Source organism: Glandiceps talaboti, chromosome 3 (genome assembly GCF_964340395.1).
Source record: "Glandiceps talaboti chromosome 3, keGlaTala1.1, whole genome shotgun sequence".
Lineage (NCBI taxonomy): Eukaryota > Metazoa > Hemichordata > Enteropneusta > Spengelidae > Glandiceps > Glandiceps talaboti.
In genome coordinates, this window is record NC_135551.1 from 9,822,293 (window position 1) to 10,084,378 (window position 262,086).

At 35.6% G+C, this 262,086-nt stretch overlaps 5 protein-coding genes across 5 annotated transcripts; 3 read left to right on the forward strand and 2 right to left on the reverse strand.

The window, feature by feature from the left end:
* Positions 1–110,019: 110,019 nt before the first annotated feature.
* On the reverse strand, positions 110,020–114,240 carry LOC144433012 (coagulation factor X-like). The gene is made up of 5 exons (XM_078121326.1): positions 114,232–114,240; positions 113,734–113,924; positions 112,334–112,506; positions 110,561–110,829; positions 110,020–110,418 (listed from the first exon to the last, which is right to left on the reverse strand). Exons 1-5 carry the CDS (start codon positions 114,238–114,240, stop codon positions 110,020–110,022), a joined length of 1,041 nt encoding a protein of 346 aa, XP_077977452.1.
* Positions 114,241–118,638: 4,398 nt separating this feature from the next.
* LOC144433013 (uncharacterized) lies at positions 118,639–133,649 on the forward strand. Its single transcript, XM_078121327.1, has 18 exons — positions 118,639–118,774; positions 119,434–119,659; positions 121,240–121,346; positions 122,465–122,608; positions 123,109–123,219; positions 123,998–124,118; positions 124,906–125,008; positions 125,666–125,784; positions 126,115–126,898; positions 126,935–127,005; positions 127,825–127,975; positions 128,273–128,371; positions 128,540–128,697; positions 129,664–129,824; positions 131,146–131,366; positions 132,071–132,247; positions 132,670–132,915; positions 133,362–133,649. Exons 1-18 carry the CDS (start codon positions 118,639–118,641, stop codon positions 133,647–133,649), a joined length of 3,423 nt encoding a protein of 1,140 aa, XP_077977453.1.
* An 8,631-nt stretch (positions 133,650–142,280) lies between these two features.
* On the forward strand, positions 142,281–158,046 carry LOC144433014 (uncharacterized). The gene is made up of 7 exons (XM_078121328.1): positions 142,281–142,547; positions 148,802–149,124; positions 152,279–152,334; positions 154,296–154,470; positions 155,076–155,203; positions 155,887–156,305; positions 156,970–158,046. Exons 1-7 carry the CDS (start codon positions 142,281–142,283, stop codon positions 158,044–158,046), a joined length of 2,445 nt encoding a protein of 814 aa, XP_077977454.1.
* A 1,618-nt stretch (positions 158,047–159,664) lies between these two features.
* LOC144432803 (threonylcarbamoyl-AMP synthase-like) lies at positions 159,665–165,869 on the reverse strand. Its single transcript, XM_078121083.1, has 5 exons — positions 165,669–165,869; positions 164,104–164,299; positions 163,363–163,597; positions 161,880–162,016; positions 159,665–160,752 (listed from the first exon to the last, which is right to left on the reverse strand). The coding sequence occupies exons 1-5, from the start codon at positions 165,772–165,774 to the stop codon at positions 160,692–160,694; spliced, it is 735 nt and encodes a 244-aa protein (XP_077977209.1). The 5' UTR covers positions 165,775–165,869; the 3' UTR covers positions 159,665–160,691.
* Positions 165,870–168,158: 2,289 nt separating this feature from the next.
* Positions 168,159–240,534, forward strand: LOC144433015 (proto-oncogene tyrosine-protein kinase ROS-like). Its single transcript, XM_078121329.1, has 42 exons — positions 168,159–168,289; positions 186,914–186,973; positions 189,814–189,879; positions 199,801–199,833; positions 200,346–200,406; positions 206,364–206,527; positions 207,286–207,424; positions 207,642–207,941; positions 208,601–208,729; positions 209,530–209,717; positions 210,429–210,523; positions 210,925–211,454; positions 211,773–211,985; positions 213,163–213,270; positions 214,050–214,228; positions 214,849–215,147; positions 216,373–216,426; positions 217,029–217,189; positions 217,676–217,845; positions 218,526–218,655; positions 219,356–219,609; positions 220,218–220,281; positions 220,693–220,898; positions 221,273–221,457; positions 221,938–222,233; positions 223,217–223,387; positions 224,149–224,363; positions 224,661–224,799; positions 225,606–225,856; positions 227,057–227,233; positions 227,659–227,842; positions 229,257–229,383; positions 229,873–230,060; positions 230,173–230,271; positions 231,062–231,200; positions 231,456–231,612; positions 231,922–231,986; positions 234,711–234,938; positions 235,956–236,153; positions 237,407–237,541; positions 238,104–238,237; positions 238,883–240,534. The coding sequence occupies exons 1-42, from the start codon at positions 168,164–168,166 to the stop codon at positions 239,845–239,847; spliced, it is 7,782 nt and encodes a 2,593-aa protein (XP_077977455.1). The 5' UTR covers positions 168,159–168,163; the 3' UTR covers positions 239,848–240,534.
* Positions 240,535–262,086: the final 21,552 nt, after the last annotated feature.

A 262,086-nucleotide genomic window follows, 5' to 3' on the forward strand; every position in this document is an offset into this window, starting at 1 on the left:
AACTTGAAATAACTATTAACAGCATCAATCATTCATACCAGCTAACAAATAAACTTGGTAACTATTGACTCCATAAACATATCTAATACCATTCCTTAACAGTGGACATTTGGACTCGTCCTAACTTTTTACCATGTCAACCTAGCTTACATTAATATAAACCCAACAGTTGACAATTGAACTTGAATTAACTATTAACAGCATCAATGTAGCTAACATCATTCATACCAGCTAACAAATGAACTAGGTAACTATTGACTCCATAAACATATATAATACCATTCCTTAACAGTTGACATTTGGACTCGTCATAACCTTTGACCATGTCAACCTAGCTAACATTGATATAAACCTAACACTTGAAATGTAAACTCGAAACAACTATATAAAAAACTATATGTTCTTTTAATCCAAGATGTCAAGTTGTAATTTACCCTTAACTTGACATAAGTAACGGCATTTAATATCACATTCAACAGTTATCATTGGACTTGAGATAATTAATAAATGAACTATTAGTCTTGCTAATGCCACAGTTCTCATGTGAATTAATAGTCAATAGTCAATTTCTGAACTTGGTATAACTATTGACAAAGTCAATCTTAGAAACAGCACATTGAACAGCTGACCTTGAACTTAATGTAACTATTGACAAAACCAACCTGTCCAATGAACATCATAACCAAGACTTGATCTTTGAACTTGGCATATAAATTGACATCATTAATTTAATTCATATCACGACTAGAATATTTGACATTTGAATTTCAACATTCCATAATTTATCAACAATATACACACAAAAGTACAACATATCGAAACATATATTGGTGAATTAATACATAAATAATTATGAATCGCTAAGCTTAGTATATATGTGAAGAGAATGTGTGGCACTAAAGTTTTGCCCGAATTTGAATTTATTTTCAGGGACCATTTTCAGTTCATGCAGAAGTGCTTTCATATCACGATTTTAAGTAATTGCAGCGTAACAAAACTTTCAATCAAAACTTTTATAGGTACATAGCATGGTCATTTATGGTGTTCAGAGTCTATATTTAAGTTTATAGCAGTAATGTTAATAATTTAAATAACAATTCTTTCGATTAATCGATTGCACAGAACAACATGAACTGGATGTTACACATGGTCACATGTTTTGGCCTATTTGTCTCTTCTTTCAGCATTTCTTTCTCTTCGACTGGTCTTTTTCGGCTTCCTTGATTCTGCTTTTAGGTTTTTGGATTGCATGCCTGCCATTCTACTTGCTCTTGTGGTTTCATCTGTCTTTTTATTTAACATGGCCGGTTCTTCTAACTTCTTCTCTAACTTCTTTGCAACTTGTGTCAGCTTTTCGGTCTCCTCTCGATATTCCTACATCCTCTTCTTTACCTCTGGCTATGCTTCCTCGCCTAAAGACTTTTTTGTCACTTCCTTTGGGTTGATCAAATTTCTTCCCTGACTTCTCAGGTATATTCGCTTTTTCTGTGGTCTGTTCCATTAACATGCATGCTTCCTCTTTACTTAACTTAATCTTCGTATGCCTTTGTGCCAATTTTTCTCCTGTTTTATTCATAGACTCTCCAGTGGGTTTTCTTTCCCCTTTCATCGCAACCTTGGTCTTATCTCTTGTTTTATTTGATTCCTGTCTGGGTTTACTCTCCTCTTCCTTTGGCAAAACCATCTCGTCCATTGCCCTATCAGTTTCTTCCTTTCGTTTCTTTGCCTTTTCGTATTGATGTAGTTTTTTCAATTTAATTTTAAGTACTGGTAACTTTCCAACCAGCTGGGGAAAGGGTATCATATACCCCCTACACAAAAAAGGTCCTATTACTGATGTTAATAACTTTCGTGGTATTTCTTTACTTTCATCTCTGAGTAAGATTTTTACAAAAATTATCAATGATCGGCTGGTTGAATGGGCAACAGAATCTGATCTAATTATTGAAGCACAAGCTGGTTTCAGGAAAGGCTACAGTACCATGGACAATATTTTTACGTTACAGGCTGCCGTGCAGAAATACCTTTCACAGAAAGGAGGTAGATTACATTGTATTTTCATAGATTTTTCTAAAGCGTTTGATCGTGTAACACACAGTTATTTATGGTATAGACTGATTTCGTATGGTTTACATGGTTCTGTTTTGAGAGTACTTAGATCTATGTATGCAAATATCGAGTCCTGTGTGTTATGTAATGGTGGGCTAACTGATTATTTTACATGTAAAGTGGGTACACGACAAGGCTGTATGCTCAGTCCTATGCTCTTTTCTTTGTTTATAAACGAATTGGCTACATATATGAATAGGGACAACAATGGGGGACTATTTGTAAATACCGACATTGACAATTTCGGCATACTGTTGTATGCTGACGATGTTGCTGATGTAGCTGATCTCCCGATAAAGTTACAGAGAAAACTGAACCAACTTGAGCTCTTTTGTAAAGATTGGGGTATGTCAGTAAATCTGGATAAATCAAAAATAATAGTTTTTAGAAATGGGGGCATTCTAAGGCGGACAGAAAAATGGTTTTACAGAAAGAAACCTGTAAATGTTGTCAAACATTATAATTACCTTGGCATAGTCATGTCATCAAGGCTTTCGTGGTCACCAGCAAAGGAATATTTAGTTGCCAAAGGAAGCAAAGCATTACATCAGCTATTTATTGTAATTAGAAAATTAGGTGGTTTACCCCCAATACAGGCTTTCAAGCTCTTTGACAGTGTGATTGTTCCAATTATATGTTACGGCTCAGAAATATGGGGTTACGAGTATTCTCCAGTTATCGAAAGTCTTCAATTTAAGTTTTGTCGTTTTATTTTAGGCGTAAATTCTAGTGTAAACTCTGAGGTTCTACTAGGAGAATGTGGAAGATTTCCACTTTACTGTATGTATATGAAGCGTTGTGTTTCTTATTGGTTGAAACTATTGGGAATGGAGAATACTCGTTACCCCAAAGCTTGTTATGAAATGTTAAGAAACTTAGACGTAGCGGGTAGAACAACATGGGCAACAAAAATTCGTGAAATATTATTTCGGTACGGTTTTGGAATTGTGTGGATTGAACAGCAGGTAGGAGATAATAGAGCATTTTTGGAATTGTTTTCTGAAAGATTAAAAGATTGTTACAGGCAGGAATGGTCGGCATCGCTACATGAATGCCCACGTTTACGTTCATATGTTAATTTTAAAACTTTACTTCAACCGGAATTGTACCTTTCATGTATTACTATTCCAAAATTTAAGTTTGATTTGGCCAAATTTCGTTGTTCTAGTCACCAGCTTGCAATTGAAGCTGGTCGACATTCTAAACCCCCAATTCCCGCTCATCTTAGATTTTGCCCATACTGTGAAGGGCGTGGTGTGTATATTGTTGAAGATGAGTGTCATTTTCTCTTATTTTGCCCTTTATATGACATATTTAGACATGCACTCATTCCCTATAAATATTGTAACTTTCCAACTAGAGAGAAATGTTTTTTCTTACTGTCTTGTAAGAATGATACTGTTCAATTTAAACTAGCACTATTTATACATAAGTCTTTTAAATGCCGTCAAGAATTCGTAGCCACTCTGTAACTCTTTCACTCTCTGCATCTTGTTTTGTATATTTTGTTGTGCGATGGGCTAAGGCCTTAGCATATTTGCAATAAAACTACATCAATACGATGTATTCTTTGCCTTTTCCAATGACATGTATGTCTCTCGCATTTGATTCTTTGTCTCACCTCGTACTTTCCTTGTAACTTTTTTCCCATACTTTGGATTACCAATCTCTTCAATTGGATGCCCTTTGTCTTCCCTGTGATGGTCTGTGTCTTTCTCATCCTTCTTTGTTGCATTCATTGTATCTGGTGACTTTTCAAATGACTCTACTTTCTTCTCCAGTGTCTTTTTCTTATTTTCTCTTGACCTTAACTGTGCTTTTCCCTTTCCTTGATTTTCTATCTTTTCTTCAGACTGCTTCGCAGTTTCTGTAGATGGGGTGTTTTGCTCATCAGGTCTCTCTGTTTCACCACTTTCATCCTTTATGTCGTCCCTTTCATAGTGTTTATCTTTCTCTGATTTGTTTTTTTCCTCCTCTGGCGTCTTCTTTAACTCCTTCAGGGCTGGCATTCTTTCACCCTGTTGATTCTCCGTTTCTTCCACTGTCTTATTTCTGTCTCTTTCAGGCTTCTTAGCTTCTTCCTTCAACGTGTTTGTTACTTCCTTTGACTTAGGTGCTTCTTTCCCTATATCTTTCGTTTGCTTCCCCGTCTCCACTGTGACTTCCTTTAACTTCTTTTGCTTCTGGGGCTGCCTTGTAATTTCCTTCGGCATTGCATTTAGTTGATCATTCATCAGAAATGCTCCATAGCATACAGCCTGTGAATAATATTATTATACAAAATATTCAGTACCTCTGTTTATTGTGATTTAATTTCAATCTTTTTTTTAAATTAAAAGAAGCATTTGATACCAATAAAAATGTAAATGAGAAATTGGAATGTGTTCATTTGAAGAAAAAAAATATTCGAACTTATCTCGTTTCCCGAAGGTTAACTCAATCGTTTGAGTCAAAAATATAATTTCATTTGAAAAGAAAACGTAAAACACAGACTTTGTTAAAAGCAACATAATTTCCGATAATTTATGGTATTGATACTATAACACGTGATAACATGTCACTCCATACGCTTTCCATAATGTTTATATGTTTTAAAACTGTTGTTTGTTCTAAACCGTAGGAAATACTGTTGTTGAAAGACATAAAGCTATTCATATAAGGTCTATGTGAAAACTTACAGCCGAATCGGATTTATCAATAACTACGTTGTCAACGTTCATGTTGTCATAGTAATATTTTGCACCGTGAAGAACTTTCACTGCGGTATGCAGATCTTCAATAACTCTTTCAGTATCAGCTGCTTTAAAGCTTTCCCATTCATTGAAGTCTTCTAGTTTTATCATTGTATCCAAATCAACACTGTGGAAGTTCTGTTCCATACAGAGTCGAGATTTACCTGTCATTAGCAAAAGCTCTCGTTTACAAGTAATCGGTATTCCTATGAAAAACAACAATAACAAGTCTTCATAGGAGAGATAGTCCCAATCCCTCAAATGTGACTAAATGGAGACATGCTTTAAAATAAATTGGTGGCAACAAATAAATACTACAGTGTCTGTGATAATGCAGGGAATTGCTGAATTTCAGTAACTGAACCTGAAGATCCGGGTCTGGGTCAAAGGTCAGTCTTTGAAAAGAAAGTTTAAACCGGGCAATATAGGAGTAGATATTTCAATGAAATTTTCATTAATGAATCAGGATTGTTCACTACAAATATGGCTGCCATTGAGTCAAAATTAATATGCGCACCAAAAGTAATGCATGTATATGTGGTTCAGCATTTTCTATAGACATGATCTGAAAGACATTAACCACACATAATATTTACAGTGTCTGCAATATATAATTAATAGCTTAACGACAAATAACATCTCTGATTGAAGTTTTTTAGTTATGCCGTATTAATATTAAATATAGTGATTGCTTACTAAAATCTGGCTGCCATTCAGTAAAAAATACACGAGCACCATAAATGATTATTGTGTATCATTCTTTTCTTCAATATTATTTGTAAACATGATTTAAAAAGGAAATTGACAACATGTAAACACTACAATGTGTCTGTGATAGGCAGGAATTGGTCTGATTTTGGTAATTGACCCAGAAGGTCAAAGTCAAAGGTCAAGGTCTCCACAGATAGCTTGCATCTGATAATATGGGGGTAGACACTCGAATGGAGTGTCTGTGTATTATTTTTTGGGCTATGCATTAAATATTTATTTGTAACTGAAATATGGACGCCATTCAGTCAAATTTGCAGGCATCAAAAAACAAACTGACATGAGTATGTTTCACATAATATGTCGCCGTTGAGTCAGGTGTGAAGAAATGATGTATTTCGGCAGGATGAACGCAGGCACGGATGGTTGGTCGGACGTACAGACGGAGCCAATTGTAACATCATTGTGGAGGGGGGGGGGGAGAAGTCTACACATAAACACACAATTTGTTTTTAGTATCTTTAACCCAATCTGCATTTGTAATTTGATAACCATTATTAAAATATAAAACAATATATAAACTGCCACTCTGACGGATTTAAATATTATTGACTAAGTCACAATCTCAGCTTGTATATTAACACTATTTTGATTTGGCAAACTATGATTGGCTATTTGGTCTTGAAGATGAAAGTCGGTGTCAAATGTCAAGTTCTTCAATAAATATTTGTATTGGATGTTTTCCTTTTAACATTAAATGTCATAATGCAAATCGTGATTGGTAATTTTGTTACTTTAATTATCTTAAACTGATGCTTGTCCATCATCAAATTTATGAAAGTGTTTGGAATGTTTAGAATGTTGGAAATGCAGAAGAATGAATAGGTTGTTTACCACTCAACTATGGTAATAAATAATTGCTGAATTGAGTTTAATTGTCGAAATACATGAATACATTTTTTATTTATGTAAATATTTATTCCAATTAAATCATTTATTCAGATAGAGAGGTCATAGATCAATTTTGAGTTTCATTGATATAATGAAAACAAGTATCAGATAGCAAGCCAGTATTAAGGGAATTCTATACAGAGTAAGATAAACCAATTATTTTGATACCTTCTTGTGTTTTCTTTCTCAATCTGTATTTGATGAATTTCTTAACTCGCCTGATGTCGATGAATGTGTACTCTTTGGTTGAAAACAAGTAAACAAATGGATGAACCAATGAATTCAAAGGTAAAATAACAACTGCCATCCATGCATATACGGTGCCCGAAAGCTTCACACCAGCAAGACCAATCAACGCCACAGTAATGATCGGCAACCAAACCAATAGATCACTGCCGATTATAGACAGCACCATTAAAATCGTCTTTCTTTCGTTTCGAGATCGCCGGTTTTCACTGGTTTCTTTAGCACTCTTGTCTTTATGATTTACTATGGTGACGTAGCATATAATTATCACGATGACGTACAACACATCAAGCATTGTGAACATTGTCAAGGAATACTCCCACCCAGCGGGTCTGTCGTGTCGTAGGTGAAGTGGCAAACAGACACTATTATCCCCGTAAAATGAGTCTCCAAAGTAGTCAATGGAGCAGATTGGTAATATCGTCACTAACAGATGAATACCGGTAGCGATGGTAATGATTTTACCAGCTACTTTACGACTTACACGAATTAGTTTAAGTGGATTGGAAAGTACAATGCATCGTATCAGTGACATGACAGTCAAGGTGAAAAGTGACATCTGACAGGACATAGTGGCTAAGATTCCAATGAACTTGCAAAAGACACTTCTACGCCACAATATGTCATATAATATGTAATTATCCATGTAGTACAAGTCAACACTTCCAATGCTAATTAAATATACACCCATTAGGGCATCAGTGATTGTTATCAGTAGTATCATGAATGTATCAGTCGACTTCAGACCTGATCTGTGCGCTTTCTGAAGTCTCCAAATTATACAATAGAGGTTCAGGAAAAACGACACAAAACCAATTGACCAAGCAAAAAAACGCACACCAAAATCAGGTAACAAATCTTTGCAGGAACGAAATACGTTAGGTTCAGGTAAACATTCTTGAATTTTATCTTGTTCAATACCAGCCACACAACAAAGACCATATACATCGGAATATCTGAAAGAAATATAATTAATAGATTAATATATTAATATCTATATATAAAAGCACTATATATCTATGATGTCATATTATACCTAAACAACAGCAATTTTAGATTCGAGTAAACAGAATTAGACTGTCTAGCATTCTCATGGTTCATGTCATTTGCGTTTAATTTATTGATATTTTTTTATTTTGGATAGATAGATGGATGGATGGATGGATGGATGGATGGATGGATGGATGGATGGATAGATAGATAGATAGATAGATAGATAGATAGATAGATAGATAGATAGATAGATAGATAGATAGATAGATAGATAGATAGATAGATAGATAGATAGATAGATAGATAGATAGATAGATAGATAGATAGATAGATAGATAGATAGGTGGGTAGGTAGGTAGGTAGATAGATAGGAAGCTGAGTAGGTAGACAGACAGACAGACAGACAGACAGACAGACAGACAGACAGACAGACAGACAGATAGACAGATAGATAGATAGATAGATAGATAGATAGATAGATAGATAGATAGATAGATAGATAGGTAGGTAGATAGACAGACAGACAGACAGACAGACAGACAGACAGACATATAGATAGATAGATAGATAGATAGATAGATAGATAGATAGATAGATAGATAGATAGATAGATAGATAGATAGATAGATAGATAGATAGATAGACATAGACAGTGTACGTATGGAAGCCCCTTAGATACTTTATTTTTGTTTATTATTAAATGTTTGAAATTGGTATTCATTAAATGTTGATATAGGTTGTCACGTTATTATTTATGTAATGGAGTTATTTGTGCAATGGAGTGGACACTGGATTTCCTTATTAGCCTCAGTTACAATATGACATTTTGAGAATTGTCACTTACAGTTTCTGCAGTTTCCCGCAATCAGCGAAAAGATCTTCATCAAAATAAGATATTGGATTATTCCGTAGATCACTGCAAAGTATAATACGTCCTATTAGGGTAGTGTTACAGGAGATCAATACTTGCTTAAGTGTGAAATATTTACTCCTTGTTGTAATCATTGGCAGATGTAAAATAATCACAGCATTTAGATGCAAAGTTGCCACGTGTCATCATAAAAATTGGTCGTCTTAGAATTTATTTCAAAGTGATGGCCGAAGAGTTTCATGTTTAATATTCACTGCATAAAGTCTTGGAGAATTCTGAAAAGGGTTAATTTAAAACATGGGTCAGTTATTAAACGTAAGATGCACATAGAAGGTATGTCGTCATCTGCAATAGTGTTGGCATACTTACAGAAATTGTAACCTTTTCAAACCGTTGAAGATGGTGCTAGTCAGCGCTTTTAATGCGTTTTTTGATAGGTTCCTATGAAAAGAGGACATAGGATTTGTTATTACCAAAAGTGATTAATGAGTTTCAAGTAAGAAATATTTCTGTACATGTCATATATTTTGTTTTACAAATTGCATGAAATAAACATTTAAGACACTGATTGCGCGCACATATACACCAGATTTAAAATGAACGCCTCCCGTGCCCTTTAAGGGCAAAATCATAGATTTTTTGGGCCTACACACAATGTTGGTGTACACAATTCTGAACTATAGCTGTTATGCATGATGTACAACTTAATCATAATAAACTGTATGAAATTTGAATGTCCATCAATGCATGTACTAAATCATGAAATTTAGTGCATGCTAAAGACACTGCCTCATTAACAAAATGATTATTAATGCAAATTGCATATCACAATTAAAAACTACATAAACAACTACATCAAATACGTATAATTTGCAATGGTTGGTGGTCGTACCAAGTTAAGTATATGCATGGGTATATGCATGGGTGGCAGTTGTTATTTTACCTTTGAATTCATTGATTCATCCATTTGTTTAGTTGTTTTCAACCAAAGATATAGCCTAATTACCGAAGATCTTCAATTATGCAAATCATTCTTTAGTTACATCAATAAGCTATATGAGACAAACACTGAATAATATAAAGAACAGAGAAAACAGAAACAAATAATTTGCACTTACAAAAATAACAGATTTCTTAGTCCATCAAAGATATTAACTGCTAAAGTCTCGATACCATTATCTGCCAGGTCACTATGAATTTGAAATAAGACACAGTTGGATATATGAACACAACATTACATCGTTCTTTCATTAATCCATTAATTTTAACATAGTGTATTTCATTTTTTTATGCAAACATGATCTGCAATAGCCAATTTGGCCCACATCGTACCGAGGTGTTCAAATATACAAATACAATACACAGCAGCTCGTTTCGAAGCCAGCCTTTACTTCTAGAAGGATACTCAAATGATTGTAAAAATAATGTTATATGCTTTACATTAATATAAATACATGTAATTTATACATTTTTATACATTGCTTTCATCGAAATATAGCATAAATTACACTTCATACAATTGTACTTACAGATATGCTAAATACGCCATGTCCTTGAAAGTGTCATTGAAGGTGGTTTCACTTAATCGTCCTTTGTTGAAAGAACTGGAAATATAAAAAAGTAAAATAGTTTTCCAGTGCATTCATGCACGTTCAATCTCGTTAAAGGTAAACGTGATAGCTGATACACTATACACTCGTGTTAATGTAAAAAAAAAAAAAAACATGTTTATTTTGAGATTAAGCTGTCATTATTTTGATCATTTCACATATTCACAAACAGAAACGTTAGCATGCAAAATTTAGTTCTAACGCCATTGCTTCTCTTGGTAAGTTAAAAATATCAAATTGATAATTGAAATATTTTTTAATAACATCACAATATTCAAAATCTCCATTTTTTCTCAACTGTATATGATAGGATACAACACGTCAGTTAAACTTTTTTCGTATACAATATTCATCGTGTCATTGTAATACTTAAGGCCGATGGAACCAATATTATTAAGTTCTAAAATTCGGAAAACAATAATTGAAAATAAGAGAACGGCTATATACAGTATATTATTAAACTTATAGTTGCATGCAATACGTTATTACACTTCTTATTGACATCGATTGATTAAGCTCGGTGTTACTGAACACTATATATTATCACTGATAATATTATCTATTTTATCCACATATACTCACATGCTTCGTACTGATGGATTCATTGTGTTTAAATCTTGTGGTGATGAATTCAGGCAGTTGATTTCAAGGTCATTACACAGACATCCAACTGGACACATGAAATCTTAAGTGTGTTACAGTATGTTAAAAGTGACCATATGAATAAACATTAGAAAGGACACACAATTAAAAGTAAAGCAATAGGTTTAAGTTCACCTGAGGAGCTAATGGGACTACTAGGTCGTTTGTTTTTATTTTGTATTGAATATTGGTATGTTCATGTAATATACACATTGAGGATACAAACATGCAATAGCGGAGTATGTTAAATTTGTTTTTCTCATAATTTTGATAATATTCATCATTCTCTGACTGAACAAGGAGCTTGATATGTACGTTTGATTGAATTCATGGTGAAAGTAAGGATATCGAATTTCAACATAGTGCCCAAGTGGTAATATCACTGATGATGGCAAGTTTTAGGGTTCAATATGTATTTCGATGTGAGGAAAAACATTGTATGAAATGCGCGCATTCAGGTTTAAAATTCAAAACTTCAAGTTTGTCTTTAACAAATTATCAATAGAAAGTATAAATGTCAATATCAACAGTAATAACGTCTTAATTTAGACACTAATCATACCAATAATAATTTGATAAACAGATGTACAGAGAATGCCTTCCGTAAGGGATAACAATTTTGCGCTCCCGGACATGGCATTGTATATCCATAATAGTTACTACATAAAACGTAACTTTGGAAGCATACGCCCTGAGAACTCCGGCCGACAAATCGTACATATCCGCTTCTACAAATGTTTAGTTCGACGACATGAACGATGTGATGATGGCACATGTAAAGAGGCTCGATACAAATGTCCTTGAAGAGAACTCTTAGATATGTAATGTTTAGGCTATTCACCCAGTGGCTTAGCTTGTTTATGTTGTATATTCTGTTCAATCTCTTATACCATACGCCAAACTGCTGGCGATAATGCTGTTATGCTGTCCACTGGGCGAACAGTGATAAAAATGCTGCTATTTTCCAAGTCGTTGGGCGAAGTGACAAAAATGTTGTTGTTTGCCAAGCCAGTGGGCGAATAGGCCCTGGGAATTGGCTTTGTCAATCAGTAATGTTGGATTAGTTTTGAACGGTACCACCACGTCATATGGAAGAGAATGTAGATCAAAGCATGCCTCCTTGCGGTCTGAAGATGTAGTAATGTTAGCATGGCTACTAACAAACTCTCCTCACTATAGATTTTCTTCATTTTTTCAATCTTGATTGAGAATGAAATAATGAAGAGGTCATGTGAATTTATTTAGCGAATGCTCCTGCACTCAGATGCAGTCTAGTTATTATAGTATTCAATGGCCAACATGCAATGTGATTGTTGGGTCACCCTCTCTTGTAAAAATCGCTGATATTGTATTTTCCCAGACTCTCGCTTAGGGGTTATATGCCCTGAACGGTGAGAGTCTAGCTAACCAAGACTATTATATATATAGTAACATCCAGGGTGATACGCTTCATGAAATTCAATAGGGAGCTCAAAGGCCACAATTACTGGAACAAGAAACATCAAAAGCGAGACAAATGAACAAATGTGGCCGACTAACAATGAAGTACCGTACATGGGAAAATAAATTAAATTTGATGAATAATGACGTGGATGTTGGGTTTGTACATCAGTGGAATTCATTAGTACGTTGATTAACACATTTTCAGATAGTCCTAATAGGAGCATGAATTTCGCAGTGATTCAATGTATGGTCCAGTGAAGTAATTCATCTCGTCTAGAGAGGTAGCCTGTGGAAATTTAGATGCAGACGATGCCCAATGAATTGCGGGCCAAGGTACCCAACGAGATCAATAAGCACAACAAAAGAAGTGAAGATTACTGAAGCAGAAACTAAGGCAATACAAGATCTCAAGAAAGAGGATTCTATCAACATTTTACCTGTAGACAAAGGCAGTTGAGCTGTCGCACTAGACCACACAGTTTATATCGCGATATGACTCTATCATATCATATCATATCATAATAACAGCTGCGTAAGGCTACAAGCCTATAATCTGGTCCGCAGACCAAATTAAAATAGTGTCAATCCATGTCCTTATGGCAGTAGTAAGAAGTCAATCTTCGTAGAACATTTCCAGTGTTCCCAGTGAGAGTCCAGATTGTTCTTAAAATAGTTAAGTGAATTTGATGTGACACGCGAAGCAGGCAAACAATTCCATGTGTTGATGACTCTGTTTGCGAAGAAGTGAGCACGCACAGATTTTAGAAAATCCAAATTTATTATGTTTCAATGGATGACCTCTCGTGACCCCAGTAGTGTCAAGTTGTAATAAAGGGTGATTTGTGTTATATTTTCCGTGAGTGTATTTCCATAATTCTATCATGTCTCCCCTGGCTCTCCTGTATGCCATACTGTGTAAATCAAGGTATGCAAGGCGGTCTTCATAATCTAAATTCCGTAATTTATCAAGTAACTTGGTAACTCTCCTTTGTACACTTTCAATTAAATTGATGTCTTTGCTGAATCTGGGCGACCATACTGTGGTAGCATATTCAAGATGTGGACGAACTAGCGCTATAAACAGGGGTTTTCAGCGACTCTTCTTCAAGGTAAGTGAACGACCGACGTATCAGACCTAAGATCTGGTTTGCTTTGTTGACCTGTTTCTCAACTCAACGATATGAAGACCTACCAACCGTTGAAAATGGTCCCAACCCAGAATTACAAGAAATGGTTTGCCACACTACTCATGAGAGAATTGTTTTAAAAGGGGGGCGATTGACAAAGATTTTCATCATAAACTCTATCCAACAACATAGACCTCTCCAAACTTGTACGGACTGCCTGAGACTACAGAAGAAGGACATGCTATTACGTCCGACTGTAAGTAGCATTGAAGCTATCTTTTACAATTGTGATAGACACCTTGTAGATATACTCTCTCCGCTGGTTGGCAGTATACTCGTACTCCCACGTTGTCGAAAATACCTTTTTCAGGTGGAGGAAGATGAAGTGCTACAATCCTTTGAAGTCAGTGCACTATTTACAAGTCTACTCGTGGATGGGACACTCACTGTCATTCAGAGACGTTTAGAAGAGGATGCAACACTGTGTAAGAACGAATGAAACTGAAGGACATTGTGAAACCCTTGGAACTGTGCTTGTAATGTACCTATGGATGATGTACACTCTCAGATCAAGGAACTACACATTGTTGAATTCACCAACCATCTCAACAGTATTGACCCTCATATCAAGTTCACAGTAGAAGAGGTATACAACACGTTACTATTGCTTTACAGCCTTACTATTCGAGACCCTAATGAACGTCTATCAGTTAGTGTATATATAAAACCCATCCATACTGACCAGTATTTCTATTTCTGCTCGACCCATCAATTACAACACAAACGAAGAGTAGTTCTACACTACAGAGCGCTAGCAAAGAGTATAGTGTCTACCAAGGACTACTTCAATAGTAACTCGTTAACAGTGCCCTTACAAACTGTGGATACCCAAAGTGGGTCACTAGTGCCGGAGCCTTCGAAACGGAAAGTTTCTGTGGGTGCATCCTATGCGAGGAGACTATCTGAGAGCTTAACCCGCATATTCAACGGGTATGGTGTACCTTTGCATCATAAGCCTACTAATACTTTGAGGCAGTTGTTTGTACTACCTAAGGATCACATTCCAACAAGTCAAGTCTGTGGACTAGGGTATCACACCAAGTTTGGGGGTAGTGGTGGGATGAAAACGATGGAGAGAAGACATCAGTGAAACAGATATGACTCTGAAAGCCAGAATAAGTGAACATCCTAGGCAGAGCTGCACATCACAGGAAAACCCAGGTTATTCATTCGACCAAGACAATGCTACATTTTTGGTTCATGAGTCGGACTGGTTTAGGAGAGGGATTACGGAAATGACTTTATAAGCATCTATGAACTGGTGCAATATGAAATTGAATTCGTAACCAGTTGTTGTTATTAACAAACGGGGGGGGGATGTAGGAGATGTAGCAAGTTTTATTATAATTGATGTAGTGGATTTTTGAGATATCATGTACACATACATACATACATACATACATACATACATACATACATACATACATACATACATACATACATTTACACAGACAGACAGACAGACAGACAGACAGACAGACAGACAGACAGACAGACAGACAGACGCATTACATTGCAGTTCCTTACGGAAGGTAAAACGTCAAAATATAGTTCGTTTTCACAAATTCTTATAGGAAATCTTGTCAAAGGGATGTACATGACCCCGGACCTATAACGGACCATGGTTACATGCTCTATATATAGTTCCTCCCTAGAATTAACATACGACCCAGTTATGATCTGACAACTCAAAAATATTGCTTACCGCAAAAGAGTTCATCATCGCCATTAATACAGTGAGGAATACTGTCACATATGTAATGTTGGCTAACACAAACTGTGCTATTTCGACATTTGTATGACCCAGCTGGGCACATAAATTCATCTGTTATTAAAAATACAATAGTGATATGTAATATACATAACAAATTCTGAAACCATTTAACTGATCTCTCGATAAAATACATAAAATGTACAGATACTTTTCAGAATACCTGCAATTCTAAATTCACCTGTTAGTTCAAATCTTTAGAGTTGAGCAAGACTAACGATATGATATTGAATTCGATTTCTTACCACAACTAGCCAAGTCTTCATCTTCATTTTGCCGACAGTCTACATTACCATCACATAATCGATGTAATGGAATGCAATAACTCTTGGGACATTTATAAGTATGATTTGAGCATTCGAAATTTTCTGTGAACAATGTATAGGCGTAATTATATTACAGTTTAATTTGTCTATATGTAAATATGACAGGAACAGGTATAGTGAAGATGTCTATAATCCTGGTTAGATATACATGGAAACTTCCCTTAGAATTAATTTAGAAATGTGTATTTGTAAAATTAGCTTGCATGATTACCATGAACTTCTAATTTTGAACTTTCTCCGTTATTTCCACTAACGTATACATGTACGTGGGTGAAACTAGTAGTACATGCATTGTTATTACAGCACGCACACTCTGCATATAATATTTCCGGTCAGAATCATTGGTATCACCTTACTTTTAGATATTTTATTGTCAATGAGTTTACGTGTTTTATCATCCCATATGTTTTAGGCTGAATCAGATTAACCATGGATCGAAAAATTCAAATAATCAATGAGTTGCTTGTCCCTCAAACATAGTTACATTAAACATTAATCATGATTATAAAATGTCTCATTAATATCAATATTACCATGGAGACTGCATCTTGTGAGATTACATAAATTTTAGCAATATCTAGCTCTACCCAAATAATCTGTGAATAATGTCAGGCTTGATAAAACAAATGTTACCTATTTGCTCCCTATCTATATTGCATTGATATTCATACATAAATACATACCACAATCCCTAAACTGTGAACCATCACGGCATCCATAGTTATAACCAAACTGGTCAACGTCATAAAGACACCACAGTTTCCTATCAATGCATAGACCATCGGTACATTTCATTTGTGAATCAACACATATGAGATCCGTATCTGTGAGTCAGAATAGTTTTCATTAGGTTCAAGATTATAAAAGGCCTATCTCTAACTTGTGATGTTCTAGGGAATTTTTGAGAGAGAGAAAAAATTATAGTAAAACTCATGACATATAAAATTCAAATTGGAAATTCAAAATTACAAATGGCCAAAATGTAAATATTATAAACATGAAAGCCAATTTTACATTCGTACGAGCATTCATGATTTTAAAAAAAACATCAGAAGTTGAAGTTACTTTTATCACAGCCACCTTCGTCTTCAGATTCCCCATAATCACAATAAACACAGTCTGTTATTCCATCACATCGAAGACTTGGGGACAGACACGTACCATCAAGGCATTCAACAGCATTACAGATGTCTGAGAGAGAGAGAGAGAGAGAGAGAGAGAGAGAGAGAGAGAGAGAGAGAGAGAGAGAGAGAGAGAGACAGACAGACAGACAGACAGACAGACAGACAGACAGACAGACAGACAGACAGACAGACAGACAGACAGACAGCTCAATCAATAACTCTAGAAATACGATGTCATGGTGTATACTCTGGTAAGAGAGAATATGATACATTTTTCTTGTGATATTATATAGCAGCTCATACAAAATTTATTTCAAACATTTGGTAAACATTGACCACTAGTTTCTACCATATCAAAGCTGTGTACATGTTTTACTCCTGTGTTAACAGTTAATAAATTGAACAACAGAAAGAAATATTCAAAATCAGAATTTAGAGGTTGTTAATTCACGTACCAATATCAGTACAATTAAGTTCATCCGATCCATCATAACAGTCAACCTTCAAATCACACTGTTTGTTAGCATCTATACATTGACCATTTGAACAGCCAAATACTTCCGTTATATTACATGTTGGGAAATCTACATGTTTAAAATAAAATAAGTATAGTAACTAACGTTGTCATAAAATATATTGTAGTAATTTTCATAATAACTATTACGACAGTAGTCTACATTTTTGTGATTTCTACGTTTGCATAATGATATACTTATTCAGGTGAAGCATTGATCATACAATTATTTTTAGGAATCTTGAGTTCGACCAACAAATCAAACCAGTGTTGATAGTTTGTGAGGTTTGGATTTTTAGAGCAATTGGCAAGATTACCTATTTTATGTCAATTTCTTTTTCAGCCCATCTACATTATCTATGTAAAAATCCATTAGTGATCACATGTCAACAAAACTAACGTTTACTCTCACGCAAGCTCACATACATCCTAATACACACAAACACAAACACACGCGCGCGCAGAATGTAAAAAGACTAACCACAATATGTTTCATCAGATCTGTCCAGACAATCAGCTTTGAAATCACAGTACTTAGATATTGCTATTCTCAACCCATTATCACAAATAAACCATTTAGACGGGGCATTGCCTAGGATGGGGATTAATAGTTAGTTGCTACAGTCATTAAGACATTTTGTATAAGCTTAAGAGTTCATACTGACACTAACATATGTATGTATGTATATATATATATATATATATATATATATATATATATATATATATATATATATATATATATATATATATATATATATATATATATATATATATATATATAATAATAATAATAATAATAATAATAATAATAATAATAATAATAATAATGTTGGGTTCTTATATATTTCCCACACCGTGCTCAAAGTGCTTTACAATTATTACCCCTGGCTCAGATCAGAACGGAACAACGGCCCTTTAGTCTTTCTCAACTCCCTGGGGAGCATACAATCCATTGCAGCCATTTCAGCGCATAGGATTAAAGCCTTCACATTGCAACCTACATCCTACCAGGTCCCCAATTATACAGCTGGGTTGACTGAAGCACAGTCGTGGTTCACATCTTGCCCAAGGACTTTAGCCACTCACAAACAAACAGCAGGCAGCGACAGGGCTCGAACCTGCAACCTGTAGATTCCAAGCCGGTCACGCCAACCATTCACCCATCATGACTCAATGTATATATACAATTCATGAAATGGGTAGGTCACTTTACCCAGTTCATGAAATAGGTAACCGTGTTGCCCAGGTTATGAAGTTGGTATGGTAAGATATGCCCAAGAAGAAGCAAGGTTTTTGTTAAGTATCTCAAGTGCAAGAAGTGGTTTCCTTGCTGTATTGTACGGAACATCAGGACTTACCGCATATTAAAATGCTACTGCTCCCATCATAGCAGCTGGAAGTACCATCACAAAAGTCGCTGAGGTGAACACATTCTCCACTTGTACACTGGTATAGATGTCCAGGGCATGTCTTGTTAACTTGGATATAAATGCATATGGATCGAGTAATTACATATAATTCTACAGTTTAACCAATCTTTGTTTACAGTTTTATTACAATTAATTAACAAATTAATTAATTAATTAATTAACAATAAATTGTAAAACTTAACAATTGAGGTGACTCTTTCATCTATTGAAACAAAAAAAATGAAACTGCGTATTGAAAATGAGATTGTAATTCTGTAAACGGGTAAATGTGAGATTTTTGTACAGTTTACCTTCCGTAAGAAGGTACTAGTTTATGAAGTACTTTTGTCTGTATATTTCCTTGTCTGTCTGTCTGTCTGCCTGCCTGCCTGCCTGTCTGTTTGTCTGCCTGCCTGTTTGTCTGTCTGTCTGTATGTATGTATGTATGTATTATGTATGTATGTATGTATGTATTATGTTTGCCTTAGAGCGTGTCTATATATCTGGCTCTGTCTGTCAGTCTGTCTGTCTGTCTGTCTGACTGGCATTATATCTATATAAAAAATAGGAAGGGCCAATAGCGTTGTAGCATGCACAACCGTATTTCACTTGCTATGGGCGTGGTCTTTTTAGACATATTGTCATACATGTTTTGAATGCTTAGTCAGGTGCATATCAATCCTTGTTATGATGTTACACGTATTCATCATCAATTAGTTGTTACTATGGTCGTGGTCATGTTAGTAAGCATATAAGCATACAATCTTGGAATCTTTATTCATTTGCTTACCCTTCCCAATTTTCGCCGTTGCAATATAAACCATCATTTGGCTGTTGCTATGGGCTTGGTCTAGTTGCTAGGCATATGTGCATACATTTTTCAATATTTATTCAATTACCTACCCATCCCTGTTTTTCTCTTTGTACTGTGCATCGCCATTTCACTGTTGCTAGGGACTTGGTCATGGTTGCCAGTTGTGTCAAATGTTTTGAACAATAACTGCAAACACCGAGAGAAACATCCCCACGAAGTTTCAACCCCATTCACTAAGCAGTTTCAAGATTTACATTTTTGACCAAAAAGACACATTTTAGTTGTAATTTGCATATCGCTATGCGATTAACATTTTTTGAACAATTCCGAATCTAAACACGCCAACAAATGCTCCTCTCAATTTCAACCCAATCTGCTCAGTCGTTTTGGTGTCATGAAGAAATCTTAATCTGAACACTCCTAAGAATGTTCCCACTAAATTTCAGATTGACATGAATAGTTTGAAAAACACAACAAAAACATAATAACGAGAGTTTGTCCATGGAAGAGTTTGTTCACTTTCGGCCAATCAGCTCTGATACATCTGGTTTCTAAAGCTGTCAATGTTAGTGTCCGTAATCTGTTCTCGTAATAACCTCTATTAGGCTGCAGATTCATAATGGTCGCTCCAATTTTGCTAATATAGTGTACCGACACCTGTGACCGACACATATATGGTACATACATCAATAATGACAAAATAACATTGATGAGCGTGATATACGAATAAGAAATATACTTACATTACTTATTTTTATGGGAGGTAACTCAGGTTATGTTATGCTTTTGTCTGTGTGTCTATCTATCTGTCTGTCTGTCTGTCTGTCTGTCTTTCTGTCTGTCTAGATATGTCTGCCTGTGGACACGATATCTCAAAAAACCACTGTACCAATTCTAATGAAACTTGTTACACATATTCCATATGTTTTAAACACAAGAACCACTTACATTTTGGTAAACGTCCAATGGTTAATTAGTCATTTGCATAATTAATGGTTTTTAGTCATTAGGCTATAGCTTCAGAATGCAAATTTCAAATTCAATATAATTTGGAATATACTTTACGCATAACACATTGCATATCTGCTGTAAAGCTTGTTGATGTAGGGTTTGGTGTTAATGAGTAATTTGAATTAATGAGCTTTTGTAATTAGGCTATATCTTAAGAATGTAAGCTTCAAATTCAATATAACTTGGTACATACATCAACAATAAAAAACACGTCCAATTAATAGGCCTGCTAGCATAGCTTTTAATTTTAATGAGTAATTTGCATAATTAATGATTTTGGTAATTAGGCTTTATCTTAACAATGCAAACTTCAAAATCCGTATAATTTGGCGAATGCGTCAACCATGTACACATGTCCTCTAAAGCCTGTTGGTATACTTCTTAATTTTAATGAATACTTTGCAAAGTTATTTTTTTCGGTTATTTCAATTTAACTTGGTACATCCATCAGCCATGACAAATCGTATGTGTTTGATGTATTTGTTTATTTAGATTTTAATTGTAATGTGAGATTTGCATACATAGTCATTTTTTATAATTATACAATATCTTTACAATGCAAGTTTAACATTTCAGATAATTTGCATGTGTCATTAAAAGATTGGTGATTAATTCATAAGCTAAGTGGTAAATTTGCATAATTAACATGCTAACTATACAAGCTTCAAATTTCATACAGCTTTGCATAACTAATTTTGCAATTACGTGGGACATCACGTATAATAACAATAACTATAACTATTTTCCATTAATGTGTTTAGGCCGAACAATCTATGGCATTGACCTTACGGGTGGTATACAGTTTAAATCTGATAGTTATATTGCGTCACCTTAATAAAACCAACATCCAATACGTTACTAGATTCTAAAAGTAGAGTGTGACGTAAGAATTATTAATAATGAAAGATTTGAGGAATACTTACGAGTCATTGAGCCAAATCCTGAGAAAGTACTATTTTGTATCTCATTCGTTACTGAAATTTGAAAGAAAAAAACAATGAACCTCCTGGTAGTACTGTTGCTTGGTTTCACATACGTCTGTGATGGTTTTGACCAGTTCAGGACATTTGCACGTGATGGGCGAGTGTATTGAGTCAATTCGTCATAAGCCAAGGTCCATACTAATCCAAGGGTTTTGTATATTGATATAGTTAGATACCATACACTTATATTTGCAAGCTGTGGCCGTAGCATTGAGTACACAGTGCAGGTATGATTTTTCCCCAATACTTGAATAGCTGATGAATTTAAGTTAAATTTAAATTAAACGCAACAGTGGGGTTTAATACATAAATGTCAAAATGTGAATAGTTGGTGAATTATTGTGAATTACTGGGTGCTCAATGTCCATAAAATCACAACAACAACACTGTTATGCCCTTTTGAAAGCTTGGAATGAAAATTGCACCCGTACAAATATATCGAGATTGTCTTTTGCCATAAGTTTCGATATATTTTTAATTTTAAAAAATGCAGTTGCACATATATCTACAACTCATTCTTACACATTGGATATATGAACTTGTTGATTGAAGGCAAACTCTATGAAAATATGTTATAAAAATGTCATGAAAATGGCATCCGTACAAATATATCGAGAATGTATTTTCCTCCGTATGTCACTCAGCAAATTGTTAAACCCCTCGACCCGTTTTTTTTCTTATTTGTTCCCTCAGTGGACTTTAAAAGGCCTCATCGCATTTTTCTCATGTCAGTTCCTCAGTGGACTTTCAAAATGCCTCTTCGCATTTTTCTCATATCAGTCCCTCAGCGGACTGTTAAACGCCTTCATGATGTGGTGTTGATTAATCGTCATTTTCTCTAGAGCCTGTGGATCACCCCAACATATATAGTTTCCCTAGGCTTCGCCCTCACCATCAATCAACATCGTGTATCACGTTGCACAAGTTTTTTCTGGGTATATTGTATGATAATTGATGATTTTCATTAAATAGGCAATATGTCAAGAATGTAAATCTTAATTCTTACAATTTGGGAATATAAATACATATATATTTCGGTGATATTAAAGCCAGAAAAGCCAATATACCTTGAAGATGTAGATTTTCATGTTTAAGTGATAATTTGCTTTATCAGTGATTTTCGGTTATGATGCAATATTTTAGGAATGGAAGTCTCAAACGTCATATGATTTAGTATACTTAATTTAAGTGGGATATGTCATTTATGATTGCTTGTAACAAGAACAAGAACAGCAATCGAAAGAATTGCATTTGGTCCAAACAGAGGGCATACGGTTTGCATATGTATGAAGACTGATTTACAATCATCGAATGCAGTGCTCCGTTCTGAACACTATTTTTTTCGAACAATATAGTTCTTGTTTTTTCCACATTCATCTGTCATGTCTTCAATAAACAGCATGATATTAATATTGATATAATAGTTGGTGTATAAATGGATTGCACAACTATTTGCCTGTTTTCTATCTTTTCGGCATATGCTTAGCTTTGATTACCCGGAAAATGAACAAAATTGTGTGTATTCTCTTTACCTTGGTTTTTATCTATTATTAGAAACAAGTATGCTTACTAGGTGTAAAGTTCTTTCTTGCTTCTTGTTTGCATAGAAACAAATCGGTCAGCTTAGCATCACACAGTATGTCGTACCAGTGATTATGAGAATGTAGATTATCTAAATAGAGAGCTACACAATCTTGATATACACTGCCATCAGGCTGTGACCTGTAGACAGATTATACATATCAATATTTTCCTCTTTGATCTTGGAAGGTATGTTTTTATCATATCTCATGCTATATCTTATATATGGCGTCGCATTTTCAAAACAAATATGTACAGATTATAAAATGTCACTTGATAAAAAGCAGCGATGTTGCACCAAGCATACAATGCACAAGCAATAATAGAAAGCAAAGACAACTGATGAATTATTACTTACTCTCTTGAACTCCAATCGAAATACAACACTTGTGAACCATCCGACCAATAGTATTTACCTTCATTATCTTCATCTGATAACCCTACATGACCCATAAATATGAAAATACTTAACTCATAGACTAATTTTATAAGAAATACTTTCTGTAATACGTATGGCACAATGCTTACCGACATATATCCAATGTCTCGGATGGTCAGAGATAAGCTTGTGTAGGAAATATGCCTCAGTCTCGGATAATATACTTGTTAGTGACGCATTGTTTTGTTTGCATTGATTTTCACTTTCCAACCATGTAACGTTGGTAGGTTCGTGGAATAAACGATAACAATGGTCCTGATAGAAAACCCAATCTTGCGGACATGTCATATCTATGTTTGAAAGATAATTGTTTGTAATCAAATTCATTGACAATTATTATTGTATACAATAGGTCTGGTAGTCTTTATGAGAATGAAATATTACGTCATTTTCAATTTTTATGACTAGACATACAACCACATTTCTAAAACATCATAATATATCTTACTTGTAGACATACTGTAAGTCTTCACATCATGCTTCACACTATGGAATGCATATGTTGCAACAAAACCGTGACTGTTATCACTAATATCATCTGATGTAAAGGTGACAAACATTTCATTAAAATCTGATACTATTTTCTCGTCAGGGAGGTTGTGATTACAATATCGCCTTCTTTTTTCATCATTAGTAGTCCGTCCACTATAAACCTCAACCCTGTCCGAGAAGCAGCTTAATGACCTTCTACCAATGTCGAATTGTTGAAATCTGAAACTTATGAAGGAGTTATTGTCAGCTTGTAGCTGCCATGAACATCGCATCATTTCAGGATATGGTGCTGGATAGTCCCTTGTTGTGAGGATACCAGATGTATACTTTGTACACAACATCTTGCTTATACATATTCTAGATATATCTTGACAATTAGTAACATCTGTAAAAGGAGTAAACATGGTACCATCACCATCACCATCATCATCATCATCATCATCATCATCATCATCATCATCGACAACACAAACACCACCAAAGGAAATATAAAAAGCACGGATGGACGGACGGGCAATCAATCAATCAATCAACCAATCAGCATAACTGCGTCTGACCTTTTGACTTTGTGGGGTGATGGATTTGAGAAAGATCAAATTCAATGCAACATATACTGCATTAATGTTCCACCAATCAAAACATAAAATATTCACATTTGCAGCACACTGTATTGCTTATGCACTTGCAGTCACTTCCCATCAACACATGCTTTCTGACCTTGTACATACATTACCATTATATTGGACTGAACATACCATTGGTATGACGTATGTAATATTGCCAAGATATGGAATCAAAAATGGGCAATGGAATATCATACTGCCAAAAACATTTTTCTTGAATGTAGCATACAGTCAAACCAGTGTGAAACAAAACACAGATACAGTTGACTTCCGCCCAACGAAGGCATAGTCGTATGCAATCAATAGCATTTGGAATGTTTCCGACAGAGTGCCTTTTATCTACTGAACTCACAGGATGTTTACGATAGGTCAAGGTAAAATCTTCCAGTTGGGCGTCTGTTAAAACAAAAAGATATCAATAATGGTTTCAACATGTGACATCGTTTGGTTTACATATGATTTGGTTCAACAATTCATTATGAACATACCATGCATATGAACTGTTTGCTTGTCAAACATGCAGGACTAATTTATAGTTTGTTGTAAATATTTAAACAATAATGTACGCCCTCCCAGCCCATAATGGACGAAAGCAAACTTTGAACGACATAATGGGCGAGGCGACAACCGAGCCCATTATGGAGTGCAAAGTTTGCTTGAGTCCATTATGGACTGGGAGGACGTACATTATTGTTATTATTTTATAGTTTTGCCAATTCCAGTGAATTTGTAGACCGAGAAACGCAAAACAACGTATAATATACACAGCGCTGAACATCGTCTGCCATGTTCGGCCCGGAAGCTGAATACTAATCATAGCGACACGCGTACGTACACGTACACACACATATACACTCCAATGAACTGCTGTGAACACAAATTTGTTTCATGAATGCGTTGTATTTTTAAACAGTGGAAATGACAATCATAAGTAACAACATGCATTTCGAAAAAATACCTAGTCGTATGAAGAAACAGAACAAATAAGCTTGTATTGTTATGCTCGTTCCGGGGCCGCGATGCCCAATAACGGAGTACATTATCAGTAATAATGTACAGCGATGACGTCACAAAATTCACTGGAATTGGTAATGCTATAATATAATAGTTAATAATGGCTTGGTATTTTCTTCACAAATCGATTTTATTCACCAACTTCAACAACTTTACTTTCATTTGTGTGGCTAATGAATGAACTAATGAACGTGTATTTGCCTTGTTCTATATTTAACGTACAAGGTTTTAAACAAATGGTGACAGTTAAAAACCGCAATGTCTGCAAAATGTACAAAATAGCTTGATATATGACTATGAAGGCTAAGGTCAAGCTCAACTTAAAAGGTCTTAAAGGTACATACGTAGTAGACATCCAGTGGCGTCTCTAATTAAGCAATAAACCACCCCTGAGGATGGTATACCAAGAGGTTTTGACCAGTGAACGAAATATATGCACGAGCGATAGCGAGTGCATATATTGAGTTCACTGGTCAAAACCGAGTGGTATACCATCACCAGGGGTGGTTTATCGCTATTATATTATACCAGTATATTGAAAATATCGGAAACAAGATAAGACGCAACATTTTCTGGTTTCATTTGCGCCCCCATCCCTGCACGGACTACAACGTTCTTGACGAACAGTGAACATCAAAATTTGGACGCGTGCCAACTGTGCATTATCGCTCATTTTAGACGCGCTAGTTCGATGTCTAGACAATCAGATCTCACGATTTGCGCCATCAATATACTGGTATAATATAATATGCATTATAGTATATGATCATGATTTGTGCCGTAAATATTGATTTCCACCACAAGTATGGTAGCAATTTAAATTGTTATCTGACCACCAAAGGAATTTTACACATGGCCATTAAGCTTCTTCTGCTACAGATTTACCTGGGGACATGATTTATAAGCAAATCTATACAAGAGAGTACCTTTGATATGGATGCTGTGACGGAAAGGCATAGCTCATCTTTATTATAATATCATAACTAGGCAAAGCCCATAAGCTCGCGCAGGGTAGATTTATTTGTGACCGACTACCTGGGCCAGGGTTGATACACTTGATTTGGGTCATTTTCCAGGGGTATTGACCATCAAAATTTATTTTATTGAATGACATCTAATTCTCTGACATGAACGAGAAGTAAAGAAAGTCAACACTCAAAAACCATCACAGCCATTAGATTAATATTGTTCCTTTTCAATCAGCCAACTTATCATAGACCCTCCATCAACGTACGTTGGTCTTTGGACAAATGTTTTGTTGACATGTTACCGAACATCACGATTTCTCAATTGAACTCGATGATTTAGGAATGTTACTGTACCAACAAACATAGGAAAGTATTTATTCTTTTTAAAACATGTAAAAAAAATCAATTATCGACAATATAAATGTCAAAACCACACTTCCACAACCCGGAAATTAAACTGCACTATGCCATCAGGGGTCCGTATCGCATACCGTCGTGCATCAAACTTCCAAATAGTGTAACAATTTCTCCTTGAGGTACAGTGATGCCTCGATACTCATTACAATGTTACGATAATCGTGCCAACAGGCCTACTGTTACAATATTGCAATGCATGGTGATGTTATGTCGCCTATAAGATGATACGGTAGCATGTGGAGAATGCACGTAGTGTATGGAAGGCGCATGCGTAGTCACTGCGCGCCGCAATGCATCCCTGGGAGAACCATCAATTTTTTTCACATAGTATATACGACGCGCATGCGAATAGTCATTGACAGCTTTATAGTCAGAATAGTCGTTGACATATGCGGCAGCTTCGCTGCCGCTGCGCGAGCTATTACCAGCTCCATTATTAAACAATACCTGAGTTGTTCAACGTACCTTGACCAAAGCAAAATTATATTTGTGAACTAATGCAGACCTAGTTCTGTAACGGATTTAGTTATGATTGAGTCAGTTTGGCCAGAAAAATATCCCAAAATATTCGATTTAGCAATGAAATAGAAAACTACATAAAAAAATCAAATCTTCATAAACACATCTGAATATTATCCCACCAAGGACATGAACTCCTATTATCAATGCAAGCCAACAGACGGTTTCAGAAAAGCTGACACTGATAAGAGTTGGTGAGCAGACGATGGTAGGATATAGACAGTGAAGTAGAATCAACGTAAGCTCCGCTCGGGTTAGGACCAACTCGGCCCATTGCCAACTCGTCCCATCGCCAACTCGGCCCACGTGATTGCCAACTCGGCCCATTTACATGCCAACTGGGCCCACGCGCGTCATGACGAAAATGTTTGTGTCATTTAAAGCCAAGGTCTTGAGTCGATGACGTGATAATATCAAATACTAGTAATATTCATATAATCAGAGAAAATCCTTTGCTTCAAGCACCGACATCGGTATACTACTACTACTTGTAAAGACACTATGGATTGACATACTAGTACATATACAATGTAGATCGCATGAATTTACTGAAGGACTAAATAGCTATAGTCAAGTTGGCAGAGAGTGGGCCGAGTTGGCAGAGAGTGGGCCGAGTTGGCAGACGGTGGGCCGAGTTGGTGGGTCGAGTTGGAAATGGGCCGAGTTGGACGTGCTCCGCTCCGCTCAGCTATTACTGACAAGTGCTGACAATAGCTGATTTCCGGGTTCTCTTCGTTGCTATGCGACGCAGCGCCCTCTATCATCAAATAGATCTCGATTTCGTCTGCAGTGTGGGGTTGATTTTTGGAGTTTTTGGAGTTTTCCATACAAGACTAATAATAAGTATGGATGCCACAGATATTGAAAAGATGAAAGTAGGTGAGCTAAGGAAGGTGTTGCGGGATCGCAGTATAACGTGTGGCGAGGCTAAAAAGGCAAAGTTGGTATCACTAATGAGGTTAGCCATCGAGCTGGATTTGATGACGGTAGCAGCAGATGATACGGAGGATATGCTCAAAGAGAGACGAACAATTTCAGTTTCTGACGATAATCGACAGGTTACTCTCCCACCTCCATCATCTGTAACATCTTGGGATGAAAATCTCAATAATTTACCGGATGTTGAATTAGCGGACATTTTCATTTATTTACTGTCAGTCACTGTGTGATGGCCTCGCCTCCTGATAAACTGAGGAACTACAAGAAAGATGCCGGCTACCGTTTGTTCTTTAGTGGAAATATCTACAACACCAGGATGCACCAATTCCAACAGGCTGACAACCATGTATATGTTTCGTCTGACTGTGTCAAACAAATCAGTGTCCGAGATGTCCTATATAAGACTTGGGTTTTACTCACCAGTATAGCGGCTCGAGTGGCATCAGCCGGTTGCAACTGTGTCGCGTAAGTACTAAAGTAGCTTACGTTAAACGTTTATCACTAAGCTTTCGTGAAATAAAAACACAAACGTGAGCATAAACACTGTTGTTGTTCACCTTTCTTACATGACATTTCCACTGTAAATGCACACGATCAGCTGGTCATTTGTTTACAGCTCCGTAGCAACAGTAACCGGTTGCGTACGTAAAGAAATCATATTGTATTGTAGTCAAAGTGTAACAATCTAGACGTGTGTTGGGGATTCCCTTTGAACATTACATCACTTGCCACATTGTACTCAATTTGTAGGTCTATCGTCTTTCTAGTCTAGTCTAAAAATAGATGTTTTGTTTTTGTATTGCAGAGGGTACGGATACTGTAAACACGGCACGGCCTTACTGTTTAGTCTGCAAGTTTTTTGTAGTCGGCACTCCGATAGACACACCGAGACAAGAACAGACGTAGCCTGTTATTGGGACAAACCAAGGCAGGAGTCCAAACCAGTGGAGGTCGATGATTTGACTATTCACCACAGTTGTCTACATCCAGTTCAGCCAACTACATCATCCTACAACCCATGCTCTAAATCGTCACCATCTCAAGACAGGGAGTTGCAAACCAAGATGTACAACATTTTTAAAGGTTCTGACAGTTTAAAGTGGCCATATGGATGAGAATTTGGTATTTATTTTGGATTTTTACTTGATAAAACAGCTTCACTATGTTTTTCTACTTGAAAAAATAATGTGAAATAACATATACCAAGTTCATGTTCGCAACTCAATAAACTGCAAAACATTAAACAATGTGTAAAATGTTTGTTATTGTACGTACAATAACAAACTTTTCACACTTTTTGCATCTTTTTGCAATGTATTGAGTTATGAACACAGACTGGGTCAATGTTCTTTCACATTATTTTTTCAAGTAGAAAAACATAGTGAAACTATTTTATCAAATAAAAATCCAATATAAATACCAAATTCTCATCCATATGGCCACTTTAATGGAACAGTTGTTAGACCCATTGAGTGATGATAATGATGACAATTGTAATCTTACAGTGAAATGTATATCTGATTTAATGCATATGTTTAGGTCTAAGGGAGGAACAGATTTCATTCAGTTTATGACAATAAATGATATAGAGAGGATCCAATCATTAACCACAAAGCAACGGCTTTCTAGTGAATGGTTTTACTACAGGAAAGGTAGAATTACTGCAAGTATTGTAAGTGACATTGTAAGATGTAAGGGAAAAAAAGAAATATTAGCAGAATTGTGGGAGAAAGTTGTGACTTGTCTGGTGTTCCAGCTGTGCATTTTGGTATTGAAAGTGTCATTCGACTGCTTTACTCTGATAAATATGCTAAGACACATAGAAAAGCAAAAATAAAGCAAACAGGATTGTGTGTATTTAAGGTTTTTCCCTACATTGGTGGAAGTCCTGATGATCTTGTCATGTGTGTATGTTGTCCTCCTGGTCAGTCATAGTATAAAGCATGCTATAAACATAGGAATGGCTTTCCAAAGGATGCAGCAGAAGACCCTCAGTATCAAAATGTATATCTTGATGAAAATAATGAAGTGAGACTTAGTACAGAGTCTGCTTGGTATATACAAATTCAAGTTTAGCTTGCATGCACTGAACGTCAGTGGTGTGATTTTGTGTTATACACACGCAAGGGAATTGCTGTTGACAGGATATATTTTGATGACATATTTTGGAAGTCAACTGAAAAGTTGCTTTCTGCATTTTACAGACCAAATGTCATAAACAGGTTAATGTAATTATCAAAATTGTAAAGATATGTGATAATCCAATCTTGCTCTTTTTATGTGCTATTTATCCAGGTATATTTCTGTAACCAATAGTAAGTCAAATAGTAAGTCACAGTATATACATGTACACATTTTCAAAGGGCCTAGAGACAGGTTTAGATTACTAATTGTTATGGTATTTTCATTCTAAGTGTAGAGTATTAATTTTGATGACACAATAAAAATGCAACATTTCTATATTTGAATAATCTATTTTATTGTAAGAGTCAACATGACTGCTTTGTAAACATCAGTACATAAATTTACAGAATACATATAGCATATGAACATTTTCTTATTAAAATGTACGTCCAAAATCAAGTATCTATAATTAACGAAATGAGTTGTATAAATATTTAAGTGATTCCTGATATAAATGTATTGTCAGTGTATTTATTCAGCTAGTTCAGTCTGTTCAATATTTTAATAACTAATATATAATGTATCAAATATATTAATTTTAATTTAAAAGTTAGCTATACCTGCTATTTGTACAATAACTACCTATTCAATATAATTTTTCGGTATTTTTTGTTTCAATTGCAAGAAAGTACATATTGTAACAAACATAAAGAATTAAAATATCACAATCTCAAAAGCTATGTGTATGTATATTGTATATAAAATTATAAATAGATGATGGATATATATATATATGTACATATCATACTACACATACATTTTCTAGTAGTATTACTGGTGACATTATTAAATATGGAAATTTGACATGAAGAATCATCCCCAAACCATCTGTGTTTATCAGGTTATTAGATGTTTCACTTTTTTACCAGTGGAGGTCGCATATTAGACAAGCCTGCTGCTATTGTAATCATCTGACCAGTTATAGGTTTCAGAGTTAGCGGTATAACCTGATTTAATAATCTGAATCGTTTCAACCGTCCAATTGCCCTTTCAACATGAATTCTAAATCTAGCTATATCTTGAGTAGCAGGTACCTCTGCAGAATTCAAGAATCTTCTCTTACCAGTTTTACGACGTGTGAAAGGGGGCATTATTAATTTAACTTTTTTTGGCAAAAATAGATCTTGTATATTGAAACCTCTATCTGCTAGTATTGCATCACCTGCTTCCAACAAATCAATGAATCCAGATTTGCTAGTTATGTATCGATCAGAAACATTTCCCGCCCACAGTCTAGATAAAAAGGTGCATGCTCCTCAAGGACTCACAGCAACTAAAAGTTTGAATGTGTTGTGGGACTTATATGAACTATATGTTACAACCTGGGCTTTTACATTTCTTGGTGTCTCAATGAAACATTCTGTATAATCTATAATTGCTCTGAAATTGGGAAACTTTAATCTGAATGATAGGGGCATGTATTTATTAACTAGTTGTCTGGATGGCCATACCATTCACTTAGATAATACTGTACTCATGTAAGTAATCCAAGTGGTAAATATCTGTGAAACACTTGATGGCGACACCCCAAACAGATCACTCATAAAAACAGTAAGAAGACCTAAACGAAAACGAAGAAGTATCAATATATATTCTTCATATCTACTTAATTTTATTTTCCACTCTTCTTTCCTTTATTTCTCTGATAATTTTTTGCATGTGCACTTTCCTTTCCACTCCAATACTTCAGCTTCATCTCATTTTCATCTAGAATACTGAAGAAATTATCTAATTCCTCCTTACTGGGCACACCAGTATACTGGCTGACAGAGGAATCTGATTCAACTACCTTTTCAATAAAAAGGTCACGGAGTAACTTACTTTTATTAGAAAGTGTACTGGTCATAGACACATTTTCCTTAATATATTTATCTATCTCAGCACATGTTATATCAGTTTGAGTTCCTGTACTTGTAACTGTACTGTTCCTGTTGTTGTTATTATTGTTAGTATTGTCACTTGTTTCACATTTTCCAGCATTCCTATCATCATTACCACTTATTGATATAATTCTCACTTTGGCAGGTCTGTTATCCAATTCATCATTTTTACAGGGAGTACATGTACTAGTATGTGTACAAATATAATCATGATGGTTGACAGGCCCTGTAACTTGGTGTTCAGCTACACATTCCAATCCTGTAAGGGGAAAATAAGGAAAGCAATGAGTTTGGAAGTAACCCTTTACTCTACTTTTTATTATCTTGTACACCTTATGACTTATTCATGATCAGTTTAACAATTCATACCTTGGGGTCCTTGTCATTATTATGTTTTGTTTTGACCGTTTTTTTTCAGGGGGAGGGAAAATGAAAGCATCATAATATAACAATAAATTTCATATTAAAATCCTTGACAATTTCTGAATTCACATTGCGAGGGAAATGTCTGGTGCAGTAATCATTATCAGAGTAAAATATGATAACAACAAGACTGTTTTACCAAAAATGTTCAGCCACAGAATAGTATGACCTGGGTACAATGCATGTCTGGATATATTGTTACAAAGTAATCAAGTTTAAAAACAGGCCACAATTTCATATAAATGTCGGACAGAAATACCACCACGAGAACTTTAGATTATTTAGCATATCATTCTCCTCATAAAATGGTGTTATTTACCTAGGTTTGTCTGTAGATGTTGACCCCTTGTCACTCGTGGCTGGACTGTGTGGAGAGTTTCTACTTCAACTTCTACTCCAACATCAATATCATCAGCTGGGATCATGACTGGATGTTGATAATCGTTGTATGAAAACATCGTTGGCAGATATTGGTTCGCGATTTTCGGCTTCCCTCCAAGAAAATGTCTTGAGCACACCCTTGAATACCTGTTTGGTTCCCAATTTGGTTTCCTTCGCATCGCAAGCACCCGTTGTTTTCGTAGTTTCGGGTATCTTTCCGTTGGAAATGGATGAAAGGAAATATCCTTCATGAACGGATATTTATCACATCGTTGCCGTTTTAAAGAGGCTGCATTACATCCAGGGGCATTGCAGTAAAAGTGTGGCATATTCAGACCAAAATCAAGTCAGATATCGCGAAAATGTTTGAACAGAGACGAAATATGTCATCTGATCGAGCGACTGTACGTACATCAAGTTCAAGGCTGTATCAGTTGTCAAATCAACCCCGCACAACAGATGAAATTGATTCCCTTTTGATGATAGAGGGCGCTGCGTCGCATAGCAACGAAGAGAACCCGGAAATCAGCTATTGGAACCCCTGTTTTTAAATATCTCGTTTTTTCCAGATATTGTGTTCACACACACACACATACATACATACATACATACATACATACATACGTAAGTAAATTTGTCCGTGCATTTGGCGCCAAGTGATTATGAGTGATTTAAAAGTTAAATCAGTTTTAGCTGTTTCTCACCTGTTATGTTTTCAACAATTTCAAAAACTCTTATATAAATATGTCCCAGTGAGGGTTTTCCACCACCTCCTTCAATTATAATATTCCATGTAGGAACAGGAGGATCAGCTGTATATATTAACCTGGTATCGTATATGAGCTGAAAATGAGGTAAACACTTCCATAATGTAATGTTGTGGTGGTGGTAAGAGTAATGCGGATATTGACGTTATTGGGATAATATATGAAATTTGTGGTGCGAATTTGGCACAAGCTTGGATGGGATTGGTTGTAATAAAGATATGAAGTTAATTGCATAGTCGATTACAATCATAGGTGCAATGTGTAACATAACCTGATGAAAGATTTCGAAATGAACATTCGGTGTTATTTTGCAGCACCTTTCACTGAATTCGCTAATTTCAGGTTGATCATTTTTTATGCCATGGAACCACGATCGTAAACAGTTAACATATTCATCTCTGAAAAAATTGTAAATGTCGTATTTTTGTGTTTTTTGGCACTATATGTAACTTGCATTAACAAGTTTTTGTCAAGCGTGCAGAAGCTCGTTATAAATATGAATCCATTTGGTCAGAATCGCAAGAGTAGCAAAATCACAGGCATATTTGGACTTCAGTATCTGACAGCTTTGATTTGCTTGAAAACAGTCCAAGCATGTCACTTACGTGTATGAACGGTTTTAAAACGGTCAACTCTAAAACAGAGTCAAAGGTCAGCGTGATATTAGAATGTTTATTATGGATAACAAGTTACAAAGGCAGACTCTGACTGACAGACAGACAGACAGACAGACAGACAGATAGACAGACAGACAGACCGATAACACAGGATTCGCTATCCTGGCAGGTAAAATGGCTGTAGTGACTCGTTCACCAGATTTTGTAAATAAGTACATGAAATGGACTCACCTTGTGACCTTGAACCCAATTGAGTTCATCATACCTAAAGAAGATTCTGTACCACAAAAACACTTGATAAAAAGAAATAATCATAATCTGTGAAACAGTCAGTAGATTTGGCAGCTGAATTAATAGGGTATGAAACAGACCCCGAGGCCATGTTATCGTATAATACAGCTCAGATATCTCGAAATCGTAGTGGTGTGAACCAAGATATTCAATAATATTGTAGGCATTCATCGAGTTGGTACCCTCGTCATTAAGGGGAAACACATACCAGTTTAATGGTACAACTTGTTCGCTCCTTGCCAAACGCTTGCTCTGCATCGTCTTTGCTAAAAGTTAAAAAGAAATATGTTCACACTTAAATACTACAGTTGCTACAAATATTATAATGTGTAAGAAGCATTTTGGTGAATATATTGATCATGGATCCAAGACTCGATAGGAATGTAAAATATATTTACTTTGGAAGCAATGCGACTGTTTGATCTCTCTACTCCGTACCTTCATCACATAATAATCCAATCATTCAGCGTTAATGTCGCTCCTAACTAAAGGAATAATATGTTCATAAATTGATATTAGTTGGTATCCTTGGTTCCTGTTCCTGGCCATACAGAAAATCTCTGTGGCACTATTAACCATATCACATGTAATCACTGCAATAGTATATTGGTGAATCCAAACATCCCCTAAGAGTCCGGTTAAAAGAACATATAACATGGGATAAAACCACTGGAGTTGGGGACCACTGCAACAATATCGTCCACGATGTGTCCTATAATAACACCAAGGTTATATCCAGAAAATAAAACTATTAAAACACGAAGTAAAAGAAGCCATGTACATAAGAGAAGGGGATACATAATGAACAGAGAGCAAGGATACCAAACTACAATCAATTTACGGACATATTAATTATTCCACCAGTTCGGAGGGAGATATTAAGCAATGGGCAATGAAAGAGAAAAGGCCTATAATGCAGATATTGCACCAACCTCTTTATAAGTCCGACTCGATAATGAGTCCATTAAGCTGCTTACACAAATATGAGGCAATAAACTAATTACCAGTTGGACTGTTCTCATTTTAAGTGCAACTGAATATCACCATCAAAAAGATGAAACCTCACAGTCGTGAAAGTGTTAGGAAGATCATAATCTTGCATGGACAGCAAACATACATATGCGTGGTCACAAATTGGCCAATCGGATTTGAGGACGTGTACACAAATTAGGAAGTCATTACGAGCAATTGGTCATTTCATTTTAACCACCTAGCACTTGCTGTGCACGCTTTTCCATTCCGGGTGTGATTTTGAGGATGCTGAGGGAAGTTTGTGAATAGTAATCTAGTTTTGTCGTCGTCCGAAACATGAAATTGACTCTGATTGCCTCCAAATATTACTTTATTGTATTGACCACTGGATTGTCACTATTGCCCCTCTGTAAGTATGACTGTTAGCTACAGTTTTACTAATTTGAAATTCTACATCATTTCATGAACAATCAGTACAGTTCTAGTACATCTGCCATGCGTTTTGCATTTTTTCAAAATCTGTATCGTACTCACGTTTTGTCTGAAAAAAATGTTCTATCCGTTTGTCCCCTTCTCAAATTGTCAAAATCTGCGAAGATTATCAGCAAGATACGGACATCATTTACCGTTATCATGATGATGTTGTTGTTGTTGTTGTTGTTGTTGTTGTTGTTGTTGTTGTTGTTGTTGTTGTTTGGGAGTACGACCATGCGTATGATTGACAAGTCGATTCACATTAGAACCTAATAACTTTGGTGTAAATGCTCGACAATCGACAATCAAAAAAGCCTCGAATTTGATCAGTATATATTTTGTGGCTCTGATGAAACCAAAATGTAGGCATTGAAATCTATTTTTGAAGTGACAGTTTGAGACTAGTTTGAGACTAATTACACCAATTGTTGCATTGGGTTTTGTTTCGAGTTTTTTATTTTTCATGGGTTCGCACCAATGTTAGTTTTGATTAGAAATTCCAGAAGAATGAAAAACACAAATCGAAAGTAGCACTGAATACTAACTGAGTACTGATAATTATATGAAAAGCTGTTCATAATACTTATACCGGACAGTTTTACATCTATGTTCTATCTCTTCTGGACTATTTTGCGGCAAAATGGAAATATGAGGTGGAAACTTAATATCAAAATGTAAAAGACTGATTTACAGGAATTAGCATATAATAGAGGAATGCTGTTGAACACGTATGCACTGACCGCAGTATTAATGCTACAGCAGGTCTGGCATCTGACGTCAATCGCAACCGGGAAATAACCAGCATAACATATATATCAAACTATTATTATTGAATTTTTCTAAACATATATATTATTAGTATCCACAAAATATGTTACCATAACTGCTGCCAATAATTTAGTAAATGTTCACGTCATTGCTCCTGGCATGTCACATGCCACAATAGAAACCAGATGATGCATGGACGGGCGGTCGGGCGGACAGAGCCCATTGTATTAGCATCCCCTTCTGGGACTGAAAACATATCTCTGGGTGTCTGAAAACGTAGCAATGTTAAATGTATGAAATTGAATACCCGTATCTCACCGATATGCCCACTTTTGATATACCAGACAGACAGACAGACAGACAGACAGACAGACAGACAGACAGACAGACAGCGACAAAACGACAAAGACCAAGAAATAATATTTAGCATTAAGTACATACCGTTTATGGGTGTACAGAATACACCAATGGGGTGTTTGGTATATACTGTAAAATCCAATTTCATTGCAACAAATCTATACATAGATGACGAGGAGTCTAAGATCTCATCATAGTAGAAGTGTGTTCCAATCAGAATAACCCTATCCTTTGTCCAAAACCAATATTCGCCGTTGATATAAGAAGAATACAGTATTTCCATACGATTTACTTCAGCGTAAGTTGTTATCACACCATTGTGTTGCATACATTTTGAATTAGCTTCTTCAATTGTGTCGAAGCGTCCTTTTATGAAATAGGGATTGGCTAAAATTGAAATTCAGTACATGTGACTGGTAAAAATGCGTTTTCAGAAGCAAGAGAAAGGTCGTTGATGAAAAGTGAAAAGTAAAGAGGATACATATACATACATACATACATACATACATACATACATACATACATACATATAGCCTATATATATATATATATATATATATATATATATATATATATATATATATATATATATATATATATATATATATATATATATATATATATATACTCAGCATATACAATATGTCTATACTGGAGCAAACAGTGCTCAATACATATACATGTAAAGCGGTATAACTACTAATAATAGTACAGTATCAAGTAAGATACACAGTGGTCATTTTACCAAATGACCACCCAGCATACGTTCATTCTAGACCAAACCATCTGCCATCAATCATCAAACATCTTCCAGCGGCAATAAGTAAAAGGCTTTCTGACATTTCCTGACATTTGATGAAAGTGTGTTTAACTCCGCAGCCCCAGTCTACGCAGAAGTACTCAAAAACAGCGGATATGAAGATGGCATGGCATATGTCAATAAAAGTGTCGATAACGTAAAGAGGAAAAATAGACGAAGAAATACCATCTGGTTTAACCCACCTTATAGTAAAATAGTAAAATCAAACATCCGTAACCAATTCCTCCACTTAATTGACAAGCACTTCCCTAGAGGTTCTAAACTGCACAGAATATTTCACAGAGGCAACGTCAAAGTGAGCTATAGCAGCATGGGGAACATGGCATCCATTGTTAAAGCACACAATGAAAAGATAATGGAACCCGAGAAGAAAGCAGTGAGCGTAGCCTGTAACTGTCGAGTTAAGGACATGTGCCCCTTGGAGGAAATTGTCAATCCAGTAATATCCGTGTACAGTGCCAATGTTAAGACCAACGATAGCAACAAGCAATATATAAATAACGGATAACAGTTTCAAACTCCGACATGCAAACCACAAACAATCCATCACCAATGAGAGATATCACAGCTGTACTGAGCTATCAAGACATATCTGGAACTTGAAAAGGAAAGTTCAAGAGTATACCATCGACTGGTCTGTCATCATACGCGCACCATCCTATTCTAGTGTTTCAAAGCGATGTGACCTCTGTCTGGCAGAAAAGCTATGTATCGTCTATGCTTACAAATCCAATTTATTAAACAAACGATCTGAATTAATATCAAATATGCCGACATCAAAATAGATATGTACTGACCAACTTCCACTGTGGCGCCCATATCACGTGAAATGGAATCTTAGAATTTTTGAACTTTAATAGTAGAACATCACTGACTGTATCGTTAGTCGTCTGATGATTGCGAAAGCATGAAACACTGTGTAACGGCTCCTGTGTATCTTACTTGATACTGTACTATTAGTAGTTATAAATATATATATATATATATATATATATATATATATATATATATATATATATATATATATATATATATATATATATATATATATATATTGTGCGTGAAACACTGTGTAGCAGCTCCTTGAGTATCTTGCTTTGTACTGTGTTATTGATACGGCTCTGCATACATATGTATTGAGCTCTGTTTACTCCAGCATAGGCATTTTACATATAGATATATCCTATTTTCTTTTTTACTTTTCATCAACGTATGTATGCAGATGATACAGCAACACAGGTAATAATCGCTTTGGTATCACAGATGTATATATAAAATTGTATAGAATTCAATTGAATTGAATAGAGTCTAATTTCTGAAATCCTTAATTAGCCTAATTATTCATCATTATTCTTATGATGTTTACCAATTCTAATCATCTCTTGTTACCATAAGGAAGATGTGTACACAATTTCATTAGAATTGATGCAGTAGGTTTTGAGATATCGTGTTCACAGACGGCTGTCACAGACACATACACATACACACAGACAGACAAACAGCCATAACAATATAATACTCTACGGAAGGTAAAAACTAAGGACAAACTACTCCTAGGAGAATAAGGTCTGTTACGTTCCTCTTTTGGAACGCTAGAGGACTAAGACAACAGTTATCAAATGCTATTCTCGCAAACCAGAGCTGTTATTTCTTCCGCGTTACTATGAAATAACAAACTCTTCGCATCTCACTATACGGCTGTGAAAGCTATACAACACGTATACTTAATACACATTCATGGACAATTTCGTCATGACAATCTGACCAATCAAAGTCCATCTCTCAAAGACTGCGTTTAAAGAATCATAACAACAATAGCCCCTCATTGTATGGCGAGATATGGCAACTAAACTTGCAACGCAATTCTGAAAAAAAGACTACAGGGTACTCACACCTACGACAATCCCAAAAGAGCTCCCAAAAACCATAATTGGGGAGTATATGAAATTATGATGGACTTTCACAGGGCACGTTTTGGACGGTGCAATAAAGGAGGCCGTGGTTTGCGATGATTATCAAGTGAGTCCAACACAGGCTAGTCTAGTTCCTATAGAGTATCATTACGGTTTATACCTTCACTCACAGTATAGTCAAAGCTGTTGCTCTAGAAGTTCTGAGATGCAATTTAGAATTCATCCATAGTAGACACCCAAACAGTCATTAACATCATGTCTTTGTTAATCAATCACAAAATTATAACCAATAACACAGTCCCTCATAAAGATAGTGTTTATTGGGGCAGTTATGTAATGTCCAAGTATGGTATATTTGTCAGCTCAGGATGCTAATATACACGGTTAACATCACGTGGTTCACTGCTTAGGTGAACATCATTCAGAACGGGGAAAGATTCGTTGAAAGTTTACATTAAGGGCTGATAAATTGGCACTGTCCAGAGTATTACTACTAGTAGCAGTAGTAGTAGTAGTACGGTGCCATGAATGCATTCCCAGCGTACTGATGTGCTCGAAGAGCACTGTGCTAAAAGGTCGTACTTATACAGCATCCAGCCAACAACACTTCGATAACTAAAGGTTGTGAATGGAATTAAGTTTATCTCGAATGAACTCGCATGAATCAGCAAATCTTGGCCTGTTGTAAATATGCAAGTAAACCCACTTCCAAGTTGTAACCTACTTCCTACAAAGTCACTATCGATTCAGCCAATCTATGCTCTCACAAACCCTGTTTGACACTTCGAAGCAACAGTTATAGATCATTATTTTATGTTTATACATGTATCATAGGGTTGTCGGTGGCCGAGTGACTTGCCCCTTACCACTGCGGTCGGTGTTTGAACCCCATTCAGGGTTCGATTAAATGTACCACGCTTTAAGTAAGAAGAGTGTCGTTCAGTTTGACTCTACCGAACAACACAGGTTTTCCCTGGGTACTCCGGTTTCCTCCTGCATTAACACTGAACCCATGAGGGATGGCTCTCACTGGACTTCTTGGGAGAGACAAGTGTTTATATGCTTAAAGAACTATCCAGTATAATAAAAAAGATTATTATTATTATTATTATTATTATTATTATTATTATTATTATTATTATTATTACAAGTGAAGGGGTTTAAATATTATATAATAATAAAGCATTGTGTGAGAGACAATTTAGAGGAATGGTGCCTTTTGGTCCTATTGTCAATAAAATGTATCCATTTGAGCATATATTTGCTATGCCTGCTCATATTTGCTATTTGCTATGCTGGCTGACGTTTGAGGGCGCCCTTTCACAACTTTATCTGTACATACTTAATTCAGCATTCAATTTGTGAGAGTCTAAGGGTGACTTTTTTTTTGTTTCTCATCTCCAGTGGAATAATCAGGTGGGGCGGGCGAGCGAGCGAAATAAAAAAAAAAGGAGGCAAGGAAAAAAAGCTGTATTTTTTCAGTTCTATTCTCTGTCCTTTCTGTCCTGTCAGTCTCTCTACAACTTCTTTTCTCTTCTCTTTATTGAACTCCTTCTTTCCTTCATTTTAGCAAGGTTGACAAGTCCGTAGAACAACTCTGTAAGAAGATGAATACTTATCATCCTGATGGGTGTATATCTGTAGCCATGAAATATTGTATGATTTTATCAGGAGTACCAATACATTCGTCCTATTAATCAAAGTGGCATTGATATTCGCTTATAATTTTTTCCAAGTTATCCAATTTAAACTTTAGTATGTAACTTTTTGAAACACTTGCATGGTTGTCATCAGTGTGCTATAGGAATGTTCATTTATATATATCATTACTTCTATGAAACATTTTTCTTCAATGTGAACTTGTCAAAATAATCCACCAAATAACATGTAACCATTTATAGAACTCAGAACTCCTTTGGGATTTACTGTTTAAAAGTAATCAAAAGTAATAATGTAAACATCAGTAACATGCCATGCAAGTCTTGGTTGACCTTGCAGTACAGTATACATTATGCGTCTTCTGTAACGTGTAAGTGTTGTGACTAATGTTAATAATAGGCAATAGCAAGACGTTGTTGCATCGACAAATTTACATTCAAACATTCCAATGCTTAAACTATTTTGAGTCATTTTGTACAATTTTTGTAACATCCATGCCTAAAAATTGTGTTTATGACACAATTGAAGCTTGAGTAATTTGTCCCCTATGATACAACTGATTAAAAGCTAAAAACTGGTCAAGAAATAGCGCTTTTTTTGATGAATGCAGTATGACTTTTACCAATTTTAAGCATAATTTTGAAAATGATAGAAATATTCTGAGCTATTATTACATTGCAGCAAAATGTACGCGTGACGGCATTAATTTCGAGCCCTGTCCCTCATCAAACCTCAACGACTTCAGCCATGAAAGACACATGCTGCTCCGACGTAACAAAGAGGGGGGGGGGATAAACGACAGTGTTCTGTCAATGTTTCCAACAAGTGGGGACAAAGGCCCCTTGGTTGCAAAAAGTGGGGTCATTAGACAGGGAGTTGGGTCAATTATTATTGTGTATGAAATATTCATATATATTACCTCAGACCACTATAGAGATACTGTGGTCTGAGATATTCCATTACACATAGACTAAATTACCTAACTACATAAAAATATTCCATTCACAATAACAGTTCCCAGTAAGCTATTTTTTGACAACTTTGTACTACACATTACACCTTAGAAAAAGAAGGCAATTAAGATTATGTAATTTTAAGAGAGTATATTATATATTGTTTCGAAAGATTGGACAACCAGGTAGTCACAATTTTTAATCTGAATATCAATGAATAGCAGTGCTCAAATTTATAATTCATTTTTCCGACAAGAACAAAGAACAACTTCAAAATAAGTCACAGTGAACATATGATTGAATAAAAACTTTGAGAAATCCTATTCTTGTAACCACTTGATTCATTTTTAGAACTGTTAGTACACTGCTGTGTTTATCATTCCCTCTTATTCCCTCTTCAAATTCATGACGAAGTTAAGAAAACCACCATTTTGAAGAAAAAAAAATCTCTGACTTTAAAAAGTACCAATATATAATATACTCTCTTAAAATTACATAATCTTAATTGCCAAATGTGAACGAAAAACATACAAATAATACTGTCAAACAAACTTTGAAATAATTTATTTTTCATTAATTACCGTTACTGGCTGTGTATAATGATTTGGTCCTGCTATATCAAATGACAGCATTATTTACATACTGTAAACTTCATACGGAAAGCTGACATTAGGTGTCCTTGAAACTCAGAAATCTTAAACTAAAACTATCAACAACGTCAAAGTTATTATTTCAAATAAATATGAATAATTTGCATAATTAATGATTTTCGGTAATTAGGCTATATCTTAAGACTGCATACTTCAATTTCAATACAATATAGTACATATGTTAACCATAACAAAGCGGATATGTCCTACAAAATCTTTTATATAGCTTAGTTTTAATGAAAATTTTTGCATAATTAATGATTTTAGGTAACTAGGTTGTATCTTAAAAATGCAAGCTTCAAATTTCGTATAATGTGATACTTACATCATAATAATACGCACCTGTCTATGAAGTTTGTTGCTACAACTTTTTCCTTTAATGAGTATTTTGAATAATGAATGATATTTAGTAATTAAGCAGTATCATAGACTCTTACATATATTAACCTAAGAAAGCACGCTTGTCCAAAAAACAAAGCCTGTTACCATAGTTTTTTAGTTTAATTTATTTACATAATTAGTGATTCCCTTACGGGAGGCATTCAGTTTAAATCTGGTAAATGTAGCCTGCGGTAAGCGATTGGCGATTCTGAAAACTGTCCAATGTGTAGCGGTCCATCTAAACCATGAATGGTTATGAAATTCGCAAATGTCAGACACGACCATAAGGTGAGCATAAATGTGACAACAGATTGGTCTGACAGTGCCTCAATTCCGAAAAAATTGGTACACAAAAACGAAAACTTTCATTTAGTAGTATAGATGATATTAGGGAGAGCTCTGATTTCATTATTCTTTTGATATGGAACTTGGATGACTTGACAAAGCAAGTTTGACATCTTTCCATGGTTGAGCAATGTGGTCAGTAAATATAATTGCACATGTTTATATTTACCAGATGAACAGTGTCTCTTTGTTTTGGGACATATAGTCTGCAGCTTAAAAAAAAGTGTACACAGCAATACTACAATAGTGTGCATTTTACACGGGTAACAAGAAGGCTGGCTTGACATGTGGATAAACTTTTTGTTCTAATTTTCACAAACTTCACATTAGTGTTTAAATGCCATTGATGCTATTGGCATTTATGTTGTAATCTAGCATCAGGTACATTGACTGGCATTAAATATATTCTATCTTAAAGAAAAATGACCATAACTTCGAACAATTTTCAGTACTTATATAAAATGAACGTCAAAAGCTAATTATGAATGGGATATATACTTGCAAATAGGAAGCATAAGGTCAACTCACACTTAAAGAAATGGGGAAGTTATCCAAAGCACATTGTCCAAAACCCAGCATTAAGTAGGAATAGAAAAATAAGTTTGAATTCTGTAAAGAAATCATTTTGTGTTTTATCCAGATACTGTAAAAACCTGCTATGTATAACTTCTTTTTTACTCCAATAAAAAACTTTTAAATACAGAAAAAATGGGATATATACTTTGTTTGGATGTTGTTTTGACCAGGTTTATAGTTGATATTAACCGAGAGTGAGAACTACTAAGGTTGTTCTTAATTGGAAAGTAGTTTTAAAGCTTTTCTAGAAAATGGTCGACTTATAAACAACATTTGAGATTCGCTTTTGTTCATTTTCTGTACAATACCATTTATGTAAGAAAAATACAAGACAGCGAAGCTATTTCGACTTCTAGGTTGCTTGTTTAAACAATTGTACATAAACACTTTACACATAATCAAGCAAATAGTATATAGAGGATTGACACAGCCAATAGTATTCAAGTAAAACTTTTGCTCCCAAAATGTTACATGACAGGCACCGGAATCATGGCCTGATGATTACCACAGCCTGATGCTATATGTTTAGAAGCAAGACATTTCATGACCTCATTGCATTGAAATACGGACATGCAAACGTTTGATCACAAGACAGATTCAATGTTGATACCTGCGAAGTGTATAAACCCAATCACATCCCAATCCTCGTGCAACCAAATGCATATCAAGCAAGCAAGCAAGCAAGCAAACACAACATGGTTGAATTACACTAAGTACTCAAACTAGTACTCATGTCACACGTAATAACATGCGTACATAGCTGAGTACACCTCGTTAGAGTCTAAGTGCTGACGCTTCGATTTTTCTTCAGTTATAAACTTAAGGAAGACATAATGAATTAGAATTGACTACGAAAGGAAAGTTAAGCAATTAGGATGCAAGTGCAATAGTTGTGATTTCTGTGAAATAATGATAGATATAAATAGATTTTGAGTACGGAAAATTATGACTACTCATAATGGCGGTTCACCTTACATACTGGACTTGGCAAACAAATGGCAATGTTCCAATTAACGCGATCTCGTATGTGTAGTTAGATTCACTGAATGTATAGGATCAAGGATGAACATCACAGTTTAAAAGATCGCTATGTACATCCCAGGATGAATATATCAGTGTTATAAACAAACCCCACTAATCCATTCTCGCAAATCAGAGTTGTTATTTCTCGCGTTAAGAACGGTGCCGTAAAACAGGCCGTGGTTTGCGACGATGCACCAATCCGGCATTGATAAAGTCCCAAAATAATAATCTTTATTTATGCTGGATATTTCTTTAAGCATATAAACACTTGTCTCCCAAGAAGTCCAGTGAGGGCCATCCCTCATGGGTTCAGTGTTAATGCAGGAGGACACCGGAGTACCCGGGGAAAATCTGCGTTGTTCGGTAGAGTCAAACTGACGACACTCTTCTTACTTACAGCGTGGTAAATTTAATCGAACCCTCAACGGGGTTCGAACCCCGACCGCAGTGGTAAGAGACCACCGGGCATACCCATCAACCAATACACTGTATCCCTATGTATGGTGAGATGTCACATATTTCGGTTTTTTGTTTATGATTCAAGCTGAATGCTGAAACTGGACAATTTTCGGGCAATAGTCTTTTAAAAGAAGGAACCAATAAGGTCTTAGGTGGAAGGATGCAAACATTTAAGGACATGACAGTGTGATGGGGTTTTTTTTCAGTTCAATGCCATGGAACATGTATATGTATGTTACCACTGCGGTTTGTGACATCTCACCATACAGGTATATATCGTGCCCACAGAGTTTCATTTTTGAAGTAAGCAGTAACAGTAACACACATTTGTTGTTAGAACATTCTCTTAATCGCATTTGATTAGATAATTCTTCATATTCAAACGAGGACATATAGGTGACTCTTCCTGTTCACATTAGAATATTGTTGCATAATTCGTTATATCATTGTATTAGAATATCATAAGATCACTTGATTTATGTAATTTTATTAGAATCGGATTCAACAAGTAATTAAATTTGTATTAGAATCTGAGTACATAATTCTTTTAATTTATTATGCTCCCCAAAATGAAATAAAACCTTACCAATTTCACACTGGGTTCCAACATATCCAAGTGGACATAGACAACGAATTGCGTCAGATACAGCCATGCATTTTCCATCGTTATAACATATATATTTTGCACAGATATCTGTTTTCAGGTAATCTGGAATGGAAACCAATAAATTGAAGATGAGTGAGGGTCTTAGTAAGCCAAATAGACAAAGACGTAATCACTTACATGTTAAAAGGGGAAAAACATAGCATGTATGTATACATGTAACATACATATACATATTCCATGGCATTGAACTGAAAAAAAAAACATCACACTGTCATGTCCTTAAATGTTTGCATCCTTCCACCTAAGACCTTATTGGTTCCTTCTTTTAAAAGACTATTGCCCGAAAATTGTCCAGTTGCAGCATATCCTTGAATCATAAACAAACAAAAAACAAATATGTGACATGTCACCATACAGGTATATATCGTGCGATGAAATTATTGTAAACCAAATCGTAACATACTGCTTTATGAATACTCATTAATCGTTTGCCAAATTTGACCCCTGTTTTGTGATTTTTTGTGAGTTGGCGCTTCGCGGAATAGGAAACAAATAGGTACCGTTTCGTCCGGCAGTGGTTGAAGTTTGTCAGAGTTTTGCTGTATATATTGAAATCATCAATAGCTTTATTAATAGACATACTTTGACAGAGAGAGCGAGAAAGTGAAATGGAGAGACATGTGCACACACACACACACATACATACATACACACATACATACATACATACATACATACATACATATAAAATAGTGTGGGTAGAAATTGGTTGATAAACATACGTATTAATGATTTCTGATAGCAGTTCTTCTGACTGGGTTCCCAAGAACAGTTCATTCAGTCTCTGTCTGTCAGACAAACACAGACAGACAGACAGACAGACAGACAGACAGACAGACAGACAGAGATATTACCTTAGATTATTGGAGTGACATGTACATACCTGACGTGTACACCTCTATCTCCTTCATAACAACATCGAGAAATGTGTATTGAGCCACCATCCATAATTCGTCAGCCTCAGATCCATCACAGAACCATTGGATCCACATAGAATCGTCAGTATTATGAGTCACGTCAACATCATCAAAACCTTGTAGAACTCCACATCTTGGCATGTACGTTTCAGGGTAGACTACAAATTTCGACTTGTATAGATACTCTTCAGGTCAAATGTTAAACATAAGATATTGAAATCTATGTAACACTCGTGCAAAGTGTCTGTTTTACATAATGATGTTGGTAAATTTATATTATTAAATACTTTCATATTTCATTATATTATCATACACATGCATTAATAATAGTCATTATTATATACATAGACCATCATATTCCCAGGGTGTGACGTCAAAGTATAGTAATATGAAATCGATACATTTCATATTACTATACTTTGACGTCACACTATAGTAATATGGTCGGAACTACTTTGAATTATTTTTTGTAAACATCGTCAACCTGTACAGTTACGATGTTGTTGTTTGGAAATATGGTTTCCTTGCTATTCATGGATTGCCGAACATCGACCATCATCATTATCAGTTTAAACAGTGAACAAATACACCTCTTCTTGAAAAATATATCGCCTTTCATACAGCCACTACCGTCGTACGTAGACACATGTTAACATCAACATCGTACAAACGTCCAGTTCTGATAGTTGCCCAACGCAGTGAAATCGTTGTCCGTGAAATTCAACTATTGATAGAATTTTTGAACGACTTTTGAAAAATTGAGATAGAAACATTGGTCATTAATTGTAAGCCGTACTATCTACCAAGAGAGTTAGGGTTCACATGTGCTACATGGAGTTTACATTCCAGCACAAGCAAGTGCGAGTGCAGTGGAGGATCTGTGTTCTTGGTGACTGCAATCACACTGGCTTGCGAAAAGTGCTGCCTAATTACAAACAGTATAATATGGTCTACAAAAATCAATCCAAAATCTTTAGCTTAAAAATTTAGGTTAATCCTAAAAATGTGGACTTATCTGCCTGAAAAATGAGAATGGTATACTTACGATAATTTTCATTGGTCAGCATTCTTACACTGTGTAAGGAGACTGCTGTTTGGAAATATACCGCGAGAAGAAGAGAGTTGCTATCTTCAGAAATGCAATGATTAATATGAACAAGAGCAAGCATAGTTTTATGATGTGGAACAATATCCCGAGTTTTAAAGTCTATCTCGTCAGGCATGACGCCAATCCTTATAACAGCTTCCTTCCCAAGATAATCATCCTCAAGTTGACCTATTCCATCATTCAGTAGAAATTCGCCTTCGATTAGTTCCGCGCCTTCTATTAGGGACGTCGGAGCTATGTTAGTTAGACCTAAAGGTTTTGAATTAAAATATATATATATATATATATATATATATATATATATATATATATATATATATACATATATATATATATATATATATATATATATATATATATATATATATATATATATATATATATATATATATATATATATATATATATATATATATAACAAAATATGACGAGTGTATCGTGTGGTCCATATTACCTCAGGCGCCATATAAGCTTTGCAATAATTGATTTCAATTGAATGTTTATTCACATATAGAGAAAAATTCTGAGGGTGAGAGGGTGGAAATAGTTATAAATTAACTAGCTTAGTGTAGTCACTCACAATTTACCATACTAATTAAGATGATTAAAATAGTTTATTGCTATTATTGCTACTACAAGGTATCACACGTACAAACCGAAAGGCAGAAAAAGACAAGATTGTATAATACGTGAAAAAGGAAATCATTACGAAATCAAATATTCATCAAGAGTCATAACTTTATACACTTTATTGAAACTTTCTGTTTCTCTGTATATACAAGCTGAAAGCAGAAAATCTACATTTTCCTCAGCTGATTGTAATAGTAAATGTGCTCGCTCCTCAAAAGAGTTCTAGAATATTACTTAGTGTTTGTGTGACAAGCATGTCTTCAATAAGCGTAGCGTTTTACACCTGCAAACAGGCTACATGATGACAATTATACTTTTAAAGGAATCCGTACCAATTCATCTTCCTTAACAAAAAAAATTAATTTGTTTAGGTCTGAATAAGTGGCATTTTAATATCGAGATCAAGATCAATCTTATGATACTTTCACATCTGCATATTTTTGCAAGAATCTAAAGTCGTTCTAGAAATCCCCCTTGAAATTGATAATTTCAAAGAAAGATAAAAGTAGCCACAAGAAATAAACAATCATTATAATACAAATAACTGAAAATATGGGACTCAATATGTTGTGAAGATAAAAGCGAAGATGTCATTTGGCTGCAATGACAGCATTAATACGATGAAATTGTCAATAGATTGCTATTCTTTTGCATTTTTGATAGAAGGGGCAGGGGTAGTAACTGCTGAAAAAATGTTTCCTTTTATTCAGACATTTTGAGTATTGAGGTTTCTATTTCCATTTCGTGTAAAACCAGTATTAAGAAAAACTTGCCCTTGCTTTTTTATGATTAGAAAGTAATATATTGTGAATAGGAAATTCACATTTTAATGACACCACCAATTATAGCAATGCAATGAGTGTAAAACGACTTATTGAAGATAACGGGTGTACTTGGTCACCTATTCCATGGTTGTACTTACATTTAGATGCAACAAACTACTCACGTTAAGTTGAAGTGATGTATCTTAAGTTCTAGAATTCCTGAGTTTTATGACATATTTTGAATGCATGATATAAATGTACCGGTAATGTTATAGGACGGACAGCAAACTGAAAATGTTCTGAGAAGTATGGTGTCACTTTTTATCCGTGGCAATCGCGATTATGGTGTATACAATTCTGAGTTTGTGTCAGTGGACAAGCTTTCATCAGCAGTAATATATTCAGTGTTATTTGTAAATAACTCTGTCTTTTCAAATAAGTTATGTAAATTGTTTACCTCTTTGCAGATGATTCATTTGTATAACAAAGACAATTGTGCTTTACTTTGGAAAGATGACTGTGTAAAACGTAACAAACAAACAAACAAACAAACAAACAAACAAGCTAGAGTACTTTTAATGGAAACTTCTCCATAGAATTTTGCCATGTGACAAATATCTTTATTACTGGAAGGAAATAGACTATCAACTGTAAACATTATAGAATGATAGATTGACTGGAACGCAGATATTTAGAATGATGTCAAGTGAAGACGTTCTGGCGTATGATGTCCAATATCATAAGTTTACATTTACGAAGACAATGTTAATTTATCATCTGCAGATAATTATTTAATTAACTGTAACTTGCAAGTTAACTCGAACAAATGGTCAGAAGACGACGAATCTGTTGTTAACCTCTTAAAATTAATTGGCAAATGGTCCATATATAAATATTGGGTACTGGAAAGTAAAATACCTTACATACTATGCCAAGAAGTTAATATGATATTTAATATAGAACAAGATATTAAACATGTTGAAGCCAGGATGTCAGCATTTCATAACATGTTGAACTTCCTGTGTTTTGTTGTTTGCATCTTTAAGCGATCAATTTGATGTATATGTTTCTATATAAAAATGGGTTTTTTAAAACATGGTTGATGTTTTGGCATTTTGATAAAAAGGGGGTTCTAACTGCAGTAATAATTCTTTATTTTATTCAGAAATTTTGAGCATTCTTTCTTGTAAAACGAAGAATTTAAAAAAAATCCCTTGCTTCTTCATAGAAAGTAATATTTTGTAGATGGAAACTTGACATTTTAATGAAACCACATCATGAAGTACATATTATTGTACACCCATCATCCATCCATCTATCCATCCATCTTCCATCCATCCGTTCATACATACATACATACATACATACATACATACATACATACATACATACATACATACATATATACACGCACGCACGCACGCACGCGCACACACACACACACACATATACATATACATACATACATACATACATACATACATACATACATACATACATACATACATACATACATACATATAAAATACTGTAGGCAGAAATTGGTTGATAAACATACGTATTGATGATTTCTGATAGCAGTTCTTCTGACTGGGTCCCCAACAACAGTTCTTTGATACACACAACTGTTCAAAGGGTATGACCATGACATCCAAACCACTACATGGCTTCCTATGTGGACGCGGTTGCATACACAGAGTTTCTATTGAAACAAAATTAAACATGACAAAGTCATTAGGTTAGATAATAATCTTTACGGCCCGGATGTGAGCTTTGCGGACCTAGTTTGTATACGGTGGAAGGGTCTGACATTAGGAGGGCCCGCAAGTCAACTTACCAATGTCCGACAAATCCATATCTGGATCTTAAAAGGTTTATCATAGTACCTCCTGTAATGGTGCAATACGTTTGCAATCAATAATTGGGACTGTATTAAGTTTCTATCGCAAATGTGAAAACAAGGATGAAAACGATATTTTGAATAGAGGTCGCTATAATAAGCTTCAGTCGTAGCAAATAACACATTGCAAATCTCTTTTTTCGTTGTTGAATATATATGACAAGCTTACTATTATTTTTTTTAGATTCCAAACATCATGAAATATGACTTAATCCTGTGTACCTGTTAATATAGCTGCGGTAATGTCTAATCACATCTATTTTGTGTGTATAATGTAAATTGGATGATACCAAGATGTTCTTGAATTATATATCTTACAAGAAAATAACCCCAGCCTCACACGTGCTATGAATCTTTTGTTAGGTAAAATCTGGCATAACAACTCGAATAAAGCAAATTTCTTCATATGAGTAGGGCGCAGCGGGTATCGTGGATCGTTACGAAGCCCACAAATTTGATGAAGAACTGTCACGTCACGTCACGTCACGTCACGCGAGCATAGCATGACTCCGCTAATATTTTCCTAATACCCATGGACAATACTCTGTTGTATGACCAGAACAGGAATATTGCTTCGTCAAATTCCTTCGTATGAGTAGCGCTCAACAGGGATCACTGACCGTGATGAATCCCACATATTTCATGTACAACTGCTGTGTGAACACAACTTGTGCTAATACCTGTTCTAATCCATTCTGTCTAATTGGTAAAACCGGACAAAACTCTCGCTTAGTACTATAGATATGGCATAACCACAAGTCGAATAAAGTTCACGTCAAATCGATTCATATGGGTAGCGCTCTCGACAGGCATCATCGACATCGACGAAACCCACAAATTCCATGTAGGACAGTTTTGTGAACATAACTCTGCTAATATTTTTCTAATTCATCCTGCAAAATTGGAAACTATCCCGAACAAAACTGCCGCTTAGTAGGATATGGCATATCCCCAACTAGGAATAAACTCCCGCCTAGTATTGTAGATATTTACGGAACAACCACACCTCGAGTAGAGACCAAATCAAGTCGCTTCACATGAGTAGCGCTTTCGACAGGCAACGATGAATCCCACGAATTTCACGTATAACTGTTTGTGAACGTAACTAATGCTAATATTTGTTCCAATCCCATCCTGCCGATTGGACGTACCCCCAGACAAAATTACCGCTTAGTATTATAGATACATAGTATTTTTAAAGCAGTTCATATAATTCAACTGTGTAAGCGAATCACTTACCATCATCGTCATCAACTGTACTTGTTCCTAGGCAGGCATAATATCCAAACGTTAAAAACAGTTCAAAACAAATCAACCACATCTGCTTCTTCATTGTGTTTTTCGCCGCTGTACGTTAAAAAACGCTAAGAAAGTGGCATTTTCTTTCGCAAACTCTCCATTTGACGCAGGATATCAGGAGAACGAGCTGTAACCTATGTCTCAAGACGAAACAACTACAAACAGATGGTTGATACGTGAAAGTGGCCATATGGATGAAAATTGGCTGTTTATCTTGGAACTTTAGTTAATTTATAATACAACCCATACGTTTTTCTACTTGGAAATACAATGTGAGCGAACATATATGAAGTCCTTGTTTGTAACTCAAAGAATTGTACAATATCTAACAAAGTGTAAAATAATTATTATTGTACGTACAATGACAATTTTTATAATACTTTCAGTTTTTGGGGGGTTTATTTGTTCGGTTGTTTTAGTTTTGTTGTTGTTGTTGTTGTTGTTTTGTTGTTGTTGTTTTGTTGTTGTTGTTGTTGTTGTTGTTGTTGCTGTTGCTGTTGATGTTTGCAATGTACAAAGTTTAAAACACGGACTTAAAAAATGTTCATTTACATAGTTTTTCCAATTGGACAACATATACAAAACATATACAAATTCAAAATAAATACTCATTCATCATCCATATGGTAACTTGAATGTTAACTTTATAATCTACATTATTTAACACAAGGGTAGTGTACTCTACTCTCTACACACATGGATTCAAAACGTCCTAATGTAGAAAAGCCCATAATTGTGGAAGCATATTGCATATTTACTAAAAGAATATAAGATTAACCAAACACTGCAGGCTGAACCGGTGTCTATTTGTTTCCTGTTCCACAAAGTACATGTTGTACACAAGAGGTAATTACTTGGGATATATATAGCATATTTAGCAGACGACTAATGGATATTCATATGATGATGAAAAGCAATCTGGTCTACGAATTTGCTCGTACACGCACAAGCAGAAATACGCGTATGATGGCGACAAAATATGTATTATGATGCAAATCCACTAATTCATATGGATCAAGGATAGACTTTAACTGGATAATTCCTTCAAATTATGTTTTTGCTTCGTTGAAATTTTGGACGTTATTATTTAGGGACGACCAGCCAGCAAGCCAGCTACGACAGTGAGTTTATTGACACATCCTGACTCTTCCATAATCATGACTAGCAACACAAGGAAGTTCTTGCATTTTTCAGATTGTGTGCCTTTATCAGTCCAATCCGACACGATAGAAATAAATGTTAAAATCAGAACCTCAAAGTTACCAATTTCACAACACTAACGATGTTGTGAGTGTATTACTGAATAAATCGTGAAGTTGAATACGTTTTTGTACGTTGTGGGTGTATATTTGTTGAATACGTATTAATTTAACATCAAATACTTTCCTTTAATACTTACTTAGTTTGTATCAAGACATGTAACGATTTGGTAGTATGACGCGACCGACGTTCGTCTTGGTATGTGCTTTTGGGTGGTCATATGATGTGTTTTGTTGTTGTTAACGAATGGCGGAAACTGAGTTGCATCTAACTGTGCATACTCATTATAAATGTCATGAATCCGGACGTTTATCGTTAATGAACAGACTGAATATTATCCCTGCTACTGAATTTAGGACGAAGGAAGCTGATGTTCGAAAGTTAAAGGAGCTGATTGGCATTTAATGCTGTTGGGGCGAAGATAATTCACGTAGTCAGTGAGGCAGTGAACTTGATGTTGGGTCAAGTACCAAAGCCTATGGTCTTATACTTGATGTAGTATCGCATGGTCAGTGTAACGACAAACGCTTAAATTACTTTATCGTAGTATGTTTCAGTCATCAGTTCTACCAGAAGTTTGACTCGCTAATACTTTCGATTTCTTGGTGAACTATTCTGTATATCCTCGAAGAGACCATGTGATTAATGGAAATGAGACACTCTTTTGACATCGTCGCATATAGCTATAGTGAGCCATGATCTGTACATGTGTTATGTTAACCATTTTCCGTTGAACATTTCCTGTAATTATCAACGACTGTGAACGCTATCCTGTGTGATTACCTTCATTGATTGATATTTCTTAACACCGAACACTTTCCTAATTACCTAATTCTGCAATTGCTATTTATGGGCAGAGATTTACTTGCATCTTAAGGAATATGGTGTACATTAAATGCAGGCACGGCGACGTGATCGGAAACTTTACTGTAGATACGATGACATGATTGCAGACATATTCACATAGTTCGAATTGAGTAGCACTCAAACATCATTGACAGCAATGAAATTCACAAATTTCAGCCAATGAACATGGTTCTGTTATTTTCGTTAAGTACTGTTTCAGTGCTGAGAGAAGACGTAACACCAGGTACACAGTCTTTTTTGGAAACAATGCCACTGCATGCGTGACCACCTCGTCTTAGGTGGCGCACATCATACATGCGCGCAACTGAGGACGTTGCAGCTGGTGATTTGGTATTGACACCAATTGGATAGGTTGCCATACTTTTGACAATTGTTTTAATTCAGAAATAGTTTGATGTTTTGTTTTGGGGAATCATAAAAAGAAATTGGCGTCTATTTATTCCGATATTGTATATAATTATGGTTTAAGCATTTACAGTATATCAACAATGGAAGCCAAAGATCATTTATTAACTGATAAGTGAAAATTCATTAAGCTTAAGAGAGGCATTCAGTTTGCATCTGGATTTATAAATGTGGTAATGTGGCTATGGTAATGACCTTTGTAGTGGCACAATGAAGTCAATTATTGAGAAAAAGGCACAAGATAAATTTACATATTTAATAAATGTTTTGTCACTAGTCTTTACCTGCTTATACCTCGGAGAGCAATAACATCTGGACATGTCCCAAGAGCAATTTCAAGAACTTAGTAAACATACCCAATACGTGTATGAATTCAAAGGTCAACATTTCCCAGTCAGATACCAGCTACTCTATAAAGCATGTCCATTTGCCACATTGTCACTCTTGAACAATAGAGTATGAGTAGGCAGGTCAGGCACTTTTTTCAATGCACATATTGCTCATTAAATCTTCCAGACTTAGATAGATCTCGGTGAAAGAAAGAAAATGATACTTGAATGACTAAAATCGGACAGGAACTGTTGAAGATACAGATTTTTAAAGTATTAAATTTTCCGATTTTTTTCTGCCACCATTTTGAAATTTTGACAATTTGAGTTTCCTTCATTTTTAAACCATAGTTTCAACAAGAAAATGACATCTTAAGAGCATTTAATTTTTTTTTACATACAGAAAAAGTATTTGTAAACTTAGGCAAAGTGGCATTATTGCAAGTATATATCATATATGTGAATAAACGTACACTAAAATCACAACTTTGTCTAAAAACCAGGTGCGGCAGAAAACTGTTTTCCTGAAAAAGACCAAGTCCCCCTAATTACGTATGCATATTTCTTGTAGAGCTCTTTCTATTCATGCTATCAACATGAAATTTCGAATTTGTATGTTTCAATGGGTGCTGAATCCAATGTCACCATTCAAAAACATTGTAATAGGGCTACAAATATGAGATTCCACAAATATGCAAATGAGGTGGCCAAATTATGCAAATGTACACGGAAAATGTGAAAGAGAATAAAATAAACTGTATTTATTATAATTAGTCAAGTTATCTTTGAATTTAAAAAAAAAAAAAAAAAAAAAACATTTTTGATTTTTCCAAAATTGCATATTTCTGATATGATCCTGTTACAAAAGACAAACTAGACAGTGATGTCTTCACCATGACAACCACTAATGAACGTTTCAGTTCAGTTTTTCTCTGAAAAAAAGCAAGAGGAAATACTGTGTAAGTGTGGCATCTTTGGACCTGGTAATGTAGTATAGTACTATCATCCAGTCATACACACTTGTTTGAAGTAACTTTGAATCAACTTTAAAATGCACAATCATTCTCTACAGCATGTAAAAATTGAACCAATACTTTAAAAACAATTATAAGTTGACAATAATTACAAGAAAATGAAAACAAATGAAGTCTGCATACGGATTTGTAAACTCTCCACAACATTACAACAGTGATATATGCTAGTGTACTGTTCTAATTTCAACTTACTGTAGTCTGTATACGTGTGACAAGTATCCAGGCCTAACGTCACACAAGTAGCGAAAATCATTAAATATCAAAATATTTTTTTTTATTTTGTACTTAAACATTACACAACACTTCTTCCTGACCATTTTATTATGGAAAAAAGTCAATATTGATCACTTTAACCAACTTTAAGGCCACTTAGAACTAGTGGTATGTGACGGTCACTGCGACCTGGTACATGAACAATGGCGTCCTATTCACACTCAAACTCCACTCGCGTGTCGTTGCGAACTGATGGTTCACTAGTAAAACTAAAATCGTTAGTGCAGAGGACTCGCTCATTAAAAATCACTAAAAAATACATGATTTGATAGAAAAAACACAAAATTTTAACATGAAAGTATCGTTTACCTGAAATTCCTCGGGTTTCAGGTAGCAAATTGACTGCGAACTTGAACTTTGATTTCAAACGGCAATGAACGGCGGAGAATCGCCAGAACGAGGCTGTGACACATCGCACAATGTCATGACCTTTAAATAAGGGGTCATGTGTGTAGGTCAGGTGACACAGTCCCCTGCACTTCGAAAATGAAGTAAGGAAGTGAAAACGGCCGATTTTTACCGCCGTGCGCAGTTGAATAAATGTCGTTTTTAAGGTATTTTTTTTGGATTGCTTCCAAAATTTACTAAAAATTATTTTAGCAGAAATATTGACCTTATAAATGTGAACAAAAAGATGTTTTAAAAATCCGACTTTTCAAAGCAGAGATATTGTCTTGTAAATGTCAGGGTTTATGCTGTGAACACACAGTGGCAGAAAATTTTTCAGTGCGTCTGACCTGCCTAGTATGAGTATAGCTATCCATTTGAAATGCAAGTGTTGTAGCAGTATCGAAGTTGAAGTGTTGTTGGGAAACATTGTTCGAGTGATATACAGCCTGTTGACCACATAGATTTTGATTTACAACATATTTATTTCACAGGAAAGAATACACCTCAGACATACAAACGAGTTTACTGTAGATATCACAGTGTCCTAGTACAGGCAAATGCTACAGTTTAGGTATTCGAAAATACGAGTCAAGCCTGCAATATGCCTGGTATTCTCGCATAATAACAATTGAGAAATTCAATGTAGATGCGTGTAACATCATGACTAATAATTAACATTTGAACTTGGCACTTCTTCGTTTGGAGTCATGGCTCCAACAGCACTAAATACATGTATTTTGGTATGTGGAAGCAGGCCCGTTGCCCCCAACCTTTTGCCCCCTGGCCTTTTCCCACCCGGTCATTTTGCCCCCCTTATCTGAATCGAAAGTACTTTCAGAGAAACTTAAATTTTAGTTTTAATCGACATGAACACAGTAAATTACAATAATACTGTTATCGCATAATACAAATAAGAAAAGAAGTATGAATGCTTAGGTGCAAATATCACATTCACATTGAATACACTAACCATTCCTAACGATGTGAGTGCACACTTTTTAATGATAGCACTGGGTATACAATTTCAGAATGTATTCAACAATTTGCTATATGAAGGAGAAAGTCAAAGCCTGTCCTACTTGAAAGCCTACCTCTATGAATATATATGTATAGATACTTGTCTCTAGATAAACGCTTCAGTAGCTATCAGCTATTCTTCTATACACATTCAACATGAGCGTCAAATGTCAAGGTAGAAAAAGAAAGCTTACCCTTGATTACATATGTGTACAGATATTGCTGACAACTGAACTTGAAATAACTATTGCTATTGAATACATCTACCTAGCTAGAAATTGGTCTTGAAATAACTACAAACTACACTAACCAAGGTAACATTGCGCTAAACAGTTGACATTTGAACTTGTAATGACATAAATGTAACCACGTCACCCAGACTTAACCCTACTAACTAACATTGCAACTTACTGTTGACACCTGAGCTTGTAAAAAATACGGACTAAATCAATCTGAGTAAAATCACATATACCAGTTGTTATTTTAATTTTAACTATTAATCCATCAACCCAGGGAACATTATGTCTAACAGTTGACCTTTAAACTTGACATTTCTAATAATAAACCGACGTGGGTAACAACACATGTAACAGTTGATCATCGAACTTGAAATAACTATTAACAGCATCAATCATTCATACCAGCTAACAAATATACTTGGTAACTATTGACTCCATAAACATATCTAATACCATTCCTTAACAGTGGACATTTGGACTCGTCCTAACTTTTTACCATGTCAACCTAGCTTACATTAATATAAACCCAACAGTTGACAATTGAACTTGAATTAACTATTAACAGCATCAATGTAGCTAACATCATTCATACCAGCTAACAAATGAACTAGGTAACTATTGACTCCATAAACATATATAATACCATTCCTTAACAGTTGACATTTGGACTCGTCATAACATTTGACCATGTCAACCGCTAGCTAACATTGATATAAACCTAACACTTGAAATGTAAACTCGAAACAACTATATAAAAAACTATATGTTCTTTTAATCCAAGATGTCAAGTTGTAAATTACCCTTAACTTGACATAAGTAACGGCATTTAATATCACATTCAACAGTTATCATTGGACTTGAGATAATTAATAAATGAACTATCAGTCTTGCTAATGCCACAGTTCTCATGTGAATTAATAGTCAATAGTCAATTTCTGAACTTGGTATAACTATTGACAAAGTCAATCTTAGAAACAGCACATTGAACAGCTGACCTTGAACTTAATGTAACTATTGACAAAACCAACCTGTCCAATGAACATCATAACCAAGACTTGATCTTTGAACTTGGCATATAAATTGACATCATTAATTTAATTCATATCACGACTAGAATATTTGACATTTGAATTTCAACATTCCATAATTTATCAACAATATACACACAAAAGTACAAATTATCGAGACATATATTGGTGAATTAATACATAAATAATTATGAATCGCTAAGCTTAGTATATATGTGAAGAGAATGTATGGCACTAAAGTTTTGCCCGAATTTGAATTTATTTTCAGGGACCATTTTCAGTTCATGCAGAAGTGCTTTCATATCACGATTTTAAGTAATTGCAGCGTAACAAAACTTTCAATCAAAACTTTTATAGGTACATAGCATGGTCATTTATGGTGTTCAGAGTCTATATTTAAGTTTATAGCAGTAATGTTAATAATTTAAATAACAATTCTTTCGATTAATCGATTGCACAGAACAACATTAACTGGATGTTACACATGGTCACATGTTTTGGCATATTTGTCTCTTCTTTCAGCATTTCTTTCTCTTCGACTGGTCTTTTTCGGCTTCCTTGATTCTGCTTTTAGGTTTTTGGATTGCATGCCTGCCATTCTACTTGCTCTTTTGGTTTCATCTGTCTTTTTATTTAACATGGCCGGTTCTTCTAACTTCTTCTCTAACTTCTTTGCAACTTGTGTCGGCTTTTCGGTCTCCTCTCGATATTCCTACATCCTCTTCTTTACCTCTGGCTATGCTTCCTCGCCTAAAGACTTTTTTGTCACTTCCTTTGGGCTGATCAAATTTCTTCCCTGACTTCTCAGGTATATTCGCTTTTTCTGTGGTCTGTTCCATTAACATGCATGCTTCCTCTTTACTTAACTTAATCGTCGTATGCCTTTGTGCCAATTTTTCTCCTGTTTTATTCATAGACTCTCCAGTGGGTTTTCTTTCCCCTTTCATCGCAACCTTGGTCTTATCTCTTGTTTTATTTTATTCCTGTCTGGGTTTACTCTCCTCTTCCTTTGGCAAAACCATCTCGTCCATTGCCCTATCAGTTTCTTCCTTTCGTTTCTTTGCCTTTTCCAATGACATGTATGTCTCTCGCATTTGATTCTTTGTCTCACCTCGTACTTTCCTTGTAACTTTTTTCCCATACCTTGGATTACCAATCTCTTCAATTGGATGCCCTTTGTCTTCCCTGTGATGGTCTGTGTCTTTCTCATCCTTCTTTGTTGCATTCATTGTATCTGGTGACTTTTCAAATGACTCTACTTTCTTCTCCAGTGTCTTTTTCTTAATTTCTCTTGACCTTGACTGTGCTTTTCCCTTTCCATGATTTTCTATCTTTTCTTCCGACTGCTTCGCAGTTTCTGTAGATGGGGTGTTTTGCTCACGGGGTATCTCTGTTTTACCACTTTCATCCTTTATGTCGTCCCTTTCATAGTGTTTTTCTTTCTCTGATTTGTTTTTTTCCTCCTCTGGCGTCTTCTTTAACTCCTTCAGGGCTGGCATTCTTTCACCATGTTGATTCTCCGTTTCTTCCACTGTCTTATTTCTGTCTTTTTCAGGCTTCTTAGCTTCTTCCTTCAACGTGTTTGTTACTTCCTTTGACTTAGGTGCTTCTTTCCCTATATCTTTCGTTTGCTTCCCCGTCTCCACTGTGACTTCCTTTAACTTCTTTTGCTTCTGGGGCTGCCTTGTAATTTCCTTCGGCATTGCCTTTAGTTGATCATTCAACAGAAATGCTCCATAGCATACAGCCTGTGAATAATATTATTAAACAAAATGTTCAGTACCTCTGTTTATTGTGGTTTAATTTCAATCTTTTTTTTTTTTTAAATTAAAAGAAGCATTTAATACCAATAAAAAATGTAAATGAGAAATTGGAATGTGTTCATTTGAAAAAAAAATATTCGAACTTATCTCGTTTCCCGAAGGTTAACTCAATCGTTTGAGTCAAAAATATAATTTCATTTGAAAAGAAAACGTAAAACACAGACTTTGTTAAAAGCAACATAATTTCCGATAATTTATGGTATTGATACTATAACACGTGATAACATGTCACTCCATACGCTTTCCATAATGTTTATATGTTTTAAAACTGTTGTTTGTTTTAAACCGTAGGAAATACTGTTGTTGAAAGACATAAAGCTATTCATATAAGGTCTATGTGAAAACTTACAGCCGAATCGGATTTATCAATAACTACGTTGTCAACGTTCATGTTGTCATAGTAATATTTTGCACCGTGAAGAACTTTCACTGCGGTATGCAGATCTTCAATAACTCTTTCAGTATCAGCTGCTTTAAAGCTTTCCCATCCATTGAAGTCTTCTAGTTTTATCATTGTATCCAAATCAACACTGTGGAAGTTCTGTTCCATACAGAGTCGAGATTTACCTGTCATTAGCAAAAGCTCTCGTTTACAAGTAATCGGTATTCCTATGAAAAACAACAATAACAAGTCTTCATAGGAGAGAGAGTCCCAATCCCTCAAATGTGACTAAATGGAGACATGCTTTAAAGGAAATTGGTGGCAACAAATAAATACACGAGCACCATAAATGATAATTGTGTATCATTCTTTTTTGTAATACTACCTGTAAACAAGATTTAAAAGACATTGGCGACATGTAAACACAATAATGTGTCTGTGATAGGCAGGAACTTTGATTTTGATAATTGACCATGAAGGTCAAAGTCAAAGGTCAAGGTCCCCACAGATAGCTTGCATCTGATAATATGGGGGTAGGACATAAAGCTATTATTTTGGGGGGTATACATTACGAAATATTTATTTTCAACTGAAATATGGACACCATTCAGTCAAATTTGCAGGCATCAAAAAACAAACTGACATGCGTATGACTCACATAATATGTCGCCGTTGTGTCAGTTGTGAAGAAATGATGTGTTATGGTGGGATGAACGCATGCATGCATACACGGACGGTCGATTCGGACGTACAGACGGAGCCAATTGTAACATGGGGGGGGGGAAAGAGAAGTCTACACATAAACACACACTTTGTTTTTAGTGTCAATGAATCATTCTGTATTTATAATTTGATAACCATAATTAAACTATAAAACAATACATAAACTGCCACTCTGACGGATTTCAATATTATTGACTAAGTCACAATTTCAGCTTCTATAATAACACTATTTTGATTGTGCAAACTATGTTGGCTATTTGATCTTGAAGATGAAAGTCGGTGTCAAACGTCTACTTCTTCAATAAATATGTGAGTAGCTTTTTATTTGTATTAGATGTTCTCCTTTTAACTTTAAATGTCATAATGCAAATCGTGATTGGTAATTTTGTTACTTTAATTATCTTAAACTGATGCTTGTCCGTCATCAAATTCATGTAAGTGTTTGAAATGTTGGAAATGCGGAAGAATGAATAGGTTGTTTACCACTCAACTATAGTAATACATAATTGCTGAACCGAGTTTGATGGTCGAAAAACGTTTTTATTTATGTAAATATTTATTTCAATTAAATCATTTATTCATAGAGAGGTCATAGGTCAACTTTGTGCTTCCTTGATATATTGAAAACAAGTATCAGATAGCAAGCCAGTAAAGGGAATTGTATACAGAGTAAGATAAACTGAAATTGTTAATACCTTCTTGTGTTTTCTTCCTCAATCTATATTTGATGAATTTCTTAAATCGCCTGATGTCGATGAATGTGTACTCTTTGGTTGAAAACAAGTAAACAAATGGATGAATCAATGAATTCAAAGGTAAAATAACAACTGCCACCCATGCATATACGGTGCCCGAAAGCTTCACACCAGCAAGACCAATCAACGCCACAGTAATGATCGGCAACCAAACCAATAGATCACTGCCAATTATAGACAGCACCATTAAAATCGTCTTTCTTTCGGTTCGAGATCGCCGGTTTTCACTGGTTTTTTTAGCACTCTTGTCTTTACGATTTACTATGGTGACGTAGCATATAATTATCACGATGACGTACAACACATCAAGCATTGTGAACATTGTCAACGAATATTCCCACCCGGGAGGTTTGTCGTGTCGTAGGTGAAGTGGCAAACAGACACTGTTATCCCCGTAAAATGACTCTCCAAAGTAGTCAATGGAGCAGACTGGCAATATGGTCACTATCAGATTAATAACTGTAGCAATTGCAATGATTTTACCAGCTACTTTACGACTTACACGAATTCTTTTCATTGGATTGGAAAGTACAATGCATCGTATCAGTGACATGACAGTCAAGGTGAAAAGTGACATCTGACAGGACATAGTGGCTAAGATTCCAATGAACTTGCAAAAGACACTTCTACGCCACAATATGTCATATAATATGTAATTATCCATGTAGTACAAGTCAACACTTCCAATGCTAATTAAATATACACCCATTAGGGCATCAGTGATTGTTATCAGTAGTATCATGAATGTATCAGTCGACTTCAGACCTGACCTGTGCTCTTTCTGAAGTCTCCAAATTATACAATAGAGGTTCAGGAAAAACGACACAAAACCAATTGACCAAGCAAAAAAACGCACACCAGAATCAGGTAACAAATCTTTGCAGGAGCGAAATACGTTAGGTTCAGGTAAACATTCTTGAATTTTATCTTGTTCAATACCAGCCACACAACAAAGACCATATACATCGGAATATCTGAAAGAAAAATATAATTAATAGATTAATATATTAATATCTATATATAAAAGCACTATATATCCATGATGTCATATTATACCTAAACAACAGCAATTTTAGATTCGAGTAAACAGAATTAGACATTCTAGAATTCTCATGGTTCATGTCATTCGCGTTTAATTTATTGATATTTTTTATTTTGGATAGATAGATAGATAGATAGATAGATAGATAGATAGATAGATAGATAGATAGATAGATAGATAGATAGATAGATAGATAGATAGGAAGGTAGGTAGGTAGACGGACGGACGGACGGACGGACGGACGGACGGACGGACGGACGGACGGACGGACGGACGGACAGACAGACAGACAGACAGACAGACAGACAGACAGACAGACAGACAGACAGACAGACAGACAGACAGACAGACAGACAGACAGATAAACATAGACAGTGTACGTATGGAAGCCCCTTAGATACTTTATTTTTGTTTATTATTCAATGTTTGAAATTGGTATTCATTAAATGTTGATCTAGGTTGTCACGTTATTATTTATGTAATGGAGTTATTTATGCAATGGAGTGGACCCTGGATTTCTTTATTAACCTCAGTTACAATATGACATTTTGAGAATTGTCACTTACAGTTTATGCAGTTTCCCGCAATCAGCGAAAAGATCTTCATCAAAATAAGATATTGGATTATTCCGTAGATCACTGCAAAGTATAATATGTCCTATTAGGGTAGTGTTACAGGAGATCAATACTTTCTTAAGTGTGAAATATTTACTCCTTGTTGTAATCATTGGCAGATGTAAAATAATCACTGTATTTAGATGCAAAGTTGTCACGTGTCATCATAAAAATTGGTCGTCTTGGAATTTATTTCAAAGTGATGGCCGAAGAGTTTCATGTTTAATATTCACTGCATAAAGTCATGGAGAATTCTGAACAGGGTTAATATAAAACAAGGGTCAGTTATTAAACGTGAGCAAAGATGCACAGAGAAGGTATGTCGTCATCTGCAATAGTGTTGGCATACTTACAGAAATTGTAACCTTTTCAAACTGTTGAAGCTGGTGCTAGTCAACGCTTTTAATGCGTTTTTTGATAGGTTCCTATGAAAAGAGGACATAGGATTTTTTACTACCAAAGCAAAGTGATTAATGAGTTTCAAGTAAGAAATATTTCTGTACATGTCATATATTTTGTTTTACAAATTGCATGAAATAAACATTTAAGACACTGATTGCGCGCACATATACACCAGATTTAAAATGAACGCCTCCCGTGCCCTTTAAGGGCAAAATCATAGATTAGATTTTTTGGGCCTACACACAATGTTTGAGTGCACAATTCTGAACTATAGCTGTTATACATGATATACAACTTAATCATATTAAACTGTATGAAATTTGAATGTCCATCAATGCATGTACTAAATCATGAAATTTAGTGCATGCTAAAGATATTGCCTCATTATCAAAATGATAATTAATGCAAATTGCATATCACAATTAAAAACTACATAAACAACTACATCAAACACGTATAATTTGCAATGGTTGGTGGTCGTACCAAGTTAAGTGAAAATGAAATTTCAAGTTTACATTATTAAGATATAGCCAAATTACCGAAAATCGTCAATTATGCATATCATTCTTTAGTTACATCAATAAGCTAAATGAGACAAACACTGAATAATATAAAGAACAGAGAAAACAGAAACAAATAATTTGCACTTACAAAAATAACAGATTTCTTAGTCCATCAAAGATATTAACTGCTAAAGTCTCGATCCCATTATCTGCCAGGTCACTATGAATTTGAAATAAGACACAGTTGGATATATGAACACAACATTACATCGTTCTTTCATTAATCCATTAATTTTAACATAGTGTATTTCATTTTTTTATGCAAACATGATCTGCAATAGCCAATTTGGCCCACATCGTACCGAGGTGTTCAAATATACAAAAACAATACACAGCAGCTCGTTTCGAAACCAGCCTTTACTTCGATTCTAGAAGGATACTCAAATCATTGTAAAAATAATGTTATATGCTTTACATTAATACAAATACATGTAATTTATACATTTTTATACATTGCTTTCATCGAAATATAGCATAAATTACACTTCATACAATTGTACTTACAGATATGCTAAATACGCCATGTCCTTGAAAGTGTCATTGAAGGTGGTTTCACTTAATCGTCCTTTGTTGAAAGAACTGGAAATATAAAAAAGTAAAATAGTTTTCCAGTGCATTCTTGCAAGTTCAATCTCGTTAAAGGTAAACGTGATAGCTGATACACTATACACTCGTGTTAATGTAAAAAAGAGATTAAGCTGTCATTATTTTGATCATTTCACATATTCACAAACAGAAACGTTAGCATGCAAAATTTAGTTCTAACGCCATTGCTTCTCTTGGTAAGTTAAAAATATCAAATTGATAATTGAAATATTTTTTAATAACATCACAATATTCAAAATCTCCATTTTTTCTCAACTGTATATGATAGGATACAACACGTCAGTTAAACTTTTTTCGTATACAATATTTATCGTGTCATTGTAATAAGGCCGATGAAACCAATATTATTAAGTTCTAGAATTTCGGAAAACGGTAATTGAAATTAAGAGAACGGCTATATACAATAAATTATCAAACTTATACATGCACACAAAAAATTATTACACTTCCTATTGACATCGATTGATTAAGCTCGGTGTTACTGAACACTATATATTATCACTGATAATATTATCTATTTTATCCACATATACTCACATGCTTCGTACTGATGGATTCATTGTGTTTAAATATTGTGGTGATGAATTCAGGCAGTTGATTTCAAGGTCATTACACAGACATCCAACTGGACACATGACATCTTAAGTGTGTTACAGTATGTTAAAAGTGACCATATGAATAAACATGAGAAAGGACACACAATTAAAAGTAAAGCAATAGGTTTAAGTTCACCTGAGGAGCTAATGGGACTACTAGGTCGTTTGTTTTTATTTTGTATTGAATATTGGTATGTTCATGTAATATACACATTGAGGATACAAACATGCAATAGCGGAGTATGTTAAATTTGTTTTTCTCACAATTTTGATAATATTCATCATTCTCTGACTGAACAAGGAGCTTGATATGTACGTTTGATTGAATTCATGGTGAAAGTAAGGATATCGAATTTCAACATAGTGCCCAAGTGGTAATATCACTGATGATGGCAAGTTTTAGGGTTCAATATGTATTTCGATGTGAGGAAAAACATTGTATGAAATGCGCGCATTCAGGTTTAAAATTCAAAACTTCAAGTTTGTCTTTAACAAATTATCAATAGAAAGTATAAATGTCAATGTCAATAGTAATAACGTCTTAATTTAGACATTAATCATACCAATAATAATTTGATAAACAGATGTACAGAGAATGCCTTCCGTAAGGGATAACAATTTTTGGCTCCTGGATATGGCATTGCATATCAATTATAGTTACTACATAAAACGTAACTTTGGAAACATACGCCCTGAGAACTCCGGCCGACAAATCGTACATATCCGCTTCTACAAATGTTTAGTTCGACGACATGAACGATGTGATGATGGCACATGTAAAGAGGCTCGATACAAATGTCCTTGAAGAGAACTCTTAGATATGTAATGTTTAGGCTATTCACCCAGTGGCTTAGCTTGTTTATGTTGTATATTCTGTTCAATCTCTTATACCATACGCCAAACTGCTGGCGATAATGCTGTTATGCTGTCCACTGGGCGAACAGTGATAAAAATGCTGCTATTTTCCCAGTCGTTGGGCGAAGTGACAAAAATGTTGTTGTTTGCCAAGCCAGTGGGCGAATAGGCCCTGGGAATTGGCTTTGTCAATCAGTAATGTTGGATTAGTTTTGAACGGTACCACCACGTCATATGGAAGAGAATGTAGATCAAAGCATGCCTCCTTGCGGTCTGAAGATGTAGTAATGTTAGCATGGCTACTAACAAACTCTCCTCACTATAGATTTTCTTCATTTTTTCAATCTTGATTGAGAATGAAATAATGAAGAGGTCATGTGAATTTATTTAGCGAATGCTCCTGCACTCAGATGCAGTCTAGTTATTATAGTATTCAATGGCCAACATGCAATGTGATTGTTGGGTCACCCTCTCTTGTAAAAATCGCTGATATTGTATTTTCCCAGACTCTCGCTTAGGGGTTATATGCCCTGAACGGTGAGAGTCTAGCTAACCAAGACTATTATATATATAGTAACATCCAGGGTGATACGCTTCATGAAATTCAATAGGGAGCTCAAAGGCCACAATTACTGGAACAAGAAACATCAAAAGCGAGACAAATGAACAAATGTGGCCGACTAACAATGAAGTACCGTACATGGGAAAATAAATTAAATTTGATGAATAATGACGTGGATGTTGGGTTTGTACATCAGTGGAATTCATTAGTACGTTGATTAACACATTTTCAGATAGTCCTAATAGGAGCATGAATTTCGCAGTGATTCAATGTATGGTCCAGTGAAGTAATTCATCTCGTCTAGAGAGGTAGCCTGTGGAAATTTAGATGCAGACGATGCCCAATGAATTGCGGGCCAAGGTACCCAACGAGATCAATAAGCACAACAAAAGAAGTGAAGATTACTGAAGCAGAAACTAAGGCAATACAAGATCTCAAGAAAGAGGATTCTATCAACATTTTACCTGTAGACAAAGGCAGTTGAGCTGTCGCACTAGACCACACAGTTTATATCGCGATATGACTCTATCATATCATATCATATCATAATAACAGCTGCGTAAGGCTACAAGCCTATAATCTGGTCCGCAGACCAAATTAAAATAGTGTCAATCCATGTCCTTATGGCAGTAGTAAGAAGTCAATCTTCGTAGAACATTTCCAGTGTTCCCAGTGAGAGTCCAGATTGTTCTTAAAAATAGTTAAGTGAATTTGATGTGACACGCGAAGCAGGCAAACAATTCCATGTGTTGATGACTCTGTTTGCGAAGAAGTGAGCACGCACAGATTTTAGAAAATCCAAATTTATTATGTTTCAATGGATGACCTCTCGTGACCCCAGTAGTGTCAAGTTGTAATAAAGGGTGATTTGTGTTATATTTTCCGTGAGTGTATTTCCATAATTCTATCATGTCTCCCCTGGCTCTCCTGTATGCCATACTGTGTAAATCAAGGTATGCAAGGCGGTCTTCATAATCTAAATTCCGTAATTTATCAAGTAACTTGGTAACTCTCCTTTGTACACTTTCAATTAAATTGATGTCTTTGCTGAATCTGGGCGACCATACTGTGGTAGCATATTCAAGATGTGGACGAACTAGGGCTATAAACAGGGGTTTTCAGCGACTCTTCTTCAAGGTAAGTGAACGACCGACGTATCAGACCTAAGATCTGGTTTGCTTTGTTGACCTGTTTCTCAACTCAACGATATGAAGACCTACCAACCGTTGAAAATGGTCCCAACCCAGAATTACAAGAAATGGTTTGCCACACTACTCATGAGAGAATTGTTTTAAAAGGGGGGCGATTGACAAAGATTTTCATCATAAACTCTATCCAACAACATAGACCTCTCCAAACTTGTACGGACTGCCTGAGACTACAGAAGAAGGACATGCTATTACGTCCGACTGTAAGTAGCATTGAAGCTATCTTTTACAATTGTGATAGACACCTTGTAGATATACTCTCTCCGCTGGTTGGCAGTATACTCGTACTCCCACGTTGTCGAAAATACCTTTTTCAGGTGGAGGAAGATGAAGTGCTACAATCCTTTGAAGTCAGTGCACTATTTACAAGTCTACTCGTGGATGGGACACTCACTGTCATTCAGAGACGTTTAGAAGAGGATGCAACCCTGTGTAAGAACGAATGAAACTGAAGGACATTGTGAAACCCTTGGAACTGTGCTTGTAATGTACCTATGGATGATGTACACTCTCAGATCAAGAAACTACACATTGTTGAATTCACCAACCATCTCAACAGTATTGACCCTCATATCAAGTTCACAGTAGAAGAGGTATACAACACGTTACTATTGCTTTACAGCCTTACTATTCGAGACCCTAATGAACGTCTATCAGTTAGTGTATATATAAAACCCATCCATACTGACCAGTATTTCTATTTCTGCTCGACCCATCAATTACAACACAAACGAAGAGTAGTTCTACACTACAGAGCGCTAGCAAAGAGTATAGTGTCTACCAAGGACTACTTCAATAGTAACTCGTTAACAGTGCCCTTACAAACTGTGGATACCCAAAGTGGGTCACTAGTGCCGGAGCCTTCGAAACGGAAAGTTTCTGTGGGTGCATCCTATGCGAGGAGACTATCTGAGAGCTTAACCCGCATATTCAACGGGTATGGTGTACCTTTACATCATAAGCCTACTAATACTTTGAGGCAGTTGTTTGTACTACCTAAGGATCACATTCCAACAAGTCAAGTCTGTGGACTAGGGTATCACACCAAGTTTGGGGGTAGTGGTGGGATAAAAACGATGGAGAGAAGACATCAGTGAAACAGATATGACTCTGAAAGCCAGAATAAGTGAACATCCTAGGCAGAGCTGCACATCACAGGAAAACCCAGGTTATTCATTCGACCAAGACAATGCTACATTTTTGGTTCATGAGTCGGACTGGTTTAGGAGAGGGATTACGGAAATGACTTTATAAGCATCTATGAACTGGTGCAATATGAAATTGAATTCGTAACCAGTTGTTGTTATTAACAAACGGGGGGGGGGATGTAGGAGATGTAGCAAGTTTTATTATAATTGATGTAGTGGATTTTTGAGATATCATGTACACATACATACATACATACATACATACATACATACATACATACATACATACATACATACATACATTTACACAGACAGACAGACAGACAGACAGACGCATTACATTGCAGTTCCTTACGGAAGGTAAAACGTCAAAATATAGTTCGTTTTCACAAATTCTTATAGGAAATCTTGTCAAAGGGATGTACACGACCCCGGACCTATAACGGACCATGGTTACATGCTCTATATATAGTTCCTCCCTAGAATTAACATACGACCCAGTTATGATCTGACAACTCAAAAATATTGCTTACCGCAAAAGAGTTCATCATCGCCATTAATACAGTGAGGAATACTGTCACATACATGATGTTGGCTAACACAAACTGTGCTATTTCGACATTTGTATGACCCAGCTGGGCACATAAATTCATCTGTTATTAAAAATACAATAGTGATATGTAATATACATAACAAATTCTGAAACCATTTATTAAACTGATCTCTCGATAAAATATATAAAATATACAGATACTTTTCAGAATACCTGCAATTCTAAATTCACCTGTTAGTTCAAATCTTTAAAGTTGAGCAAGACTAACGATATGATATTGAATTCGATTTCTTACCACAACTAGCCAAGTCTTCATCTTCATTTTGCCGACAGTCTACATTACCATCACATAATCGATGTAATGGAATGCAATAACTCTTGGGACATTTATAAGTATGATTTGAGCATTCAAAATTTTCTGTGAACAATGTATAGGCGTAATTATATTACAGTTTAAATTGTCTATATGTAAATAGACAAGGAACAGGTATAGTGAAGATGTCTATAATCCTGGTTAGATATACATGGAAACTTCCCTTAGAATTAATTTAGAAATGTGTATTTGTAAAATTAGCTTGCATGATTACCATGAACTTCTACTTTTGAACTTTCTCCGTTATTTCCACTAACATATACATGTACGTGGGTGAAACTAGTAGTACATGCATTGTTATTACAGCACGCACACTCTGCATATAATATTTCCGGTCAGAATCATTGGTATCACCTTACTTTTAGATATTTTATTGTCAATGAGTTTACGTGTTTTATCATCCCATATGTTTTAGGCTGAATCAGATTAACCATGGATCGAAAAATTCAAATAATCAATGAGTTGATTGTCCCTCAAACATAGTTACATTAAACATTAATCATGATTATAAAATGTCTCATTAATATCAATATTACCATGGAGACTGCATCTTGTGAGATTACATAAATTTTAGCAATATCTCTACCCAAATAATCTGTGAATAATGTCAGGCTTGATAAAACAAATGTTACCTATTTGCTCCCTATCAATATTGCATTGATATTCATACATAATTTATACATACCACAATCCCTAAACTGTGAGCCATCACGGTATCCATAGTTATAACCAAACTGGTCAACGTCATAAAGACACCACAGTTTCCTATCAATGCATAGACCATCGGTACATTTCATTTGTGAATCAACACATATGAGATCCGTATCTGTGAGTCAGAATAGTTTTCATTAGGTTCAAGATTATAAAAGGCCTATCTCTAACTTGTGATGTTCTAGGGAATTTTTGAGAGAGAGAAAAAATTATAGTAAAACTCATGACATATAAAATTCAAATTGGAAATTCAAAATTACAAATGGCCAAAATGTAAATATTATAAACATGAAAGCCAATTTTACATTCGTACGAGCATTCATGATTTTAAAAAAAACATCAGAAGTTGAAGTTACTTTTATCACAGCCACCTTCGTCTTCAGATTCCCCATAATCACAATAAACACAGTCTGTTATTCCATCACATCGAAGACTTGGGGACAGACACGTACCATCAAGGCATTCAACAGCATTACAGATGTCTGAGAGAGAGAGAGAGAGAGAGAGAGAGAGAGAGAGACAGACAGACAGACAGACAGACAGACAGACAGACAGACAGACAGACAGACAGACAGACAGACAGACAGACAGACAGCTCAATCAATAACTCTAGAAATACGATGTCATGGTGTATACTCTGGTAAGAGAGAATATGATACATTTTTCTTGTGATATTATATAGCAGCTCATACAAAATTTATTTCAAACATTTGGTAAACATTGACCACTAGTTTCTACCATATCAAAGCTGTGTACATGTTTTACTCCTGTGTTAACAGTTAATAAATTGAACAACAGAAAGAAATATTCAAAATCAGAATTTAGAGGTTGTTAATTCACGTACCAATATCAGTACAATTAAGTTCATCCGATCCATCATAACAGTCAACCTTCAAATCACACTGTTTGTTAGCATCTATACATTGACCATTTGAACAGCCAAATACTTCCGTTATATTACATGTTGGGAAATCTACATGTTTAAAATAAAATAAGTATAGTAACTAACGTTGTCATAAAATATATTGTAGTAATTTTCATAATAACTATTACGACAGTAGTCTACATTTTTGTGATTTCTACGTTTGCATAATGATATACTTATTCAGGTGAAGCATTGATCATACAATTATTTTTAGGAATCTTGAGTTCTACCAACAAATCAAACCAGTGTTGATAGTTTGTGAGGTTTGGATTTTTAGAGCAATTGGCAAGATTACCTATTTTATGTCAATTTCTTTTTCAGCCCATCTACATTATCTATGTAAAAATCCATTAGTGATCACATGTCAACAAAACTAACGTTTACTCTCACGCAAGCTCACATACATCCTAATACACACAAACACAAACACACGCGCGCGCAGAATGTAAAAAGACTAACCACAATATGTTTCATCAGATCTGTCCAGACAATCAGCTTTGAAATCACAGTACTTAGATATTGCTATTCTCAACCCATTATCACAAATAAACCATTTAGACGGGGCATTGCCTAGGATGGGGATTAATAGTTAGTTGCTACAGTCATTAAGACATTTTGTATAAGCTTAAGAGTTCATACTGACACTAACATATGTATGTATGTATGTATATATATATATATATATATATATATATATATATATATATATATATATATATATATATATATATATATATATATATATATATAATAATAATAATAATAATAATAATAATAATAATAATAATAATAATGTTGGGTTCTTATATATTTCCCACACCGTGCTCAAAGTGCTTTACAATTATTACCCCTGGCTCAGATCAGAACGGAACAACGGCCCTTTAGTCTTTCTCAACTCCCTGGGGAGCATACAATCCATTGCAGCCATTTCAGCGCATAGGATTAAAGCCTTCACATTGCAACCTACATCCTACCAGGTCCCCAATTATACAGCTGGGTTGACTGAAGCACAGTCGTGGTTCACATCTTGCCCAAGGACTTTAGCCACTCACAAACAAACAGCAGGCAGCGACAGGGCTCGAACCTGCAACCTGTAGATTCCAAGCCGGTCACGCCAACCATTCACCCATCATGACTCAATGTATATATACAATTCATGAAATGGGTAGGTCACTTTACCCAGTTCATGAAATAGGTAACCGTGTTGCCCAGGTTATGAAGTTGGTATGGTAAGATATGCCCAAGAAGAAGCAAGGTTTTTGTTAAGTATCTCAAGTGCAAGAAGTGGTTTCCTTGCTGTATTGTACGGAACATCAGGACTTACCGCATATTAAAATGCTACTGCTCCCATCATAGCAGCTGGAAGTACCATCACAAAAGTCGCTGAGGTGAACACATTCTCCACTTGTACACTGGTATAGATGTCCAGGGCATGTCTTGTTAACTTGGATATAAATGCATATGGATCGAGTAATTACATATAATTCTACAGTTTAACCAATCTTTGTTTACAGTTTTATAACAATTAATTAACAAATTAATTAATTAATTAATTAACAATAAATTGTAAAACTTAACAATTGAGGTGACTCTTTCATCTATTGAAACAAAAAAAATGAAACTGCGTATTGAAAATGAGATTGTAATTCTGTAAACGGGTAAATGTGAGATTTTTGTACAGTTTACCTTCCGTAAGAAGGTACTAGTTTATGAAGTACTTTTGTCTGTATATTTCCTTGTCTGTCTGTCTGTCTGCCTGCCTGCCTGCCTGTCTGTTTGTCTGCCTGCCTGTTTGTCTGTCTGTCTGTATGTATGTATGTATGTATTATGTATGTATGTATGTATGTATGTATGTATTATGTTTGCCTTAGAGTGTGTCTATATATCTGACTCTGTCTGTCAGTCTGTCTGTCTGTCTGTCTGACTGGCATTATATCTATATAAAAAATAGGAAGGGCCAATAGCGTTGTAGCATGCACAACCGTATTTCACTTGCTATGGGCGTGGTCTTTTTAGACATATTGTCATACATGTTTTGAATGCTTAGTCAGGTGCATATCAATCCTTGTTATGATGTTACACGTATTCATCATCAATTAGTTGTTACTATGGTCGTGGTCATGTTAGTAAGCATATAAGCATACAATCTTGGAATCTTTATTCATTTGCTTACCCTTCCCAATTTTCGCCGTTGCAATATAAACCATCATTTGGCTGTTGCTATGGGCTTGGTCTAGTTGCTAGGCATATGTGCATACATTTTTCAATATTTATTCAATTACCTACCCATCCCTGTTTTTCTCTTTGTACTGTGCATCGCCATTTCACTGTTGCTAGGGACTTGGTCATGGTTGCCAGTTGTGTCAAATGTTTTGAACAATAACTGCAAACACCGAGAGAAACATCCCCACGAAGTTTCAACCCCATTCACTAAGCAGTTTCAAGATTTACATTTTTGACCAAAAAGACACATTTTAGTTGTAATTTGCATATCGCTAATGCGATTAACATTTTTTGAACAATTCCGAATCTAAACACGCCAACAAATGCTCCTCTCAATTTCAACCCAATCTGCTCAGTCGTTTTGGTGTCATGAAGAAATCTTAATCTGAACACTCCTAAGAATGTTCCCACTAAATTTCAGATTGACATGAATAGTTTGAAAAACACAACAAAAACATAATAACGAGAGTTTGTCCATGGAAGAGTTTGTTCACTTTCGGCCAATCAGCTCTGATACATCTGGTTTCTAAAGCTGTCAATGTTAGTGTCCGTAATCTGTTCTCGTAATAACCTCTATTAGGCTGCAGATTCATAATGGTCGCTCCAATTTTGCTAATATAGTGTACCGACACCTGTGACCGACACATATATGGTACATACATCAATAATGACAAAATAACATTGATGAGCGTGATATACGAATAAGAAATATACTTACATTACTTATTTTTATGGGAGGTAACTCAGGTTATGTTATGCTTTTGTCTGTCTGTCTGTGTGTCTATCTATCTGTCTGTCTGTCTGTCTGTCTGTCTTTCTGTCTGTCTAGATATGTCTGCCTGTGGACACGATATCTCAAAAAACCACTGTACCAATTCTAATGAAACTTGTTACACATATTCCATATGTTTTAAACACAAGAACCACTTACATTTTGGTAAACGTCCAATGGTTAATTAGTCATTTGCATAATTAATGGTTTTTAGTCATTAGGCTATAGCTTCAGAATGCAAATTTCAAATTCAATATAATTTGGAATATACTTTACGCATAACACATTGCATATCTGCTGTAAAGCTTGTTGATGTAGGGTTTGGTGTTAATGAGTAATTTGAATTAATGAGCTTTTGTAATTAGGCTATATCTTAAGAATGTAAGCTTCAAATTCAATATAACTTGGTACATACATCAACAATAAAAAACACGTCCAATTAATAGGCCTGCTAGCATAGCTTTTAATTTTAATGAGTAATTTGCATAATTAATGATTTTGGTAATTAGGCTTTATCTTAACAATGCAAACTTCAAAATCCGTATAATTTGGCGAATGCGTCAACCATGTACACATGTCCTCTAAAGCCTGTTGGTATAGTTCTTAATTTTAATGAATACTTTGCAAAGTTATTTTTTTCGGTTATTTCAATTTAACTTGGTACATCCATCAGCCATGACAAATCGTATGTGTTTGATGTATTTGTTTATTTAGATTTTAATTGTAATGTGAGATTTGCATACATAGTCATTTTTTATAATTATACAATATCTTTACAATGCAAGTTTAACATTTCAGATAATTTGCATGTGTCATTAAAAGATTGGTGATTAATTCATAAGCTAAGTGGTAAATTTGCATAATTAACATGCTAACTATACAAGCTTCAAATTTCATACAGCTTTGCATAACTAATTTTGCAATTACGTGGGACATCACGTATAATAACAATAACTATAACTATTTTCCATTAATGTGTTTAGGCCGAACAATCTATGGCATTGACCTTACGGGTGGTATACAGTTTAAATCTGATAGTTATATTGCGTCACCTTAATAAAACCAACATCCAATACGTTACTAGATTCTAAAAGTAGAGTGTGACGTAAGAATTATTAATAATGAAAGATTTGAGGAATACTTACGAGTCATTGAGCCAAATCCTGAGAAAGTACTATTTTGTATCTCATTCGTTACTGAAATTTGAAAGAAAAAAACAATGAACCTCCTGGTAGTACTGTTGCTTGGTTTCACATACGTCTGTGATGGTTTTGACCAGTTCAGGACATTTGCACGTGATGGGCGAGTGTATTGAGTCAATTCGTCATAAGCCAAGGTCCATACTAATCCAAGGGTTTTGTATATTGATATAGTTAGATACCATACACTTATATTTGCAAGCTGTGGCCGTAGCATTGAGTACACAGTGCAGGTATGATTTTTCCCCAATACTTGAATAGCTGATGAATTTAAGTTAAATTTAAATTAAACGCAACAGTGGGGTTTAATACATAAATGTCAAAATGTGAATAGTTGGTGAATTATTGTGAATTACTGGGTGCTCAATGTCCATAAAATCACAACAACAACACTGTTATGCCCTTTTGAAAGCTTGGAATGAAAATTGCACCCGTACAAATATATCGAGATTGTCTTTTGCCATAAGTTTCGATATATTTTTAATTTTAAAAAATGCAGTTGCACATATATCTACAACTCATTCTTACACATTGGATATATGAACTTGTTGATTGAAGGCAAACTCTATGAAAATATGTTATAAAAATGTCATGAAAATGGCACCCGTACAAATATATCGAGAATGTATTTTCCTCCGTATGTCACTCAGCAAATTGTTAAACCCCTCGACCCGTTTTTTTTCTTATTTGTTCCCTCAGTGGACTTTAAAAGGCCTCATCGCATTTTTCTCATGTCAGTTCCTCAGTGGACTTTCAAAATGCCTCTTCGCATTTTTCTCATATCAGTCCCTCAGCGGACTGTTAAACGCCTTCATGATGTGGTGTTGATTAATCGTCATTTTCTCTAGAGCCTGTGGATCACCCCAACATATATAGTTTCCCTAGGCTTCGCCCTCACCATCAATCAACATCGTGTATCACGTTGCACAAGTTTTTTCTGGGTATATTGTATGATAATTGATGATTTTCATTAAATAGGCAATATGTCAAGAATGTAAATCTTAATTCTTACAATTTGGGAATATAAATACATATATATTTCGGTGATATTAAAGCCAGAAAAGCCAATATACCTTGAAGATGTAGATTTTCATGTTTAAGTGATAATTTGCTTTATCAGTGATTTTCGGTTATGATGCAATATTTTAGGAATGGAAGTCTCAAACGTCATATGATTTAGTATACTTAATTTAAGTGGGATATGTCATTTATGATTGCTTGTAACAAGAACAAGAACAGCAATCGAAAGAATTGCATTTGGTCCAAACAGAGGGCATACGGTTTGCATATGTATGAAGACTGATTTACAATCATCGAATGCAGTGCTCCGTTCTGAACACTATTTTTTTCGAACAATATAGTTCTTGTTTTTTCCACATTCATCTGTCATGTCTTCAATAAACAGCATGATATTAATATTGATATAATAGTTGGTGTATAAATGGATTGCACAACTATTTGCCTGTTTTCTATCTTTTCGGCATATGCTTAGCTTTGATTACCCGGAAAATGAACAAAATTGTGTGTATTCTCTTTACCTTGGTTTTTATCTATTATTAGAAACAAGTATGCTTACTAGGTGTAAAGTTCTTTCTTGCTTCTTGTTTGCATAGAAACAAATCGGTCAGCTTAGCATCACACAGTATGTCGTACCAGTGATTATGAGAATGTAGATTATCTAAATAGAGAGCTCCACAATCTTGATATACACTGCCATCAGGCTGTGACCTGTAGACAGATTATACATATCAATATTTTCCTCTTTGATCTTGGAAGGTATGTTTTTATCATATCTCATGCTATATCCTATATATGGCGTCGCATTTTCAAAACAAATATGTACAGATTATAAAATGTCACTTGATAAAAAGCAGCGATGTTGCACCAAGCATACAATGCACAAGCAATAATAGAAAGCAAAGACAACTGATGAATTATTACTTACTCTCTTGAACTCCAATCGAAATACAACACTTGTGAACCATCCGACCAATAGTATTTACCTTCATTATCTTCATCTGATAACCCTACATGACCCATAAATATGAAAATACTTAACTCATAGACTAATTTTATAAGAAATACTTTCTGTAATACGTATGGCACAATGCTTACCGACATATATCCAATGTCTCGGATGGTCAGAGATAAGCTTGTGTAGGAAATATGCCTCAGTCTCGGATAATATACTTGTTAGTGACGCATTGTTTTGTTTGCATTGATTTTCACTTTCCAACCATGTAACGTTGGTAGGTTCGTGGAATAAACGATAACAATGGTCCTGATAGAAAACCCAATCTTGCGGACATGTCATATCTATGTTTGAAAGATAATTGTTTGTAATCAAATTTATTGACAATTATTATTGTATACAATAGGTCTGGTAGTCTTTATGAGAATGAAATATTACGTCATTTTCAATTTTTATGACTAGACATACAACCACATTTCTAAAACATCATAATATATCTTACTTGTAGAGATATTGTAAGTCTTCACATCATGCTTCACACTATGGAATGCATATGTTGCAACAAAACCGTGACTGTTATCACTAATATCATCTGATGTAAAGGTGACAAACATTTCATTAAAATCTGATACTATTTTCTCGTCAGGGAGGTTGTGATTACAATATCGCCTTCTTTTTTCATCATTAGTAGTCCGTCCACTATAAACCTCAACCCTGTCCGAGAAGCAGCTTAATGACCTTCTACCAATGTCGAATTGTTGAAATCTGAAACTTATGAAGGAGTTATTGTCAGCTTGTAGCTGCCATGAACATCGCATCATTTCAGGATATGGTGCTGGATAGTCCCTTGTTGTGAGGATACCAGATGTATACTTTGTACACAACATCTTGCTTATACATATTCTAGATATATCTTGACAATTAGTAACATCTGTAAAAGGAGTAAACATGGTTCCATCACCATCACCATCATCATCACCATCATCATCATCATCATCATCATCATCATCGACAACACAAACACCACCAAAGGAAATATAAAAAGCACGGATGGACGGACGGGCAATCAATCAATCAATCAATCAATCAACCAATCAGCATAACTGCGTCTGACCTTTTGACTTTGTGGGGTGATGGATTTGAGAAAGATCAAATTCAATGCAACATATACTGCATTAATGTTCCACCAATCAAAACATAAAATATTCACATTTGCAGCACACTGTATTGCTTATGCACTTGCAGTCACTTCCCATCAACACATGCTTTCTGAACTTGTACATACATTACCATTATATTGGACTGAACATACCATTGGTATGACGTATGTAATATTGCCAAGACATGGAATCAACAATGGGCAATGGAATATCGTACTGCCAAAAACATTTTTCTTGCATGTAGCATAGCGTCAAACCAGTGTGAAACAAAACACAGATACAGTTGACTTCCGCCCAACGACGGCATAGTCGTATACAATCAATAGCATTTGGAATGTTTCCGACAGAGTGCCTTTTATCTACTGAACTCACAGGATGTTTACGATAGGTCAAGGTAAAATCTTCCAGTTGGGCGTCTGTTAAAACAAAAAGATATCAATAATGGTTTCAACATGTGACATCGTTTGGTTTACATATGATTTGGTTCAACAATTCATTATGAACATACCATGCATATGAACTATTTGCTTGTCAAACATGCAGGACTAATTTATAGTTTGTTGTAAATATTAGTTAATAATGGCTTGGCATTTTCTTTACAAATCGATTTTATTCACCAACTTCAACAACTTTACTTTCATTTGTGTGGCTAATGAATGAACTAATGAACGTGTATTTGCCTTGTTCTATATTTACGTACAAGGTTTTAAACAAATGGTGACAGTTTAAAAACCGCAATGTCTGCAAAATGTACAAAATAGCTTGATATATGACTATGAAGGCTAAGGTCAAGCTCAACTTAAAAGGTCTTAAAGGTACATACGTAGTAGACATCCAGTGGCGTCTCTAATATGCATTATAGTATATGATCATGATTTGTGCCGTAAATATTGATTTCCACCACAAGTATGGTAGCAATTTAGTAAATTGTTATCTGACCACCAAAGGAATTTTACACATGGCCATTAAGCTTCTTCTGCTACAGATTTACCTGGGGACATGATTATTAAGCAAATTTATACAAGAGAGTACCTTTGATATGGATGCTGTGACGGAAAGGCATAGCTCATCTTTATTATAATATCATAACTAGGCAAAGCCCATAAGCTCGCGCAGGGTAGATTCATTTGTGACCGACTACCTGGGCCAGGGTTGATACACTTGATTTGGGTCATTTTCCAGGGGTATTGACCATCAAAATTTATTTTATTGAATGACATGGACGAGAAGTAAAGAAAGTCAACACTCAAAAACCATCACAGCCATTAGATTAATATTGTTCCTTTTCAATCAGCCAACTTATCATAGACCCTCCACCAACGTACGTTGGTCTTTGGACAAATGTTTTGTTGACATGTTGCCGAACATTTCTCAATTGAACTCGATGATTTAGGAATGTTACTGTACCAACAAACATAGGAAAGTAGTTATTCTTTTTAAAACATGTAAAAAAATAAATTATCGACAATATAAATATCAAAACCACACTTCCACAACCCAGAAATTAAACTGCACTATGTCATCAGGGGTCCGTATCAAGTACCGTCGTGCATCAAACTTCCAAATAGTGTAACAATTTCTCCTTGAGGTACAGTGATGCCTCGATACTCATTACAATGTTACGATAATCGTGCCAACAGGCCTACTGTTACAATATTGCAATGCATGGTGATGTTATGTCGCCTATAAGATGATACGGTAGCATGTGGAGAATGCACGTAGTGTATGGAAGGCGCATGCGTAGTCACTGCGCGCCGCAATGCATCCCTGGGAGAACCATCAATTTTTTTTCGCATAGTATGTACGACGCGCATGCGAATAGTCATTGACAGCTTTATAGTCAGAATAGTCATTGACATATGCGGCAGCTTCGCTGCCGCTGCGCGAGCTATTACCAACTCCATTGGAAGCTCAAGTCATTAAACAATACTTGAGTTGTTCAACGTACCTTGCGACCAAAGCAAAATTATATTTGTGAACTAATGCAGACCTAGTTCTGTAACGGATTTAGTTATGATTGAGTCAGTTTGGCCAGAAAAATATCCCAAAATATTCGATTTAGCAATGAAATAGAAAACTACATCAAAAAAATCAAATCTTCATAAACACATCTGAATATTATCCCACCAAAGACATGAACTCCTATTATCAATGCAAGACGGTTTCAGAAAAGCTGACACTGATAAGAGTTGGTGAGCAGACGATGGTAGGATATAGACAGTGAAGTAGAATCAACGTCATATGTAAGCTCCGCTCGGGGTAGGACCAACTCGGCCCATTGCCAACTCGTCCCATCGCCAACTCGGCCCACGTGATTGCAAACTCGGCCCATTCACATGCCAACTCGGCCCATTCACATGCCAACTCGGCCCACGCGCGTCATGACGAAAATGTTTGTGTCATTTAAAGCCAAGGTCTTGAGTCGATGACGTGATAATATCAAATACTAGTAATATTCATATAATCAGAGAAAATCCTTTGCTCCAAGCACCGACATCGGTATACTACTACTACTTGTAAAGACACTATGGATTGACATACTAGTACATATACAATGTAGATCGCATGAATTTACTGACTGAAGGACTAAATAGCTATAGTCAAGTTGGCAGAGAGTGGGCCGAGTTGGCAGAGAGTGGGCCGAGTTGGAAATGGGCCGAGTTGGACGTGCTCCGCTCCGCTCAGCTATTACTGACAAGTGCTGACAATAGCTGATTTCCGGGTTCTCTTCGTTGCTATGCCCTCTATCATCAAATAGATCTCGATTTCGTCTGCAGTGTGGGGTTGATTTTTGGAGTTTTTTAGTTTTCCATACAAGACTAATAATAAGTATGGATGCCACAGATATTGAAAAGATGAAAGTAGGTGAGCTAAGGAAGGTGTTGCGGGATCGCAGTATAACGTGTGGCGAGGCTAAAAAGGCAAAGTTGGTATCACTAATGAGGTTAGCCATCGAGCTGGATTTGATGACGGTAGCAGCAGATGATACGGAGGATATGCTCAAAGAGAGACGAACAATTTCAGTTTCTGACGATAATCGACAGGTTACTCTCCCACCTCCATCATCTGTAACATCTTGGGATGAAAATCTCAATAATTTACCGGATGTTGAATTAGCGGACATTTTCATTTATTTACTGTCAGTCACTGTGTGATGGCCTCGCCTCCTGATAAACTGAGGAACTACAAGAAAGATGCCGGCTACCGTTTGTTCTTTAGTGGAAATATCTACAACACCAGGATGCACCAATTCCAACAGGTTGACAACCATGTATATGTTTCGTCTGACTGTGTCAGACAAACCAGTGTCAGAGATGTCCTATATAAGACTTGGGTTTTACTCACCAGTAGCGGCTTGAGTGGCATCAGCCGGTTGCAACTGTGTCGCGTAAGTACTAAAGTAGCTTACGTTAAAAGTTTATCACTAAGCTTTTAAATTGGTGAAATAAAAACACAAACGTGAGCATGAACACTGTTGTTGTTCACCTCTCTTACATGACATTTCCACGGTAAATGCACACGATCAGCTGGTCATTTGTTTACAGCTTCGTAGCAACAGCAACCGGTTGCGTACGTAAAGAAATCATATTGTAGTCAAAGTGTAACAATCTAGACGTGTGTTGGGGATTCCCTTTGAACATTACATCACTTGCCACATTGTACTCAATTTGTAAGTCTATCGTCTTTCTAGTCTAGTCTAAAAATAGATGTTTTGTTTTTGTATTGCAGAGGGTACGGATACTGTAAACACGGCACGGCCTTACTGTTTAGTCTGCACGATTTTTTGTAGTCGGCACTCCGATAGACACACCGAGACAAGAACAGACGTAGCCTGTTATTGGGACAAACCAAGACAGGAGTCCAAACCAGTTGAGGTCGATGATTTGGCTATTCACCACAGTTGTGTACATCCAGTTCAGCCAACTACATCATCCTACAACCCATGCTCTAAATCGTCATCATCTCAAGACAGGGAGTTGCAAACCAAGATGTACAACATTTTTAAAGGTTCTGACAGTTTAATGGAACAGTGATGATAATGATGACAATTGTAATCTTACAGTGAAATGTATATCTGATTTAATGCACATGTTTAGGTCTAAGGGAGGAACAGATTTCATTCAGTTTATGATTTCTAATACAACAATAAATGATATAGAGAGGATCCAATCATTAACCACAAAGCAACGGCTTTCTAGTGAATGGTTTTACTACAGGAAAGGTAGAACTACTACAAGTATTGTAAGTGATATTGTAAAATGTAAGGGAAAAAGAGAAAGGGTTGATACCATTGTTAGCAGAATTATGGGAGAAAGTTGTGACCTGTCTGGTGTTCCAGCTGTGCATTTTGGTATTGAAAGTGAGCCTGTCATTCGACAGCTTTACTCTGATAAATATGCTAAGACACATAGAAAAGCAAAAATAAAGCAAACAGGATTGTGTGTATTTAAGGTTTTTCCCTACATTGGTGGAAGTCCTGATGATCTTGTCATGTGTGTATGTTGTCCTCCTGGTCAGTCATAGTATAAAGCATGCTATAAACATAGGAATGGCTTTCCAAAGGATGCAGCAGAAGACCCTCAGTATCAAAATGTATATATTGATGAAAATAATGAAGTGAGACTTAGTACAGAGTCTGCTTGGTATATACAAATTCAAGTTCAGCTTGCATGCACTGAACGTCAGTGGTGGGATTTTGTGTTATACACACGCAAGGGAATTGCTGTTGACAGGATATATTTTGATGACATATATTTTAGAAGTCAACTGAAAAGTTGCTTTCTGCATTTTACAGAGCAAATGTCATAAACAGGTTAATGTAATTATCAAAATTGTAAAGATATGTGATAATCCAATCTTGCTCTTTTTATGTGCTATTTATCCAGGTATATTTCTGTAACCATAAATAGTAAGTCAAATAGTAAGTCATAGTATATACATGTACATATTTTCAAAGGGCCTAGAGACAGGTTTAGATTACTAATTATTATGGTATTTTCATTCTAAGTGTAGAGTATTAATTTTGATGACACAATAAAAATGCAACATTTCTATATTTGAATAATCTATTTTATTGTAAGAGTCAACATGACTGCTTTGTAAACATCAATATATAAATTTACAGAATACATATAGCATATGGACATTTTCTTATTAAAATGTACGTCCAAAATCAAGTATTTATAATTAACGAAATGAGTTGTATAAATATTTAAGTGATTCCTGATATAAATGTATTGTCAGTGTATTTATTCAGCTAGTTCAGTCTGTTCAATATTCTAATAACTAATATATAATGTATCAAATATATTAATTTTGATTTAAAAGTTAGCTATACCTGCTATTTGTACAATAACTACCTGTTCAATATAATTTTTCGGTATTTTTTGTATCAATTGCAAGAAAGTACATATTGTAACAAACATAAAGAATTAAAATATCACAATCTCACAAGTTATGTATATGTATATTGTATATAAAATTATAATTATATTATATCATGCTACTATGCGCCATTCTGATTGGATAATAACTGTGGTAAAATCCCATTTTACCACGGCTGGCAGTGGTAAAATGGGCCCCTAAACTAGCATATGAATAGTACATACAACTTGAATGTGGAAATCAAAGGGGGGGGGGGTGTGCGTTTGACGATTAGGAAAATATGGGGTTTAAAACAAATAAATTAATTAATTAATAAACAATATGTAATATATAAAACCCAGCTAGCCAGGGAACCGTGTAGAACGGCTCGAGTCCATTGTTGGCACTCTGCCCAACTAGTATTATCACATTTTATCGTCTGCTTCAATCATGGCTGCGTACACACAAGAGCTCACGGAAGAAGATTTTTTAAGTGAAACCAACGATTTGGTACAAAACACCCGGTTTGCTAATTTTGCCGACGGCGAACTAGACAAAATCGAGGTTCTGAAAGATGAAAAATCGACGACAAAACAAACAGTATGGGGAGTGAGAATTCTGAAAGGTGAGTAGTGAAGGTTTTAACTTTGCGTGCTGTATGTCATATTTACTACTCGACTAGTCCTAGCTAAAACATCATTAATTGTTGCACATACATTTGTCCAATATTACAAGGGTTAGACACTATAAATATTAAGAATATCCTTTTTTCTACAGAATGGCTGGCAGAGAAGGGACTGGAGCCAGAGTTTGAAAATAAGACGACCGCAGATTTGGCGTTGATGTTACGTCGTTTCTATGCCGAGGCAAGGACGAAAGACGGCGGAAAATATGGGAAATCTGCCCTATGCGGTATACGTGCTGCCATCAACCGCCATTTAAACTCGCCTGCCTTCCATCGAAATGTAAACATAATTCGCGACCGTGAATTTCAAGCTGCCAACAACATATTTAAGGCACTAGTAAAGCAGCTAAAATCAGAAGGCCTTCATAAGGTTGAACATAAGCAACCTATATCCCGGAGTGATTTGTTAAAGTTAGCCAGTAGCGGCGTCCTTTCCACCCAAAACCCGCTGTCTCTGGTCCGAAAAGTCTGGTTCGACATATCTCTTCATTTTGGTCGGAGGGGTCGTGAAGGATTACGGACCATGAAAAGGGAGAGTTACAGAGTAGTGGAACGTGATGACACCAAATTTGTAGAAATGGCGATGTCAGAGAAGACAAAAAATCACCCCGACGACAGCTACGAAACACAGGCGAAAATGCATGCAACCGGTGACAAAAATTGTCCTGTAGCTGCATTTGAAATGTATCTCTCGAAGCTAAATCCGAGGCAGTCAGCTTTATTCCAACGACCAAAGTCTGACATTAAATACACAGATGAAATATGGTTTTGCAACTCGATTATTTCGAAACTGTACATTTTCAGGTTCGATCAATGTTCAATTTGTTACCCATTAAATTAAAGTAGACTGTGTAACGTCGCGTCTCTGATTTACTGTCTCGCGCTTTCTCTTTTTTTCGTGTGGCATATTCAGACCAAAATCAAGTCAGATATCGCGAAAATGTTTGAACAGAGACGAAATATGTCATCTGATCGAGCGACTGTACGTACATCAAGTTCAAGGCTGTATCAGCTGTCAAATCAACCCCGCACAACAGATGAAATTGATTGCCTTTTGATGATACAGGGCGCTGCGTCGCATAGCAACGAAGAGATTTGGCGCCAGGACATAAGTGATTATGAGTGATTTAAAAGTTAAATCAGTTTTAGCTGTTTCTCACCTGTTATGTTTTCAACAATTTCAAAAACTCTTATATATATATGTCCCAGTGAGGGTTTTCCACCACCTCCTTCAATTATAATATTCCTTGTAGGAACAGGAGGATCAGCTGTATATATTAACCTGGTATCGTATATGAGCTGAAAATGAGGTAAACACTTCCATAATGTAATGTTGTGGTGGTGGTAAGAGTAATGCTGATATTGACGTAATTGGGATAATATATGAAATTTGTGGTGTGAATTTGGCACAAGCTTGGATGGGATTGGTTGTAATAAAGATATGAAGTTAATTGCATAGTCGATTACAATCATAGGTGCAATGTGTAACATAACCTGATGAAAGATTTCGAAATGAACATTCGGTGTTATTTTGCAGCACCTTACACTGAATTCGACCAGATTCTTACACTGAATTCGCTAATTTCAGGTTGATCATTTTTTATGCCATGGCACTACGATCGTAAACAGTTAACATATTTATCTCTGAAGAAATGGTAAATGTCGTATTTTTGTGTTTTTTGGCACTATATGTAACTTGCACTAACAAGTTTTTGTCAAGCATGCAGAAGCTCGTTATAAATATGAATCCATTTGGTCAGCATCGCAAGAGTAGCAAAATCACAGGCATATTTGGACTTCAGTATCTGACAGCTTTGATTTGCTTGAAAACAGTCCAAGCATGTCACTTACGTGTATGAACGGTTTTAAAACGGTCAACTCTAAAACAGAGTCAAAGGTCAGCGTGATATTAGAATGTTTATTATGGATAACATGGATGTAGACATTCAAATGTGTCCTCTATCTATCAAACTTTGACATTGGGAGATCAACGCTTTTTTTCCCTTTACTAAGTTTCAGATCCACGGTGGGCAAACTGTGAATATAAATTTACGCCATAAAAGGAGACCATGTAATCGCAAAGGTAAAAGAATACTTTCATATGTAAAATCTCACATTTGTGCAAAGTTTGATAGGATGTCAGCGGTGGGCATACACACTTTGCTGTTATCTGAACTTGGATGTAAAGGTCGGGGTTAATTATTAAAGTTATCATATTGATAAATTGCGTGAAGCCATCGAAATTTTTTTAAGGTTCCATTGTGTTCAAAATGTAATCTTTTTCGCCAATGATTATTTACTAACCATTCATATGGGGACATAAATTGATTAAGAACTGATTTGACATTTTGAATCGTTTTGGAATAATGCAGTTGAGGACAGAGCTTATAGTATCTGACGTTTGTGTCAGGACTGGGGTAAATCAGGCAAAACATACTAAAAGTCAACATGTACATGTTCAATTTTGCTATGTTTAAGTTATGTGTTTCTTTAGAAAGCTCAACATGGATAAAACAATTAGTCACACAATGAATTCCCTAGCTATTAAGGTTTCAGAGTTGTTGGGCAAAAGGTGAATTTCTACAACACACATGGCTTCAGTTAGACCATTACTGTGAAGGTCCAGAATTAAAGCAATGTGCATATACGGACTATCATATGTGCCAAATTGGACTGAAATTGGTTCATGGATTTTGGAGATACGTGCACAGTTCTAATTTTAGTCTGCATTTATAGCTCATTCAATACAGGATTGACGACACAATTTCATTGATAACCTAATGCTCTACATGGCTTACGTAAATTCCTGATCATCTCCGCCCATGTACAATCAGTCAGACTCTAACATATAAGTTATATGTGTTCCAAAGTTACAAAGGCAGACTCTGACTGACAGACAGACAGAGAGACAGACAGACAGACAGACAGACAGACAGACAGACAGACAGGCAGACATACAGACCCATAACACAGGATTCGCTATCCTGGCAGGTAAAATGGCTGTAGTGACTCGTTCAGCAGATTTTGTAAATAAGTACATGAAATGGACTCACCTTGTGACCTTGAACCCAATTGAGTTCATCATACCTAAAGAAGATTCTGTACCACAAAAACACTTGATAAAAAGAAATAATCATAATCTGTGAAATAGTCAGTAGATTTGGCAGCTGAATTAATAGGGTATGAAACAGACCCCGAGGCCATGTTATCGTATAATACAGCTCAGATATCTCGAAATCGTAGTGGTGTGAACCAAGATATTCAATAATATTGTAGGCATTCATCGAGTTGGTACCCTCGTCATTAAGGGGAAACACATACCAGTTTAATGGTACAACTTGTTCGCTCCTTGCCAAACGCTTGCTCTGCATCGTCTTTGCTAAAGGTTTAAAAGAAATATGTTCACACTTAAATACTACAGTTGATCAGTATATATTTTGTGGCTCTGATGAAACCAAAATGTAGGCATTGAAATCTATTTTTGAAGTGACAGTTTGAGACTAGTTTGAGACAAACTGCACCAATTGTTGCATTGGGTTTTGTTTCGAGTTTTTTATTTTTCGTGGGTTCGCACCAATGTTAGTTTTGATTAGAAATTCCAGAAGAATGAAAAACACAAATCGAAAGTAGCACTGAATACTAACTGAGTACTGATAATTATATGAAAAGCTGTTCATAATACTTATACCGGACAGTTTTACATATATGTTCTATCTCTTCTGGACTATTTTGCGCAAAATGGAAACTGCAAAATGGAAATATGAGGTGGAAACTTAATATCAAAATGTAAAAGACTGATTTACAGGAATTAGCATATAATAGAGGAATGCTGTTGAACACGTATGCACTGACCGCAGTATTAATGCTACAGCAGGTCTGGCATCTGACGTCAATCGCAACCGGGAAATAACCAGCATAACATATATATCAAACTATTATTATTGAATTTTTCTAAACATATATATTATTAGTATCCACAAAATATGTTACCATAACTGCTGCCAGTAAGTTAGTAAATGTTCACGTCATTGCTCCTGGCATGTCACATGCCACAATAGAAACCAGAGGATGCATGGACGGGCGGACAGAGCCCATTGTATTAGCATCCCCTTCTGGGACTGTAAACATATCTCTGGGTGTCTGAAAACGTAGCAATGTTAAATGTATGAAATTGAATACCTGTATCTCACCGATATGCCCACTTTTAATATACCAGACAGACAGACAGACAGACAGACAGACAGACAGCGACAAAACGACAAAGACCAAGAAATAATATTTAGCATTAAGTACATACCGTTTATGGGTGAACAGAATACACCAATGGGGTGTTTGGTATATACTGTAAAATCCAATTTCATTGCAACAAATCTATACATAGATGACGAGGAGTCTAAGATCTCATCATAGTAGAAGTGTGTTCCAATCAGAATAACCCTATCCTTTGTCCAAAACCAATATTCGCCGTTAATATAAGAAGAATACAGTATTTCCATACGATTTACTTCAGCGTAAGTTGTTATCACACCATTGTGTTGCATACATTTTGAATTAGCTTCTTCAATTGTGTCGAAGCGTCCTTTTATGAAATAGGGATTGGCTAAAATTGAAATTCAGTACATGTGACTGGTAAAAATGCGTTTTAAGAAGCAAGAGAAAGGTCGTTGATGAAAAGTGAAAAGTAAAGAGGATACATATACATACATACATACATACATACATACATATAGTATATATATATATATATATATATATATATATATATATATATATATATATATATATATATATATATATATACTCAGCATATACAATATGTCTATACTGGAGCAAACAGTGCTCAATACATATACATGTAAAGCGGTATAACTACTAATAATAGTACAGTATCAAGTAAGATACACAGTGGTCATTTTACCAAATGACCACCCAGCATACGTTCATTCTAGACCAAACCATCTGCCATCAATCATCAAACATCTTCCAGCGGCAATAAGTAAAAGGCCTTCTGACATTTCCTGACATTTGATGAAAGTGTGTTTAACTCCGCAGCCCCAGTCTACGCAGAAGTACTCAAAAACAGCGGATATGAAGATGGCATGGCATATGTCAATAAAAGTGTCGATAACGTAAAGAGGAAAATAGACGAAGAAATACCATCTGGTTTAATCCACCTTATAGTAAAACGATAAAATCAAACATCCGTAACCAATTCCCCCACTTAATTGACAAGCATTTCCCTAGAGGTTCTAAACTGCACAGAATATTTCATAGAGGCAACGTCAAAGTGAGCTATAGCTGCATGGGGAACATGGCATCCATTGTTAAAGCACACAATGAAAAGATAATGGAACCCGAGAAGAAAGCAGTGAGCGTAGCCTGTAACTGTCGAGTTAAGGACATGTGCCCCTTGGAGGAAATTGTCAATCCAGTCGTGTACAGTGCCAATGTTAAGACCAACGAAAGCAACAAGCAATACATAAATAACGGATAACAGTTTCAAACTCCGACATGCAAACCACAAACAATCCATCACCAATGAGAGATATCACAGCTGTACTGAGCTATCAAGACATATCTGGAACTTGAAAAGGAAAAGTCAAGAGTATACCATCGACTGGTCTGTCATCACACGCGCACCATCCTATTCTAGTGTTTCAAAGCGATGTGACCTCTGTCTGGCAGAAAAGCTATGTATCGTCTATGCTTACAAATCCAATTTATTAAACAAACGATCTGAATTAATATCAAATATGCCGACATCAAAATAGATATGTACTGACTAACTTCCATTGTGGCGCCCATATCACGTGAAATGGAATCTTAGAATTTTTGAACTTTAATAGTAGAACATCACTGACTGTATCGTTAGTCGTCTGATGATTGCGAAAGCATGAAACACTGTGTAACGGCTCCTGTGTATCTTACTTGATACTGTACTACTAGTAGTTATATATATATATATATATATATATATATATATATATATATATATATATATATATATATATATATATATATTGTGCGTGAAACACTGTGTAGCAGCTCCTTGAGTATCTTGCTTTGTACTGTGTTATTGATACGGCTCTGCATACATATGTATTGAGCTCTGTTTACTCCAGCATAGGCATTTTACATATAGATATATCCTATTTTCTTTTTTACTTTTCATCAACGTATGTATGCAGATGATACAGCAACACAGGTAATAATCGCTTTGGTATCACAGATGTATATATAAAATTGTATAGAATTCAATTGAATTGAATAGAGTCTAATTTCTGAAATTCTTAATTAGCCTAATTATTCATCATTATTCTTAGGATGTTTACCAATTCTAATCATCTCTTGTTACCATAAGGAAGATGTGTACACAATTTCATTAGAATTGATGCAGTAGGTTTTGAGATATCGTGTTCACAGACGGCTGTCACAGACACATACACATACACACAGACAGACAAACAACCATAACAATATAATACTCTATGGAAGGTAAAAACTAAGGACAAACTACTCCTAGGAGAATAAGGTCTGTTACGTTCCTCTTTTGGAACGCTAGAGGATTAAGACAACAGTTATCAAATACCATTCTCGCAAACCAGAGCTGTTATTTCTTCCGCGTTACTATGAAATAACAAACTCTTCGCATCTCACTATAAGGCTGTGAAAGCTATATACCACACGTATACTTAATACATATTCATGGGCAATTTCGTCATAACAATCTGACCAATCAAAGTCCATCTCTCAAAGACTGCGTTTAAAGAATCATAACAACAATAGCCCCTCATTGTATGGCGAGATATGGCAACTAAACTTGCAACGCAATTCTGAAAAAAAAAGACTACAGGGTACTCACGCCTACAACAATCCCAAAAGAGCTCCCAAAAACCATAATTGGGGAGTATATGAAATTATGATGGACTTTCACAGGGCACGTTTTGGACGGTGCAATAAAGGAGGCCGTGGTTTGCGATGATTATCAAGTGAGTCCAACAGGCTAGTCTAGTTCCTATAGAGTATCATTACGATTTATACCTTCACTCACAGTATAGTCAAAGCTGTTGCTCTAGAAGTTCTGAGATGCAATTTAGAATTCATCCATAGTAGACACCCAAACAATCATTAACATCATGTCTTTGTTAATCAATCACAAAATTATAACCAATAACACAGTCCCTCATAAAGATAGTGTTTATTGGGGCAGTTATGTAATGTCCAAGTATGGTATATTTGTCAGCTCAGGATGCTAATATACACGGTTAACATCACGAGGTTCACTGCTTAGGTGAACATCATTCAGAACGGGGAAAGATTCGTTGAAAGTTTACATTAAGGGCTGATAAATTGGCACTGTCCAGAGTATTACTACTAGTAGCAGTAGTAGTAGTACGTTGCCATGAATGCATTCCCAGCGTTCTGATGTGCTCAAAGAGCACTGTGCTAAAAGGTCGTACTTATACAGCATCCAGCCAACAACACTTCGATAACTACAGGTTGTGAATGGAATTAAGTTTATCTCGAATGAACTCGCATGAATCAGCAAATCTCGGCCTGTTGTAAATATGCAAGTAAACCCACTTTCAAGTTGTAACCTACTTCCTACAAAGTCACTATCGATTCAGCCAATCTATGCTCTCACAAACCCTGTTTGACACTTTGAAGCAACAGTTATAGATCATTATTTTATGTTTATACATGTATCATAGGGTTGTCGGTGGCCGAGTGACTTGCCCCTTACCACTGCGGTCGGTGTTTGAACCCCATTCAGGGTTCGATTAAATGTACCACGCTTTAAGTAAGAAGAGTGTCGTTCAGTTTGACTCTACCGAACAACACAGGTTTTCCCTGGGTACTCCGGTTTCCTCCTACATTAACACTGAACCCATGAGGGATGGCTCTCACTGGACTTCTTGGGAGAGACAAGTGTTTATATGCTTAAAGAACTATCCAGTATAATAAAAAAGATTATTATTATTATTATTATCATTATTATTATTATTATTATTATTATTATTATTATTACAAGTGAAGGGGTTTAAATGTTATATAATAATAAAGCATTGTGTGAGAGACAATTTAGAGGAATGGTGCCTTTTGGTCCTATTGTCAATAAAATGTATCCATTTGAGCATATATTTGCTATGCCTGCTCATATTTGCTATTTGCTATGCTGGCTGACGTTTGAGGGCGCCCTTTCACAACTTTATCTGTACATACTTAATTCAGCATTCAATTTGTGAGAGTCTAAGGGTGACTTTTTTTTTGTTTCTCATCTCCAGTGGAATAATCAGGTGGGGCGGGCGAGCGAGCGAAATAAAGGCAAGGAAAAAAAGCTGTATTTTTTCAGTTCTATTCTCTGTCCTTTCTGTCCTGTCAGTCTCTCTACAACTTCTTTTCTCTTCTCTTTATTGAACTCCTTCTTTCCTTCATTTTAGCAAGGTTGACAAGTCCGTAGAACAACTCTGTAAGAAGATGAATACTTATCATCCTGATGGGTGTATATCTGTAGCCATGAAATATTGTATGATTTTATCAGGAGTACCAATACATTCGTCCTATTAATCAAAGTGGCATTGATATTCGCTTATAATTTTTTCCAAGTTATCCAATTTAAACTTTAGTATGTAACTTTTTGAAACACTTGCATGGTTGTCATCAGTGTGCTATAGGAATGTTCATTTATATATATCATTACTTCTATGAAACATTTTTCTTCAATGTGAACTTGTCAAAATAATCCACCAAATAACATGTAACCATTTATAGAACTCAGAACTCCTTTGGGATTTACTGTTTAAAAGTAATCAAAAGTAATAATGTAAACATCAGTAACATGCCATGCAAGTCTTGGTTGACCTTGCAGTACAGTATACATTATGCGTCTTCTGTAACGTGTAAGTGTTGTGACTAATGTTAATAATAGGCAATAGCAAGACGTTGTTGCATAGTGTCGACATCGACAAATTTACATTCAAACATTCCAATGCTTAATCTATTTTGAGTCATTTTGTACAATTTTTGTAACATCCATGCCTAAAAATTGTGTTTATGACACAATTGAAGCTTGAGTAATTTGTCCCCTATGATACAACTGATTAAAAGCTAAAAACTGGTCAAGAAATAGCGCTTTTTTTGATGAATGCAGTATGACTTTTACCAATTTTAAGCATAATTTTGAAAATGATAGAAATATTCTGAGCTATTATTACATTGCAGCAAAATGTACGCGTGACGGCATTAATTTCGAGCCCTGTCCCTCATCAAACCTCAACGACTTCAGCCATGAAAGACACATGCTGCTCCGACGTAACAAAGAGGGGGGAGGGGGATAAACGACAGTGTTCTGTCAATGTTTCCAACAAGTGGGGACAAAGGCCCCTTGGTTGCAAAAAGTGGGGTCATTAGACAGGGAGTTGGGTCAATTATTATTGTGTATGAAATATTCATATATATTACCTCAGACCACTATAGAGATACTGTGGTCTGAGATATTCCATTACACATAGACTAAATTACCTAACTACATAAAAATATTCCATTCACAATAACAGTTCCCAGTAAGCTATTTTTTGACAACTTTGTACTACACATTACACCTTAGAAAAAGAAGGCAATTAAGATTATGTAATTTTAAGAGAGTATATTATATATTGTTTCGAAAGATTGGACAACCAGGTAGTCACAATTTTTAATCTGAATATCAATGAATAGCAGTGCTCAAATTTATAATTCATTTTTCCGACAAGGACAAAGAACAACTTCAAAATAAGTCACAGGGAACATATGATTGAATAAAAACTTTGAGAAATCCTATTCTTGTAACCACTTGATTCATTTTTAGAACTGTTAGTACACTGCCGTGTTTATCATTCCCTCTTATTCCCTCTTCAAATTCATGACGAAGTTAAGAAAACCACCATTTTGAAGAAAAAAAAATCCCTGACTTTAAAAAGTACCAAATGTGAACGAAAAACATACAAATAATACTGTGAAACAAACTTTGAAATAATTTATTTTTCATTAATTACCGTTACTGGCTGTGTATAATGATTTGGTCCTGCTATATCAAATGACAGCATTATTTACATACTGTAAACTTCATACGGAAAACTGACATTAGGTGTCCTTGAAACTCAGAAATCTTGAACTAAAACTATCAACAACGTCAAAGTTATTATTTCAAATAAATATGAATAATTTGCATAATTAATGATTTTCGGTAATTAGGCTATATCTTAAGACTGCATACTTCAATTTTAATACAATATAGTACATATGTTAACCATAACAAAGCGGATATGTCCTACAAAATCTTTTATATAGCTTAGTTTTAATGAAAAATTTTGCATAATTAATGATTTTAGGTAACTAGGTTGTATCTTAAAAATGCAAGCTTCAAATTTCGTATAATGTGATACTTACATCATAATAATACGCACCTGTCTATGAAGTTTGTTGCTACAACTTTTTCCTTTAATGAGTATTTTGAATAATGAATGATATTTAGTAATTAAGCAGTATCATAGACTCTTACATATATTAACCTAAGAAAGCACGCTTGTCCAAAAAACAAAGCCTGTTACCATAGTTTTTTAGTTTAATTTATTTACATAATTAGTGATTCCCTTACGGGAGGCATTCAGTTTAAATCTGGTAAATGTAGCCTGCGGTAAGCGACTGGCGATTCTGAAAACTGTCCAATGTGTAGCGGTCCATCTAAACCATGAATGGTTATGAAATTCGCAAATGTCAGACACGACCATAAGGTGAGCATAAATGTGACGACAGATTGGTCTGACAGTGCCTCAATTCCGAAAAAATTGGTACACAAAAACGAAAACTCTCATTTAGTAGTATAGATGATATTAGGGAGAGCACTGATTTCATTATTCTTTTGATATGGAACATGGATGACTTGACAAAGCAAGTTTGACATCTTTCCATGGTTGAGCAATGTGGTCAGTAAATATAATTGCACATGTTTATATTTACCAGATGAACAGTGTCTCTTTGTTTTGGGACATATAGTCTGCAGCTTAAAAAAAAGTGTACACAGCAATACTACAATAGTGTGCATTTTACATGGGTAACAACAAGGCTGGCTTGACATGTGGATAAACTTTTTGTTCTAATTTTCACAACTTCACATTAGTGTAACTGTTTAAATGCCATTGATGCTATTGGCATTTATGTTGTAATCTGGCATCAGGTACATTGACTGGCATTAAATATATTCTATCTTAAAGAACAGCGACCATATTGTCGAACAATTTTCAATACTTATATAAAATGAACGTCAAAAGCTAATTATGATGGGATATATACTTGCAAATAGGAGGCATAAGGTCAACTCACACATAAAGAAATGGGGAAGTTATCTAAAGCACATTGTCCAAGACCCAGCATTAAGTAGGGAATAGAAAAATAAGTTTAAATTCTGTAAAGAAATCATTTTGTGTTTTATCCAGATACTGTAAAAACCTGCTATGTATAACTTCTTTTTTACTCCAATAAAAAACTTTTAAATACAAAAAAAATGGGATATATACTTTGTTTGGATGTTGTTTTGACCAGGTTTATAGTTGATATTAACCGAGAGTGAGAACTATTAAGGTTGTTCTTAATTGGAAAGAAGTTTTTAAAGCTTTTCTAGAAAACGATCAACTTATAAACAACATTTGAGATTCGCTTTTGTTCATTTTCTGTACAATACCATTTATGTAAGAAAAATACAAGACAGCGAAGCTATTTCGACTTCTAGGTTGCTTGTTTAAACAATTGTACATAAACACTTTACACATAATCAAGCAAATAGTATATAGAGGATTGACACAGCCAATGGTATTCAAGTAAAACTTTTGCTCCAAAAATGTTACATGACAGGCATCGGAATCATGGCCTGATGATTACCACAGCCTGATGCTATATGTTTAGAAGCAAGACATTTCATGACCTCATTGCATTGAAATACGGACATGCAAACGTTTGATCACAAGACAGATTCAATGTTGATACCTGCGAAGTGTATAAACCCAATCACATCCCGATCCTCGTGCAACCAAATGCATATCAAGCAAGCAAGCAAACAAACACAACATGGTTGAATTACACTAAGTACTCAAACTAGTACTCATGTCACACGTAATAACATGCGTACATAGCTGAGTACACCTCGTTAAAGTCTAAGTGCTGACGCTTCGATTTTTCTTAAGTTATAAACTTAAGGAAGACATAATGAATTAGAATTGACTACGAAAGGAAAGTTAAGCAATTAGGATGCAAGTGCAATAGTTGTGATTTCTGTGAAATAATAATAGATAAATATATTTTGAGTACGGAAAATTATGACTACTCATAATGGCGGTTCACCTTACATACTGGACTTGGCAAACAAATGGCAATGTTCCAATTAACGCGATCTCGTATGTGTAGTTAGATTCACTAAATTTATAGGATCAAGGATGAACATCATAGTTTAAAAGATCGCTATGTACATACCAGGATGAATATATCAGTGTTATAAACAAACACCACTAATCCATTCTCGCAAATCAGAGTAGTTATTTCTCGCGTTAAGAACGGTGCCGTAAAACAGGCCGTGGTTTGCGACGATGCACAAATCCGGCATTGATAAAGTCCCAAAATAATAATCTTTATTTATGCTGGATAGTTCTTTAAGCATATAAACACTTATCTCCCAAGAAGTCCAGTGAGGGCCATCCCTCATGGGTTCAGTGTTAATGCAGGAGGACACCGGAGTACCCGGGGAAAATCTGCGTTGTTCGGTAGAGTCAAACTGACGACACTTACTTACAGCGTGGTAAATTTAATCGAACCCTCAACGGGGTTCGAACCCCGACCGCAGTGGTAAGAGGCCACCGGGCATACCCATCAACCAATACACTGTAACTGTATGGTGAGATGTCACATATTTCGGTTGTTTTGTTTATGATTCAAGCTGAATGCTGAAACTGGACAATTTTCGGGCAATAGTCTTTTAAAAGAAGGAACCAATAAGGTCTTAGGTGGAAGGATGCAAACATTTAAGGACATGACAGTGTGATGGGGGTTTTTTTCAGTTCAATGCCATGGAACATGTATATGTATGTTACCACTGCGGTTTGTGACATCTCACCATACAGGTATATATCGTGCCCACAGAGTTTCATTTTCGAAGTAAGCAGTAACAGTAACACACATTTGTTGTTAGAACATTCTCTTAATCGCATTTGATTAGATAATTCTTCATATCCAAACGAGGACATATAGGTGACTCTTCCTGTTCACATTAGAATATTGTTGCATAATTCGTTATATCATTGTATAAGAATATCATAAGATAACTTGATTTGTGAAATTTTATTAGAATCAGATTCAACAAGTAATTAAATTTGTATTAGAATCTGAGTACATAATTCTTTTAATTTATTATGCTCCCCAAAATGAAATAAAACCTTACCAATTTCACACTGGGTTCCAACATATCCAAGTGGACATAGACAACGAATTGCGTCAGATACAGCCATGCATTTTCCATCGTTATAACATATATATTTTGCACAGATATCTGTTTTCAGGTAATCTGGAATGGAAACCAATAAAGTGACGATGAGTGAGGGTCTTAGTAAGCCAAATAGACAATGACGTAATCACTTACATGTTAAAAGGGGGAAAACATAGCATGTATGTATACATGTAACATACATATACATATTCCATGGCATTGAACTAAAAAAAAACATCACACTGTCATGTCCTTAAATGTTTGCAACCTTCCACCTAAGACCTTATTGGTTCCTTCTTTTAAAAGACTATTGCCCGAAAATTGTCCAGTTGCAGCATATCCTTGAATCATAAACAAACAAAAAACAAATATGTGACATGTCACCATACAGGTATATATCGTGCGATGAAATTATTGTAAACCAAATCGTAACATACTGCTTTATGAATACTCATTAATCGTTTGCCAAATTTGACCCCTGTTTGGTGATTTTTCACGCAGAGTTGGCGCTTCGCGGAATAGGAAACAAATAGGTACCGTTTCGTCCGGCAGTGGTTGAAGTTTATCAGATTTTGCTGTATACTAGTATATTGAAATCATCAATAGCTTTATTAATAGACATACTTTGACAGAGAGAGCGAGAAAGTGCACAAACACACATACATACATACATACATACATACATACATACATACATACATACATACATACATACATATAAAATAGTGTGGGTAGAAATTGGTTGATAAACATACGTATTGATGATGTCTGATAGCAGTTCTTCTGACTGGGTTCCCAAGAACAGTTCTTTTAGTCTCTGTCTGTCAGACAAACGCAGACAGACAGACAGACAGACAGACAGACAGACAGACAGACAGACAGACAGACAGATAGATAGATAGAGATATTACCTTAGATTATTGGAGTGACATGTACATACCTGACGTGTACACCTCTATCTCCTTCATAACAACATTGAGAAATGTGTATTGAGCCACCATCCATAATTCGTCAGCCTCAGATCGATCACAGAACCATTGGATCCACATAGAATCGTCAGTATTATGAGTCACGTCAACATCATCAAAATCTTGTAGAACTCCACATCTTGGCATATACGTTTCAGGGTAGACTACAAATTTCGACTTGTATAGATACTCTTCAGGTCAAATTTTAAACATAAGATATTGAAATCTATGTAACACTCGTGCTAAGTGTCTGTTTTACATAATGATGTTGGTAAATTTATATTATTAAATACTTTCATATTTCATTATATTAGCATACACATGCATTAATAATAGTCATTATTATATACATAGACCATCATATTCCCAGGGTGTGACGTCAAAGTATAGTAATATGAAATCGATACATTTCATATTACTATACTTTGACGTCACACTATAGTAATATGGTCGGAACTACTTTGAATTATTTTTTGTAAATATCGTCAACCTGTACAGTTACGATGTTGTTGTTTGGAAATATGGTTTCCTTGCTATTCATGGATTGCCGAACATCGACCGTCATCATTATCAGTTTAAACAGTGAACAAATACACCTCTTCTTGAAAAATCTATCGCCTTTCATACAGCCACTACCGTCGTACGTAGACACATGTTAACATCAACATCGTACAAACGTCCAGTTCTGATAGTTGCCCAACGCAGTGAAATCGTTGTCCGTGAAATTCAACTATTGATAGAATTTTTGAACGACTTTTGAAATTTTCACAATGTTTTCGACATTTTAACTTGCCAGTGTTGATATTTTTTAGCGTATGACTCTGAGCCGAGTTCTATGCATAACCGGTGTAGTAGGCATCCGTTCGTTAGTCAGTCTCTCGATATGTCTCATTTTTTTCGATGAAAGTGTCTATATTTTATCAAAGAATTAATAACTGCTCTTGACAAACGTCCCGTCGTTGGTAAAATGTTCCCTACCTGAAAGTCTGTGGTGTAATTTTACTGATCTCAACATATACGTTAGTAGTAGAAGCGATGGCAGCTGTCGCAATGGCGTCTACATTTTGAAAACTGACTGAACAGCTGAGCGCTGTAGCCCCATCACTTCATAACATTGATGCGCGTTCAGTGTAAGTTTCGGACAATTTTAGTTTAAAATTATCATCATAATAGAAAAAAATAGTGGGTCTATGTATACAATAAATAACTAATCTCCCGGTATTTCTCCCTCGTACGACGTCATCTCGGACTCATGATTCCCCTAATGTCTGTATCCTCGGAGGGATACGGCCATCATTAGGGGATTCATTCGTCCTCGATGACGTCATACTCGTTCGAAATACCGGGAGATTATATATAATAATTTAATCATATATAATCCACTACCTTTCATATTACTTTCTAATGTTCGCTGTCTAAGGAATAAGACTTATGAACTATTCTATCTCATGCAAACAAAATGGGACTTCAAGGACTATTATGTCTACAGTTTAATCGAAACTTGGCTTGACCCTTCCATTCCAGACTCAACTGGCGAACCATCTGGTCATACAATACAAAGAGCTGATCAGTCATCTGAACTTTCTCATAAGTCAAAAGGTTGTTGTTTCATGATAAATCAGAAATGGTGCAGTGATTCTACTAATATTTCTAATTCATGTTCAACTGAGATAGAAACATTGGTCATTAATTGTAAGCCGTACTATCTACCAAGAGAGTTCAGTTCACATGTGCTACATGGAGTTTACATTCCAGCACAAGCAAGTGCGAGTGCAGTGGAGGATCTGTGTTCTTGGTGACTGCAATCACACTGGCTTGCGAAAAGTGCTGCCTAATTACAAACAACAGTATAATATGGTCTACAAAAATCAATCCAAAATTTTTAGCTTAAAAATTTAGGTTAAGCCTAAAAATGTGGACTTATCTGCCTGAAAAATGAGAATGGTATACTTACGATAATTTTCATTGGTCAGCATTCTTACACTGTGTAAGGAGACTGCTGTTTGGAAATATACCGCGAGTAGAAGAGAGTTGCTATCTTCAGAAATGCAATGATTAATATGAACAAGAGCAAGCATAGTTTTATGATGTGGAACAATATCCCGAGTTTTAAAGTCTATCTCGTCAGGCATGACACCAATGCTTATAACAGCTTCCTTCCCAAGATAATCATCCTCAAGTTGACCTATTCCATCATTCAGTAGAAATTCGCCTTCGATTAGTTCCGCGCCTTCTATTAGGGACGTCGGAGCTATGTTAGTAAGACCTAAAGGTTTTGAATTAATATATATATATATATATATATATATATATATATATATATATATATATATATATATATATATATATATATATATATATATATATATAATATAATATAACAAAATATGACGAGTGTATCGTTTGGTCCATATTACCTCAGGCGCCATATAAGCTTTGCAATAATTGATTTCAATTGAATGTCTATTCACATATAGAGAAAAATTCTGAGGGTGAGAGGGTGGAAATAGTTATAAATTAACTAGCTTAGTGTAGTCACTCACAATTTACCATACTAATTAATATGATGAAAATAGTTTATTGCTACTACAAGGTATCACACGTCCAAACCGAAAGGCAGAAAAAGACAAGATTGTATAATACGTGAAAAAGGAAATCATTACGAAATCAAATATTTATCAAGAGTCATAACTTTATACACTTTATTGAAACTTTCTGTTTCTCTGTATATACAAGCTGAAAGCAGAAAATCTACATTTTCCTCAGCTGATTATAATAGTAAATGTGCTCGCTCCTCAAAAGTGTTCTAGAATATTACTTAGTGTTTGTGTGACAAGCATGTCTTCAATAACCGTAGCGTTTTACACCTGCAAACAGGCTACATGATGACAATTATACTTTTAAAGGAATCCGTACCAATTCATCTTCCTTAACAAAAAATATTAATTTGTTTAGGTCTGAATAAGTGGCATTTTAATATCGAGATCAAGATCAATCTTATGATACTTTCACATTTGCTTATTTTTGCAAGAATCTAAAGTCGTTCTAGAAATCCCCCTTGAAATTGATAATTTCAAAGAAAGATAAAAGTAGCCACAAGAAATAAACAATCATTATAATACAAATAACTGAAAATATGGGACTCAATATGTTGTGAAGATAAAAGCGAAGATGTCATTTGGCTGCAATGACAGCACTAATACGGTGAAATTGTCAATAGATTGTTATTCTTTTGCATTTTTGATAGAAGGGGCAGGGGGAGTAACTGCTGTAAAAATGTTTCCTTTTATTCAGACATTTTGAGTATTGAGGTTTCTATTTCCATTTCGTGTAAAACCAGTATTAAGAAAAACTTGCCCTTGCTTTTTTATGATTAGAAAGTAATATATTGTGAATAGAAAATTCACATTTTAATGACACCACCAATTATAACAATGCAATGAGTGTAAAATGACTTATTGAAGATAACGGGTGTACGTGGTCACCTATTCCATGGTTGTACTTACATTTAGATGCAACAAACTACTCACGTTAAGTTGAAGTGATGTATTTTAAGTTCTAGAATTCCTGAGTTTTATGACATATTTTGAATGCATGGTATAAATGTACCGGTAATGTTATAGGACGGACAGCAAACTGCAAATGTTCTGAGAAGTATGGTGTCACTTTTTATACGTGGCAATCGCGATTATGGTGTATACAATTCTGAGTTTGTGTCAGTGGACAAGCTGTCATCAGCAGTAATATATTCAGTGTTATTTGTAAATAACTCTGTCTTTTCAAATAAGTTATGTAAATTGTTTACCTCTTTGCAGATGATTCCTTTGTATAACAAAGACAATTGTGCTTTACTTTGGAAAGATGACTGTAAAACGTAACAAACAAACAAACAAGCTAGAGTACTTTTAATGGAAACTTTTCCATAGAATTTTGCCATGTGACAAATATCTTTATTACTGGAAGGAAATAGACTATGAATTGTAAACATTATAGAATGATAGATTGACTGGAACGCAGATATTTAGAATGATGTCAAGTGAAGACGTCCAATATGATGTCCAATATCATAAGATTACGAAGAAAATGTTAATTTATCATCTGCAGATAATTATGTAATTAACTGTAACTTGCAAGTTAACTCGAACAAATGGTCAGAAGACGATGAATCTGTTGTTAACCTCTTAAAATTAATTGGCAAATTGTCCATACATAAATATTGGGTACTTGAAAGTAAAATACCTTACATACTATGCCAAGAAGTTAATATGATATTTAATATAGAACAAGATATTAAACATGTTGAAGCCAGGATGTCAGCATTTCATAACATTTTGAACTTCCTGTGACATGGTTGTTTTGTTGTTTGCATCTTTAAGCGATCAATTTGATGTATATGTTTCTATATAAAAATGGGTTTTTTAAAACATGGTTGATGTTTTGGCATTTTGATAAAAGGGGGTTCTAACTGCAGTAATAATTCTTTATTTTATTCAGAAATTTTGAGCATTCTTTCATGTAAAACGAAGAATTTAAAAAAAATCCCTTGCTTCTTCATAGAAAGTAATATTTTGTAGATAGAAACTTGACATTTTAATGAAACCACATCATGAAGTACATATTATTGTCCACCCATCATCCATCCATCTATCCATCCATCTTCCATCCGTCCGTTCATACATACATACATACATACATACATACATACATACATACATACATACATACATACATACACGCACGCACACACACACACACATACCTACATACATACATACATACATACATACATACATACATACATACATACATATAAAATACTGTGGGCAGAAATTGGTTGATAAACATACGTATTGATGATTTCTGATAGCAGTTATTCTGACTGGGTCCCCAACAACAGTTCTTTGATACACACAACTGTTCAAAGGGTATGACCACGATATCCAAACCACTACATGGCTTCCTATGTGGACGCGGTTGCATACACAGAGTTTCTATTGAAACAAAATTAAACATGACACAGTTATTAGGTTAGATAATAATCTTTACGGCCCGGATGTGAGCTTTGCGGACCTAGTTTGTATACGGTGGAAGGGTCTGACATTAGGAGGGCCCGCAAGTCAACTTACCAATGTCCGACAAATCCATATCTGGATGTTAAAAGGTTTATCATAGTACCTCCTGTAATGGTACAATACGTTTGCAATCAATAATTGGGACTGTATATCTAAGTTTCTATCGCAAATGTGAAAACAAGGATGAAAACGATATTTTGAAAAGAGATCGCTATAATTAGCTTCAGTCGTAGCAAATAACACATTGCAAATCTCTTTTTTCGTTGTGACAAGCTTGCTATTATTTTTTTTAGATTCCAAACATCATGAAATATGACTTAATCCTGTGTACCTGTTAATATAGCTATTTTGTGTGTATGATGTAAATTGGATGATACCAAGATGTTCTTGAATTATATATCTTACTGGAAAATAACCCCAGCCTCACACGTGCTATGAATCTTTTGTTAGGTAAAATCTGACAGATGGCATAACAACTCGAATAAAGCAAATTTCTTCATATGAGTAGGGCGCAGCGGGTATCGTGGATCGTTACGAAGCCCACAAATTTGATGAAGAACTGTCACGTCACGTCACGTCACGCGAGCATGACTCCGCTAATATTTCCCTAATACCCATGGACAATACTCTGTTGTATGACCAGAACAGGAATATTGCTTCGTCAAATTTCTTCGTATGAGTAGCGCTCAACAGGGATCACTAACAGCAATGAATCTCACATATTTCATGTACAACTGCTGTGTGAACACAACTTGTGCTAATACTTGTTCTAATCCATTCTGTCTAATTGGCAAATACTCGCGGACAAAACTCTCGCTTAGTACTATAGATATGGCATAACCACAAGTCGAATAAAGTTCACGTCAAATCGATTCATATGGGTAGCGCTCTCGACAGGCATCATCGACATCGACGAAACCCACAAATTCCACGTAGAACAGTTTTGTGAACATAACTCTGCTAATATTTTTCTAACCCAATATGCAAAATTGGAAACCATCCCGGACAAAACTACCGCTTAGTAGCACATGGCATATCCCCAACTCGGAATAAACTCCCGCCTAGCATGATTGTAGATATTTTCGGAACAGCCACACCTCGAGTAGAGACCAAATTAAGTCGCTTCACATGAGTAGCGCTTTCGACAGGCAACGATGAATCCCACGAATTTCACGTATAACTGTTTGTGAACGTAACTAATGCTAATATTTGTTCCAATCCCATCCTGCCGAATTGGACGTACCCCCAGACAAAATTACCGCTTAGTATTATAGATACATACTATTTTTAAAGCAGTTCATATAATTCAACTGTGTAAGCGAATCACTTACCATCGCCGTCACCAACTGTACTTGTTCCTAGGCAGGCATAATATCCAAACGTTAAAAACAGTTCAAAACAAATCAACCACATCTGCTTCTTCATTGTGTTTTTCGCCGCTGTACGTTAAAAAACGCTAAGAAAGTGGCATTTTCTTTCGCAAACTCTCCATTTGACGCAGGATATCAGGAGAACGAACTGTAAGCTATGTCTCTAGACGTATCAACTACAAGACAGATGGTTGGTACGTAAAAGTGGCCATATGGATGAAAATTGGCTGTTTATCTTGGAACTTTAGATAATTTATAATACAACCCATACGTTTTTCTACTTGGAAATACAATGTGAGCGAACATATATGAAGTCCTTGTTTGTAACTCAATGAATTGTACAACATCTAACAAAGTGTAAAATAATTATTATTGTACGTACAATGACATTTTTTATAATACTTTCAGTTTTTGGGGGGATTATTTGTTCGGTTGTTTTAGTTTTGTTGTTGTTGTTGTTGTTGTTGTTGTTGTTGTTGCTGCTGCTGCTGCTGCTGTTGATGTTTGCAATGTACAAAGTTTAAAACACGGACTTAAAAAATGTTCATTTACATAGTTTTTCCAATTGGACAACATATACAAAACATATACAAATTCAAAATAAATACTCATTCATCATCCATATGGTCTCTTGAATGTTAACTTTATAATCTACATTATTTAACACAGGGGTGGTGTACTCTACTCTCTACACACATGGATTCAAAACGTCCTAATATGTAGAAAAGCCCATAATTGTGGAAGCATATTGCATATTTACTAAAAGAATATAAGATTAACCAAACACTGCAGGCTGAACCGGTGTCTATTTGTTTCCTGTTCCACAAAGTACACGTTGTACACAAGAGGTAAGTACTTGGGTTATATATAGCATATTTAGCAGACGACTAATGGATATTTAAAAGATGATGAAAAACAATCTGGTCTATGAATTTACTCGTACACAGGCAAGCAGAAATAGGCGTATGGCGACAAAATAGATATTGTAATGCAAATCTACTAATTCGTATGGATCTAGAATAATTCCTTACATATTTTTACTTCATTGAAGTTTTGGGCGTTATTATTTAGGGACGAAAAACAGCACATCTTAACATTGTATTTATTTTCGGGGAAAAGAAAATAACTCTCTATATCGAAAATAACGTCCACTGTTCATTACAGTGGAAAGTATGTGTCTATGTGCTTACATGTCTCGTGATTCAGTAAGTAAACCTTGAAAATCATATACATTCCCATTAATCTGGCAGACCATTCACAACTGAATAAAGTGATCCCATTTTAAGTGTTCAAATATATATTTTTTTAATAAATGTTATCATTTTCCGTTGAGGCTTAATATCTGTTTTTGGTTATAACCCAAATGTTTATATACCTATAAAAGAAATCATTCCTATGAAAGAATGACATGTAATTGCAGTTTTCTATGAACAGATGGTCGACCATATTTCATCTTGAATTTTCACAGTTCTCCAGAACCATCCATAGTTTCCACGTTGAGGGCAACCTTCATTTCCCCAGGTATCCCAGTCATTAGCGACAACTCCAAACAAATACAAACGCCCTTCCCATACTTTCAGGAACGGGGCCCCATCGTGACCATAGCAACGATGTTCACCATCATCTCCATCCACGTGACCTGTACAGAAATAGTGTTTCTTGTACGGCCAATCATCGTCGACATTGTTCCGACATGTTTGCCAGTTTTGAATCCGTAATGGGATTCTCTGCAGTTTCGTCTGGTAACGGTTATTAGGATTCAATTTAGCCCAGCCTATGGTAAAACCGTAGGTGCCTTCAGATGCACGCACTTCCATCAAGAACTTCATCAGTGGGAAGACACACTGGTCTTACGTATCTACTAAATGTAACATCATGACTAAGTTTGACAAGACAGAGGTTATCTTCCGATGATGCGATACAATATGTACCATTATAGTAAAACATTTGTTCATGTTCCTCTACCTTATCAGACTCTGTTTTCCCAAGTCTGATAGTCACTCCTTCCCAGGAAACTTCAACCGTTGATCTCAGTCTTGCAGCGCTGACGCATGTTGCAGATGTGAGGATAAATCTATTACTTAATATCACTCCGCTGCAGAACGGTTGGTTTGTGTTTGTATCCCATATCATCGCTATCCACGGCGCTTTTAGTGCTGTGACGTCATAATCATCCCAGGATTCATTGAGGAGATCATTGAGGTGAACGTCCCCTCCAGACCAACCACCACAATCTACGGATTTGAAAACAACATCAATTCTTCATTCTTGTGGTTATATAATGGGCACAGCTAGTAAGAGTCTAGGAACTTTACTGAAGAGAATTTTCCAATTTATCTCAACAGAATCGATAGTAGTATAAATTGTATATTTGTTAGTAGCTTTGAATTTCTATATATTCGCTTCCCTTGCTCTTATTACTAGTATGTTTTGTTCCAGTATTTATAATTCTAGTTTTATGGAAATGTAAACTAACAAAGTCTACACCACATTGTAGACACGAACGTGTTTTTATTCTATAAAATTATTAACAGTTCTGTTAGATATGGATTTTACACAATAGGTTTTCCTAATCATCATTGTGCGCTGCAAGTGGGTAACAACATCATCCTGATTTTAGAACTACGTTTTCCCTTCAATAAATCTATTAGTGATGTTTTAGTCAGAAATTTTCCCATAAACCATTGAAGGAAAATCCAATTTTAAAGTTGACTGTAAAGTATCAAATTGAATTGCTATGTTAACAACAAAAATTCCTTTCTAAGTTGATAGCAGTAATCAATACAATGTATTACTAAATGCAGAACTACGACCTGGCTGGATTTTGCTTTTAAATTGGAGTAATCACTACAGGTGTACTAAAGGCAGAAATAAGTCTGACTGGACTTTTCCTTTAACTTGATAGCAGTAATCAATACAAGTGTACTAAAGGTAGAAATAAGTCAGACTGGACTTTTCCTTTAAGTTGATAGCAGAAATCAATACAGGTGTAATAAAGGCAGAAATAAGTCTGACTGTACTTTTCTTTTACTTGATACAAGTCTGACTGGACGTTTCCTTTAAGTTGATAGCAGTAATCAATACAAGTGTACTAAAGGTAGAAATAAGTCTGACTGTACGTTTCCTTTAAGTTGATAGCAGTAATCAATACAGGTGTAATAAAGGCAGAAATAAGTCTGACTGGACTTTTCCTTTAACTTGATAGCAGTAATCAATACAAGTGTACTAAAGGTAGAAATAAGTCTGACTGGACGTTTCCTTTAAGTTGATAGCAGTAATCAATACAAGTGTACTAAAGGCAGAAATAAGTCTGACTGGACGTTTCCTTTAAGTTGATAGCAGTAAGTGTACTAAAGGTAGAAATAAGTCTGACTGGACGTTTCCTTTAAGTTGATAGCAGTAAGTGTACTAAAGGTAGAAATAAGTCTGACTGGACGTTTCCTTTAAGTTGATAGCAGTAAGTGTACTAAAGGTAGAAATAAGTCTGACTGGACGTTTCCTTTAAGTTGATAGCAGTAATCAATACAAGTGTACTAAAGGCAGAAATAAGTCTGACTGGACTTTTCACACAACTGTCAAAGTGTTAAGCAATTTTTTTCTATTTACGTCTTCGGTTTCCCTTCACTTTCAGAAACAATTGAAGTGATGACACACATTTAATAGTTACTTTAACGAGCGTCCAAACGCTTTGTGTTCATTTGAGCGAAAATTTTATCATGCAATGAACACGTGACTTACACGCATCATATTCAAGACCAAAGTAAGTGAGTTTCCTCTGGGCACCAGCTACAAATTCAATTGCCAAAGCATCTGTTGTTGATATGCTGTTCAACCAAGTGTCTCTGTTTCTACATAGCTTTGCGTTAACATCTGCAGTTACAGTCAATCTATCCTTTGTCCGAACACACTCTCTGTGAAAAGAAAGAAAGTAAGATAGAAAGAGAATGACACAGTGCTTATTAAGTACCCAAGAAATCATATCAGACACTGCCTGCGAATTGACTATATCCTTGAGGGCGCTGTAACCGAATAGCTGGGCTAACAGGATGAACAACTGACTGACTATAATAATGAAGTTCATGCACACTGGTGCCTCTTTTTTCTGACGACGATCACTACGCACTAAGACGACGACGAAGACCACGACCACGACAACGATGATGATGATGATGATGATGATGGTGGTGGTGGTGGTGGTGGTGGTGGTGGTGGCGGCGGTAATGTTTGAACATTATTGACAAGAATATAACTTAGAATTATTGAAATCAACATTGGCTATCAACGACGCAATTTGCAGTCACCAACGGTCATCTTCCAAGTAGACTTTTAATCACAAAACCGTAAATGTTTACATATGACAGCTAATTTAGTTATTGATAATACACATACTGATTTACCTCTGTATATCCTTTCATCGTTCATATTTTACAAACTCTATTACCAAAATTCCCATCCCTATCACCATTTCCTGACCAGAACTCTCGGTCAGGAAAATATTATATCGATAGTTTGTAAGTATCAAATTGATGCAATACTTAGCTACGCAATTTGTCACTATCTAAGATTGTAACTGTAGAAGTTATCTATATTTTATGAGGAACATTTTCACTGCGCCATTGAATATTCTATACTTTCACTTGTGTGTTTTCGCCCTTTTACCCTTGTACGTAATTTTGTTGGTAGTTTTGTTTTTGTAACAGGGTTTGAAAACGAATAAATGGGTGGTGGTGGTGGTGGTGCTGGTGCTGGTGCTGTTGATAATGATAATGGAAGTAGTTGTGATGGTAATAATGATGGCAAGAATCGCGACATGAATAACATATTGGAATATGAAAAGTTACGTTTAAAAAAGCTAAATTAGTATCCATTGATGATACATTGTACACTGGCTTGATATCCGTTTGTAAACAATGGTGAAAGAGAAAAACATGACAAACCACTGCAAATCATTTTTTTGAACAAAGGCCACAATTGTTCGTGGAATGGAATGCTGGTAGCATTTGATCAGTCGATTATCAAAATTACATACTGTGTCAAAATATTTCAAGTTAAAACTGCCAAGGTTTACATTACTGTGAATTTCATATTACTAGCATGTCAACAAATATTGGTCATTAAAAGTATGAATTTTCTGATACCTTCGTGCCGAGTCTCGATCAAAAAAACGTTTAAAGAAGTAACCATAATGATTCGATAATCGAACTTTGACCTGGCCTCCACATCGATTCACCAAACCCCACTGACATTGTTCCGGCATGACAACACGTCGTACGACACCCGGATACTTGGCTGTCTCATCTTCCCGCAGTTCAAGGTTACCAATTGTTTTCTGAAGGACAAGAAACAATGAAAAGCTATTATCGAGCGAGTGTGGCTGAATTTGAAAGACGTCTTGAGTGCTGAGACAAGTTGATAACTTTGTACTGCATATACCTCAGATCACTATTTCTAGACAGTGGTCTCTGAGCACATTAAAGTTTATTGTCTGACCCCTACAGGGGTCTGCAGAACGGTACATATAGAAGACGTGTGGAATTATTAATTCATGTAAACCCACACATACATACATACATACATACATACATACATACATACATACATACATACATACATACATACATACATACACAACTTACCTGACCCATGCCAAGACAAATTGCTTATTAAAACAATGATGTACGCCAAAGTGCAAATTTCAGAATGCTCCATGTTTGCTTTGGTTCCACTAATAATGAAGAGATGGTGTTATACAGTGAGACCCTTACAGAAATATCCTATAGGCGGCCTATAGACATGTCTATAGACATGTCTATAGGCCGGCCTATAGGATCCTATAGAGAATTGGGACGTTTTACCTATAGGTTTCTATAGGCCGACCTATAGGTTTCTATAGGTTTCTATAGGCTAGCCTATAGGTTTCTATAGGTCAGTCTATAGGTATCTATAGGTTTCTATAGGCCAGCCTATAGGTTTCTATAGGCCAGTCTATAGGTATCTATAGGTTTCTATAGGCCAGCCTATAGGTTTCTATAGGCCAGTCTATAGGTATCTATAGGTTTCTATAGGCCAGCCTATAGGTTTCTATAGGCCAGTCTATAGGTATCTATAGGTTTCTATAGGCAAGCTTATAGGTTTCTATAGGCCAATCTATAGGTATCTATAGGTTTCTATAGGCCAGCCTATAGGTTTCTATATGCCAGTCTATAGGTTTCTATAGGCCAGCCTATAGGTTTCTATAGGCCAGTCTATAGTATCTATAGGCCAGCCTATGGGTTTCTATAGACTAGCCTATAGGTTTCTATAGGCCAGTCTATAGGTATCTATAGGTTTCTATAGGCCAGTCTATAGGTATCTATAGGTTTCTATAGGCCAGCCTATAGACATCATAGGTCAGCCTAAAAGTTTCTATAGGTCAACCTATAGATGTCAACAGGTCAGCCTATAGACATCTATAGGTCAGCTTATAGACATCTATAGGTCAGCCTATAGGTTTCTCTAGGCCCACCTATAGATGTCTATATGTCAGCGTGTAGGTTTCTATAGGCCAGCATTGAATTTCTACACACTTTCTGGACTTAGAAAATGAATTAATGTCCCAAGAATATTCTGAAAAATGAATTCTTGAGACAAGAAAAAGAATTTTATTAAGACTATATATATATGTATAAACAAAAACCAAACTTTCATCCTTTTAAACTTTTATTTATTGAAAAATGTATGTTTAGAAACAAAAAGTTTTCAAATACCTCTATGAACACAAGTATTAAATTGTCAAATAGCAGATAGATTTGCTTAAAAATAGTCCTTGGCTGAACTCTGGGTTTTTGTTTAAAATTTGATGTCATTGTAAATTCCAGATGACTTAATTGTCTTTGAATTTGTGCAGTTACTTAACAGTACTAGTGTGTCCTGCAGAAAGAGTAAAGGTTCCCAGTCATGTATGGTATCTCTTCCAATATTTTAATGAATTTTCCCTGATGCCTAAAATTATTACTGGAATCTTCTGTTGTTACTATGTACTATGGTCATCATTTGCTTGGTGATAGCCTGCTTGTTGCTCCATTGCTAGCTGTCATGGTGCCTTTTATGTTCTTTGAGTTTCGGTCATAGATCTTCATATTGTCATATTCTTACATACTGGACAAACTCTTCTGCAAAATTGTGATCACTCACTCATTTTGGCATGTAGGCCTAAACTGAATTTTCACTTTGGATGATCTGGAGGGACAGCTGGAAAAAGGTGGATTTATCTCTGGTGGATTTATCCATGGTTTGAGTTGTCCAGACAGTTAGGTATCTCTAAGCTGTTTTCTGAAAAGAAATTTATGTTCAAATATATTAGAATATACCATATTTCAAGTTCCTGTTTTCTCAATTTGGTCTTACGTATTTTTACATCACCATATGCATTTCTTTTTATGACTGAAAATTTTCCATCACATTCTTAATTTTTTTTATTTTCAATCACATTCATTTCAAATAAATTACTCATCTTGATCAGTATGACAAGCATAAGGTACGTGAATCATACATGTATTTGTTAATGTTTATAGGAGAGAAAAAACATACTACATATATTGGAGGGCAGCTCAATATTGCACATATATGCTGGCATAAAATAGCCAAGCTGTTTCCCTCAAATCATGACATAAAAGATATAGAAACAGCTACTGTAACAACTCTTGAGGTTCCGTTTGATTTGACTGACTGTTGTTATTCTATCGAAAACAGAACACGTGTCATGTCCTACTTAACATATACAGGTATATCATTATACAAACAAAACATACTTCCTAAACTTAACACAGTTCAGGTACAATCAACGAGTCAATTTTCTGAATTCTTTCCAAGTTAAAAAAAGTGAAAAGAAATGTCATGAAACTTTAATTGCTGACATAGTTTTTTAAAAGGGAAATACATGAGAAGGGAAAGTGAAAGCTGTTCGTATTTATCTTCCCTCTGCAACATTTCACAAAATGCCATCCGGCTGGATCCACATGTCCATTGCCCACTCCAAAATATGTCTTCGTCTCGCTTTTTCCTCTCCCCATCTTAGAATAGTCCATACTCCTCTTTCTTTCATCATTCAGCAATGAATAGCTCTTCATAATATAAACGGTACTGTTTCCAGTGTTTGATTCCCAATGTTTTGTGAGTTAGAGCTTTGTAATAGCGCCCTCAACGCACGACTTCTGCTATAACCAATCAGAAGATAGTGTATTGGTCACGTGAGCACAAGGCAGGAGATTCAAAATAAAATGGCCGATACGTAATGTTATTGATCTGTTCTGTTCGTTTCCACTCAAGGATAACAGTTTATAGGTAAGCTATGATTCTGTTTGACTACTTGTTACTGTTTTCTAATACGTGTAAACTGCCTAGGTGTAAATGCTGTTCAGTAACTTGTGATTGAGGTGGAAGAATCAACGTTTTTGGGTCGTGAAGTCTTGTCATCTCTGCCGACGTACTCAATTCTGGTTCGTGATAGTGAATACAGTGATAGTGTAACTGTAATACACAATGTGTATCGTTGTATGTAGTAGGTTTTAAAAGGTCGTGATTTGTGTGCACGGCATACATACGTACTCATAATCCATCATGGCAGTGCCATAGTCCTGCTTGTAGACAGTAATGCGATACTGTTACACGTAATGGATTCCAGAATCCATACTGTAATGTAAATAAAACTATACGGCGGAAAATAGGAGCAATTTATAAACTCAGAGATTTTGTACCCCGAAATATACTAATTTTACTCTACAAGACTTTCGTTCAACCACACATATATCATATGGGATAGAAGTTTGGGGGAATCACTTTTCACTCCTATTTTAATTGTATTTTCTTATATCAAAAAATGGCTGTCCGTGAAATCTCACATAGCCAGTTTAGGACTCACTCTAGATCTTCAGTAAGCTCGACGATGTACAGTCTGTACTGAGCTGCAAAGGTTTTTGGTCAGTACCTTTGTTTATGATTTGCTGGACACTAATTTACCACACTCTATTGATGAATACTGCAATGTGTTAAACTATGACTACAATACAGGACAAAAAGAACAGCATAATTTATGTGTACGGTACCTTCTCCATGGTATACAAACATACAAAATGATACATGTACACAGGCCTCAGGTGCACCATGCAATCACATAAGTCTAGTTCCTATACAGTATCATTATGATACCTTTACTCACAGTATAGCCAAACATGTTGCTCTAGAAGTCCTGAGATGTAATTTAAAATTCATCCACAGCCACCCACAGGCATTAACATCTCAGACCACTTGAAGTTTAACATTTCCAAAACAATGACTTAAGTTGCATAATCCCAGGTTAACCGGCAAAATGAAGTGAATCGGATAAAAAAATGTATGAAATACACATATTTTAAAGGTGTGATTTTCATGTTATGAAGGGTCATTTTAATTTTCACAAATTTTAACTACTCCTCATTCATACACTGTATGACCAATACCTCATATTGTAAGTTCTGTAAACTTGAAATTTATTTTAAAGTTTATTTAATTTTAAGTGTGTGCTTGGCACGCTGAAGAAATGCTGATGTTGGAGGGAAATCTCCATGGTTATCGAAATGACTCATTGTTACAGATTTTTGCAAAATTACAGCAACCTTATAAGAAGTGACACAGTACAATATAAACCTGACAATCTTCAGCACTTTAGGTCATGATGAGATTGGAAATTATCTCTATTAATAAATTAAGAATAAAATTCAAACCAACTGAAATGATATACTAATAGCAGGACATGGAAAAGGGTAAATATTGGAATATTTGAATGAAAACGAACACTTTCAGTGAGACGCTGTTCTTTTGATTTACCCTGCTTGTGCATTTTAGATGATCTACATACATGTACATTGTGTTCACCACCCTTGAGAAACTATACAAAAATCTGATAATCAAATCTAATAATCCGATATACATGTATTGCTGTTTCAGTTAATCACTGCTAAACCAGCTAACCATATATTTACTGCCAACTTACACCGGACTGCCATTATCTGGGAACTCTTACAACCATGTCGAAGTTAAATTTGGAATCACTAAGAGCAAGACTCGACAATATCAAACCGTCAAAACAGATGCAGGAGAAAGATAAAGATAAAGATGACACTTCCCATGGGAATACTGGAACAGTTACTTTGGAATTTACAGGTATGTACAGTGGCTTTGCATGCCAAATCCAAACCTTCAAGATCATTAAATTATAGTTTATCACTTTAATATAAACTTTGTGTTTGTTATCACCGTGGGCCTTCTAAAAGTTTGCATTACAGATACTGTGTGTAAAATGTATTTACATACGTAGTAGTAGTGCCAAACCAGATGTCTTTTCCAAGATGCAGTTTATACAACTTATGTTATACCACCTATTTTAAAATTGAATGTAATCGGAACCACACAAATTTTTTTGTTACGCCTGACCGTGAATTCATATGGCCGCCATTTTACTCCCAAATATATCTATCAAAGAGTCACTATCCTGTCTGACTACCTGCAAAGGGCATTTTACTGGTCCTTACAGACAGTTACTGGACTCGGGATAGTAGGCCAGTGTGTATGTCGAACCCTGTTTTAGACTCTTCACCTTAAAATAAACAGACCCCATTTTAGACTAAAAGGCTAGTAAATGTACATATACTCAAATAAGAGAGTAGCTTCCCCCACCCTCCCCTGGGGGAAGGAACTGACAGGGAATTGTAATTGGTTACTTCATTCAGACAATTGCTCATTAATATTCAATTAGTACAACTCAATTATTGTTTGTTTAGATTTGACACTGACAAACATTTTTTTATTTTTTTTCCTTGCAGACCATACATCTTGGTTGAATAAGATAATAGAATGTGGTAACAAGCCAGAGAATTGGTTAGAATTTTTAAATTATGTGGAGTTTAGAAGAAACTACCAGGACAAACAAACACGCTATCAGTACCTGTATAGTGTGTTTAGTAAAGCTATACAACAAATGTCACTGGATGAGAATAAGAAAAATCTAAACTATGCCAAGATTCACATCAGATTTGCTCTCTTACAGGGGTAAGTTATTTAGCATTAATTTTATCTTATTAGTCTGATTTATTTCACCACTTCTGATATTTTGCTCAATTGCAAGGTGACATTTTTGAGGGTCAAAGCCAATGTTTTTTGCTATGGTTTTGCTGGTAACAGAAGGGGGGGACATACATGTATGGTAACACTGTGGTATAGTCTCAGCATCCCATTCTTTATACCATAATAACTTTGGTCAGAAACCCCAGTGAAATGAAAGGGGAACCCAAGGTAGATTTTACATACTTACTGCCCTTAATTTTAGAAAGGTGCAGTATTGAGCATCATATCAGTACCACTTAACTTTTACATCAAACAGATTGCTACCTGATCCTTATATAATCAGTAAATATATTACTGAGTTATGTAAAAAAAAAAAACTCTAATAAGTATTTCACAGATATTCTACATGGTACATGTAGCGCTATCTAATGTACATGTACATGTATGCAGTGATATCTCCAGGCCATGTACATGTAGAGCTAGCAATGTCCACACTTAAATCAATTCGAAACCAAGTCAGACTAAACTGTTCAATGAAGTCAGTTTGAAACTGGTCTCAGTCCTCACAAGAAAACTGATCGGTGAATCTGAATTAATCACCTTTGTTTTTGCATTGGCTTGAAACCTACTTTGAGTAAGTTCAAAACCTTCCCAGTAGTTTCAACTAAATCAATTCAAACCAGTGGGTTTTAGTGGAAGTGGGGATAGGAAAACCGACTTTGATACAAACATTTCAAAAGTCAACATAGGGACAGTGACAGGTTGTGTGTATTCAACGGTGACAGATCAATTCGTCCCAATTTCAACTCGTCCCATTTCAACTCGTCTAATTTTCAACTCGCCCCATTTTCAACTCGCTTCAACTCTTTACAATATAATTTACCTGTGCATATATGAAATCGAACCTAGTAGTACTCAGTTTGGAGGGTCTGTGGTATCTCGTATTCCACTAATGAAGTAACACTTGCGCTGTAAACACATACTACAATACTTAGTTGCGTTAACTAGGGAGAGGAGACACGTCTCCAAAACAGGTACACGTGGAAGTCGTAAGCGTGTCAGTCACTAATATTCTCCCTGGTTATATTATCATTATTATTTCTTATTTGGGTCCTAATGTGAAAAGTGATATTCCATGACTGTGGAAAGTTGTTGTGCTAGTATAAGTTCTAGATCTAGCAAACACTTAGCCGAAACCCACACCACTTTCTGCTATGAAATGTTACCTTTGCTACGCTTCAGCTGGCCACGTAGGTAAAATCATGTGAATTTTTCGGTCCTCGTACTTCAAGTCCATGTATCGTTTAGATTTATAAACGTTTACTAGTGTTGTTGGGGCGAATTGAAAATGGGACGAGTTGAAATTGGGACGAAGTGAATCGCAATCGTATTCAACATATTGGAGTGGAAATTCTACAACCTTTAACATGGTATTTAATCATTATCACTACAGTGACAAATTTTTCTGACAATATAAATGTCATGGGGTTTCAAATGTTTTCACCCACTGTGTAGTTGCTTTGACTCACCAGTATGTTGTTGGTACGTACACATATATATTTCAGAGAGGATGACGTGGAGGATGGTAGAATGCAGTTTCAGTATGCTCGAGCTAATCTAAGAACTATAGCATTGGTACATGTCGCAGCTGCACAGTATGAACTTGAACATGGTAAGTGGGTCAGAGCTAATCTAAGAATCATAGTATTGTTTAAGTGTAGCAGCTGAACAGTTTGAACTTGAACATGGTAAGGGACCATCGCACAATGTCGCACAAGCTCAATAAGTTAACTTCATTCATTTAGGACAAAACCCCCTCCCCTATATGAATGTTCACAAGTGTGACATGACAAGTTTATATAAGATGTGAAGCTTGATAAAATTTGTAGCTGTCACACCACTGCCGTCAATACAATGTAAAAACATGATAGTAAGCACATCAAAATACTACCGGAAACCCAGCACTTTATCTCACATTAGAAGTAAATTTTAATGAACTTATCAACATCTCAGTTGTAAATATCAAATCGTTGAAGGAGTGAAAGTTTTCGAAATTTTGTTAGGAGTGCGAAAATGAAGTTCAGCAATCACATTGATGGCAGACCCCCTACCCCCTTAAACCAAACAAAGTTCATTTATTGAGCTTGTGAGACATTGTGTGATTGTCAGTAAGTAATGCAGAACTCATCATGCAGCACATTGTATACATGTACGTCAACAAAATAGATGTGCTTCATCCCAAACGACCACTGTACTTTATCTAGATGATTGTTATTATAAACTAGTACAATATAGATGATCCCCACTTGTCCTCTGGGCTGAACATACATGTATACTGAAGCAATGTTCATGTGGCTAGGCACATAAATTTAGAAGGCAGGTTGTTGTGAGGCAGAGAGTGAGCAACGGTGGATATATAGAGAGAGGAGTCACTCCAGTTGTGGCTAAAATCAGAATACTTTATTTCACAGGATAAGTAATGTTAAAAGCTCAAAGTATAGGAAGTGGGTTGTAACTAATAAGGATATACATTATATGTATATACAACATCTGTTTATGTAAGCGATGATATTACTGGCATTTATGAGATGTACGAGAACATTCTTGAAATTGAAGTGACCTCTGATGTCTCCGGCAGTTCACTTGAATCATCATTTCATTGTAGATCATTGAAGTTTACCTTGTAACTGTACAAGTACAATGTTTGTTGACTGTCAGACATTACTATAGGGTAGAGCATATGTCTGATAATGACTTTTCAACTAACTCATCCCTACAATCTTTTGACAGATAATGTACCAAAGAGTAAAAGTATCATGAGAAAGGCCAAGGAAGTGGAAGCAGAACCAACAGAATTGTTAAACCAAGCTATGAGAAAATTAATAAATGGTGAAAAACAAATTTATGGTGCTGAAGAACATGGCATCAAACCAAGTAAGACATCTCACGGATATATAGCATAACTTTGAAATAAGATTTTGAAGTAGCAAAAAGTATGGTGGTAGTTAATCATAAAGTGTTACCACTATTGTATGACTATGAACCCATGTACCTCGTGGAGTGGGGGTCATGATGCCTGGGCAAATTGTTAGAGTGACTGACTTGGATTCTGCAGGTTGCAGGTTCAAGCCCCGTCGCTACCATTTGTTTCTGAATGACTAAAGTCCTTGGACAAGATTTGAACCACGATAGTGCCTCAGTCAACCCAGCTGTATAATTGGGGACCTGTAGTGGTAGGATAGAGGTTGCAATGTGAATGTTTTAATCCTATGTGCTTATATGTTATAGAGGCTGCAGTGGATTATATATACTCCCCAGGGAGTTGAGAAAGTCTAACTTACATGTTATAGGCATGCCTTATATTTAAAAAAATACATTGTTTTAGTGTCGAGTATAGCAGTTTTAATTATTTGTTTTGTTAATTCTATTTTCAGGTCATCATACTTCCAGGATAAGTGAGTTAGGACATTACCGTCACCGTTCCTGGGTAAACAGTGGCAGTAACAGTAGTGGTGGAAGTAACAGTAGCAAAAATTCATCAGAAGAAGATATGAATGTACCAGCTAAAAGCACTTTTTCTAATACCAGGTAGGTTCTGAGAAGTGGAAAATTAGTGTTTTGTCTGTTGTATAAAGGTTACCCACAGCAGAGAGATGTTGAACATGTTCAGTTTTGAAGTCTAATATTAAATGTAATGTCTATACTGACTGTAGGCCATTGCATGCATTCATTCCTAGTGTTATTTAGAGATGCCAGCGATCAGAACATTGTTTTATCAATAGTGGACATTTAAAACTAGCTTTGTACATGTAGGTGTCAAATTCTTCTCGTTATCACACTATAAAAATAGAACTGTCACAAAATAACAGCGAATGTCTCTGGTGTAGGTTCATGCGACGCTTTCATCATTTTTTTTATGTCTGTGGAAGTTAGTCATATTATTACATACGAATGACTAACTTTCACGGACATAAAGCAAACTGTCATGAACCAACATCAGAGGTCCTTATTGTTTTTTATGAAGGCTTTGCAATCATATCATGCATTCACAGCAAATTCGTTGTATGTAACAATTTGGCTCCTGTATCTTGGTCAAAATGTTCAACATTGTCATTATTTGACACATGTACATTAACCTTGCATAAGTGTGATTACACAATGTATATATTATCCACCAATATGTTTCTTCATTCAGTCATAATATACTTGTGACCTAAGGAGTTTTTTGTTATTGCTTGTGTTTGACACATAGTGACAAGGCCCCATAAGTCACTCATATTTTCCTTGGCTGAATGAAGACAAATATTGGGGAATAATTAGTAATGGTATGTATTTCATATTTCAGTTTGAACAGCTCTAGTGCCAGTTCAAGTAGTTTGTCAGATCACCATCACAGCACTCACATGACAATTGATGGAACTGTTAGTTTCAAGACAACCGACAGGTAAGACACTCTGTTCCCGCCGTGCTCCTACGTAGACTGACTCTCTACTGTCTTGGGAGTGTCTCTAGCAGAAAGGGCTGTTTTGCATGAACTGATACATGTATCTACCAGATAATTGTACTCGAATATCCTTGTACTGTGCGCGCCATCGACTAGATAGGGCTAACCATTCATTGACGTCTTACTGCTACGGCCCCCACTGAATGCTGCGTCAATTTGAAAGATTAGTCGGAGGTCGACTTTTTTATGATAGCGCCACATAGGAGCTTGTGTGTTACCCCTTGTCCTTGGCAGTTACTGTATTTAGAACTGTTTCATAACTCCTTAGCAATGGACCACATCAACCTTGTAACACTGCGTTTCTCCTAAATGATGGGTTTATTTGAAGCTAGTGTTTAACTTCTTGGAGGGTCAGACTACCAAACAGAGGCCTTTTTCATATTTGTTGTATACTAATCTATTGAAGCTGTGAAATTCAAACCAGTTTCAGATTTTGAACTTCAAAATGAGGGTTACCAATATGTTGAATTTAAAACTAGCTTTACTGCATTCATTCCTCTTCGTTTTAGTGCAATAGTTAGCTTGTATCCTGAAATGTGCAGTCTTGCTGAAGACTTACATGCTTCCATATTCATATTTATTACAGTAACATTATTCTTCAGGGTTCAACATCTTTGTGATCTACCTTTATGTTAGTTTTTTTTTCTGGACGTATATTTATTTTTTTTAAATCTATTTATTTGTTTATAATGTATTTAATGTGTATTTTGTTTTGTTATTTACTCAGGTCTCACTCCACAGTAGAGAAGTCAGCTGGTAGTGATGCAGACACAATACCAATGCAGTTCCCACATACAGCACAAAAGAGTGATAGTCGTAGAAAAGAACATGTAAGGATATATTAGTTTATAATTCTTATCATTACCTGATTACACCTACTGATGCCCAGTGCTCGAAAGAACGTCATTAAGAAGTCCTTTATTCAAACTGCTGTAAAACTTTTAAACTTGGACTTGGCAAAGAGTAAATGCAGTTTTTAATGCTATTGTTCTCAGTTATTTTTCTGTAGCACAAGCATGCTCTTTTTACCTTCAGTTTTACATTGGTGTTTTGTTTTGTTTATGTCTGTACGCATGTCTTGTCATTTATTACATTTGATGTTTGTCTGGTGCCAAGACGAATTTCCATGTTTTCTTGGACAATAAAGTATATCTAATCATAAAAAAAACAAAACTATAAATATAAAAATGTTACCACTTACGATGTCATAAAAAATAACTACATTGTAGTTTGATTTCTTGGTCGACATGAGATCAATGATCAATGCATGTATTGCCCTTGTTGTTGTTATGAAAGTATTGAGAAAACATTTCAAGGTTCTGTGAATTTCATACAACTTTGAATGTACTGTCAAACAATGGCTTTTTGAATCCATGAATGTTGTGTTAACCAACCAAGCTATAATTGTAGAACTTTGTCAATTGGATGTGAGACATGTAGGCTGTATGGATTGGATTATAATCATTTGTTGATCACTATATTTACAGGCATACCAATTTAGTCAAAGTGCCAAAAAAAGTGTGAGAGGACCAGTGTTTACACCAGATACCAAGCTACTACCATCTGTCACCAGTGCCAGTGCAGGACCAGTTAGAGTACCAAGAACGTAAGTCAAACTACAAATTACACTAATCCAGGAATCTACATCTCTTGATTGCAAATTTCTGTTTCTTATCTATCTAAATTGTTCTTAGGGAACATAAAATGTGTAATGATATGCACAGTCATTCGGCAATCCCTTGATGTCTTACCTGTAGCTTCTTTGTCCCAAGGATGATGTGTGTGTGTGTCGATGTTTCAGTTGGAGTCGGATGGTGTTGTTTATATTAAATTTGTAATGAGTGGTCTATGGGAAGCCTGTTTCTTATCTATCTAAATTGTTTGCATTTATTGTACATTACCAACAAAATTGATGAATTTATATATTCGATTTCAGAAACTCGAAGTTCGGGGGACCTGTAAGATTTGCTAGAATTGGTTTACCAAAAGTCTATGAATATAAAGGACCAGATGAAGATGATGACGATGATGACTACGATATACTCCACGGTGTCAAACCACTGGATGAGACTGATGGTCCAGGAAAGGTCACAGGTCACAGTCCTGATGACAAGACAGGGGAAAAGTCAGCTTCCATGGACATGATTTCCAGAACATCAACCGGAATGAGACTGAATGCCAAGGAAAGGAAAGAATCGATGACATCAACTGTGGATCGTCTGAGAACCAAGTCTGTAATCCAGAACTTTGAAAGAGACCAGGTCAAGAGTAGATCGTCTATAGCACAGGGTTCTAATATGGTGACATCTGAGAGTTTGCCAGACAAGATGGAAACCAACAAAGCTGTCCCTGAGGTGTTATCGTCAGTGAACTCTCGGAAGGCTAGAAATATTACAAGTAGTGGTCTGAACACGCCATACTCTTCTAAGCCTCTCCTTCGTCAATCCGCAGTGTCGAGTGTAACTGAGGTGTCACAGGACAACAAGACTGTGACATCACAGGACAGCAAGACTGTGACGTCACAGGACCGGCCAACGGTAGTGACTACAACACCAAAACCACCTAGGCTGCTGTCTATTTTCAATATGGATTCAGAGGAGGAAGAACAACAGCAACACAAACAGCAGCAGGTGCATGAACCAATGGATGTAGAGATGGCTGACGTTGACACAGTCAAAGCCAAGCCACAGCAGATACCTGCAACATTACCACAACAACAAGTGCAGCAGCAGCAGCAACAACAACAACAACAACAGCAGCAGCAGCAACCATTACCCATGAACTTGCCTCAAACCTTGCAAACATCACAAGCTGCAGTACAGTACAGGTATGTATTCTAAACTGTCTTGATGCTGCCGTTGACACTTTGCTTAGTAACAACCCAATGTTGCAACCAGACTGAGTTTTTGTGTCATTGTTTTGTCAATTTTTTTTTGTGCAATATTGTGCGATCATTCTAAAACAGGGAGTGTTTGCCAGAAGACTGTACTTCCCATATACATTTAACATCAATCATTTGGCAAGTTCAGTCTGTTGTTTCAACTGTCAGACAAGAATACTTTTATTGCTGAACACAGCAGGATTGTGTTCATTGAAGAGAGAGTTTTGTTTACATTCATTTCAGCTTTTTACAATCCCCTTGTTAACAATCATGCTGTGTTCAACAGTAAAAGTGTCACTACCTACCAAGTAAAACAATAACTTAAACCTTCCAAAATCATCAACTTTGATCATAACTGTATTTTTTTAAATTTACATAAGTGTTTTGGCAAAAATTGCTTCTTTTAGCTGTATATACTATAGAACACCTAGAAGATAACACTGACATACTAGTACTACAAAACCAGAGAGACTACATGTACAGAGTTTCAATTTGGCGGCACAGTGTTTTGTAGTAAAAAAATCTTGAGTCAGTTTTTGTCCTCAATGCTCCTATTGTTGGCTTTACAGAATTTGTGTAATGAGCGCCACCAACGATGAATCTTTGGGTATACGTGTAGATCTGACTCTGAACACATCAAAGCAGTTTTAGAAATGCACATATTCATTCTGTTTCTGTCACTGCAGCCATACCCCATCTCAATACAAATGTTACTATTCTGTCTACTCTTGTATTGATCTTTGCTTCATTTTTTTTTCTGAATAGTCAAAACCCACCATCCGTGATGGGGTACCAACAAATGATGCAGCAGCCATGTCAATTCCAACAACCGACTTTCCCCCCTCAACAACCTATGATGCCACCACAGGGGTATGCAACACCGCAGCCAGGCTTGCCTGTTACCCAGGAAATGATGGTAAGTAACACCACAGTCAGGCCAAATCTTGCCTGTCACCCAGGAAATGATGGTAAGATTATCACAGACACTTTGTAGTACATGTATTTATTTGTTGACACCAATATCTTTTAAATCATGTCGCCATTTCTGAGGACCTGTGTCTTCTATAAAGACGTGTTTACACACACTCAGACAACTTCAACTGCAAAATAAACAATTATTATAGCTGTGCCACGTACATCATAGACTGTAAATTGAAGATCTTTCATAATATAGCATTGTAACTATTCTTTTCTGTATTTTATTTTTATTCAGGCCATGCAAGCACCCATAGCAGCCAAAAAGGATGTGATCGTAGTCAATGGTAGATCCTATAACATACTGAGAGTCATTGGTAGAGGTGGTTCTAGTAAGGTATGTGATTATAGTCAATGGTAGAGGTGGTTCTAGTAAGGTATGTGATTATAGTCAATGGTAGATTCTGGTGAGATTAGTGGTCCATACTTGAATATGATTTTTTTCGAATATGATATATCATCTTCGTCTCAATAAATTTATCATTGAATTCCATTTGGTTTGTAGGTATACCAAGTGTTTGATGAGAGTAAAAAGAAGTTGTATGCCATTAAACAAGTCAACTTAGAGTGTGCTGATGAAATGACAGTACAGGGTTACATCAATGAGATTAATCTACTCCAGAAATTAATGAAGAGTGAAAGAATAATACATCTGTATGATTGGTGAGTTTGCATATTTCTAACTCTATGTACATGTAACATCTCTGGTGAGTCTTCGTATTTCTATTAACTCTATGTAACATCTCTGGTACATGGTGAGTTTGCGTATTTTTAACTCTATGTAACATCTCTGGTGAGTCAACTCATGTCTACGTCATTGGTTCTGCTGTGTTCAAAATATGAGTCAAAACGTTCAAAATTTCCATTACTTTCCCCGGTTTTTCTTTGATATCACTGGCGCTGGTATAATTATGTTATTCTCCTATATTTTTCTTCATTCAGCCTGAAAATACTTATGACCTAAGGGTGACAAAGCCCCTTAGGTCATTCATATTTTCCTTCCACTTATGTAGAATAGAGCAAAAATACAAGAACAAGGGATTGAATCTTGGGTCTCGTAAAGCGTATTCGAATGACTTGTTTGTTTATAGGGTACTGTCTGGACATCTGTCTTTCATCAGTCTTACACTGTGGGACTATACATCATATTACTATGGGAACTGAGCCTTCACTTTACTAAGATAGACACAAACTAAAACTATTGTCGCAACATCTCAATACAACAGTCAGTGATAAGCTATTGAACGGATGTTGGTTTAGTTTTAATTATAGTCTCGGTTGGGGAGGGCCAAGTGTTGCTGAAGTTGATTTATTTATAGTTCCTATAAACTTGCAGTAGTGTCTTGGGACTTCCAATGTTTACACTAGCTATGTTGATCACAGGGTGATTAGAATTACACAACAGAGGAACCACTATCACCAACTTGTGTAAATCTACCACATTGAAGTACAGTAGATTTAGTTTGTGTCTGTCTTAGTAAAAACCGAAGGCTCGATTACCAGTGTCGTATCTTCTCCCTGAACAAATCATGGACATACATGTACTTTACATTGTAACGCACTTGTAGTTTCAAGGAGTGCTCGCCATGTAAATAAAAAATCTTCTCTTTTTTTTATTACTTTCAACAGTCAGGTGACAGATACACATATTTACATGATACAAGAATGTGGTAGTATAGACTTGGCCAGTTTTCTACGTAAAGCTAAGAAACAGAAAGCTATCAAGAATGAAGACATCAAGCATTACTGGAGACATATGCTGGAAGCTGTAGAGTGTGTACATAAAGAAGGTAAAGTGAAAATGGCTCTAGGACAGATTACTGATTTTAAGTTTGAGAAAACTGTGATATCTTTTGTTTGACGCAAGTCAACAGGATCACCATGCTGTGACAGAACGCCATGACGTGTGAGTGTTGATCTGACATCCATGTACTCAAGGTATTTGCCAATCTGATTCAAATCTGATGTAGTGTACACAGCACAATTTCTTTTTGGCTGTTACATTTACTGTCGTTTGTTCTTTTGTGAGTGCCCGTTTCATACATCTGACACAATACCCGATATATCTGATACAATTTGCTGAACCCAATCTTGTACTTACGCATAGCCAACCAGAATGTCTTACAGAATAACACTCAATGTTTGAAACTGAAAGAAAGAGAACCACCAAACAATAACTATAATGTCCTTGCCTGCACTCTGCTCTTTTCAAACAGAGCGCTCTGAAGTACTGTACCCATATTTTTTTGGCACATTACGTGTTCACATTTGTTGAGTGAATTCACTCAGCACTCATGTAGCTCTGGAAAACCTATGGTATTGTGTCAGATGTATGTAACAGGCGTTCACAAAAGAACAAACGACAGTAAACATAACAGCCAAAAAGAAATCATGCAGTGTACACTACATCTGACTATAATCAGATTGGGTATTAGTATGAGAACTTGCAGTGTTCTCTACGGCCACACTTTCACTTTCACAAACGACGTTTACGTAGTGACTGAAAGTGTACCAGAAAACGCTACAAACACACTAGTACCCACACTTGACCTCTGATGTCATGGGGCTCTGTAATTATGTTTATGTTTATCCAAAAACAGTAAATACATGTAAAACATTACAAATACATGTATGAGTTCACATGATTGTGTGTAGAAAGATCTACCATGTACTCGCATACAGAATGTTTTTAGTGTTGTACAACTTGTACTGCAGTGAAATACCACTAATATGTGGGTGCACCAATGCAATAAATCACTGATATGTAATAATGTTACATACCTCAGACTAATTACTACTTGTATAACAAGACCTTGGGTCTATGCTTGTACGGTTACCTGAAAGGTTATCTAACAAAAACTAAGGATGACAGTCCCACTGGTGCACAGCCCTTGACAGTACCTCTGGCGCTATGCGACCTGTGGTCTCTTTTAAAATCTTACAGGGTAGCAGAATTGCCCAAGAGTCTAGCAGCTAGACTACAGTACATTGTACCCCAGTAATTGAGAAATTTTTAACAGAACATACTATAATATTGATATAATTTTACCCAAAGAATCACCCACAGTGACTTGAAGACATTTTATCCTCCATGTATACTTTTTACCCTAGGAATCATCCACAGTGACTTGAAGCCAGCCAATTTCCTATTTGTGGACGCTACATTAAAGCTGATAGACTTTGGTATAGCTAATGCAATTCAACAAGACAAAACCAGTGTGATACGGGAATCACAAGTTGGTACGTTAAATTATATGTCACCTGAAGCTATCCAAGACACGTCAGCTACACCTAATTTTGATGACAGAGGACACAGAAGACCAAGACTCAAGGTATGTAATCACACTGTCTATATTGTAGGTAATAAAAGAGAACGATTATCATCTCATCAAAAAATTGTTATTTTGCAAGACACTCACAGTCTGTCTGAATGAAAATCATGATTACAAAAATCAAATTAGGTGCCAAAAAAAAAGAAATTGTTTGGTTCCGGTAACCCAACCCAACCTAGCTTTTTACTTCCCACTCTAAACTTTTTTTTAGGTAATTTGAAAAAAATTATCAAAAACTCAAAACAGTTTGAAAAGTCATACAAGAAATAGGGAGATTTGAAGATGTCATCCCCTTGTGTGACCCATAACGCAAAGACCATATGGAAGGGATCTAGATAAACAACAGAAAACATAACCTGAACCAGATAAAAAAAAAAGAGTTATAAAATTTTTTTAAAATCCTACCTACCCACCCTATTTTGAAATTGGACGTTATCAGAACCACACAATTTTGTTTATATGTGGTCTTACATTTCTTGACATATATATATACAATCTCTCTGACTCTGCATGTGATAAAAATATAACAGACAAATATGGAAAGTTATCCACCCCTCTCCATGTCACACACACACACACACACACACACACACACACACACACACACACACATCTTCTGACACCCTTGCACAAACACCCCATCTTAGGACAGTGAAATAAAGTACACGATTTTCACTTGACTCAATCATTTTATTATTTTATAGATTGGATGTAAGAGTGATGTCTGGTCCCTTGGCTGTATTCTGTACTATATTGTATACGGCAAAACACCATTTCAACACATCAGTAACCACTTTGCCAAACTACAAGCTATCTGTGATCCCAACTGTGTGATTGAATTCCCACAACATGAAAACAAACTGGTGATAGATGTATTACAGGTATAGTAGTAGTTAGACATAGTTATTTATATGCAAGTTCTCTTCTTCCACTTATGTTTCAAACAAATCACTTGTCCTTCTTCAGTGTCTAACTGGATCTAACTGGGTCTAACTGGATCTAGCTGAATGATCCAAATATGTTGGAGGTGTAACCAGAGGTGTGAAACGGTTTACTTCAATATGTGTAACTTTGGATCATTCTGTGACTCAGATCTAGCTTACTGAGCTTGTGCGACTTTGTGCGATCATCCCTTACATGTCATAAAGCCAACAAACAGACAGTTTGACAAAGCTGGTGTACATGTACCTGAACAGGTGAAACGTTACTGCTGTGTAAGAAGAACTATTTATAACAACCCTAAGAATTATGTTTATGTCTTGATTTCAAATATGTGTGTTCTTCTTTTTTATTTGTTACACAGAAATGTCTGAGAAGAAACCCAAAGGAGAGACCATCCATACAGGAGTTACTAAACCATCCATATCTACAGGCACCACCATCTGCAATGAATGTGATGAATGTTGAACTACAGTTTAAAAATCTTTTAACTCAGTTGACCCCACACTCTCCAAACTCCATCAATCTTATGACACGTAGTTTGATAGCTCAAATGCAGACAGGTGGCAATGTTGACATGTCAGCTATGCTGAGTAATAAAACTAGTCAGGTGAGATTTGCATACCCTCATAACTAGCTATAACCATCACCAGCTCTAACCCTTATCAGCTGTAAAGGCCAGAGTTTCAATCTCAGGTTCTCACATAATGTTATTTTATCAGTGGAATCATGAAGATTACATGTACATACATTTGATCTATGTGTGCGCCATCCTTACCAATACTCAGCCCTTACCCTAAACATCACTAACCATAACCAGCCGCATTCCAAATAAGCTAACTATGATAATCATCAATTTTTTTGTTCGCCAGCTAATTACTTTCCAGAGGTATTGATTTGTAACATTTCATATACATACTGATACTTGCTTCCAATTGATATGGTTGGGTAGAACTCACAAGTAAAAATAATAAAATGAAGCTTTCTTTGACTGTAAAATTTCAAATTCTTTGTAGTTCACATATATTAATGTACTCATTTGTTGTCTAATTACAGGCTACTACAATGGGCCCTCCAATTCCACCACCTAACTTCTCACTACCACCAAAATCAATACAACACCAACCCATGATGACCCATCCACAACCACACATCTCATCACAAGTACCTAGATCAACGCCGTCACAGAGACAACCACTCGGTATGGTCAGCATGCAAGAATTTGGACAGGTTCAGAATGTGCAACCGAATCCAGAGTCTGTCTGCAACAAGTATACCAGGAATACAGTGGATAGAGAGAATGACGGAATGCATTCTGAACCTGGTGTCTTTCCACAACACTGATAAGGAGATACAATGACATTACGACGCAAATTTTGGTGATCGTTGCAGAATTTCATCTTGTGTTTGTGAGTCAGTCTGAACAATGCTACTGTAGTACAAGGAAGCAAAAATTACAAATAGCTATGAACTATAATATAGAGCCAATTTGTACTTTGTATTCTAAAAATCCAGAACGTCAGACTTTTAGTATTCTCCCCAGCAAATATTAGAGTAAATATCATCACTATTAGGACCAGAATAGATTGGAAAAACAAATGTACCCGAACAATATTTCTCCCCAGCGATTTGATATAGTCATGGGAGATTTGCATAACAAATGAATGCATTGTTATGTTAATCCATGTCTTTAGGTCTCAAGAATTACCCACTACTCTAAAGGTTTTGAGAGAACCCCTCGGTTCTTTTCAACATTAATGAGCACAAAAAGATATAGGAATTCCTTCAAACTCTAGACTGAACATTCAATTGCAGTAACTTTTACTCACAAACAAAATTTTGTAAAAAAAAATAGTTACAAGTGAGCAAACAGCTGTATAGAAGTCTGTATTGTAACAGTGTTCTCCCTCCAGAATTGATAAGAATTGTGGCTAATTTGCATAATAATGTATATATCAATAACAATGAAATTTGCATAATGGTCAGCATATATTAATTACTATGCATGTCACATACTCTCGTATGTTTATATTTAACTCGTACACACATGGGCATTAGGATCAACCATTTTCCTTCATGTGGAAAGTATTATGCAACCAAGATCAGGATTGTGTGGAAAGTGTAGTCTACGCAACATCGTTATAATTCAACCAATCGTCATTTTTTCCTCTTTGAGTATACTGCTTAGTGGAACCGTCATTGCAAAATAGTTTTCACATTTATCAATAATTGTGAGACAAGTAAGTTATAGTGAATCACTTTCATTGCATTCACTAATAAGTCCCAAAGAATGTTGCATAGACTACACTTTCCAAAACAACCCTGATCTTGTTGTAATGTTGTCATGCAAAAAGTACTGAAACGCAAGGATGGTAGAACGGTTTTAAAGCATGACAGAAACCTGCCAAGTTAGCAGCCTGAGTGGCAAGGACAGTGTTAGCACTATGCTCTCTCTCTTTATCTATCGTGGGGGAGAACACTGTTGTAAGGTTGTTGAGAAAAATGTACATAAGAACATTTATTAAATATTGATATTAATTTTGCATATATTAATGTAGCGAGTAAAGTATTTGCTATTAGGTTTGTAAAATCATGCTTCAAAGCTACTTTATGCTTTTCAAATTCAAGATTTATTTTCTGATATGTATGTAGTTAACTGGCCTGAAATCTTTGATACTATCTTACTATTTCTTTATCTGGAGATGTTTACATTTCTGTCCTTTCAGATAACGTGTTATGTATAACAGTAAGGTAGTAGGCACATTGAAATAAAGTAAAACTTCTTAAGTAGGCAATTTGTAAGATTGGCAGATGAACTATCAACAAGTTACAACAAGGACATAAACTAGAACTATTGTTGCAACATGTTGATGGACAGGCCAGATAAATAAAAATGGCTAGAGATGAGAAGAGATTCAGTCCATGTATGGCCTCTAGCACAGGCAATTTGTATGATTTTTTTTTTAAAATGTAGAGTAAATATGTGGTTGTGTGATTATAGTAATTGTTGGTTGGAATCATAGGGTGTTTGAATTGCAAACTGTCGGTGGCTTGTTAGGCTTCATACCTTGTCGTATCTACTCTACATTTTAAGAAAAAATCCTACAAATTGATTTGAGTACCTGTGGCCTCTAGATTAGCCTTACATACGAAGTGTCTAACGAGTCTGTAATACCGCTGTTTAAAAAGAAACAAAAAGTTATCTGTGCACCTTTACATTTGAAATATTGTATAGTTTACCATACAGTACATACTTGACGGGTTGAGGATGAATTTTGGACGTGAAGCCATGGGAAATGACGATTTATTCACTTTTGATCCAAAATCTACTGTTGAAAGGCTCCCCAAGTGGCCAAACCACACAATCTTTTGTCTTTCTCTGAAAACCGAAATATGGTGTATTCATGCAATATGGTTGTTTATAGTCATGCATAGAAGTAATAAGGTTTCTATCTCGAAGTGATCAGAATAAAGTTTGTTTTGAAGTTCGCATCTCATTTACAAATTTCTCTTCTGTGTATATACTTTGTTAGCTGCAATAAAATATTGTATGCCTATATTGTGATATGTGTTTTACTTTGACTTGTTGATAGTAGAAATATGAGCAGTGTGAACTTTATTCAGGAAAAAAGCACCATTGATATTTTGTGTTTTGCTGTAGATAGGGTTATCATCATGGTGATGGTATTAACTTCACCACCATGCACAATGCCAAGAAAACAAAAACAAATTTCTTGATCGCCAATTAGATCCTTCAAACTTTCTGTGGAATACTTTACAAAGTTTACTGTGGCCTGAGAACAGTCCAATTCGTGTGTAAAACCTGAGAAAGCTAGCCGCATGAAACAGCTCCGAAGGTGGCGTGTATAAAAACAAAAGCATGGTATGTATTGACCGTAGAGGGCACACATGCCAATGTACAAGAATAGTTTGACGAATGAAGTAGGTCAAATCATAACGAGTGATTTTACTCCAATTTGAAGCAACAATGTACTAGTCTGATTACAAAATGCATATTACATGTGTATAAGACATCAAAAACAAAAAGTTTAGCAGCACATCTGCGTCGACACTGACAAAGCATATAAAGATACCCTGTTGTCATTCTTTCAAACAAATATTTAAGGTATATCCACCAAATTGAAAGACCATAAAGTTTAGAGACTGTCCATTTAACAATTTAGCATCACTGAGATAGTATCTCCGTATGCAAAGGCTTATGAGAAAAATCATTTCCTTTGCAATATATTATATACTGCTACATCTTGAAACAATCTTCCTTTCAATCCCCGTCATTCCGCGAATCTCTGACATCCTTCCGTCAATCTCTAAAGATTCACAATAGTCATAAAAAAACTTGTCAAATTGTCCAATGTTTGCGTATATCACTCTCCCCTTTCCCATTCTTTGTGCACCGTGCAATCCCTACTTTGTCATGATCCCTTCAGTGCCCAGAGCTTCGTTTGCGGAGACTAGACGCATTATAACTTTATTTGTTACTTTGCAAAATGTATAATTCTTCAGTGACCCATCCAACTCAGAGTCGGAAAAAAAATCGCACAATATCATTGTGTATACATACAATATTTGGTTCGAACCATTTACGAAAAATATTTACATCTAAACATGGTTGGTACGGGAGACATAAAATGAAAGTCTTTAAAGTGCCCCCAATGATTTCAAAGACAAAACCGATGTATATTGGTATACACTTTTCAAGATTCAAGTTGAATTAGTTTTGCTGCAGGTTTCGATAGTGTTGCCATGGTAAACGTTGCCTCTCGTGACACACTCCACAGCTTTCCATAATGAATAACGTGAACCTATAGTTGGTTGAGGGAAGAAACAGGTTTAAAGTCGTAAACATCTTGATAAATCAAGGAAGTATTTGGAAACTACATAACCTAATATTGTTTTATCTGCAGGGTAAAGTAAAGTTAACAATAGAAGATGAATCATACCCTATGGAGAATGGACGATGAGGGCGCTCTAGCTGCCACAAATAACTTCCTTGGACTCAGTGCATCGACCTCGCCGACCTGGCGAGTTGCCTGAGGACAGGCGTCCTCTTTCATCGGAAAACAGCTGGTGGTAGATTTATATTCCATTCGATTTGTAGCAGTGAAGGATAATGTAGCATTCAGTAATTAATGTTGCGTAAAATGTAACCTTCCCCATTCCTTTTTCTAAAATGTTACCCGCCCCCCAATTCCTTTAAATCATGTAACTCCCTCCCTTAGGTCACAGTGAAAATGCTGTAAGGGGACACAACAGCTATAATAATTACCAATTATTCGATCCCACCACTGCACTGCCACCGATTCTATATTTTTTAAAGACATTTGTTGCTCACATGTACAACAGTACATTTGTTTGAAGGCAGTGAATTAATTAATTTCTGCATTCGGGTCTCTTTGGCATAGCTAAGGACCTGAACTCCCAAAGACTATAGTAGATGTGTGCATTACCTACATACCTTGGCGGGACTTGATTGTCGGTAGTGATTTGACTGATGTGTTCTGATATCATAGTACTGAAACAATGGTGGCAGTGGTGAGATCTGGCAGCTGTGGGTTATTTAACACTGGTAGCAATGATAGGATGCCAGTCACAAAATGTCTCCAGAATTACTAGCATAGAGAAAACATGGTACTAGCTAAATACTGTCTGCTCTGTCTGTCTGTCTGTCTGTCTGTCTCTCTCTCTCTGTCTCTCTCTCTCTCTCTCTCTCCCTCCCTCTCTCTCTCTCTCTCTCTCTCTCTCTCTCTCTCTCTCTCTCTCTCTCTCTCTCTCTCTCTCTCTCTCTCTCTCTCTCTCTCTCTCTCTCTCTCTCTCTCTCTCTCTCTCTCTCTCTCTCTCTCTCTCTCTCTCTCTCTCTCTCTCTCTCTCTCTCTCTCTCTCTCTCTCTCTCTCTCTCTCTCTCTCTCTCTCTCTCTCTCTCTCTCTCTCTCATGCAAAAAACCGTCGCCGCGCCCATGGCCATGACGCTGATACAGCGGCACATGACAGACTTTTATCATTCTGTGTAATGTATTTAGACCGAGGCCATAAATCTAATTGACCACTTCATTACACACACTGTCCTTCCACTCGGTATTATGTGACGTATACACGTGACTGTGACGTGTACAACAGGTGGGTTGCTAACAACAGTATATCACTTGAAACTTACAGGTGGCGCACCTCAGTGACAACAATAACTTCACATATAATGTACTCACCCGGGGGCATAGAATACAGGTGCACCATTATTCTCCGTGAATCCACAACTGACAATGGAGTATATATTGAAACATCGCTGTCTTTTCAGGTCATATTAAGGATAGCCTAAGGACAGTGACCTTTTCAATGATCTTTGCTATCCTTACTATCAGTGATAGTCGTGTGAAAGTGTGGCTTAATTGTAAATAGGCTCGTTGGTAATTACTAGAGCGTATAAACCCTTAGACCACTAAAGCATTGTATAGTGGTCTAAGATAAAACTGACTGCAGGGTGATTTTTCTGTAAGTCTTTTATTTGGTTGAAAAACATGGCACAGTTAAAAAAACCGCACTGTCGCCACAGTGTCCACCACTCTGTGGATCTATAGATTAGTAAATGTCAACACACTGTGTACCTTGTACAAACCAGGAACTAGGCATGAAGAGTTCGCATAAACATATTTCCTAGGGTGTTTTTTTTCTTCAGAATCTTCAGAAATTGCAATCTATCATACTTGTAAGGGGTGAGGTCATTAGTTCAATGTAAGATAAAAACAACTGAATGACAACACAATCAATTTGAGATCAGTATGTTTTGTATGGAATGGAGTGCTATGAATACAAAGCCAGTATGTACGTGAGGAAAAGAATAACTCGTTTATTGACACTGCACTGTATTTTTAGTGCAATGCAGCAAAAATTCGTCGACGTCCACTTCTTGGCTTGACGTTTTTCAGAAATAAATTGTATTTAGGGGTACAAAACAGATTCCATTAAAAGTAAAAATTGATTTTGTAGGATGAGAAGTAAAATGGTTCAAACCCCACTTAGTTTTTTTTATCCTACACTGAACTACTGATCCTCAGGGGTGATATGAAGACTATTGTTGGTTATTTGGAAGTTAGTATATTTCAGCAGCAGCAGTGTCCTCCACCATCTCACATCATCATCATCACCACCACCACCACCACCACCATCATCATCATCATCATCGTCATCATTTATTATTTGCTGTATGTTTTACAGTGTCTCTAAAGAAAATGTGTGATTCTTTTCCAATGTGAAAGACGTTTCTGTTAGTCTTTGGTTACAATAAATCCCCCATCTATCAACTAATAAAAAGTCCAGGTAATTGCAAAAGTCCCTATTTCGTCATTATATACGTGATGCGTTCTAAATCATAAGCTATAGACACGCCATATTGTCATATTAAATACACCACGTGAATTATTGCGACGTCATTCTTTCACGTAATATTTGTATGCGAAAGAATGACGTCACAATTCACGTACAAATATTACGTCACTCATTTGCCTAAAATGGAGTTTTGCCTCAATGTCATGACAACTAAGTATATTTCAGTAACATAGCTAAAACACATACATATGTACAACAGAAAAAACAGATACTATAAATGAAGGAAACCAGTGAATGTATGAATCATATTCGTTTATATCAACCTGGTAAACACGTGAAAGGCGTCGTTGTATACGATTAACATGTTTCTACACACTTCCATCTACAAAAGATACAGCTGTGTTTTTTTCCTTTGAATGCAAACGATGACTATGGTAGGTTGACACAAACTAACCCAATACCGTACTCTAATAAAAAAAAATATTGATTATAAAATACACGACTAACTTTAGTTCATTCAAATGAAGTGTGTACCGTATTGTGGTAACAGCGAAACCTTCTTGTAATGGGGAATCGATTTTCACTACAATGCTCGGTATATAGCAGGTTAACATTACGGTATACCGTATAGGCTGTGAAACGAACACGCTTATTTTAGGTAAGCGGTGACTTTGAAACTAACACTTGTGTATATAGTAATGCTCAGAAATGAACATAAATTGAAGTTATTAACACATTTGCATATAGATATCCTACTACCTGTCCACAAATCAATATACTTTATCCTCTTCTTGTGTTTCAGGTTCATATCTCTAGCTTTAATTTTTGCCGACTACACTTTACAATTAGCATGAAATGAACATTTTATATGAATAAACTCAAAGAATATGAAAGTATGTAATATTATACTGGTAATAGAAAATGATGTTTTAGGGAAGTAAAATTTGGCAATTCTATTCTTAAAATGATTATATAGATGACATATTGTTATTAATTGTAAATTCATAAAACTTAACATTACCATAACTAATGTGAACAATCTATGATGTCATCCACTATGTTTGTAACTCAATAAATAACAAAAATCAGGTAGCTAAGAATTGTGTAAAAAATTCGTTATTGTATGAAAAATAACATTTTAAACCGTTTTTCTTCTCCTAAATTTGCAATTTATTGAGATGCAAACAATGATTTTGTGTTGATTTTCAACTTTGTTTTTTTAAGAGGTAGAAAAACACAGTAAAGATTTGTTATGAACTAAAAATTCATCCGCCTGGTCATCACTTCAACGAAAATTTTACTCGTACAATCGATTTGTACGTTTACATCGATTAGCTTACTGCCGAGGTATAATGTTAACTACTATCTCTTAAATTGAGTTTATGTCACGTGTTTCTATTGGAATACACAATTTATTTGTTCACCAATCGTTCCTTCTTGTACTTTCGATTTATAATATTCTTTCTATTAATGTAGTATTGTGAAGGACTGGAAATCAATGGAGCGTATGTTACTTAGCTCAATTAAAATCTAATGAGGTCGAATCTATATACTGCACGGTACGTCACGCTAGCCAGCAGCTGACTCCCCTACTAGTGCTATACAGACCGTGTGAATGATCATACAGTGTATACACACATATTCGTCGACTGTGGCGGTGCGCACACGGTGGCCGAGACATATCTTCACGATATGCGTGGATGGGCATGTCGCTGTGGACTTATGGTCTTTTAATTTATTATATTTGATAGGGAGTGATCAATAATTATCAGGCTATTATTGGTCAAGCGAACATACTCAGTGAACTCTGGTCATTGCTTTGATTTACCTGATAACAACTTGTTGCTACCTGATGATCGAACATAAACAACCTCACCGCAGGCGAACAGAGCTACGCTACGGGATTATAGTTCTTTTTAGACTCTGATCGAGCTGTGTTTGATGTGACGTGCTAGCCGGTGTCGTCGTGCAAGGTCGGGATAATCCGTAATGTACCTATGGGTGTAATGGACCTATGGGTGAAAGGAGATGAAATATTGTTTGTTTGTTTGTTTCTAATGTATTGTTTTCAGGGCGATATATTTGTTCTTCCACTTCACAGCAATCGGCTGACATTGCCAACCCTTGTCTAAACGCGAAATCAACAGAGCGTCACGGTTAAAGGGCTGCTTGAGAACGTCGCACACTTTTGACACCCATTTCTCGATCTATTGTCTTTATCAACGCACGTGTCGATTTGGATGTGGACACTTTCACGATGCACACCTGGATACACAGGTGAGCGGTAATGAACAGCGCAGACTTGCAGGTTACTGATGAGATTTGTCAATGTGTTACTTGACTAGCTTAGTGACATGGGGAATTAGTATGTTATGATTGTGGAGGCATACATATGTACACAGGATCACTGGACACATTTGACATGGAACCACGGATCACATTACATGTTTAAACTGAACTGCATTCGGTAAACCACAGAAGCCTGAAATGAACAAGATATTAACGTCACCATGGAAACTCTATTAATGTGGTCAAGGTGATTTCAATTAATTAGGGATTTTTTAATCTCCCCGCTGGCTTGTAATTCGGGGTGCAGTGCAATCTTAATTTGAAGGAAACCCCAAAGCGAGCACACAAATGCCTAACGCGGGTACGGCGGCATTTGCTGCCGCATTTGAGGCGAAGAAAAACAGTGTTCAGATGCCGGTGCAACAACCGTTGACAGTCATGTCTCACACTCCACGTTCTATTCCATTACCTCAAGCAGTTACATCAGTACCACATGATGAAGTGGCACGGTTTTCACATTCAAAGCGAGTTGGACAGTACTTACTTGGTAGAACGTTAGGGGAAGGCAGCTTTGCGAAAGTCAAGGAGGGTATACACATCGGAACTGGAGAAAAGGTAAGTTTGATCGACCCCCCTCCCCCCCCCCTCAATCTATTTCGCAAAGAAGTAACTCCATGGCTTCGTACATACATTTATTATAACAAGTGCATTGTATAGGATCTACGTTGAGTTCGTTCACGTCACCTAAATGAAGTTATAAGTACATGAACTGACTATCAAAACACACCTTTTCAACTTTGAACCCCAGTATCGATTTTCTGGTATCGAAGCAGTTCCTAACCAGTGGTCTCTTACATTTCTCAAATGCAGTCAAACTCAAGTATATATATCAACTATTTTAATACATAACAACCGAATTATTCGTGAACGAGATCCATCTTAGTCCCTTTGCTCTCATCGAATGTTACCCAGAGAGATTGATAAGAAAAGTACTCGACCGATTTTATCGGTTACTTTATCGCTGAGATAGACTGAATCATATAGTGTTTAAACTCCACTCTTAACTAGATTTATCACCTCGAGGGTCACTGTACAATCCGATCATTTGTCACGAATTTCATGCCCACCGGCTTTTGGACACTGTTAGTTGTTTACAGTGACTGAACTTTAAAAAGAGGAAATCAAAACAAACCTGTTTTTTAACTTCAATAGACCAACAAGGTAACGAGTGGTGGGTAAAGATTAAAAAGAAAACATGTCTTCCCCGTCTCAATAAGTTTTAAAGGCCCAGCTCAGATTAAGTGAGGAATTTTGGCGTGAAAAGCAGTTGTCTGGAACGTTGGTAGAGAACAAAGGGTTAATCCTATATGTAATCCTTATACGGAGTCACTGATAAGATAACACTAATGCGAGAACCTGGGATTGAAACCATGGCTTTTAATTTAACCATAGATCCTCCACCAACAGGAGTGGAGGGTCTATGATTTAAATAACCGAAGGTTGCAAATGATACAAGTAACTTGAAGACTCACAACTGCGCATGAACCAAGTGACGATACTCGATAGTAGCTACAGGCCCTACTAGTTTTGAAAAGGGACACCATTTTTTTGATAAAGAAATCATACGAAATACAGATGACTCCATGGTTTGAAATGTGTATAGTTCTGTTTTTACAAACGAATACAGCCTCGATCACAGTGATAACAGGTACAGCTATCTGGCTTGAGCTGAGGTTATGTCACCCTAGCACTTGTGACTTGAATATATATATTGACTACAACAGTGACGGTAAAACAAAAAGAAAACTGTCCTAATTGTGAACAATTTGTAAAATTAATTATCTCATATCATAGACCCTCCACCCAGTGGAGGTGTCTTAAACAAGCTCCTTGTTCGATGCATGTCAGATTAAATGTATATTTTACGGTTAATTTGAATCAACAGCTGTCACAGTGTGACATAAAAAGTTGTCATAAACATCATGTTATTAATGACTGGGTCGACATATTATAAACTGTGAATGCAAGAACTAGTCAGACGTACGTACGTGTGGTGGCGAGAACTTGATGCAGTTTGCTGGGGCAGTTTTTAACTTCCGTTTTATTTGAATTTCAATTTTTGGTGAAGGGTTTGTGGTTATATCTTTTATGTGACTGTCAAAATACATCAAGTCAAGGGCGTGGACCTCACGATACTCTAAAAGTGACTAAATAATTAGTCTATGAAAAGGGTCAATTAAAAAAAATATCTTCTCTCCAATATAGATCACGACATTGTATACAAATCGCGACCTGTACAGTTTACCAGTAGTGTCTATAAAATGCCTGCACACACCAAAACTGATAATTGAAGTTTCCAAGCCTGTATCTCCATGCGTAATCTGTTCTTAAAATCGTATCTATTGTATGATTTCGGACGAACTTATAACATACAATGTAATGATTCGAATTACAAAGGTTATATCACACAAGCAATCTCCTAAAGAGCTACTGATATTTCGATCTGTCTTAGTCAACGATCCTCATTAGAAGGGCGAATTCCATAGTTACAGATAACCTCTATATAGGGCAGATCATCCGAGTACTACAGTACGTACAGCCCGAAAGCGCACTGAATCAGCAGGTTTTTTTCAGTAAGTTTAGACCGCTTGTGTATTCTAGAGTGACTGTGATCTTAGACTACAAATTAGCACGCTGATCAATATCTTTGCTTTTATTCACAGTAATATTCATTCTCGCAAACCAGAGTTATTATTTCTACCACCGTACACTTCCAGTAGGGTACCGTAAAACGGTCGTGGTTTGCGACGATGCAAAAATTGTTCACTTGATAATACCGGGGTACGTAGGTCCAGCAAAGACACAAAGAGGCTATAGCCTATATAGGTGGTTCTCTATCTACGTGGCGTTGAATATTTAATACATTTAACAATATTAGTTCAACTACACACACCGATGGAATTTAGGGCCAGAATGTCACATGTGTTAACGTTGATTAGTTCAATTACTAATTCTAAATAACTGACAACAAAAGAATGGTTAATTTGACTAATTTCCACTTCTACAATTACACCACTCTGTGCAATCAAAATTCTATCGAATCTATTCCAAATATATCAAATAATTGCAGGTACATAACCATAAATACATCAGTCGTCATCCTTTCTATCCGGGATTTTACATAAACAAGCTCTTTTTCTGATGTGTGCCGACTAAATTGTGTAGTGTACGGTTAATTTGAATCAACAGCTGTGACATAAGAGTTGCCATAAACATCATATCATTAGTGACTGGTTCGGATATACCCTGAATGAAAGAACTATTATTAGTCAGACGTACGTGTGGTACGAGCACTTGATGCAGTTTTATACTGGGTTGGTTTTTAACTTCCGTTTTATTTGAAGTGTCGGTAAACTTCGGTAAATCAACGCTAGTAATAGATTGAAATGAAACATGGCATAGCAACACGTCGCCGTTAAATCAATTTCACAACCAGATATATACACACATGCTACCATATGTGGAGAAGTAGTCGTGTTGCCTTGACAACAAGTTATACTAATTAGATACATTCCTTGTAAAATTAAAAAAGAGGTGTGCAAAACAATTACAAAAAATTTTCTTTTAAGATTTCAAAATTTCTCTGACTGAAACTATAATACATAAAGAAATGTTTCAGGAATATAGCTTTATTGAAATGGACACTTTATCAAGATTGAAACCATGGTTAATAAGTGGTTACCATGGTAACTAGTATGCGGGAAATGAGTATTCACAATCACGTACGTACGTACGTACATACATACATACATACATACATACATACATACATACATACATACATACATACATACATACATACATACATACATGCATACATGCATGCATGCATGCATGCATGCATGCATACACAAACACACATACATACATACATACATACATACATACATACATAGGCACAGACAGACAGACAGACAGACACATATTACAAACAAAAACAAACAAACAAACAAACAAACAAACAAACAAACAAACAAACTGCAAATACTAGAGTTAGTTGCATTTTGGAGTAATTGTACTATCAGTATAATTACTCCAAGGTTGCATCATCGGCCATGTCAAGATTGCATTAGCATGCTTAGTAAAGTCAAGACACGAGCCTGTTAACTCAATATTCTTTGAAAGATTTCCATCCATCAGATATAGTGACGTACTCAACTGATCACTCTCGCAATATTTTCACAGACAGCTAAGTCAGATTCTTTAGACTCTTATATCGGTATGTATGTGATGCAGAGAACAAAATAATATACAGTTCAACTACTTATCTTAACAATGTATATACACGTACTTTCTCATTACACACTGACATAAAAACAATCTCCTCTGAAGAGGTCAATATTTGAAGAAGGTTAAAAAGGAATTATGCAAATGTACCACCCTTAGGTCTAATTACCTTACAATGGCTTCTACACCTGTATTAAAAACTCACCTCCACTACCTACATGACACACAGACCGACACAAAATCACACACCATCATGATTCCTTGGGTCAACATTTTCAAATTCATATTCACGAATACCAAACATTTGTCGGTGATGTTCAAGTTTGTTTTATCAACTATCGCATTTTACCAGTATTGTCTCATAGAACAGATACTTGACAGTGATAAAGACTACAATTTGTGACGTCATCAAACGTATGATTTACGTCACGCTAATCGTTCTGACAGGTTGATCCAAAAAGTAAATTTGTTTGCAGTTCTCTTTCAAATATGTTCACTCAAACCTTTAAAAAAAACGCACACAAAGGAAACAACACTCACGGTATCAAATATTTTTAGGAAAAGATCACCACTATTGAATTGTGTTCTTGTATTCTTTGTTTACTTAATCAAATAGTAAAGTTATATATCATCAATAAAAAAAGTGGTGAAAGGTGGGGAAAATAAGAAGAAGAAAAAACAGAAGGAACTGCTTTCAACTCATCCTTTACTCGATTTTGACGTCATAAATATCGGGAAAAAAAATTACATACTAATATTAAACAGGTCTTTCTTTAACGTACCGTGTGTCAACGTTTGGCTTTTTACTCCATGCCACTATGGAAAATAGTGTTCTGAGGTATTAGCGAAAGCAAGTATCAGTGGATATTTCAACTAAAGTATATCCCTAAAGTGGCACAAGGTGTATGAACATGTATGTTGGGGTGTGGTGGGGGTGAGGTAGAGGTGGTACTTTTTGTTGCATATGAAAAGGTACCAGTGCCTGTAGTATTCTATATATTGACGCATAGTATTTAACAATCTATTGTTATTCAATCTGAATAAAATCTGATGTGATAAAAGTGGCTAGATGTCTTTATTTACCTCTATTACCATCGTCAGATTGTTGTTATTGACATAACTGAAACCAGCTACAACGAGTAACACTGAAGTAAAGCACTTTCTCTAAGTGCTACACGAGTGAATAGCATTCAAATTACAACGAGTAACACTGAAGTAAAGCACTTTCTCTAAGTGCTACACTCGTGAATAGCATTCATATACAAATGTAAGGTGTAAAAGTATACTATTTCAGCTGGTTTATTCATTTACAAGCCTAGCATATGGCCTTTCTAATGTGTCAATGAAACAATATACTTTTACAATTGATATGGATGCTATAAACGATTGTGGTACATACAGAAAACGCTTTACTTTGATGTTATGGGTTGTAAAAGTAAATGAAAAAATATACTTTTACAGTTGGTATGGGTGCTATAAACGATTGTGGTACATACAGAAAACGCTTTACTTTGATGTTATGGGTTGAGGCATAAATACAAGAACGATTTTATAAGTATACTAAAACGTTAATGAAAGTTATATTGTGCCATCCACTATTGTAATAACAAATCGACAGAAGACAATGTTAATGTCATTATAGGCATGCATCGATCGACACTGGTATTATACTGGAATAGCTTAATTGGGGTTGTTATGCAAGTATTTTCATCTGAGTAAAAGAAGCCTGATAAAAAACTCACATATCTCTGATTATCAGTGGTTACAACTTCAAGTAAATCTTCAAAAATGATATCAGACTCCAGTTCTGAATTTTTTAGCACGTTGCAGGCATTGGAAAAATATAAATCCCAAAATAACGATATAAATTTTAAATTAGACATACTACAACGTATGTATTCATGTGTGTCTAGAACAATACATTAGATATCAGACCTTTGCACCGGGTTTGTAGGACGTCCACTCGGATGTAAAATTCCACACAAATCTCAAGATAAAAAACTGTACAGTACAATGCATACCTGTATAGATACGACTAGATGCACAGGGACGCGTAATGCTAGGATTGAGAAATAGGGGATTTATACCAGCGACGAATACGAACTGCCGAATGATGTTGTTATGAACATTACCGTATTCTGAAATTTATTCTCCATACAATATATGCATGCTCGCTTGGTACTAGGAAAAAAAATACTGGCAGCATGATTGGTAACGGTATTTTTGTATCCATTCATACAAGTAAGACGGAGTAGAAGAAGTAACATCATTCGTTTTCATAACGTCGTGTTATATATGTCTCCACCTCTACAAACAAGCTTACGCGTCCCTATGACTGGTTCTATGTCATAACACTTAAGATATATTGTCAGGTGATGACCAACTTATATCTTGCCTTGGTATCCTTTGTTAATGAATATTCATTCGAAACGTCAGGATTGAATTTATTTATTTTTCAGGACTGTTAGATCTACTCATTACTTCTGCACTCCTATGACAGGGTGTGTGCGTTCTCCGCTTAACTCCTCCACGTAGAATGAATTCGATTTCACAAGCAAATCTACTTTTGTCATTAAACACAGGTTGCAGTAAAGATTATAGACAAAGAAAAGGCCAAAGAAGACCACTACGTAAGGAAAAATCTAAGACGAGAAGGTAAAATTCTGCAAATGGTACGACATGCACATATAGTGAAATTATTGGAAACCTTGGAAACAGATAACCATTACTATCTAGTTATGGAATTCTGTAGTGGTGGGAATATACTGGGAAAGGTCTCGTCAAATGGAAATATCATGGCAAAAGTGTCAGGAAGGGCGGTGATGTCTGAAGCTGAAGTAAGGAAATATCTGCGGCAAGTTGTCTCAGCGGTTGACCATTTACATCGAGCAGGTATCGTACACAGGTAAGGGAAAATTACATGTAATTAATACAGAGAATTTACTAACACCATTCTGCTTTTCTGTTTGATACAACCACGGGGGAAAAAACGATAAGAAACTGGACGTGCTACACTTTAAGATAGCAAGATTAATTGAATGAGTACAGTTTCTTCCTACATTTTGTCTTTACGTGACATGAACCAATGTGCCACCATACAGACATCAAATGAACACCATAAATAAATTTTACGAGCTCTTCATCGGATGTTTAATACTAAGAAAAAACATTGGCGCCCGAATGTCTGCATGGAGTTGCAATACATTTAAATGGTGTATTTCATTTAGACAAAATGTAGCAAAAATGCTATTTTTGCTATTGAAGTGTGGCATATGCAGTATCTTGTTCATTTCTGCGTGATTGTATTAAACAGGAAAGCTGAACAGTATTGTGAAATTTACTGTACGTTGATGCTAAGGTAATGGACAGTCAATGTGTTAAAGCATGGAGGTATACCTCCATGGTAAGGGGTATCTAATGTGCTATATTTGTTGCTCTTCATTTTATTTCAAACTGTATAAAGACACTTTTATACTTTCGTTAATTCGTGGACAAATATTTTAGTCGTCAGAATACAGAATGTCGGCTAAATACATCACAGTATCACTTCAGGTGAAGGCTATGCTACAGGTTATTATTTTTTTTTAAATATTTGTAGTCAACGCCGACTGACAAACAAACAATGCACACTGTGTATTTGAGTAAGCATCCGTCTTTTCACGTGTTCGTTGCTCAACCCAGCTAAACACCGGTACCCTCGTCTCCGCGAAAAAAAGGATCCGGATCCGATCGAGTTTACGCAACAGAGGATAAGATCAGTGATGAACAGTTGAACTAGGGTACGTCCACGTTGTCGGATTTGAATATCGATCAGAAACTGTTATCATCGCAATGATTTCTTAACATTTTGTTTCCATGGAAATCTTATCACAACAATTACAGAATGGGAAAGTTTAAAGTAGGCCTATTCTACAGTGTTGTCGCAACACTCGACTTACACTTGTTGATGTCGTGAAATTAGGGTTTTTAAAAAAAATCAACAGTGCTTTTTCGATCACCTAAAATTGACTATCATTGAACGTAAGTCATGATTTGTTTGTCAAAGGCAATCGATTGTATATATAAACACAATTAACTGATATTGGATTGCGGTGACAATCAAAGACAAACCTGTTACAATCAATCAAAAAGTACGCCCACAATGTCAAGGTCATGTGACACCTTTATATTAGTGTCGCTATGATAATACTGATCAGACGAAGAATTCGATAACAAGTTTTTCAGTTTTGTCAGTTATATATTTACTTTACGATGAATAACGACACTTCTACGTTTTAGAACAATACGTGCGTGCAAGTTGGTTCCACTTTAACTGTGTTTGATTGGTGACAACACCTTGACGACGACGCGACGTCAGTGTAATGGATCACACATATGTTGAATCGAATATTTATTAACATGATTAGATCTCTAATTACAGGACCTGTATACTGGTGTTCCTGCTTGCTGGAATGAGTTGTTGTTTGTCTTTGTTTCTTTAAGGAAACGCTAAAATGAAAACTGTTTTCGTAAGAACGCAGTTAAAACGCCGAAGGATTAAGCTTTAGGTCTGAAAACCAGTTGTCTCACAGAGCTATAGAAAAGGTTGATCCTGAAATCAAACAAAAATAACGATCCTATGATACGATAACACTAATGCGAGAGCCTGGGATGGAATTATGGGCCTTTAAAGACATGTTTACTGTCAAAATATTGGTTTAAAGCTGACACTTCATGTCAGATACCATCCTCTTCAACTTTTGGCAAAAATTTTATCGGGTCGTGAACATTTATTTCACTCCGATTCTGGTCCTAGCAGCGCCTGATGTGTTTAGTCATTATAATGACTTTATAATTGATACAATCATATGTAAACATTATCGTTTCGTTTATACACAAGCCCAGTGTTCAATGTAGAGCGCGGCATCGCTGCATTAGCGCGTATTTTCTATAAACATGATAACATGCCCCAATAAATCTGATGAATACGATGTCTGCATTCTTTATTTTACCTTTGAAATCCGTTTTAAATCAAAAATTGAATTAGTGAGTTTAGACATTGAACAAATATATACATGCTACATGTATGATCACCATGAATATGATTAATTTTATTGTTACACTTTTCAAATCATCATAAAGCTACTAATATGTACTTAAAACTATGAATAAACAACGATAATACACTATTTATTTATTTATTTATTTACTGTTTTTGAAATGGCCCCCAAATACAAAGAAATGCCACTTTTTTCATGAAAGGGGGCTCAAGTGCCCCCTAATCGTGACATCATAGAATTATAGTTGAGATAAAATATGTACCGTCTTGCGTTATGGTGTGATACATACGGTTATCTTACTTCCCGCATATTGAAATATCAATAACCTTCGTACTATATCCTATGGACTGTATTACCAATAACTTTTGCATCTATTGTCATACGAGTATGTAGGTAGAATGCTACATATTTGTAATTGTGGCGAAATATATACATGACGTAAACAAACAGACTAAGTCCGCACATAATGATATATAGTTGTAAGTTCTTTGCGGTTCTTGTGGGACCGGTATGGTACAGTGGGATCGCTCAGTAGTCGATCCGTCAGTGACAAACACTACTGGCCAATCAGACATATTCTATTTTTTTGTAGTAGGCTTAATTAAAATATGGTATCTTTGTGTGTGTCTTTTTAGAATGAATACATTTGTCGATAAAATTCTAATTTTAGTGTATGGGTAGCAGGGATCAAACTAAACGTAGAAATGAACCAGAACAACGGTCGAACTTTTGTAGAATGACATGTCGATGTTTGACGTCGACCATACCGCGACCGGAAAATGTGTATTATGATAACCAGGCAAGATACTCAGAGTGCAAATTAATCAAATCATACATGTACGGTTTTTTCCTGTTAGAAATATAAAGTATGTATGACCACATGTGTTATCAAGATGCCTAGATATTGCGATCATCAGTTATTAATCCATTAATTGATCTAATGGTAGCTAATAATTAAATAACTTCCTCAACTATTGTCTATTCAATACATCAACCAAATATTTTTTTTTTTATTTGCAGAGATTTGAAGGTGGAAAATTTGCTTCTAGACGATGATGGCAACATCAAAATAATCGGTAAGTCTAAGTTCTTTCGGAACATTGTTATATTGTCAACCCAAACACAAGCTTAGTAATAGAAAACCCCGATTTTTAACCGAGTGAGTTATCTTCAGAAGCTTGTTATTTTCAGTGTGACTACTTGCCGTAGAGGGCGCTGTCTCATTGCGCGTTGGTTCGAATCACTTCAAGTTGAGTTTACGTGGTAACAAAAACATTCGACATTTTAATTCATATCAGTCGAACGGTTGTATTACTTTTAGTAGATCTAAATTATTTTTTTTTCATTCCATTGTTATCCAAACTTCGATAAGTTAGACCAAACAAATACCTATTCCGCCGTGGCAAATTAACCCATTATAACAACTCTAGATCTAACGAATGGATATAATTATATTAAAAAACTGACCTTGAAAATACGACAGTATAAATTTCTTCTGACTTCGTCATTCAATGCCTAATCTATTTACAAGGTGCTTATACATTCCTGTGTCTGAATTAATAGCTTATTTATTCGTACTACTTAGGTTACCTTTGATAATGTAAATAGTTTATATTGAGTGGTCGAACTTGTTCAACGTCACTTGAGCACGAACAAAGGAGGCCTGGAGGTTGGTATTGACAATAAAGTTTTTGACAAGGTGAAAATAGTAGGGTTGTTAATTTTAAGTTTAGATGATGTTTATATGTGCTGCCAATCAACCATTTCTATCGAATTTCATCATCACAAAATGTTTGGTGTATAAATGTCGCGTCGTTCCTGCCAATATTATATTTCTGATGTGAGAAACGCTTAGTAAGTTTATTTACCAATCAGTCTTGGAATACATACTAATGAGCACGGTGGAGTGTTAGGTCGGAGGGGGACTTATCAAGTTTTCCATGTTTTTCCGAGCACTATACCATAGATGTTTGAGAATTGACTCCCTAAGGGGCAAGATGAAGTTAAATATGGCATGGGATAAAAAAGAAACACTAAATTCTTTTACTTTGGGGTGCACGTAGCGGAGGGGGTGGGGGGGGGGCTATTTTAGTTCTCATCCGACAAAAAAGATTGTACTTTTAATGGTTCTGTTTTGTACACCTAAATACAAACATTTCTTTAAAAAATTAAGTAAATGTTAAATTGAGAAATGGAAGAATTTTCGCCATAGCAAATGCATGGCCCTGAAATACTTTAGTGTCAATAGAAAGCTCTATGTCCTCATTACATACTGGCTTTATATTCATGTCACTACATAATACTACACAGTATAGATTTGAAATTGATTTGCTGTCTGATATTTGTTTCTTTAGCCAATTTAATAATGGGGGGGGGGGGGGGTCTGAGGCCTAACTATAAGATTTTTTTTATCCTACATTGAACTATATTGATCTCGCCCCTAACGTCTATGGTTTTACAAATGAACAGTATAGTATACCCAATGAACTAACAGGATTACAGTGTGGAGACCGTAATTTAATGAAACATGTGAAAGGGAGATGAATTTGAACTAGCTATGAAAACAGTATTGCGAAACTACATATATTATAAACATAGTGGAAATACGCAGGGTTCTAAGATCACATGCACAGTGGCAATCACTCTAAAAATCCAATAAAGTCCACATGTGTGCACTGTCATTCATTACAAACACTACAACCTACAAAAGAGTTGGTGATAATTGTGGTGGTGTGGTGGTGGTGGTGATGGTAGTGGTAGTATCAGAGGTAGTGGTGGTGGTGGTGGTGGTGGTGGTGGTGGTGGTGGTGGTGGTGGTGGTGGTGGTGGTGGTGGTGGTGGTGGTGGTGGTAGTAGTGGTGGTTGTGGTGGTGGCTGACGACGACAACGATGATGACGTCAACGGTGACGACATGGACCTCAATAGACTGACAACAAACAGTATAACCACCCGCCACCTTCTTACCTGTCTGTTCTTACCTACATGTTACTTTTTTCATTATCATCTCAATACCTTTGTAATCTTATATTTCTTCAGATTTTGGATTAAGTAATTCCTTGAGATCATTGAGTATATCTGAGTCTACTGATGACACTATACCTATCAAGTCAAGTCAAGAGATGTTCCAAACACAATGTGGTAGTCCTGCCTATGCTGCTCCAGAACTACTTGCAAAGAGAAAATATAGCACTAATGTAGACGTATGGAGCATGTTAGTATTGAATTTAATTCTCTCTCTCTCTCTTCTCTCTCTCTCTCTCTCTCTCTCTCTCTCTCTCTCTCTCTCTCTCTCTCTCTCTCTCTCTCTCTCTCTCTCTCTCTCTCTCTCTCTCTCTCTCTCTCTCTCTCTCTCTCTCTCTCTCTCTCTCTCTCTCTCTCTCATTTCAATCACAGATGAAACACGTCATTAGTTTTGGATAGAGAAATATTATGGGACATCGGTCGTCGGTCAACATTGAAATGACAACATTCCTATACTTGCAAAATAAATGTGAAACAACATTGTCTATGTCTGTGTTTGTTTGTTTGTTTGTTTGTTAACTGAATACATTGCAAAAAGTCACAAAATGTGTAAAAAAAACAAATGTGTTATTGTACGTACAAAGAGTTAACACATTTCTTATGCTTCTCTCATTTATTGAGTTGCAAACAAGGCTTTAGCATACGTTGCGTCATATTGGTTTTCCAAAGTAGGAAGCCATGATAAAATTATATTATTAATTAAAAATCCAAGATAATTAACCAATCCTCATTGACATAACCACTTTAAAAAGTAACTAGCACCTTTTATTTTGTTTTCTTCATTGTCGTTTACAGCGGGGTAAACATGTTTGTAATGCTGACTGGTGTGTTGCCATTCACCGTGGACCCTTACAATCTGAAAGCCCTCTACAAGAAAATGATCAACAAAGACACAAATCCAGTACCCCCGTATCTATCTGAAGGTGAGTTATAATTGTAAACATAGATCGTTGCTAGGTTACAATGCAAGACACAAACTTAACCAGTGAATCGTGATGTATAAACTTGATTCACTCATTAAAAAAAATAAACGTCCACGTGCATTTGTTTACTTTTTTCCCATGAGTTTAGGGAATTGCAAAACTCAAACTCAGTCCAGTTTTCTCTGGTTGAAAGAATAATATTTATTATGGCAAAAGAGCATATAATCTCAAAGATGGACAAAATACTGATTTTTTTATGCATCTCCCCTTAAAGAAAGATTCAGAAATTCTACAAAATGTGGGCACATAATTTAAGAGTAAGCTACCCCATTTCTGTACACATAGACCAATATATACATATTATATTAAACTTGTCTACTCCGGTAACCATTCGGTGTATCATGTATGGTAGGTAGGCTGTAAGACACTTCGTGTCGCTCTTCCCTCAACGGCCTGCTGTGAAAGGAGTTGACCGCTCGTCACGGCGTACCTTACAGACTAGGGAGTATGTGGATGAGTTGGTTGGTTGGTTGGTTGGTTGGTTGGTTGGTTGGTTGGTTGGTTGGTTGGTTGGTTGGTTGGTTGGTTGGTTGGTTGGTTGGTTGGTTGGTTCGTAAGTCCATGATAATGATGAGACATCTTACTTTCAGCCTTCTTTTCATGTTCGTCTTCTCACTCTCTAGATTGCAGAGATTTGCTCTTTTTACTTCTTGAACCTGACCCCAGAAAACGACCACAGTTAACATCTATCATGGACCATCAATGGTTAAACAAAGGATGTTTGCCATTACAACTAGTACCCTTCCCGAACTATCTGAAACAGGATGACGTCAATCAGGATATAATCCACCATATGTGTCAAATGAGGGGTTACAAGATGGGTGACTTGATTAAAGTATTGGTCAACAACAAAGCTATTGAATCATCCGCTGTGTACCATCTACTAGTCCAGAGACTCAACAGGTTTAACAAAGACAAGCTGAAAAAGAAAAGGTTCAATCGACTGGCAAATGTCAACGTTGGTGGCAGTAGCACCGAAAGTACTCCAAGAGAGAAGACGGTTGGAACGTTCACCACCAGGGGCGGCACACGAGAAGTTAGTGTAAGTATATTTTGTTGGGTTTGAGTCATACATGGCAAAGCTGCCTTCACACTAATATATACAATGATCATCTTTGAACGTTTTTATATGGACGCCTTGAGTTGGACTCTCGCTTGGGAGGTTTCGTAGGCAGAGCCCCCAGCGGCGAAAGTCTGGGTAACCGAGACTACCCACGAAATCGAGTAACATCTGGTAATGCTGTAAGGTCTGGTTCATACACGCATTAATTATGAAATGAATGCAGCAATAAGATAAGTCTGTAGTAAATTTAAATACATGCCATAAATCGAGACATCTAGTAATGATAAAATATTCATTTTTGATGGTCGGGGCAGTAAGGTACATATAGCACAAGATTTCGGAGTATATTAATGGTTCAACTTGGCAAGTTACAAGTAAAAATACTAACATTATATATTAAACATGGTGGAGTATAAAGTTAATGGCAATGCATGTCTTCTATATGTACAATAAATTGTCCACTGTCCTTCCTAGAGGGCACCCTGAACAAAATGAAATGGAAAATAAACAACAACATAGGAAGGAAATAGAAGTAAACAAAGGAATCGAACCATATGCACTACATCAGAGTTGTCTAAACTCAGCCTATATTCCCCTTTAATATCGTGATGTTAATTTCAACTTTGATATTTTCATCATACAGGAATGGGTTCCAATGAAGTTTCACACTTTGCATTCTGACTATACACCGAGACAAGACGGTGCCAAGGTCACTGTAACACGCAAAGTCAAGGTGACACTCGTTGATAAAACAATGCCATTACACCTGACAAAGCCGAGAGACCAGTTAGGTCAAGCGAAAGAGGTGGAAGATAAAAACAAAGAAGAGGTTGCCACGGAAACACAGGTGGTGGAAGTTCATCGTTTTGATTCTGCCAACAGAGATGGATATCTGGCCAGGGAGAATACTCCCGAGGAAGACGTTAGTAGTGCTGAAACTCAGGAAACTCAGGGAAGCAACAAGGAAAACTCGGGAAAAGTTGTCCTCAAATCAGCTCTGAAGAAGAGTGAACAGAAAACTCCAGCATCCAAGAAACAAGTCACTATTGTTGATGACAAACCAAGTGAAACTGAGAATGCGAAGAGTGAGAAAAACAAAAATGCCAGGGTTACAACTATCACCTATCCATTGTCGTTCAGACAAATGTACGAAATGAACAAAGAAAGGGGGTCTGACATCAAGACTTTGAGGAAAGCAGACAACAAAAAGTATGTAACATCCCCCAGGAAAAAGAAAGATGTTACTCCACGGACTTCAAAGTTAGAACCTCAAAATTCAAAAACTAAACCAGTTTTGATAAGTGTGAACAACAGTACTTCTGTGACTGCGAGTACCAAGGGGTCATATTTAGGGTCGATGGCCGGTAGCCTTATATCATCGAAGGCTACTGGAAACTCACTAGAAGTACCAAACACTACTGACGAATCTTCACCAATTTCTCTTTTTTACGACCCATCAACATACAGGGTACAGGCTAAGTGTGAAGGACGACCGGTTACTAAGGAAATCAAGAGATGGCAACCACCGACACCTTTAGAAAGTCAAACACCAGCAATTCCGACAATTGTACCGAAAAAAAAGAAAGTGAAAATACGAACGCCTACGCCAGAAGAAAAGGAACCACTTCACCTACCACAGTTGGCGCTACCACTCCTTGAAAAGAGTGGATTTGAACCGACATATACTATTACGGACACGCTCAATATAAAAACGAAATGAACCATTGGCCCCACCACAGTTGGCAGTACCTCTTATTAAAACGAGGGCTTTGGGACCAACATATCCTATTTAGTGAGGAAACCCATGATATATAACAATATGGTGCCACTGCTTCTGCCATAGTTGGCAGTACCACTCATGAAAAGAATTTATTTGATTTAAATATCATATTATCCCATTTTATACGGGACCATTTCAAATAAAAACAAAAGTAGTTCATACTTCTACCACAGTTGGCAGTACTGGTTATTGAATGCGTTGAGTGTATTTCCATCGAAAGAAATCGTGGAAACATTCACATCTGCTCCTGTCGTAGGATGAAGGACCAACTTATCCTACTTGAAAGACTCCTTACAAAGCAGATCTAGAAACATTGTAACTGACCTCTATACCATAGAAGAACTTATCTTGTCTCAAAAGTTCACACACATAACGATATGCCAATAAATTATTCGCTTTACTCATAAGTGGCACTAAAGTAGAAAGTTATACAAATCAGTGTTAGAAGAGTATTCTGAATATGGAATTCGAAATGTCTAGATTTTATTTTTAAAATGTTAGTTCTTGTTTTATGAACTTTGTAACGAGGGCATAATCGTCCAAATGGGGAGGGGTGGGTTGGGGGGGGGGGGAGAGGAGTGCCTGTTTGTACTTAAATCATGTAGTTGCAATGATGCAAACTTGGATTGTACATTGGGTGTCAAGGCACTGTAGAAACTGTACTATTGACACAGTGGAGTAAACAAACACGAACAACTATGAGTTTGACAATCACAGAATAGTCTTTTTGTTGCATGGATATGATGTAGCATCTACAAGGTCTTATATGATTGGCCAACAGTGAACTAATCCAGTCATTTACCGTGAAAATAAAACTTTCCAGAAAAAATTCTTTTGGAAATAATGCATATTTTGATACTTTGAACAGTACTGTTTTCAATGAAATTAAATGATAGTATATATTGATATGTAATGGTAAAAATCCGTTAGTAGAGATGGTTGGTCAAACACTGACAGTAATAAATTATTTCTATTAAATTATTTCAACATATAAATAAGTGGTTTGCATGAATCTGAGGGGGGGGGGGGAGGACTGCACTGGTTGAAGTTCATTTTTATCCTCATGCAAGATATACTAGTAAATAACTTTCAAGTTCACAGTAGGTAACTAAATCATCACAGCTATAGTCTTTATATCTTACTGGTATTTCATTTTACATTCCTCAGCATGTTCCGTTAATGAAACTTTATTTACGCAACTGATATAATTTCCAAGTCTTTTCAAAAATATCTCAGTGAAGTATGACTTCCGTCCCATTTCTCCTTACTTTAAATTTATACTTTTTTTTTTAAATATTGTCAATTGAAATTTCTAACAAATCATTTCAATTTAAAAGTCATTAAAAGAATAATTTGATTTTTTTTTTGGAATGTAATTATTTTAAACAAATATTGTGCGTAGATAAAAAGAAATGAAATGAAAATTGTGCAATAATACAACAAAAAATGACAATTTCAGTATACACACATATTTTATTTCAGTTTAAAATGAATATTAGAAAAAAAGAAGACTTAAAACATTCTATAAGAACTTGGAGATCACTGTATGTGATCTCGTGTTGTGTTAGTTGAATAAATAAGTTATATCAAAATTCATACTACTTGTATTGTTTGTTTTTTTACTAAAATATCTGACTATGTGCAACATATATTTACACTGTTTTAACTCGCTATGTTCCAAATTTCAGACATTTTTGTCTATGGACTTACTGGAGGATAGCCCAAGTTTTGGGTTCAAATGAATTTGCCTCTATTTTGATTCAACATTAAAGCTCGGGATGGATATTTTTAGGTGATTTTGAACTCGATGTTCTCCTCATCAGATTTTCACAAGAACCTACGAAGCCCCAGAGGTTGAAAAAATCTTAATAATTCCAGGTTTCAAAATAGGAAAAAAGAAAAAAAAGTATCTGGGGTCCGGTGGTTAATTTGTTAGCTCAGAGACTTGTCTTGGTGGTACTTGTATGTAAACCTATGATGTAATTGTGGTCACACATGACATGACACTAAGAGGATGGCAAAAAAAAAAACAAGCACTAAAGTCAATATGAGATACACTTGGATTTGGTGATGGTAATCTCAAATTCCAAACACATTCCTGTGCTTCTAATTGCATCTGCCTCGGCTTGGAGTGCAGAGTTTCTCAAGATAGTAACACCAAGACAAATTTCTGGGCTACTGTTTTGTATTCAGTTTTGCATAAAATGAAGTTGTTTGATTTAATCTTATCAAGATGGTGACGCTAAGAAATTACATGGGGCTTGCGATGTACATTTTAGAAACATGATTCCATCATAATCGTCCCAATCCAATGATCAACTCATAATTGCCTATCACCCTACGATAGGACTTGGCAACAGCGCCCCCATGAGGTCATCTGCAAATATTTGTTTTCCCTGGTAGCATTTATACTGATCATAGTTCCATGTACAATTTTCCATTTCAAAATCCTCATGTTTTTTTACTACAAGTTGCAGTCTATGTATTCCCTGATATATTCAGTCAATAATAAAAATGTTAAAAAACGTCACAATCTCTTGAATGATACACATAATTGAAAGTTCCAGTGTTTGTTTGTTTGTTTGTTATCTCCTCTCCTTCAGTCCATATTTGGTCTCCAATACAGCAACAGTTCCTTTGTATGCACTGTTGAAATAAAAACAAAAGAAAATATGACATGATTTATTGAGGGCACACTGCAGCTCAGGTTGCTACTTATACATTTAAAGGCCGGGGTTTCAATCCCAGGTTCTTACATTAGTGTCATCTTATCAGTGGAGCCATAAGGATTACATAGAATAATTCTTTTGTTCTGCACCAACTTTTTCCATATCTTTGTCAGACAACTGTTCTTCACACATAATGTTTAATCTTTTTTTTTTTAAAGTAAGCCTTTAACATCATTCTAAAATTTGAGGATTTACTAATTTGCATGAACAACTTTTGGTTCATAATTTCTCACTGAGCTAGACAGGGTGAAGAGATGATTGGATACCAAGGGTAGGGGTAGGGGTAGGGGTAGACTACACTAAATATATCTAGTCTACTAATACATTGTGGTAGTGTGTAGACTCTCTCACCAGACTTGGGAGCATCACTATTAGCTGTTTTGTATGTACCAATATCTACCGAATAATTGTACTGGAATATTCTTATACTATGGACCCTCATCAACTACATAGGAGTAATCATTTGTTGACATGTTACTGCGACTCCGTGTTATTGCGATGCTCATCAACAAATGAGTAGCCCTTCATAGTACAATTATGCAGTAGATATCGGTACATACAAAACAACCCTTTTAGAAGTGCAATGCTATGAGGACTGTGAGAGAGTCTAGGTAGTGTGTTACATGTCTGACTTTCACACATTCATCTTTACTTGTATATGTAAATAGGATGTATGCAAATCACTGTTTATCTACCTCTCCTTTGAATAAAAACAGACAACAAATAATGTCTATTTCTCAGGACAGAGAGGGTGAAGTTTTACTAAATCAGTGTTGTAAATGTGCCTAATTCTTCAAATACTATCAAACATGTAGAATCTAACTGTTCTTTCAACAGAAAAATGAATGGAAATTCTTACATAACTCTTGATACATTATTAGTATTGGTTTCTTATGTTTGTCTCCAACTTTACTACATCTGTGACAGACATTGAAAACTTAGAAACTATTGCTAGTACAACATATATGCATACATATTTTTTTCATTTTCTCATAAAGCAACTGTAAAACTAATTAACTGTCTACTATGTCTTATAAATCTCACCTTCCAGGTCGTACAATTTTATAAAAGCCAGTACAAGACAAATCTACCACAGTAGATCCTGATCTAGATTCCTCTGTTTCACCTATTTTACCGCCGTCAAATATCACGTCTAATTTGGACCACAATTCTTGAAACTCCTGAAATACAATAAATTATGAATTAAATGATTTGAAACATAAACACAAGAAATGAACTTGACATGATAATGGCTACAAGTAAACATTGCAGCATCAAAACCCTTCCTTGTACCAAATCACCATGTAAAAGTAAAGAGTTCTTTGTACATGCCAAACACTCCCCCCCCCCTCCCCAGCCCTGCTACCCAACAGGCTAGATGGTTGATATGGCAGGTGCATTTCATGTGTCTTATATACTACCCCAACTCCCCCCCCCCCCACCCCCTAACAAAATGGATGGTGAACCTGGCAAGTAAATGTAAAGTCCCACACAACCTGCTATACATGACTTCATAAGCCATATATATACAATCCCCCCTCCCTCCGCCACCCCATTATATCATTGAAATAAATGGGTTCAGTCAATGCAAATGCAAATCTTCAAGCAACATCTACTGACACAGTATAACCGATCAACTGTATATTTGTAATTTTAATCGTGTGTACGTAAATACATTATATATATTTTGAGTCATATTGAGTACCTTGCTGTTAATTTCTGTATATAAATATGTGAGGGGACAGGCCCAGACTACCTGTAAGTTATTTCCTGACTCCCCATTTACCCACTGGTATATTAATTTGGGGTGATTATATAATATTAGGTTGGTGGCTAACCTGTCCTGCTTCAAAAATAGAGCGAACTCTAAATCTACATATTCATACACTGCCTATTTTAGAGAACACCACTTTCACTGCAATGATCATTCGTACACATAAACTTGACAACTTTGAAACTTAACCAGCTACTTTATATCTACTGTGGTTACAGTAATGACAGCATATACGGCACAACACAATAATCTTTCATTCCCCAGCGGCACCAACATTTAGCCTTGCTTTATACCACAGGTAAACATTGCCAGACTCATGGCAGGCCCTAAGTGTTTTAGTCTGGGTTACCCAGACTCTCCATGTATCCCCAGCAGACAGTCTGGGATATATTACAACGTCAGACAGTGATTGTTACAAGATGGCTGTGTGGAAAGTCTGACCCACAACAATGACCTCTGTAGTAAAATCACACGGTAGGAACTCCTACTAAGAGTATTTTGATTAATTTCAAAAAGTTTGTTGTATGATTTGTGTTAAATATATACAGAGTTAATAAAAATGAAAATTCAGAATCATTTTCATCCAATCAGTGACTGTCACAGATCTTGGCGGCAACCATGTTGGTCTTTACAATAGGTGGCAGCATATTACCCCACACTCTTGCTAGGTGGGTGTTACCCCCAACGACAACAGTCTGGGTAACCGAGACGGTTAAGTGTTTTTGAAATACACGTTAATGCAGGTGTACTAACCTCAACACATAATGTACTCTTTGAAGCACTGATATTAGCACTAGTCAGTGCCAGTGGTTCATCTATCATTGCACACACTCTCCTAATAAAATCATAGTTTGGTATTCGGATTCCAACCAGCTTTGTATTGGGATTCAGCTCCGGATTCAGGGATGGTGTTCTCTCTAGTACCGTGGTCACTGGACCTGGTAGCAGATCTTGTAAAAGGTTTGTGGGTACAGTCATTTGCCCCCATCTGGAGAGAGAGAGAGAATTAACACACAAACCCATCAGTACTTTTTTTTGAATGATTGGTAGATACAAAAAAGAGCATTTCAACAAGGGTGCCACATCGATATTGGAATGTGGAAATTTTACCTGGAACACCTCCCACTGTCCAAAAAACCTTAGCAAAAAAGATTAGCCCATACATCATGTGGTTACTGAGATGGATGGAGTAGTGAAATACCACTAAGAATTGTCAAGTAAAAATACTAGTATTTGGCTTGTAGTCCCTCTAATGCTAATATAGACTTACTTCTGTATATCTTGTAATCCACTAACATATCGTGGTGTTTTTTGTTAAGGGCGGTAAATGGGTAAAAATCTACCTGCGTTCCCCTGTCACTTTAGTGGGTTTCCCTGCCAAAATCATGGTAATATGCATTGGAAACTATGCCGATTTTACCATATTCCCCTTTTTTGTTACTGGTGGTCCCCCCCCCCCCCAACCTTAGCAAACACACTGCAAATGACACTCACTTCTCTATATCCTTTAACTCACTGACACAGATGGCAATAGGTTTAGATCCATTCCTTCCTTTGATGTTGTACAGTTGCTGAACAGCCTCTGTTGACTGGGCCAGTGCAGCAACTCCATATATGGTATCGGTTGGCAAGGCGATGACATTACCCTTCTTTAAACTTTCGGCTGCTATGACAACAGCATCACTGCAATCTGATGAAAAGAAAGTTGGAAATCAAACCAAAACATTTATCACAGTAAAGTGTGTACTAGATATGATGGCATTGACTTCATCAATCTTTATCACAATGCATAGACAACACACAAGTACTGTGGTATGTCACAATTCAGAAAATGTTTTTAATATGATAGACTCCTTCAATAATAAGGATGTACACGTAGTTATATTGGACAAAGAATACAGGTGGTTTGAAAGAGGGGTAAAGGACGCCATTTATGTTAAATGGGAGGAGCCTTCTCTTAATAGGGGAGGGGGACTACGTCATAACTTGGCAGGCGATAACAACAGAGTGATTAGTAAAATTCCTCAACGGTTTTCATCATCACATGACAATCCTACTCTGTCGGGTGTCACAAACCATCTGTCATCAGATCTTCAGTCGGCCTGAGGAAGCGTCCAGGATAGGACGTGAAACTGTTGCCATTCAAAACAATAGCAAGTCCAGTAGGATAGATTATAATTACTCCGTTATGATAGAATTATAAAGTCTCAATAATTGCATTTTCATACACTCTGGGTTTCAGCGTCATTTCTTGCAATTACAAATTATGCATGACTGACCGGACTCCTGTGAGACTATGTGTGTCCATGGCAACGACATCCACTAAACAATGATTGAGGGAAAAGTTTAAACCTGATATTTCTCACAATTGGGTGTACTGGAACTTGTAAGTAAGTGATGTAAAATCATGCAATGACTCTCCAGAACCAAGAGTTCTTCAAAATGTGTTTATTTTCTGCAGTGGCGTTCCCTTCAAGTTACAACCTAACTACTACATGTTTGGAGATGTACTGGAGGGTCACTATTGAAATGTTGTATTCTAATGGTAGGTACTAGGTAGCACTATTTTTTTTTATAAGTTATAATAACTAATCAAAAATTATTCTTTTCATTGGAGATGATTTATTTCAAGTAAAGTGGCTAACATTTTGTTGTGGTAAATTCCCTGTGTGACATGCACATCAGAGATACACTATGCAACTAATCAAATGTACCTAATATCATTTACCCATTTGATCAGGTTTGGAGGATTCACAGATAGCCCTGTTACACTCTCGCAACAACGACTTAGCTTAATCATTACATGTATACACGGTGCAGTGTGTGGCACAGACGTACGTTTTCATGACTCTGATGAGGTGTAAATACATTATACTGACTATTCAGGTAAATCATTAAGCTGTGAGAGTTTAAGGGGAAGTTAAAACTGTAGTCTGGAACCAGTGTTCATTATATAAAGGACATTTTCTTTCCCCAGTGTGGTACGTAGCAATGGATAACATAGACCCAAGGCTAAATGGAACACGTGGAATGCACACGTGTCTACGTCTCGTACTCACCTCCCTGGTTGATTTTGACAATGTTCGCCATGTTCTCCGCTGTTACCTGTCTAAACTTATTGACCGATGTAGAAAGTAGTTTGACTGCAACATGCCTGTATATCATTCACAGACAATCTGTAATCATTATTGTCACTAGCACAACAAATTTCACAACAATTTCTCTTGCACTGCCGTTGCATCAGACAGTCGCCATCTTTACTTCCCTTCTCATTCACAAGAGGGCGTCCTATAACAGAGGATGTTTTGAGATGCAAATATGCTGACCATGACTCATTTTCAGTGCCAGCGTTGGTGTCATAGTGATGAGTACTTTTACTGCTGTTGTGACCACAAAAGTGGGCTAGACGGTACAATAGGTATTCTCATAACATTTTCTGGGCATTAGTGTTAGCACCGCCATGTGTATTATCTATATTTTACACGTAATAATAGCAGGCCCACTATTATTATAAAAATTGCCCAACCCATCACTTGAGACTTTTCCGTCGCGATTCAACAATCCCTTTATTGTACAAGTAGCTTGCAGTGATCCAACCATTTGTTATATATATATTGTGCACACGAACACCTGTTATCGAATTTTCATTGCCGGAATTTGTCGGGCGTCAAAAGCGGGAAAATAATTTGTGCTTGAGTGTTAACATATTCCGCAGCACACCATTGTTTCCGGCATGATTACACTCTGGTGTCTCCGTGCTTTCACTGGTATTTTCCTTCGATTTTGAGCTGACAGTATATAAATATATTTACATAAATGTAATAGTTCACTTATGACAACTTGTTGGCCAAGAGTAACAAAACAGATGGAACACAATTCATCACGTATCACATGATACATGACTTTTTATTTTATTCGTTTGTCATTCTTAAATATTTTATATTTTGTTTCTTAGATAGCATCAAAGAGACGGTTTACGCAATCATCAAATATGAACCATGATTACTACCAGATTACTACAAAGGAAAAAATGTAACATGAATAAATCATTTACAGAGGAAATGTCAGTCTTTCTAAGATCTTATCGACCGTGTCGTGTCGATGTCGTGTCGTGATGCTGTGCTTAATGGTCAAACTCATTTTACGTGTAAATGGATCTACATGTGGTTATATACAATATCACGTTTAGTAGTGGGCGTAGTGGGCGTACTTCTACTATCAATCGATACGTAAGTCAAGTTGTCTTGATCACTTGAACGACGTGGTTTCTTGGTTAAATTTCGTGCAGTGCAGTGGTTGAACTTACCTCCAATTAAAGCAAACTAACCATAGAGTATTAATCAAGCAGCACTGGGGGTTGTTGTTTTTACGTTTTGCACAACGTTTTTGTTACAAATTATATAAAACAATATATAGACACTGTTGATAATTTTATGTCACCGTGAACACAAATCAACATCACTGTTGGATGAAATAAAGAATATTTAAACAAAAAACCAATGTGTCCATTTCATGAATGTAACATTTCATGTGTGTGTGTGTGTGTGTGTGTGTGTGTGTGTGTGTGTGTGTGTGTGTGTGTGTGTGTGTGTGAATAGACAGTGTGTGGGGAGGGGGATCCACTGATTGTCTATGGTGTGCGCTATCGTTAATTAGTAGACATGTATTTTGTTTTGTATAATTCTTGATAAATGTTGTATGACATTAAAACATGATTGTGTCGCCAAATTGTACAAATGTGATGAGAACGATTAGTAGTAGGAGGTCTAAATAACTTTTCAGAGGTGACAGTCAGTCATTACATGGGTTGGTTTATTTATCTGAAAAGTTAACGAAGAATATTCCATTTGACATTGTAAACTAGTGTAAACTGAAAAGTGATGATCTCTCTCTCTCTCTCTCTCTCTCTCTCTCTCTCTCTCTCTCTCTCTCTCTCTCTCTCTCTCTCTCTCTCTCTCTCTCTCTCTCTCTCTCTCTCTCTCTCTCTCTCGCTATTTCCACCCGTATTATGACAGGTTTTGTATGTGATTTATCTGATTAGTCAATATTCAAACTCGATTTACCCTAATTATTCGCCAGATATGCAAATCAGTCCTTCTAAGTCCGACAAGCTTTGAATTTAATACATGTTGACTTGATGTGTCGTAGACAAAAAAAATAAATATGCAATATATTAATAGGTCCCAGTTATTCCAATAAAATTTTAATTGGCTAAAACCATACAAATCACATGAATCATGTGTTTTCTTTTTGATATCACCGGGAAATGTAAGACATATCGATGTTTGGACTAACTTAAGAATTCATTTGAACTCGCTGACTCGGAGTAACTTATCCTTACGATCGATCGATCACAATCAGTCACACACACAAATCCATTAAATGCAAATTAGACGATCCGGGTGGGGCGAATGACCTAAGATATTTTGCATTCCTTTGCTCACTTTGAGCCAATCAGATTAAAGAGATTCCGTGACGTCACTGGTCCTCCATATCGGGATTTCCTATGTAAATTTTCAAGCGGGCATCAACAACTTTTCACGAAGTTCACAAGATGCCGCAAACCGCGGCGTTTTCTTCGAATTTTAGAAGAAGGGTGCTGCTGATTTTTGTTTTTTTAGTTTCCACAACAGTCGGAGATTTAATATCACGGTGTCAGAGCAGGTGTGAGGAAGATTTGGTAAGTAATATTCGTTATTTCGTGTGTCGAGGAGTGGGTCTGAGTTGCACGGTATCGTCTCGTAGTGTAAGTCATTGGTGGTAACAGTCAGTAGCCCATCAGCTGTGCATGGGTATTGTAATCTCCAGCAATCTTGGTGGTCTACGTCGTGTTGCCCACACGGTTTCCTGTGTTAATATTTGATGGCTTTGGTATTGACAAGCCACGGTGCCCATTGGTTTCGTTTTGCACGCACATTTGCTCGAGACGTGCACGAGCTAAAATTGACAACTACTACCCCCAAGGCGCTGTTACTACGTAAACGACTCCTCGCAAGATTTATCTACATGTATTTGACTTGTCTAAGCCCAAATGCACCATGCATGATCTTGCAGTCCCACCGTGAGACATTATTTCTGATGTCGAAAGATGCATTGGTATAAAAATTGAGACCGTAAATATGCAGAACATTCAAAATTACACCGCCCGCTCTTGAAACGGGGTCAGTGTGTGGTGAAATGAACGCGGGACGGTTCGGTTTACGCAAACATGCACGATCTTCTGCAGTGCCGAGGTCAGTGCATATCAGCAGTGTGACATGCCAATAACATATGTTTGATCAAAGCAATCCGACTATGAGAAGATATACATTACCTTTCACCCGAACAACAAGATTAAATGCTTGACGGCTAAAGTTTCAGCGGGTAATTGACAACGAAATCTTCGTAGTAATTTTAAAGCGTGTGTCAATTGCAAACTTCAGGGGTTTCTTTTTGACCCTCACCGGAAGTTTGTCAACGTCTCAGATTCTAGAAAGGGTGTGTTTTTTGAAGTTTGGGTGCGACCTTCTTACTTGTTGACATACTTTTCCGATGTTATAAACCGCGATTGTTTACATCTGTTTATTCGTCACGCATTTACTAATCATTTTTGAAGTGTACATAAATTTCCAGTAGCCCCCATTGGGCACATCGCAGCGGGGAGTGTTTGCGTTTGTAAGTGCAAACTCGGCAGGTAGTGAAATATTCATTACTTCCGGGGTTTTTACAGGTTTTTCGTACTACCGTGTACCGGTAACAGGTAAAATCAAGCAGAATTAATTGATATTTATGTTTTAAAAAAACTAGTTATGAAAATGAAAATTTATAGTACTAATGTGTACTTTGACACTGGCTGGTTGTAAAATTTGATATTGGTAGTTTAATAGCTCCCTTCTAAAGTAAGACATGTGCCCACACACTATGACACGCTATTGTCATCTCAAACAATGTGACAGGATGTAAACCGTGTAATACCTGATAAATTTAGAATGAATACCACGAACAGATTACAAGTTACCCTCAAAAGAAAGAAACCATAAAAACCACTCAAGTAGAATAGCATTGACCCTATAAGGTAACGGCTACAGGTGTCGGTGATCAAAACTGTCAAAACTTGTGGATATGTCACAGGTTGTAATGTAAATATTGGAATGTTAACAACACATTGATAAGTTGAAAAACTTTGCATGTGTCAAATTCTGACCCAGAAATGGATCACAAAGATGTGTTTGGTTTTTCACTAACTAACTTACATAATTCTTCAATGCAAATGACACAGTTTACAACAATACATTGACAGGTTGTAAAATTTGAAAATGTTAAAAATCTAACTTAATCCCAGAAATGGTTCACAAACTTGCATTTTTTTGTTTGTCGCTGAAAAACTTCAAAATAAATCTTACGGTTTACAACAAAACATTGAAAATTTGAAGATAAAAAGTTTGAATACAATACAATAATGTCTGTCAAAAGATGAACCTAGAAATAGTTCACAAACCTGTATTTCATCAATAAAGGAAAAACTTTTCACAGTTAACAATTTTTTCTACCACAAATCACGTCATTCCCATTCACAGTTTCTTATCACAATATCAGAAATGAAAAAAAAATATCAGCATTGACAGATAGTGTCATTTATTTTCAGTTATCAACAGCTGATATTTGATTATAGAGTCAGTGTGTGTATCTGCAATTATTGAAAACATGGTCCTCAGATTTCCTTGGCTTGAAATGTCAAAGTTCCATGACCCATATTTGTGAAAAAGTAGACTGCATGTCAGAAGGCTTTAAATGCTGTCAACACATCATTTAATACCTTGGACTGCATGATTAATGTAACGTTCTTGATTTATTACCATTGCTGTTGGTCAGAGAACATAATTAATTACTGTATAAGCAAAAAGCTGCACTATCTGCAACTGGAACATTTAAAAAAAAAAATGTTTTGTCAGATAAAATAATTTTCTTATAATATCGCGTACCCTGAAGAGTATTGAATCACATGTTGATTGTTGGTGAACATACTTGTACTTTTTTTTGTAGCTGTGTATACATGATATGATACAATAAATCAATTCAAATTGATTTTTAGGTCCACACCCAAAAAACAGCGCCCTCAATGGCAATAACAATTTCAACCAGTTACTGCATTATTTATGGATAAGATCAACCACTGATAATATGTAAACTGTCCAATTATTGGAATTGATAAAAAAAAATGAGTGAAATTCAATCTATTCAATAGATTGTAGTTGTCTGATAAAAAAAATAATAATACTTCAGTTACAAACTAGTACAGTTTTAACATGGCAGCCGTTATCAAAACCAAACTTTTGTTCACGATGTAAAACTTGTTACTGTACACCACCTAAATATAACATTGACCAATAATTAACAGGTACATGTACAATGTCTTTTTTGTAAGTAACTGACCAAATTGTAATCTCAGGCCAAACTAGGACTTACGATACGTTATGTTGTTCAGGGAGCCTATCAGGTGAGTGGTAGCATGTTGCAAATATTGTATCTTACAAACTAATCCAAGCTAGGTCTTTGAAGTCCTCATTTAATTTCCCATCAGACCATTTTTTTTATTATCCCTGTATTTGCCGTTTTATGTAGTCTAGTTACTATACATGTAGTTTGTCTCTACGATCTCTTTCTAATGTCTTGTAAAACGGACAAATTCTATCAATAATCTAGCTAAATCTCCAGCTGGGGAAGGGATGACCAGCGCATGTCAGTAGTAATGCATCATAACGTAAAACGCAATACTACACTAGTACATGCTTAATTAAAAGAAAATCCATTTGACTATGCATGTACAGTGGACGTGATTTTACCACGTATATAGGGCTAGACTACATTTTATGTTGTGACAAAAATCACTTGGGTTTTGAATTACACAGTGTACCAGAAGGGGAAATAATGAGTAGTAATTAGGAAATAATGCTATTGTTAGAAGGATGTACGTAATTAGGTAACTTGTGTTCTACATTTAGAATTGTCAGGTCATGATGACAGAAAATACAACCTTACACGTACCCCTATCTGTGTCTAGCAATGAGATAAATAGCACACCAGCAGGCCCTGTAAATCAAAGCAAGAATCTCACCCTTTGTCTAAACATGACCTTTGTCTGTTACACCATTCTTCACAACTTGCATTTTGTTTTAAAAGCTGACTGTCACGTTAAATGAAGTAACCTTCTTTCTGTACTTGTCGGACATAAAATATAAAACTGTACAACGTATGTACATGTAACCAACTCTTACAATGTTTGTAACCAACTCATAATTTCACCTAAATTCACACACACACACACACACAGACCCAGACACACACACAGAGACAAATGCACACACACACACACACACACACACACACACACACACACGCACGCACACACATACACACACACACACAAAATATTTCTCATGTAAAAAATATGGGAATAATAACTAAAAATTTTTCACAATGTTGTCAGCCATAAAACATTTGCAAAATTGCCTCTTAAAAAATACGTAAAGTAATTGATAAAGTTTGTAGATGTCAAAAATAATATTAGATTGTCAACAATGTTGAAAAAGTACAGATTGCCTCTGTAATCTTAGTTGATGTGAGAAACAGAAAGTCGTTGACAAGTGTTCGGTAAAGTGATTTACCATTCCTCCACTGATGTGAGTTATGGGGTATTTTTTACATCTCTCATCAATTGTTTAGCTTGCCATAGATATAAACCATTCCATTTCATGTGTCCAGGGTAGTATCATATGTCTGTGAGGGATTACACAGAATTACTTTTAGTCACATTTCCACGATTTGTCATTCAGACGCAAGGCTGAATTCCAAGTAAATGTAAATGTAAAAAATATGAAAAAGGCATTTGCACGGCCCGGAGTATAGTCACATAAAATTGGTATTTGATATGAAAAATATGTTACATTTTTTTTATGGTAATCTTTGTAATTTGAAAATTGAAATAAGGCCTATTGAAAAACAATTGTGTGGTTCCTGTTTATAAATATGAACACGGTTGGGGAGAGCAGAGAAATATGTGATCGAACAACTGCCTTGACTAGACTGGTAAAGTAATGAAGTTTTTAATACGCAATACTGTACCAGTTTAGAACTAGACTACTTCAATACATGTCCAGTCTTTCCTTGGTTTACTAGAGAGTTTGGCCACCCAGCTAAATCAATATCTAAATTTCATAGTTCACGGCTTTGTTATTGGGCAATATAAAGATGAAATGAGAAGTATACACAGCTGCAATGATGCAAGTGGATGTATGTTATGAAAATGATAATTTCTACTGAAATATTTAAGAGATGAAATCTCTCGTAAGTTTTGACTCTGTTAGCCTAGATTCTTTGCTTGGTTGATTTCAGACAAAACACAAACCCTGTCCCCCACCTGAATCAATTTGAAATCAATTCAAACAGCCATAACCTTTTAACAGTACATGACCTGAAGAGGCTTCTAAATCAGGATAAATAAGTTTGAAACATGTCTATGTCCACACAAGAAAATGGAGCAATAGATTTGAATCCATTCAATTTTACTTTTGCATCGGAACCGATTTACTGTGAGTCAGTTCAAAACCACTCTCATGAGGAGATTTCAAACCAATTCAATTGAATCAGTTGAAACTTGGTTTTTAGTTCATGTGGTGATCATAGGAGAACAAATTTCAATTTATTTTTGAACCAATTCAAAAATCTGAGGATAGAGCTATGATTGAAATCAAATAAGCGAAAGGTCTTTAAGCTAACTGTGAGTAAGAATTACTATTTTTCATAAAATTGTACGTCCACTTGTTCTCGATATTTATGTGTAATCTGAAACGAATATTGTAATCAAAGTTTGATTAGTCATGATGAGTCTAGTAGTCTACAGATTATAAGTGATTTGAGTTTCCTTTGTTCCGTACTTACATCTGTGTTAGACAATCTCCAAACCACACACCCACCCCACTGTGATGATATCAAATAAGATGGTGGCTACTGGTACAGTATGGTTCAAGTTTACTAAACATTTAGGGAGTGTCAGAAGCTGTGAAATTGATACCTCCAAACATATGTAGAGTTGGCATGCCGATCACCAGAATCATAAGAAATTGTTGAAACTAGGTTACTGTCATAAAAATGAAGATTTAACCACAGATAAAGTCACAGTATTAGATTTCTGGCTTCCAATAATAATATGTTCTGTTTCATTCACTTTTATGTGTTCCATCAAGTTCATTCTCGCAAACCAGAGCTGATGTTTCTTCTGCAACACAGCGAAATAACCATATCGATGGTGCCATAATTGTAAAAGAGGCTGTAGTTCATTACGACAGTGATCAAGTTCAACTTTCACTTTGTCTGGAGTAATTAGTACATACAGTTTAGGTTCACATTGCATGATGATGATAGTTATGAGGTCGCAACATTCATTTGCAGGGATAAAAAATTCTAACATCTAGAAAACTTTTAGCTACTTGTTGTGTATGGGAAGTGACAATTGACAATTTAAAAATAAGAAAGCAGTTTTGTTCCTCTTTTGTTTGACATTCATTGACCAAACTACACAATGTACAGTGTATGCAGGGCTTGAATTCAACTGTGGATGGTAGTATGATTTAGTCAAGTGAAATTTTAGTTATACTTTTTTTCATTGATTTCTATACTAATCTACAATGGTCTACAGATTACATATGTATACAAACTTGGTAGTCTAGAGACAATGTTTAGTAGTACTCTCGGTAGTCTAGACTACTAATTTGGTAGTTTAGACACTATGTTATGTGAACTACAGGGACTACTGCTATTTGTGCTATGTTGGTAGTCTAGATAGTAGATACAATGTTTAGTAGTCTATGGACGCTGGACTACTGCTAAGTTGGTAGTCTAGATAGAATGTTTAGTAGTCTATGGAGACTGGACTACTGCTAAGTTGGTAGTCTAGATAGAATGTTTAGTAGTCTATGGAGACTGGACTATATTGATAAGTTGGTAGTCTAGATATAATGTTTAGTAGTCTATGGACACTGGACTACGCTAAGTTGATAGTCTAGATACAATTTGTTAAGTACATGTAGTCTGGTATGTGTCCTGGACCACTGCTAATGTGGTAGTCTAGATACAATGTTTAGTAGTCTATGGACGCTGGACTACTGCTAATTTGGTAGTCTAGATACAATGTTTAGTAATGTTTGTAGTACATGTACATGTATGTATGTGTTGAGCCCTGTGAGAGTACTTGTGCTAAAACTTAAGTTTCAAATCCTTCATATGATAGACTGTGAGACTATTAATATTAATAATGGGATTTCAATCATTCAAAGACAGTACATGGGAACTGCTTGAGAACTGTGGTTCCATGTTGACTGCACCATCTGTGATGTATTGTCTGATGACTACTGATCCCTATACATGTACACTGACTGTTAATGGCATAGTGATGTATTGATAGCTAGTTCACTCTGTATCTCACTATCACAAAATTAATGTTTATTTGTAAGAAGATTACCCTGTTTGTTGTTAATAATATGGAATTAATGAATGGGTGGAGACATGCTACATTGCCAGACTATCATGACATACAGCATAACTTTACAATGTAAATGTAGTTGTCAACTTTCAACACATACAAATCACAATGTCTGTAACAACAACTACACATGTACATGTATGTAAGATGGGTTTGATATTGTTTGCATGATTAACTTTGTTCTTATCTCATATATCATACTGTTACTGTACGACAGTCTGATGTGTATCATTATTAAAACAGCGCAGTTCATCATCAGTGTGATACTGTGTTTTTGTTAGGAATTTTTAATATTGTATGGGTTCCTCAGAAATGTTACCAGAGTCTCGTACCAAAAATCACGTTATGTACAGTTGTGGGTAGTGATTGCAAAATTTTTACCAGATTCTTGCTCCCCTCCATCCTGACCTACATGTAGCTCCCACCTCCACCCACCCCACCCCATCCCATTAGGTCCCGAGTATAAATTCCAGTTCCCAGCACAAACAATGAAATTAGTATTGCAACTGGCACTGAAATATTTTAATAGTGAAATAGTGTTTTTTTAGCTTAAAGTTTTTTGGAACCCCAGTAACGAAGGAGAGAAAGCTGGTAGAACCTGCACAGATTTTCTTACTCTGACTGGTACCATAATTTTGGTGGAGAACCCTGTTCTGTATTAAACAGGGAGGGAAATCTGGATAAATTAAATTTTCATAGATTTTTGAACCTCAGTACCATAATGTGGATGGGGAATCCTGGGTAAAAAATGCCAATGGAATTCTAATAGAGTTTAGTTTACCTTCTCGTCTGCATTAAAGGTTGACTGATCATCATAACCAGAGTATATGTTAGTTCACATGTTGATGAACGTATAAACACATGTGACCTGTACTCAAAGACATACATTTAGTCAGTCATGTGAGGACAGCTGGACCAAGTCAACTGGTTGCAATCAACAACAACATACAGTTTGTGTTTCAATTTCACATTGGTTCAGCTTTGAAAAACAGAAGAAATGTCATATGTACATAGTCCTTGGTATTTCTTTGTCATGTGTAGTTCCTGCCCTAAATGTAGTTTGGGAAAAGGTCACTTGTTTTTTTTTGGGCTCTAGTGGTAGACAATGGAATATGAGAGAGACAAGTACCAGTAGCACACCAATACTAGATTTAAGGAAAAGGGTAGTACAGGAAAAAGTCAGTATAAGGTTGTGAAACACAAGATTACAGGCTGTAAGACAGTGTTGAACAGTTACATGTTATATTCGTACAATCATTTAATGTGTTCTGGTAGAAGTTAAATGTATTCACTTGATTGGATTTTAACCAAAAAAGGCACAGTAATGAATAAAATTATAGAGATAAAATGTAGAGTACAGGTGTAATTAGATAGTACATAAATTAAACACTTATTTAAAAAAAAAATTATATACATATTTGCAAATGAAAATTTATGAATTGCTGGATTGTAAGAAGTCTACAAACATATTTTAATAGACTTAGAATTATTTCTCTTGTAAAAAAAAAAAAAGAACATTGGACTTGGAGAGAGATAGCCAGCCTCAATATTAGTGAGAACACACAGGGTAGCCATACATTATACGTCATGTAATATATATACTCTCTGAGACAGGGGCATTTCAATGTGAAGGACTGTAACTGCAGGGTATGATGAATCCCTGCTGTCTATGAAACCTTGTATACACAAGTACATGTACCAGTACACACTATACTGGGGTACAAATTCTACACTTAATCTGTGTCTGGCCTAGTCAAGTGTACAGCCTCAATAGTTACCACAAGGCCAAACTATAGAACACGGAATGTTGATATTAAGTTTAACTTGATAAAATGTAAGAAGTTTTAATTCAAATTATTTTTATTTTATATATTTATCTGCTTTTATCTAATTTAAAAGGCCTACATGAATGTTACTTTTTTGGGGTCAGATTAGCATTAAAATTTGGGTAACTTGAGATAACCAGTTGTCTGGCAGAACTATAGAAGATGTCGATCCAGAACAAAATAATGACCCATTATGTACTAATCCTTATACGACTTATGTGTGATGTATGCCACTGATCCGATAGCACTAATGCAAGAACATGGGATTGGAAAATGGGCCTTTAAAAATTAATCAAATGATTTTTGGATTTTAGATTCAGATTTAATTCAGCAATGTGTACTTTTGAAATTTCTTTTTATTTATACTTTCATTTTGTTAATACTATAATAATAGTACTCCCTTTTTTAGCACAGAAATACCTACGTGTAACGTAAGAAAATAAAACTCTGGTAGAAATTGAAACCACTGAAAAGATATCTGTCCCAGGGAAGTCCATCAAGTAATCTAATCTCAAAGCCATCACACCATGTCAATAAATTTCTTAATAATTTCCATTACATTTTTATAATGAAATTTCTTTACGACAACTTTGTACAATCGCTTTAGATTTTGCTATGCAATATAATCTAGTGACAATATTTTGAAATGCTCCTTCCCCGTTCTGTTGGTTAGTTGCAGGTTGTAAAACTCAGCATGTCTATCCACCAATACTTGACATCCAGCCGTGTTGGTTGCAGAATCTGCTTATTAAATATGTAATACAACATGAACTATACAATGATTAAACACTATACTACAGATATATCTATATATATACAAGTCTCAATAATTAAACTTGGTATGTGGAATATTTAGATGTTAGTCCCCAGTATTTTTCTTCTTTCAGCCAAGGAAACTACGAGTGACCTAAGGCGTCTTTGTCACTACGAGTCGCTAGACAAGTAGCGACAACCCTTAGGTCACAAGTATTTTCCGGCTAAATTAAGAAAAATAAATGGAAAATAACATACATGTACATTTGTAATTATACCAGTGCCAGTAATATCAAATAAAAATTGGGGAAAGTAAAGGCAAGTTTGAATATTTGACTCATATTTTGAACACAGCAGAATGAGTGATGTAGACACACCTTGTTGTGACCTAGAATAACCAGAGTATATATTCCATATTTTTTGCAATTGAACTTGGCTCATGCATGGTATACATTGTAATGTTAAGAATTAAAAGTCCTATGGTGAGTCAATTTGATCTCACATCTAAAGCAGTGAAAAAAGTTCACTGACTTTGAAAATATCTGGACTTAGTGTATATTGTATGTAGTGAAACAAGTTGTTATCAAGAATGCATGTTTTGATTTATTATAATGTAAACTATTGAACAGTCTGAGATGATGTCAGTGTTTGGGGCTGCAATAGCCATAATATACAAATGTATTCTAAATTATATATTGGGGTTTACAACCCTGATTTACAGGGGGTAGCAAAACCTGGTCAAGTATGTATTTGACCTACAATTTTTGAGAACATTGTAAGAAAATTAAGATTGAGCCTTTGAGGCATGGTTAAGTAAACAAAACTTACTTCCAACCCCCCAAATTAGTACTTCAGATGATTTTCATGTTTGTCAGTTCCAAAAGGCTCACAACATGACGACTAGTCTTAGTCTAACATAGTGCAAAGTGCTATAATTAACCAAATTTGCATGACTTCATTTTTTAAGTTGTTAAATTTCTCCATTTGTGTCACCACAGCATTTCTACTCCAGAAATATGACAGTTTCTTTGAATTTGTTGATATTTTATAGCAACTCAGGGAAGTGATCAATGTATGGGGTACATTAAGATACTTTAAAGTCCTTGTACTACACTCAACATTTTACAAATTTATGTAATGTATCAAGTTTAGTAAATAACTACATCTGTGGGTATTGCTATTCTAGTTTTGTCACAAACTGAAATTTATGTCCTCAGATTTAGTAAGTAATTTGATTAATTAGCACATAATCACTTCTAGAATAAACAAATAAACATTCATTTTCACCCATTTTGGATTTCAGATTATTTTGGATGTTTGCAATTTTTGTATTCATTTTTTTCCCCAAACTTATACCCCCTCCTTTGTTTGTACACATATGTAATCTGTAGACCATTGTAGATTGGAATAGAAATCAATAAAAAAAATATATAACTGAAATTTCACATTGAGTCCAGGCTATAAATCATGTACTGGTCTACATAGGCCTCCTGGTCGATAGTAAAACTTGTGTAATAGAACACGGCTGACACCCATAATTTGTTTGTTTTGTAGTAGACTTTTATGTTAGAATCTGTTTGCGTACATACTATACAGTTTGTATGTATGTATAGATCTGGGACTTGCCAATTGCTTCATATCATAAATTATACACATTTTTACCAGGGTTCAGCTAAAAAGACAGATTGACCGCTTTGCTAGCTGACATGTTGTGATGTATTCAACTTATGGTATACTTAGAATTCAAGTCATCCACACTACAAGTGGCTGTATCTCGTCCTACATCTATTTGTACTTGTGGAGAATTCAGGACGTAGTGTATAATAATGTCAGATCTGTTCAACATTTGCCCTGCAGTATAAAAACAAAACAAATCTGAAGTGCAATAGCTTGATGACCTTGGCACAAGTATGTATGTTAGTTTAAAATAATAGTGGATAGGTCAGTCGTGTTTATAAAATAAATCTCATTTTCAACACTAGGGGTTTCTTTTTTTTACGGCTGCAGTTGCTGTAAGCGTCACCAACTGACAGATAAAGGCAGAGAGAGCGAGAGAGAGTCCTACAGTTCGGTTGTTAGTGTCATCGGCTGATAAATTTGATGAGGTGAATCCTCATGTTGGGGTTAATCAAGGAGAAATGACCTTTCTAATCTAGAACATGACAGCTGTGCAATTTTTACATAGTACTAATCAGAGCTGAAATTTGTTGATTTCTTTGGTGGCTGTGCGGACGTCATCAATTTTGGCCGATTTTCAAGTTTATTTACATTCTTAGGGGATATTTACCATTATACTAGAGACCTTCTCATACTTTGATATACAGGCTACAGCAGAACAGAAATATGATATATCCCCAGATATCATATGTTATTTTAGTGGTAATTGGTGAATACTTCATTGCATGTTACGTTTTGGTCTAAAGATGGGGCTATAAGTACACAATTCAAGATGTGCAAATATTAAAATTGAAACAACTACTTGAACTAGTAAAATGATTACTTACATTTACACATGTTAAACTTCATAAAATGAAGAATCAACAATGTGCCATATCATACATCTAGAGTAAACTCTACCCTCAGAACCTCAGGCTCATGTATACAAAACTACCAGATGTGTATGGTACCTCAATTTTATCCCATTTGCACAAAACTGCCATATGATATAAATGTATACATGTATGTGTATCATAGTGCCCTCTAAGCCAATTTGACATGCCACTGATGCACACAATTTCTAGTGACACACCAAAATTTGGTGTTCCCATATCTCTTACTATGTACTATGTGGTGGCTCACAAGAAATGCCAGTTTTTATCAATTTGATTCACAACAGTAAAATTCGGCTATCATTAGATGACACACTGATGTGTACATTTTTGGATGCGTACCTCCAGAACTTCATTTGTACAAACTACATTGTACCATGTAATATAAGGGTTCAAAATTAGCAGTAGTCTAGGACAGGTACATGTAGACTTACCATCTATGTTCCAGAAAAGTCCCTGCGACCTTGTGGTTATATTTATATCGTAACTTTATTTCAAAATGAAAACTATACTGTTGAAATTATTTTCATTACTAAATTTGCGCACTGAAGGCCTTATGTATTTCCTTTCAAAAAAAATTTGATCATCCGCGTAGATATTTTTAAAAGCTCATGAAATCACTTCATAATTTCTCGAAGAAAATATGATCCCTATAAAAAAAAAAATAACAAAGGCTGAAAGTCAGAATAAGACCAGAAAAAAAAAATTATTGTCAATATTAAAATTAGATATCCCAATTGTAGTACGTGTGACCTGAAGATGATTAGAAAAGATTCGGATGATGATGATATTGATGATGTGCGTAAATTGGAAAAGTTTAATATGATCGGTAGAAACATGAGAGCTATTATGTTATTTGACCACACACACAGGTCAGTGTAGAGGATTTACTAGGTTGTAGTATCAAACCTCCCAGCATGTTAAAGGAGGGAAAGTACTCCCATCGGTGACCTAGAGCGACCTCAGAGATATGAAAAAGACCCCCTAGTCTGGTTGTAATGTGGACCTATTTATGGAACTTGGCTATTGATCAGTGTTTGTAATTTAGCTAAAGATAACAAGTTCTTGTACTGGTTTTTTGTCTGTCTTGTGATTTTTACTGTGAACTGTTCAACTGTCTACATACATTTACATACATTTGTGTAAAAATATTTGAAACTTTAGGTTATGGTGTGATTTTGTTGGTTTCATGTCAAGAAAAAATGGAACTATCATACATACAGTTTGTATGCAAGATAACAAATTTTAATTGCAAACATTACATTTATATGTACTGAGGAGATCAATGCTAATGATGTACATTGTATAAAGAGCAAATTTAAGAGTCACAGATATTTGTAAAAACAATCTCAAACAGTTAGTCTATACCAGTTGTCCAGACAGTTAGTCTATACCAGTTGTCGAGACAACTCATATGTAGTGGTCATCCTGACAGCTACATGTAGTACATGTAAAAAAATTGCATAGTGGTTGTCCAGACAGCTAGTGTATAGTGGTTGTCCAGACAGTGTATAGTGGTTGTCCAGACAGTGAGTGTATAGTGGTTGTCCAGACAGTGAGTGTATAGTGGTTGTCCAGACAGTGAGTGTATAGTGGTTGTCCAGACAGTGAGTGTATAGTGGTTGTCCAGACAGTGAGTATATAGTGGTTGTCCAGACAGTGTATAGTGGTTGTCAAGTTAGTGTATAGTGGTTGTCCAGATAGTGAGTGTATAGTGGTTGTCCAGACAGTGTACATGTATAGTGGTTGTCCAGACAGAGTGTATAGTGGTTGTCCAGAAAGCTAGTGTATAGTGGTTGTCCAGACAGAGTGTATAGTGGTTGTCCAGAAAGCTAGTGTATAGTGGTTGTCCAGACAGAGTGTATAGTGGTTGTCCAGAAAGCTAGTGTATAGTGGTTGTCCAGACAGAGTGTATAGTGGTTGTCCAGAAAGCTAGTGTATAGTGGTTGTCCAGACAGAGTGTATAGTGGTTGTCCAGAAAGCTAGTGTATAGTGGTTGTCCAGACAGTAAGTAGCTGTCATTCAGACAGTAGTTAACAGTTGTCCAGAGAGTAGTTCAACTTGTACTTGGTGGTTGTCCAGACTACCAGATTATTGTCCAGACAGTAGTCCATGGTGGTCCAGGCAATACTTGGTGGTTGTACAGACTACATCTTATTACGTGATTGTTGTCCAGACAGTAGTTGGTATCACTTTAGTATAAAAGTAAATGATATAGCAGAGCAGAGCAGTAGGAGTACAGGAAATAGGAAATTGTTTTGTGAATTTTTGTAGACAATTGGCAGACATTTACAATTATAGCTTCCATTCATACTACTTTAGGAAGTCTTTTATGCAATACATTGACTTCAGAACAGGAAGACTATATGGTCATATTTCTGTACAATGTAGATTGAATTTCAAAGTATGGGACTATATTAAAACAAATGCTTTCCTCTAAAAATTGCCTCATGTACACGTAAACTGCCTCATGTACACGTACAAATGTAACAGTAATGTATATCATATGTACAATTTACGTGTACACATGTACATAGTCATTTTATAATATGAGTCAAAAGTTCCATGCTTGGTGACGATACTGGGCAACTTCGTATGTCACATACATGTGTACTTAATTGTGTGTGTGTGGGGGGGGGGGGGTGCTGGCAAGATAAAATGAATGCAAAATCATGTTTTCCAAACTTGTAGTTTTAATACCAAAACAAATACCCCTACCCCACCCCACCCCACCCCACCCCACCCCACCCCTTTCCCATTGCTATTTTTACAATTTACAAACTTGACAATACTTGTTCTACTGACTTCTTCGATCATTATCTCTTTCACTGTGAAATGACTTTCTGGATGACTTTTTCAATTAAAATTTAGAAATTTGAAAAAATACATTGTAGAATATATATTTTACTTCACTTTTATAAACATGATATTACACATTTGTACATGAATGTAGAGTCAATAATTTAAAAGCAAAGTAATGTGTTGTGTCCATGTTATAATCGTTGTAAATCGTGCAGAATCACTGATGGCAAAGTGTATAATATGTAGTCCCAACTCTAATTGCCGTCTCTTCTAAACAGGAGCATCACATTGTACGTTACATCAGTGTCAGTCTTTGAATTGTACACACTAGCCACATTCTGGTTGAATTTACAATTAAATGAACATTACACAACACTTCTAACAATATCATTCAAGTAAAAGGTAGGTGGTTGCATGACAATGTGTTTGTTGTTGTATACACACAATGCACTTGGAGATAATTGACCTGTGTAGTAGGTAGTCTCAATTTCATTTCAGAGGTTCATTTCAACTAGCATGACTGTATAATTTCATTCGTGACAATGTTCTGTATCTGTATATGGAAAAATTCAAATACGAAAATTTATATATAAAAATGTGCCCTTTAGAAAAAAAACATAACCAGCAAAGAAATTTTGTAACTTTTCACTGGCTGTCTACTATTGTACTGTCACCGCTTAGTTAAGATAAGCAATTTGCAAAGTGTGATGTATCATTTCAAAAAATACAAAAAAGTTCATGGAGGTCTCATATTTTCTGAAATCAATCCTATGAAATTTTTCTTCTAAAAGTAGACCAAATTGTCTTGACAGCTTGTTTTCTGTGAACACAGGCACCATGGTCAGTGAGACTTGGGCTTCATGTAAAAACAACACAATTGCTGAGATCATAGTTTATTCAGACAGTAGTTAAGTAAATAATGCAGATTTGAGAGAGAAAGTGGTGTGTTTGTGCCCCAGAGGTGTTGGATACACCCTGCATATGCATTGATAGACTTGGGCCAGACAGTGACTCTGTGTATGGCTAATCATACATCTATTTATCATGTACCCACCATGACAACCTTTTTTGGTACACTGAAATAATGGTGTTCGTACTTTGAGAAATGTTGACGAAGACATAATGATTGTATTTGAGACAGACAAATGGACAGAGGAGGAAGTGAAAGGTGGAAAGCAAAGCAGTTCAATTCATAGTTCTAACCACTCTTCCTCCATCCTGTATAATTTCTAACTAAATCGTAAATGTAAAACACTTCTGGAAAATTGAAAGTCATTAACACAGTGATGTAAAACTTCTTGGAAAATTGAAGTGTTTTCAAAAGGACAAATTGTAAAGTGTCAGTGTTTATTTTCCAGTTATATAAATGAGAATGATAGGTATAAAGTATAATGTAATGAATTCCCAGCACAAAATTTTTTTTTTAAAAGACAAAAAAAAAGGGTAATGATTTTTGTGTCAAATGATACTTGAATTTTAATCACCATAATAATAGTGTAAATATGACAGAAATAAAGTAATTCTGAAACCACTAGGAATGTACAATTGTAGCTACATTTTGATTATCTTTCATTAGCCTACCTACATGTACCTTTGGATAAACAGAAACTTCAATTCAAAAAATCAAAATGGCTATTAGGATAGTGAAAATAGCATTAGTCCTAGTCAGGCCTACATCAGGTAGGTAGTCTACTTTTCATTGGCTGCTTGTGCAACTATTTTTGTACAATTTGAAGTGTATCTTATCAAAAAACTTTCATAATTACTGCACAGTTTTGTCAGACTTGAGGCCATCAGTGGAAAAAAGTGTTTCAAATACTTGGAACAGTGCGGTACTTATTTTAGCTATCCCTGAATAAATATGTTATGTTTTTTTTGTGTGTTTTTTTGAAGTAGAAGAAAGAAAACATGTTATGGAGTTTGTTAACCTTTCAATTGATGTCCACCAAGCTTTGTTGTGAACTCTTCATGAAACAATTGACGAGATATCCCAAATATTTCATCTATTTTCTGTTACATATATGATTGATATAATCACCTTACCATTTCACTCATAAAATGTTAAGTTTGTTTCATTTCATTTTATTTAAATTTATGTTCAGTTACGTGTACATTGCATATTTGAAAACACACATTGAGGTATGATAAAAGATGTACCTAGTATACAATTATATATTTGTATAGAACTAGTCACAATAGCAGGGCTTGAAATTAGCAGTAGTCCTGTGTCTACACCACAGACTATCAATTCTTGTCATGGGACTACCATAATTTGCAGCTGGTAGCCCACTCAGGCTACCATTGATTATGTGATGATTTTAAGGATGGAAGATTTACAGACATAAGAGTATTTTATAACACATATATTTCCAATAGAGGAACTTAACTCTGTTTTCAGTTCAGGACTATAGGACTATTACTATTAGTCACCATCCTTGGGCTACCAATTGGTAGCTCACTATGACTACCAAGTTAACTTTAGCCCTGAATAGGAACGTGTAGTATTTCTTAGATTGTTGTCTATACATGCTAGTAAATATAATGATGTTTTCATTTAAATATTTTCCCTACATTTATGAAATACTTGTCTTATAGTATACAGTGTATATTGATACATTTGCAGGATTCGATCATTTGATAATTTCCTAAAGGAAAATAGCAATCTAAATAATAATACATGTCCCTGTGGTCAGTACCAAAGTACCATGCAGGGTATGTAGTCTTGCTGCTAGACATTCAGGCTTCCTTCTGATACGATAAGCAAATGAAGTTCGCTATGTGCAGGGGTTCCACCCTCAAAAGCGACCTTTGGTCACTTGTCACATTGTATCAGAAGAAGATCCAAGGTCTAGCAGCTAGACTAGGTAGGATTTACATGTAGATAGCTTGTATAAAACAGGAAAAGAGATTTGTTATGAAATATTTTTCAAAAAAAGGGGGGTAGGGTTGAGGTGTGAAAATGATAGGAAGACTCAAGTTGAAGTAGAGTTTAAAATAGCAAACACAAACAACAAGATGTTTTAATTAAACAGGTTTCCACTGAAATGTCTGGCATAGTTTATTTATATAAAGTGGTTAAGTAAACTTGGTAATGAAACCATTGTATATATAGTAAGTATGTGTGATTTGGTCAGTTTATGTACAGTACTGTCAATAGTGTATACTACAGTGGCATATTGTACATAATTTTGTATGCTGTTCAGCTCTGCATACCTCGTTTTTTATGCAAAGGACAGTAATTTGTAAATTTGGTGAGATCTACCTGGTTCCCCAGTCACATACCTTACCAGGCTGTTTAACAAAATGGTACTAATACATCCATGGTATAACATAATACATTGTTGATGTTCAGTGTATTGAAAATAAAGCCAGTTTTACCAGGTGTTCTAATTCTTCTCTGTACATGTCGATCCCCCAACATACAAGAAAACTGACACCACACTACATGTATATGCTAAATTGCTATGTACATGTGTATGTATGTATGTGTGTGTGTGTGTGTGTGTGTGTCTGTGTGTGTCTGTGTCTGTGTATATGTGCCTGGGTGTGTCTGTCTGTTTGTCTGTGTCTGTGTGTGTGTGTGTGTGTGTGTGTGTGTGTGTGTGTGTGTTGCAAGTGTTTCTTCATATAATTTGTACTTGACAGAAAGAAGATAAAATTACTTACATGTATGTGAATATATATTATAATTATTAATTGATGTTATTTTCCATGCTTTTGTTTGTGGAAAGTGTTAAAATTGACATATTTTAGTTAGAATGAATCTATAGAACACAGACTCTGAGAACAAATAGAAAATGATCCAATTGATGTTAATTTATTAAAAAGAGTTTGTTCTGTTTTTTCTTTCTTTCCAGAGTGCTTCTAATGAAATAGACAGAGACTTTGCCTGTGGAGCAGTATGTAAAATAGACAAAGTAAGTTTACGTAACACCAATTTGAATTGTTTCTCAAATCATATCTTATCGTACACCCACATACAAAAATGACCTTACAGTTAAACATCTGCACATACCCCAACTGCTCTGTGTAGATCTGTCCGTGAAGTTCTAATCATGTACAGTAAACATTGCCATACTTCCTAATAACCCTTCACCCTGGAATTTAACACACTGTACATTTAAATCATATAAACCAATAAATAAGGGTGGGAGTTGAGTTTGAAAAACATTGAAAATATTGAATTAAAATTGAAGATACTCTGATAAGCTGAAAGTACAAGTATAGAGTGTTATAATTCAGGGTATATACTTTGGACCTCTGGTCAGTATGGAGAGATACTCTTAAAGTGAAATTATTTCAACAGCAGATACGAAAAACAGCTGACTTAGCACTTTCTGGGCAAGTATGCATTTGGGTGATTATGCTCATCTATAACAAAATATGATATAATTGCAACCATTTACTAACTATCGTACTGAGTGATGCCAGTAATACTGTACAGTACTGCATTGTACCGCCCGCCCCACACTGTACCATACCATCACAGCACTGTACTGCATTGTAATTTGTACCACACAGCACTGTACTATACTGTACACAGTACCGTATTGTACTGTACTGTACTGTACAATACCACACAGCACCATATGTATGTACTGTTCCATACTGCACCACTCAGCACAACTGTACTGTAGTGTACTCTACTGTGTTACACTGTCCTGTATCATAGTATTGCACTGCGCTGACCTTCACCTCACAATGTGTACATATATACTGAACAGAACTGTAGCATATGATATAGTACTAACTGTCCTGGTGTCATACAGTATATTTGTATACTGTGCATGTACTGAACTCAAGTGTATTGCATTGTACTATCCTGTGCTGTGATGTAAAAAACTGTTTTCAAATTCGACAAATATTATTTTAGTACATGTATGAAAACAACTAAAATTGACAATTGATAAAGTAATGTCTGATAACACATTTCAGTTTTGTCATTTACAGAGATAAGTTATATCTTTTAATAAGATAATTCAAAGTGTCTGCAAAATCACAAAACATCAATAAAATTTCAAAAATGTAACTGTTTTCCATCGATGATATTGTCCTAATGCCACCCAAGTGACAACAATAAAGTGCCTGTATTTGTTGGGTGTCGTTTGAATTTATTAAATGAATCCGTTGACGTGGTCTGTATGTGTGGCCTTCCTGCATATAGCCGTTTGACAATTAACGTTTGGTAATTGTGGTGGTATTTAGTGTCGATGTTGTCTCAATAACGCCGGACAGACAGTAATCAGAAACTGACTTTGCGTGCTTGACATGCTGGCTACTGCCAAAACTACAAACATGTCAATTTTTGATGTCGTCAATTATCTATTTCTAGTAGAAGCTGGGAGGGACGTACATGTTTGTAGTGGTAGTCCGGATACATAAAGTCAGACATCATGGCAACAATTGATGAACCCTGTGGGGAACATTTGAATGTATCACTTTGTAGTACAATGTACATGTAATACAAATACAGTAAACATATTAGTGAGGATCACACCATATCGCACAAGCTCAATAAACAAACATCGTTGTTCATTTAGGACAAACCCCCTCCCTCGATCCCCCTAAACGAATGTTCACAAGTGTGAATCACATGTTTATATGTGATGTAAACCATGATGAGAACTGTAGTAGTCACACACACCACTACAATCTATGCAATGTAAAAACATGATGGTAAACATGACTTTCCAGCCATATGAATCTGTTTACTGAGATGATGGCAAAACACATCAAAATACTACCATAAAACCCAACACTGTATCTCACATTAGAAGTAAAATTTTTTTTATCAACTTATCAACATCTCAGCAGTAAATACTGAAGCTTTTGTCATAGGAGGTGTGAAAGCTTTTGAAATTTGGTTAGAAGTGTGTGAAAATGAAGTTCGGCAACAGCACTGATGCCAGATCAGTCTGACCCCCTGCCCCCTTAAATGAACAAAGTTCGCTTGTTGAGCTTGTGACATTGTGCGATTGCCCTTAGAGTACTTGTAATATCAACATCCTAACATGTGTTGTTGGGTTATGAACAAGTCAAGTGTAAGGAAATACAAAAAAGATTTGCTTAAAACATTCCAACAATTAGAGATGGAATTTGTAACCTATAACTAAAGGTTTGAAAACAGAATTTCTCTTTGTACTCTTAAAGACGTCACTTGTAGTACAACAGTGAAGAATAAATAATATTTTTGTGTCTATAATTATATCAATTGTTGATTTCCAAAAAAAAAAATGTGTAGTACATTGTAAGACTTTTGAGAAACCAGATTTTGTTTTTATTTTCAAACCTACCAATTTCCTCAAGTTCTGTTTCTGTTTACAACATCTAGCAGTACAGTCTTGTACTGTAGTTGGACTAATAATACTTGAATGTTTATCTAAGTTGTTAATTTGAAAAAAACTATAAACCTGTTCTTCTTTTAGGAATTGTCTTGACCTATTTTATATTTTTCGAAAGGACAAGATAAAGCCTTGATTATTTGCTGTAAACAGTTGTCACATGTATTTATCCCATACCATCCCCATGCTGTACATGCATGACATTATATTGTAGGATTCTTTTACTTACACAAATTACCACTACCATTGTTTCTCCAGGTACATGTACGGTACTGGAGAAGCTCATTCTATTGAACAACTCCCCTGTACTGGCTAATTTCAAGTTGACATTTTCAATAAGTATGTGTTTATATGACGTTATTTTTATACTGTATTTGTTTATTGACAATTTTTTGTTTACATGTTGTTATTTACAGTGTAAATATGGTTGTACATTATATCAGAATGCAACATTGGACAGTTCAAGTTGTAGGACAGCATGTGTAAGTATATCTTTTCATTTTGAAAATTCTTTAATATTTCTAGACCAAGAATAAAAAATCCATACCGTGGTTGTTTGACCGATATTTCTACTGGATCAAAGTTTCATGAGTGGAATTAATACACTTATAGTTATACCATGTACAAGCCAAGTTATCGCCTTTGAACAGAAAATATGGATTATATTAATTGTGGTCATTCTACATCACTACAACCTGTATGTACATGACTGGTTTTGTGGTGGGCGAAATATGAGTCAAAACATTTCAAATCACCATTATTTTTCCTGATTTTTAATACCTTTTTCTTGAGAAGGTATAATTATATTATTCCCCCAATATTTTTCTTCATTCAGCCAGAAACAACTTATAACCTATAGTGTGGACTTAGTCATTATGGCTAAAAGAAGTAAAATATTGGCGAACAATATCAAATTGTCTATTAATTTTTAAATGTCTGTGATTCAGATTCTTCAGTTTCTTGTACCAGTGTTTAATATCTTATCAGTGCAGTCACAAGAATTCGATAGGACTATTGTAATAGTATGTTCTTGTACCACGACCAAGGGATCTTTTTATTTACGAGTAACGTAGTTCGTTTTGCCTGTTTAGGTCAACAGGCGTTTGCTAGCTTTACGGTTACTCGGCAAACGACCTGAACAGGCAAAACGTTACTTGTAAGTAATAAGAACCCTTGATCGTGGACATGGTACAAGAACGTTGTATTATAAGTATGTTTTACTAACCCAATGAACACGTTTATTAAGAATAGATACCATCATTCTTTAGTTTTGGACCCAAATTTTTGTATAATTCTGCCAAACAGCTACTTTCTTCACCTCAGTTTTAATCCTAATCCGACATCAACCTTAAGTTATTGTTCACAAGTTTTCATCACAGAAATACTTAAATTAATCGGACAGTCTTTATACTGTGGTGATATATTTTATGATTGATTTTATCTGTGAACTCATGTGAATTGTCAGTCTGAAAGACCCAAAACGGTTGTGTGGTAGAGTTATACAACCATCGACAGGCAACTGAGCATTTACAAGCAGAACTCAGTTACAAACAGGGAAAGTAAACAAATGAATTGGATTAAGAACACTTTGCACAGCATGTTGTATGTACAAAAAACAACTATTACATTCCATTCTGTTATATAGCACTCTTTTGGTCTCTTTACAAGTTATTAGTAATAGCTCACATTCACAGATGAATTTCAAGTTCTCCTGGCATTTCACATACATGTAAAGAGGCCATAAAACTGTTCTTTATCAAGGATCGATACATGTCTTTGTATTTTCAACATGCTACATGCTAAGTGTTATTAATCCAGTTATGATGTTTAATTTCCGTGTTTGTAACAAATTGTGCTTGTAAATGCTAGCCTGTCGCTGGTTGTAGAGAAAGTGTTGTTGTTCCTGAACAAAAGAATAATCCTATGACTCCGATGATAAATTAGCACTAATGTGAAAATGTGGGATTCAAACAGGGAGCTTTACCAAACATCATATAAATTTGTGACCTCGTTATTTCTGTACTCCACTACAAAACATGGTCCAGCTATGCAGTCAGTACATATGACCTGTATTTTCTCTCCTAAACTGTAACCACCACTTCACATATGGTCTGAATGACGTTACACTTCCTGTCAAAAAAGTTCCAAAGTGAAATATGATAGTTGTGTGTTTTTTATTAAAGTTCATTACCTGTTTTGATCAAGTCAGCATTTTTAGCATTCTTGGTGTAGGCGGTTTGGTAAAGACTGTAGAGTCTGCTTTCAGATATTGGATATCAACTTTAGCCTTGGTTTTCAAGATGACAGTGTTGGAAAATATCTAACAGGAGTTTGTACGCCTTGAAGTAGATTAAATTGATGTATGTACATTGTAACTCCAATTCAAAAATATAATGACAGCTCATCTGTACAAAAGTTTGGTCTAAAGTTAATGAATTTCACTTCTATGTACATTTGTATGCAACGTTTTGTAGTTATGTGTATAGCATTATCTCAAGTGTTTTAAATCAGTTGTCATGGTCTAGTTCTTCTCCCAGATGAATATGCTACATTGTAGTTAGTTTTGTTATTAGGACATCTATTCAAATAGAGTTTCTCAGTTGTATTTTTTGTTTAATCCTCAAAGTGTAATTTGTAATATCCCTGAAAAAATCACGAAGTACATGTACATCTTCATATCATGTACAATGTCATGCACTTTGCAGTTTTTTTCACTTTAGAGATATTAATTAATCATTTGAACTTAAAAACACATTTCTGTAAACTTGTTCAACCACAAATTTTAAAAAGACAAAGAGGATGTATTAATAATTGCCCTGGTCAAAACTTTGTGCATTGAAAAAGTAACATCATCATGATTGCGTCAATGGAATGAATGGGACTGTTTTTATTAAAAGGACTATTTTGTACGTATTGATATCTACCGCATAATAATTGTACTCAAATATCTTTTTTACTGTGGGTCCTCATTGACTACACAAAGGGCTAATCATTTGTCGATGTGTTACTGCAATGCTTCATGTTTATGTGATGCCAGACATTGTAGTACCACAGTCAACAAATGAGCCCTGGCAATGTAGTCAATGAGGGCCCACAGTACAAGGATAGTCCAGTATGTATAATAATTATGCGGTAGATATCAGTACATACAAAATAGTTCTTTTAGCAATGCTCCTGAGGACTGGTAAGAGAGTCTAAACATATATTGTTGAACATGTTTTGGGTCAAGTGTTCTTGACTCTAGGCAATGTACAAGACTGTTTGACTAGACATGCAGGCTTGACAGTATACATGACTATGTTCTGCCATTTGACTTTTAATTCAAGCCAACTACTGAGGTATAGCCAAGTCTCTGGGTTAAAGTCATGTATTTATATACATTGATAGCTTTCTATAAACATGCATAAAGATTAGATACAACAGTGTTAGTTGTTACCCAACTTGTTATTACTTTACTACATTGTAATCTACAACCAGTGACAGGCAAGCATTTACAAACTGAACTTATTACAAACAGGGAAAGTAAAATAAATAACTGAATTGGATTAATACCACTTGGCATGCTACATGCATGTTGGAAGTACACAGACTGGTAAATGGTTTGATAACAGGTTTATAACCTTTTTACATAATTGTTTAATTTCACAAACAAATTTCAAGTTCCCCTGGCATTTCATGTCCACCTATAGAGGCTAGAACTAGTAGAAGACTGTTCTTTTCAAACCATGAAAGGAAATACAAAGCTCTGAAGTTCCAACATTCTTTTGCAAAAAGTGTTGCACAGTTTATTTACTTTCCCTATTCGTAACAAATTCTGCTCGTAAATGCTTGCATGTCACTGGTTGTATATTCACTGACAGTATTTTAGTGGAATTCTAACCTCCTTCACTTCAGTATGAGTGTTCAGTTTTATAGTTAAGATTTACAACAATGTCTACATACTAAACTGTATAGGAGAAATAAACAGGTACATGTATGAATTCTTTCAGATCATGTGAATTCTTTCAGATCCCATAACTTTATTGTTGACATTCTTACATTCTGTACATAGAGTTGGTATTTTGGTATTTGCAGAGTTTGCAGCCTTTAATACATGCACAATTATTTATCAATAGAGAAAGTGTAGTTTTCCTACCATATGCCAGCTTTTATTTATTTATTTTTGGATTTACTACAAATCATTACAGGCAAGTCAAAATTACACAATACTAAATATTAAAGTAACATGTACAATAGACTACAACAGGACAGAAAAAACATACATATATACCCAAAACACTAGTGACAAACAAAACATTAAAAATATACACACAAAAATGATAGCCTATCACAGGGAATGGACTAACAGGTGTCAAGCACCTCTACTAGTAGTATTACTGCTACTAGTGTCCAACCAACATAACAAATACATCAGTTCTTAAATGAATCATCAAAAGTAAATGTACAACTGAAATTTTAATAACAAATTTTGTTTTGTTAAAGTTGATGTCAGATAAAAATGTTTACCAAAAGTAGCATCAAACTGACTATAAATTTGAATTCTAATTACCAGCATACAATACATTTGTAAAATGCCAAGTGTAATATGATAGTATTTATTTTGATTTAGTAGAATTGTGTACAGCACTGCCAAGGTGAACAAAAAATGCATTTTTTAAAGATAGCTGAGAAGCTGAAATATGAAAATTAAGAAACCCTGACAATTTTCTATACAGCTTGCTTTGCTGTACATGTACTTGTTAATTAGGCCAAAAAAAACTGTGTTTCTGATAACCTCCGATAGTAAACATTTTTTTACAAAAAAACCCAAAAAAGATAAGAAATTGTGTGTCTTCTTGACCTTCGTGCACGTCTGTTTCTTTCCTCAGCGATCAACTCAAATCATCAAACTATCACAAAAAGGGTATTCTTACTTCACATTTTGTTTATTTTTGAGTCAAAGCCATATTTTTCAAAAAAACATAAAAACAATTATTAAAGATACATGTAAAATAAATTAAGATAAAATCCTGACCTACCTACCCTATTTTCTGAGGCCATGTTATCGGAAACACATTCAATTATTTATTTTTTCTCTCCACCTTTATAAGAAGTCTTTGGGATCAATACAGACAGATATACATTTTGTAATGATAGAATAGTCTGAGATGTGACTTCCTAGTGGACTATGAAAATTTGTGGACTGTATATTAGCCTTATCAAGTTATCATTTTACAATTATCGAAGGGTAATTTTATCGTAACCATGCTCGTGGGAATCAGAGGTCACAACGTTATACATGACATGTATACTGGTATGTCACTTGTTCATCATCACTTCATCACTTTGTTACATGCTAGACATCATACATGTGAAATAGTGCAGAAACTTGGCTATCTGGCTTGAAAGTACTGTTTGGCCCAGAAATATTGGAACAAAGAATATTGTCATGCATAAACTATAGTCTGGATTCATATTAGGTGGTAACGACCTGTAAAGAGAGATTTTGAGATTCAATGTTGGGTAACACTAGACCACCACACCAGTATTTAAGAGAAATCTTGAGATTCAATGCAAGATAGCACTAGACTACGATTGATCGCCAAGTCTGCAGGCTAAAACTTTGTAAAAGTGAAAGTATGTCATTAAACTTTAAAAGCTGAGGTCACAGCCTGACCTTTGACCTTTGATCTTAAATTGTCAGTAGGGCAAAACTTTACACATCATAACTTACTATCATCATACTGTGTGCATGCAGCCTGTGTAATTCTACCTAACTAGCAAAAAATAAATGTCTCAAGTTTTCACATAAAACTTGACTCGCCAAATGTTGTCTTTGTGTACAATGTACATGTGTGTGTGTGTGTGTGTGTGTGTGTGTGTGTGTTTTAAAGGATGCTTAAGATTTTGTTATTTTATCAGAGAATCAGCAGATTTAAAATAACAACAAACTTTTGTCCAGTCCAGGCTTATAAAGTAAATGCTGAAATTTGAAAAGTAGAAAACAGATTTTTACCTAAATTTTAGGTGGGAACTGTAGTAGCCAGTTTGACTGTTTTTTATGAGGGATCTTTAATATTTCAACTTTGAACCATCACATCCTGAGACTGTGATACACAATACATGATGTGTTATCAAGATGTGATGGAAGTACACTGTGTAATGTCTTCATTATAGGCTAATGTCAAAGAAGGGTTGAATTGTGTGTGTGTGTGTGTGTGTGTGTGTGTGTGTGTGTGCATGTGTGTCTGTGTGTCTGTGTGTCTGTGTGTCCCTGTGTGTCTGACGACAGAGCTCTAGAAAAAGCAGCAACAGAATGATTCAATTCTTATGATTCTTATGACTCCACTGATAAGATAGTAATAATCCAAGACCATAGGATTCAAACTTTGGGGTTTAAATATAAAGGCCTAGTTTAGATTAGGATTAAAATTTAGGTCTAAAAAACAGTCATCAGAGATGTATAAAAAAAGGAGTTGGTCCAGAACAAAAGAATAGTCCAGGCCTGCATGTAATACTTACAGCTCTACTGATAAGATTAAATTTAGTAATGTGAAAACCTGGGATTGAATCCATGAACATTAAATACATATATCTAACTATAAGCAGGGATTGAAATTTGAATGAGAAAAGTAGTTGTCTGGCAATGAGCTTCTATTAAAGAAGTTAGCCCTGAACAGGCTGAACTAAACAAACCATCCTTAGCTATCTAATTCTTATGGCTCCACTGATAAGATCCCTCATCAAGCACAGACTGTGAGTAATCCAAGACTATATGAGATTCTAACTTTGGGGGTTTAAGGTTGAAACAAAAGCTGGACAAACAGGAAACCATTTTGTAATGAAATATTTATCTAAAACTCATCAAGGAAAGGTTGGGTAGTTCAGGTATGTGTCTGTATGCCTTTTACTACGTACGTGCATAGAAACATGACGACTTCAGTGATTATAGCAAAGATTGAACACATTTACCATGTACAATGTACCCCTATCACTTGAACCTGTCACATTTGACATCAGAAATGTATACCAAAGTACTTCAGTACTTGTAACTCTAAATGAGACATTGGTATCACCCGTCATCCCTTGCTTTCAATGTAACATCCAAAAGTCAATAGTATATATATAACATGTTATAAATATTGACAACTATTTCAAACTTTATGCTTAATGTCATATAAGATACATTTTGTTTGTGAGGAATTATTACAGTTGGGTCAAAGGTCGTGACATGGAATTCTTTCAAATTCTTAAAGGCCTGTAGTTGTTTGTTTGTTTGTTTGTTTGTTTGTTTGTTTGTTTGTTTGTTTTTTCTTTCACCATTTTGATGACATTGTTTACAGTCTAGTGTTGAACTACGATCCATCTGAATTTATCAGAAATTCATATTTTCTAAAAAAAGTTTAAACTTAAAATACAATTATCTGTAAAGTATATATTAAATATAATGAAATTCCTCCGACTAACAAATTTAAAATTGGAATAACGAAACGAACAAATATATAGAAATGAACACGAAACGAACAAATATTTAGAAATGAACACAACACACGGGAACAAATCATGCAAATCAGATATAAACTTTCTGACTGTATGAAATAAATTTTATGGTGACCTTTGCTGCCAGGGACAAGGTCATCTGTGTACCATATGGCCCTAGGAATTCTTGACTCCATCTGTTGGAGTAGTTTATTACAACAGCTGAACGCATAGATGTCAATGTGTCAATATTGATGTGTTAACTTAAGGTGACTTGTAGGGACATCTTGTACATTCATCATGTTACTACAGTATTATACACTGCACAAGCAAATTAAGATATTGTCATTGAACAGAAGATATGGATAATATTCATGTACCCTGATTGGTCTATGTCAAGACAATCTGTGTCTACATCACTGGTTCTGCATTGCTCGTAGTCAAAATGTTCCAGATCGCCATTATTTTTTATATTTTATTTTCAACCTTTGAATAATATTAATATATTATGTATTGTTACTATCTCCGCTGATGCAATAGCTCATACTATATAGCAAAGATGCCCTCTAAAGACACAAGATCAAGTTGATGTTTCTCTGAAATTGTAAATCATTGCATAGGGGATGTAAAATCATTATATGATTCTCCAGAACCCATGTTGTATGAAAATGTCTCTACATGTATTTTACTGGCTTGGTGTTCCCCATTAATTCTATGGAGACCTCAGTGCATTTGTTTATAAATGTAAGAATTTACAGTACATCTAGAGATAAAATAGACTCTATCAGATAATCAGTATGTTTATCATTTTCATATTGTTGACTTGTAATGTTATACAATGTACATGTGTCTGTATTACTCTACTGGTTCTTAATAGCATTACAACATGAATTACTTGCTTTACTCTTGAGATTTGTGTAACCATATAGATACCATCAGTTTCTAATTTCAAAAATAATAATTGCTTTAATTTATAGATTAGAAAAGCAAGTCCAAACCCATCATTGTAATCCCATCAGTGGAGAAAGCCAAAAATTTAAAATCCCATCAGCATGAATTCCAGGCTATTAACCCAACATCTACCTTGTTGCAATACCATCAATTTTGATAATTTATTTTCAGTCGTCCATGCACCCAACTCTCGGCTGTTTGTTTCTAAACTGCCAGTGCCAATGTTTATGTTCTTCAGTCCATCTGCTAAACTTTGTCCTGTTTCCAAAGTGTCACTTTTGATGGTTTATATGCAGCCTTCGCAAACCCCCAAAATAACTGAAGACATTCCAGCCTAGGTACTTGAAATACAGGTCATATGACCGGCGCTAATACTTGCCTTGATGAAAACATTCCATTAGTTAATAATCTGACAGTGTTAAATGTCTACAGTTGTAGCATACACAATCATACATACATGTACATGTAAAGTGTACGTGTCACACAGTAGCAGAACAGATGATCCGTAGTAATGTCAAGTCAAATTTAGGGTTCTGGCTTGAAAAAAGCCGGGTTGCAGACACTTGGGAATGAGTCATAGAAAGTGGAAGTGCCAGAGAAGAACAGTGGAAGTATTTTCCCATGACGGCTATGTCTCAAAATCGTAGCAATACATGAAAACAACAAAAATGTTTATAATTTATTGCTAATATTTGAACACATCTATGGCTATCGTTTGTAGTAAAACTTAATAATCTTAGTACAGAGATAAGATTACAAAATAAAATTGCCACAATACACCATTGATAATTGTATGGCCTTGATGTAACTTTATTTAACACTTATGTAGATGTAATTTATTTGCAAAAACTTTTCTTGTCTGTGTTAGAAAAAACGTGTGCATTAACTTGTAACATAATGGTTTATCACTGCCAATACTTGTCTTCAGTGTGCCCTCTAGTGATAGCTAAATGTTGTTGTGAGTCAAAATGAGAGAAAACACGCATATTTTTTGTGAGTTACCACATAGTAAGAGATAGGGGAACACAAATTTTGATTCTTCACTAGAATTGTGTGCATCAGTGGCACGTCAAATTAGGTTAATAGAGAGCACACTTCTCATCTTCGACTTGTAGTGACAAGGTCCCCTTAATCCCCTCTCTATGGAGTGAGGGGGTATTTGTTTGTAAACAAAGAACTACAACTTACAAGTTGAAGAAAACAGGTAAAAACAACTTGCGTTGTTTGTATTTTTCTTCTTGGCTGAATTAGGGCAAAATGATCGTAGTAATGATATGTTATTTCACAGTATTTTTATTTATTTGTTCAGAGCCAAGAAATGTACAAACGATATAACTTGTAAGGGACCTTGTCACACCGAGTCCAAGACAAGAAGAAGTGAAACCCTTAGCTCTTGACCATTTTTCTGATTGAATGAAAGGGCAGATATTGGGGAATAATATAATTATACCAGTGTGATCATAATTTATTAACAATTGGGAACTTGCAATCCAAACTGAGCATGCTCAGATGCAAAGGATTATGGGATTATTTGCGGTTATCGTAATACCTAATCTGGAGCTACTGATAAAATAAACCTCCCACAATGATCAGGGTAACTATGAATTGATTATTTGTGGTTAAATACAATGTAACATTATTGTTTATAATACTATTTGATTAGTATTTATTATCACATTTCCCATGATGCAACATTCAACATGGCGGGTTTGCAAGTTCCCTATTGGGAAAATAAGTCAAGAATGATTTTGGATGTTTACACCAGCACCACAAAGTCAATAATTTACATGTACATGTAAAATGACCAGGGTAAAACTCCTGTATTTTCTGTTTGAATTTGTACAACTTGGGTTGCGCAGGCATAATCTATACTTTATACTGTAAAGTGAATATTATAATTCTAAATCATTTTGAATATCTTACTATGACAACATTTTTGGTTTAATTCTAATATGATTAATAGTTTCATTACTTTTTTTTTCACTCCCCAACAGAATGAAACAGAAGATCTAGATAGTGTATCAAAAGTAAGTAGTTACATACTTTGAGTGTTTCAAATTAATTTAAAATAATATCATAAATCAATTTTATCATGGCGTCAAACATTTGTACTTGAAAAATCAATGTGAAACAACATATGTCAAGTCCTTGTTTGTACCTCAATTGAATGCAAAAGACTGATACATGTGTAAAATGTGCGTTATTGTACACGTATGTACAGTAACAAACTTGTTTACTTATTTTTTTTTTAGCATTTTAGTGTATTAAGTTACAAAGGCAGACTTTATCAATGTTTGATTTTTTAAATACATGTATAGGAAGCCATGATAAAATTGTTTTATAAAATTCAAAATCCCCAAAATAAATACCAAATCCTCATCCGTATGGTCACTTTGAAGTCCATATAGAGCTCATCTGTATTAAATTTGTTTGAGGAATTTTCATTTAATTGCTTTTTGTATATTGTATAACATGTCTCATGAACTAAGTGTTGTTTTCGGTTCCTAATTTTGTCAATTCAACAATTTCCATTTCACAGATTCAGAATTGTAATCACGGATGTAATTATGCAAATGATCTCTTCGTACAGCAAGTTATAGGTAAGTAAAGTTGTACAATTTTACCAAGATAGCAACTGAATATTTATTTTTTAGTTCACTCTGTATGTTTCTTTCTAAAACAATGTGTTCCCTGTCTTGTGCTTTGAACTTTAATACATGCTTCCTACATTTTACAGCCTGTTTCATTTTGGTGTTCACTGGCTCTGTTTTATACAACCATGTAGTAACCAATAAAAAACTGTAGATTCAAGCTTTCAAGACATATCTGAAATATACGTACCTAAGATTAAGGAAAAAATTGCTATTTCAAAAAGACAGGAGGGACTTACATTTTAGAAAGTGGAGGGTTTCTGTAGAATATTTTGAGATGTAGGATTCTGTTATTGCTTTTCTCTATCTTGGCTTTTTTCCTTATCTGTTGTGTATCTGTCGTATGTAAAATTAAAAAAATTAAAAAAAACAACCTGTATATTCTGCACTTTAAGATAGCTAGATTGCAATCTCTTAATACAGTTTGTGTACATGTAAATGAAATAAACTATTTTAAATGCACTGCAACGCAGACACATTGGCACCAATGTTTTGACGTCTGTATTTGATATCTGCATAGTGGCATGGTGAGTTCATTTCATTTAGACAAAATGTAGCAAGAAACTGTATTCATTCAATCTTGCTAATCTTAAAATGTAGCATATCCAGTCTCTATTGGTTTCTGCATGGTTGTGTCAGTGAACACTAACTTGAAATGAACAGTATAAGTAGTGGTGTTGTATAGCTCAATATGGACTTAATTCCCCTAAAAAATTACGACAGAGATCCCTGCAGCGGTGAAAAGTGTTTTTGACCATGGTAATTAATTATATACTCTTGGTTCCCATGCAGTCTCATGTTGCTAAACAGCTACATGTACATCCTCCCAAGTTAATATTGAAAGTTAACATAGTTGGCAGTGTTGGTACTTGTTGATAATGGGATTCCAGCTGTACACAGTGGTATACACATGGTCAGAACTAAGTAATGGCCATGAGTATGGAATTCGGTAACAGCGTAGGAGTTGACTGTTCTTTTTCCTTGACCACGATGTGACTTCTAGTTCTCTGCTTGCCACGAATGTATAATATTGCATAGTAGGTGTGTCAAATTGCCCTCCAATCAGTGTTAGTTGCCAGGTTTTGTACTGAGTGAGAAACAGGAAAGTATGAAGTGTGGGCAGACATGTAGCAAAGTTTACCCTAAACAAAGGAATAAGGATAAAGAACCTTGGACTGAAGCATGGGCCTTTTTACGCTGGCACTTGGAATATACATTGTGTACACAATTGCGATGCGGGGCTATCACGTACACTTGTATGGAATGTTGTTAACATAACAAGTCCTGGGGGACTACAGAATGTACAAGGCCTGAGCTGTTCAACAAGCCAGCTTACAAGCCTACCTGCTAAGCCGACAACTTAGTCGTACATACATACCTCTCTATATGTTATTACAACTTGTTACATCTTCTGAGAATGTGATACTATTTGCTGGAGGCATATGGAAACATGCAATTAGATTTGCTGTTACTTTAGATTCTTACAATTTTTATTGATTAAATTCTCTGTTTTGGTTTGTTATTTGGGAATTCATTCTGATTAGGGAGAGTTGACCCCTCCTGACCTCACCATCACAATTTTAATGATGTATTCATTGGCATGGAGTCACAGGTGGAATTCAAAACAACTGCTGTTTAAAGTAAAAAAAAAAAAAAGGACACATTTTTACTGGTTCACAGAGCAGCAAGCTGCACCAATAAGTCTAAAGGCAGTAAATTAACCATTGATTGGAAAGAAGAATTTAAGAATGTGACATTTTGTGTAAGAAAACATGAAACTTGATTATTTTCAGCAAAGAGACAAAATAGAGATAGCTGTTTGGAAAAATATAGCAGTCACCCAGAAAGTACATATGTTAGTTTTATACTATGACGTGGTTTCATTTTGTTTACAGACAAGTCTCAAAGACTTAGTGGCATTGTGTTTATAACAACTGCTAAAATATAAAAGTGAAAAAGGAACCCATTTGATGTTTAGTTCACGTAACAGAGCAGACACTTCCAAGTCAGACCATGTTGACAATATGTGGTTTCACCAGTTCAGGGAGCAGTCACCCAGAAAGTATTTAGTGTTGTATATGTGGTTTTCATTTGTTTACAGACATTAAGTCTTAAAGACTTTGTAGGATTATGTTTACAACAACTGCTAAAATATGAAAGTGTGAAAAAAGAACACATTTTGTCTGGTTCACAGAGCAGTCGGTCCAAGTCAGTCAGATTATATACTGTCTCATGTGGTTTCACCAGTTCATTGAGGCAGTCACCCTGAAAGTATACTTTTCTATGTGGTTTCATTACGCAGACCCGATTCTCAGGCATATGGTTATAATATATACTATTTCACCAGTTCACAGACTGCTACAGAAATAAGTGAACAATAGTTCTGATTCAGCTGATGGTGATTCAGAGTAGTCCCAAGGGTAGACCATATCATAGTAATGTGACAGTTTGTAGATTGGTAAGACTTACAGTGCCTTTCAAAATACCATTTAGCTTCTCTGTTTGATACAATTTATTGCTACATTTTGTCTAAATGAAATAAACCATTTAAATAGATAAACACTGCAACTAGACGCAGACACGTGGGTGCCAATGTTTTGATGTCTGTATTTGATGTCTGCATAGTGGCATGTCAAGTTCATTTCATTTAGACAAAATGTAGCAAGAAAGTTTATTCATTCAATCTTGCTGTAGCAGGTGCAGTGTGTGGTTGTATCAAACGGAGAAGGTGAACAGTATTTTGAATTCCGCTGTACACTTTGTACATTTTACATTATGTTAATTGTATATATTAGCCAACATCAATGCTCTTCATCACCCATGACTGTCAACCAAAGTATTTCAGCTCAAAATATCATTTAGCTTGTTAGTATAGTAGCTGAAACAGTTATTTTGTCAAAATAAATCAACATGAAAACATGAGTTTCACTTGGAAGTCTGATCAAAATGAGTAAGAAGTGGTAAAGACAGATATGATGATAGAGACATATACAGGTGCAGGTAAACACTGTGTAGCCCAAAAAAAAAAAAAAGTCGTCAAAGTGTGGATCCGAAAATTGTTTTAGTTGCCAAAACAAACATGTAGAATTTTACAGATTTCATTCAATATACTTTAGATCTTTCCCTAGAGAGCAGTACATGGGAACCAATCAACTCTCTCCTGTTTTACACAAGTTTCAGTTTCAGTGAAAAGAGATGTCCAGTAGTAGTATTTAAAGGCATTGGCTCCAGACTGTACAAAATGTAATAATAATGCTGTTTTGTTTTCAGGGGCAGATTCTAATATATATATATACATAGTTGATACTGCCCTCAACAAAAATGAGGTCATGAACTTTGACCCACTTATTAAAATCATATGATATGACAGCATGTAGTGTTGATGTGGGATTTTTTTAGCACAACTGAACTTGTTCAGTAGTGCTATAGGGATCGCCCGGTGTCTGTCTGTCTGTGTGTGTGGATGTGTGTGTGTGTGTGTGTGTGTAAACAACTTAAAGTCAAAAACCGCTGAACCGATTGCCACGATATTTGGTGGGTCCATTACTTTGGGTGTCTAGTTGGGAAATTGTTCAAATCAAAATGATCGCATCACAGGTGTGTGATTTGGGTCAAAAAATGTGATTTTTGGTCAAAAAACTTAAACTCAGAAACTACTGGGCAGATTGGTGCGAAATTTGGTGGGAACATTCTTAAGGGGGTGTAAAGTAAGATTTGTTCATGACGGGATGATTCCATCAGTGATATGCAAATTAGGGCTAAAAATGTGTCTTTTTGGTTAAAAATCTTTAATTCTAAAACTACTGAGCAGATTGGGCTGAAATTTAATGGGAATGTATCTAGGGATGTATGGACAAAGAAATATTAAGCATACCATGATTCCATGAGTGATATGCAAATTAGGTGTAAAAATGTTCATTTTTGGTCAAAAACTTATATCTCAAAAAGTACTTGGTCAATTAGTCTGAAACTTGGCAAGATGTTTCTGAAACTGTTATTCTGCAGATTTTCTTAAAAACATTTTGACAAAATTGGCCCTAGCAACCATGACCACACCCTTTAGCAACAACCAAATGGCAGTATATTTTGGTCAAATAACAACATCATCTGGTAAGCAAGTGAGTAAACATTCAAAAAATGTATGCAAATACCCTAGCAACCATGACCACGCCCATAGCAACAGCCAAACGGTGGTGTATTTCACAAAGATAACAATAGGGTTTAATAGATAATTGAATAAACATCCAAAAAATGTATGTAAATTTGCATAGCAACAAGACCACGCCCATAACAACAGCCAAATAATCACGTATATTGCAAAGATAACAACAGGAATAGAAAGACAGATGAATAAACATTCAAAAAATGTATGCAAATACCCAAGTAACCATGACCACGCCCATAGCAACAGCCAAACGGTGGTGTATTTCACAAAGATAACAGGGTTTAATAGACAATTGAATAAACATTCAAAAAATGTATGTAAATTTTCCTAGCAACAAGACCACGCCCATAGCAACATAGACTAGCATATGGATAAACATTTTTAAAAACTACAGTTGTGCTACAACGCCATTGGCGGTATTTTTGTTGAAACATTTCGTACACGAGTCTAGGTCACAATGTGCTACATCATGTTTAGGAATTTTACACAAGAAAAGGTTGACCACCAGTGACCTTGACTTTATGGTACCATTATAAGGTCAAAGGTCATAGCTAGCCATCCGTGATGTTGATAATTTTGTCAAAGTTGGGTTTATACTTCGTGACTTGTTTTTTAAGATTTTCAAATGTAAAATCACTGTTTTCTTAAAGTTACATCATTTATTTTTGTATGAAAAACAACACCATCATAGCAGTTTGTGAGCAATTTGTATGCACACTCATGAAAATTGAATACTTTTCATTTATTCAACATACATGATGTTGATCAGTCAAATTAATTTTCAGTACGCATGATCGGACAATTATTTATGTATTGCTATTTATATGTGAATGTTTGTTACCAGACTGCAGCACGTTTTATGGTGTGAATTAATTAATGTGAACAGCTGTGGTATAGTGTTAAACATGTGACTATCAACTGTTACACAAGAGATTGTACACTTTGTACATGACGCAGGTCGCTTTTAAAAGGCCTGTGTTCGATGTAGAATGACATTTCTTGGCAACGAAAATAGTTTTCTAGCATAATTATATACACGTAGGAAAATTGGTCCTGAGCAAAAAAGTGATGCTAGAGGATGTATACGACTCCAATGATAAGATGTATAGCACTATTGTGAGAATGTGGTACAATTTATATGTCTCATAATCCAAGCTTTATACTTAGGTACTTAGTCTGTAAGATATATGACATAGGGTTGTCTGTGGCCAAGTCATTAAATCACTTGCCTTTTACCATTGCAGTCAGGGTTTGAACCCAGTCAGGGTTTGATTAAATTTACCATGCGATAAGTAAGAAGAGTGTCATTCAGTTTGACTATACTTGAACAGCACAGGTTTTCCCCTGGTACTCCGGTTTGCTCCAGTGTTAACATAATAATACTGAACCCATGAGGAGAATGGCCCTCACTGGACTTCTTGAGAGAAGTGTTTTCAAGTGTTTATAGACTTATAGAACTATCCAGTATATAAAATAAAGATTGTTATTATTATTATTGTTATTAGCCGGCAAGCACTCGCTGGTTTAAAAGTCTGATAGGGGTGAACAAGATGTATTCTTACAGTCTGACTTCTTAAAAGTGATGGGTGTTTTCAACTCTTAACACTGGCTACATGTGCAATTGATGCTATAGCACGTCAGTTGATTGTGCTTCTGACCTCTCACCTTGACCATGAAATGCAGCAGGTATATTTCTGGTAGTGAAATAGAATGGTTAAGATTATTTATTTTCATTTTATAGCTAACAGTGGTGACCCATCGGAACCACTACTGGTTGCTGATTCCCTTACCAATACTAGTTTACAATTAGAATGGACTGCAGCAACAAACCCTGATATATTGTATCTGATACAATGGAAATATTATGACCTTGTAAGTGATTGGACCTACTATCAACCTAACCAGGTAAGTGTATAATTATATACCATAGTCTGTAGGGTACACCGTGAAAGGGCGCCCTCACACATCAGTCAACCAACCCAGGTGAGAGGAAACCAGTGAGGGCGGAATGACAAAACGTGTCTTACAGTCTAGTGTATATATATAGTGTTCTCTCTATTGCAAATGAAAAAAGAAAAATGAAGAATAAAAAGGGGTCTTAAGAAAGAACAAGATAAAAAAAAAGCACTTTTGATAAAGTTGAACTCGTTCTCAAAGGGATTGTTGACAACTGCTTTATTATACAAAAAGATAGCTGACAAATTATGCTCCTTTACCAACTTGAACTATACAGTTATTAGACATGCTGCTGTCTTCACGTGTGTTTCATTCTTTCCTTGAATAGAACATCAAAACCCACACAATTGTGTTCTTTTGTGTGAAATGATAACCTGACTTGAGTGATTGTGAAAACAGTCGGTATAGCCCTTGGGAGACTACCATGTACTAGTAACTGCCCCCCCCCCCCCCCCCCCAAAAAAAAAAAAAAAAAAAAACAGAAAAGAAGAGGTTGAGCATATTGTCCTTTACAAAGTTTGAAATGAATAACAAATTCAAAACTTTTGAAGGTTATGAGACTAAAAAAAAGTCTCCCCAAGGGACTGATGCCAGTCTATAGAGTCATGTGAAATTACTTCATTTCTCAGAGATGCTCATATTTCAACGCAAACTTAATTTATGTGCATGTTGTCATTTATTAAATCCACATATTTTCATTTTTTCAGCCTCTAAATGACACAACTGTAGAAATAACCAATCTCCATCCATATACAACCTATTTGTTCAAAGTTATATGGATAATTACTGCCAAAGACACGCTGCAATCACCACCAAGTCTACCAATGACAACACTGCCCTCAGGTGGTAAGTTGAAGGAAATACTTTGTTTTTAGCACAACTGCCCTCAGGCGATCAGTTGAAGAAATTACTTTGTTTATAAACAAGGATGACATGTTTACATGTACACAAGTAATTATACCATTCATTCTTTCCGTTCTGTCAAATACACCTGCAAGCATACATTCATTTAATCTCTTCCATGCATCAAGTGTATTCAAGTCCATGTTTTGTCATGTTCTAGTTCCGTCCAGCTCACCGACAATCACAGAACTATCAAGTCCTAGTCACTCTACTATTTACATTACATGGGAAGCACCGTTATTTATTAATGGACCCTTGACAAACTATCAGATTTCCCTGATCGAGATTTTGGCAGAAGACCATACACAGATTATAAAGGACGTGTTAGAGACGACGTTTGCATACACCTTCACTTTGTTGAAAGCAGAGACATTATATGAGGTGAAAGTGTCGGCTGGAAATGTAGCTGGTCATGGTCCTCCTGCTGTTGAAAATATCACTACAGTAGCAGCTCCAGATGGTAAGTATGGTTGGATATGTGTGTTTGTATTGGTAGGAGCTGTGTATTAGTCATCTTTGTGTGTTTGTCTGTCTGTCTGTCTGTCTGTCTGTCTGTCTGTCTGTGTGTGTGTGTGTGTGTGTGTGTGTGTGTCTATGTGTGTGTGTGTGTGTGTCTATGTGTGTGTGTGTTTGTTTGTTTGTTTTTGTGTGTGTATACATGTTTATGCTGTGGTGTGTTTGTGTTTGTGTTGTGGTGTGGTGATGTCTATGTCTGTACTTGATTGTGTCTAGGTGATATGTTTTGTCTATGTGTATGTGTGTGAGTGAGTGTGTGTGTGTGTGTGTGTGTATGTGTGTGTGTGTATGTGTGTGTGTGTGTGTTGATGTAGGTAAATGTGTCTGTGTATGGTGCATCCCTAAGGGTGTATCTGTGTGTGCACACGTGTGTCTTACTGTGTCTGAGTCTGTCTGTCTGTGTGTATGTGTATGTGTATGTACATGTATGTATGTATGTATGAATGTATGTATGTATGTATGTATGTATGTATGCATGTATGTATGTATGTATATCTATGTTTGTGTGTCTGTAAGTGTGTATGAGTGTATAATAAGTTATGAGCCATAAAAAAATTCTCTCTGAATATAATTTTACTATTACTTGTATGGTGATTTTTTCAGTTCCTGAAGACCAGGCTGAATTCCTTTTCACCGATAAAAACACTGTACAGACTGTACCATATCAAGATGTGAGTGATTTTCCAATGGTCGATATGTTGTATACCTATCCTGATGACTCACATCTACAAGGTAAGGCTGTGTTCTCTAATGACTCACATCTACAAGGTAAGGCTGTGTTCTCTAATGACTCACATCTACAAGGTAAGGCTGTGTTCTCTAATGATTCACATCTACAAGGTAAGGCTGGGCCATCTCATGACTCACATCTACAAGGTAAGGCTGTGTTCTCTGTTGACTCACATCTACAAGGTAAGACTGTGTTCTCTAATGACTCACATCTACAAGGTAAGGCTGTGTTCTCTAATGACTCACATCTACAAGGTAAGACTGTGTTCTCTAAGCTATTGTTTCTCATCGTTAAGTAGTGCTGAGATCTGCCAGTTGAAAATAAAGAACTAAAAAAAAAAACAAATAGAAACAGTAAGTGTGTGTGTTGATGAGACATTCCATTCATGATCATGTTTTTCGAGTCATATAAGAAACGTCAATGGACGTCAGAAGAATACGGTTACCATGTGTAAATAGCATCAACTGGGATATGACATATCCCAGTTGATGCTATTTACATGTGAGCTTATAACTATTACTGGTAGATAAAATAGACCCTTTCTTAACATGTAATGGTTGATTTTGGTACTTTAACAAGTTCTAGTGAATATATTGTTGGCTGTCTGATTGAGAAATGATACAGTACTGTAGTCACATCTAGTGCAGCTTAAAGTATGTACATTGTATTTAGTTTTGGTTTATAATAGTTTATAATATAAAACTTTTTTTTTCTGAAATCTTGCCAAAGAGGGCATATATTTTCACATATTTTCTGTCAATAATACTGTTATGTTTGTATGTTTGTTTGTTTGTTTGTGTAGGATTAGCTGTCCATTACTGGAAGAACTTGTTAGTATTTTCTGTAAGTGATGGCGCCTTGTGTACAAGACTTGCAGATGAAGAAGATGGCATGAACGACACGACAAGTATAATTTATATTGGTGACAATATCACGGCTGTATCAGTGGATTGGCTGTATGATGAAATATACTTTGTGGAAGATGATACGGTTAGCTGACATTAAATTTGCATATTAAACTTAAAGGGGCTCAAGCTGAGTTTGTATAATTTTTTGGGGGGTAATTATTTCTGGTACTCATAGTATTCTACTTACTGATGTATACTTAACCATCACTTGCAATTGACTGAACTCAAATCTGGTATTAGGATATGACCAACAAACCAGCCTGTGATGTAATTTGTTATAATATGGGTCACAAAATGTACAGAAACTCCCTACTATGCAGTCAACAGTTCTAACAATGTCAGAACACAAATTATGAAGGCATGCATCAATATTAAACATTATACTAGATTAGTAAAATAAAGTGTTTTTCACTTAGGCAAAAAGGATTATAAACTCACTCTGTGCCACTTTAATATTGATTTTGCTTAATTCTTGTAAATATCAACAAATTTGCATATATTTTCATCAGCTGCATTTATTACACGATGAAATTTGAATTATTAAAGTTTGAAGAAGTTGATCTTCTTGGATATGAAAGAAAATCATCCCCCCCCCCCCCCTTTGCATTTTCATAGTATGCAAACTCTTTATTTTTGTATTAATGAACCAATGAAATTATCTGTATCGTATGTTTGCATATTATATTAATATTGAAGTCCACAGGTGCTTTCTTTCATAATATGCAAATATTCATTGTGATTCTTACAATTTATAAAAGAGTTAATCAAATTACATTGTCTCTTTTCTATATAGATTGTGAGGTGTGGGTTGACAGGAGACGATGTTGAAATAGTTGTCACCAATTTAGATCCAGTTCCTGCTGATATTGTAGTTGATCCTTACAGTGGGTAAGTAGAAAGTCTGGTCTGTTGGTCTAGATGTTGGTTTAGATGTTGAATAGAACTGTACTGTATAAAGGCTGGCCAATGGTAAATGCCAGTCTGCCTTCTAATGATAGCAACATTTTATTGTTGTGAGTCAAAATGATAAAAAAACTGGCATTTCGTGTGAGTCTCCACATAGTGAGAGATGAGGTGAACACCAAATTTTGGTGTGTCACTAGAAATTGTGTGCGTCAGAGGCACGTCAAGTTGGCTTAGAGGGCAACAATGTTAAGTAGAAAGGCTGGTCTATGGTTGAAGTTATTTTATTTGTGTTCAGGTTCATGAGTCACCGGAAGTTCTCTTTATTACTTGAATGTTGATTCTGATGAGAATTCTTCTAATTTATTTCCTTTTTGTTGTTCCAGATATTTGTACTGGACACAAGTTGGTGCAGGACATGGTGTATATCGTATAGACCTGGCACATATCGATGAAGATGTAAATACGACAGCTGAACTGATCATAGAACAACCTTACCTGGCTACCTTGACCATAGACTTCACCGCATTTCAACTTCTCTATGTCAACGACCTCAATGAAACCTTTATGTCTGCATTTATAGACGGAACCAGCAAAATAGCAATCCATGAGAACGTCATAAATGACGCCAAATTAAAAACCGTTTCTGGTCTTGTTCAGTATGGTGATATTTTTACATGGTCTTCGGACAAATCTGTCTTGTATTATGAGGCGAATGCGGATGGTGGATATTACCATAATGAACTGTTTTTATTTTCGATTACTCCACCTTATGTGTTCAATGCTATGGACATCAAACACTCATCGTTACAGCCGTATCCTGTACCGATTTCACCAGTGTCAAAATTACAAGCATTGTTCACAGACGTAACTGCCATTGTCACCTGGGAGAAACCTCCAAAACTGGATTTTACAGGTTTGTCTACTTTTTGTTAATCATTTCAATGTGTCAATATGGATGAGGATTGGGGTATTTATTCTGGATGTTTAATTTATAAAACAATTTTTTTAATGGCTTCCTATGAAAACTCAACATGAAACATCATAGACCAAGTCTGTAGTCAGTACATTGCAGAAAGCTGAAAAAAACAAAAAACATGTAAAAATGTTTGTTTTGTACTTACAATAACAAATATTTTATACATTTATTGATCGTTTGGAATTTATGGAGTTGCAAAGAAGGCATATAAAATTTCACACTTTGTGATACCACTGTGATTAATTCCGGACACAGGGAAGGGCGCTTGGCGAGAATGGCTGTATGAAATTGAAGTACAAGATCTTGTGATGGACAATATCACCATATTGGACGGCATCTCGACTACAAATTATCAGCTGACCGACTTAGAACCAGAGACTCCGTACAGCGTCAGAGTCAGGGCTTACTCACTTGGTGGCTATGGTCAATGGTCTAGGATAGCTTTCCAGGGAGAGACGTTACAATCAGGTACATGTTCATATTTATTTTGTGAAAAATTTCTGAACTATATATCAAATGAATACATGAAGGTATGATGTTTTTTGTGCTGTCTCCCATCAGCCATGAACTGGTATGGCAACGTAACATACACAACCTGTGAAAAAAAACACTGATGCATTTGTTTGAATGAAGTGAGGTAAGGAAAGATTGTACGCAAAGATAAAATTAGGTGAAAACTACAATACAACTGAAATAAGAGAAAACAACAGTACGTGCCTTAATGTAGGTTTAGGCAACACTGTTATCAGATGCAGTTTGTTTATATCTGTGCAACTTGTAATGTATAACTCATAGTCATACTTGATTATTATAACATGTAGTATTCTATCAGTAATCAGAGTTATGGGAACCTCACTCATATGGTAAATATTCTGATAAGTTATTGACACTAATTACATTGTATGTCTTTTTGCATGAAACTGTCCTCATTCTTTCTTACGATGAACAAGCAAATGCACCGGTGTTTTTTCATGAGTTGTAGCATATATTATTACAGAGTACAGAATATTAATTGATGCCATTTTATAATTATTACTTATACATATCTATATTTATGTTTAAAGGCCAATGTTTCAATCCCATGTTCTTGCATCAATGTTGCCTAATCGATGGTTCATGAGGATTACATAGATTTATTTAATTTTTTTCAACATTATCAACTTTTTCTAAACCTCTGCCAGACTATTGTTTGCACCCAAATTTTTAATCCTTGTGTCATATATTGGTCTTCAAGAAAATTTGACATAATAAATAAGGCCTTTCCAAAATTTGCCATGGTGGTGCTCTACTTCCTGTCTGTGTGTATTTTTGGGGTATACATGGTATGGGTTACTTGGTTAATCATAGCGCCCTGCTGCGTTCCTCGATGTCTGAACAATATGAAAAACATCCCTGATTTACACTTCTACTGAATACCAGGGGACAAAGCTCTTATTAAGAAATGGTACTATGAGGTGATACCCCCATTTTGAGCAAGGGCGCTGTATTCTCAATTTCTTATTTGCAGTCTTTAATGGCCTATTAGATTAAATTGTAAGTTTTAAGGCCCACTTTGAAAAAAGCTGTCTGACAAAGCTTGATAACTTATTTTTTGTTACGTTTAACGGTTTGATTTCGTTTTATGATTGCTTTATCAAAAACGTAGCTGACCCAAGTCCAAACATCTTATTTGTAAGTGATAGTAACATACTACAGGTGGCAATAGATGGAACACAGGAAGACGTACTATTGGCTGTAGACGTAGAGATCACAGGTAAGGAGTACTCACATTACATGCAAATTACTTGTCAGTGTTGACCAATCACAGTTGGTGTAGTAAGTATATATTCTGGTGTTGACCAATCACAGTTGGTGTAGTAAGTATATATTCTGAAGTTAATATACCAATGATGATAACTGAAGATTACGGAAATGATGTTAATGGCTGTGTAGTTAGTTATCTGTCTAGCTTTTACCCAAACAATGCTGAGGTTGTTGTTGAGATTTGAACCTCCCCTCCACCCACCACCCCATGCCTCATCACAGTGTACAGAAAGCCTCTTCTAACCTCCAAGCCAGATATACCAATTGTTAATGTTATTAGCTCTTTATTGGAGTGGTTGTGGGATGCAGACATTGGGAAAAAAACTTTTTTGGGGTCCTTAAAAGGGCTAAATTTTCCATTGGGGGGGGGGGGGGGGGGGTGGGGGGTGTCAGTCATGTATCCATCAAGCCGAATATCTTCCCTCAAATACAGTCCCCAAAATGCAACCAGTCTCAAAACTACAAGTGACAGATTTCTTTCCTGTATATTCATAATATTGTAGTCCAACATATATCTCGAGCTCTAAAATGGCAGTTTCATAGGTGCTCTGTCAATATGTTAATGAGCATCATGTTATTACATAAAGCTGACCCCTATTTATATGCAAATTAGGCCTTTAAGCATAACGAAACTTAGCAAAGATGAAACCATCCTTTGTTTCCCTTTGATAGGGTTCGTGACTGGTCACTATTAAAACAACTAATGCAATTCAATATATTGCCTTGTAGATCTGGATTGGTATGATAATTATGTGTATTGGTCGACTGAAGAGGGCGCTGTTCAGATATTGAATAGAAATGATGCCAGTGGTGATGTGACTACAGTGGATGAAATCTCATCTGTTGAAGTCTTGGTAGTTGATTGGTTTACTGGAATGCTATATTGGCTGGCTAAAACTGATAAGACTGTAAGTCTGCCTATAGAAACTGTCCAGTGTATGCACATATGAAATCTGACAATAGACAGTATAGCTAGCTAGTTCAGATAAATTTTCAGGCCCTAACAATTTAATATCAACATTTTCCTTAGGTGTGGTAAGTATAAGTATAATCTACCTGTTGTAATACAATACGGTGAGTATGCCTTCTAGCGAGCAGCGCCAGTCTTATGGAACAGTATACCACTTGAACATCGATCTTCATCAACTATAGATGAATTCAAGAAGGACATCAAGACACATCTGTTTGCAAGAGCTTTCGCCAACTTTTTACATTGATCTGTTGTTCCTGTTCAGCACCATATATCATGTTATATTGGATTTTGGCACTATACAAATTCTTTTGATTGATTGATTGATTTATTGATTGATTCATTCATTCATTGATTGATTTACCTGTTGTACTTAGGTTCCGACATTTCAACAAAATTTTGGTACGAAAGTTAAGATTGCCAAGTTTTACCAGATCACACTCTTTGTCCGATCAAAACCGCAAGCCCAAATAAAATTCCCTGTGTATGTACATTTGTAGCAGTTTTTCAGTGTACAAGTTCTGACATGTAGCAATTATCTTCTCTTCCATTTGGCAGATATGGCGTTCATTTTTGGCTGAAAATGGAACTGAATCTGGACGAGAAGCCATTGTGACATCACCGGCCACTGACATGGCTCTTGACTCAGTACAGGCCTACCTATACTGGACTACATCACGGACTGTAGAATGTGCAAGACTTAATGGAGAAAATGATTTCATTTATCAAGAATTAGAAAAGTTTTCTGGGGAAGAAATCACTGCATTGACGCTAAACTTTGATGATAGTCTACTATATTGGTTTATTCACACAGCATCAGGATTGAAACTATTCCAAGCTGAGTTAGCTCATAATAGGTAAGGATTGTGTGTTTGTTATTTCATTTCTCTGCATAATTAATGAGTTATATAGTCTACCAGTGTTAAACTATACACAATACCCTCTGCTGGATGTGCTTAAAGGCCCATAACTCAATCCCAGGTTCTTGCATTAAAGCTTTTATAACAGTGGAACCTTGGAACTGGAACCTGGACGACTAGATCGGATCATTCTTTTGTTCAACACCAATTTCTTCTATTGATCTGCCAGAGTGTTTTACTTATCCACATGTCGATTTCTTTCTGACTTAGATTGTTAAAACTAAAATATTACAAGCTATGGGTAGTCCAAATTTAGACTCGGTCATTTGGAAAGTACATCCAAATATGCTAGGCACTTTTCTTTTTGTCTGTCTGTCTGTCTGTCTGTCTGTCTGTCTGTCTGTCTGTCTGTCTGTCTCTGTCTGTCTATCTGTCCATCCATCTTCCTGTCTGTCTGTCAGTCTTCTTACCTATCCATCTGATCACCTATCCATCTGCCTATCTGTTTGGCTCTCAGTACGTCTCTTTTCATTTATCTGTTCATTTGTTCATTTGTTCGTCCATTTGTTTGTTTGTTTATTTGTATCTGTCCATCTACCAGTAAATCTTTCTGTCCATCTATCCATCTGTCTGTCTTAGTCTCGTACTCTGACTCACTATTTGTATGTATGTATGTATGTATGTATGTATGTATGTATGTATGTATGTATGTATGTATGTATGTATGTATGTATGTATGTGTGTGTGTGTGTGTGCATGCATGCATGCATGCATGCATGCATGTATGTATGTACATGTATGTATGTATGTATGTATGTATGTATGTATTGTATGTATGTATGTATGTATGTATGTATGTATGAATGTATGTATGTATGTATGTATGTATGTATGTATGTATGTATGTATGTATGTATGTATGTATGTATGTATGTATGTATGCATGCATGCATGCATGCATGCATGTATGTATGTATGTATGCATGCATGCATGTATGCATGCATGTATGTTTGTATGTATGTATGTATGTATGTATGTATGTATGTATGTATGTATGTATGTATGTATGTATGTATGTATGTATGTCTCTTCTCTCTCTCTCTGTCTTTCAGGTGATAAATGTTTACATTACAATGTTAGTATCTTTGATCTACATTTACATATTATCCTATTTATATAATAGTATTTCCTTAATATAACTGATTTTTTGATTATTTTCAGTGTTGATCCTATCACAACTGTAGAAGAAATATCATTTATTAATTCATACACAATGTAAGTATACCAACCTGATAACAATAAACATCTCACATAGAAATGTGAATATTAGTAAAGATCATTATTTTTACCTTATTGAAACCTTAATGTGCTATAGTATGAATATTAAATCCAAGGATTATGTTATTTTGATGTCTGAAGTTTGCTCAAAGAAAAAATGACTTCTCAGAATCAGTCAAACAAACTTCTTTGATTTTCAGTGAGTTACAAACATGGCCTTGGTATATGAGATTTCACATTGTTTGCTTGTTTTCTATAGATATTTCTTAGTAAAAATTTTCCTCAATAAAAAATGACTCCTGAGAGTCAATCGAACAAACTTTTATGATTTTCAGTGAGTCACAAACATGGCCTTGGTATATGCGACTTCACATTGTGTGCTTATTTTCTATAAATACAGTAGAGTGCTGTTGTGTCACCAATTAAAAATCCAAACTGAATGCCTATTTCTCTTCCGCATGTCCTCTTTTCAGTATGTTGTTGTGAAAAGTATCAAGTGATAAATGTGCATAGCAGTCTATCTCAGCAATACAAACCATGTAGATTGACAACAAAATGATTGTGTTTGTTTGTTTGTTTGTTTGTTTGTTTGTTTGTAGGAAACCAGCATTGCATTACTACAGTCACAGATTATTTTGGCTGAATGAAAACCATCAAGTTGTTATTACTACACTCGGTAGTGATAACAATGCTATACTAATGACTTCAGAACTTGGTGTTACGTTAAATATAGTCCAGCCATCACTTCACCCACTACCAGGTAAGATCACATTTTTAGCATAACTGAACAGAGGTTCAGTAGTGCTATAGCCAAGGTGGAATATCTGTGTGTGTGTGTGTGTGTGTGTGTGTGTGTGTGTGTGTGTGTGTGTGTGTGTGTTTGCGTGTATGTGCGTGTGCACGCACGCGTGCATGCATTCATGCGTGTGAATGACTTAAAGTCAAAAACCACCAGAGCGATTGCTTTGGTATTTGGTTGGGACAGTAATTATGGTATGAAGATGGAAAGTTGTTCAAATGAAAATGATCACCTCAGAGATGTGTGTCTTGAGTCGAAAAGTGTGATTCTTTTGAATATGTTACAGAATGATCTAAAAATTTAACTTTTATACTTGAAAATGGGACCAACACTGTTTAATAACCTCGATGAATTTCTTTGAAAATAAAATAGTTTGTTTGTGGACAAAGTATGTGTATAATATAGATTTATAGTTGATACTTATAACAAATGTTGTCTCTCTTCCAGCTGGCTATGATGATGTTCCGTTGGTTATCCCATCTTCCATCGATGCTGCTTCCATTGAAGTTGTTGGAGTGTGGGATAACTTTCAGATCCGTTGGTCACCCAGTGAAATCACCTATGACACAGTATGGTATCAGTACGAACTTACTTACGGTAACACGCAGGTTGTTGAGGTAAGTATCCAGACTACCCCAGTCTGTGTTTTGTCTGCGTTCTGTCTGTGTTTTGTCTGTGTTCTGACTGTGATTCATCTGTGTTTTGTCTGTGTTCTGTCTGTGTTTTATCTGTGTTCTGTCTGTTTTTTCTGTGTTTTGTCTTTGTTCTGTCTGTGTTTTATCTGTGTTCTGTCTGTTTTTTCTGTGTTTTGTCTTTGTTCTGTCTGTGATTTATCTGTGTTCTGTCTGTATTCTGTGATTTGTTCAACCTGTAACTACCAAATAATTAATTTGGCACCATTGAAATGAAACTGATAGAATTAATTCCACAAATGCATTCCTGCAAACCAGAGCTGTTATTTCTTGTGTGACAGTGCTGCGAAATATTGGCGACACATCTTGGACAGTGCCATCATAGAGGCTGTGGTTTACGATGATGCACAAATGGAGCATCAATGAATAAATTCATACTAGGTACATAGATACTGAATAAAGTAAGACTGTATGTTCAATGTCCAGGCTTACACAGAATGTTACAGTCGGCATAATTATTTCAAGCTACCCTTCAAGTTGATCATCTTCCACCAACCAGAGTTAACTATTTTCTGTCATGTTCATCAACACAAACTATGATCCTGACAGCCGTGATGTCGTTCATCTGACAGGTTTTGATGTTTTAGATTATTGTTTTCTTGCAGACTTTGACTGTCCCATATCACAACATCACTGGTTTGTCTCCATACACCGAGATGACAATAAAAGTGGAAGCCTACACATACTGGGCAACCTCAGCTTCTACTACAGTTGTTAAAATGTCACCCATGTCAGGTATGTGTATTCCATCAATCCTATTGGCTTGTGATGTATCATATGACAAATCAGAATGAGGTTATTGGCCTTTGATATCAACATGACCAATGAAAGAGGAAACACTATTGGTTTGTAAGATCATATGACCAATGAGAAAGGAAATGCTATTGGCTAGTGATATCACATGATCAGTGAGAAAGGAAATGTTATTGGCTAGTGATATTTTATCAGGGTATGAGAATCATACCACTCTGCTCTGAAACAAAGAGGTATTGTATTACGAGAACTCTGTATCAATAGTGATACAGTAACACTATTAAGATTGGTAATCAATACATCATTTGAACAAAGTGTCATGGGGGGGGGGGGTCCCACATGAGTGAAAATGAAGGATACATATAGCAGTACATTAAGCAGTCAATAAAATCTGGCTAAAATAATTATTTTACTTCCTAAAATCACAAGATTTGACACAAGTTACTGTTGGGAGGATGTTTTAAAGTGTTTGATTTTTGTGTCTTGTGAAGCCATAGTAGTATTAGTACTCAACTATGCCAGCCCACACTTCTAGTCCAAAAGGCTGCTTTTGAACAGCACTCCTAGTGGCCAAACTATACAAATCTTTTGTCTTTCCTGTAATCAGTGTGTATTGAAAAAACATTCTATCATGATATTAAAACTTATGTTATCTCTATACCAATCTTGTTTTCCTTTACAGTTCCGTCCGTTCCACAGAATGCCAGAGGGTTTACAAAACATGACAAAGACATTTATACAAATGAAGTGATAATATCAGGAGATGTCAGATGGGAAAAACCGAATATCATCAATGGACTCCTTTTAGGCTATCATATCTACATTGGAATGGACATCAATGGGACAGTCAGCTGGCAAAACGAGACATTGTATGTTAGTGACAGTACTCGATATATGATAAATAACATGGTGTCTGATAGCCTGTACTATATCCAGGTATGTTACAACTACAACATGTCTTGTTGTATAAGGGTGGCCTTTTTACGTTTCTGCTTTTTAAGACTTGACTGATGTATATCTTGAATCTGACCAAAACATGAAATAGCGCCCTCTATGGCAAGATCAGATAATTGATAAACAACATGGGGTGCATTCAAATTTGCATAGTCAGAATCATGATTTAGCGATCACAGTCACGATTCACATTTGATAAGTACCAATCACAATCATTTCCTGTTTCATGCAGTGTGTATTTCAGTGATAAATAATATACTTCTACCCACACACATATATATATATATATATGTCTATGATAATACCATCATATCAATGATGATGTCATGTCTCTTTCTGATCTATCCTTAGAGGATTTTATTGCTTTACAATAATTTGGGTCAGATTCAACAAATACAGGCTGTCTTGTCAAATCATGAGCCGATAAAAAACCTAACTATAAAGGACACCTTATTTTAATACCAAATCTCTGAATCTCACAATATTTGGAGAGAAAAAAAAAAGAAATTAGAAACAGAAAGAGCTACTTCACGATAAACAAATGATTTTTTTTTGATTTTTTTTTTTTTTTTTTTTTTTTTAAATTTCAGATTGATGCTTTTACTGCGATTGGGAGTGGAGAAGCAACTGAGACAATAACCATTGATACACAAGGTTTGTACTACTTTTTTTTAGCTGCAAATACCACAAATAATTTGATATCATGTAGATAAAGTAGTTGCTGCTGCTTTCAGAAATTATGACAATCATCACCAAAGTGTTTTTGGATATTTAATGCATGTACCTGGGAAGCTGTATATTTAATACCTTCACCCTGGAATCTGTATTATTTAATACCCGCAACCAGGAATCTGTGTATTTAATAAATGACACCACACATCCTAACAATTCCTGTCATTTTCCGTGAGAAATTTCCAGGAGTGAAGTTTCTATGATGGACCAGTTTTCTTCCCTGGTCTTCAGTACTAGTAACAAATTACAGATCAGTTGAAAACCAGACCAAATAAGTAATCACAATTTTTTTTTATTCAATCTAAATTATATACCCATGTAATTTATTTTCAGTTGAAAACCCATCACCCAAACTGCTGGTGATTAGTAGTGATGGCGTTGACTCTGAAGACCTGGACAACGGAGATTCTGATACTTTGATTGACAGCTCAAACCCACTCTTTGTTAGCTATATTTCCCATGAATCATTGCTGTTTTGGATCGATGGCAACCTGATGGAGATTCTGAAGAAGGAAGAAGGCAGTCAGAACAATATTGAGGTTAGGGTGGAAGTTTTTTTATTCAGTTTGTGATCAACAATGAGAGATAATTTGTGACAGGAATTAAGCTTTCTTAAGTTCGAGTGTTGTATAGATTATCAGACAGCTTGGATTAAACCTTTTTAAAAAGTTTCTGAAAGTGTTTGACCCTGTTTCAGTGTTGATGATACCTTATAATGAAATAATATAATATAATACAATACAATATGATATAATGTAATATAATGTAATGTCATTTTAATCATATTATTGAGGGGAAAAAAATGTGAATCTGTGAAATTGAAATAAACAAATTTCCTAAACATACTAAAGTGATATAAGTGAGATTTATGAAAAATGTTATTTTATATATATGTATATTTTTTTTCAAACAGGTGACATCAATATCTAATACTCCAAGTGGATTGACAGCAGATTGGATTGGTAGAAATCTTTATTGGACAGAGAACTCTGATAATAAAGGCAGTATATACCTGTATGATTTAAATAATGACGTCAACTTGAAAATTATTACAACACCAAATAAAGTTGGTAACATTGTAGTTGACACGTACGAAAGGTAAATATTTATTTACTTGTTTATTAATCATGTATTGTACCTGAAATACTAAGTGTCAATTTCACCAGTCGTAAGTGATGGTTAAGTATGCTTCAGTATGAGGAGTATTAGCAGTACCTTTTAACATGCAGAGAAAATATAACACCCCCCCCCCCCCAAAAAAAAAAAATAAAAAATAAAAAAATAAAAAAAATAAAAAATAAAAAATAAAAAACAGACAAAACAACAATAATGATGACGAAAACGACAACAACAACAACAAATGAAAACAAGACCTCAACAAAAATGTACACACAAAAACACAAGAAACAAATAAACAAACAAACTATACAAACTCAATTTAATGTTGTTTTTGATATGCAACATTTGCATTGTTCAACTTATTTGATTTTTTATACTGTAAATCAATATAAACAAACTATCTAATAATAATTTTTTTTATTATTGATGTGAATTTTGAAATGTTCCTGTGTCTTTCAGCCACTTGTACTTCACAGAAGAATCGGAAAATAAAACAGAATTGATGGTGTCTGGTCTGAAAGGTGAAAACAAACAACCGCTGTTTACACCAGATTATAGAAGACGAAGAGATGTGTCCGGGGACTGCAACTGTCAATCAAATATATCAGTCAGTCATGTGATTGCAATTGACCAATCAGATGCTGATAATACAGTCTTATACTTTGCTGATGCAGACGAGGGTCATCTTTGGAGGTCAGATACGGCTGCTTGTCAGTGTCAACTGTTGGTAGATGCTAACAGTGTTGCTAGAGCAGGTGAGATATTTTAAATACTGTCACATGACAAGATAACAATGGTGTTTAATTTGATGTATGGTATTATAATGTGCACAAGCCAAGTTGAACAAAAAATATGGAAATTATAACCTGGACGTCACAGGTTCTGCTGTGTTCAAAATATGAGTCAAAGTGTTCAAAATTGCCATTACTTTCCCTGATTTTTCATTGATATATTATTGGAACTGGTATAGTTGTATATCATTCCCTAATCTTTTTCTTCATTCAGCCAGAAAATACTCATGACCTAAGAATTTCTCATCACTGCTTGTCTCGTAACTTGTATAGTGACAAAGGTCCTTTAGGTCAGGGATATTTACCTTGGTTGAACGAAGCAAAATATTGGGGAATAATATCTAATTATCGTATACCTATAATCACGTTGCTATGTATTGTTATGGAGAAATCATGAGCTGTATATATTCTGCCACTAATTGTCCATATCACACCCCGGCACACTTTACCCAAACAGATCATTATGTATATATCAAACCATTTTGTGATATGCCCGAGGCTTTTATTTGCAGTTTTAACAGAATGAGATTCATTTTCACTATCATGGCTAACATTATCACCAAAAAATGTACAATTTTAATGATATCAAATGATTATATTTTCACATTTCATGAGACATTGTGATAAAACCCTTTATGGCTAGGATAACTAGTTTTGCAAACCTTGGTAGTATGGCTAATGGACCTTCCCAAAGTCACCCCTTTTCCATCATACAACCTCGGTCTCCAAAATCTCATTATAGAAGGCGTATTGTTTGTCAGGATTACCTCCAGACTCCCTAGCTGTTGATTATCTATGATTGTTATTTTGTGTTCTTTATCAGGATTACCTCCAGACTCCCTAGCTGTTGATTATCTATGATTGTTATTTTGTGTGCTTTATCAGGACTACCTCCAGACTCCCTAGCTGTTGATTATCTATGATTGTTATTTTGTGTTCTTTATCAGGATTACCTCCAGACTCCCTAGCTGTTGATCAGAAATCCGTATATTGGACAAACACAAACCAGGGAGTCCTAAATAGTTGTGATAAAGTGACAGGTGATGATTTCCAATCTCAGAATGTGATAGAAGTAAACAGTATCGCAACGTACGGTACTCATCTACAACCTATGCCTGGTAAGTTGAAAACATTGACAATTAGTGTACTGGTACATTCGATAGTTAGAGGTGAATGGGTATACACAGTTTGTGTCAACTGATAATGATGTAATCAAACACTGGGGCATAAGGAATGCAATTGCCATACAAAAGTATATAAAGAAGATGATATATTTGTAGAAATACGCCCCTTCCCCCCCCCCCCCCCCTCATTAATATATATTATAAACACACTGGTAAAATAAGATAAGATACTGCTGTTTTTGTTAATCACCACCCTCCTCTCATCCCCCACACACTCATTGATTGATGCATGTAGATGCAGTTGTCATAAAAAAGTACAAGAAAACAAGACGACATATTTTTCTTATCCATCTCCCTCCCCCCTCCCCCATATTTAAGAAAAATGACACTTTTATTCATCTTAAGGAAAAGGCAGTGATGTCAGGTACACATAGTTGTATAACAAATGTCATCATTCTAGTTTATTGAAAAACACTACCTATCTAGTATCTAGTTCTTGTGACATTCATATAGTTACTTAAAGGGTTATGTTTCAATACCATGTCCTCGCATTAGTTGTCATCTTAATAGGATTACGTGAGAACTTTATTCTGTTGTGAGCCAACTCTTTCTATATCTCTCAGTCGGTTTTCACACCTAGATATTAATGTTAATCTGAAGTGGCGCTTTTAATCTTGTCAAATCAAATCTCAATTTCAAATGATCTTAAATTTAATGAATCATGAAATGATTAAATTTTTTTTTTTTTTTCTCAGACACCGAGTGTCTAGCTCCAGGCAACTATGCAGGACCTATTGCAAATCTGGCATCTACCAGTGATAGTATTACCTTGGATCTGACTTCCCCTACTTGGCCCCCACAATGCAGTGGGATAAGCAAAGCTTTGGTCACATACACAGTGCATTATGGGTTGATGAACCTAAACGGTTCTGTGGTGACTTGTGATGAAGGACTGCAGTGTGACAATGTGGTATGTAAATGGTTCCTTTCAAAATTCCACTTAGGTACAAAACGTTTTTGTTTTTTTTATGGAAATTTGCCATTTCAGATAAACGTATGTAATAATAACAGAACCCTCCTATGCCATGTGAGTTCCACTGTGCGCACACTCGGGTATTTGCTATTGTTGTGACAGTATGGGAGTGGAGAACACTGCAAGCGCTTGTGCAAATATCCAGAGTACACCACACTTGCAATCATGTGTCATGGGGTTCTGTCATAGAGTTATCTGTGGACTTCATCAATATTCTATGTGTTCTATCGTCAGACCTCCACCAATAAAGAAGTAACAATCACAGAGTTACAACCATACACATGGTATGTGTTCCAAGCTTCCTATCGTAACTTCTATACCCAGAATATCCCTACACTAAGTGATGCAACAAACTATCGAACAGAACCTGGAGGTAAGTTAAGAAGTCAACAAACAACAATCGATATTTTGTAGGTTTCTAGCAAATTGTTTTTTTCTGTAGCTTAGATGAACAATGAATATTCATGACTCCTAAGTGCGTATTACCTTCAGATAAAGTCATGAATATTCATTGTTCATCTAATACATGATGTATGTCTGCTGATTCTCATGAAGCAACACTGTACTGTCAGAACAATGAAGGTGATGAATGAACGCTCCAAATTGGCTATCGTGTAATATTGTTGTGATATTAAAGGGGCACAAGCTGAGTTTATGCATATTTTGACGTAGTTTTTCCTGTGTCTTTAAAAGGTACTCACAGTATTGTACTCACTGACGCAAACTTAACCACCATTTGCAATTGACTGAACTCAAACCTGGTATCATGATACAACCCATAAATGATCCGATGACCGTAATTTATCATACGTATCAAAAATGTTGAGGAATCTGTATTATGCAATCAGCTGTTCTAACAATGCCAGAAGACAATCGTAAGGTTATAGAAGACATGCATCAACATTAACATTAAACTGGAATGTGGTTTTATTGAAGTATTTTCACTTGAGTTAAAAACTGATAAACTCAGCTTGTGCAACTTTCAATCATGAAATGACTTTCCAGAACACAAAATTTATGAAAATACTTTTATTCCAGTGAGTGGTGTTCCCCTTTAAGACAAATCTCAAACCAGTGTGCTTATTCACAAAATCAATAACTGTGGTGTGTTCCCCTTAAAAGTATGGCTGTCTTTGAACATCAAAACATTTATTTTGTAAACTTTTTTTTTTTTGACAGTTCCTTCACCTGTGGAGGATTTAATGGCAATTGTGAAAACTGCCTATATTGTAAACATCACTTGGATACCGCCACTAGAACCACATGGACCATTGGATGAGATCACATACAAGGTACTATTCACCAACAATAGACTGCCACCAGGAACATGGACTGAGATAACTGGATATGAAATCAGTAAATCAAATACAGAGGAAGTTTTCTTTTTGCTTGTGAAAGAGTTGGAGGCAGCTACTGTGTATTCATTTAAGGTGAGTTTTACTTTTAGTCCTGTGTTGATCGCAGAGTTTACCTTTACTCTTGTATGGCCCTCGATCCTCTGGTCCCTGCGTTATCACGTGAACTTATCAGTTTGTGTGAGACTGCATGTAATTAGTAATGGTAATCTTGGATCTGCCATCTGCCAAGGAAATATGTATGTATTCCCACAATTATTTGCAGTATATTTTTGGTAGTTGGTCTGAGAGTGTGAGATGCGATTACTAGTTACTGTACCTGCATATGTATGCAATGTATGTGGAGACCAGCGAAGTATGGCCCATGCTTGTCATAGTTATTTCAAAAATAGTTGGTATATTAAGACCAGAGGGCGCCATCACTTGTATTCTTGTAATAGTCATTTTAAAATTATAATCAGTTGGTAGTACATGTATGTTGACCACATCACTGTTGTATGGCCCATTCTAGCAAAAGTCATTCAAAATTAGTATGTGAACACAGAGGGCGCTGTCACTGTTGTCCATTCTATATCGAGCACTAGTCTCAGTTACCAGACTCTCATTGCTGGGGGGCTCTACTAACGAGACTACCCAGAGAAGAGTCGGTAAGTCTGTAATCCTTAATCGCCCACACTGGATCTCTCTCCCAGAGCAGTGCATTCTGGGAAATACTTCACATACTACATTGCACACTGAACGATCCAGGTTCCTTCATGACTGGTTTGCATGTCTTACGTGACTGAAACATCTCAGGAATGGTCGTCGCAACCCAATTTTTCCATAACTTGCAAGAAATGTACAATGTGAGTTCCAGTACGGGTGATTTGGAATGACCTTTCCCCAGACTCATTTGGGTGGTCTCATGGTAGAGTCCTCCCCCCCCCCCCCCCCCCCCCCCCCCCCCCCCGAGGTTAGATTCTGGGTAAATAAGACTATATCTAACAATAGTTATACATAATTAATTGGTACTGGTAGTGTGTGTTGACCACAGAGGGCGCCGACTCTGTTGCATATCCCAGTTTTGCCATATATACCGTAGTTTGAATCCTTGATATTGATAATATAATAAGTTACAAACAAGAACTTAGGCATAATTATTTTATATTGTTTATTTTGATATAGAAAAAACGTGAAAGTTATAGAATTAATTTTAAAAAATCAAAAAAAGAGATACCGATACCTATTCTCATCTCACTTGTTTATCATCACTTGAAAATAATTCTGTACAAACAGGTACATGCATATCCTGCTGTGGGTGATGAATTCAGTGAAAGTGTGGTTATACAGAATACAACATTTGAGGAACCTGGACTGGTGAGATTAATAGCAAAAACAGACACGACCTTTGACCTATCTTGGATATCACCCGCTGACAACAGTGTCAAATATCATATCTTTAAATATTCTGAGGTGAGTTTTTATATTTTAATTAGACCCCAATATTTGTATCCCACAGTTTTAAATTTGGATCAGTTAACAGTGACTATTTTCAGAGATCGTTTCTTTTGATCAGTACCAACTTTATTTTCAGTTCTCCTTGATTTTCACTCTCAGACTGACGTGTTACTCATATTTTGACATTGGCCTTTGAGGTAATGTGCTCCTCGGACATAAACCGTTGAAATATTTGCTGTAAAAATTCATCCCAAAACTGTTCACTGTGTTTTATTTCTCTTATTATAGATCTTATCAAATGATACTTTATTTTTTTTTTGTTACAATTGAATTCAAACTTTATACTGAACCACAGAACTTAAAAAGAAATTTATTACACTTTATCGTGACAATAATCTTTGGGTGTAAATAAATGTTGCCTGTTTTTGTTTCTCATTCAGCCCGATGGTGACAAGCGCAATACAGATCCCCACACCGATACGGAGAGTAACACAACCTACTCTGTTAAATTAAAACAACTAACACCGCTAACGTCATACAATGTATGGGTTGATGTCATTTATAACTCTCATAACAACTACGAGCGGCCAGACGATTATAAGCATCAACAATTCACTACTCTTGGTAAGTTTTAAGAATTGATTATACTTTCCTTTATCATCATTCGACAAAAAGGTTTACGTAACATTTTTTTTTTAAAAAAACATCGACCAGCAACCATCTTGAATTGTGCCCTCATGTGGCCAATCAGAGAAATTTGAAATATTACAATCTGGTTTTTAGTGTTCGATGACGGGTTTCAATCTTTTTTGATTACCAAGTTTCTATATTTGACTACACATTCTGTAGTATCCTTGCTATTGTCCCTCATGCAAGCCAAGTTGAATGTCTTCAAACGAAAAAACAATGCAGAATTTTGTGCCCTTGTCGTTTTACACCACAACAATGTGTATCTTCTTCGTTGGTTTGGCAGCTCAAACCTCGTCAATATGTTAAAAGTTGTCATTATTTTTTCAAATTTTCATTAATTATGCTTGTGGTGGTATAACTGTATTATTCCCTAGTATATTTCATCATTAAGCCGGAAAACACAGCTACTACTCACCTTGTGATTTGTAGTGACAAGGCCCCTTAGGTTAAGGGTTGTTATTAAAGTATTACAAAAAGGCCCCTTAGATTAGTGGTTGCTATTGAAGTATGTACAAAAAGGCTTTACGTAAACGAATATAGCATCATTTATCAAGTTTTTGTTACCTAAATGTTAATCATGTCATTGCATCGTTTTTATCTCAATATTTGGTGAGAGCGCTATTCAACATCTTTACATAGTTAGAGAAGCGTAACAACACCATTGCAAAAATCACCCTGTCGGCTTACTAAGTCACAAACTAAAATTATCATTATTGCATATGGTAGATTACAAATTCAAATGGATGAGAGCTGAGTGCCTTCGTTGTGCCTATATTATAAAATCACCTATCTTGACATCTCAAGGAATGATTTCATCCACTTGTAATCCTTCCTACGCCTCCCCATAGACCTCTGAAGGATCTAGCTATGGCCTCCCTTGACAAACTTCATTGTTTCATCATTATGACTAGCGCCCTCATGAGTTCAGTTTTGTTACACTGCCGAATAACCATTCTAGATGAGGCTTTGTGAAGAGCTGCAGCAGTGCAGGAGTCTAAATAATTGAAACCTCAGTTTCCGCTGTTGTATTCTAATATTTCTAAATTGGTCTATGGCATCATATTTGAAATTGAGAATTCAGCACCCTCGCTCAATTTTGGGGGTATCATCACCTCATTGTCACACCGTTCGAACTTTGTCCCTTGGTATTCTGTAGACATGTAAATCAGGGATGTTTTTCATATTGTTCAGACATCAAGGAAAGCAGCAGTGTTCTATGATTAACCGAGTAACCTATACCATGTATACCTCCAAGGTACACACAGACAGGAAGTAGAGCACCACCATTATGGCAAATTTTTGAAAGGTCTATTATCATGAACTATATAATTATTGATCCTTCATATAGCTGGTGTTCCCGGTATTCCACTCAAGCCATACTTTGAAGAACTAGGAGTTGATATATGGCAAGTAGCCTGGAATGAACCCCTCGATAATGGAGCTGTTATAACCCAATATAATCTACAGTATTCGAGGCAAGTCAATCTTCTTTCAAAATGTGAACATCTAATTTGTTATACGTCTGTAAGGTACGCTGTGACGGGGTGCCCTCACACATCGATCAACCCCCTTCCAGGCCAGTGAGGGCAGAATAACACAACATATCTGACAGTCTACTAATTTGTATGTACAAATCATGTACAAGTTTTATTTGAGACAGAGTGTCTGCGGAAGGCATATCTATTATGTCAGAATGTGAGGGCACCCTCTATCAACCACCACCAGATTTTGTGTGTTTCTCTTTTTTCTTTCAGTACATGGCCTCAATGTCTTACCTGGTCTATGGGTTCATATTGCCATGCAGTACACAGCACTCTAACAGTTACTGGGACCATTGGTTCATACTGCCATGCAGTCCAGAGCACTTTAACAGTTACTGGGCCTATGGGTTCATACTGCTCCACTGAGTACACTGCATTGTAACTTACAAAGGTTATTAATATTTTGTTTTGTTATTTTCCTAGGGTGCAACCAGAGTTCAACTGGACATCGGATGGTAACTGGACAACTGTCTATAACAAAACTGAACCATACTGGGTTATGGTCGACCTTGATGAAGGGGAGTCGTACATCTTCCGTGTGGAATGCATCAATGAAATCGGATCCAGTGGTTTCAGTAACCATAGCAGCATCTTTATTGTCGCTCTGGAACGTAAGTCTTGCTTTTTATCGTAGTTCAAATATTAAAAATATCACATCAGATTGAACAGGTTTTCATATAATTTGCCGATTTAATTGGCATATTTCATATCTTTCTATAATAGCTATACCTGTGGAGCTAGACCTGGGTCTGTATATTATCATAGCCATTGGTTGTGGAGTTGGTTTGTTACTCATCGTCATGATCCTGGTCATCTGTCTTGGTAAGTTTATTATGATAAACTATTTCGGATCACCCACATTCACACTCATACACCCAGATCACCCACATTCACACTCATACACTCAGATCACCCAAATTCACACTCATACACTCAGATCACCCACATTCATGCACATACATGTACACCCAGATCACCCACATTCACACTCATACACTCAGATCACCCACATTCACACTCATACACTCAGATCACCCACATTCGCACTCATACACTCAGATCACCCTCATTCATGCACATACATGTACACCCAGATCACCCACATTCACACTCATACACCCAGATCACCCAAATTCATGCACATACACCCATATCACCCACATTCACACTTATACACCCAGATCACCCACATTCATTCACATACACCCAGATCACCCAAATTCATGCACATACACCCAGATCACCCACATTCACACTTATACACCCAGATCACCCACATTCATTCACAAAAACCCAGATCACCCACATTCATTCACAAAAACCCAGATCACCCACATTCATTCATTCACATACACCCAGATCACCCACATTCACACACATGCACCCAGATCACCCACATTCATTCACATACACCCAGATCACCCACATTCACACACATACACCCAGATCACCCACATTCATTCACATACACCCAGATCACCCACATTCACATACATACACCCAGATCACCCACATTCATTCACATACACCCAGATCACCCACATTCATGCACATACACCCATATCCTGTGCCATTCATGGTTACTACAGTATTGTGGTTCTTTTCATTGCAGCAATTAAACGACGTAGAAGGAAGCTACCAAAGTTACCTGGAGATGTCAGAGTCCACTATGATGCTGACCAGGAGTTGGCTACACTCCGGGCATATCCAAATGCTGTTATCAGGCAAAGTAACGCCTTCTATGCTGTCGGGTAAGTCTGTCCGTCTTTCTATTTCACAACAAAATATACAGTACAAGAAGATATTAAGAAGTTACAGTGAAGGAGTAACACCGCCACCCCGTCCCCCCTCACCTCTAAACCCCCACAATACTAGGATATGGAAAAGTAAAATTATATGTATCTAATATAATATAGCAAACACCACTCCACTAGATGCACAACTGATAAATAAATTAGCATAAATTAGCATGGATATAGTGGTTGACATTGTTTTTACTTTTCCAGGAATTTACCAGAGTTGGATGTAGAACTTCCTCTCTTCCCGAGGGAAAGATTAAAATTGGTCACATTTCTTGGCAGTGGTGCATTTGGTGAGGTCTTTGAAGGTCTTGCACTTGACATTACTGGAGACAATTCAGGAGAAACAAAAGTTGCTGTGAAGGTAGAGTACGATTTTAGTCTACACACACTCACACACACACACACACACACACACACACACACACACACACACACACACACACACACACACACAAATGTACATACACACTTTCACAATTGATTGTAAACATGGTAATAGAAAACAAAGACATTTTATTTCAAGTCGTGATAAACAGTATGATATTTACTTAGTGTATTCTGTATTTAAAGAATTTTGATGAAACTTACATTATTTCATTAAGTCCAACTAAAAACAAGGTATATTTGATATTTAAATCTGATCAATTTTGTCATGATATCTCATCCACAGACTCTCAGGAAAGGAGCCACAGACCAAGAAAAAGAAGAATTTTTAAAAGAAGCTCAGTTGATGAGGTATGAGCAGGGGTGAACAAATCATTTTGTGAACTGGTGGTCCCCGGACCAGTGCCTTAAAAAATCCAGTGGTCCTGCTGAAAGAATTAGTGGTCCGTGGTCCTTGGTCCCGCTAACGTGAAACATTAAATCTTGCCTATGAATCTATATATTTAGACGTACACCACTTATAGTGGAACAATACCCAATTTATAATGATAAATATAAAGTTGACATGCTTGTTTCAGTCAATTGACAATTCTATTATATTTGTAACGGTTATTTTTACGCATTGACGAAACGAAAAATATTGAACGGCGACTTCACTTGGATTTCACGAAGGATTAGAAATTTGACAGAAATATGCGACAAGAACATTGAAAAACAGTTTTACTTGGTCATGATTGCAATATGACGACAAAAGTTGTACTACGTTTTGTCAAACTTGTCTGGAAAACCCAGATATTGCAAGCAAATCATCACAATTGTACAAAGAAACTGACCCCTTCAAAGTTGATCCTATAAAATCTCACGAAAAAAAAAACTAAGAACACATACATTGCCTGACTAGGAGTCCTTGTGTCCATGGTGTGACTGTGTCGAGATAAAATCAAATTTACCAGTTGTCGAGGCTTTGGAAAAAGACCTAGGAACACATACATTGCCTGACTAGAGGGAGTCCGTGTGACGGTGTGGAGATATAATCAAATTCGCCAGTTATCGAGGCTTTGGCAAATATCATATCACAGTGCTAAAATAGATACTTCGTTGACTATCTGTAAGTGTAACCCTAGAATCAGAATGTTCATTTGGTGTCATGCTGGTCAGTTGTTTTCCATAGCTCAAAAGATTGACCATTGTCCGTGTTGTCCATTTAAAACTTTACAGCCATTCGCGTTTCAGATGCACTAAATTATTTACGAGATGGATAGCCACACATTACACAGCAAATCTATTTGGGAAATGGTCGTTTATTTGAGAGGTACTATACGTAGTGTGGACACTGACGTCCTATGTTTACAGATAGTAACAGATAAGATATCGTGGGAAATGCCTTGGCGTGTACCATTTCTGTCTAGGGTTGGTCTTAGCACATTATTTTTACTTAGACCTAAATTACATGCAAGGAGAAAATAAAACAGGTGGTGTATATTTTTGATCGTGTAATGTTTTATCTATTACAAAGTAAACGATAATAAGCAGCATAAATGCTCAGATTTGGAGTGCATTTGTGTTATGTGTCTAACAAGCAACCCACACACCCGAAATGGAATGAGCAACATGTGTGCACAAATCTGAGCTCTGCATCTGAGGTTCGAGACCAGCATATTGCAGAAAGCAATGCAGGAGGACTGGTATGGTATCGTCAACCCTTGTAAGTCATTGGAAAAACCAAGATGACAGTCAGTGATTGCTATCATGGAAGTAACTGAGGTTGGAACCTTTGTTATTCACTTGCCCAGTGGACAAACATGGTAACTTTTTCCCGGACTTTTGTGGGATAACATGAAGTTTGTGCGTCATTTGGATGACTTCATTTCATGAAAGGGGTTCTACTATAAATCATTTGAAGCTCCTTTATGAATAAACACAATAAAAAAATCAATGCTGACAGAATGATAGCAAATAAAATGTTTCGTTTGATACATTGGAATTATTATACAATGAAATTATTACTCTTGTCTTCCTAATTCTTGTGTCCCTAAACCATACCGGTTTAGGGACTACTAGTAATGATATGAGCCACATGTGTGTTGAGTGTTATCTCCTGTCTATCATTTCACATTGTTGTTGATTCAGTGAAATAAACTACGATGTACGGCCGCTACTATGACGTATTGACGCACCACTAGTCATTCAACTGTCAAAGTTCACGCCCCCTCTCTATAGCATATCGCTGGTTTGAAGTCGGAAGTCACCTGATAATACTTCATGACCCATTGAAAGGTCATACAAGGCTTGTAGTTTTAGCTCCATCGTGATCGTATTTCTTGTTTGTTCACATTCAGTTGTTGCTGTTCCTACTTTTTAGCATGATTATTTACAGTTTAAGGTACTGGTCCGACGGACCAGACAAGGTCAAATTTGTGTGGTCCGCCCAAAAAAATCACTGGTCCCGGACCTCGGACCAGTGGATTTGTTCACCCCTGATGAGTGTTCCCATGGCAACTACATGAACACAGAATAATCAGTGTTCAAAAGATCATACAGGTGTACTTTAGATCGTGTAGATGCTTGGTAAATTTCACATCGATTTTATCTTGTATGATGTTGTCTTCACTGCATGTATGTTACTTGCTGAAAATACAGTGGAAATTAAAATTGCACTCAATTTCAGTGTTTGATAAGAGCATTATGAGTAACCACTAGCCACTTTACAGCAGTACTTAACAACCACATTCAACCAAGTGATACCGACAAAATATTTAGAGAAGCAACATCTCTTCGATTAGTGTAAGTAATAAACTACTCTAAAAGTGGGTGGACACAACCAGATCTCAAGCGTAAGTGTTCGAATTGCATACTCGCTGTTTATAGTATAGATCTGGTTGCAACGCTCACTGTGTTTTATTACTTAAATTTAAATGGACTGAAGTTACTTTTCTAAGTTTTTGTTGATGTTACTTGCTTGGATGTGGTTCTTGTCAGACATGTGTGATCAATGACATAAAAAATGCACACAATTACAGTTTCTGCTGTAAAGTATTAAACTGAGTTACAATGTTCGGTGTTTTTCCATTCCAGCAATTTCAAACATCCACACATCCTACGTTTACTTGGTGTATGTCTAGATAACGATCCACAGTTTATTATCCTGGAATTGATGGAAGCTGGTGATCTTCTCTCCTACCTACGATCTTGCCGTCCCACCGCTGCATCACCCGCTGCACTGGGCTGTATGGATCTGATTGAAATCTCCATCGATGTCTGCAGAGGATGTAGATATCTGGAGGAGATGCACTTTGTTCACAGGTAGGGGGCAAGTTGGAATTCTAATGAATGTACTAGTAATTAGACAGCGGGTGTGATGTGTATGGGTACATTGAACTAATGTACAAAAGTTCAAAGTTACATCGTGCAATAGCCATTCCAAAGATACCGTATGATTTAAAGGCACAAGATCAACTTGATGTTTCTCAGAAATTTCAAGTAATTATATACTAGTAGATAGCGTGTAAGATGTGTATAGATAAAATGACTTAATGGTAGAAAAGTTCAAAGTTTCATCGTGCATTAGCCATAGCAAAGATACCCTATAAATACACAAAGATCAACTTGACGTTTCTCTGAAATCACAAGTAATTGTGGGTGATGGAAAATCATGAAATGACTCTCCAGAACTCATATAGTGTATGAAAATATGAAAATTCTGGGGTGGCGTTCCCCTTTAAAGTGTACAATGTGGAAATGTGTATATACAGCCAATTTCACCTAACCATGTCACACAACAGTGTGCATCACAGATTCATTTGTAGAAGAGTTAGAATGTGTGAAGTGTTGTCCTTATCTACCAATATATTGTATCAAGATAAAAAATACATTTGGCGACACACACACTGTTTTGGTAATTGATCAGTACAATGTCATGTAATCTCCTGTCAAAAAAAAGAAAGAGAAAAATAGATAACTGAAATTAAAAAGAAAAAAGTTCACATTAAATATCACCAAAGTAAATATATCAAAAAGGGGAACAAATTTGAATAACATGAGAAAGAATATAACAGCTATTTTTTAATATAATTTAATTTAATTTTTTTTTAATTTCATTTTTAAAATTTTTAAAATTATTTTTTATTACTTCTAGCTACATTAGTCATTTTTTATCCCTAGTAGATTTTACATCTTTACTTGTGATTACAAGTGAATAGTGTAATTAGCTGACAAAATATCAATTTATATGACGAAATTTTTCTAGTTTTTACGAAATGTTTCTAGTTTTTTCCATGATTACAATATAGCATCGTTCCACTTTGTTTTCTATTTTTCCAGGGATTTAGCTGCCAGGAATTGTTTGGTGTCCAGTCGTGATCCCAGATTCCGTAATGTTAAAATTGGTGACTTTGGTCTGGCTAGGGATATTTATAAGAACGACTATTATCGTAAAGAAGGTGAAGGCTTACTTCCGGTACGATGGATGTCACCCGAAAGTCTTGTAGACGGTGTCTTTACAATCCAGTCTGATCTATGGTAAGGAATTTATACTGTAGATTATTCTTTTGAACTGAATTTATACATTTTTTGATGAGATTTATGCTGCGTTTTTAAAAGTCACTCATAATATTCTATTTACTGAAGTATACGTAATTATCACTTGCAATATACTGAACTCATACCTGGTATTAAGATATAACATATGAACGATCCAAGGACGTAATTTATCAAAGATAAAAAAAAAATGTTTAGGAATCCATACTAGGAAATCAAGTGTTCTAACAATGCCAGAAGACAATTGTTATGTCCAAGAAGGTGTGCATTGACATTAATATTATAAGAGTAGTTTAATTTTTAATTTTAGGTAACTATTTTCACTTGAGTAAAAGGTTTATAAACTCAGTTTGCGTTACTTTTAACCCCTTCAATACTGAAAACATTCCCACCAAAATTGTTTGGACAAAATTTTTGTTTTATTTAAGTTTTTGGCATATATCAACTAGACTGGAATTAAAGATATGTTACTTCCTAATAAAGTAATATTATTGTAATTATGAAAATAAGCCTCCCTACTTCAGTGAAGACATCTGCAGAGCCAGCCATGAACAAGCAAATGACATCTGCCCCACATACTCACTTGCTCTAAAGTACTAAATAAAAAGAACAGTAACTGTCATAAATAGTAGATTGAGTGACTGGTTTGTTGAGAATCGAAAATAAAAATTGTGTTACACCATTTTAGACAAACTGTCCTGACCAGAAACAATTTTTTTTTCTTTCTTTGGGGGGGCCTTAGCTTTTCTTTTCACAACGTTTTACAACATTGCTGTTTATGCTGTACTCAGATAGCCTAGAAATACTTTCCTTTATTGAACAGTTTATTATCCAAAAAATTACTCTGATATGAATATTTGTTGTCATTTGGCATCTTTGTAGTATTATGTATGGTTACACTCTGTGTTAGAGTCTGATGAATGATGTTAGTTTATCTTTGATACACATCCACAGAGTATGGGAAATAAACATGTAATCTATTTCCTGTACAAGAGATAGAGAGAGAGATAGAGCAGAATTCATGTAATCTATTTCCTGTGCGAGTGGTGCAGAGAAACCACACTTAATTGAGATCAAAGTGGCAGACACATAAATCATGACCTAAAAATAACTGTAATTTTTAATTTGATGGAGAATTCACAATATTTAATTATGCGTACATGTATATTGTAATTGTTCAGAAGATTTGAATATTAATTATTAAGGAAATTGTATGTAAATTCTTCTTGACCTAGGTCATTTGGTGTGTTGCTATGGGAGATCATGACCTTAGGTCAACAGCCATATCCTGCCAGGACAAACTTAGAAGTCTTACATTTTGTTACAACTGGTGGAAGACTGAGTCGCCCTGACAACTGCCCTGATGATGTGTAAGTTGTTGTTAATGTGACTATCTACATACACACTGAGACAAGCATGCAGACAGACAGACAGACAGACAGACAGACAAACCCTGAGACAACTTAGAGATAGACATTACAACTAAGAGATAGACCCTGAGACAGACACAGAGACAGACATCGCAAGTGAGAGACAAGACCCTGAGACAGACAAAGACAGACACAGACAGACATTACAACTGAGAGACAGAGACCCTTAGACAGACACAAAGACAGACACAGGCAGACATCACAAGAGACAGACAGTGACTCAAAACAGACTCCGAGACAGAGACAACATAGCGAAGACCAAAGATAGACTCAGATGGACAGACAGACAGACAGACAGACAGAGAGACACACAAAGGCATAAACCGACATAACAAGACATTGACATAAAGACAGCCATTTTAACTTCTCTACTTAGTACTATGTTCATGTTTCTCTATTGTCTTAGAATACTCCATATTTCCTTGGGATATAATCTCACAGGAAACTGTAACCATGTTATATAACGTCTAAAGAAAATTTCTTATCCTCTAACATTTGACAGGCATCAGTTAATGTTGAAATGTTGGCATGAAGACCCTGAAGGAAGACCTACATTTAAATTTCTACTACAGAAACTTGAAACGTTCAAAAGAAAATCACTAACCATGGACGGACTAGACAATCTAGCATTTGACGGTAAGGTTGATTTGATTAAAATTATGTGAATGGAGATAATTATGTTTTGGTGCATTTATTGCTTAAATGAGGTAAATTGTGATAGAAAGTTCTTAACTATTAAAAGATTTACTTTAGAAACAAAAAATGGGAAATTCCAGAAGTTGTTATTAAAATATTATAAAGTCAAAGAAATGTATCTTGGTTGATTTTGATATGTGTAATATATTTAAGGGGAGGTATACTTTGTGTTTGATATAAACTTGATTGCTTAGTGAGATAAAAAATGGTTTCACGTCTCTCAGTATGGAGCTGACGTTGATCTGAACTTTGCAGGAAGTGACATACGAGACTTGCAGGGCAACTTCTGTTAAATATATTAGAATAACAATAGAAGCAGTCAACAATATGTGTATCAGAAGTTAACTTGCAAGTCTCGTATGTCACTTCCTGCTAAGTTCTGATCAATATCAACTCCATACAGCTGAGTGAAAGTGAATGAAACAACCCATTTTATTTCATTTAAAATGCAAATTTTTATTAAACGTAGTGAATTTCACAAGGTATTCTTTCCCTTTAATATTAGTGTATGAAAAACATATAACATTTGAACAGAAGTCTTTGGATGTAAAAATTGACAAAATATAATGTTTGATGAAATTGCAGCTCCTATCAACTACTCTAAGATACAACAACCACAGCAGACAACTCTTGAAGATGAGGAAGGGTACTTAGAACCAGTGAACAGCAAACAGAGTTTAAAAAGTCGTGGAAGCTACAGAACTGATTTACTGGGATCAGATGACAGCAGTGGAATCGGATCAGGTGCTTCGTTAAAACCACCAAATTCCTCCGCTAGTCCGATACTTGGTAAGAAGTTTCCCACATCTAGCAGTCACAACACACCTAAGGGAAGCCCAAGAATTGACGGACGGAGAAGCCCTAAATTCCCCGCTCTGAGTCATCCATCGTTTGAACGAGAGCGAGATCGTACATCTCACAATGCGCGGTATGCAATGGATGTCAGTGTGACACCTCGCAGTACGCCGCGCTCAACCCCGACTTCCGCTCGTAAACTTTATCACGACAACAAGGCTTTTCAAGGTGATGAAGACGATGTGATTGATAAACCAAAAGATGACGTGAAAAGTTCGTTGAGTAAGGCGACGGGGAAAGGACTTTTAGGACGACAGGACTCAGGTACTAAACCAAGGTCTTTAAGTAAGGCCACGGGTGCTAATTTATTCGGCAATAAAGGGGTTAGTAGGCAGTCAAGTTCTGTGAGCCAAGGGATGCCATCGGAACAAAATAGTCAGCCTAACTCATTTAGTAAAGCCACAGGTGCTAGTGTTATGGATGCAAACCAAAATAAGGGATCCGTAAGCAAAGGTACAGGTGCTAATGGCAGGCCTGCACCTGGGAAAGCAGAGAAGGCCAACCAATCAAATAGCAGGTATCCTAATCCATTCCGTAAAGATCCTGCAGAACCGGAAAACATGACGAAACCAGGTGACGGAAGCAGACCGTACGAAAATGTTCAAAGAACCGGATCAACAAAATCACAAAACCCTGAGTATGAAAACGTAGATGCAAAGAAACGGAATTCAACAAAAGTTGGAACAAGGTTGTGAAATGCATCAAAGATAAGGGGTCTAGTGACCCCCCCAAGTTAACAGAAAAGAGATGATGTGAGCTAACTAAAGAAGGATCAGGGAAGGAAGCTGTCATATAAGAATACTTTCTGAGATGAACAGATTTAGTTCATGTCTAGTTTACCACAGGATCAAGTTGATAATGATCCCAATGTCACACCGAGTGGTCATGAACTATTCTTAAAAAAAGTTAATATTTTAGAACAGTTTTAGTATTTGCACTATGTGCATTTTATATCAACTTAAATCTTAATACCAGTGTATGGCTGTGCCATTTCTCCCTTTAAAATTTTGTTCCTGAAATATATTATTTATTCTGTTTTGTTTTTTTCTGAGTGTGACTATGACATCAGCCAACATGATATATTATAATTATACACTGTAACGTGCCACCAAAGTTAGTTCTCTGGGTTATAGGTACCTAGCTACACTAAGAAACAGTGACTGTTTCCTGTTCATTGCTAATGTGAAGCATGCCAACCATATAATGGCATATATAGAGTGTTTTGGATCATTAAGAGGCTGTATGCTTGAAAATCAATTATGTATAGACAGTCAAACACATAGACAGGCACACACACAGATAGGCAGACAGACAGACAGACAGACAGACAGACAGACAGACAGACAGACAGACACACAGATAGATAGACATACATACATACATACACACACATACATACATACATACATGTACATACATACATACATACATACACACATACATACATACATACATACATACATACATACATACATACACATACATACATACATATATACATACATACATACATACATACATACGTACGTACGTACGTACATACACACACACACATACACATACATACATATATACATACATACATACGCACACATACACATGCACACCATAATTTCTGTTGCACATTCAGCAGTTATAATATGCTTGTGAAAGTACTGTGACAGCTGCAGAGAACACTGCAAACACTCGTACAAATACCAAGACTACGCCACACTTGCACTCACATGCCATTTGTATCTGTCTATACCATTACATAATATATTACACCATATGGTTGTATCTGCCTATAGAATTGCATAGGCAGATACGACCATACCGCACTGACGCGGCGATATAAACCGAGTAGAGAAAAGCTTGATTTTTAAATATTTTCTTCTTGCGCAGTTTTCATAGTTCAAAATTTTGTAATATTTATTCATATTTCTATACCCAATACTTTTTTATGCAATATATATATTCAACCAAAGAAACAAATCAAAATTGATTAAATTGAAAATTTACAAATAAAATATTATCATGAACTTATAACATGTAGTATTTGCTTAGCAAATGCAACTTTTTTTTACTAATTAAGCGGCAGGTTTGTTAATGCTTTTAAAAAAAAAAAAAAAAAAATCTTTCACTATTTCTGGCCTTTTGCCCAGTAATTGTATGTAAAAAATTTAGCATATTTTAAAATCCATATTTTTGGGTTAAGATATAATAAAAGTATTTTACACCATGGCGTTTGTAATATTCTTAAAATATTTAGTGTATTTCAATTCATACTTTTGAATAAAAGTGAAGAGCTTAATTTTGTACATTGTTATTATTTTTTTTTTTTTTGTAAAAATCAAAAATAAATTTCTTGTAGAATGATAAAACATACAAAGTAAACTTTATGAAATTTACTCAAACAATTCTAGGAGTGAAATTTCAACCGTTTGATTATCATCAATTTTGGAGTGAATTTTGCTTCTTTAAAGTGACCATATGGATGAGGATTTGGGATATTTATTTTGGATTTTTAGTTTTTATAAAACAATTTTATTATGGCCTCCTACTTGGAAACTCAGTGTGAAACAACATAATGCCAAGTCCCTGTTTGTAACTCAATAAATGGTAAAAGATTAATAAATGTGTAAAATGTATATGTACAGTAACAAAACTTTTTTACACATTTTCTTAGTTTTTTACAATTTATTGAGTTACAAACACAGACTTGGTCAATGTTGTTTTACATTGATTTGTCAAGTAGGATGCCTGGCATGATAAAAAAAAAACTTCTTATAAATTAAAAATCCAAAATAAAAGGCCAGTCCTCATCCATATGGTCGCTTTAATGTGTGTTGATACTTCACAAGTACAACAGTGATGTTCTTATACTTTTCATTTCAGTTGTTGTATGTTTTGGTGATTTCACTGTTTTTTCAGACAAAACTAGTAATCTGTCAAATATATTTAAATTCCTCTCCAATTCTGTGTATCCGGATTAAGCCAGACACCTGTTTTCATTTATTGTGGATTAAAATTTTACAAATCCTAAATGAAATATTGTTGATTAGTGTCAGCTCATGAAATGAAATTATGAAATTAGAATATGCAAATTTATTCTAAATAAATATATGCACATTATTACTCTCCAATGGTGCTCTTTATCTAGGGCAATCAACCAATAGAATCGAGTTTCTCATTAGAATATGTAAATTTATGCAAATATGTACACACGTGTCCTCAAATTGTGTTCCTTATCTAGGACAATCCACCAATAGAATCAACTTTCTTAATAGAATATGCAAATCTGTATACATGTTTCCTTATCACATGGTTCTTATCTAGGACAATCCACCAATAGAATCGACTCTCTCATTAGGATATGTTAATTTCTGCAAATCTGTATACATGTGTCCTTATCAAATAGTGCTCCTTATCTAGGACAATCCACCAATAGAATCACCTAATACATTATAATATGTTAATTTATGAAATCTGTATACATGGTGCTCCTTACATAGAACAATCCACCAATAGAACCAACTGATCATAAGAGAATGTGTTAATTTATGCGATATGCAATCTAGCCTATATGCATCATTCTTCCCCATTGGTTCTCCATATCTTGGACAATCCACCAATAGAATCAACTTATCATTAGAATATGTTATTTATGCAAACTAGGATATACATATCATTCTTTCTCCATGGTACTCCTTATCTTCATCTATTGGCATTTTGATAAGCAATTTCATTTTTAGAATTTTTTGAAAATTAACAAGTTTTTTTTACATGCATTTTTTTTATGTTAAGCCTGTTTTGTAACACTTACATATATTGCTATTTCAGTGCCCATATTGTATGTGTTTAATTTGAAAAAAGAAAAGTTTTTAAAGTTAAGTAAAAACAAAAGACTAGATAGTACAAAATAATAGAGGGCGCTAACACAAAGTTTAGCATGTGCAAAACAAAATTTCAATATGCAAATCCAGTGTACACATGACAGAGTGAGCCAAGATTTAGTAGTTTTCATGTATGCAGACAACTCATAATATTTATTTCTAAAATTTATTTACTGTTCGATTTTTAGTTTAACATGTACAGCACCTACTACTAACTTATTGACAAAACCACCGACGTCTTCTGAAATTGAGATGTGAAACATACACATAATAATACGTCTATTTCATACACAGATCATGGTTGTTCACTGTTAAAGTAAATTAATAGGCTGATAGTGATATGTACAGTATTTGATTTGGAAAAGACTGTCGCTAAATAATGTTATTACCGGTCAGAATTCTGACCAGATACAATCATTTTTTTGTGACACCCTTTGTAATATAAATGTTTACTTAGCCAAGGGAATCAGTGTTTGGATATAATCAAGTTTTGGAATTCCAACTGGCAAGAGAATCAACCAATTCGGATTATCAAGTTTTTTGGGATTCAAATTGGCAAGGGAATCAACCTGTTTCGGAATTGTCAATTTTTTGGATTTCAGTGGACGAGAGAGAATCAACATGTTCAGATTATCTCAAGTTTTGGAATTCTAATTGGCGAGAGAATCAACCTGTTCATATTATCAGGTTTTGGGATTTCAATTGGCAAGAGAAACAACCTGTTCGGATTATCAAATTTTGGGATTTCACTACCGACAGATTTGATATATCAGATAAATAAGGAATTTTTTGGTTTATTGCAATTTTTGTTACTTTTACAGCCTGTGTCACTGTGATCCTTGTACATGTAGATGTAAACACTGCTAAAAAAACCAGAATGTACACAACTAATTTAATCTTTGCATTTGTAAACTTGAAATGATTTGACATGAGAGAGACCGGTTTCATCTAGTTTGTAAATACATACATACCAAAGAGAAATTTAACACATGCTGCAAAAATGTTGATGTGAAGTTTTACTTTTATGGGGAAAACTGGAAAGCAGATGGTGTCATATACCAACCAATCCAAAACAGTTAATGTTCTTACCAACCAATCAAAGACATCAACTTATATACTATCAACCAATCAAAGACATCATATGATGTTCTATCAACCAGTCAAAAGTCTTTGACACCACTTGATTCAAGAAGTAAAAAAAAATCATTCTATTCAGATAATGAGGTTGTCGTGGACACGATATGATTGAAATCTGAGATTAGACATATTTCATACCTACTGTGTGTTGTGTCCTCTTCTGTACACCTTGGGTATTTACAACAAGTAACACTGAAGTAAAGCATTTTGTCTATGTGCTACACTCATTTATAGCATTCATATCAAGTGTAAAAGTATACTGTTTCCATTGGTTTATTCACAAGCCAAGCATGTGGCCTTTCTAATGTGGTCAATTAGCAAATGAAACAGTACACTTTTACTCTTCATATGGATGCTATAAACGATTGTGGTACATATAGAAAACACTTTACTTTGGTGTTATGGTATTTAATTTCTCTGTTCTCTTCTCATGGAGATGACAATCCATCAAACGAGAATACCATGGACAAACACAGTAGATATAAAATATCACAAATAAAATAAAATAAAATGTGTCTTCTCACTCAGATTTTAAGCCGATTGTAAAATAAACGGGACGATTTTCAAGCGTTTGTTGTAAGATTAGACAATTTTTCAATGTTAGTTTTCATCAATACTTGAATACAATAACCTCCCCAAGTCCAAGATTAGAATTTTCTATAAGCATTAAAGGGGTACTTGCTGAGTTAATGAACTTTGACCCAAGTGAAAATATTTGCATAAATCCATAATTAAACTATGCTAGCATAATATTTAATGACAATGCATGCCTTCAATGGTAATCAAATGGTAGCATGGCAATATTGGCACACTTGATAGCTAATAATATTGCCATGCTACAATCTGAGTGCCATCAAAGGCATGCATTGATGTTAAATGTCAATGCATGCCTTTGATGGTACTCAAATTGTGGTATTGCAAATATTAGCACACTGGATAAAAAATAGCAGTTTCCTTGACATTTTACTATCCTTGCACATAATAAATTATGTCATTGAATCATTTATGCATTATTCCAAAAATGTGTTCACTTTAATATACAGGTTATAACAGACAAGAAGTTCAAAAAAAAAGTGTAATATTGGGCTTTCGATCTCTTTGTAATAATTATGGACAGCAACAAGTTTAGATATCTTGTAATCTACGGCAAAAATTACAACTCCCCCCCTCAAAAAAAAAATCAGCTTGTGCCCCTTTAATGTAACAATATACAATGATGTAGATTTCATTCAGTTTACCATTTATTGACAATCATAGAATTTTCAAGTGGGCTGACAAATTTTTGTCACCGAACTGTAAATTTATCAACCCCCTCAGTACTACCTCTTCAGGAGTTATCATAGACTTGTATTTTCTATTAATTTTTTTGTTATATTAATTATTTCTTTTTTTTAATTATATTTGTTGAGGAATATGATACCAAATATTATTTATATTACACAATTTGTTTAAACCAAATAAAACATTTGTTAATGTATGGTTTTAGTATTGTCTGTAGTGAGTGAGTACAAAACAATAGTATTGTCTGTAGTGAGTGAGTACAAAACAATAGTATTGTCTGTAGTGAGTGAGTACAAAACAATAGTATTGTCTGTAGTGAGTGAGTACAAAACAATAGTATTGTCTGCAGTGAGAACAAAACAATAGTATTGTCTGTAGTGAGTGAGTACAAAACAATAGTATTGTCTGCAGTGAGTGAGTACAAAACAATAGCATTGTCTGCAGTGAGTGAGAACAAAACAATAGTATTGTCTGCAGTGAGTACAAAACAATAGTATTGTCTGTAGTGAGTGAGTGAGTACAAAACAATAGTATTGTCTGTAGTGAGTGAGTGAGTGAGTGAGTGAGTACAAAACAATAGTACTGTCTGTAGTGAGTGAGTACAAAACAATAGTATTGTCTGTAGTGAGTGAGTGAGTGAGTACAAAACAATAGTACTGTCTGTAGTGAGTGAGTACAAAACAATAGTATTGTCTGTAGTGAGTGAGTACAAAACAATAGTATTGTCTGTAGTGAGTGAGTGAGTACAAAACAACAGTATTGTCTGTAGTGAGTGAGTACAAAACAATAGTATTGTCTGTAGTGAGTGAGTACAAAACAATAGTATTGTCTGCAGTGAGTGAGTGAGTACAAAACAATAGTATTGTCTGTAGTGAGTGAGTGAGTACAAAACAATAGTATTGTTTGTAGTGAGTGAGTACAAAACAACAGTATTGTCTGTAGTGAGTGAGTGAGTACAAAACATTAGTTTTGTCTGTAGTGAGTGAGTACAAAACAACAGTATTGTCTGTAGTGAGTGAGTGAGTACAAAACAATAGTATTGTCTGTAGTGAGTACAAAACAATAGTATTGTCTGTAGTGAGTGAGTGAGTACAAAACAATAGTATTGTCTGTAGTGAGTGAGTACAAAACAATAGTATTGTCTGCAGTGAGTGAGTACAAAACAATAGTATTGTCTGCAGTGAGTGAGTGAGTACAAAACAATAGTACTGTCTGTAGTGAGTGAGTACAAAACAATAGTATTGTCTGTAGTGAGTGAGTGAGTGAGTACAAAACAATAGTACTGTCTGTAGTGAGTGAGTACAAAACAATAGTATTGTCTGTAGTGAGTGAGTGAGTGAGTGAGTGAGTGAGTGAGTACAAAACAATAGTATTGTCTGTAGTGAGTGAGTGAGTGAGTGAGTACAAAACAATAGTATTGTCTGTAGTGAGTGAGTGAGTACAAAACAACAGTATTGTCTGCAGTGAACTTGCCAACTATTGCATGCTGTGCATTACGTTAGGTGGTAGAAAGCAATGTCTCCTTTCATTATCACCAAATATCGATTTGAAATACATGTAAAGGTGAAGGTGAAGGTGAAGGAAAAAAAACAAGCAACAGTTGACAGTACAGTAAAAATCTGTAGCATGCAGTATTGCGTCAACCCAACCGATATGGCGATCTTTGTTTGATAAAACGAACAAACAACAACATCATGTTGTTGTTGTTGTTGTTGTTGTTGTTGTTGTTGTGGTGGTGGTGGTGGTGGTGGTGGTGGTGGTGGTGGTGGTGGTGGTGGTGGTGGTGGTGGTGGATAGATAGCTCAATTTTTTTAGGATTAACCTTTGTATGACCTATAGATCCTATCACAACTGACAGTTTAGGAAATCTATGACGTTGTGAATAGAAAATATGGAAAAGAACGTACAATGGCCGTTAGAGGGCGCTATAATTAATAATCGGGTTCTTCTAAGTTAGCTGAGAAACATGTATGTGCAACTTCCGAGCATCGCTGTTTTTATCACGGTAACTACTCTCTGATATCGTAAAACAAATAATCGTAGCATGTAATCTAGTTCATAACGTATAGTCTTTACCTTTGTGATTTCGTAGCATTTGTTAAAATCTCTGATTTCTGAGTTCATATTTAGCTTTTAATGCATGACTATGGGATCGGTATTATTCAAGTATGAAACGGGATCGATTTTATCATCATTATTATTATTATTATTATTATTATTATTATAAAATATATTTATTCCTGGTAACTTTTAAATAATCATTAGTAATCGTGTATTTAGAACACTTCTTTCCACTGAGGTCTGCAGGCATCTCATAAACTTGAAGGTAGAAATCATGAAATCTGAGGTCAAATAAAATTCAAATACAGTTTGTTTGTTTTTGTTTTTGTTGTTTTTGTTGTTGTTGTTGTTGTTGTTGTTTGTTTGTTTGTTTTTTATTTATTTATGGGTTAAATAGCCAGACAAGTAGACGCAAAGGGAAAAACTACAAATCAATGTGAAACTGACATGCAAGACAATCAATCAGAAATATACATGCCTAACAACGATAATGCTGGTACACACTTTTGGGTACTTGCACTACACGTTCTAAAAGTCACGTGGATTTTGTACACGTTTTTGAATATGTTTATTATATATAATCTCTGCCTCAAGTGTCTTTAGCGTATATAAAGGGACACAAGATGAGTTTGACCGTTCTTTGGTCATGATTGTTGCTGCATTTTTAAAAGTTACTCGGAGTGTTTTATCCACCAAATATGCTTAACCGCTCTTGTAATTGATCTGGTTTCAAACGCGATATTTACATGTAAGGTTTATCTTATTATACATATGTACATTTGAAAAAATAGCATAACATAGCTTGCACCACTTTGAATGAATGAATGAATGAATGAATGAATGAATGAATGAATGAATGAATGAATGAATGAATGAATGAATGAATGAATGAATGAATGAATGAATGAATGAATGAATGAATGAATGAATGAATGAATGAATGAATGAAATTTAATCAGTTTTAAATGCACAATGTCCTTCATATAAATAAAATGAATTTAAAAGATGTCGATACGGGGGGAAAACCCGTGTATATTTTATTTAAAAAATCCCCTTACCAAAACTATGGGTTTATCCATATCTGTAACAAGTACGTACCTATATGTACAATTTCATGTGAATCACGACATGCCATTATCCGCTATCTGAAAAATGCAATGCTTATGGGGATAGCTCTCCTAATCAAAGTGATCACAAATTGGTTTTTTATTTAATCAAAGACCATCAAAAGTCAATTGAACTCATTTAATACCAAATTATTTTCTCTTCTATTCTGCGATTTCTGCGATGCCCAATTTCAAGGTGAAATGAACACAATAGAACTTGATTAGGAGATGAAATGTCAACAAAGCAGCCACGTTATTAGTTGAAGACCTTTTCTGACATCAGGAAATAGAGACACGTGTAGTCTATTCAACGTCGATGACAATCTGGACGTGGTATAAGTGACGGAGAGTGTCTACTTTTCAATACTGCATTAAATACACCCATTGGCTATTATGATCACCGGTGTTGTAATCGGAATCGTATTAGGATTTCTTATCTCGCCCTCTGGCGGTGATTTAATTGTCTGTTGTGTATGTGCAATGGTAGAGATTACGCTGATCTACTAACCTGTTTATGTTTTTCAAGTTCTCTCTGGCTGTTTCTGTGGTTCAGTAGCTAGTAGCGACAAAGCTGTTATCTGTTTGACAATGTGTGAATTGTGTAATGATAAATATTGTTGGTTTTCGATAGTACACATTAGCCACACACCATTCAATATATGTGTGATATCATCAGATTTTCGTGGTTTAGTGATTTTAGAAGGTTAAATGTCTTGCTCCAAGAAAACTGATGATCACAATATAAGTTGGCTTTAACAACGATAATATACAGTGCAGTACAATGCAGTGCAGTACAGTACAGTACAGTGCAGTACAGTATAGTGCAGTATATTATGATAATGGTGATGAAATATGTAACATTAATTTACAATTTACAGAAATGATAAACAAAACCATTAGATATACATAAAACATTAAACAAATATTCAAATATATTTCCCCCAAGTTATTAGCATTGCAATAGCTATTTGAATTAATTGCCTTTTTTGAAAAGATATGACATCTTGACAACAACGTTTATACTTGGAAGGGTTTGGAGGGGGGGGGGCAGAGTGAGGATTGACAAAATGTTTAACCGTAGGGAAGGCATCCGACAATATTTTGTATTCTATTGGGGTGGCAATGGGAAAAAAATGTATTACCAGGTTATGAGGATGGAATCGATAAAATGTCAGGATGTTTGGAAGAGGGTTGTGTATAGGGGTGGGGTGGGGGTTAACTTCCATAAATTTAGCATTCTCATGAACAGCTCTCTCTCTCTCTCTCTCTCTCTCTCTCTCGCTCTCTCTCTCTCTCTCCCCACCCCCCCTCTCTCTCTCTCTCCCCTCTCTCTCTCTCTCTCTCTCTCTCTCTCCCTCTCTCTCTCTCTCTCTCTCTCTCTCTCTCTCTCTCCCTCTCTCTCTCTCTCTTCTCTCTCTCTCTCTCTCTCTCTCTCTCTCTCTCTCTCTCTCTCTCTCTCTCTCTCTCTCTCTCTCTCTCTCTCTCTCTCTCTCTCTCTCTCGCTCTCTGAAAATGTAGAGGGAAATGTCAATATCATTTCACATTTCTTCCAAAGTTTTTATAAAATCTCTTCTCAATCTTAGTCACGTGATTGTTCGTTCCTGGTACTTTTTCATATTATAAAAACTAATTTTACAGTTCATCTTATTTTCAAGGAAATCAACAATATAGGCTGCAACATCTCATTCATAACCCGAAAAAGGGGCTAATTGGATTCTGATGCCGACAAAAACACTGTAATTGTGAAAGGTCTTTTCCCGTATCGAGGTTGTCCAACTCTATTTAAGAAATGATTGATATATGTTATAAGTTCTGAATGATTAACCAATTTCAACTCATTGTGAATTCTGAAAATTACAATATTTATTTTTTCCTTTCATTTGAGCTATTTTGTGTGTGTGTGTGTGTGTGTGTGTGTGTGTGTGTGTGTGTGTGTGTGTGTGTGTGTGTGTGTGTGTGTGTGTGTGTGTGTGTGGATATAGAGTGTTCCGATTGCTATGACCCGTTCATGGTATGCTAAACAACGTAGTGTTCCATAGCAGGAAATCAACATCATGCCACGAAGTTAAACGGTGAAATGAACACGTACAATAAATGTACAAATCTCACAGCTCCCTCACTACAACTCTGCCTTTATTTCCACGTTTCACTCATCGCTTCAAAACTGCGGTGAATTCGGACAAACGCGGCGGAAATGAGCTTCTGTTCGCTTTATTGATTTCACAAATGAGGTCTATTTTTGGTGTTGCATCGACAATTTAGACCAACTTATTGTGAACTGGGGTTGAAGTTAAAAGCCGTCTGTGCAGCCGGACATCTACCTGGACAATGGAGCTATAATGTAAACAATTGTCAATTAGTGTTTATTACTGTCGATTTCAACGTTAACATACATTGTTCATTTCATTCTCCTATGTTTTTTGCATGATAGAGAGCGAGCGCGCGAACTCGCCATAGTGTCGAGAGAAATGTTTATTTCACAGACCTTTTCACACTACAGTAAGTTTTAGCACCGCCATATGATTAAGGCCGATACGTTTTGTCTCAGTAACCATAAAGCCATTTGAATATTAAAAACAAAAACACGTGATTAATTATAAATTGCATTATCGCAAAGTCTTGTCAAAATAAAAAAAAGTCATCTTGTTTTACTTGAACTTCAAGACCGAACTAAAGTTATCAATTCTGATAATGTAAGGGGCGAGAGCGATAGTCCTAACCTTTCCACTGGGTAGACTGATACAATACTTGTGTATTTACCACTTTTCTTGTTCGTATCTGAAGCGTGGCCCTTTTTTACCTAAAATGAATTATTCATGTACAGGACCATAGCGAAGTTTAATTATTCCTACAGACACTGTAACAGAAAATGAGAATGGTAGGAAGTGAACTGAAAACTGAAGTATAATGGCCATTGTAATCATTATCCGCTTCATCATCATCATCATCATCATCATCATCATCATCATCATCATCATCATCATCATCATCATCATCATCATCATCATCATCATCATCATCATCATCATCATCATCACCGCCACCACCACCACCACCACCACTACCTGTCCGTCTGTCTGTCTGTCTGTCTGTCTGTCTGTCTGTCTGTCTGTCTGTCCGTCCGTCGATAGATAGATAGATAGATAGATAGATAGATAGATAGATAGATAGATAGATAGATAGATAGATAGATAGATAGATAGATAGATAGATAGATAGATAGATAGATAGATAGATAGATAGATAGATAGATAGATATAAATATAAGTTACGTGTTGAACAGGTAGTAGTGTTCGAAGTCGGCCTTATTTCCAATCCCAAAATAAAATACTAATTATATATATATATATATATATATATATATATATATATATATATATATATATATATATATATTAGTCAGTTTGTCTAGATCAGATGTGTCTCTACTCTCTGATCCTGTCACACTCTCTCTCCCCCAGTCTGTCTCAGTATGTGTGTCTATGTCTCTCTCTATCTCTGTCAGTCAGTCAGTCAGTCAGTCTGTCAGTCTATCTATCTGTCTGTCTGTCTGCTGTCTGCCTGTCTGTCCGTCCGTCTGTCTGTCTGTCTGTCTGTCTGTCTGTCTGTCTGTCTGTCTGTCTGTCTGTCGGCCCCTCCATTTCTCCCTTTACTTCGTATTTCCATACAATCTTTATTGTAACACAATTTGGCTCTGTACCAAGTTCCCCTAACTAACATTAGTCAATCCAAGTACAAACAAACCTATCGTTTGACTTTACTCTGTCATTTGTCTGCAATCTTCTCATTTGATGCCAATAGCCTTTATTGTGGTCAAAAAACAGAGACAATGATCATTGTGTCGATGACATTCTCTATTAGAGCTAAAGAGGTGTTTTAACGGTTTATCGACAGCAGCATTTTGGTCTTCGCGCTATGATGTCATACAAACACTAGCGTTTGTATCTCGATAGGGGATAAACAAACTCAAAATCTGTCCAACAACAATGTATGATAGCAAACAAAATAGTGGATCTGTGTGGACTTGTAATAGAACCTATTTATTCGACACGGAATGTGACCATCAGAAGTTACAAAACAAGACGCTGTATTTGATTTACCGTCTATTTCGATCCATGAATCTATCGACAGGTAACAAATAAGTGTCCGAGAGAAATTTAGTGATTGAAACAAAATGCCCAAATCCAACTGCATATGAATTCCCCTAATATATGTGTCTCCCAAAAGTTTTTTTAAAAGAATAAATGGTTTGATTTTGAAGTAAGAGTGTCGTTCAGTTTGATTCTATCGGAACAACGGGATTTTATTCCTGGACACCCCGGTTTCCTCCTGCCTAGAACTAACAATATGAACACGTATAAAGAGTCGGCCATCACTGGAGTTCTTCGTACTAGGTAAAGACTGATATATTGTTTGTTTTTGCTTCTGCTTTTTTTTAATTTTTCAGGTTTAAGATTATTGTTTTTAGTATGAAGGCAACATATAACACGATTTGTAGCTTATTTTGCATTTCTGAGTAACAATTTTCCATAATTTCAATCCAATCCATGGTGGACGGAAGAAACGCCATATTTCGACTAAAACATTGAATTGTGTATTCCCGTAGCGGTAAGCTTGTTTGGTCATTTACGTCACTGTTTACTCCAATTGTTTACCGAGTCAAAAAAAAAACCCGACAAATACTTAAAACGGTTATCACAGTTGGTTTACTTTGGTCGTGTTCCCAAAGTGGTCAGATAACGGCGATGGAATGTTTGTCTTCGTCGTCTGTTAGGATCACCTTGCTAAAGCTTCTGTACTCCCCCCACGGCGTCTCTAAAGTCACGTGACCCACACTATAGAAATAGTGTATTGTGTCTGGAAATCGTGCAATTCAAGATCGTCCCCTCCATTTCATGCATACGGTACGAACACCATTCATTATTTAGATGCAGTGTATGAAAGCAGCTCCAGTCTGCACTACGACGTACTTCCAATAATTGGTAAAAATGAGTTTGTTTTATGTTGATTGGGGGAAATAAACGAAAACAAACTTATTTATTTGTTTGTTGTTAGCGTGTTGTTTACTCTCTGTCCGAACTATGCTTAGACAACTAGAATAGTAGTCTGGAGATTTTGTTGGTGAATGCTTCTCCGTGTGTACTTACCACTCACTTTGCTTTCAACTCCACTTTATCACGTGCTCAGAGGATGCACTTGTTGTGCTCCAGTAAGTGGTGAAGGGGTACTATGTAGTGACGTGTGTGTATATCTTTAAGATCAGCTCCTTACTTAAAGACTAATTCAATGATTCAAGATGTTCCTTAACAACATTTCAAGCCGTTTTTGGAGTGAAAAAAAAACCAACGCAAGACGCTCTTTTGCACAGCTACCAATACTTGAAGACATTGTTATATAGCTATAATGGGACCTTGCTTGTAACTTGTGACTCAAGGCGTCGTATACTAGTAGTCAAGACTACTGACAAGCCAATTCAAGATGTTCTTTAGCCAAGACTTCAAATTGGAGACATTGTTTACCTAGAACTACTTATTTAAGATGTTCTTTATCCACAACTAACGACTCAAGACGTTTTTGAGCCTCAAATATCAAGTCAAATGGGTTACGTTTCTTAACCAATACCAGTTAACGACGGTTTGTTTTTATTTTGTTACCAATAACCAACAATTCAAGGCCATTTCACTAACAACAGCCAAATACGTCTTTCCTCACAACTACCAATTCAAGGAGGTTTGTTGTTGTTGTTGTTGTTGTTGTTGTTGTTGTTGTCGTCGTCGTCGTCGTCGTCGTCGTCGTTGTTGTTGTTGTTGTTGTTGTTGTTGTTGTTGTTGTTTTGTTATGGTTGTTTTCAGTAACCGACAACTGCCAATTCAAGACATTTTTATCCACAACTGACAACTCAAGACATGTTTAAGCCACAAATACCAATATAATTTAAGACGGTTTTTTACCCATAACTGTCAATTCATCATGATATTTTCACCCACAGCTGCCACCTCAAGATTTTTTATCCACAACTGCCAACTCAAAACTTTTTTTATCCACAAATGCCAATCGAATATGCATGATAACTTTAGTTACCAATTCAAGAACCTCTTTGTGCATCTCCCGGTTGAAGACCTTTTTTTAACCAAAAGCTATGATGAGTAACTTAAATCAAATTCCAATGGCCCAGATATGATCAGAGCTTAATGTGATCGATGTAGTACACAACATGACAAATCTAAATATCGTTATGTAAAAAAAACCCCACACATTTAGTGACGAGAGCTGTTAATAGGTCATTCATGACATCTTGAGTGGTTTAGTCACACCCAACAGGTAAATCGGTATTGGCCGAGAAATGATAGGGCTGTCCGAAATCAAACACCAACTTAACAGACACATACATAAATAAATAAGCAAACAATCAAAAAAACTAATGAACAAACAAACAAACAAACAAACAAACAAACAAACAAACACAACAGATATACATAACAGTAGAGCTATCATTGCTAGAATTAATCAGTACATTAGATCGATCGTTAGATTGATCAAATAACATCCAAGTAAATACACATCTACCAGGCGTACCAACCACCGACTTACTCATCGTGACGTCACTATATATCTACCTGAGTACCTGTTTGTCTTATTATCATACATACATACATACATACATACATACATACATACACACACACACACACACACACACACACATACATACATACATACATACATACATACATACATACATACATACATACAAAGTATGTTGGAAAAGTTTCACGCGTTTCTCTTCTCAAACATGACACATTTTGATTTTACCAAGCAAGCAGACGATTTCTGATTCACATAATATTCTGACGAACCTTACCCAGAAAGGAACGAATGCTATATTTGCCATTTGAAAGAATGACAGTACAAGCAATAATTTAGCACCTTTTAAAGATTTTTGGCAGAAAAATATTTTCACTCTTCTTCTGTATGTTGTATCGTTAGATATTGGGTCATTATGAAAGGGGGTCAGATAGGGATTTTCCGCAAAAAAATTGTATCTTTTAAAAAGGTAAGACAATATATACGTGTCCAACCAACTGACCCTGTTGGAGGAGAGCTTGATAGGTTTTACTAGACGTACCTGAAGATTTGTCAGAATTGTAAAATTGGCTTCATTTTAATACTAGAATTACCATCTCATCGGTTGGTGTCACCTGTTTCTCAATTCAATATACAGTGAAGCTGAGAAGGGATGAAATTTATTTTCACTTGTAATGTGTAATATAAGTTTTTGGAAGAGATAACCAAAGCCTGAAGATTTTGATGTCAAATTTATCACATATATTAAGAAAAATAAAACCAAGATGATGTTAATAGAACAGTAGCCTCTTCAAAGATACAATTTGTTTTATAATCCCATTTCTGATAAAATCGGTCCGACACCGTGAGATCATTTTCTTGGGTGTGATCTCTCATTAAAAAGGGACGTTGATTTTGTAATTGCATGATCTTTCTCACCCCCCCCCCCCAGGCATCTAAGTAGTACACTGTGTTACATACATACATAAACTAGGATCGGTCAGGTTATTCGAAACATCCCTTTATTTATACTCCGTAAAAGAAACTAGCACTATAGTTCTAAAAAAATATATGAGGTATCAAAAATATAGTTAGGCAAAATCTTAAAAAATGTTTGTTTCAGATCATGACTTCAGAATATAGGTTAGATTGGTTGGTTGGAATTTTATTTCATTTTACCTAAATTAAAAAAAAATTACTTAATAAGATAAGATACTCATCGGTCACAATACCTTCGAGAGAGTTTGATGTGATGTAAAAGAAGTAAATGAAGTCAATAATAAATTAAGTAGACGAACACGTTATGTAGACTGTACTGTTATAGTCTTAAAAGACCTGGTTTTTCTCTGGAATACTATTTTTTTAAAAGTGACTACAAATGAGGCAAAGGTATGATGGTGTATATGGACATAGAAGTAAATTGTTATCATTTTACCTTTTTGCATGCAAAAATAATATTTAGAGCCAGGGGCTTAAACTAGGATCGGTCAGGTTATTGGAAACAACCTGTATATTTTTTATTTAGCCCTAGAACTACAAGAAATTGTGTACCGAACATACAAGAACTATAAATATATAGCACAGCAAAACAAGGAGGGCAAATACTAATAGGGCATAATTTCTTGATTGGTTTATTTGCCACTCTTGTGTTTGTGTTTAATTGACATGTGGTGATATTGGTAAGATGCAAATCACTGCTCCAAAAGACCGTAGCCATGGTAACTGAAAGATTGCAGACCGTTATTTAGCTGTTTTAGTATTAGGCAATTCCTAGGTGTTAAGATGACGTAGTCGTTCTGTTCTGACTTGGACTATCGCATCGCAGCGCCTGTGTTTTATTTTTATTCTTTCCAGTATATAATACAAAGTCATGTATGTACATTCGAATTGTGGTACGTATACATGTACACGTAAATGTCTTGGCATCATCTATATATGCAAATCCTGATAGACATTTGTGACTTTGAGATGTCTTTTGGAACTGGGGTAGTAGGTCGTTAACCCTGAACTGAGTCTGCTGACGGCACACAGACGAAACTTTTCTGGGGGCATGGTTCACGTGTAGCCCGTGGTAGCCTACAAGAATCCCCGTAGTAAGAACACGGTATTATTATACACGTTATACTTTAGTGTCGGGTACACAATGACCTCGAATAGCAGGTTGTCTTGCTATGTTTTATTAAAAATCATTCAATTAATGTGGTCAACTTTGTTTCTATTAGAAGATCATAACCACCTTGGACGAAATACAGAAAACGGCCTGCCATATGTCTGTCTACATGAGGCACCTGCAACCAACACTGTCACGGCTGGTGCCAATTTGGACCATGTAGCGAACTCCGCCATGTCCAGGCACGGCAAAAGTCTAGCAGAGAGAATTGCGACATGAGAACCCTGAAAATATTCGGGCTGTGTTTATGAGAAAGGAAAACACAGTAAATTGATGTAATTGGTAAAAAGGAACTGAAAACCAACTCAATTTTTTTAACAAACAGCGTGATTCAAAACAGCTTTTAGTGCAGTCTGGTATATGATATTGTGTAGTGGCAAGATTTCAACAAGCCTGACTCTCCAGACTAACCATTCCTAGTCAACAGAAAAACAGCGTTGTCATTGAGAAAAGGTATCATAACGCGATTTTAACGTTTGTTTCGGGTTTGCACTTTGTTCGTATCAAAAATGTAAATTTACTAATAAGTATTTTAATATCCGTGAAAGGATTTCGTTCACGTGTAAATTTAAAGAATTGATGTGGCATATGAGGTTTTTTTCTACAACACGTACCAACTAAAATGAATATTTGAATTTAACAAATAAAAACTTCTCAATGAAAGGAAAAACACCCACAGTTTTTGAGAGTTATAAAGCAAAGTTTAGTTTACAGGTAAAAGAGAAGAAAAAGTAACTTTGCAACATTGTTAGTGTGTTTGTACGTTTTACGTTAATTACCCTGTACCTCTCGGTTTCGTTCTGATGAAACTGTCAACATTAATTGTGTGTGCATTTAGTATTCCGAAGCAAGATATTAAACAAAAATATATCAACCTTGTCAATGATTCTTTTTTTAAAAGGACGGTGGTAGGATTAGTTGAACTCTTCCGATGGTTTGGTAAGACGCCGTCGGCTATGATAGTTGATAGGGCTACGGTGGCACAATTTGATATTAAGAATAAATGTCAAGTTTGCTTATAGAATTTAATCTATATTAATGTAATTTAGAGAGTGCACTCATAGATTCAGGGTAGATTCACAGTTGAGTTTAGGACTCTGTCCAAGATTTAAAAACTATAACTTCTATGAAGTTTTGGGGATTTCAAAAATAGACAACCCCCAATACAATTAATATATCATACACGAATAAATATAAGCACAAAAGAGCAACTATGTATTTCTTAGTCTACATAATTTGTTCTATGCATACAACGACCCACAATGATCTCAGTCAGTCTATCCCACAGATTTAAAACTATACACAGGCACGTCGTACTTCTTAGAAAAGTTAACGAATTTTTTGGCATGGAACACAACCTGGCAGGGACTTAACCTTAGATGGGTAGCGTACTGTTATCTCAGTACGAAACGAACGGTTACAATTCAATACCGAACGAATGGTTCACTGCGAGCATAAATTGATTCCAGGCGAAACGACGGTACCCACCCCCATATGGTGTTAACAGTTTCATCATGAAGCCACTCCGTATTGAAACATTCCCAGGGTGTATTCTTTCCCAGTTTCTCCTGGTCTGAAAGGGATTACGACCGATTGGTATGAAATCTGAAACATTTATGAAACATTTGAAAAAAAAGTGTAGATTTCAGTGTCTTTTCAACTATTCATAGACAAGCGAAATCGACAATACTTTGTTATACTGGGCACTTGTTCGCCACATTGATCACAGACTTGGGACCCCGGATGGCTATTTTGCATTGACAAGTTCAAAAGCGTTCAGTTTTAGTAAATTATTATGAGTCGGATTTTGTTCTATTTTAAAAATGTTCATTATGGAATTAAAATTGTTTGCTACGACAATGACTGTCCATTTTGAAATAAGATATCACCTTATCACACTGAAATTGTTTTAACAGATGAAAAAAAGAAATCTACAATATCAAATCACTGCATTACCTACAGTTGTCGGAGATACAATTCTGTAACATTTAACATTGTTTACTTTCCAAAATTTAATCTGGTCTAACTTCAAATGTTCGCATCAAAGAAAAAAAATACCACACCCTCGGCACAATTTGTGGCGTTGCATTATTTCCAGGCTCGGCCGGTAACTACATCCTAAAATATCGCTTGAACTAATAGGCACCCCATTGAAATGGACATGATTTAGTTTTGTTTCCCAGAGGTTCAAAAGTAATTAACTGCAAGGGGTGTGATCTAGATTTCATTAGTGGTAGTGTCAGTCGAGACATAATCAATATGCTATTTCGATTTTGAGATCATCAGTTTCATTGTTGATTTCATTTTCTGTGTCACACAACCAATTGATTTTTTAAAAGTAGCATTATAAATATATATAAATAATATATGAAACAATTATGTTTAATAATATGATTTGATACCGAATAATGTTACCATGACGATGATCCATATATTTTTCTAGACTTTTAGTGGGCTAGGCACTCTTTTTCGAGTTTAGAGCAAGCCCGATTCGCGCGATCGATTTGTGAAACTACATACTACGGTCAGTGAACCAGGCGTCGGCGTTTCTCGCCCCCTTTAATACTGAAGTCAATTTAACCTTATCAGTCATTTGAAGTAAACTTTTGGAAAGTGGTGATTGTTTTAAAACAAAAAGTCTTCCACGAGAAAATCAAAATTAATGAACGGATCCTTTCATTTCTTCCTGTCTCATGTGGAACAAAGGATTTAAATATAGAAATATAAAAATGTGTGTTAACTTTTGTTCGGTGAAAACAGGGTTTGTACCGCGACTACACGGATGGGGTTTAGTTCACTTATATACACATAATAACAACAACGAAGGAAATGTATATTTAGAAGAGTATATACTTTATACAATTACCTCAAACAATCCCAGATTTTAAAAGCTTGAGGCCAAGTTAGGGCTAGCATTCAAATTTGAATGTGACAAACAGTTGTCTGGCCATTTTTTTTCTTGTATGTGGTCTGACAGATCTATTGAGAAAATTTGGTCCAACACAAACGAATGATCCTTCGTAAATATGTATGCTGATAAGATAGCCTTTAATGCGAATACCCAGGATTGAATCCCCGGCCTTTTATTGAACAAATTAAAATAAGTTACTTATATTTCGTGAGAAGAGAGTTGTTTCTAAAATCGATCGGATGAATATGTGTCAGTTAAGTCACTTATTACAACTATCACAACAGACGACATGTATACATAACAATATACATACAGTCAATCCCAAAATAACCACATATATTAAAAGTTATTACAGCAAAAAAAGTAAATGAACAATGCAAAATTTGGGGAAATACTAAAGAGAACTTACAATGACGGAAACGTTTTTCTCTATAAAGAAATTCAGAGGTAACGGTGATAAAATAGCGTGCGTACGTTAACGTTGATAAGCAAAATGGATACCATAGGGTGTCATGATCATAATCTTGTAACATTAATAGCGATTTTTGATATATATATATATATATATATATATATATATATATATATATATATATATATATATATATATATATGTCAGTTAAGTCACTTATTACAAATATCACAACAAACAACATGAATACATAACAATATATATACACAGTCAATCATATATATATATATATATATATATATATATATATATATATATATATATATATATATATATATAAAAGGAGAAACGGGTAACTATGACAACAAGCGATGGAGTTTAACAAGTACATTTTAGACTCCACGTCGGAGTAGTACATTTTAATAGAACCAATGTTATTACAGAACCACACTAAATTTATCTTGATAACTCATTAGGGAATATGTTGACATTATACTTGTGCCAAGATCGATAAGTTTACTATATTTGTATGCCGGGATTCTAAAAATTTCAGAAGTTGAAATTTTGCAAATATTTGGCATAATCAGTTGGGCCACGAACCACTCGTGCCAAACAAGGCCAACAAGTGTTTGACGCGTGTTACAAGATTCATAAGTTAACAAAAAAATTGAAATGTGCTGTGAACCGTATAATAGTGTAGAATTTCCTTAATAACGATTTGGTTGGCTTAATTTTTCATTTTACGTAAAAGGCAAGCTCGACTTACGATTGCTTTTTCTAATTATACAGCTCGCCTGACTTTGAAGGTTATTAACTCTGCTTTTGGTGGTTTTAATAAAAATTAATAAAAACTTTGTTGAAACACAAAGCGATTGCGGCCTAGGATGACAACGAAAGACCAATCCCAAAGGGGTTATCTTTCAATTCGGCGTGTGCTCGGCTACCGAAGATAGCATTATGAGACGGTACCGCGGGATGATGCCACGAAGGTATTCGACACCCCAGCTTGAGATATGACATTAAATATAACATGGTGGGCCGTCTTCATGTCATAAAAATCTGAAGAGACCATCGAAAAACTTCGAGAAATTCGACAGAGCAGTGCGCGTGGCAAATTCCAGACCCTGTTCCACGTTGTGTTCTCAGCATGGTACAATTTTTCATAAAGAACCAACGCACTGAGGTGAAAAATGTCTATATTATTAAGTAGAAACGATGTGACCCATCAGGGTGAACAAGAAGTCGTTGCTATCAACTCGTCACCCACTGTATAAACCCAAATGAGAATTCGAGTAGTGTTTCTATTTGTACTTTCATTGAATTTCTTAAGAAATTTCTCCAACGAAGCACCCGATATACATTATCGCAAACGGTTCGAATTACTCGATAAATCAAACAAATATGGAACGGAGTCGAA

Excerpts from the sequence above, each read along its gene's own strand:
- LOC144433015 (XM_078121329.1), top strand. The coding sequence starts at position 168,164 with ATGCCGCAAACCGCGGCGTTTTCTTCGAATTTTAGAAGAAGGGTGCTG. Across the intron at positions 220,899-221,272 it reads GCAGTCAGAACAATATTGAG|GTGACATCAATATCTAATAC; the intron begins GTTAGGGTGGAA and ends TTTTTCAAACAG. Across the intron at positions 237,542-238,103 it reads GACAACTGCCCTGATGATGT|GCATCAGTTAATGTTGAAAT; the intron begins GTAAGTTGTTGT and ends AACATTTGACAG.
- LOC144433012 (XM_078121326.1), bottom strand. Across the intron at positions 110,830-112,333 it reads TGGTCTTGAATATGATGCGT|ATTGTGGTGGTTGGTCTGGA; the intron begins GTAAGTCACGTG and ends TCAAATCCGTAG. Across the intron at positions 110,419-110,560 it reads GGAAAACAGAGTCTGATAAG|TTCTTGATGGAAGTGCGTGC; the intron begins GTAGAGGAACAT and ends CCACTGATGAAG.
- LOC144433014 (XM_078121328.1), top strand. The coding sequence starts at position 142,281 with ATGCCTAACGCGGGTACGGCGGCATTTGCTGCCGCATTTGAGGCGAAG. Across the intron at positions 142,548-148,801 it reads ACATCGGAACTGGAGAAAAG|GTTGCAGTAAAGATTATAGA; the intron begins GTAAGTTTGATC and ends CATTAAACACAG. Across the intron at positions 149,125-152,278 it reads CGAGCAGGTATCGTACACAG|AGATTTGAAGGTGGAAAATT; the intron begins GTAAGGGAAAAT and ends TTTTATTTGCAG.
- LOC144433013 (XM_078121327.1), top strand. The coding sequence starts at position 118,639 with ATGTCGAAGTTAAATTTGGAATCACTAAGAGCAAGACTCGACAATATC. Across the intron at positions 125,785-126,114 it reads CCAGTTAGAGTACCAAGAAC|AAACTCGAAGTTCGGGGGAC; the intron begins GTAAGTCAAACT and ends ATTCGATTTCAG. Across the intron at positions 132,248-132,669 it reads TGGTGATAGATGTATTACAG|AAATGTCTGAGAAGAAACCC; the intron begins GTATAGTAGTAG and ends TTTGTTACACAG.
- LOC144432803 (XM_078121083.1), bottom strand. The coding sequence starts at position 165,774 with ATGATATACAGGCATGTTGCAGTCAAACTACTTTCTACATCGGTCAAT. Across the intron at positions 164,300-165,668 it reads TGTCAAAATCAACCAGGGAG|ATTGCAGTGATGCTGTTGTC; the intron begins GTGAGTACGAGA and ends TCTTTTCATCAG. Across the intron at positions 163,598-164,103 it reads GAGTTAAAGGATATAGAGAA|ATGGGGGCAAATGACTGTAC; the intron begins GTGAGTGTCATT and ends CTCTCTCTCCAG.